This window comes from Aphelocoma coerulescens, chromosome 2, assembly GCF_041296385.1.
Source record: "Aphelocoma coerulescens isolate FSJ_1873_10779 chromosome 2, UR_Acoe_1.0, whole genome shotgun sequence".
NCBI classification, from domain to species: domain Eukaryota; kingdom Metazoa; phylum Chordata; class Aves; order Passeriformes; family Corvidae; genus Aphelocoma; species Aphelocoma coerulescens.
Window position 1 is genome coordinate 27,611,805 of NC_091015.1, and position 288,358 is coordinate 27,900,162.

At 38.3% G+C, this 288,358-nt stretch overlaps 1 protein-coding gene across 1 annotated transcript; it reads left to right on the forward strand.

The window, feature by feature from the left end:
• Positions 1-61,073: 61,073 nt before the first annotated feature.
• LOC138105655 (neurexophilin-1) lies at positions 61,074-199,382 on the forward strand. The gene is made up of 2 exons (XM_069005776.1): positions 61,074-61,159; positions 197,511-199,382. Exons 1-2 carry the CDS (start codon positions 61,106-61,108, stop codon positions 198,270-198,272), a joined length of 816 nt encoding a protein of 271 aa, XP_068861877.1. The 5' UTR covers positions 61,074-61,105; the 3' UTR covers positions 198,273-199,382.
• Positions 199,383-288,358: the final 88,976 nt, after the last annotated feature.

A 288,358-nucleotide genomic window follows, 5' to 3' on the forward strand; every position in this document is an offset into this window, starting at 1 on the left:
TTGAAAATATGAATTTGAGCAAACACAACCTGCAGTCATTGGTTGTATTCTGAAATGCATATATACTTGAACTGAGGTTATCTTCATCTGCCGTGGACTTGGGTGAGCAATCTGATCCCTTCAGTAAACTATGAATTTGTTTTATTATAGTCTGCAACATTATTATTGAATAATCCCCAAACTTCTTTCCCAAAGAGGCTTACAGTCTGAAAGAAAATGCAAAATGGGAGAGAGACTGCAAGAACCATTGTTTTTGCTTTGTAAATGAGAAATCGAGACACAAACAGATAAAATGATTTGTCAAGAAAAGCCTATGACAGAACTGGCTGAGGGTTCTTATATTGATTTACCACTGCCTTTAGCCATCCAATCTTCCAATGTTTTCGAACGCTAGAGATAAATGAGATGGGCTTGTTTTTTCCACAGGTTTGGGAATGAGGAGGGAGCAGGGTACTGGACAAAAACCGTGTTTAATAAATACAACTTCTTTGAAGGATGGTATATCAATAAAATAGCACTTCATTGAATAGATTTTCATAGTGGCAATATGAACACATTTTCTATTAAGTTCATTTCTATAGAAGACAATAATATAGTAAATATGGGCTGAGGCTCCCAGATGTTACCATGTTCTCTTTGATGTATTCATGAGAGTTGTTGATATAAAACCAAACATTTTGAAACTGTTATTAAAATATTCTGGCCCATTAAGAATACGAGTCACGTAATTTTTAAAGCTCTCCTGGAGATGTTTCGTATGTTAGGAGTGTAAGTCTACTAAAAAAGAATCTGGCAGCTGTTGTGCTGTGATACTGTAAATACTGCTAATTCTCAAATGTGTGAGAATAATTCTACTACAGCAGAAAATAAATTTACAGCACAATAACTATTGCAAGCAACTACAGAGTTTGATTTTTCAACCCCTCATCATATAAACACTTTTATGATAAAATGTATACTTACTGAATTTTCTGAAGGTATGACTTTTAATACTTAGCAAGCAATACTATGGCTTGGTATCTCTGGTTCCTGTTGAATACTCTGAACAGTCCATCTGCAGATAGTTTAAAATACTTGATTTTTTTCCCCCAAAACATGTTAGTATTTGGGTTTGTAAAATTTTTTGACTTTTGCTTGAAAAGAAACTCTAATGAAGCCACTGTGCTCAATAAACCTTTCTAACATGTGCCAGAGTTCTCAGTGATAAACTGGACCTAAAATTTGGCATAAAAATTTAAATAATCTCTGAGATTTCAACAGTTTGAATCAGATCCTCCAGTGCTAAATAATCTCTTTGCCCTCTAAAGCAGTATGAACCGGCTGTCCCAAGATAATAGTTTTGAGATAGAAGATACTTTTCAGTTCCTTATGACACATGGACTTTATGTTATTTTTGCAGTTGAATAGAAAAAAAGTGTGGCATTGCTTGAGAAACAGAATATTGGTGAAGTTTCATCTTTTAATATCCAGAGCTCTCTTATCTGACAAAAATACCTTTACCAATCATTTTCTGTTTTCTTTTTTTTTTTCAGTTGCACAAACAGGAGTCATGAAGGCAGCTATTCTGAAAATACGGCTTAGTCCAACCTCAGTACATCTTTGCATTTGAAAAACAAGCCACTTAATTTTTTAAAGTGCACTTTTTTAAGTGACAGAAAATATAAATTGTTACTGAAAATTTGATTTTCCAACCCTTTTCATACTATGCATTTGAAAAAGCACTTCACCATAAATTAAATTATTGACCTGAACAGGGAAAGAAATTATAGAAGTATTGTTTTAAATAGAGAAAGTATTCATCAAAATATTGCTGCATCTCTCATTCAGCAATGACTTGTTTCCTTCCTCTTTTGTGAATGGATCATTTGTCCCAGGAGAAAAGCTATACTCTCATGGAGATTCAATGTTTTCTGTTTCTGCTGTTCTTTTTTTCCCATCCCATATGTGTATATTCCACAGGACTAAAAAGGTGCGTATACTTCCTACGTGTTGCTGTGAGATTGTTTTCAGTCTGGTTCTGCAAGAGGTGTTCTGATACCTACAGAACATTTAACAAAGGTGAAACTGTTGTGGACAATTGAACCAGTTTGCTCACTAGGTTGATGTGCTCAGCTCATTACTACTGAAGAGAGATAAACATTTACTTGGAATACACATTAAAGTCTTGAGGTTCAGCTTCTCTCTAAGGCAGGGTTTGAAAAAGGCTTTCAAACTCCACAGATACCGTTAGTATGACTACTTAAAATATTCTGTAATTTTTGAGAAATCATATTTTGTTTATTGTGAAGCACTGTAGATTGATAACATGTCATTTTGAGTTATTGACAACATGGGTCATCTTAATACTTTTAGAGATAAAGCCTGCTAAAATTTGCTGTTTTATCATGATCAGCTCAGTGATTTGTATGACAGTAGATTTCTGTCCTGAGCTGCTTTAGTGAAAGATCTGTCAGCTTTTCCATTATCATATACTTTTTTTGGAGAGAATCCTAATTCATTCATTTCAATTCTCACCAGGATAAAATTTGGCTTATAATATTATTGGTAGTTTTTGATGCGTTAGCATTTGTAAATGCAAAATATGTTGTTTTCTCGCAGCTCTATTTCTAATCTGTTGCCTCTACAGCCAAAGAATTCATTAGACTGAATTCTGGAAAATAAAATATTCAGGGCTAGACTGTTCCTTTCAGCACAGCCTTGTTCCATGAATGGTGTGCAATCTGTGCAGCTTGAAGACATTGTGCCTTTGAGACGCTCTCCTCTGGTGTAGCAGAGTCTTGCTTCCTGCTGGTCTACATCAGCTCATTTTAACTTTCTTTATAAGAGGTGGTTCCTATGCAGTGTAAAGAAAAGAAAACTCAATCTATTCCCCTTCCCAATGAACCTGTATGGTGAAAAGTACGGTATTGACTATTTCTGCATGCTGGAATACGGAATTTAAGTAACTTGTTCATTAGTACAAAGGCAAGCCTTTTACACACCTAGCTGCTCTAATAGAGGGACACAATGTTATCTTTCCTTTTTGAAAATGCAATTAAAAAGTTTTTGGCTCGCTAGCTATCTTTTTATGTTTGATGATACGTTTTATAGGGATGAACAAGTAATAACAGTGCAAAGTTTCACTGAATGTATTCATTATGGCTAAGAAAAAAATTAGCATTTGGGTCCCTTAAACCACGAGTTCAATCTAAAGTCTCAATGACTTCAATGACTGCTGGTTCAAGCTCTTGAATTCCTTCTGTTTATGTAGTATTAGAATTTCAGGTCCATTGAGTTCAGTTCTGTTCTTGACCTGTTTTTTTTTCCTGAGCTCCTTAAAACTGAAATAAATGCAATATAAACAGTCTAAAACAAACAGTAATATTCTAACTTTGACCAAATCAGGATGCATTTATGACGTCCGTAGCGTCATCTCCCAGGTTTACATGTCTCTTTTGAACCAGGAAAAACAGTGTATAACCAAATATTTAATTTGAGTAAAGCTGAATACATTGAGCTATTCAGCCATAGCAAACACTCACTACAAAATATGGCCAATTGAAAAAAAAAAACAAAGATGCAATTAAAAATCTCCTCCTTTCCTTTTGGTTTTGTATCTACCTTTATAAAGCTTTTTTTGTGACCTACAGAAGAATGTGTAAAATCATAAGTATCTCTTGGTATTTGTTGGCAAGTTCTGTTTGCAGGCCTCCCAAGTACCTGTTCTTTGTGGCAGAATCATAGGGAAGGAAGTGCTACCCATGCTAGAGAAAAGCTGGCTTAAGGACCATTTAGGCATGCTGAATATACACCAGTTCGTTGGACAGGCTGGGATACTGGCTGGTATCATGGAGGGGGTGCTATCTGCTGTCCTGGAGAGGCTGTGATGACTAGGGGATATTTCTGATGGCTGAAAAAAAAGGCAAACATTACGCCTGTGTTTAGGAAGGGCCATCCATAAAGTTGACCAGGGAGGTGTAGCCTGCTCTGCCTGGCCTTGTCTCTAGGATGATTTTGGAGCAAATCCTGGCCTGGAGGCCATTTCCATGCTCTTGAACACAAATAACATAATTAGGAACAACCACTATGGATTTGCCAGGGATAAGTCATCCCTGAGCAATTTGCTAGTTCTCTGTGATTAAGTAGCTGGCACTGTTAGTAAGTGAGATAGAACAGTGGATGTTGTATGCTTTTACTTTAATAGGCTTATCTTAAAGTCTGCCGTAGCATCTTTATAAGCCAAATTTGATACGGATGGATTACAAGGTGGCTGGAAAACTGGCTTAATCACTAGGCTCAAAGAGTCACTGGTTTGAAGTTCAGGTAGCCACTAGTGTACCTCTTCTGCAGTTGATCCTGGGCTAACTTGTTTAATGTCTTCATTGATAACCTGGATGATGTGATGAAACACTCTCAGCAAGTTCATGGCTGCCACTAAATTGGAGAAAGCAGCTGATACATTTGAGGGCAAAGCTGCTGCATAGGGGTATCTTGAAAAACTGGAGAAGGAGGTTAATGTGCATCTTATTAATATGTGTGTCTTAAGTAGTAGATGCATATACCTGGACTTACCTCAGGACATATATTATACAGCAAAGGTCTATTATCTCTTCTGCAGTATGACTTAATTATGATTAAGTACGTTAAGTATAGGAACATTATTCCTGTTTAATAGAACTATTAATCAGTGACATGGTTCAAATCTCTGAACAACAGTATGTCCTGTCTGGCACTCAAGATATGAAGCAGAACACCTACCACATAATGCATCCTAAAATGAAAAAGCACAGAACAGGCTTTAGCATATAATTACATATATTTACAAGTGTGTAAACACTGCTACTTGCTCCCTCTTTCATCACATCAATGCCAAATTCTTCTATTACGTTACTACAAATGTGAAGTGAATGGACTTAATTGTTTCAGGTGTATGTTTCTAACTGAAGTCAGAATTTGACCTATGAAGCTATAATAATCAAACACCAAAATAATTGAAAAACATTCACTGATCTTTAGTCTATCAAACAAGTGTTACTGTTTTGTGGAGAATCACAATAAGAGCAGTAGGTCTTTCTTTTATAAAGCTTATTCTCAAGTTCAGTAGGAATTGATTAAAAGAAGTCCTGATACTTGGCATGGATGGGAGTCAAGATTAGGCATTCTGTTGTGGCAATACAACATGCATACCCTTGTAACATGAATTTTATTTTTTTTAAAAATTAGCTTCTGTGACTGAGGAAGGGCCTTGTCACCAAGAAGAAATAGTACTGTTTTGTGATGAGGAAATAATTTTGTATGTCTAGTTCTCTCCATCTCTTCTGAAAAAAAGAAATGGCTTATTTAATTGCAGCCTATACAAGTGCTCTTTTCTATTTCAGCATAGAAATATGAGCTTAGTGTTATCACCATTTTTAACTTATCTTGTATATTTTTCCAGAAAGATACCATTCTTTAGACCTATCCCTAGAAAGCAGTAATATATCAGTGTGGAAGAATTACTCAATTTTCTGCATATTGTCTCTGAACAAAACTAGGCTCTGAGTATTTTGCAGTAACATAGACTTACATTGTAGTAAACCTTTATCTATAATGACAAACATCTCATCTTAGGTGTTTTCAACTAAGATTTAATCAATTAGAGCCATTTTTTCCCTGAGGTTGGTATTCATTAGTGGAGCTCATAATTTCTAAACTTTGTCTGCTGAAAATAATGAAATTAGATCAATAGAGTTGTGTTTAATGGCTTGTGTTACACAGCTTATCTGCAAGGGCTCTAAACGTACATTTTCATAAGGTCTGCATTACTCAACTCATTGACCAGAGTGTGATGAGCTAATGCTGTTATTTTTAGTTCCTGCACGTTTTATCCAAGGCATTTTGGAGATAAAGAACTGGAAGGAATGACTGCACTGAACAGGGAAGCAAGGATGCATTATGAATGATTTTTAAGTTCTGTTTTTCAGGAATGAAAGTTAGTCAGACTTGAGTAGTGTTCTAACTGCAATTTCCTTATTTTAATGCCTCCAGTTTATAGCACTGGGAATATGCCCATTTTCATGTTTTCCTGGACTGTGTCCACTGGATAAAGGAGCAAAAAAATTGCTCTATTGTATGAGACCTGTGTCCTGTGCTGTGTCTAACCACAGCCAGCACTAGGGGAAGATGCAGAAAGCTATACAGGAGCTAGTTGCAGGTCACATATAGATCTCAGCCCAGTCCCTAATCCCTGAATTTAAGATCATAACCATGAAGTTTTCTTACTTCTGCCTGTTTGTTACTCATATTGACCATTACAACCCTGATATCAGTAGTAGATAGACCTGGCAAGGATCACTAAGAGGTAGGATTGAAGTGCATTTGCTATATCTAATTTCTTTTCTAAGAAAAGCAGTATCAATATTTTAAGTCTCCCTTTGTAAAACTCCTTCTCCCTTTTATTTCTTTCATTCTTCTCTGAAGCCCCTGTAATTTTGCAGGAAACTCCTTGAGAGGCTGTGTGTGAGCAGATGCACACCCAGTGCAGAGAGAGGGCTATTTCTGTGGCTTGTATAACAGCCTCCTGATGTTTGGTGATTTTCCCTAGCCCTTTCCTCACACCACCTGCCAATTTGTCTGGTTTTTGGGAGAAGAGGTGCGCATTAGGGTTGTAAAATTAATTATCTTTGTTCCATTTCTGGTTGGATTTTTTTAATTCAGAGGAGATTGTGACTAATCCAAAGGAAACCTTGTTTCTTAACACTGTCTTGCTGGCCACGTGTTTATAAAGATGTTAGAAATTTACATGAGGAACCTGGTTGAGTGCCTCTTAATGAACCTTATTGGCTCAGATCCAAACTGTTTTAAATAATTAGAAAAGTAAATATGGGGCCCCACAGGATATTTTCAAAGGCACAAAAGGACAGTTAGGTAACCAGCTCATAGGACAGATCTAAGGCTTTCTCCATCTAAGCCACTGAAAAAGCCCTCTGCCTCTAACTTTACACAAGCTGGAAAACATAGTCTGTAGATACTGGCATATTTCTGCAAAATAAATCTCAAAAAAATTCTAATTAAAAAGGAAAAACAGAATGATAAGAGATCTGGAACAGTATATTGTGTTGAGATACATGATTCATAATTGCAGACAGGAAATGGCAGCAGATTATAAAAGATCTTTGGCCTGAAATGATGTAGCAAGAAATCTGTGAGGAGCTGCTTAAAGAGGCCTATCAGCAAGTGCCTGAATTTCACCACTTATGTTGAACATTTTCAGCTGATAAGAACTAACAAGATGATTTTGCTTTTGATAAACAGTAGGAAGTGCTACTAATTGTCAGTTTGTATTGGTTAAGCTGATACTCGGTTGCATCAACTCAGAAAAGCCATTTTCTTTGAATAAGTCTAGCAAACAGAATGGAGCTTACTAAAAACGCCCAGGTTTGTGCTGGCCTGTGTTTCTGTGCAATGTTTATATATTTGGTGATGTCTGACTGTGCTGTCATGCTGTAGGCAATGGCCTTGCTTCCAACCTAATAAAAGAAGACAAGACAGAGGAAGCATCTTGATACTGTTCAGATTCTCTTGAACTTAGCTGTGCTTCTGCCTTTGTGTTCACAGTCTTCAGACTGTAGGTGTAAATATACCCAATGAGCAATTAGAATTTGTACATTCATCCTCTAATTCATTGGTATGGATGCCAACATGAACGAAAAGTACTTTATCTTCACCAAAATTGCTTATTTGATTTGATTCAACTTTCTTTTATTCTGATCTTATATCATGTAAAAATCCAAATCAGGTTACATATGTTTGTAATAACCCACATAATAAAAAATGCACATATGTTTTATTATCATTGAACTCAATATCTTTCACAATTTAGATGTGATGAAACTGCATTGATGTTAAAATATGCCAATTAATTAACTCATTTATTTAATTTTAATGTGCAGATAGGAATTACCTGCATGAAATTCCATTATGATTAGATTTTGAAATTATTGCTTTACAAATTAAACACATTTTATACCAGATTCTTTCAGTACACAAAAGGAACTGAAAAGGAAACTAGGACAAAAGTCTGATTTCGGGAATGTTTAATGTAACATTGTAAAAATAAAATAAATAAAATCAACAAAGCATATGATGGATGGCCTTGCTTATGTGACCAGAATTGTAAAGCTATTTTCAAGTGAATTGACATTTGCCATGGTATCTATGATTTATTAATAGTGTTGCAGGATAACTGCATTCCTTGAGCACTCAGACATCCTGACAATATGTGGTCTCTGCTATGTAATCACTGTAATCTCTGCTATGTAAATAAAATGGAAAGCAATCTTTGTCTCTAAATAATCCTAACAGGGAAAACAGAAAAAGGATAGCAGAAAGAAAAGTTATAGTGAGAGGAAGTGGCTTATCTGTGGTCCCATCATACATAAGTGAAAAGGCTGAAAGCAAGTCTTCTGAGCTTCAGACAGCTAAGTCTCCATCCAGGGGCTTGCTTATTAGTCTAATCTGTCTCTCACCTACCTTTGGATCTCACCTAACTGAAATTTCACAGATCAGTTTTAAAGGTTATTTTTAATACTCATGGTTGCACAGAAAACCTTCCAAATTCAGAGAACTGGGGTAATAAGGAGGCACTGATACAAAGCCTCGAAGAAAACCACATTTTTCAGAGGTCATATGCTGACACATTTACTCATGAGAGTATCAAACTTCATGTTAAGTATATGCTTATTATGAACTTCCACTTCGATGGTATCCCGTGTGACACAGGGTTTTGCTCTGCTTGATGGTGCTGGTTGGCTGACCTTAGAAGTATTGTGTGGTATATATTACTACATTATCTCTGCTTTATTCTAAATGAGGAAGCTGTGGAATTTCCCTCATTCTAATAATAAACATAGCAGTAGAAGCTTGTGTTATGCTGGACAAGGCCCAAGGGGATCTTTATCTGGACAGCTGAAAGGACTTGCCTCAAAATTGACCACAAATTCAGGGGCTGATGCATCAGTTTGGTGTCTGCCTAAAGATAAATAGGAATTGGAAAGTAAAAATAACTAGAGAACAAGGGGAACTGTGAATGTAGTCCTGGGTGGAAGTCCTATGAGGTGGAGGGAAGATTATTTTGAGCATATGATCAGGTGGAAATCCAGACTTGAAATTTATGAGTGGGAAAACCTTCATGTCAGCTTCTGAGAAATTTGTGCATGTTCTTTGTATGTGTGTTTTATAAAAAAGTATGAGACTTTGGAAATAATCGATGTAATGTGTTACATTTCTTTTGCAAATGGAAACAAGATGTCTTGAGTATCAACTAACATTTGAGGGTTTTTGTGGTTGAAGCAGATTAAAGTGTTTTAAAGTATGAGACCCAAAGGGCACTTTCACATGAGTGTACACCAAAAAAAAGATTTGGGAATTTCAGAAGAAATGACTACAAGTCCCTACATCAAATTATGGCATAACTTAAAGCAGATAAGAAAAATGAAGTGTTAGGAGTCTTCCACAGACATATTTTTGCACTGTTCATTAGAGGTGCTTCCTGCAGGTTACACTGTACTGCGGTGGGGGGAGTGGGTTTAAAAGATCATCAGAAACAAACAGCGTTGGGTGCTGCACCCATCAGAGTGACTGACAGCATCCCTGGGAATTCAGACTGCTGTGGAAATTGCAGTGTAGTGGGAGATAAGGAGCCTTTCAAAATCTGAATTGCACAAGGCCTGAGCTTTTTTTGCCCTTAGCCTACAGAGTGTGTTACAGCACTTTGTCTTTATAAAATTTTCGGTTAAAAGTGCTACTATTTGCATTTATTGATAAAGGAAACACTATTTTGTTTGCTTGTCGTTACAAAGCAGAGTGATCACTGACATTACGAAACACTGCCTGTGCGATGTGTGTGCAGAGTGAAAGCCCGTACATCATTTCAGCAGTTAGAATTTTGTATAAAGGAAATAAATGTGTTTTATGCCTTGAAAACAGGCATACATATGTGTGAAGGAAGCATAAAGGTATTATGGTCATCATTTCCCTTGTGGAGAAAAGCATCACAAGTGAAATGTGACTGCCAAGTCAGACAAATTGCTGTTTAGCTTCTGCATACAAACACTGATATATTAATTGAATTTCTCATCAGGAAGTTGTTCCAGTCTCCTTGTTCACCTGGTTATAATCCATCTGATGCAGCAGTTGCTATGGTAGCAGCTGTTTCAACATTTGAACCTATATAAATATTGCTCGATATAGACTTCTTTGATAACACAGTTAACTTGTGTAACTATTACTCCTCAGAACAAAATTACAGTCAAAAATCAGAACCAACAAATTTGCAAGAATTTACTACCGAGCCAGGGAGAGGCTGGTTGGATAAAGCAAGGCTGACACCTGCCGGCTCTTTTGCTCAGACACAAATGCATTTGCCACGTAAAGCTGACACGTCCAGCTTTTTTTAAAATAGCCTTTTTAATTCCTTCTGCATGAGGGGAGTTTTGGTTTTCTAGTATTGTCCCCTATCTTTTATTTTATCCTTTTCTTTCTGAATGTTGTGAACAATTTTTATAAAGAGCTTGCAGCTCATATTACAGACACTAAGCATGTCCTTAATAAAAACAAGCTTCCAGTTCTTATTACCCAGGTTTCTTATTCATAAAGTTTGACATTTAAGACAAATCCAGTCGTACTAATTGGCTAGTTAGGCATGCTGATGGACTTGGTGTTTTGAGAGTGAACAAGGTTTTTTATATACCTTTTAAAATACTCTGTGATTTTTTTGAGGCAGAGAATGAAGAAATATGTAACAAATAATCTCTTCCAGGCAGAGCTAATGTCTTACTAAGCATCATGCATATGTCCAGTGCTTAAAAATCCATGAATAAATTCAGGAGTAGGACATGCATAAATACTGTATGATGTCTATTCTCCTGACACTACCAAGGGCACAGCAAAATCATGAGGGAACTGCAGGTGCACTGCAGTGCTGGTAATTCCTGAAAGCGTCGCGCCTGTCAGCTCTCAAGGGCAGGCAGAAAGTCTCAGTGTCATGGAAAGGATTTCTTCAATGACAAGTAGTTTGTACGTCTCCTTTGTGGGGGTATAGCATAAACTCCCTCTGTTTAGTTTGGTAGCTAATGTGAGAGAAAGAGAGCAGAGCTTTAACTGCCCTCCCTTCTGCTCCACTTTCCTTTGAAAAGTGTTCTGCTGCTGGCATTATTAACTCTGAAACTCCCTATACAGCTGTGGACTGCAAGGACTGGCTCTCCTATGCAACTGTGGAAGAGGCACAAAGGTTTCCTTGTGACCACTCATTCTTTTTGTGTCCCCACAAAAGGCCAGTCACAATGTAGTATGCTGTTAATAGCTGAAGCACAAGATGTGGTAATGTTAATGAAGCCTGAGCAGCTGACGCTAAGATTTGGGGGAAACTGGGGCCTAAATGACTGTGCTTTATCTTTCTTATTGAGTCACTGCCACATGACTCTTTTGGCTTAATCCCTTCACAGCATTTTATGCAGAGGCACTCCATTCAGATGTTTAAACACAAATTCATTATATCCCATATATGCTCTGATGTCCTTGCATGTGAATATGACTTTGTTATTCCTCTGTCCTCGAGTGTATTTTTCACCTGCCCATGTGAATACTGAGGTATTTTGGCAAAGTGCTTCATTGTGGAGCTGTACTTCCCACTCCTTGGACTAACATTATGCTCTTCTCATTAGCATGTATGAAAACGCACTTTTTGGTTTTATAAGGGGTCATTAAGAATCTGTGAAATATCAATGTGGAAGCAAAGAAACTGAGCATCATTGAAACTAGAGATGCAGTAGAGATGCAAAGAGCTCTGGCTTTTCAAAGAGAGGAAAGGCAGGAGGGGGGAGGCTAAGGGTGTGCATGCCATGAATGTCCCTTCTGTTTGTTAGCTCTACAGCAGAGTCAAAGAAGCCCCTATCTGTGAGAGACAGACCTGACAGACATTGTTTTTCTGTTTTTATTCCTGCCTCATCTTCTATTTGACTTTCTTAGATCCCAGTGTTAGGATAACGTGGTACTTAGTAAGGGGTCTCATTTGTCCGGCTCTTCTAGGGCTCAGAAATCCATGATGTGCCTACTACAGGTAATCCATATTTTCCTGTCAGGGACTCCGAGATGAAAGTGAAAGGTGAGATTATTTGTTAGGATTCAGACAAGCCGATGTGAATATTTGAACGTATTTCTAGATGTGAAATATGTGGCCCTTCATAGAGTTCCTAATTTGTGTATTTTTCTGTGACAGCTTGCAAAGTTGAGGGACTGGTAGTGGTACTGATTGATGCTATAGATACTGTGAAAAAAGGTAAGGAGAAAGTCAGCTCTTTTGGTGCTGTGCAAAATCCCAATAGGTTAATCATCTGACATTGCAGAACTGTATGATTTTAGGAAACCCGAAAACCTGACCATGTTGGTTATTTTTTTCTGGCAAAGAATTCCTGTCTGCTACCTGATACACGCTGTGAGCCTCTATGTCTGTGTCTCTTGAAGTGGAGAGCTACTTGAAAGCATCTGGAGTGACAAAAACCACAGCAGATTATTGTTGTTACAGGATTGTGTAGCCTATGAGGCTAATGTGGTGTCACATCACTGAAGTTGTAGTTCTCATTGCAAGGAGTCATACGCAGCAAAGAATAAATATGATGGGAAACAGGTTCATCACCAGCCAAAGAAAAGGATGTCCCAATTCTCGCTTTCTAGTGTAAGTAGGTTTCCTAAATCCCTCAGATGCCATTGAAAACCTCATCCCCAAGTCATGCCCACCCCACTCACACCTCAGTGAAAAGCGTGTCTTGAGGCCAATTTCCTGAGAAAGTCTGTGTATAAGTAAGCGTAAAACTGGGGCATCACTGAAGACAGACGAGCATATGGAAGTTCTCTAGTTCCAAGTTTCGGCAGCATTTCTTCCACTCAGGGACCCTTGAGAATCAGCTAGAGCAGACAGAAATACTAACTTGGAAGAAATTCATCCAGCACTGTATTCTGCATTTGCTATCCATGTTAGCACATTCTGCCTTCTTTCACAGAAGGAAAATGTTTTGAAGCAAGCATTACGGATGCTGATAACTTTCAGTTACTTGCAGTGAAGTAGGCATCAAGTTATTGTCTAGAAGGGTTCCTGACCTCAGAATAGCTGAATTTGTGGGGAATCCCTGTCTTGTCCAAGTCACTGATCAGAGCAGGGTCAGCTAGAGCAGGTTGTTAAGGCTGTGTCCAGTTGGGTTTTGAGTATCTCCAAGGATGGAGACTTCACAACCTCTCTATTCCAATGTTTGACAATTCTTACCATTAAAAAAAAAAGGTTTTGCTTGTGTTAAAAGTGCAATTGTATTTCAGTTTGTGCCCCATTTCCTCTTGCCCTGTCACTGGGTACTACAGAGAGGAGTCTTCTTTACTCATTCCTATCAGGTATTTATGCACAGTGATAACATCCCAGTGAGCTGTCTCTTCTCCAGGCTAAAGAAGGCAGACTGAGAGCTCACAACATCTGAAATAGTTCTGGAACTGACAACTTTGAGCAAGTCTGAGTGAAATTCTGTGTCCTGTCCCTAGAGTAGAAGCACAGAAATCATGACCCAGTAGGAAGAGAGGTGAAAGTAGCTTCAAGATACTTCTGAGCTCCTTTAACCTTGAATTGCCCTGGGGTCTGGTGAAAGCTCTAGTGTAATCTGTTCTTTTCGAACTGTGGTTCCTCTTCAGTGTCCTATGGGAATGTGAAATAGGATTGCATGAAATAGAAATGTCATGGCTGGAATATCCGTAATACTGTTTCTTTTGTCCCTGCTCCAAGCTGTAGCATGCTCCTTTCACCAGACATTGAGAAAGGATGTTAGGAACAAAGCTTAATGGGTTCTTTCATAGTGCCTCTTCTAAAGAAACCTTACTCAGTGTGAAGGGTTTTTAGGGCCCCTTGAGGCCTCCACGTTGCTTTTGCAGGAATAAGGGTGATGATGAGAATTTTCTGTTTAATCTCTCTGGGTCTTAGGCATAAGATGCTTGGGACTTGTCCCTAAATTGTAAACTCTTTGTGTCGGGCTTGGATTTTGAGTTGGGTTTGGACTTTATTCCATGCTTTTGGCCTAGCAGAAAGGGTGCAATTTTTTCCCCTGTGGTTTCCCACAGTGCTGGAGAATAAATAATTAGGACAAGTAATTCAAAACCACAATATATGGCTCTGTAATAGGTCATCTAACTTCTTGGGAGTGGAAAGGGCAGGGGGCCAGCAGATGACTCCTATTTACTATGGTGACTTTTAGTTCTGAGAACACCTTCCAGGAATGTTACCAGAATGACAATGGAAGTCCAGACTTCTGGAAAATTCTCTTTAGGAGCTCTTGACAGGGTGGTAATGCTTCCCTCCTCACACTCCTCATATCAAGCTGGATTTGCATCTCATCGACCTGTTAATTTTGATGCAGGTCATCTTGGCAGCTGCTGAGTTAAAAGAGTGGTAAGAGGTAGCGTCCTATCAGTGTGAGACTTTTTGGTTTTTTTACCAACTGACTATTCCTTAAGTTGGCTTATTTTAAACAGAACAGCCCAATATCAAAGCTCTTTAAAACTCTTATAAAGTGATATGCTTTAGCGCCTGAAGTTTGCTTGTAAGAGAACTAATTACAGGTCAGTATACAGGTAGTGTGAAAATTGAGCTTTTTCTTTGACCTGGTGACATGTCTGTTCCCCTTTACTTTTTGACAGTGATACATCTACCTCACTAAGTGTTATGCTTTCACACAGCTACTCAATATTTGTCAATATTCCCATTGTTATTCAAATCATATGTCCTACTCGTATTCATGCAGCAGTTAAAATTGTGATTGCTGGATTATAGCAGCCTTTATAGCAGCCTTTATTGTCATAAATGAATTTTTTACCTTTGCTTAATTCAAAAACTTGAATGCTCCATTAATGTATGGTACATTGGATATAAGATAGATGATGAGATTTGAGTGAGATTGTGTCTCTTGATCTTTTCATCTCTGTGCATATGGATGGGATAAAAATATGGTCTTGCACCAACAAAAATTGGAAAGATAATGGAGAGTAAAAGAATTTTTGGAACTATTGATTTGAATATTTTATAAGGAAAATTTTATAAACAAAAAGTATCAGGGAAATCCAGTGTTGTCAAAACAACAATAAACATTGCTAAGCAAAGGAAAAATGATGGGTAATTCATATTTTCGGAGTTGAGATAGTGATTTTACAACAAAAAATTTCCTTAATTTTCAGTTAAATCAGAAGAAATAACTTTCTCAAATGACATTGCAGACAGGTGTTGGTTCTCCATCTATGAATGAATTCTCTGTTTTTCCATAGGAAAGGAGAAAAATCAAGAGTTAATTTAGTATCTATGTGAACTATGACAATTTTGGATTTCATTTTCTATTTAAGCTTAAAAAATCCTGTTCAGAACGGGAGAATCTGTAAATACAGGGAGAAGTATTTCAGCTCTGCAAATCAGAGATGACAAGTGCTGTCTCATTTCTCCATGATGATTATAAGCTACACTTAAAATTATTAAACTGCAATTATGTTACCTGTCTGAAAAATTACCAGAATTATCATACAGGAAAATAGAATTATTTTGCATGTTTCCTCACTAAAAATTTTCACCAGACTGTAATGATTTGGAAGACAAGCTTTATTCATGTTATCTCTCCTTTATCAGATTTCATGTTTTAGCTTTTTTACCTTTGACTCTTGGTGTGAAATCAAGATACCCTTCTGTGGACCCTTCTTTGACAAAGTCCTTGTCTCCACTGGACAGTGACTAGCCCGAGTTTAGTGACTAGATCACTTCTAATCCAAGGTAATATAGGAGTTAGATAAAAAGGTTTTAAAACAAGTCACTTAGTATCCCTGAAATAATGCTTTGTTTTCCTAAAAGCAGGCAGGCCAACCTTCTTCAACCCCACCCACCAGTGTATTTGCTTAAACATACCTACACATTTCTATCTGCCTTTTCCTCTCCTTGCTTTATCTCCTACATTCATGGAAGAAAATGTGTGGGCTCACTGGCAGTCTGAGAGAGTCTGCCTATGGCTAGAGAACCTCCTGTCACCCAAGTGTTTCCCAAGAGGTGCCTTGTCCTCTCACTGACTGTCTGCCTTGCTCATTGTTGCGTATTGTTGCAGTGGAAGTGCACAGTAGAAGTGTCTTGTGTCTAACGCCAAATTAAATGTGTACAGATCAGGGCAGTTTTAATGGTTTATTGCAGTGCATTGTCAATTTGATAAACACAAGTCATTCAGCTTAACCAGATTTTTCTAAGAGATCAGGCTTACCCACCTCCACAGTCCACTGATTTTTTTTCAGGTCATACCCTAAGAATCTATTTTAAAATTCACAGAGTGAAGATGACTCCTCATTTAATTTGTCCTCTCCCAGTGAGCTGGTGTATAGCAGACAGCTGGCAGACCTGTAAGGAATTGCTTCAGTGCTCTCGTCCTGATTTTTTCAGGCTCTTCTCAGAGATACTAGGACAGTCTTGGTTTCCAGTTTATTCTTTTGGGATTTTGTATTGAGCTCATGACCAAAGCACCAGAGTGACATGCAGGAGAGCACAGAGCAGCATGAGGAACAGCTGGCATATGTTTGTGCTCTCACCCTCTCCTCAGGGGGACAAGTGTGCCCAGCTGAATATTTTCCTTTGGAATTACTTTAAATACTGTGCTAATAAGAGAGAATTGAGGGGGAAATAAATGTGCATGTTGTTTAGTGTATAAATAGTGAGACTTGTTATGTCCCTATTTCCTTTCTTAGCCCAAGCACTGAGCAAGCTTCCAGAACCTGTCTGCTTCACAGACAGGCTTTACTCTTTGTAGAGATTGTATTATGGATATTCTCTTTCTGCTGCTTTAGGGAGAAAAAGCTGTTGTTTTTTGGGGGGTTTGTTTTACTGGAGTAATATGAAGGAAAGCTCAAAAAAAAATTGAATTTCTCTGTCTCCAGATCTATAGAGGTCTATTTTTCCGAGGAAAGTGGATGCTCCTAAATACAGAGAAATAGCACTGCTATTGCAGTGAAGCCAATGACAATTAGGCTTATCTATAGTACAACCTCTGTGTCTGGAACAAGATGAAAATTTGACAGGTGGCACCAGTGAGAATTATCCTTTTGGAAATGAATGTTGGAGCCATTATGTATTGTCTATGGCATCCTGTTTGGAGCAATAGAAATGAACCAGAATGACATTACTTTCATTTTATTCTCAGATACTTCTTTCTGTCAAAGGATACTTTCTTTCTAAGCTAAACCTTTTCTTTAATCAGGGAAAATTTTATTCTGTTTTCCTTATATTGTATTGCTATGGCAACACAACATGACATGGCATTCTGAGCTGGCTATCATAAACCTGCTTCCCCCATTGTGTCCAGTGACCAGCCTCCGTTAAGGGCTGTGCACTCCCCTGAGTGCAGGGTCTGGTGCCTCCTGTTCCCTCTAGCAGTGCTAGCTTAGCTCTGTGGAGGAGAGTCAGAATAACATGGTGGACATTTTGACATGTTTATACTTCCACAGGTACTGGGGCACATCACGGCCCTGTTAGTCTACAGCAGCAGTGTGCAACGCAGACCAAGTCATCTCCAGGAGTGGTGTCACTCCTCACACATGAAGGCTCCTGGCTCATGAGTACTCCTGGCCGGGTATTACACTGGCCAGTTTGAGTACAAGCAACAATCCCCCTGGAACAGCTGAGGCTTCACAGCTCAGCACTTACCTACAGTTTTAGGCAAGACACTGCGGTCTGGTGGAAGCTGTGCTGCTGCAGACATGCTCCTGTCATTGCCAGTGATGGGCAGGTTATGCCTGCCTGAGCTGCAGTCGTGCCTCTGTGGTGACTTACGCCTCAAGACTTTGGTTTTTCCAGTGTCCCCTCTTTCCAGAGGAGGCCTGTCGTGCAGCACTGAGCCAACACAGCCTGGCCTAATTTTACTTACTCCTCAACGAATATGCTAGTAACCTGATATTTCTATTCTAGAAGGGTAATAATGATTCTTTCTGGAGTGAAACTTAAGCCGTAGCAGAATAATTATAGTGAATTATCTGGGGGTACGATTCCAAGGCAGCAGTTCCCAGGCACTTCCTTTGAAGAATGTACCTCTGCAAATGTGAGAAGGACGTTTTCTGACAATCTGCTATTGATTACAGAAAATTGTTTAGTTCTAGTTTCACCCTCAAACAGTTGTCTCTCTGCTGCCTTGTTTTGGAAGATGAAGCTTCACAGAAACTGAACAGTAGGTCTTATTCATATCAACTCTATTTTACCTAACAGCTCATTTACCCCTTTCCTCTCTGTCTGCCTCCCTCCCTTTCCTTTCCTTGCTGCTGCTGGCAAGCTAATTAGGCTTCTCCCTCAAGAAAAATTCATCCAAGGCCATAATAGCCATATCAGATGGAAGCTAGGATAAAACTCTCCGTAGTATAGCTTGTAAGTGCCTCTCAGTTTCTCACAATGTTTCCCTGCCTGCTTTTGCTTTGTAGGGAGAATTCTCTCATCATGTGTTCTATGGAAGTATTAAATAAATTAATTAAAAGAAATTATGATGTGTGTTTCCTGAAATATCCTCCTTGATTTCCTTTTATCCCACTTATTTATACATTTTAGGTGCTGGATCTCAAGCTTTGTCCAAAAAGCCTACATTGTATATTTCACTATCTTTCCTTTTGTAAATCCTTAACATTCTGTTAGACTAATATATTAAAATTCTTCAGACATGGAGTAGCAATGTTCATAATCTCCAGTTCATTATCTTAATTAGATCTGTCTTATATTATCCCACAGTTTATTCTCATTACTTTAAAGGTGATCAGCCTTAGAAGGGAATGTGAGCAGAATTTAGTGAATTCTATTGTGGCAACATTTCTCTGATCTGGCTTTGGGTCTTTCAGGTGTAATAATGATAATGCTGCTGGTGCTGTTAATTAAAAATTGCATTTGAATGGTATGAATATTCATTTTGGGGAATGAACACAGAATTAACTCAGGGGGTAAAATGTCTATAATGGCCCAAGGATGTGAAGTGAACCTGGCTCCCCATTAAAACACAAATGAATCATTAAAAATGATGGAAATTCAAAATCCTCCCACCCTGCAAACTATTAATAAAGTATTGTCCAGGTCGAGCCTGTCTTCTAAGGTGGCAACAGACATTAATGTTCATCCTTCGGTAACAAATTATATGACATATACTTGACATACAGCTCTGTCCAGGAGCTAATACCCGATCCTAAATCTTTATTAAATAATTTAGAAGGGCTATTGCTTATTTAAAATTCTCAGGTTAAAGTGCTGTATCTGTAAGATCCAGGTTACTTTTAATAGCTTTCTGTGATTAAAATTGCTTTCCCAGAAAGTGATCGTGGCATCCAAGATGCTGTTGGGGAAGATACAGACAAGAAGAAGTGCTGAGACCTTTGATAATGAAGCTCTCTGTACCCAAATTCTCTCTCTGGCAAAATACAGGACTTTAATATTCTGGGCAGGAATGTTAAAAATGTGTCTTTTCTTCGTCATGTGAATAGCACCCCTGAAAATATGAAAGTGATGTCTGTTGGTTTCTTTTTTTCTGAATTTATTTGTTGTCATTTTTTTCTGAACAAAAGAAACATCAAATAATGAATACCTTTTTTAAAAGCTTATCTGGTACTGCAGGATGCTTAAAAAAATGAGACCACAAACTAGAGATAAAGCCTCTTTGGTGTAGGAACGTTATGTGAAGTTTAATGGGCATTTGGCAGGGAATATTTTGCTGGCTGTTAGCTAGTTGCCAAGGGGATTCACAGGATGCATGTTCTAGAATAAAATGCTCTGTGGATAAACTGGGGTCAGTTAAGGTAATTTGCATGGTGCTTTTGACTGGAGCACTGGGGCCTGGGCTTGCTGTGCACTCAGAGATAAGTGCACTGATGTGTGTCCTCTCCCTGTTTGCCCTGCCTGTAAGTCCTTCGTATGTGAGACACTTCTCAGTTCATGTCTGCACTGGATATCTGCTTGGAAAAGCCCAAATCAGCTCTTCATGTATCCTGTGCAACACAGAATTTGGCCTTCCCTTGTGCAAGAGAGAAACAGAAATGTTGTGTCTTAGGGATCCAAACTGTATCACGAAATAAAAGGAAGGAGGTTTCACAGTGAGAACCCCTTCCTCCTACGCTTCTAACGAGGACAGATAAAAGCAAAAGGATTCTGCTGATTCCTGTGTTTTCTTGCTTGTGGTGAAGAGAAGATACAGCAAGCTTTTCTCTGGGGAGGATGTAACAGGGACGTGGACAGTATGTATGAAGATTCTTTGTACAGTGGGGATTTCCCTATTAATTTCCCTTCGACCCAGTGGTAGTAGAAGGGAAGTCTGTCCTTGGCCTTGCAGCTGTTCATGGTCAAGAGGGCATATTTTTGCTAGTCCTGTGTGGGCCCTTTGGAACTGAACTGTAATTTGCAAATAAAATCATGGGAGTAAATAAAGGAAATATTAAAAAGTAACAAAAATTTAGTATTTAATCTGATTTTTATTAGCAGTATTATTTTCTGTATATTAGGCTGAAGAAATATGATGAATAATTTAGGGTCATTATGTCTGGACAAAGCACACATAAAAGCCAAAAATCTCCTTGTTTGGCTGGTGGGGCACATTTAGGGTTCTTAATTATTAATGTCTTGTATCACTGAAGATGCTGTAGGGTATGTGTGCTTGGTAGGCCTGATATGGGGACCACAGCAGATCTACCACCTCCAGACCTGCAGCTAGTTGGATTCACTCTGGATTGTCTTTGACATTTTAGTCCTTATACAGAGAATCTATTGGTGTGTCAGGACACTCAGCCCTTTCTGAAATCAGATTCCTCAACATCTAAATAGTAGCAGAGAGTCACTTAAGAAAATCTCTACCATAGCACATTAGTGCAAATGTATGCCACATGCAAACTCTATTGAACAGAGCAACATGAAGGCTTAATTTGGGCTGCTAATTAGGCTTGAGAAACAGACTGCGGCTGGACAGCAGCTGTGAGAGGAAAGAATGAACAAACGCAGAGTTTTGTTTCATCTGATCATGTTTTTTACCCTTATTTAACTATCTGGCAATTACTGTGCATATGCTTGTGTTGTTCTTTAAAATTTATCCTGCAAGTGAGAAACCGCAGACAGTGAGCAACTGATGTTTGTTTCTTCCCCTATGGTTTCATCCCACTGTGTAGGCCAGGCTTAAGGTGATGGGGTACCTGGCCTTGCATTAGTGCCAGCTGTTTTCCTTGGTATTTCTTTGGAAGCGTAATTACATTAGTTTATTCATGGAATGTCATAGTACTCCGTTTTGAGGCAGAACTTGAGCTTGCCTTTTGTACCCTGCTTCTGCTTTGTATATTTTTATGGAGTCCATGTGTCTAGTGCCTGATAGCTAATCCCATGGATAGTGTGATTTAATAAGAGGAAAGAATGGTATGGCTGCATCCTGCCCATTATGCCCTTAGGAAAGAGATTTTTATTTGCTGTCAGATGTCACTGATGGAGCAATTGGCTTCCTTTCATCAAGTGACAATTGCAGTTTTAAGAGTACAGTACAGAGAGCCACTTTAAAGCCAAACATCTCAATTCACAAGTAAGGGAAGGAAAAAAAGTTGTGCAGCTGGAGGATGCTATTTCTTGTCGGCAGCTGTCGTTGAAAAGGCATGTGGATGCTCTAGATGTCAGGTGTCAAAAATGCTCCATCCAGAGTTTATCACGTGCCTGGAAGTATCATATGAAGTGTTGGAAAGAAGTTTCTGAACACATTAGAAATCTCTAGACAAGCTTGCCTTGAAATTTGCTATACTGAAATTTTAGGGAATGAGGAATTAATATAATTGAGATCTGCAGCAAAATCTCCATGTTTTACCTTAGTCACAGAGCCTTTTCTATGTTACTCTGATCAAAATGTGTGACTTTGGCAGGAAAATTGTTCATGACAAATTCTCTACCCTTCCCTTGGCTCTCCAAATCCTTAGATGTACCTACAAGGGGACATCTGCACATTTTAAGGACAGATGCATGCATGCAGTGGTGGTCATGGAGAAAAAGCACTATTCCAATTTAAGAAGAGACTTGACATTAGGAAAATATTGTTATACAGTGTGCCCGCTGTATACTCTACTAGCAGCTCTCAAACTTTTTCCTTTTATGCCGTTCTCTTTTCTTCCCCTTCTTCAGTGGGAGCAGGTATCATCACTGGGATAGAAGAAAAGAAGAACAGCTGAAGCCATAAGAGTATCTGGGTCTTTCACTTGGTTCACACTCCTGTCATCTGCTAACAGGTCCTTGTTTGGAGAAGTGCAGTGCTTGAGAAAGTTGATGTGTGTAGGTTGGCTGGGAGCTCTGGCTCTATGCAGAATCCCAAGTTCCCATTGTGTGGTACATCAGGTACCCCAGATTGCCTCTGGAGTTGTTCCCAAGTTTGCATATAGTTGGGTCTCCAGAAAGTGCATGGGTGCTGAGCTGTAGCCATGTTGCCCCTCTAGACAATGTTCAATGTGATCTGTGCTTGACAGCTGCTGCACTACCTGTGTATAGGGGCACTTAGTATGAATCTCTATAAAAACTGTGAACTTGGGAATTGTTTAGGTCTGATGCCTGGTGACAGCTGGGGCAAGGAAGGGGTGAGATTTGAATCTTCTCTCTTTGGCCTTGGACTCTGGTGTTAACATGCAGGTTTTCTGTAACGTCCTGTTCCTTTTCAGTTGTCACTGGCTGGTTTTGTCTGTGTATCATTTCTGTCAACTATTGAAATCAGAGCGTCTCTTCCTATTCCAGCTGGCAGTTGCCAAAGCTATGTGAAACAGAACTGGATATACAGAAGAACACTTTCATTATGTTGTTATGTCAGGTGAAGATGTAACACTAGAAACCTAGGGGTGTTTATTGATGCAGGGGACACAAGGCACTGAGTGCTGGAATTCTGCTCAAAGGAAGCAAGACAGATGGGAAGAGAAAAAAAATCTGCACCTGTCAAGTGTCACATCATAGCAGGTGAGTCTAAAGAATAAAAGTAGCAATCTTCTTCCAGTATATTAGTGCCTCTGCACAAGAAATCCTTTGATAACACACACCCGTTGTTCATTTAATAGATTTTTCAATGAAGATTAGGGAAAAGTTACATATAATGTGCCTCACTGCATTAAGTTAATACCAGATTTTATGAGGTAAGGAGTACTGGACCCCACGACCCCGGTCTCTCTTCTGTACTTATGGCCATAGGAGATTGAAAGAGTTGAGATCAAGGCCACCAAGGAGAGTGGAAATACTCACAACATCTTATTCATTTTGTGTTGCAGTTATCAAGTAAGTCCATGAATATTGTGGATTACTGGAGTAATCATCTGCACAACAGCCTCCTAAGGAAAACCCATGGTTTCACATCATGTCTCACCAGGTGATTACTGGTTCATGATTGCACATAGAGATTTCCTTTCGATGTTTCCAAGGGCTGTTCTACACCCCATAAATCTCAATATATTTGTAATGATTGATAAATACTGATTGTAATGATTGATAAATACTGCATATAGATCCGAGCATAAGATTTGTTTCCCCATTTGTATGAACTGCAAAAAAATACTCTGACCACTTGACTGCATGTCTGGTCTTAAAATTTTCTGTTACACATTAGCATAGTATGTTAAGCAAAATGTGACTTTTAAGATGAAAGCATGGTTTGATTATTAAAAGAGTAACAATGATAGGAAGAAAGGGATACAGTGTTGTCTATCTTTAGAACATAATGAGAACAGGCTACATTTGTATTATTCCCTGTGCTTAAGTTTTGTTACAGTAATTTTCCCAATGAATACATTGCATAAAATGCTATTTCCTCTTTTCATTACCATCTTCTTTTGCATCAGAGGCAGCTATAGAATCTTAATGATTATGTTATTCAAACCTTTTTGATAATCTCAGTATTTTGAATGACCTCTCTTTCACCTCTTCCCTAAGGTTACTGAAGTTGAGAATAGGAGTTTTTTCAAATCAGATTACTCACCAAAGAAAAGGGCAAGGTAGTTCAGATAGTTATTGTCACAATTACAGATATTATAACAAGGATGAGGAAAAAAAAGAAAAAGAAGTCTGAAACTTTACTAGTTTTCCACCACAAAGCAGGGAAAATAAAAATAATTATTGTAGGTGAGTCTGATTCAAAATTCACTGAAAATCACAGATCCCGACATATGAGATTATTTGGGTTTCAGACACTATCAAATCAGGGGTAGTTCTGTATTTGGGGTAAAAAATCACTGTCTAAACCATTGGTAATCATTGACAATGTGCTCTTCAAAAGTTTTGCCATCTTGAAAAATGCATAAATGTGGTTGGCCATGTGCATTTGAAATATTTCAGGAATGTTTATTTATAAGACTTCTTTGTATTTAAATGAGAGGAGAAGAAGAGATCCCCCACATTAGGACTCAAGGTGCTGGCTGGTGATACAGATTGAAATGGGCTAAATACTGCTTGAGATCCATAGTCCCTGTTGGAAAATTGGTATGTGAAAAGTACTTATTAAAACCCAAATATTTGTGTCCAGAAGCAAAGTATGTCAGCACACAGTGTAACTGAATGGACTCTGCCAGCCAAGCAACTCTTATCGTTTATAGACATGACTGAGTAGTCTGTAATGCTTCACAGACATCTGAGATAGTCAACCAAGAACCCTAAATGTTAAAAGCCAAGATTAAGGATTCAGTACTTTCAGTATCATTAAGACTTGTATGTGTGCACTGACCATTCTAAATGGTAAATACACTTCCTTCACATGCCCTGTACTTTCTAGAAAGGTTGTTTTCCTACAGTGGGCAGGGAGATCACATGAGAGACTTATGGGAAGTGCACAAAGAACAAATACAGGCACAGGATTTACCTGCAAAGAGATTGTAGAGAGCAGGGTTGCTGTATTTACTCACACTCTCCAATCTTCGTGTGAATAAAGCAGTGTCACGGGGCATGCTGCAATACTGATAATGAGTTTTATATTCATTCAGCCTAGGAAGCTTCAACAGATACAGTTTGCCTGTCAAATGGATTTAAAATTGTATTGTCTCTGCCTTGCTTTCTGCACTGATTGCTTTCGTATTGCAGCTCCATGCCTCGATAGACACTTTGATTGTCTGTATCTGTCACTTTGTTCACATGAGCCTCCCTGTAATGTGTAATACCAAACTGTTTTAATACGAAAACTCAACATGTGCTTCTACAAAGATTATTAACTTAGGGAGATGGCAGCCAAAATTATATTTTGCTTTCTATCCTTGGTTTTGTTTTTTTTTTCCTGTGTACACTGCATGATAGGCAACAATCCACTTAGTTCAAGATCTCAGCTTAGTGAAGGAACCATTTCAGAAGGGATGTTGTGGATACAGCTGCAGACATTTCCACAGGTTTCATTACCATGCTGCACACAGCTATAATAATAAACCTTGGCTACCCTTGGCTTAGCTTTTATTTTAAATTCATAAGATCTGAATCCTAACTTTCAGCACAGAGTATGACTGCAATTTAACAAGTCTTTTAAGCATGTATTCCATCTCAAATACATTGCATTAAGAATGAATGATTTAATCCTGACACAACGATTGGGTATATAGTCTATACCCAAGCACTGTGTATTGTTAAAAAACCCTCATGTCTTCAGAGAACATTGCTCTGAAGAAGCCTGCTTGGGTACCAAAGGTGTCACAAAATGGTCTTTTAAAGTTTAAATTACCTTCAGCAAGTGAGTTGAAGCTGTTTTAAATATTATAGATATATTCTCCGTCAGGATGAGGATTATCAGTCTGACTCCAGTATTTATACCTTAGGCGTCACTCTGGACTTTTGCCATTTCTTTAAAAGAAGAACAAATTTCACTTTTATTGTATCAGAATATGCTGGTTTGTGTAGTGCTAGGCCCTGGATATGGGCTTTTAAATATATACAATGTAAGAAACATAACACAACCCTAATCACTTCTTTAAAGAAAGGTGATATGTAAATAAAGAATCCCATATACTGAAATGGAAACATAAATGAGAACCATATATTTCACATTTTAATCATTTTTTCAGATATGCTAACACTGCAATAACCTAACACAAACCTTTAAAACTTATTAGAGTATATTGTTTATTTGTAGGCAGAGAATAACAACTCATGTTTCTCGCTGATGTCACTAGGTCTTCTGATTTCCATATGCTTCTGAGCATCTAGTGAAAGACCAGAAAATGAAATTAGTATCAGGCAAACATATTAATGGCCAGTAAAGCAAAATTGTACACACTAGATGTCTTTATCTAAAATGGGAGCTTTAAAATGGGAGCTTTAAAAATTACTAACAAGAAAATGATAAAACAAGAATGATATAAAAAAATAATTTAGAAGAAAGATTTTCTTTTCCAAATCATGTAAAGGAGTAACATTTATAACTGTTAATCCTTTATTTTCCTTCCCCCTAATTAAATTTAGTCATCAATTTAACTCAAATTTTAGGATTTGCATTTGAGCTTGATGCCAATAATAATAAGTGAGATAAATCAAATTAATATCCTTGCAGATACAGTTACTTTAATAACTTTGCCATTTCCATTCCCTTTTTATCTGCATTATCACAATTCGATAACATACTACAGTAAACCAATGCCTCAATGAACTTCTTTCTGTGCCCAGCATGGAGAGATTAGAATTTCTAATTTTATTGCACAGATTGTCATATCTTGTCTTATACAGAACCTTTTATTGCAAAAGGAAGCCAGATGCTATGATGTAAAGAGGAACAAAGTTTTTCAGAGTTTGTATGTATGTACTTCTGGGGTGAAACAGAAACCTTTTTCAAAGCAACCAGCAATATCGCACAACCATTAAAACAGAATGCCCAGAGAAACTGGATGAGAGGGCAATAGTTTTCCTGGGCTCTTGGAGCTTCCAGGACAGATAGGACATGTACTCAAATACAGAGACATCAGTACTTGTCTATATTCAGGGGGTTTTGATACTTAAACACCCTCACGGAGAGTGCTGCTGTGCTTTTATAATCTCAGTAATTGGGCTTTAGGAGGATGGAATATGAATGGTCTGCAGAGGACAAACCTGCTTTTTAACCTAGGGCCACTGAGCAGGGCTGTGAAGCTCCTATTGCAGGCATTGCCAAAAAACTGCAGCCTCTCTGCATTCTCTGTGCTGGAATTATTGGTTTCACATAAGGAAATGTCGCACACTTGTCAAGATGGTCTTCTCTGTTCAGTGTCGTGAAGAGCCTTTCCGTGATATTTTTTATATCTCTCAGTGTGGACCAAATGCCATTTTATACATATGTATATACAGAAACACTCCCAACGAGGATGTCCTTCTCAGCATAAAGGACAGATATCTGGGGGAGTTGTGGAGTAGTAATTGTGCGGGGTCAGCAATCTCTTAACACCAGCTGTTTAAGCCACCGTGTCCATAATTGTCCTCTGCGTGTTTACACAAAAGATTAATATACACACGTACAAACCTTTCAAGCCCATGTGTGGGCTGGCTAATAGTTTACCAAGTGTTATCATCTGCCTTGGTCCTCCCACTTATGCTTGTTCCTGCTGCCAAGTGTGCCTGGAGCAATTTTTAGTGGAAGGGTTACTCATTATATGAATAGCTAGTGCTTTTGTCTTCAGTGCTGTTCCAGGTGCACTAGAAGGGAACAAACCATTTGAAGGAAAGAATTTAAATCCCTCACTTCATCCAGGCTTCACATGACCTTGGTAAATCTTTGATACTTAGCTTTGCATGTATGGTTGGGTTCAGTTCTGAAACTGAATTGGCTCTGGGAGTGGAGTTGACAAATCTGAGTTAGATGCCTAATGGATGGGGAAATTTAAGACCTTGAGAAAGGGATTCCTTTTGTTTATGCCTCCCTGTCAACTCATTAGAACAGATAATTACATCCTTTTCTTCTTCGAAGGTACAGAGGAAGGATAGGGAGAATAATAGTGCCCATTTTTTACATAGTGGTTGAGAGACGAAAGTGTTCCATCAGGGAGCAGAAGACCTGGGTAAACAGATTATTATAAGTGTTTATAAATTTTTGTCTGGATAAAGCAGAGCAAAGACACAAAATAAGTCAGAAAGTAAAATTCATATAGAAGACTCAAACGCTGTAGCTTTTTTGTCATTAATTTCAGTAGTTTTTTCTATGAATCCAATGTCACAATTTATTACTTTTGGTGTAAATAGGCTTTTTTATTCAGCAGTTAAGAGGGAGGTGGCATACAAAACTTAGGCAGAAAAACAATACTTTTTATACTAATATGAGTCCAGAAACATTAGAATGTTACTGTGCTCACGTACACTCAGCTGAAATAGTTTTGGTTTCATCAAGGCCCTCCTGAGGTAGCTCTGACAGGCTATTTAACTCTGCAGAGCTCTGTGACAGCTGAAGCTAAACACATTCAGCCTTTGTAAAAGAGTTTAAGCAACCAATAATGGAAGAAATGGAAAACAAAGAATTGCAGATGTAGAAACAACAAAAAACCACCCTTTAGGATTTTCTAAAGGATTGTTAATATCATGGTTAAGATTTCTTAGGACTTTTGGGTCTTTTTCTGCCATACCTTCTTTCCTGTTTTAGGATTTGGGGGGTTTTTGCCACTTGTATTAGAATGTTGCTTGTAAAATCCATTCTTCAATAACTTCTCCTTCTGCCTTTCTTCTGTGTTGCTTCTATTCTCCATCCCTTCTCTAATCTAAGACTTAAAATATTTAAGAGTTAATGTCTCAGGCAGTGACTTCCATTGTTTTCCAGGGAGAAGCCATACAAGGCTCATTTCTGTCTCACATGCAAGGTCTCTTTTCCATAAATTTATTCCATGTTGAAAGTAAGTCAGAAATGGAGTTCATAAATTAATGAGAATTCATAAGGCTACTTATAAACATTCTCCAGGCCATCACACAAGATCAAAAAATAAAATATGAAGATGTTTCAAAACTCTATGTATTTTGGTGGTTGACCCTAGAACAAACACCAGGAAACTATTCCCTTCATGACCAAATACCACACTTGCTAAAGTAAGTTCTGTGAATATATCTTGACTTTGCATGTGTTTCAAAACTTTAAGAACTAAAAATATTTGAGCTTGAGAGAAAAAGTAACAGAACACAATTACATTTAACACTGAATTTCTCTTATCCTAGCAATGTGCGGCTTAGGTGAGCTACTGTGTCCCCAAAAGGTAATAACTTAGGAGATATCCACTGCTTCACAATTTGTGATCAGTCAAGGTAATACAAGTTCACAGAATGAGGAATGGCTTGATTGGTAGCTCAAATTTTTCCTGAAGAGATTGAAAACCACTTGCTCCTCTTGTCTGACCCCATATGAACCCATTGATTTATATAAATCCTTCTCAGAGCCTCATTGGTCTGAGAGCACCAAGAGAGTTAATATGAAATGTATTTTGATTTGGATGATGCTCTTTAGGGACTTCGCTAAATGAACTTCCTATGTATTTGATATGGCCTGAAAGGATGGATATTTAGACACTTATTGTGGATTATCTAGAGTTAGGTAACTGCTTATATGTTGTAACTTGATTGTAGACCTGAGCTTTTGGATTTGGAAACAATCAGAGATCTCGCTGAAATTCCTGGGCATGACAATCACTCTGTTTTAAGGTAAATGAGAACAGTGGAGAGATAGTAGGTGCTAAGCAGCAACTGACACAGTGGAATTACTACTATGAACACTGACAGCAGATCCCAACAGCCCCAAATTTCTGCAAAGCAGTCTCAGAGCCTAGGGATCTAATAAATAGAGCAGAGAATCAGCAGCCATGAAAAAAAACAGGTAACAGAGAAATATGTGTGGCATGACTGAAGGAAAGCCAAAGGGGATAAAAACAGCTTTTGGGGCAGAGTGATTGTTAAAAAGACAGATTTAGAATGCTTAAAAAGAAAAAAAAGAAAACATTCTATTGCTTTGCCTGCCATATCAGGGATTTATGCTTGCTCCTGGTAAAGAAAATAGGTTGTACCAGAGCAATCACAGGCTATCTCATCAATTTATCCCCCTAACGAAACAATTGAGAAAACCCCAAATATCTGCTTAGCTACTTGGATAAGAAGAATAAGGATATAAGAGAGAGAACAATATTTCCAGCTGTGGAATTTGCTAGATATGCAGTGAAGTGTGTTGTTCAGCTGAGTTTTGCATAAGAAATACATTTATGTTGCATTTCTAATGCAAATTGCACGTATTTTACATGGACAAAATGAATTCTTGCTGGCTGGATCTTCAGCTTTTCAAATCAATAGAAAGACTCTAATGTATTTTCAATAGACTTTGGAGCAGGCCCTTCCTCCCATGCACTCAAAATGATTTACAATCAATTTATGGCAAGAATCCACTTCAGAAAGCCTGAAAACTACGAATATGCAGTTTCATGGGGAAGCTAGCATCAGTGGCCTAAAAATAGACTCAATTTCAATATACTGATCCAGATGCCCGCGTGTGAAGAATTTAGTCCCTGTGCATATGTTATCTAGCTTTTAGTGGTTTGAACAAAAGAGGCATAAGACTATGTTTAAGGAAGTGATGACAAGTGCCTCTTTTTATCAAATGTTCTGTGCACCAAAATGGAAATACTCAAGGAGCTTATTTTGATGGCATATTATTTCTGACCCCCCAGTAACTTGTCACGTGACTGACACCAGAATTGGTGTGGATAAATGGAGAAACCACTCACATTTTTACAGATAGGTCGGTAAAGAACCTTTTTTATATGGCCTCTTCTAAATGCAGTGGCACTTTTCTTTTCCCCTGGCTACATCTGTACCTTATGATTTGGGATTTTGCAGCTTCTGGCTATGGAGGCACACACCAGCAGTGTCCCATCTTGCTGAGGTAAAACTGAGGAGCAAGACTTCCCTTCCTTTATGCCAAAAAATACACTGGCTGGAAGGGAGGGACACAGTTTACACCAAAAGGTCCACCAGTCTGAACAGCTGGGGAATGAGTAATACAAATATAGACTCACAGCACTATACTGGGGAATATGTATATAGCATATATGCTACAACCCTCAGTGTTTCTGATATTTACAAAGAAGGGAGGACCGAAAGAGTCAGTGAGCAGGAAAAAGATGGACTAGCAAATCCCCAAAGGCACAGAATATTTTGACATTAAAAAGTAGGGTAAGGAAAGATAATTAGGAAAGGAGATGATGTACTGCTCTGAGCAGGCAGATGGAGGAGTAGAGAAAGAACAATGGGCAGTTCAGAGTAGAAAACTACCTGGAGCAGTTTGTGAGTGGAAGAGGAGGAAATGGGTGAGGATGACAGATTGGTATTCTGGTTTAGGGGCTGATAACTTACTGTTGTGCGTCTGACTCCTTGCAATGTGAAATAAGGGACTTTGGAGAGTCTTAACTGGGATTGACAGAGGTTGTGGGAGTCTTATGTTCCAAAAATGTTTTTCTTTGCTGTATCAGCTAAAGCATGTCGTAGCAAATCCATACTATGAACAGCCAGATGGGACAGCAGGAAAGCTGGTAGAGATACTGTTTAAAAGGTCCTTGGCAGATTTAGCTATTCCATAATTATCATTGTAAGAAAATAGCAATCAATCTCATAACACTTTGCAAAGATCACAGCTCAGGGATGAACAGAAAAAAAGAACAAAGTCTTGGTACACAGCTAACAAGATGTGTTAATCAGACAGTTGATTCTAAATCAGTCATGAGACGGAGCAATGCTGGGAATCCTAACCCTGCCAAAACAAACAGCAAAAGGCAGGTCAGAGTCACCATTCCCCATGACTGTTAAGAGAGAATGGTGAATCCATTGTGAAATGCCTGCCACCAGAACTTGGCATCCCAAGTACTTTACCAGATTTCTTAGGATCAGATCTCTAGGAAGCAACTTTGTTCAGCAAGAAGCATGTCCAGAATGATAATGAGAGAACTGTGAATGTACCATACACTCACTTGGATATCTGACACTGCAGCCAAAGAGAAAACTGCACTCTGATGCAGAAACTGCTTTATCCCTTACAAGTTACAGGAAGACACTTTTTTGCTCCTTTTGTTTCGTTGTTAGAAACCAAGATTTCTTAAAAGTGTCAACCCAACAAAAATAAAGGTGAAATATACCCAGATATGTCTATACCACTGCAAAAACTGCCAGTGTCCTGCTGCTATAATCAGTGGAGAACAGAGCCAGCACCTGGTGTGAACGCACCTGCCAGCAAGGGCTGCCTAGGATGACTTCCGTCCTTTCTCACCCTCTGCCTCTGTTTTTAAAACACTCCCCTTTATCTCCACCAAGTGTTGCTGAATAATTTTCCCTGTTTACATCATCATCCCTCCGGACTGTAGGAGAGGTCCACAAGGCAATTGCTCCCAACTCACAGATGGGCTTCTTGGCATTTGTAACTCCTGCTGTAGAATTTCAAAGAAAGGATAGAAAATGCTGCACTGAGCTGGGGTTTTAGTGGGATTGCATCAAACTGTCAGCTTAGTCTGTGAAAGACATAGAGACAGATAGAATAAAAAAAAAAAAAGTTGAGGAAATAACTGTGCATTTACACAAATGAGGGGTATTCTGAGTATCCTTTCTTATATCACAGTAGAAGAGTTTAATAGTGCTGGTCATCAAGAATATAGTTCCTATAAAAGAAATACATTGAACAAGTGTAGGGGGTTCGGTTTGTAACTGGGCAGAAACACCAATTTAGTGTAGTGGTTTGGTCCAAAATACTCATTACTGTTTATCTTCTGTGAGATAAGAATTAGGAGAAATGCAAAGCAGGCACCAAACTTGAAAGAATGTAAAGAAGTTTATTAACAGACCTAAAAGAGGAAAAAAAATTATACCATACCTTCAGAACTCTCCTCCTCCCCACACCTTCCTCCTGTCTCCCACTGACAATGGAAAAAGAAAACCCTTAAGATGTTCAGTCTGTTTACCACTTCCATAATAACCTTGTTCAGTCCATTTAGAAAGAGAAGTCTCTTCTTGCTCATGCTATAAACACATTATCACAACGAGACAGCTGCCCAGGTTGGTTCTCTGCTCGCATGTGAGTCCCTTCCCCCGACTCGCAGCTTTTCCCGCAACTGCTTTTGAGAGTCCACTCTTGAAGTTTTTTGGGGTACAATTTTAAGGTTGAGCCATTCAGAAACAAAAACAGAGGCCCTTCTCCTTCCCTGGGAGCAAAGGGTCTTCCTCATCTTCATCGTTAGGACTATCTCTGGGAGCATCTCTAGGAACTGAGGTTTCTCCTTTCCCGTTTGGAGCAAAAGTCCTCATTGCTTCCATCTCTCCCTGTTCAAACTTCTCATGAAATTACAGCTGCGTCAGCATCTGCCTATCTCAGCACAGGTGCTTTTGCTGACGAGTTGAACACTCCACCCCCCATATCTTCATGAAATTACAACAGGATACTCTGATATATCATAGCTTCACAACAGACTTTCAGCTTTAAGCATCTCCTCTCTCTTCCCTCAGGTTTTCAGCTCTTCACAGCAATAAAAGGGTTAATCTCACCTTGGCCTTGCAGCTGGAATTTTTCTTATCACAGTGGAGGGGGGGAGGAGCCGAGCCGATCTGGCTGCCCACGGCAAAGCAGTGGGGGGGGTTCCACGGCTGGAACAGGCCCATGGCTCCAGGATGGCCGTGGCCCGGCCCGGCCTGGCCCAAGCAGGGCCTGGCCGGGCCCGCTGGCCCCCGCACGGGGCCCGCAGCCGCCTGTCCCAGCACTGGAAATGGGAGAGAGCTTGGGGGGGGAGTTTGTCTATTCTTAAGTGTGGATCACAGAGGCAGTCACAACTTTAAGTGGCTTAAAGAATTGTCCATATTCAAACTGGCCAGCTGATAGGTTCTGTCAGGTCCCAGAGGAAGCTGTAAGCACCCCTTAGCAAGGACATCCCTTCCGGGACTATGCTTGCTAATCTGTGACAACAAGGAGTTTTTTTCCTGTTGTTTTTACTATTAGTTTTGCATCCCTTTTCATCCCCAAATCTGTTGCTTCTAGGTGATGAGTCCTGGCATACACTTCCCCACCAATGCATGCTTTGATACTGATAGTTCAGCTCTGGACTCCTCTTCTCCTCCAGACCAGATGTTTGACTTCTCCCTGCTAATAGTTAACATGGAGCTACCTCATTATACACCTCTCTCTGGAAATTATGCCAGTGCTGCTTCAACGTCAGCCAAGAGCCAGGCAGAATCAATGGGACAGCTGGCGTCCTCCATGGGGATGGACTACTTTACCTTTTGGATCCAGGCAGTCACTGTGAGCTGAGATCCAGGATGCTGTGAATGATTTTTCATAGGCAGGTGAGAACAAAAGAGCTTTGAAAACCTACTTCAATAGATTTTGGAGACATGGAGCTCTCTTAAAAAAAGAAAGAAAAATTACACATGCACAGTCCAGTTGCATTTTCATCTTAATTGATTTTTGTATGAGATGGAAAAGTGAATTTTGTCAAACAAAAGAACTCATAGAAATCATTTCTTTACATACCATCAAGTAGATTTTTTCATGCACAACAGCTGTGTTGTGTTTGCAAAAATCAAATCATTCCCTTATAAAGCTCACAAACTATAAATTGATTCCTTTGATCTTGTCCACAACATATGCACATATGCTAATCCTCAAATATCCAGAGAAGAAGGGGACACGATAATGCAAACAAAATAAGCATCTGATTAAGATAAAACATTTGTTGAGTTTGAAGCCAACACGTAGTTAGTGTATTTGCTGTTGGAAAAAAAGTAAAAAAAAATTAAAAATTAAGACTTTAAAAGGAGGGCTTAAACAGGAAGAATTCAGGGTTGTTTTGTGAAGTCTCATTAAATTGCAAGTTGGAGAATTCTCCTGAAAATAAATGATAATAGACTCCTCTTAATTTTCTTCCTACAGTGTGTATGCCTACTTTCACAGAAGGTACTTGACAAAACTCATCAAGAATGAAGCAGTCAGTTTCTACAATCACTGTATGACTAAAATAGACCGGAGGATTCTCAAGGTCATCCCTACTTATGAGACTGCCTGGCTGATTTAGAGTGTCTAGTTCAGACCATCCAAAGGAGCACTCTGTACATGGTACTATTTCCTCTTTACCTCTGACACTGAATTTAGTTTCAGACTATAAGGTTAAGGACTGATCTTTGTCAGCACTTGAAAGTCTCTCAGTCATGCTGGATGCTGCCGAAAACAAGGATTAATAATAGCTGTTATCCTTCCAAGGCGAATGATCCTCCAGTGTAATAACTAAAGGTGTTTCTGATGTCTCCCTCTGCCAGGACTGCATGGAATAACATCTAACCATGCCCTGTATTTGCCAATTTGTTGAAAACAGTTTTAACACCCAATTTTAATCACATCTACTTGTTTCACCTCAAAGGGTTAATTTTTCTTGGATGTCAAATCTCCAAATCTGCAAAACTCAGTGAAAGAGGAATGAAAGTGCAAAGTACCAATGTAACCTAGGCATCTGCCATCATTTTCATCAGGAATTGCACTGACTGTGTGAGTGCTGACAGAGATTTCTCTGTGTTCCTTTTTTCCTGATCCTTTGGTATTCAAAGCAAGCACTAGTTTTGCCGAATAGAGAGAAACACAGCTGAGTCACATGTCTTCAAAGTGGCTGCAGGAAAAGACCTGAAAATGCATTAATATGACAGCCGTCCTTCACAATAGTTTTAATACATCCTGTAGAGATCATGCCTGGCAGAGAGATCTATTTCCTTATAGAAAAGCACTGTGGTTGGTTTTTCTTTCCTGTCTGGATTACCTTTCAATTGGTTTTATTTTGATTTCTCCTCTCAAAAAATGATGAAGGAAACTGAAATCTCAGAAAATTATTATCTTAATTGCATTCAAAATTTGTCAATTCCTTGTAAATATGTGGGTCATTTGTATATTTGTGGCATTTTTTATCTCAATCCTCTTCCAAAAAAAAAAAAAATAGAACAGGCTTAAACTTCAAAACATTCCTGTGAGGCAGGTAAATCTTTTCATAAAAGATTATTTCACCTTTTACTGAGATACAGGCACCTCCAGGGTGAAACACTGTGGTTTTTTAACTGCCTGTAGCCACACAACACAAGAAGTGAGGGGACAGGAAATGAAAACCATCCTATCCAATTTAATTTTAAGAAAAGAGATAGGAGGTTCACAGCTGGGGTTTCACTAGAGTAGAGGAAATAATACACCTTAAACAAAAGTGTCACAGTGTCTTTAGTGACTGCAAGTAGCACTCTCGCTTTATGTCTTATCTGGAAGACAAAACCCTCTTTACATGGTCCTGCAATAATAATCTGAGAATTCATGTTAAAGGGTAAAATACAAGTTGCCAAATTAACATTTACTCTTCCTGAGGAAGCTAGATATTCCTTAGAGTTTTTGCAATGCAAATACAACCTGGCCATCACTGATAAGTTATGACAGTATCGCAGTAAAAGGTGGAAGGATACAGCAGGTATTTGAAAGTGTCAGTGCAGAAAAACACCAGAGGAAAGGTTATCTTCCAAAAATGTTTATTCCTGTTCCCTAGAGTATCTCAACCCATATCTGCTTGTTTATCCATAGTTCTGTAGTGACTGGAAATGTTTAGATGTCTTAGGATAATTTGGACAATTTTCTCTCTCTGGGAATGAGCTCTTGTACTCGAGGTACCAGCTGAGGATGAAGAAATGGGAATTGCACTTTACAGCTCTGAAGTGGCCTGAGGGTGTAAGCAAAAGTAAAAACACCAGCAATGGGGACCAAAATGCACAGTGGTGACTAACATGGAAGAAACGGGAAGGAAGGAAGGAAGGAAGGAAGGAAGGAAGGAAGGAAGGAAGGAAGGAAGGAAGGAAGGAAGGAAGGAAGGAAGGAAGGAAGGAAGGAAGGAAGGAAGGAAGGAAGGAAGGAAGGAAGGAAGGAAGGAAGGAAGGAAGGAAGGAAGGAAGGAAGGAAGGAAGGAAGGAAGGGAGGGAGGAAGGAAGATGAGGACAAAGAGTAAACACTTGCTGTATTTGTGCTGTGCGTGTCTTTTTGAGAGCCCCTGTGAAGCTGTGGCCACTGAGCAAATACTTGGTGTGGTTAAAGAGAGAAATAGCTGCAGCCATGAGCAGAGCCTTTCTGAGGAGGAGGGCCAGAGTGGTTGCAATGGGATGTGACCCAAAGAAACCGTGCCCCTCTAACTTCCACATGTGTTTGATTGCAAGAAGGTTAGGATTGCACTCTAGATGTATTTTTGTGAAGGGAAAAAGAGGAGCTAGGATATTTTATTCTAACTTCTATAGTTGTATCCTTTTCTTCCACTGGATTTGTAAGTGGCTTCTTTAGCTTTGGATAGTGTAGTCCTTCAGTAAGTGGTTAAAGCTATGTTTTGAATGCATAAAAAGAAGGACAAAAACCATTTGTGGAAACTCTCTTTTGTACCTTTTCTTTACATTTGAAAGAAAACCAAGTGTGTTTTCTGTAAGTGATTCATCAGGAACCACAACAGCCATGTTCAGAGCTTGAACAACCTCTTCTTCTGCACACTTCTTCCATAAATCCTGCATTTATTTCTGACTTCCCTGGGTAAACCTGAGCAATGTGCTGTGCTTTTTACAGGTGACCTTCATGCCTCCCATGTCAAGTTATAGCTCCCAAGCTATTTCCAAGCCTCCCTAGGATGTTTGTCATAGGTTAGGAAGTCTGTGGGGCTGCTGAGAACTGTGGTGATAAAGCGTGTGTTATATCACAAGTGGTTTCTACATTCCCAGCAAGAGGAAATTATTTAGAACAGCATACTCTGCCTTGCTTTGTGTTGCTAGGGCATAAAGCTGTCAAATGTTCTGCAGTTTAAAGAGGACAACAACACCGACAACCACAGGGATTTCAAATACCTACTGATTTCTGAGTTATGTAGAGAAGAGCCAATATTACTTATTTCCTGGTCAAAAAGAGTGAGAACTGAAATATCCATTGGCTGGTTAAAACTGTTGGGATCCAGGCATAAAAGTGTTGACCAAGTCAGTCTCTGTGCTGTGGAGAAACACTCATTCAGCTGGAAGCTATAGCAGCAGCAGCCATAGGTGTACTGTCCACTGCCCTAACCCACGGTCAGTCCTGCAGCAACAGAAAGTGAGGAGGGCTAGATCCGACCCCATTTCAGCAAAGCAAGTAGAGCTAGGAGAAGCAATGGCCAACTTGCCTTTCAGTGATCAGCAATGAAGGCCTTCTCCTTACCTACAAAGGGAGAAGCAGATGGGGATGTTCCAGGAGGGAAAGAAAAAGAATGGTTCTGGCAATCTCTGCAAAGATTCTGCACCTGGGACAGGGCAACCCTGTTTGTGTGTATAAACTAGGAAACGAGAGGCTGGAGCTGGAGGAAGTGACCTGGGGGTCCTGGTTGATGGTGTGTTGAGCATGACAGCAGTGCCCTGGCACCCAGGAAATCCAACCATGTCCTGGGGGGCATCAGGCACAGCATCGCCAGCTGGGCAAGGGAGGGGATTGTCCTGCTCTGCTCTGCACTGGGGCAGCCTCACCTCGAGTGCTGGGGGTATTTTTGGGTGCCACAATAGAAAAAAGACATTAAACTATTAGTGTCCAAAAGAGAGCTACAAAAGTGGTGAAGGGTCTAGAGGGGAAGCCATATGAGGAGTGGCTGAGGTCGCTTGGTCTGTTCAGCCTGGAGAAGAGGAGCCTGAGGGGAGACCTCATTGCAGTTACAACTTCCTCATGAGGGGAAGAGGAGGGGCAGGCACTGATCTCTTCCCTGTGGTGACCAGTGACAAGATTCCAGGAAACGGCCTGAAGCTGAGTTGGGGCAGGGTGGAGGATGGGGGTGTGTGTTTAGGTTAAATATCAAGAAAAGGTTCTTCATCCAGAGGATGGTTGGGCTCTGGAACAGGCTCCCCAGGAAAGTGATCACAGCACCAAGCCTGACAGAGTTCAAGAGGCATTTAGACAACACTCTCAGGCACATGGTGTGACTCTTGGGATGTCCTGTGCTGGATCAGGAGTTGTACTTGATGATCCTGATGGGTCCCTTCCTCCTCAGCATATTCTATGATCCTCTGAAGGGAAGGAACAGAGATGTGTCCTTGAAGCAGAGACATTACCACATTTAAAATGGTGGACAGTCCAAGATGTGCAGTTTTCTCGGGACGACCAATAGCTGGAAGCTTAAGATGTGGAAGATGATGGGTTATCCTTAATTCAATTTCAGTATTATATACTGGAAATTAGTGATGATACCATAGCCATGGGAAGGTCACCAGCAACAGGAAGTGTAAGAAAAAGCCAACAAAACTTGACTGTCTTTCCTTTTATTTCATAAATGTCTATCATACAATTCTCTAATATTTGTTTTGAGTCAATGTTCAAATACTCAGGGGGAACACTTGAAATCCAGCAGCTGAGACACAGGGAAAGGGATCAGATAGCATGAGAAAGCTAAAATTATTTCAATGGAGTTTTGCAGAAGAGACCAAGCTCGTGTCTCTTACAGATCAGTCAAGTGATGCCTGGACCCAGTGTGAATCAAATCTACTGACGATTTCTTTGATGTATAGTCCCATCTCCTTCTCTGCTTTCCTACTATGTGAGCTTTTTTATCTCCTCCTCCGTCTGGCACTTTGCTTTCCCTTTAGAGAGAGAGAGGAAAATGGTCTGAGGACTTATTACTATATCCCCAAGGTAACATTGGAATGAAGACAAGGGACATCATTGTTGAAAGACAGTAAAGTGATGAGATGTAATGAGAAATACACTCAGGAAATGCCAGCTAATGCTCAGAACCCTCTCAAGGTAGTTTTAGCACAGAAAATCTTGAATTTGTCACAATCAATCATCCTGAAATAATTATGATACTTAACAAATGAAGAGTTTATAGCCATCTGTATTTTGTTATATTCTCAACAAAAAATGAAGAAAGGAATACTGCAAAGGCAAAATAAATTTCTGCTTAAGATCAATAAAAAGTTAATAAAGTTAAAATAAGACTATAGATTACCTGAGATGACATTTCAAATGAGTGCCATCTACTTGCTAGGACTCGCTTCTAAAACAGGTCTTTGGAAGCATATTGACCAAATATTAGCTTATTTAGGAGTTTTGTAGGTCACTTGTTGCTACTTTGTTGTTCTCAGACAATCACACACCTACTCAGGGAAGCCAAATGGATGCCATTATCAGAAGGTGTAATACGGAGAGATGCTGTGATGTGGTAGCCTGGGCCCAAAGGGAAAAGACTCAGCAGAGGCACAGCCAGTGTGTTCAGGACAGAACATCTTACCTCCGTGCCAAGATAACGAAGGGTATTTCAGATAATTTCCGGATTGGAGGTGCTGTGGTAAGCTAAATGTTCTCACCACCCTTTCAGTACAGCACAGAAGTAGCTGGATGACACAATTAATACACTTTCTATAAGGTGCAAATACTCGTGACACTTCTGTGTTTTCTTCCTATTATTATTCACAGCCACACTACCCAGCAGCTGCAGCTTCCAGAGAGTCCAGCTGAGACTCAGCATTGTGAACTAATCTCTCTGTACCTTCAGGCACTCTTTTGGCTCGTATGTCTCATTCTTGTAGCTTAGCTAAGACAGAAGACGGTCATTGAAGTCTGACTCCTCTGTTTTATGTGAGCAGGCAAACTTAGACTCAGGAGGAACTACAAGACCAAGTGACAGGACCAACAGGACCTGCGTGTATTGAAACACTTGCTGTTCTAGTAGCCCCTCCTGTGGAATGAAAAAGGAGAGGGGGTTGTTTCAGTCAGACTTTGCAGGTCTGTTGTATGAGTAGAGGGAGGCAAGAGGGCAATCTGCAGACCTCCCTAGACAGTCTGGGTATTCTCCCCCAGTCAGCATTTTGCTGGCTGCCAGTTCCTCTCCTGTGTTCCTTCCTCACTCATCTGCTCACGCTGCTGTTTGATTGAGCTTACCCACCAATGCTTCATGCTTTTGCCACAGAGCTATTTAGGAGGCAATACTGCCATTTGCACAGCTCTGCTTATTCTGAAGGTATTTACAGTCTTTTTCTCTTACCATGCACTACTCTTTTCTATTATTTCTTACTTTCTTACTCTTACTCTCCTACTGCTCACTACTCTTTCTCTTCTCTTTTTTTTTAGAATTGAAGTGGCATTCAGGCAGACACTTGAGTAGAAACCCCTGTAAAAAGATTTTGGATTACATCTGCTACCTGCAAGTTCCATGAGTCTTTCTTCAGTAGCCTGGAGTACTGTCTTTCTGTGGATTTGCAGGATGACCAACCCCAAACCAATCTCTCTTCTCACTACCTGCATCTCTGGGGACATTCTGCACACTCAGCCACATCTTTTGTTAAGCCACAAACATCCTCACAGGCTGGCCTGTTAGTAGTGGTAGGAACATTGTACAAACATTTACCTTTTGTTTTCTGTCAGTTCTTGATTTCCTGCAGCACTTTCTTGATGGCTGCTTTTGCAGTGTGATCTGATGAACAGATGTAAACTTTGAGAAGGACATACAGTCACAAATACTTTCCTACCACTCCCTAGTTCTTTCAGCAGTTTAGCAGCAATTCCATACATTCTCTAATATTTTCATTCACTCTTTTTTTCTGTTTCTCCTTGAGTAGCATCACTTTCATGCAATCACCAGCAGCCCATCTAGCATCAGGAGATACCCTCTATTTCCATTTTCAATAACCTATTTCTATAAATAACAGGAATCCTTTAATCACACAACATTATCTTTCATCTTTGTCAGTCACTGATTCCAGTCCAGTGACCTTTTCACTTCCCTTTATAGTGAGCCTATTTACAAGCATAAACCATTTCTTGCTTTCATCTCACTTGCCTTATCCATCTCCGTTCTCTTCCCTTGCAAGGACAGTGTCACATCTCACTGCTGTGTTATCTCTTTATTTGGACCTGGGCTTATGTCTTTTTTTTTTCTCTTCCTTTCACCCCTTCACAGAGGTGCCTAGAGTAGGATCACAGAAATACAGAATCATAGAATGGTTTGGGTTACAAGGAACCTTAAAGTTCATCTAGTTCCAACTCTCCTGCCATGAGCAAGAATACTTTCCTCTAGATCAGGTTGCTCAGAGCACTATCCAGCCTGGCCTTGAACAATTCCATGGATGGGGCATCCACAGCTTCTCTGGGCAACCTGTTCCGGTGCCTCACCACCCTCGCAGTAAAGAATTTCTTTCTCATATCTAATCTAAACCTTTCCTCTTTCAGTTTACAGCCATGAGCCCTTATCCTGTCACTACTTTTCCTTGTTAAAAGTCCTTCTCCATCTCTCTTGTAGCCCCCTCTATGTTCTGGAGGGTGCTCTAGTGTCTTCCCAGATCTTTCTCTTCTCCAGGCTGAACAACCCCAGCTTTCTCACCCTAGAGAGGTGCTCCAGTCCTGTGATCACCTTTGTGGGTCTTCCCTGGACTCTCTCCAACAAATCCATATCCTTCTTGTGTTGGGTACTCCAGAGCTGGATGCAGCACTGCAGGTGGGATCTCAGCAGAGCAGAGCAGAGGAGCAGAATCCCCTCCCTCCCCCCGCTGGCCACGCTGCTCTGGATGCAGCCCAGGACACGTTTGGCTCTCTGGGCTGTGAGTGCACATGGCTGGGTCATGTCCAGCCTCTCATCCACCAGCACAACCAAGTCCTTCTCAGCAGGGCTGCTCTCACTCCATTCTCTGCTCAATTTGTATTCATGCTTGGGATTGTCCCAACCCAGTTGCAGGACCTTGAACTTGACCTTTTATACTTCATAAGGTTTTCATGGACCCACCTCTCAAGCCTGTCATTCCTTCCCTCCAGCATGTTAACCGCCCCACACAGCTTTGTGTTGTTGGCAGACTTGCTAACTGGGAAATTCAGAATTTTGACATTTCTCCCTGTGGAAGAAAGCACAAAGTTAGGACAAGTGAACCTCAGCCAACATCATGCGACTGCTACAGATTATAGTTATGTTATTTGATCCTGTGAGATTCTTTAAAATTCTTTTGCAATGGTTTCTGAAACATCAAGTTCAATTTCATTTAAGTGTTAAATACAGCTGTGACTTCTTTTCCTTTGTTGTAAGCAGTATGCTACACATTCTTGTGTAGAAAAAGGGAGATTTCTGATTGAAGAGTAGCTCAGCATGTTCCTGTAATTAATACAAGAGAAAACTCAAATCTTAGTTCAGAAATGCTCGAATACCTTCAAACACAGAGATGTTCTGACAGCTGAACATCCAGTGGGAATTCTGGATAAGAAATAGATACAAATGAAGTAATTTTTCTTCAGGCCTTTGCTAATGAGTACAATGGACGAGTGAAGCAGGCAGCATATAACTCAGCCAAATGGTACACAGGTCACAGGGTCACACAGCTTGCTCACTGGCAGCAGTAAAATAATAGAATCACAGAATATCCTGAGTTAAAAGCGACCCACAAGGATCACTGAGTCCAATTCTTAGCCCTGCACAGGACCATCCCCAAGAGTCACACCATGTGCCTGAGAGCATGGTCCAAATACTTCTTGAACTTTGTCAGTGCTGTGACCACTTTGAGGAGCCTGTTCCAGTGCCCAGCCTCCCTCCAGATGAAAAACTTTTCCTGATATCAGACCTAAACCTCCCCTGACTCAGCTTCATGCCATTTTCTCGAGTCCTGTCATGACTTATGAGAGTGAAGAGATCAGTGCCTGATCCTCCTCTTCCTCAAGTGAGGATGCTGACTTGGAAGAAAGATTGCCAGAACTACATAGGGCTTAATCTATTAATCTATTAATCTATTCCTCTTCTGGAAGAGGCCAAATGCTACATAAATTTGAGTTGCTGCTCCACCACACTGATTTTTGCCATATTCAGACTGCTTGTCATGACATCTATCTATTTTCATGTCTTTTAGGGCATCTCAGTCTAAGAGAGAGATATATGACCCAAGACAGAAATCCCAAAGTTGGGACTTGCAGGTGCTGGTTTGGGGCACAGTCCAAGGTGGCATCTAGAGCAGGTAAATAACTAGACTATTCATCCACTTAAATCTGTTGTGTTCAACACTGAATGGGAAATCGTTTTGCCTGTAATTAGGATGGCAAAGGTGCCCCTGAAGTCTTTGTGCATTATATTATTCATTTATTTTTAACTGGGTGGCTGAGGTGGACTTCTCAGCAGAATAGATAACTAGGGAATTTATAAAAAACTGTTTGCATAAAGCAGCATGTGAGTAATTTCCTTGGTGAAAGCACCTTGGCTGTGTTTGAAAATAGCTGCTTGTCCCTGACAGTCAATGTTCTTGGCTAGTTCTGTATCTGTATGTGGTGAGATGACATAGAGGCCTGTGTCTAAGCAAGAGCTTTACATTATCCCTTAATTGACCACTGCTTAACATTTGTATTGGACAAAAATAAAAGGCTTTGTAGTGTGACCTTAGAAGTAATTTCAAATTGGTATCAGGCTTTTATTTTTTTTTTTTTTTTAATAAGACAGCTTCTGATTTTGACCATCAAGTAATTTGGACTTTAAAGTTAGGATTTTAGTGTCTGGATGATGTGTCTGGAAGTGGTCAGGCAAGGGGTTGCCTACATACTGTAGTTTAAAATGCACAATTAATGATTCCAGCAAGTTAGAAGACACAGGAAATGGATTTCATTCTCTCTAGATTTAGTTGTCTGAAAGTCAGGATCTAATATATTTTGTCCCCACTTTTTCAGCCAATGAAGAAATATGGCCTCTTGAAAACACAATATACTCTGACTAAAGCAGGTGTCTAATTGGTGTCAAAATGATGAATCAAATGTCAAAGTGCTCCGAAGCTTCGTGTTTGAGTTATGCAAGATGAATTGCCTTCTGGAATTTCCTGCCTTGGTCCTCTGACAGTGAAACTTAGACAGCTATCTAAGTGTGCTGATGGTTGCACTTAATGTGTTGAATTGCTATCAGAAATGATAACTATGAAAATACTGCCCAAACTACATCCGTTTGGTATGTTTGGCCCTCTGTACTGCTAACACTGTTTAAGAATGAGGGATCAACTCAACAGTCCTTCTGGGAGTAAATGTTCCTGGTTTCTGCTCACAGGGATGTAAGGAATGTAAAGCCTTTTTCTTTGCATCACAAGCTCAACAAATTGGAATTTTCACCCACAGCAGCATCTGTTGGCATAATGGTGCACCAGGTTAGTTTTTTTCAACAAGTATAAACAACAGTTTAACTTTAAAGCTAGAGCCAGGTATATCTTTATGTTGAGTAAACCACAGTTTGTCTTTCTATTGAGATTAGAATTAGATTTAAGCACTTAAATTTTCCAATTTGCAATTCCCTTGCATAGGCAAACTTCTCTACTTCAGCTATTGTTGTGACAATGAATTTTTAAATATTTTTTAATCTCTTTGAGTGGTAATTGAAATGTATGAATGCATCACACAGTAGGACGAAGCACTGTGCATTGTATGGGTGTGTATTTAAGGTCTGTTAAAGTACTGTCAGCAGATATAAATACACTGAAAACTGTTGTGCATATAGCTACATTCTGAAGGAGGATGTTTTTTAGCAAATTGTTTCTGCAGAGGATTTAATGTTTTCCATAAATAGGTAAATAAATTTAAAAAACATGAAAACCCCCAGATGATACTATATATAATCCAAAATGTAGATAGGCTTTTGTTCATAGCACATTTCTTGAGTCAGCAGGGTTCTAGAAGGATGCCCAGCCTCCTTTGGTGAGAAGACACCAGAAGCAATCTGAGATGTGAAAGATTCCCACTTGGGCTTACAGAATGGTCTGTACAGTGTCATGAAGAGGTGAAAACATTCACCACAGAAACTACCTCACCAGGCTGGAGAAAACAGTGTGGAATCAATTTCAATTTGGAATCTTATGTTTTACAGTGCCTCAGGAAAAGAAGCTGTAATGGAAGCACATGGGCTTTTTGTAATGAAGACCTCTGCAAGTACACATTTTCATTTGCCACTCATCTTACATACTTGTACATGACTATACCTGCCAGACACAGCTGGTCACATATCTGCAGGTATACAAGCTATAACTCTGAAAACATTTAAATGTGTGCCTAATATATATAGTGCTAATAGTGCCATTGATGCATGCTACTGCTTAAGTAGGCAGAATTAGAGTAGGTGCCTAAAGGCCATAGATTACACAGGATCTTAAAAACTTACCTCTTCACACAGAGTTGCACTGGAGAATTACATGTCCTGAGTGAGTCTGCAGAAACACCCCAGAACTGCGCACCATGCCCCAGAAGTGCAAAAAGGTCACAAAAACACCACAGGGACAGCAAGCTACTTTTAGCTAGAAATCATTAAAACCAAAGTACTACTATCAGACTGTCTCCTCAGGTAAATTATCACTAAATTTAAAATAAATCATATAACTTTTCCAGCTCTCCATAAAATGGACTGATACAGTTTTAATTCTGTGGAGCTGAGGTGTTTTTCAGCTGCATGCATAACTGAAGACTAAATACTGCACACAAATTATTAACCCAATTAAACTTTGAATGTAGTAGTAAAATGATTAGTTTGAGTTCTTTTTTTTTTCTGTTTCGGAATGCTATTTAATTTTCATAGTGCTCTCCTCTCCTCACATATTTCTTCTTTTTTTCTTTGCAAGAGTGGCTTTTGGGGTGAAGCTTGAATCCTGCTGTAGTGGATCTTCTCTTATACACTTTGCATTAGCAATTTCCTGCTTCACTGCTCCTCCACTATGAGACAAGCTTTAAGATTTAGTGATCTTATAGCTGAGTTGAATAACAGCACTTCCATTTCCTTTTACAAAAATTGGCATCTCTCTTGCCCTAGTCACTCAGATGCACCTAAACAAGAATTGCAACAGAGAAAGGAAAAAGTAGCATCAGACTTTTTAACACTGGCTCTTAAGCATCTGTGTTTTTTGGAATATAAGTACAAACAAGTTGATGCATTTGAAGGGGATTTTTTTCCTTCTTCACGTCATTTTATTCCTTTGCCATTGGTTTTACTAGCAGAGAATGTGGTTTGTAGAGGCTTTCCTTATGTAGAAGCTGTAACACAGTGGTGATCTTATCTTTCTCTGCAGCTTTTCTACTTCTGTTAAAGCCATTTGCTGATAGAGGAGTAGACCTGTGCACAGTCAATGATGGGGATGCAGTAACCATTTGTGAGCAATGTAATTCTTGTACTCCTGTTTTCTGACTTCTTTGCTCCTTTTTTTTTTTTTTTTGTTTTAAATGCTTAAGATCTGTTTGTCTTCATGATTCCCACAGACTATTAAGTTGAACTTTCCACACATCTCTTTCCTGAGTGGAAAAAATTTGTTTAGAACACATGTTAAAAGGTTCTACCTTTTAATTTACTGATATTGAACTTCACTTTACATTTTGTTGCCAGTCTACCTACCAGCCACTCGTAAATGGGGTCCCTTTGCAACTTTTCACTGCCATCTTAATTTTTTACAGCCCTGAATAATTTGATATCATCATGATGTGCCAATCTTGGCACATCAGGATAATGTTCCTTCCAGACCATTTGAAAATCTGCTGAGCACCAAAAATGCCTACCTGGATCCCTGTGAGCCCCTGGCTCAATCTCCCCGTTGTGAAAAATTTTAATTCATAACAAGAACTCTACCTTCCTCCAGGCAAGCAGACAGTTTTTAAAGCCCTCATGAAGAGAATTTAACCTAACTTTTAAAGAAATTCTCACATTTCTACTGCACTGCAGTATCCTTGTTTACATCTTAATTGACTCTTCAAAGAAGTGTGAAAAGATTCAAAGATTTATGAAGCATGACTTTTCACCATGAAAGTCATACTGACCCTTCCCAACATATCATGTTTATTTCTGAGTCTATATATTCCCTTCTTTAATGTAGTTTCTACAAATTTACCCAAGATGGAAAACAGATTTACTAGGTTCATATCAACTACTTAAAAAATTGGCATCAAATTTAACATCTCTGGTACCAATACCGGTGTATGTTTTCAGATGTGAAATGGAGTTGGCTCTTCAGCAATTTCATACATGAATTCCTTTAGGTGTCCTGAGTGAATATTTTTTCAGTTTTGGAACCTGATTTTTTACAACTTATTTTGTAATTTTTTTCTGTACTATTTTCTTCTAACATTTCAGTTTGAGACAGATCATCATATTCTTATCCCATATGAAGTGCTCTGTTGCCTGAGCCTCCCTCAGATCCTCCACCATGAACAGTAGTGGAAAAATTCATTAAACATTTTCAACCTTATCTTCCATGAGCATTCCTTTTGCATCTTGATCATATATCTGCCTGACTAACTAGCTGGCAGCCTTCCTAGTTCTGAGGTGTTTAAAAGGAGGATTTTTTTTATGAAATATTTTTATACCTTCAGCAAATTGCTTCTAAATAATATTTTGTTCTTCCTTGTGGTTTTCTGTAAACTTTCCAGTTTTTATGATCTCTTTTCCTCACTCGGATGAAACTTCTTTTCTTTCCTTTTTTTTTGTTTACTTTTAAAATCTTTCTTCACCCTGTTGTTCAATCTGACTTGTGATTTTGTTCCTTTTAAAGCTTTGTGATAGTAATTACTGTCTTTTTTAGAACCAGCCTCTAACAGGACATCTTAAAACAATTTCCACACCATGCAAAAATTTTTGCCCTTTTGCCTCTTTCCTAGCTTTCTCTTTTTTAGGGAGTTCTCTCTTTTGAAATCAAATACCTTTCACATTAATTCTTTCAACGGATTTGCTCCTGTGGGCATAGTCACTGTGTCTGTAATATAAGGCTGTATTACATCCCTTTTGCAGCCAGTTTGAAGTAGGCCACTGCTTGGACCTGAGTCAATAATGGCTTTTTCTGGTGGGGGCTCTCCAAGCTGTTAGGTCATGTAATCATAAGTGGGCAATGTCTACAGTGTTTTCTAAGGCAGTCCTGAGAAGAGGACACAGGAGGTACCTCTGACACCGTTCTGCACAACAGCAGTTCCTGGGAATCTTGAACCTCTAGGAAGGTTTCTCCAGACTGTTAATAGCTCACTGACCTGCTTTGTCGCACGTGTTATATGATCCCATCCTGCCACTGTGATGAAATGGTCCTGCTTAGTTTATCCACTAGTATCTTGCAGCAGAAGAAGGGAAAGTCTGAAGTAAATGAAAATTCAGAAACAGAAGTCTTTCCCTGGGGTATTTAGTCCAAGGAGGAGGAAGTTGTTATCTAGTACCAAACATTTATTCCTTGTGACTCCTTGCTAAGAAGGAATCCTTGTTTTTCATTTCCCTAGCTATGACTGTGAACAAAGAACAGATTCTCTCAGTTAGTCCTCAAAATCATGGTGCTTTCAGACTGTATTTGTCAAGAGTGTCCAAAATCTCTGAATGCTCCAGCATCCAGCCTATCCCAGGGTACTTTCTCAGGAAACCAGGTACTGTTTGTTCTCAGCTGTCAGTTCTGGAGCTGGGTCTCACGTCATGAACGGGGGTATCTGCTGCCTGTAAAAGGACTGGGAAATTACAGGTACTCTTGGTGTTTGAATCACCTTGGATCATCACCATGGAGGTGAGGCAGCTCTGCTTCCAGGGGCTGTCATGCATATAGTCCTTTCTTAATAAGAATTTATGAGTCCTCTGAGGGACCGAGTAGAGAGAGCCTCCCTTCAAACAGCATGGAAGTCAGATACCACACACAGTCATTAGCTCTGGAGCCTTGACAGAGCTGTGGACTTGGTGAAGAGGAGTGCCATTTGTTTGGATAGAAAGAGAAAGAGGTGTAACACTACAGAGTTTGAAAGAGTATGTGCTTTTTTTATAGGTATTGACTTTTATTTATTTAAAAAAAAAATAGAACTTTTCTGTAACTGTTTCAATTAATCAATTAATTGGTTCTAGTTTGGTTTTTTCTTCCTTCTTACACAGATTTCATCTATTCCAAAGAGTTCCAAAAATTACCCTTTCTGTCTTTTCTGCTTTCTTAACCTTGCTTTTCAAATGTATCTTTTCTCTGTCTCTATGGAAGTTTCAGAGTACACTTCCTAGCCAAAAAGTTTACGTTTTCTCCCTTTGATATTGATACTATCATGGTCCAGAGCTACCACATCTTCTTTGATGTTGTATAAGAAACTATCTAGAAGCCTTCAGAGGTCCTGTGCTATTACATGTGGCATACAAAACACTGTCCGGGTTTCCATGGCTTTGGAAACTAGATTATCTGTGTACTTGACAACTGAATCTTTCTGTAGTGTAACTCTTTTACAATGAAAACTAGATTCCTTGACCACTGAGTGATATCCTTGGTGAAAAAGAATACATGGACACCCTAGGGTTAAGGATGTCCATCTCCCTGTGCTGGAGAAATGTGCTCCTTTTCAGATGAGTGGAGCCCTGATGTAGGACTGCTCAGTAGCACAGGTGCTGTAGCCCGCAGCTGGGACTGTGCTGTCTCCACGTGTGTTGGTGGTGCTCTCCTGTCTCCCTGAGATCTTGCCATTTGTCACGTTTGCCAGGGCCAGGAGCTCGGATGCTGTGAGCACACCCCATCTGCTCAGAGGGCAGATAATTGTACAGATGATACCTGTGCATTAAGTGAATCAAGTAGCTTCAGCTCTCCTTCTGGTCTCATTAGATAGTTTGCTCCAAGCTTCTACAAAGGAGATAGTTAATTAAGGGTAATTAATCTACCGTTGCAGTGCCCAGCACTCAAATGGAAACCAAACAGCAACCTATTTATCACTCTTTCAGACCAGCTTTATACTGAATCCAGTTAAATATTGTTAAAGCTGTGGATTTGATTCAAACTAGGAATTTGAACTACCATGCTCAAGGATTTGCTCAATTTTAATCAGTGATGCTTAAACTGAACAAATTCTAAAACTGTATGTCTGTTTTGTCTAAGTACACTGTACCATGGTGGCAAAGTTTTAAATTAGCTGAACTTAAAACCTAGTTGAATTACGCAATTCCCAGCCTGTCTCAAATTTAAATGTAATTCCCCCATAAGACTAGCTGATCTGTAGAATTCAAATTTACTGAATTTATTTTACTGCAGTGTTTGAAACTTGTCAGCTCAGGAAAGCAGATTTTATCCTGGACAGTCTGTTCTTATTGTGGAATATATATTTTATACTATATATCTAAAAGTGCAAACAACCTGAACTTGAAAAACATAGTACATTCATGTTCTGATGCGTACATAGAAGCCAATGTAGTTAGTATGTGCTTGTCTTAGAAGAGTATTGTCCTTCATCTTAAAACTGTCCTCCTCTGAAAAGACAAAAATGAGATCTGCAAGTTTCAATTTACCTGGGGAGCTGGAGTGATCGTGGCCACCTTGCTAGATTTAAACACCATTGCTGTTTAAATCAGGCTTCTGTCAGCTTCTGATAGTCTCCTTAAATCTATGTGTAGAAATAAAACCATGGACACATCTTATGTCCTCAAGAGGAAGATGAATCTTCTGAAAATGTGCTTCTTACAATTATATTTTATGATCCTATTACCTTATGAGTGGTACACTACATAAGCTCAGCACCTTTGAAAATAACATAATATATACTATCGACAGATGACAAGAAACAAAAGATTTGTCAGCACAGATCTGTGAGAAGTATAGGATGAAAAGTAAAAGATGGATCTGTCTGTAGAGTAATTGGTTGACTCTCCAAAACAGGAATCCCATTTTAAAGCCTGCTGTATGATGCTTGCCTGGCACTGCATGACCATCTGAGACATAATTATCCAGGACTGATTTTGATCTTATTAGTACATGCTGCCTTAGCATCCTGCAGATTATTTTAATTCATGCGTCATTTGTAGGTTTCATGGATTTTCACACTCATGGAAATTGAGCCACTTGGTTCCCCTTGGTTTAATTTTTTTATATCCTCCAAATGTCCTTGCTGTCACTGCAAGCCTTGTACAGCTGAGATGGGCAGTTTCACAGTAGGATGTGAGGTTAACCAGCCTGGGGAACTGGACTGTCCATCCCCAAATCACAGCTCACAGGACCAGTCTGAGTATGCTGCAGCTCTTGCCAGTGTCACTGCCACTATTGCTGGCATCCTTGTGCCTTGGACCCTTTTCCTTTCCAAAGATACGCCTTCCCTGTTTAAAGCTATTATGCTCTGGGATATGTGTCAATGAAATCAGCCAGTTTTATTTTGGGTGATGTATATCTCTTAACTTCCAGCTTTAAGAACTCCACTTATCTGTTGGTGGAAAGCACTTACCACCAAGGTACTCTGTGTGTGTGCAAGGAGTCCTCATGGCAGCATGGAAGGGCTCTGCTCAGGAGCCGTGGTCCTACTGCTGTGAGTGTGATGTGATAACACAGAGTCAGGCTGCAGCAAGGCAAATCCCCGTGGGCTTAGGGAAATCTTCACAGGGAGAGTAGTCAAGACTGGAACAGATGCCCACGTTTGGTGATGTTTGCCTATGTTGATGGATCCAATTACATTGTAAAATAAGAATGGTGGTTTAAAAAAAAAAAATCTCCTTGGTGCTAAATTATGTGGTGTAACATAGAGCAATGCTTATGTGCTTCGACATGGCCTTTTGCAAAGCCTCCCTGGGAGTCTTTCTGCACACTGCTTTGGGGGACACCCTTAGAGTAACACCCAAATAGCATTAGGTGTGATGGGTGCTACTGTCTACCAGCAAAAGCTGACATTTTCTTGTGGCAGGGGCAGAAGTTAGTGTAATATCTAAGACGAAAACACGCTTCCACCTCTCAGCTTATTATGTTTATGGACTGCTGCATGGATAACTCGGATGCTTTTGCTTGGCGAGGGTAGTGTTGGACGCCTTTTGCGGTATTATACTGCGCCACAAGGTGGCACTGGAAGATTGCTATAATCCAGCGTAATTAACACCATCACCCCGCAGTCTCCGACAGAGAAAGCACAACTTTTTGTATTAAATCATGTAAACCATGGGAATTGATTATTTTTCTTTCTTCTGATTTTTGAATTCACTAAAAATTTTTTGGGAAGTTTTCTGAAGAGTGAAAGGGAAATGTGTCTGTATGCAGTGTAGCTACTGCGAAGGTACAACAACTAACTCGACAAATAGACATCCCTTTGTTTTTCAACGTTTTCTTTACTACTGGCGATCCTAACATCTGTCTCTGTTTTTGTAACGAAGTGTTCATACCTCAGCAGCCACTGCAATTCAAAAGAGGGAATTTAATTTCCTCTGTAATTTCTTTCATATGTTGTCTGAAGTTTTCTCTTCCCTTATAAAGTTGAAAATCTATTTCAGGTTTTTCTCAAAGGTGAAAGTTCTTCCAAGGTTTGTCCACTTCTAATAGATTTCACAATATCTAGTTCAAATATCTCACTTGGTTTTAATACCAGATGTAGGCTTGGGTAAAGAAAAACAGTTAATTACTGTATTACTATTAGAGGTGAAATGTGACAAATTTTTGCATGGCTTTACAAAGTATATAGCTCCTTCCCATATAGCCACATTTCCTTCTGATCTTCTAAATATTGAAAATATCGAAGCTGGTTCGTAGCTGAGTAAAGGAACCAGATGTCGCTCATTTGAGCGGGCTATTGTCCAATTACGGACTGTCTTTTTACACCTATGCCTAAGAGACTGCCCTCTAGCTAACAAAGAAAATAAAACACGTGCTTTTTTAGTCCTAATTACTGTAGCTGCGATGTAAAATCTTGATAATGAAGTGTAAACAGCCTTGAATGGTTTAAAAAATATTCCTTGCTGGTCTTAAGACCTGACCACATGAAATAATGTACTTGATCAGGGACTTAGAAAAAATTTGTCTTTAAAAATTCCTGTTGCTGCAAGACATATCCAGAGGAGACTTCTCACAAAATCTCAACTCCACCTTGTTCAAAGGAAATCTCAATAATTTGGTTTATCTGCTGATGAACAGACTGGTCACCCAAATTTACAGGTCTAAAACATGAAAGGCAGAGTTTTTCTGCATAGTTTCCTGATAGTTCATTTTGCCTGGTAGGTAAAACAATATTAAGTTATTCTTTATGAAAGGTAAAAAATCTCCCTCAGGTTCTGCTACTCACTGAACTCGAGGCAAAATCAGTGTGGTTGGTAATTTACAAACTCACCATGAAGCAAAAGCAATGTGAAAGGGTGCAGAGCTCCACAAAACACACTGAACACTCACTCAGAAACTGGTTTCTTGCTAGCTACACCCAGTGGCAGCTGTATTTGGCATGAAGGGTCCAGTGTCTGAACTCTTCTATCCGAGATCATTTATCCTTTTATCAGCTGCTTTCTCGAAAGAGAATAAGGCTCCTTTTGGGCACAGCAATTCCAGTCATTTACCACCTGTACTTCCCTTCCTGAGGTCAACAGAGCTCTTTATTGCAGCGTGTAAAAGCTGTAGCCCCAACCTGGCTCCCCATGAGTAGATGAGCGTGGAGCAGCAGACCCAGCACCTGCTGCCTCTCAGCCTGGCACCAATGTGCTTGCCACAAACCCCAAGGGGTGGAAGGGTGGGTGGCAGGAGCTGCCCCCAGAGCCTTCAGTGTGATGGCTCCAACATCAAGAGCCCGACTGAGTATACAGCCTAATGTCCTGCCCTGCCTGGCTGCTGCTGCAGCCATCCCGTAAGAGTGACAAGTAAATTCTGGCTTCAGGACAGCCTTGCTGTTGGGTGTATGCAGTCAATACAGGATGAAGGAGAAAAAAAAGAGGCAGAGGGAAAGATACTAAGCAGATCTGCCTTCAGTGGCCTTAACACTGCATCAGAGAGTTTGTTCCTGCTTATAATACAGTGAATGGAGAATAGTTGATTGCTGCTTCACAGGGCGTGACTCCACAGGGTCTTTTTGGCACATACTATTTAGAGTCGGGATGTCCTACCCTGGCAGGCTTTTTAGGGTGAAGTTTTGCCATTCTTCCTCATTCTCTGTGGAGTGTCCTTCTGCCCTGAATGCTCAAGGTTTATGCAGCTCTCTGACTCAAGCCCTGAAAAGCAAACTGCTCCCAGGAGCCAAGGGGAGGTGCTTCGACAGTGCCCTGGGCTGCAAACATCCCTCCTTCCTTTGGCTCAGGAGGCAGCCCAAGAAGCCTTCAGGGACTTCCCTGCTCTCTTCCTCGCCATCACACTGAAAGAAAGAAAACTGGCTTTGCAGACTCTCCCCCACATCAGTTTCTACTTCAAGACAATTTAACTCTCCTATTTTAGCTCTTTTGTATAAAGCCTTCCCAGCTGACATGATATACATTGTGTTATTTTGCAGTTAAAACCCAGACTCATAGACATAAAAAATTTAATAAAACTTTTGTTACCAAGTTTTATTTTTCCAACAAGTATTGCTGTCAGCTAACAATCCCTAGAGTAGTCATCATGAAATATTCTAATAATTGGATTTTAATTAACCAATTCACTTAGTCCTTCACTATTTTTGAAATCTAATTATGTCTTCAGGAAACTCACCCAAGTTGTGATATTTTCTGGACAATATACAGACTTAGTACAGACTCCTTTCTTACTTTAAATTCTTTTTCTCCACTTCTTATAGCTATTATTAAAACTCTTCTATTTCCTGTTCTTGTGGTTTGATGACACCTGTATTGTCACTGTAGAACTTTTTCTAGATCTAATGGATGAAATAAAAGTGAAATGCAAATAAAAATCTCTACTATAAATATTATGTTAGGAAAGAAGTTCCCTATGCAATGAAAGTTAGAAAGATTTCTTACTTATTATATTCATGATTCCCCCCCTCCTTGAATTTAAAAGCATTATTAATGAGAAAATCCTGTAGATAAACTTGGCTGTAAATTTTATTCATATAGGTTACAATTTATGTCTTACCTCATCTCAAATATTTTTTTGTAAAATCCTGAGTATATATATGCACACTGAGTGTCACCTGGAATGTCTCGTGAAGCCTGTAGGCTTGCTCATGTTTATATCACAGAAGTGCTGAGTGGTCCAGACACAGCTGTTTGTACATTACCTTTTAGTCTTCTTTGATACTGAACGTCACATCTCACTCCAGCGAGGTGTGAATCCTCATGACATAGCATCAGGAGAAATAGTTAAGAACACCATGAATACAAGGTACTTCTCTTGAAGTGGTTGGAGTATTCCTGTATTTTTCCACATGGGATACAGAGAAACACCACTTTGTGGTATGCCTTTGATGGTAAGTAGGCAGAAATCAATGTAATAAAAATAAAAGTCTCACAGAGATATTTTTATATTTAGAAAAGGGATGGTACATACAGTCATATTCTGACCTTGAAAAATGGAAATAAAATGTGACAAGGGACTCTGTAGTATTTATACCAACCATAAAAATACTCTGTTCAAACATGAAGATTTCCTTGAAACAAAAGAAGTCTATTTAAAATGTGAAGAGGGGAAGGGATAAGAAGAGAAGGTCTGATGAGTTAATGGCTGGCAATATGAAGAACATTTCAATAAGATTATTTACATGAGTGATATGAGGCATCTGGCCCATGCACTGTATAGTACAAATATAGAAAAGCTGTGGAGGCCATAATCTGTCATTGTAGTGCATATGCAACTCCAGCTGAATTCAATAGTACTTCAGCTTGCATATAGATAAGATACTGGAGTTGCACATGCACTACATATGTACTATACAGTTACAGGCTGGACACTTCATATCACTCATGTAAATAATCTTACTGAAATATTCTTCATATTGACAAACACTGATTCATCAGACTTTCTCTTCTTATTCCTTCACCTCTTCACATTTTAAATAGATTTCTTTGTTCTCTGGCCCACCTTTCCCTTCTTTGCTTTGCTTTCTTTTTTTTTCTCAAGCAGTTTATTTCCAAAATAAGAAACGTGGCCTCTGTGAATAGGATTCCATGGGATTCAGTTCTATTTACTATTTCATAAATAACTGTCCATGTTTAGACTGGTTAGCTACATTGTGCAGTAAGTTTAGAACAATCATTTGATATTTATCGTTACAGCATTCTTCTAGTGCCTCAAGCAATTAAACCGTGTGCCCATCTTCCATTGGAACCTGTAGCAGTTATTAATCACTTGCCATTGTCTTTGAATTTTCTGCTTCTGACCCTTTCAGTTCTGCAACCCAGGACGCTATCTTTGCAGAACCAGGGAAGATATCTAAAGGTTAGAATGCATTTCCAAGCTTTAAAAATAGTCCCGTTGCGTTCTAAAGTCTAATTGGTCTTTTTCAAAGTCCATTACTAAGCCCAGAATTTGTGATTCTTTAAAACCTCACTAGCTGATACTGCTTTGAAGAGGACTTTATTGTTAAGATTGCAAACAGTACCCAAATGGTTGAAATTAAAATTCACTTATTCACTTTAAAAAATCTAATATTCCACTTAAGCTGCCGCAGCAATATTACAGAATCAAATGAAATTCAAATGACTATCCAAAAATCTTAAATGTCAGATTTTCATATGCATTTTATCATTTTATTCCCTTTGAAAAAGTATCACATGTTCACAGCTGGAATACTTTGGAGTCTGCTTATTTTTTTCTTTAATAGTAAAAAGCTTAATCCAGACTCCTATATATTCCTTACTCCTTCTGGAGTGGCAATGGAGAGAAGGAGCAATTAAAGCAGCATTTCTGAAGGAAATCTCAGTTCCATTGTAGTTAGAAAGTTAGTCCCAGTGGCCTCTGGCTAAGGAGGTCAGCTGAAGGGCAAAGAAAGAAGCCCTCAGTTAAGCCAATGAGACCTTGGATCAGTCTGAACCTTCAGAAAACAGATCCATCCATCCCTAAGAACTTTGCCTTGAGAGCCTGTCTAACAATTCAAATAGATGCCACACAGACCAGGCCGTTTATAGGAGACCTTGCTGAATTTACAGGATGAAGACATTTCAATGGGATGAAGTAAAGAGGAGCCCATGCTTGTGATTCCAGTGGAACCAGGAGCTCCTCCACAATGGTCCCCTAGAGAAGTTAAGGATCTGGATGAGAAAGACTGGGAGGACCTTCTTCTATTTGACCAGCTGAAGGAAAAATTATTCTCCAAGGACTACTTCCTTGTCACTCTAATATGAAAGCAGTGATCAGAACTTGGGTAAACTGAATCGAGTTGTACACAGAGCTGAATTGCTCCTTCCTGAAGATATTATGTCTTCTCCAGAAACATGACCTATCAAAATCCAGCAGACTTCGCATTTGCTTTTTCTGCTCCATACTATCCTGGCAATTTCATATCTAAGATAAGAGTAATTGTGCTGGATCTAAACAGCACCTTATTGCAATGATCAGCACAGTTTATGGTAAGTTTGTTCTATGCAAAGACAGCAATATCTGAGTAGTACTCTCTCTCTCACATCCCTCTCTAGATTGTTTACTATGTGTGGTTCTAGCCCCAGACTTACAGAGAAGTGAGAGTAGGAGAGGTAGGAAGGAAGGAGTTGCAAGGGAAAAGTCAGCTGTAATTTTTTGTTATTCTTTTGAAACAAGAAGTCCCTAGGCAGCTTTAGCCTGCACTGTAATGCAGAGGCTGTCTGGAGGGGCAGGATGACAGTACGAATCCTCGCAGGCTGCACACTTCTGTTCAAAGCTGTGACATGAGCATTCCACATGTCTAGCAGAGTGATGGTGCTGGAAGCATATGGAGGTGTCCATCTTCCAGGTGTTTCGAGCAGAAATGGCTGTGGGGGAGGGCTCTGGTGCAGCTCTTTCAAAGAGTACTCATTACCTTCCCCATTCTTTCCCTGCTCCCCTCTTATTACAATGTTCCAAACTCAGACCCCCAAATTAAAACAGTATTTTACAGCTTGATACTGAAGCCTCAGATCGCAGGTATTAGTTACCCCTACATGCTCTGAGAGAAGCAAGGATTTGACAGAACTGAAGTCTTCCTTTTCTTTCTCATTTCCTTCTCTGTACAGCTTACTGGCTTGCTTCTTGCTTTGGCTTTTGGAAGTGATGAATATGAGGTTTGCTATTGAGTTTGGGCATCTGGTAAGGCTGCTCTATGCTGCTGGTATCCTCCCCTTCACCCTGTCCCAATGTCACACTAGTAATGATACCGTCTGGGGGGTGGAAGAGTGTATGAAAAAATCCACAGAACTCTTTGTAAAGAAGAAGTAAAAAAAGGTCGGTGAGACCTTTCCATTTGTGTGACAGCTGGCAGAATAAGCCACAGCACCCGACAGGGGTGAGCTTTCCAGCTTCACTCCGAGAGGCTGTCCAGCTACAGGTTCCTGCTAGCGAGGGAGAAGCAACCCTTCCATCCCGGAGCCTGGCTCCCGCAGCCGTCGCCCAACTGGGCTCCGCGATCCTGCCACCTCCGTGCCTGACTGGCGGGCGCCCGCTGCCTTCCCAGGCGGAGCAGCACTGCCGGTGCACGGGACACCGCTGAGGGAGGTGGAAAAACTGAAATGAAAGGGAAGAAAGCGAAAGAAGGTGCTCTCCCATGCTCCTTTCAGGCAGACAGCCGGCTCCCGCGGGCAGGCAGAGAGGGAACGGGCTGTGCCCAGGCAGCAGCGTGGGCAGCAGGGAGGGCAGGGAGGGCATCGCCCGCTCCCGGGTAAAGGCAGGCAGCAGGACCGATAAGTCAGGCAGCACGGACAGGGCGGGCAGCAGGGACAGTGCAGGACACACGGCAGGCAGCAGGGCGGATAGGAGAGGCAGCACGGACAGGGCGGGCAGCAGGGACAGTGCAGGACACACGGCAGGCAGCAGGGCGGATAGGAGAGGCAGCACGGACAGGGCGGGCAGCAGGGACAGTGCAGGACACACGGCAGGCAGCAGGGCGGGCAGGGCGGGCAGGGCAGGCAGCGCAAGGCAGCTCGCGCCGCCCGGGGAGGGCTCTAATTCATCACCCCGTTCAGCAGAGAGGATGGGACGCCGCTAAACTCCCCTTCCTCCCTCCTCCCTTCTCCCCTCGCCAAGCAAGCCCCCCCCTCCTCCCCCCTCCACTGCTCTTTCTCTCTCCCCAAGCAGTGAGGCTCGGACAGTGCTCGGCTCCACCGCTTTATTTTAAGATGATCGGCCAAGGTCTTTGCAGATAGATTTTATCTGAAGTTAAATAGCAGGCGCTCGCCGCTCCCTCGCCAATAAGTCATTTTTAATAGAGACAAATCGCCCTGGACGCCCCGGAGCGCCGGTGCCGCCGCTCCTGCCCGTGCCACCCGCCGGAGGCGAGCGGGCAGCCCGGGCAGCTCCCTCCTCCCGTAAGTGTCCTGCTCGGCGGACCCAGAGCGCGGCCGTGTGCGGAGAAGGGGAGGCGAGGGGGGGAGAGCCTGCCAGCCGCCCCGCCGCCCTGACAGTGCCTGCGCTGGATGCACAGCGGCCGCGGGACAGCTCGGCGCGGAGCGCGGCGAGGAGATGCGCAGGGGCGGTGGGCTGCGCCGCGGCACTCAGCCCCTCTAGGCTCGCCCATGGAGCATCCCGCGGAGCCCCGTCCGCCGTCGGATCCCCCACGCCGTACGTATCCCCACCGCGGCCCCCCCGCGGCGGCGGGGCTGTCCGCGGGCCGCGGGGGCGGAGAAGGGCTGGGGCCGGGGATGGGGGTCCTCGCCCGTCGGGGCGCCCCGGGGCGCGGTCGCGGCCCGGGGCAAGGCACGGCGCGCCTTTAGGAGCGGCAGCGGGAGGTGGGCGCTTGCAGGGGTAAGCAGAGCCTGCTCGGGCGTCCCGAAGGCAAAGCTCTCTGCCTCGGCTTTAAGCGCCCAGAAGCACCCGGAGCCCCGATCCCAGCATCTGCTGTCGCCTTCTCCCCGCTCCGGCGCCACTCGGCTGCCCAGCTCGCTGCCGGGGCTCCGCGGCCAACTGGCGGGCGGCTGCAGCCCGGTTCCCACCGAGGGCACACAGACAGGCAGGGCTGGCAGTGGCATCCTCGGGCCGTCCCAGCTCACACCACGGGGCTCTCCTGCCCAGTAAAAGGACTGAGCGCCGGGGAGCGCTGCCTATAGGCGGTGTGTCGCCAGCTCGGACCGTGCGATCACTTTGCACTGCTGCTGGATTAACTCGATTTTAATCGTTTTTTGTTTCCCCCACACCCATTCACACACCCCATCTCCTCCTTCTCTCCCGCCTCCCCCCCCACCCCCCTTCTCTACACACCTCTCTTCCCCCCTTGTGCTAAGGCTAACCTTGTCTTGTGGTCATGGGATCTATAATTTCATTTTTGTCTAGGCTGGTGAGAGCTCTGCTTGTTCTGTAAAGTGGATGTCAGGTGGATCTATGTTCTGGAAGGAACAAAGAGGCAGCGAAAGCAGCGCGGGGGAAGTTTGAGCGGCGAGGATGCAGGCTGTGTACTGGTACGCGGTCCTTCTGCTGCAGCCCACTCTCTACCTGGTGAGTGTCCCCGGCCTCTCTCACGGGCCGGACATGGGGGAGCTCGTCGGGGAGGAGGGCACCAGCCTGGTGGAGAACGAACAAACTCACGGCAACTACTTGCACCCCGCAGCCAGCCCTGCCCCGTCCTGCCGGGGCTGGGCCGGGGCCGGGCCGGGGAGCTGCTGGTCCCGGCCGGGAAATGTCGGCGGGGCGCGAGCAGTGGGGGCGCAGGCCAGTAACATCTCCGCGGGGGAGGGATACTCCGCTGAGCCAGGGCAGGGTCGGGGTCTCCCGGGCTGCGTCCCCCGGTGCCACCTCCCGGGCCGGGTCCCCGGGTGTCTGCGTGGGCACCAGAGCGCCGCCACGGGGGCGCCCGGCCAGGCTGTGGGATGGAGGCAACTTCTTGCCCTCTGCTCCCTCCTGAGGGTAGGAGCCCCTCCGGAAGGGAACCCCCGCGGTGTGCCACTACGGGCGGCGCGGCACAGGCAGGCGGGCACTCGGCGGCGAGCACAGCTAGTATTTTCCGCGTGAAGTGTCATTGACTTTCGTAGCAAATCTCCTTTAAGATTACCGCGGGAACACGAGTAAACATCGGCGTTATCTCCTTTCACACACACACACACGCTTTATTCCCTCTACGATTGCAAGGAACAAAAACCAGGCAGACTGCTCCTTTGCAGTCCGCATCCTCTCTCGCCTGTGATGCGTTAAGCAGGCAAACGCTTGGCGGCAGCTCATCCCCATGTCTACGGGGGAGGGAAAAGACCTTTTTCCAGGAGCGTTGCCGAGAGAAGAACACCGGCGCCCTTGCTGGGGGTGGTGACGGCGACGGCCCGGCTCCGGCTCCGGCTCCGGCTCCGGCCCCGGCTCAGGCTCGGGCTCCGGCTCGGGCTCCGGCTCCGGCTCCGGCTCGGGCTCCGGCTCGGGCTCCGGCTCGGGCTCCTCGGGCTCCGGGCGCTGCCCGCGCCGCCGCTCCCTGCGCTGTGGCGGCCGCGCCACCCGGGGGCGCTGCGGGGCAGCGCGCGCGGCCCCGCGCGGGGCAGCCAATGGGGCGCGGGCCCGGCGCGGGCGGGGGGGGCAGGCGGGGCCGCGCGCGCTCCTCCCGCGCCCGCGCAGCCCCCGCCGCGCCCGGCCCGGCCCGACCCATCCCGACCCATCCCGGCCCGGCCCGGCCCGACCCTTCCCGTGCCCGCCCGACGTGCTTCCCTCATCAGGGGTCCTGCCCTCGCCGGGCGGTACCACGTCTGCCGCGGGCGTCTCTCCTCCCCGCGAATTTTATAGCCGGGGTGGGGGTGGAGGGGTGGAGGAAAATGGGGAGAAAAGTGCGTGGCAAATAATCCATCAAAAAGCCGGAGCGAGATCGATACGTCGTGTTAAATTTTAAATGTGTTTGCTGGCACTTAAACTGCTCTCGACTCATTACAACAACAGTGCTGGATTTATTCTAATGCGCTGCAGTCTGAACAACAAGCGCATTAATTCTCCTTTAATTGTAAACTGGGAGCATTTGAAAACCATTCAGTGTGCAAATTATGCTGATTCAATTACCGTTTAGTTACAGACTTCATTACCTGAACACTTTTTTTTTTTTCCGAGGGCTTGGCATTGCAGAGTGAAGGAGACGATTTTCAAGTTTCCCTCGAAACAATGCGAAATATGATACCAAAAAAAAAAAAAAAAAAAAAAAAAAAAAAAAAAAGGCAAAAAAAAAAGGTCGGGAAATGAAAGACAAGCTAGGGGGAGGGAATGTGCCCTTCGGCTGGTCTGTGTCTTCTGCCAAAGCTCTCGGGGAGGATCCAAAGGATTTCCCTAGCTCGATTCTTTTTTCTGACTCGATAATTCCACGTTTATGCCAATCTCTCCCTATCCTCTGTATTTCAGGAGTGAGTCTGAAAGTTTGCATTAGGCCGTCGCATGATAATAAACAGTTTATTAGCACTGAAGCATGAAGTTTGATTAAAGCTTTAATGCGGTGCCACAAAGCAGCAAGGTGCAGCACTTTGTTGTGCCTATCCGTATGTGCACGTCGCTCCGCGTGGACAAAAGCAGTTTCAATTAGGAATTAAATTTTCAGTGCTCAAACTGTTAGGAAGGGTAAATAAAATGGCAGCACAAACAGCTTCCTATCGAGTTTGTTAAAAAAAACCCAATCCTTTTTGAGAGGGGCTAATAATATAGGTGAGAGGGAAAATAGCCTGTTACCCCTTTGCCTGAACTAGGAGGTGTTCATGGAGAGTGAACAGCTGCGGCGAGGCTGGGCTGCCTCGAAGTCACTCATTTACAGACACTGTCTGCCTTGTAATTCCTCTTCACTCAGCAAACCGCTGCTCTTTTTCCTTTTTTTGTTCCCCCCCCCCCACGCCCCCCCGTTAAACCTCTTCGTAATGGAATCTTGAGGGGAAAAAAAAAATAGTGCTTCTGCTTTTCTTCCCTTTTTAATAGAGCCATATGCTATCCAGCCTTATTGCCTGAAATTTATAGAGGTCATGGCCGATCTGAATGAGTAGGAATTTTACTGGGGTAGAGATGGTTCACCGTATTATGTTTATTGAAAACAACATTAGTTGTGCATTGTGAGGTGTGCATTTTCTCCTTGTTTTGAGCTGTGCAGTGTATTGAAAATGTTATATTTGATTTGCAGTGGAAGTGCATTTCCTTTGGCCTAAACGGGTAACTGAGTACTTATTTGGCAAAATTGGGAGTTAACCTTTAAAGTCTTGCAGTTGTTTTCTTTCTTTACTTTTAGAAAGCTGCAGAAAGTGTTCAAACACCTACACTCGGTCTTATTTACCACGACACTCCATATCACCTCTGTTGTTTCAAAAGCATCTTAGTCTGATTCTAATGGATAATGTTTTCTTAACTAACAGTGCTGTGCTGAGCTCAAAATTGTCAGTAAGGAAGCACGTAAAGAATAAAGAAATAACCAAAATAACACCCGGAAATTGCAGACTCTTATAGAACTGGGTTCTGTTTATAAGGACGCCGGGATTTTACACCATTCCCTTAACGGAAACCTTCTCGTTGTACCTCCTGCCTAGTTGCCAGTGGACTTTCAGTCTGACACCACACGACAATAAAAGGCCAGGCTGTTTCTTTTCCTCTCTTCTTCCCCCTCCCTCTCCTCCCCCCCCCCCCCCCCCCCCCCGCCAAATGTGGAAGCAGCATGCTGTAGAAGCGACTACAGAACGCGTGGGCTTTTAGGAAGGACAGCAAGGATCCTAAGTATTGTTTCTCAGAGGGACAGGTCAAGCAGGGCCTCGGAGGAAGAGGCAGATCGTTTCCGTGCCGGCAGCTGCGGAGGCGCTCCGTGCGGCGGGGCCCGGCGGGCTGTGGCAGCCAGCTCCCGGCGGCGACGGGCTCCCTCCCCGGCCCGTCCTGCCCCGGCCCGTCCTGCCCCGGCCCGTCCTGCCCCGGCCCGGCCCGGCCCGGCCCGGCCCGGCCGCCCCCGGGCCCTGCGCACCCCCGGCAATAGCGGGCGCCGGGCGGCAAAGGGCTCGCACACGGCAGGATTTCACCCCCCGTCACGGTCACAGGCTTTACTCCCCCGCCCGCTCCGGGAAGACCTTCCCGCACCGCACAACCACGGAGTGGTAACATGAGCCTCTTCTGCTGGCATCATCCGGGCTCGAAGAGACTTCGGCTCATGACTTAGGTGCTCCTCACCCGGAGTAGCGGGTACGGAACTAAAAGCAGTTGGAATTTTGCGTGGCATGCTGCTAGGCTAAGGATCCCTCCCCCCCTCATCCTCCCGCTCGGCTTGTCGTCTTCTCCCAGCGAAGTGTTTATTCAGCGGTGGGTTTGTTAATTAGGATACGCACAGGAGCCGGGTAGCAGAGCGTTTCAACTCTGCAAAACTTAAGCAGCGCAGGAGCAAAAGGAGGGGTGATTTTTCAGCCCGCCACGAAGGCTGTTTCGCGGGGGGGAGCTTCCCTGCGCGGCGCTTTGCCACAGGAGTAGAACTACGGGGCTCAAGGGGCACCTTGTTAAACAGGGCGATGGGTTTGGCCGAGGGGCTTTGGAAACAGCCTGCTAACCTTCTCCCTGTGCCGGGCTGGGATTTTAAGGTCTGTTTCACTCCGCCACTGTAGCTCGGAGGCCTTCTGACAACCGAGAGGAGCTTTCCTGCAAAATTGTTGTGAATAATAGAAGTTTAAAATTGTCCTCAGCGGTGGCACACTTGGTACAGTATTTGCTGAGGGGGTAAACAGGGGGTCAGCGGCTCCAGAGTTTGTGTACATTTAATTTCGCTGTGTGTCGCACTGTTTGCGGTCATTTCACCCCGGTTAATGAAAGCCGTGGTGAACGTGAGGAAATATCACGTGCCGGCGAAGATAAATTGATTTTTTTTCTTCTTTCTTTTTTAAGATTGTTGCTGATTGTGTCCTACTTTATCATGGAAGAAAAAAACCCAACAAACAAACCCGCACCTCTATAGGCAGAAAACAAAAGAGAGAGAAGGCATTGTCCTATCGTAATCACCACCCACAGTATTTTCTCAGAGGCATTTGGTGCTGAATGCATTTGGGTATTGCTTTTTTCTCCCCAAATAAGCGATTTCTTTCAATTTTCAAATTGACGTCGAAGGCAGGGAGGGCGGGGGAGAGCGCTTGGCGAGCAGGGACAGAAGTGGCTTTTTGTGCGGGGGAGTTTGCGTAGCCTTGAGATGCTCCTGCTCCCTCTTGCTAAAGGAGTTTGAGAGACGCTGTAGCGGTGGTGTAAGGGAAAAGGTAAGGCACGGGAATAACAACGGGACCCCGATCTTGTGTAGGTGAAACAAACTTATCTGCGCTCTTGAATTTTTTTTTTTTTTTTCGAGCGGAGGATAGTGTATTCTTTCCCAGGCTTCCTTACTTCCTAACCACCAGGGACCTGTGCTAGTTTAAAAAGGGGTTTCCCCGCACTGAAATTTGTTTTACCTGATGCTTAGTACACACTATTTTATTTTAGTACATCGCTGGAGAAAGCAATCTGGAACAGATTTCACCTTTTAGGGAGGCACCTGAATATAATCCAATATCCCTGCCTCTTTTCGACTAGCCAAATCTTCCACGTTGGTACGGTACCTAGAGGTACCCATTTTAACCTCTTTAATATTTCCCTGCATCTCTAAACCGCCATTTTAATTAACAAAAAGCCAATTTCCTAATCGTCTTGGAAGGTGCGGTGAAGCAGGTTACGAAACCAATTACTTGGAATAGCCAGCACTTGGAGAAAATGAATGTGTGAGCCATCCTTCCCTCCCTAGGTCTGGCTTCTGTTCTGACTGGGTTTGGATGAAGTTTTGCTGTGATTTAGCAGATAGTTTAACACCCAGCTCGCTCTTCTTGTAAGTCAGCATTAAACCACCTCCTGGGTGCTTTGTAAATACAGCTTTAGCATTTTTTTCATGCAGCAGATTGACATGTTGACGATTCTGCTTTAAGGAATGTGACAATAAAGTGGAAAACCAAAGGCTGGCAAGCACTTCATCAGGGATAAAAAGGTTCTGCTGTAAGGATGTCACTCAATTTATTGTGAAAGTCGAATGAATTACGTTTAATGAAAGTGCTCCCCAGATGAATATTACCAGCAATTTCCTGAGTTGGCTCTGTCAGATTGATATGAGGAAATGCCAACCCATATCAAAAAAGATCTCCAATCTCAATTACTATGCAAGCTTTCGAAGAGCTCCTTTTTATTGATATGATATATATTGGCGGGTTCTCAATGCTGTGCAAACTACTCTCTCTTCCCAGGACAGCACATTTCCCAGTTTATTGCTGAACCCTACGTTTTTCTGGCTGTTGTTTAAACTTCTGCGAGTGCCCCTCTTTCGGAGGGGAAAATTCCTCCCATCCTCTTTCCCTTTCCGTGACCCAGAGAGATCAAAGTTGTGTGACTGGGAGACAGCGGGGGCGACGCTCATTGCAGGAAGTTTGTTCAGCCTGGATGGACAAAGCCGAAGGTCAAGACAAATAGCTCGGCTGAGACAATGGCATTGGATCCCCTCATTTTCAGTGTATTTCTAGGCAACAATCCAGATCACGGTGATATTTGTTATGACTAGCAATACCAATATTCCCGCCCTTTCTTTCTCATTCCTCTAGGGCTTCTATGGGCAAATTAGGAATTCACTAAGCCCTCGAAGGGAGAGAAAAGCTCTTATGTCACCTCATCTACATAAGAATTGACTTTGCGAGAGGCTTTTCTGTTCTATATTAACTACTGTGACGCCAGTCGTTACTCAGGAATACAGCTTCTTTTCCCATAATCCGTCTTGCTGGGCTTGCTTGTGATTGATGCAGTCAGATTTCTTCTATCGCTTCCCAATACTCTCAGTTTTTGTATCAAAGCAGAGAGACGGTATTGAAGGACAACAGGGAGGTTCTCGAAACTCTGCAGCAGGACGGGGACATGGTTACTTTCACATGTGGGGCTGCACTCCTTGCATGAAGCATTAATGAGGAAGCAGAAAGAGCTTGTCCTTAGCACATATGGGGTCAGTCTGGCTTCTTCGTATTTTCCTGTTCGTTGCTGGATCCGCGTCTAAAACTTTCTTCCGTGCACGATTGGTCTACATGTTATTTATTGATTGATTGATTTGTTTATTTATTTTTTTAAAGCGTGTTCCCCCCTCCCCCCCCCATCCCCCCCGTCGGAGATGCTGAGTGTTTCGAGCCGCGGACGGCGAGTGCAAGCACTGAGAGCGGGGAGAGCGGGCAAGCTCTGGCAATCGGGCCGAGAGAGGGCTGGCTTTGGGTGTCCCGCCCGGCGCCGGGCCGGGGCTGTCGCTGACCATTGTCCGGGGCGGCGGCGCCGTGCAGCAGCACCCTGGAGAGCGCCCGGGGCAGCACCGCGGACAGCGCCCGGCCCCGGCCCGCGCCGCCGACTGCGCGTTCGCAGGCGCCCCGTCCCGGGCTGGTCAATGTTCCGGGCTGCTGCTGCTTAGACCTCACCCGCAACCCGCTCTGGACTTGGGGCTTGGCGCTCTGCGTCAGTTTTCCTGAAGGAAGAAGCAGACAGGTGGACCAGCAGATAGATGTATTTATTTACTCTTGGTGCTGACTGGCTTTCTCTCAATGGCGAAATAGCAGCTTTATTTTGTGAGGAAAAACTGGTCAGAGGGACAATACACGAGCATGGAGTGGAACTGGGATGGTAGAATGAATCTAGGGATAGGAAAGCTGCTCTGAGATGCTCAGGTTTGTCTCATTTCATCCCAGGACCACGGCATCGACTTCTTTTGGAGAGAAACCAGAGATATCCAAGAGCATTGGAGTAAAAAATGAGCTCTGAGACAGGGCTGACACTGAGACATGAGAACAGGGAGTTATTAATTAACAATGACACTTTCTATCCCATGGGTCGGGTCAGGAGCATCTCTCAGACACAGTTGATGTCATTTTTGGGGTCGTGGCTCTCTGAGGCATCTGTGAGGGGCAGCCAGATCTTGCTGCCTTCACTTGCCTGTGTCCTGGCAGAGAGTGCTCAGGGTATCTCCCAGATCTCTCCTTGTTTTCAGGAGAAGATAATCGCAGGCAAGCACCTCCACCCCTGTAAATCCCCACTCACTATCGACAGAGCTGTCCTCTACAGCTCTGCTGCCTGAAAAGCACTTGTCAATGAAACAGTGACTTTTGGCAAGGCAGGTGTAAGTGAATGACTGATGAAGAGTCCTTCAATAAAGGAATGTGATAGGAATTGACTTGACTGAGAGGTAAAATAACCTACAATCTCCACCAGCCTTCCAGACAAAACCATAAGCCATTTAGTCCTGATCCATATTCTCCCACGAATATCAGTAGTGATCGTGATGCTTTTGCTAGATGTGAACATTGTCCAGTCCCTTTTGATTACAACTTATCCCTGTGTGTGGTGGCTCAAAACTGCATTGTCTGCTGCAGATACTGCTTTTATCTTCCAAATACCACCCTCATTAATGTCAAAGTCTCACCATCCAGCTAGTGACAAATGTCTCCAGGATGTTCGTCTGCCTTGCACACTGCGCCATCTCTCCCTCCTTGTCTTTTTTTCTCCAAGGAGAGGTTTAGTAATATTTTCTTCCTTGCCCCCTGCATCTGCTCAAAAAAGATTTGTCCACTAGTTGGTCTCTGTCCTGTCCATTCACTAGTTAGGTTTGCAAGTGCCTCTGGGTTATCACCTTTCCTGTCAATCTGTTTGATCACTTTGATGACAGGTTGACCAGCGTATGGAAAGATAGTCTGCTCTTTCCAAATCTGCAGGTTGTTGAAGGGGGAGAAATTAGGCCTACCAAATGATTATATTAGTGCCCTATTTTCCTCAAACTTCATCTTCTAACTCAGACTTGACACAAAAACCAAAGGAACAAAGAGCCTGGTTGTTTCTTTGTGTGTGTAACCTGATTATTGTGTGCACAAGAGCACTTGTGAATGCTCTTTTTTTTGCTGGACATTTGAAAAACTGATAAGTAAAATATGTCTATGTTGTTCCTTCGTATATTTAGTTGAAATTTGGTGATAGCAGCAGACTCATTTTAGAAGCAGAGCTGACAGCCAAAATAATACTAGGAAAAAAGTGATCTAATAACCTTAGTTTCTGGAAAGGCATGGAATTAAATTATAATATGTATTATATAAAATATATATTAATTATTAATCTTATATTAATATATGGTACATTAATAAAATTTTAATATTTATTTAGAAAGAGAAGTGTAGAGTCACTTAAATCTAACCAGTACATTATCCTCAGCTGAAAAACCAAAGATGCTACTTACCTTCCTAGTTGGAACATGCTTTGAAGTAACAGAAGTAAAATTACTGATGATTAGCGACCAGTGTGTTTTATGATCCTCTTTCCCCTTCCCCTGCCCTATGTCAGCCTTGCATTATGTGTGAGTTAACTTTCAGCTGGTACAATATTTCCTGCACTTATTTTAGAGGTGCATGTGAGCTACTGGGTAAAATTGAAAATAGAAAAGGAGAAACATTCTGGCCATAAATTAAGAACACTATGGAAAAGCAAAGACTCCTCTGCAGCAGATCCTATGCCTTGATCCTGCAGTGTAATACAAGACAGGATTCCCTGTAAATCGATGGTTTGTATTCTTGTGTGAGAAGGACAGATTCTGTTTATATTGAAGATTAAGTAGACCATTCCTATTTCTGAGAATTGCTTGTCACTATTCAGAAACCACTTCAAACTGGAAGTGTAATTGGCAGCTCTTAAAAAATTTTAGCTAATGGAACTTCTGTTATGGGTAGTTCAGACCACCTGTACCATAATATTTATCTGCACAGTCATTTTTATAAGCTATTTTTGATTGAACTTTATAAAAACAGTTCTTCTGCTAGGCTATTTTGTCAAGAAATGTTGTCATAGGCCTTCAGGTGTATAAAACTGCTTATATAAAATTAATGGACTGCTTTTTATATTTACAATCTCATCCATAGCATTTGAGGTCTTGCAAAAGAAGAGATAGAGATAAAATAGAATAAGGTTAAAATTGTGTCCTCATACTTGTTGCACTGTCCATAGCAGTATTGTAAAATATTAGTGTGCTTAAAATCAGAATGTGAGTTTGTAATTTGACTCTAATTTAGAGTAACTTCTGTTGTCACTTACTGCAACTACTCTGTGTTACATACAGAGATTTTTCTTAATGTTTATTTGGGGAATGCTTTGCACCTTGAGAAGATTTTGTGAGCAATATTGATAGGTAAAACAGCAATAATACTGTAGCTCTGTGGAGGACAATTACTGAGCAAACAGGTCTTTAAGGATCAGGAAAATAAGGAAGACTACAGAGATATGACAGAAAAGATGTGCATAATAAATAGTACATGAAAGCTTTCACCATTAAAAAAGATGCGCTCCATCCTGCTGCCTTTGTCTGCAATGGATATTACCTTAACAATGTCCACATACTATATTCCACGTGTTTCTTCTCCCTGCTTCCACCAACCATCATATTTGCTTAGCTGACTTGCTTGTAGCAGGTGGCAGTGTAGTACTTGTTGCAAACAGAGGGTAGTGCATCGATACCTTCAGTGGAATCACGTCTGTGAGTGGTCACTTGGAGTGGATAAGAAACGGCATTGTCTGGTCCTTCATAAGGCTGTGGTCTGTGTGAGTCATCTTCTATATCTTTAGCTTCTGTCTGCTGACTCAGTGGGACCTCTTGCTGTGTGTCTCTTTCCTCTGTGAGCAGCTCTGCTCTCTCTGCTAGCACAAGTCATTGCTATAAGGTACTATCCCCCAGAATTATAAATATATTGGAATACAGCTTGTGTTTGCATCGTAAATGCACCGAATATTTGCTAGCTAGAGCAGAGTGTGAGTCTTGGAAAAGTTATTGTGTGGATTAGCAGATTGTAATGATATGGTTCAGTCTTCCAGTGTAATGCAACCCAAATGAATATGGAAATGTGTGACTAAGTACATTAGAGGAGGTGCTGTTTTTGTTCTCCACAATTTATAGAATATCCTGAAATTGTGGTGTTGTAGCAGACACTTCAGAGTAAAAGTCGGTAGCTTGCGACTACTTTTTAGAAGCAAAACACAAGCTCAGCTGAAGACAGGACACTTGCTCACGTATGCTTCAGTGCTTTACTGAGCTAGCAGAAAGTGAATCCAGTATGGTTTTTGCATTTCTTTTTTTGGGATATAAAATTTTCTTCTTCCATGATGGAAAAGATAACACATCCATGTCTTCAAAAATATTATTGAGTAATATTTTTGGCAATAATCTGCTGAACTTACCTCTAGACTACTTAGAATCTATTACAGTATTTGTATAGAACCAAGCACATACTTTTTACTATCCTTTATCCTAAAAATATTGTTTATTGTTATTGGATAATAATGAATTAAATTATTAAAAATCCTATAATTATGGGTTAATAATTATATTTTTTGATTAATTTTGAATTTTTTGAGTCATGATTTGTGACTCATTCTGACTACTGCTCCAGCTTCTGAAGAAACAGTCTACAAAAATATCTTTATCTATGAAATTAAACTGAAGTTGTGGTTCTCAAATAGGTAATTCATGTGTCCTTTTTTTTTTTCTGTAAATGTGTTTTTGAAGCATTCAGACACCACCCTTACTATTGTCTAGAATTACAAAGAGCTGCAAATGGTGGCATATCTCGGAAAGCCATGTGTGGCCTTTTTCCAATACTATATTTGTGGTCTAAAGCTGAAGTCTAACTGCATTATTGATGTACATTTTTTGCAGACCACTGCAGATTCTTTTTTTCCTTTCAGAAGAAAAATTCTCTGGAACAATGACCATGTAAAGCAAAAAATGTAGCCTTATTTATTCTTCCACAAGAAACTTGCATGTTGATTCAAGACCACTCAGGCTCGTGAGAACTTTTTCATTGATTTCTTTGGCTGTAAAATGGGGTCTTTAGCTTGATAAATATTTCCATTTTTATAAGGTTGTTGGAAATGATATTTCACTACATTTTAGCTTGATTTGCTTTGTATGAACTGGCTATTTATAGGTAACACAGGAAAGAAGTAGTAAGAATTTCTAATGAACCTGAAAGAATATGTATGTATGGCTATGTGGTATTCATAGCCTCTGGTCTGAGCAACTTAGTCTTCTGTGAAGTCAAAAAGAGCTGAGCACGCTCTATAGACTTTTATTTCTAGCATTGTTTCTGTCACTGTTTTATTCTTTAGTAAATTTACTGAGAAGAATATCACCCTGTCTTTGGTCTGCCATGAGATCCTTCCTGTAGATCTGAGTCCTTTTGTTCTCTGGCAGAATGGTTCCATGGCTACAGTACTCCTTCACCCAGAGTAATGACTGCATGGTTTGTCCCTAAACTTTGATGTTTTACTTTATCCAAGCAGCACAGTGTTAGTCATCTATGTCTGGCACAAAACCAAACCTGTGCTGCCAACTGCTACAGGTGGATGATTTGCTTTAGCTCAACAGGTGGAGCTGTGACTTCGTTAGCCTCTTGATTCAGGCTAAAATCCGTCTCCCTGGGCAGGTCCCTGACTCAATTTTGCTCAGGTATTTTACACTCCCTAAATTTGTACCTACATTTCCATTGCTGACTGAAAGTTTTTAACCTCTTGACCTATAAAATGTTTCACGTAATGAGAGGCATATATGCTTATGTATTCATCAAGAACAGTTGTTAATTTGTGGGAATGTGGTGATTCTAGGGAGCTCCTATGGGAGGTTTTTTTACCTCAGCTTTGTGCATTAATGGGTAAATTAGATGGAGTCTAAGATGGTATTTCTACTTAGCCCTCTTTGAGCAAAATCCACCTTGCATGACTGATTTTTTGTGACCTGTCTTTTTGTTAGGTTCTCAAAGACTGTAGAGATGTTTGGAATAATTCTCTCTTCAGCATGTTTAGGTGAAACTAATTCTAGTGGATTTATACTAATAACATTTATAAAGCCAGCAAACTCATTGATCATACATCCTATAATTCTCATTTCATAGGCTACTTACAACTCCTATGGGCCCTTTGTTGCCTTGATTTAGCTGGAGCTGATCAATTGGTGGTTGGAATGAACGATGGATCATTCTGTGTTGGGAAAATATATTACAGGACAACAGGCTTGAAATGAGTTGGAATAATAGTGTGAGGATCCATCTATAAAAGTTCTTGCTTCTCCAAAGATTTCAATTTTTCTGTATTCTCACATTTTTTTATTAATTTTTCAACATACCCCTGTGTAAACTTGTTTTGTCTGATGACTGTTTAGAGAAAGATTGTTTTCCTATGGATTTGTGCATCCCTTGGTAAGTCAGTGCTTCAAATGTGGCACTAGATGTTCACTGTTCATGTCAGAAGTGTTCCAGATACTGCACTTACAGTGGCAAAGTCAATTAGGGGAACAGAGACAATACTAACTGAAGATTTCAAGTTACAGCATCTCCAGTAAAGAAATAATAATTTTGATTAGATGAAGCAAAGAGCTTCCAAACAAACTCCAGACTAAAATATGCTGACAACATTCACTGAATGTTGTCAGCATATTCACTGAATGAACTCCAGACTAAAATAAGCAGAAATCAAAATGGGAGAGGATTTTTAATGAACAGAACTATAGGGTAAAATAATCAAATAAATTGTTTGCTATTAATAATGTGACCAGCTACAGTAAGATTCCAATAAATATGCCCAGTGGCGATGGAAAAATCTACACAACTGAAATCACATTGATGAATTTATCCTAGTTTCCAATGCCTTCTGAGTATGTATTTAGGAAACAGAAGCTGCCATAAAGATAGCCTGACAGAAAATGGACTCAACTATTTTTTTTTTTTTTTTAATTGAGACACTTCTCTTTGACAATGGAAGTAATTTCAAGTTACTTATGGATGTTAAATGTATCACTGCTTAGGCAGAGAATTCTTAGCAGAAATATCAGCATAAAAGTGACCTCCAATGGTTAGAAAATATACTCGACTCTATGACCTTTTTTCTGTTTTCATGATAAGTAAACATGATATGGGAGCTATAATTTTTAAAAAGCATATGATTTGACCTATTTAATACCTAAGCAATTTTGTTATGGTCACCTCTACTTTTGCTAGAAGACTCACTGGGAATGGTAGGGAATGCATGTTATTACCTGTCATGCCTGAAGAAACAGGAGGTTAGTCTTTAATGGAATACTGTTGGTTCTAAAACATGAATGAGTCACTGTAGTTGCATAGACACAAGTACAGTAATCAAAAGGCAATCACAACACAAATTCCTTCTTAGAAATCAAAACAAAATCTCAGAAAACCCAGAATCTGAGTAAAGATTCATCCTGTCCCAATTGCTTAGCTTTGATGTCTGTTTTTACAAGAGTCTGTCTCCATCTCTGAGCGTGGACCTCTGTTTCATTCTTGACTACTTAAGGATCGTTTACATCTTGCATTGTTGGTGTCTGAGTCAGTGTTACCCACAAACCTGAAACTCTGAGTTCAGTCACAGGCTTGGTTCAAGGCTGAAATCCTCATCTAGGGATTTTTTTTTCTCCTACAATTTTACTGCCATTGATCACAGCAAAAACACATTGCAAATGTTCAACAAAATGACTGTGCAGAAAGTTACTCTTACATGCAATATTCTTTTTCATCTCTTGTATCACAACTTCTAGCTTTAATTGTTTAACTACTTTATATTACTCCATAATTAATTCACATCAACCATGTACTCAAGCTCTGTCTCATGACAGTCTGAACATATTCTTTGGATGTTTTTCAGTGTGCATGTCCTCACTGAACAGTACCTTTTCCATGGCTGATATGTCAGACCTGACCTCCTGGGCTCAGCTGTCAACTGCATTCACACTTTCAAGCATCCTATTAGTCAGTTGTAAGAAACTAACAATAGCAAAGCTTTGCTCACAAATAAATGACTGCACCTCACATTCAGCTATCATAACAGAATTAGTGTCAGATATGATAGTTAGACTTCTGAGTTATTTTTCAACTTAAATGCCACCACTTCAGCCTAAAATACCATAACTTCTCTGGTATTCATTCTGTTGACTCACCTCGGAACATGAAAACAAAACAAAAAAACAACCAAGCAACAAACCAAGCAACCAAAAAAAAAACAACAAAAAAGAAAAAACACCAAACCAACGAAAAAAAACCCCAAACCCCAAACAACAACAACAAAGAAACAACCGAAAAAACCAAAAAAGGGAGTGCTGACCATCAGGAAGCAGTTCTAGCTGGGTGTGTAACACCCTAGACTTACAAAAGATTTGATAGGGTCACAGCACTTTTCCACTCCCCATTTTCTCTCTCTCTCGTTCATATTTTTCTCATCAGTCCAGTGACTGAAGCTTCTGTTAGGGATTTAAGAGATTCAATTTCTTTACTTCTTGAGGAAATGTGAACCCAATCATCACAATTTGAGGTAATTGCTTTAACCACTGCCTGTTGGAATAATCTGTGGAATTTTCTTGATTTTGCTTGTTCATTTTATTCTGCTTGGTTTAATATAGTCAGGGACTCCTTTAATCTGGAAACAGGATCTCACTGTAGGTAAATTCTAAGACATTTGTGTTATTAAATCTCTCTCTCTTGCTCTTTGACCTCACGCATTTGAGTTCCCTCATAATCGAAACACTTCAGATTTTGAGAGCTCTATATCAGAAAAAGGCTTTACTATCATGTGTAAGAAATTCTTGAACCAGAAAGTTGAAAATATGTTGCCTTGTCAATTCTATTAATTGGACATATGAGCAACAGCAGAATAAGGTTCCTAATTCTAGGGGCATTTATGCTTCAGAAATGTCAGAAAGTGTTTAAGTTAATTTATTTTCTTTCTCTGGTTGCTTAGTTTGGACAGTTTAGTAGCTTTTGTGAATTATTACTTCAGGAAACACTTCCCAACAAAAGTATATAGGTAGCTAATTCCAGTTTATGAACTTTAACAGGTCCCTTGGACACAGAGAGTAAGCCTTTCACCATAGTAATTATAGGCACCTTCTGGATCTAGCCTGAATAATCTTCCAAGGTAGCTAACAGTAAACATAAGCAGTCCTGATTTTAATCTGCTTGCTGAAACTCCGTTATCCTCACAGCTACATACATGTCCAATGCTTGTCTTAAATTTTGAGAAACCCTGTCAGTCTGCCATGGCACAGTAACTAATTAGTAACTAATTGCTTCTAGAAAGCTGTTTATGTGCCCAAGATCCTGAAAGCTTTATTTTTTCTCCTGAAGAGGAATACTCATGGTTAACTGTGGGTGCGCATTGTGAGATGTAAAAAGTTACCAGTTTGCAGGCCACTACCCTCATTCCCCATCCATTATTTTTAAGCTTATAATTTCCTTTGTTTAATGATTTTTATCTCTCATCCATAAAAACCTGAAACAAAGTACTGCATTACATGCTCTCTCTATGTCTACCTACCTCTTCATTCTCAGTGCACCTGCAGGAACTGTCAGGAAAGGTTAGGAGAAGTTGGTTCCACCACCTTATTTTGTTGGTCTATGATATCCAGAGCAAGGATTGAAGGGGTGTTCTTGATTGGTGCATCTAGTTCTGTGGGCTGAAGAAAGCAAACTCTGCTTTGAAACATGAAACATGAATAGGTCATTCCATGAAAGCAGCCCTGAGTGTTAAAACATGGAAAGAACACTAATGATTTTTAGCTGTGGAAACTAAAGTGATTCTGGGAAGTAGTTAAGGTTTGATATTGAAAACCCCCAACAAACTAGCCTCCTTTTCAATGGGCATTCCAGGAATCATAAAAATTATATGCTTGACAAAAAGGCCCTGCCCTAACACATTTTAAAGGTTTTTCCATTTCCAAAAATGCAACACTAGGACTTCTCAAAGAAAAACTGGTTTTGTTTTTTTTTCCAAAGCCAGGGATATTTTCCTGTAGTCTTGTTCTCTAAACCACTTTGTGTTAATCTTTCCACAAAGACTAAAGAAATACTCAGGTAGATACCTTGCAGGGAAAAATTTTTCTCCTAGTAGTTAAGAGTTCAGCAAACTTATAAGCAACTGAAAAAAAGGTCTTCTTACATGAAGTTTCAGGACACCTTAATCATAGCCACTGCTACCAGAACCACCTAGGGTTTATAAACCTATGTATCCTTCTAGGTGCTCTGTTTGACAGTACTTTGCAAAATGGTGTTATTCTGTAAAAAACTGTTGCACTTTTTTTAATGTTGTACTTTGGAGTAGCTCCATGGCTAAGCATATTGGTTAGAAGAATGCAGTTATTTTTGCATCTTTATAACTTCTTTATAACACTACCCACTGTATGGTGCTTAAAAACAAATCTTTTAGTAATAACTTTTTCATCATGAGGTTCTTAGAAAGCGCAGAAGGAATACTGTGATGTAATGGATAGATTTGTAAAGATTTTTTTTTTAAATTGAAAATGGCAGGCACATTTGGTATACATAGGAGGAATATGCCATTCTTTAAATGCACAGACTGTATCCAATTAGACACAGCTTTAATTATTTCCTAAATACACTGTTCTAAAAGCATAGACATGATAGTGCTGTTGGTCCAGGAGGATGTGGTATATTTTGTTTCGAATAAGGCTTTTTCAACCTTCCATCTCTTTATGGGTAGACCTTTTTAATCTGTACAGATGAAACTAGCTTGTTATAGCAGCTCAAACATAACTAATGATCTGTTTGTGCAGAACAGTTAAGGGACAAAGAAACAGTCTCTCATTATTTCTTATTTCTCCATCTTAAAATGAGGAGACTTTTCGACTGGCAAAAAAAAATAGATCACTGGCACTACAAGGTCTGGGTGAAACATACTGGTAGCAGGATTAAGAAAGTCTTGCTTCATTTCAGACTATTTGTAACCTTGGGAGATCTCAGTTATGCCTTGGGACAAAATATTTAGTGTTTCATTTTGTAGTGGTACCATCTTTCACCTTATGCGGATTTAAAAATGTAAATAAAATTGCTTTTTGTCAATGGACTATGTGAAGGTCGCAGTCATATTCACCACAAGAATTCAAGGTGCCATTTGACCCATCATTGGTTCAGTAGATAACAATGCATTCCATTCCCTTCCAGTAATCTAATTTGTAAGCACTTTATAGCCCAACATTTTATGCCTAGTTGCTAAAAAGTAAGAAATAGACCTTTAAGCACTTCATTTCAGATTTATTTACAGAATGTCTGTGTATAAAATGAGAAGATTTTAGAGTGCCAGTATTGTATTTGTATTGCAGTCTTGTAACAAGACTGAGTATTATAAAAGATAGGAGGAACGACTAGCAAAAGAGTTCAAGGGCTCTCTGATAGTTTTACTTTAAGCTTCTATGTGCTTATCTCACACAATGCTCTCAGATCATCTTTGTGGCAAATTTGGCATAAACTGCATTCTTCTAAAACTTGAAATTGAAAACAAACAAAAGCTACTATGCATGCTGTTTTGAGGTGGAGATGAATAAGCACACAGCTTTAATTAAATGGGATTTTTAAAATTCTGACAATGCAAGATCTGGGATAAGCGTGAAGTTTGCTTGCCACAATGAGGACTACCCAAGTGCCCACAGATTTCTCTCTGGATAGCTGCAACATTTTTTGGCCAGAGCTTCGGCCGGTATTAAGTCCGGATGGTTCCCCTGATCTGGCCATATGTGACTATGCATACCTTCTGTTGTTGCTTCCTCTCTTGGCTAGCAGACAATTGTTCTGAAAGTGTGTAAACTGTTAAGCTTTGAAACAGAAACAAACCCTTAAATGTTTAATGCTGGCATGAGACTCATACATGCAACTAATTCTGCATTTTCTCAGTGGAAATAATAGATTTTGTTCTGCAGAATGTGAACAATGTCTTATTCTTAAATATTTATGTGCTGCATTATTTAGAGCTTCACTAGAAACACCTATATTGGCCACAGGTAGGATCAGGACACTAGATTAGGTGAACTGATTTGGCCCTTACTTCATTTCTATATCCTGTGGAACACACTGAACACACACCATGAGATTATCTCAACTGATTTGAGAGGAACTGGTAAAAACTAACCACTATTAGACTCTACAAACACTTTACAGCAACAGAATTTGATGGAACACACTTCCCAGACTCCCCCTAGATATCCATGAGCCTCCAAAAAGATCAGACTTTCAGTATTAAGCAAAGGTACTGTGGATTAAATTTTTACAAATATATTCTTAGCTTTCTGTGGTGGGATTTCATATAGCTTCATATGTTAGAAACAGAAGAAGTTGTTCCAATGGCTAGTACTGGGGAACTCTACCTCTCATGAGGTAGATGTCTGTAGATTTACTGTAGAGAACATATATGGGGCTCTGTCTTAAAACTCAACTGCATAGCCAGATGCAGACAACTTAGGTGCTTGGCTAGGCTGTCTTTTGAGCTATGGGAGCAGGAAGTATCTCTAATCCTGAACATATGCAGCCCAGTTAGGAAATCAAAGTATTTGAGCAAAGAAAGAACACCTTCTTCTTAGGTGAACTGTTAGCATGGATGTGGATCTGCACAAATGTAATTGTTTTCATCTGGGAAGTTACTCACACAGAGGCAAAGAAATGCTCTGTGCTTGACCACACAGATACATTGTTGTTGCATTCTGTCCTGAGCCTCAGCATAAATGAACAAGATGAATATTGTAACTGAGACAAGGAATAAAAATCTATCTTCCAGAAATTGCTTTGTTCTTCCCCTGTTGGCTACTTTACTTAACCTTTGCTTACAAAGGTATTTCTAGGCTCAGTAAGGGATATGAGGTCAGTGTTTATTTGTAATATTCATAGTAAAATTCAGCTTGAAGGAAGATATGTGAAAACAAGCCTGTGAGTCTAAAGGAAATGGTTCCTGGGTTTATTAGCCAAGAGGGAATTTTTCAGAATGGAGTTGTTTAAAAGAAGTCTCCTGTTAAGCTCAATGAGATATAAGAATATGTGCTGACCATAACCAAGATTACTACATGTTTTGGAGAAGTAAAACTTGGGGTTTTTATGTTGATTTATTTTTTCCTTTGCCATTTTATGCCATCCTTTTGAGGAAAAGTACAAGCATGACAGAGCCCTAAGGGTTATAAAATGTACTCTCAATATATTATAAAAAGCAGCAAATGTATGAAGAAAAGTATAATATTTGCTTATAGTATTTGCTAGATTTAGTCTGATCTAAAGCCCGTCAATGTAACTGGACATTTTTCTGCACTAGCTCTAGACAGGTTTAACAAAGCTTTCCAGAAAAAAGATTTCTGAGCTTTGTAAAAGGTACAAAACCCCCCAAAACCAAACACTTCAACTCCCCCCAAACCCCCCAAAAAACCCCCAAGAAACATCATAACGAAGATAAATCAGAAGTGAAGAGCAGTGAAAGGTGCTACCCATCTTGGGCTAGTTTTAGATGTTCATCTCCAGACAGCTGCATCACTTGTTTGACTGACTGAACCATGAGGCCAGTGGTGGGGAAGTTGGAGGTGCAAAGCAATTCCCTGCCAGTCACACTAACCATGCACACTTGCCATCAGCAGTGATGCTGGATACTCTGTGGGACATCACACTACAGCTACAGTGTCTCTGTGGGAGGCAATTGTCCTATCTGTCATAAACAAGGACATTCATATATAACCAGGAACATGTCACCAGTTTAGAACAATTAATGGTATGATAACTCATTTAGTCTTTAATCGAAGTAGCAGACCTCATGAAATAATAAAACAGTGAGGCAGAAATAGTATAAAATATATTGATTTGTCAGTAATTGATTAAAAAAAAAATCAAAAAAACACCCCATGAATCCTGCTCTCATTATGCCATCTCAGATTGATGTTTTGGGATATTATGTGCTTTTGCAACTAACTCATCTGTAATAAAAGGACAAGAGCAGAGAAATATGACTCAGAAAAGGATTTAAAAGCACCAAACAAATCCAATACCTCAGAAATCTATTCATAGCTCATTATCAATGAAAGAGGCCTTGCAGAAGAATGGTGAACAGGCTCTTTCCTTGGTATTAGCAGAACTGTGCAACAATCTTTAGAAGTCAAAATGTTTTGCTGTGTTTGACCTAAGGTAAATAGCTGGGCTGAGCTCCCTGCAAGTCTTTACACATTACTTATGTCCTTTCTATAAACCAAAGTGTATTTGCACGTGTCCATTTTTATTGTTTCAAATAAATGCAGGCAGAATTTTAGTGTTAGTAAATTTTTCACTACTACAATCAAAGAGGAATTGATGTCACTCTTTTTCTGATATGGAAACTCTGTTAGTGCCAGTCAAGTGAAACAACAAAGCATGTTCTGAACTCTGAATATGTAACACAGGCTGCAGTGAGACTTCATGTGTATAAACATTTGCTTCCATTCTCTGCTGAACAGAGGCATATCACACAATCACAAATAATTTGAATTGAAAGAGACCCACAAAGATCATCAAGTCCAGCTCCTGATCCTGCACAAGAGTCACACCAAGTGTCCGAGCTCATTGTCTGAACGCTTCTTGAACTCTGCCAGGCTTGGTGCTGTGACCACTTCCCTGGGGAGCCCCGGCCACCCTCTGGGTGAAAATCCTTTTTGTCATATCCAACTTAAACCTTCCCTGACACAACTTCAGGCCTTTCCCTCACTGGTCCTGTCAGTGGTCACCACAGATCAGTGCCTGCCCCTCCTCTCCCCCTCATGAGGAAGTTGTAACTGCAATGAGGTCTCCCTTCAGTCTTCTCTTCTCCAGGCTGAACAGACCAAGTGACCTCAGCCACTCCTCATATGGCTTCCCCTCTAGACCCTTCACCATCTTTGTTGCCCTCCTTTGGACATTCTCTAATAGTTTAATGTCTTTTTTCTATTGTGGCACCCAAAAATGCCCCCAGCACTCGAGGTGAGGCTGCCCCAGTGCAGAGGAGAGTGGGACAATCCCCTCCCTTGCCCAGCTGGCGATGCTGTGCCTGATGCACCCCAGGATGTGGTTGGCCCTCCTGGCTGCCAGGGCACTGCTGACTCATACTCAACTTGCCATTGACCAGGACTGCCAGGTCCCTTTCCATGGCACTGCTCTCCAGCCTCTCATTCCCCAGTCTGTCTGTACGTCCAGGGTTGCCCCATCCCAGGTGCAGAATCCATCACTTTCCCTTGTTGAATTTCATACTGTTTGTGATTGCCCTGCTTTGTAATCTGTTGAGATCTCTCTGCAGGGCCTCCCTGTCTTTGAGGGGTCAACAGCTCCTCCCACTTTTTTACTGTCTGTGAACTTGCTTAGAATCCCTTCCAATCCTGTGCCCAACTCATTTATGAAGATGTTGAAGAGCACAGGTCTGAGGATGAAGCCCTGTGGAATCCCACTACAGTTACACATTGGTGAAAGTAAGAAGCCTATTTAACTTGCTTTTTGGTCAGAGTTTTGTTTAGCTGTTAGTATTCTAATGTAATCTCTGGTGCATATTGCAAAACAACCCAGTCCAGTTCTGGAGAAAGATGATTTTCCAGCACTTGGAAGCAGATAATGAGAAGTGACCTTGGTTACACCACCCAGAGTCTCATCTGAGACTCTTATCTGGTGCATCTAGAGCCTACCTTATCCCCAAGGTTGTACAAGTTGTAGCTGGGGTTCTTCGTTAAGACAGAAAACAGGTCTTTCTGCCTTATATGCTTTTACTGGTGATAGTGGCCCAAATGTTGAGAAAAAAAGTAGCCTAGATTTGCTTATCAATTCTTGGAAACTCTTGACACCTGAAATTTACAGTGATGACCAGAGCAACATGCATAAGCATAGATGGTGTTACTTTGACTTCCCACCATTACAACACAGGTCTGTGGCTGTTTCAGTTTGGTCCTGCCTCTTCTTACCTCACACGTCAACCGGTGGAACAAGTTCTATCTTTACTTATGTACGTACCACTGCTGTCCATTGCCAGTCTGTGCCCATGCTTAAGCAAAATTCAATCAGGAGCTCAGCTGTACCTTCCTGCTGTGAAGTCTACCCATCTCCCTCCACATGGTTCCTCTGCTCCCTTCCCAGGGCTTTCAGGAATACATATATGAAGTGCTTTATTTGGTACAGCAGAAGATGTGTAGGGATTGAATATTTTCCAAGTATGCATATTTGTACAAAGTACCATGTTATTCTGTTTGCTTTAGCATAAATACTCATGCAGCAGACAAAATGAGAGTGACATTTGGAAAGATACATGACATTCTCAATCTAGCAGTTAAGTTTTCCTGTGTTATAAAGAAAATTCATTGTGATGATGGCTGCCACATCTCTGCTTCTGTGATTATCCTAGTCTCAGCTACTGTTGCACATTCTCTGAATCAGTATCCTGGGTTATGGCCATTCATCTGGCATCTGAAGGGACTAAAAAACCCAAGATTGTAACCAGATTACTGGGTATGCATGTTTGGTTTGGCCTTGCTTCTCTCTTGTTTGATGTTCTGCTCTCTCACCCTTTCTCCTGCTTGTTCTTCCTGGATAACCATCTGTTACTACTCTATGCAGCCATATATAGGTGCTTCGGGACACCTTAGATTTATCTTCTCTTTCACTGCTGTGTGAGGGAGGAGAAACCCTGTCCACAACTAAAGCCATCTAAGAGAATCCTACCAAACCAGGTGATTGCTATCCTGGGAACAGGCATGTGAGAAAAGGACTGTCTGTTAAGGTGTCTCAAGCACAGGGCAAGTCTTGAAGTGGCTCAGGTGTTGAGTGTTGGAAGAATGTGGTGGGTGAGAACAGAGGCTGGTAAGGAAGGGTGTATACCTTAAAGAATGTGTTTTCATGTGATGTTTTTATCAAGGATTTTCTTCTTAGAAAGTGAACTCCCTTGTATTCTTTTAACCCTGGTTACTATGCAGGATTTCTTGGATAGGTGATAATGAGTTTTGATTCAGAGATCTGCCAGGGAGGACAGGGTATAGGCTCCTGTGAGTAAAGATCAACATTTCTTTGGATGAAAGTTAAGTATAAAGAGAACATATATGAACAAATATTGATAGATATGAATATATGTATGTGTATGTCACAACTAAGTTGGCCTGCTTTTGTGGAAGTCCATTCTAGCAGAGGATTCTTAGCATTGTCTGTCTTTGATGCATCTTTCAGTTTAGGGCTTGGACAGCTGAGGTGTGGCTCCTCATCAAACTCAATGTTTCAAAACATTACAGGGTGTGCTAAAGATAGGGTCCTTTGTGAAAAGGGTCATACTTGCCTTGCAGATGAACCAAGAACACAGAGAAGCACGCTGGGTGCTGTTCCTTGAAGCAGGGCTGTCAGAATTCATTCTTTGTGAAGTGAGTAAAGTGTGGAGTGCGGTCAATGAAAGTCTTTTGTCTTGAACAACAACAAAGGTTTTTGGAGGATTAAAAATTGTGTGACTTTTTGACATGTAACTAATCTGCTGTCTGTATGACTTGGGAAGAGAACCTCGGCCTTGGTTCTGTTCTTCCACTACCTCCCTACCTCTTCATGTTAACACAAGAGTGTTGCATCCAATGTTGTGTGTTCTGTCCTGTGTGCTGTATTTCTAAATCTTGGTGACCTTTGATGACTTGGAATCTCAGTGGGGGAAGAATTCTCCAGTAAATCGCAGCATGAGTTATATTCAGAAAAATTAAGTAAGCAAGACATAAAACCTCTGGAGTGCTCTGGCCTGGCTCCTTGAGAAAACAGGTACTTGTTTGATACACAGCCCGTTTGGGCTGCCAGATACCATGTGCACATATACCCAGTGAAAGGCTGATAGACAAGTCCAGTTTTTGATGTCCTTTGTCTTTAGCTACAAGATAATCAAAGACTGAGACTCAGTCAGGGCCAGTTAAGTTGTGTGGTTGGTCTCAGGATGCAATGGTCAAAGATGTGGAGAATCCTGGGAGGACAGCTGAAGGCCTGAGGGCACATCAGGACGTGTAGTTTGAGCTCATACAGTGTCTTGGGAATGTGGATAGTTGCCACAGGGCTAGAGTATGGGTTGTCCTTGGTGGGAGAAGCCTAAGTGAGTGATGAAAATGGCATCATGATGTTCTGAGGCCTAATTGCTGTACAGCCAGGGTGTCACTACAGAACATGAAAGTAATTACATAAAAGTAATTCATTTGCACTTGGTCCCATTGACTGGAGAAGTTTAATGCCCATTGGAAAGCTTGTCTTATTATAATCCTTCTGACAAAACCCATGTGAATACATTAACCCTTATCTGGGAAATATTTCAGTGGGTTTTGCCCAGGATTCGACCTTTGGCTCATGGAAGTCCAATTCAGTATATAGGGATTTTTTGGTTGTTGTTATTTACTGTTTTTCAATAATCATCATTTCACAATGCCACCACTTTAAGCAGAACTTGTATTTTACTTTTCTACATTTGATAATGTTGAAAGAGCCCCATCTCACTCTTTTGCAAGTCAAAGGGAAATTGACACTAGGCAGTAAGAATGATAGATGCATAATTTGCAGTTACATCCATTTTCTATCTGATCCACTTTTCTCTCTGCTATTTAAAAAGTAAATGAACGGGGAGATCAAAACTCTAAAGGAGTTAACACACCAGTCTCGGGTAAAGCCTTATCTGCCTACCAAGCTGCCATGGCTCACAATAAAGTGAATCTTCTCCTTCTATGCAAACAATTTTAAAAATTTGAAAGCCTTTGTAGGCCAAGCACTACAGGAGTGCAGGTATTTCCAGGCAGAAATCTTAATTTCAATGATATGCAAGACCTACAGTGTTAACATTCATAAGGAGTTTATGAATAGGAATCAAGGGGAAGTTACCTACTTTTTATCAATAGTCACTATTTCCTCTGTCTGCATAGAGGCTTGGAGGAGAATAGTTGGTATCTTTATTATTAAAATGTCATGTTATTTCTTTTGTAGATTTCTGGAATGCATATGTTGTGTTACAGCACAAAGAGTGCACGTTCTCTGTGCACAGGGAACACAATGTCTTTTATAGTTTTAAATACTACTCTTATGTGGAGTGTGGAACAAAAATAACTGGCATTCTTGGCTATCTTCACATGGAGGGATTGCTCAGCTGTCCCTATTCCTGTGAAGGAGAATCAGAGGTTGGAGTATAAGGTTTGCAAAGGAGAGGTTTGTAGGAACCCTATGGCTGCCTAGCCATACACACTGGCAATTCTATAATGGAAAGAAGAGAGGGTGGGCTCACTGTGCCCTGCAATGATCACTGAGACAGGTTTGTAGCTAGGCCTGATTTGTCTTTAGTAGTAATTTTAGAAGGGCACAACACGTGTAGAGTAACTGATGACTTACACCAATGGAAAGGAAAGGAGGTTTTTAGGACAAAAATGAGCCCATTTTTTTTTATTTTTTTTTTTTTTTTTTGTGAAATAGACATAGGTTTTGGTTTTCTTAAATTGCCTGAGGTGAGGCAGTGGGGGGTGATTTCCAGAAAAAATATGCTGTGGCTTGAGGATCTCTCTGAGACACAAATGGTTAGATGCTGGAAGGATATTATGGGGAAACATCATTACAGACTTACCTTGTTCTTGTACTCTGCACTAAGAACGCTTTGTTTACTGGTCTTGAAAACCTCCTGTGTGCTTTTCCTTGTGTGCTTCTGTGGGTGGTGGGGAACTTGCCTCACAAGGCAATAGCTTCCTCTGAGTGGTGGAAGAAGGAAAATGGTTTTCTGTGCCACACCCTGAGATGGAGTGCAGCAACTGAGTCTGAGTCTTCTGACGTCTGAATCCAGCCCTTGAAGCAGAAACAAGTATCTGAACTGCTGCAAGCTAACTATAATCAACTCCTTGTAGACAATTCTCTTTTCTGCATCTAAAACATATTCATGCAGGTGGATAATCTAATGCAATTTGGCTATATTTTCCTACTTAATGGGAACAGGTGTGTTATTTAAGAAACATCTGCCTCTACTCCTGAGGTTAAATATTCTGGTTCAGCTGACAAAAAATAAAATTGGCAAACTCTAAAAAAATTAACATTTTTCTATGACAGAATTGAACTTGAGATTGGCCACCTGAAAAACGAGCAGCTTATTGGGGCTTAATTTTAATTTACCTTGTTCTTTTGCTGTTCAGGCAGCTTCCTTTCATTAAAAATATTTATAAAATACATACTGCTGAATATTCCCTGACATAAAATTATATATTCTGTTTTCATAGTGTTTCTAGTTCTGATGTGATACGTTGTTAATGTACCAGATCTGTATGGTACTTACAGTCTCTGTGGGTTTCTAAAATCACCATGTGTATTCTCAAATATACAAAGTTCTTTTCAATTTCTTTTTTCTTTTTTTTTTTTTTTTTTTTAATAAAATAGTATCTGTATTTCAAAGCTTTAATCAAAGTTTCAGTCAGTTTTATCTATGTAGAAGTTTCGGTGTGTAATTGTATATGTGACTCTTTCCATTTTCATGTTCAGAGGATGACATATCATAGAGGGAATGATACAAAATAGAAAATATACCTATGTAACAAAACAATTCAAATTATTTTTTTCCATACAGTATGTTACAGGTTTATTTGAAATGTGGTTTTAATTACATTAAAATAGATGGACCTCATTTTCTACTGTTTCACACCACTTCTGACATACCCATTTGTTGACCAGAACACTGATTAGAAAAACACCAGTGTATTACACTTACTTTCTGTGAGCATAACCGACTATCTGAAGCCCAGAATGACAAATCAAGATCAGTGCTTATCTTGCAAATAGAAGACTAAGGAGCAGCTGGTCACCATGACTGAACCTAAAATGAAATTCTTCAGTCTGTGTTTAAAGAGTTCAAGTTGTAAGAGGCAGTGAAAATCCAGCATTTCCTGTTTTGTACAACAGATACTTATAAGTGTTTAGTGCTTTTGAAATGGAAATAATTTATCTAAGCATCTATTAGTATCTAGGCCTCTCTAGGGATGTGTAACTTTATAGTCTATTTTGGTATTTTAGTACTTTTTATAAATAAAAAAAAACCCCTAGATTCTAATTTTTTATTTTAAAAAGAAAAAAAAAAGCTTGCTTTTCACAGTATGGAATTCTAAATGCAGCGTATATTTGCATTTCTCTGCATTTATAGATCTGTACTGGAACTGATGTTGAAAATAATACAGAAAAGGATCACAACCACTCTAAAAGTGAACAGAATAACATCTTTGGATGTGATGATATTTTCAGCATGCACAATTTGTGGACATAAGTATCAGTTGCAGCTATTTGATCCATTTTCCCTTCCTTCACTTCTAATTACTAAAGGGAACTTTAAAAACATGAAAAACATATGTGTGGAAATGCTCAAGACTTGATATCAGGAAGTGTTGATATCAGGGCATGTTGGGTGATCACTATATTCATGTGCATGGGAGTATAGAGGTGAAAACAGCACTATATAAATGTGTGTGGGAAACTGATGCAGTAAATTCACTTCAGGTTGAAAAATTTATAAATTTTCAGTGTTCGTTCCCTCAATAAATGTTGCTCCCCTTTCATTGTCCCAGGTGAAGAAGCTGAAGTGGAAAAGGCTTCTCACTCTCTCTCTTTCCCCTCTGTCTTTCTTCATGTAAATGAAAAGATATGGGAAGTGAAATATTGATTTTTTTATAATGTGTACAAATTATATTTTCACAAATTAAAGTAAAAACACTTAATGAAAATTATTGAAGATGTGACAGACTTATTTATACTCCATTAATTTAAATCTCTTAGGGAGAATCACAGATCCTGAGTAATAAAATGCAGAATTACCTAGGTTGTTCGATAGTGTAAGTACATCTTTATCCTCAGTGACAAAAAAATCACAATTCTAGCATTTTTACAGGGTGCTGGAAACAGATGTGTATTTTGGGGCCAAATCTAGTTATTTCTTGTTGTTCATGGTGAGAAGGACACCAGTTCTTGCTGCAGCAATGGGAAGGGACGGGGAGAGGGAGGTGTAATTTCAGATGATCAAGTGGTTTTTGAATGGGCTTGTTTAGAGTGAGGAAGAGCTCTGTAAGAGAAGAGCAAGAGATTTTTGCTTGAATGTGTGCTTTCAACTGTACCTTCCAGACATGTACAGTGAACATGACAGACTGCTTTGAAGAGTGTGTTATGGTGGGCATTGAATCAGAGACCTTCCTTTCACATCTCTTTGTGCTGACCTGATTGCTAGGGGAATTGATAGAAGGATGTGCCAAAGAGGAGCAGAAAATACACGCAGCAAAGGACAAAATTATTCAGTGAATAAGGGCAAGTGGTCTAAAGCATTCATGGAAATGTATATCATGACTTCCTACTTGTATACTCTCTATCAAATCTGCAAAACCTAAGAATTACTCCCCAGTTTCTGGATTTGTGTGTGTCACCTGTGCATTTCCTGATTTTTACTTTTTTTTCACCAGTTTTATTCTTCCTGTTCCTCTCCATTCCTATGCTTTCACTTTCCTAGAAGAAAGGGTCACATGAGCTTTGGGAGAACTTCAATCAGCTTTGGGTAGATCCCAAACTGACTAGTTGTGAACAGAGACTGTGCGTGGCATCGCAGAGAGCATTCATTGCAGTCTGTGTATAGTCTGTGGGAGGAAGCCCTTGCTTTTCAGCTGTGTCACTGGGATGAACAGCACAACTTCAAAAGAAAAGGGAGCTGTTTCAAAGAACTAATCTCCTGTAGTTTTGGAGATTGAAAGTTCCTTTGTCTCCCCTGCCCACGGACAAAAGCCATTGTTTAGTTGTTTAGTTTAGGGATGACCTTTTATCCTGGTCTTTTCCCCATGCATTTCCTTTATCTAGGCTATGAGGATAAGCAAGGTGCTTTCCTTTGTGTTTCTGGAAGTTCCCTGTTTTGCATAGTTGCTGCAGGAGAAGGCTATGTTATCTTTAGTCTTTCTTTGCACTGATGGTGTGGCAAATGCTGTTCGACTACAACTAAGGATCGGGGCCATATGCTGACTGTCAGACATGATTATTTTTCAGAACTATACTCACAGAAGTGAGTCCTTTGATCATATCCCAAAGGCAAGAGCAAGAGGTTCTCTCTGGTCATATTAATGTCATGCTGGTTTTCATTTATTTTTCAACGATGTTTTTTCCTTACTACGGTGAAAATTCTCATAAATAAATCATGGAGCATTAAACGACTCAGTATGCACTTGCTATTGAAAGTGTTTGCCTTTTAATTTAAGAATGCTTTAAAACTTTTTTTAGATGACTCTGTGCTGGTATTATATCAAGTGTTCAGTGTCCAACAGCTGTGGCATTTCTACTGGTTGCTTGCCTCTGGTGAGGAGATGCCTGAAAAAACTTTCCTGGAAAATAAATTTCCATGAAGAAGGTTGCTTACTCATGAATACCTTCTTTTAGGTCATAGTGTAACTCATCAGTAGATCAGAGGGGGAGAACTCGTACTTTAGCCACCTGAAGTGCTGTTGACACAAAGATAGATGGTGTCTAATACTATAAGAGCCCCATGACTGAGAAGTTTCCACTTCAGAAGTTTCTCTTCTGACACATACAGAAGGCAAATTCTTTAATCAGGGAAACCATGGTGCCATATTTAACATTAAATCATGTCCTGTGATAACCCCAAAGTCAGCATCACTAACAGTTTTGATTAAAATGATGATTTTATGAGTAATATATACTCAGTCAACATGCTTTCTTCATGCCAAATCTGGAAATATGGGAGAACTCTATCTCTACTAACACTAATTCTTTTCTCTCCTTCATAAAGAAAATATAAAAAATATATAGTCTGAAGGTAGTTGCGAGTAAATAATGTGCAGCTGCTGAGCAAAATAAACTCTTGGTGCCTGTATTTTGAAATGGCTGCCAGCAAGTTAGTTGAAACCAGCTCAAAATCTATATGCAGATGAAGTTATGTGTTGCGACTGTCTACCTAACATTGGATAAATACAGCTGGATGAAGTGTTTTCCATGTAATTTAGATGTGTGTGTCACCAAGAAGGCTTCCAGAAGATGATGAGATTCTGGGGTGGAATGTGCGTGTCACAGCAATGTAAGATGGATCACAGGTGTTGATTTTTTTTTGCTGGATAAGAAACTATTAGAACAATTCATACCAACAGAAATGGTTCTTCTACATGAATATGGCCCATCAAACATGGGGGAGATGAAATATTAGTCCTGCAAATATTTATAACTACATGCACATGCAGAAGTACTATCAATATAAATGAAGTAGTGTATAGAATGTGTATGCTCATGAATTTCTGTGAAATCAAACATGATGGATAGCATGAGCCTCTTACAGATTAAAAATTAGTAAAACAACAATATTTTTCTGTTATTAGTACTTTTTTTCCTTCCTTTGTTTTACTCATTTTCACTTGGAATTTGACTACTTTTTTTCCAGGGAATTTTACCAGTGTTTTATATTATGTTAGGCTAATTTATCTTCTCCAATCTAATTTTATTCCTCTAGAACTCTTTTCCAAGACTTTTTCTCCTCATTTAATTTTTTTTTTGGTACTGTTTCTCTAGTCAAGGTTTACTATTGCTCTCTTTTTTCATAGTGATACTGCTACACATCTACGTATTTTCTTGATTTTTGTGACTGTTTAACCCCTTCCCATCTATTTCTTTTACTCCCACTTTCTCACTTACGCCACTGTATTGACTCTGGCTTTTGTCCCAGGTTTCATTAAAGGTGTATAGGAAGTTGCAGAAAAGCAATGTATAGCAATCACTGAACACAAACACATTTTTTATGAGAGTCTATATTTCAAGAGTGTAAGTAATAGATTCCTCACATTGCAGTGATGAGAAAAGGAATACACGTAGATATGGTCTGGAATGGTTTTTCTGTTTAACGAAGTAAATTTTTTTTGTAATATAAAGCTGGTAATCCATAGAAAGTGCAGTAATTTCGTATTAAAACATCTAATAAATAGGACTAGCTTGAGCCAATTGTTTAGGTTTACAAATTGCATCAACATAAAAGAGAGTGAAAGTTTGTCAAGTCTGAGGAAGAATTGGCGATGAAAGATCTTTAATGAGGTTTGAAATATACATTCTTCTGAATTGCTTTGCTCTCTTGCATTTTTTGTAAGGCTGGTTAGGTGTGAACTGCATCATTAGTCTTTAAGAAATGGTCAATTACTGGGAGCTGCAAATTAGCTCTACCTGTCAGTGCCTCCAAAGGGAAAGCTTTGCTCATCTGCAATATGGGAAACCAGAGGGGATCTGAATGTCATGGGAATCTCTAAATCAGCTGTGACAACAAGCAAATCTATCTTCAAAGAAGATCAAGACAATAGCCCTTCCTTCCAGAGTGTGGAATTTTAAAGGAAAAATGGACCAGTTCAGAAGCAGCACTGCAGAATAAGACTTTAATATCATTAACAGATCAAAGGAAATGGACTGGTAGAAAATAGATGAACTAGACAAACTAGGAGGACAGCCTGCCTCTTAAACCTAAACTGAACCACACGTTGTGTTCCTAATCTTATATTTCTGCCTTTTCACTAGCCACTTGCCCAAACATTCTTCAAGGTTTATTGCCCTTGTCTTTCCTACACTGTTGCAGAGTGGGCCTCTACCTCATGTCTGGCATCTGCAGGTAGGGGTAGGAAGCAGTAGGAAAATCCTAAATTCTTCTCTCATTTTGACAACCTAAAATATTCTTACAACAGAACATTTCTGCATGGAGTAGGAAATAGGGGTTGTCTGCTAGAGTTTTGGCTAAAGCAACTAGGCTTGCCCAAATAATTTTATGTGTATTTCAGTTTGGGAAAAATTGCTTGAGGCTCCAATGATCCTGTAGGCTAGCTCTGTCAGCCACAATGAAATCTTAGATGCCCAACTCATGTGCACAGACCTATGTGTAGCCACTTAAATCTAGCCCAATATTGTCCTCATTAGGAAAGTTTCTTGTGAGCATTTGTTATGCCACTTTGTGGAATAACATTACTTGTATAGAAGGAATGCTTTTCTTGTTTTGTTGCCTTTTGGTGATTTTCTCTAGACTATAAGGCAAGGTGAACAGCTGGGGAACTTTGTTTTGGGTGTGATGTCACACCAGAACAAATGATGTGATATTTCATGTCCACCTTGGTATTGTAGCAGGCAAAATCAGATAAGTTCAGTTTTTCAGCTGAAGTATACTTAATGTAGTATGACTTAATTACGTCGACTGAGCAATAGTACTTCACTCTTGAAGTACTGAGGAACTGACAAAAAAGAAGAGCAAGATTTTCAGAAATTCTAATTGTTATTGTGGTTCCAAAATTTTTAAGAATTGGGACCTGGAATACGTTCAGCCTTTAAGCTGGAATAAATTTTCTCTTAGGAATCTTGAATTTCTTTTCTGGAAGGGTGCTGGAGTAACAGAGGCTTTTTTGTTTCACCATTGAAACCAAGACAGTTTTTTGTGACTGTGCCTAAGGAGAAGCTGTTTCTTTGAAAAGTTTCTGGCATTAGTCAAATATTCAACAGTCATGTTCCGTACTTGGAAATTATACTGAGGCATATAATGGAGAGGTTGTCTGGTATGACTGAAAACAGGATGTGACTTTTATAGGGCTTCCCAAAAACCATGGGAATGTTTCATTTCTCTGCTGGATATGGTTGGGATGTAGTTAATTTTCTTCAAAGCAGCCTTTATGGAGCATTTTGGATTTGTGATGAAAACATTGCTGATAACTCACCAATGTTTTAGCTATTGCTGAACAGAGCTTGCACAGTGTCTTGTAAAATCATGTTCAGCAATGAAACTGAAGGGCAGTTTTTCCAAAGTAGACATTGTTCAGACTAGCTAGAGATTGGTCTGTTTGTGGGAGGTTGTGAGCTATTGCCTTTGCATCACTTGATTTATTTCTTCTTCTTCTTTTTTTTCTTTTAAACTCTATTAAGAAACTGTCTTTATTGTGACCCATAAGGTTTTTCTTGCTTTAGCCCTTCTGATTACATCCTTCTTCCTTCTGGGGGGAGAGTGAGTGACTGGGTGGGAACTTAGCTACTGTATAGGGCCATCCCATCACAATTTCTAATTAGGTCAGGATTGCTGATAAATACTGAGTAAGTACTGTGAGCACTATTATCTGAATATGCTTATTTTTAAGTGCTGCTTTTTAGTTTGGGTGTTCTGCAATAGATCACTTCCTCAGCCACATGTAATGCTTAAGAAAGGGACTCTTCTGCTGGAAAAAGAAGATTCTCAGCTATAAGATTTTCATTTGCCTAAGAGAGGTGTCCCGAAGGACCCCACTGTAGAATGGTCTGGGAAGTGGACCACAGCATAAGCCTGGCTGCGTGCTGGAGAAATGCTGAAGTTGTATGCAGCAAACTGTGAGTGAATATAGGGTGTAGCTAATGGTATCTTTTATGAAAAACCCCATACTTCTGCCTTTCCCTTTATGATTTTGATCACTAGAATTTGCAGAGATCACTGTTATTATGGTAATGGTAGTAGCAACTAATATGCAGTTGTTTCTGGAAGCTGGTTTGGTATCGCAGTAGAACTGAAAAGAGAAGGTATGTGAGGACATAGCCTCTTTTTGCTCACAACTTACGGAGTGAGGCTAGGCTTGGATTCAACAGGGAAACAAACATAAGTCTCTGAAAAACACAAGATGAGACAAAAAAATGTTAATATACTCAATAGTATTCAGTTTCCTTAAGACAGTGTCTGGGATGTTCCCTGAACAGTTCCTCCATACGCTGATGAAAGTTTTTAGGTAGGAATATTGTGAAGTTGCTTCTTTACAGTAGTTTCTTATTAAGCATTTCTGAAGTGTTGGATATCTTTTAGCTCATCATTGTATAGCACCATTTTTACAGGGATTCCATGGCTTCTAACTTGCTGTAGGGAAGGAAGAGCTAACCATCACTTGTAACATCATAGATATGGAAAATAAGGCTAGAAAGCTAAATGTCATGGCCAAGGTTAAACAGAAAAGAATGGTAGAATTGGGATTTAAACCCACTTCTCTCCCAGGTGTCTTAACATGAACTAATCTTCCATTCTTTGTCTTAAAGGTAATTTATTTTGTAAGTCAAATTCTTGGTATATTACTCCTAAGAAGAAGCAGGGTAATAAAGATAATTAAGCAGATGTTCGAATCACTAAATGAGTGTCGTTTTTCGTTTGAAGGCTATCCCAACATGAACTCAGATTTCAGTCTCTTGTGAAAATATCTGATATAATGCTGAGTTTTAATGGAGTACCAGAGAGAAGAATATTTATCTACCTTCAATGTATTCAGCTATTTGATTAATTGAAGGGCTCAGCAGTCAGCGGACATCTCATTAGCCAATTCACATAGGCATGCTGTGACTATTTTGGATCACATATCCACAATTCAAATTGATGGTAAAAGTCCAATTAAAAAGTAAATGTATTTTCATACATTGTAGCAGTGGTGTTGTCATGTAGCTTGGGTTTTTCCTTTTATTTCATTTCCAATTACTCATGTTAATGATGTGCTCCAGCATGTGAGAAACTAATGGTCTTATTTCAAGCTCTGCTTACAGAAATTGTCAGGCAACCTTTCCCATACTGTTCTGCTCAGCTGCTGCAAAGTTGTGTAGTTTGACTACATGTGCAGAGGTTATTGTGCCAGATGGTGTGGTTGTTTCTAGGATGTGAAAAACCACAGAGAGACCCCTGAAATATATCCCTTATGTCATAAAACATCACTTTAACTGACTTTTCAGAGATGAGACTTATAGGTAAATTAAGGTGCAGAGAGCCAAATTGTATCTAACATTGAATATCAAAAGGTCAGCAATACATTTCTAAAGGCATTCAATTTATCTTCAGTATTAGACTACTTTTTAACAGTGTTCTTTACTGACATTAGTTTCCTGCTTGAGTCTATTGTTTAAAAGCCAGAATGTTAACCTATCCATCAAAATAATGGTCTAAGTCCCTAAACTTATTTTGTTATTCATTATGCATAAAGTAGAGATTGTAGAATATATTTGCTAGTACTTCAAACTAGATAAGATTATACAGTTCTACTGAAGTAATACAAAGCTTCCACAAATACAGGTTTACTCTGAATTACATCAGGGCCAAAGTAAAGAATTAAGAAGTTGTGTCTGGTTTCCTATCTAGCCTCTCCCCCATCCTTCAAGAAAACAAACTAAAGAGAAATTTTTCTAATGGTTTAGCTCCATAAACAGTCCTTGATTTATGAGGAAAATTTCAGTGCTGGAACAAGGGAGTGGGCAGAAGAGGGGATTCTTTCAAATGTAACCATCAGTTCTGTTGGGTGAAATGTTTTATGAGTCTGACAGTCCCCCACACCCCCAGTAAGAACATGCAGAGGAGGTACAGGATACTTCCATTGCCAATGAACTCTGCTAGCTGGTGTAGTTCGGGGAAATTTAGGATTCTACAAGTCTGTTTCTGCATAATTCAAGGGCAGCATGTGACCTCACTGACCTGCAGGTGAGGTCTTCGTTGTCATGATAGGGCTTTGTAAGCCACACATGAGATCCCTTTTCTCCATGGGTACTCGTGTTCCACCATGTAGCAGCTGAGCTTCAGTATACCAGTGAATTCAATTTTGTATAGGAGCTTTTCTTGCTCCAACTGACCACAAACAATGTCTGTAAATATGTATATTCTGCATTAATACATACATACATACATAGATACATATATGTATCTTCCATATATATATATACATATATGTATATTTCCTTTTCCCCAGAGGCTCTTTGAACAGCACTTAGACGTCCCTGTGTATTTGGCTCCAAAAAGATCCACAACAGTTGAATGTCAGGCAGGTAGCAATGAATCTGAGTGGGCTAAGCCACAGCCCTTTGTGGCATAAACATTCCTTATATTTCAGTGAAAAGCAGCTAATGTCTGATGTAAACTTCAGATCCCAGAAACTATTGCAGATCTTTAGTTAATCTACCCACTCAATGTGTGAACTTTAGCATCCACTTCAGCCTGTGCACTGTACGGGGAGAGAAGAAGGAACAGAAAAGATTTGCCACTGACTGGTAGACCTACAGTTGCAAGCTTTCCCCAATCTGTTCTGGAATTACAGCTTTTTTTCCTCTGACAGTTTGTAAGTGTCTATAATTCAAGATCCTCACATTTAGATGTTGGCAACATGGTTGCTACTTCAATATTTTTGATGTTTCATGGTCAACTTCTTTCATCTTTAGCATACTTCATTTACTGACAAAACCAGCACATAAATGCTTTGAGTAGAAGTGTTCTATTTGTAAATCCCCACACAACAAGGAGATGAACACAGGTACTGTGAACAGAGTTTAATGAGAAGCAGCAGACTGATCCATTCACATTGGCACAGACTTCTGAAGCTCATCATTCAGAGTCTAAAACAAGCATTTTGCTAACTTGTTATATAGATTAAACTAAAATGTTATTTTGATTAACATTTGTCATTTGTTATTTTGTCAGGTGAACTGAGAAAACATCATTTTAATTCTATAGATGTTTATCTTTATTAACATCTCAAAACTTACCAGAGGGTTACTTTATTTTTCTATTCCACATAAAAATATCTTGCTGTTTTGAGAACACTGACTAGTCAGTCATTTGTGTCTACCCAGTATTCATTTAAGAATGATTTATTCATTGTGATTAGTAATCACATCTGGGTAAGAGACATAGAAAAAATGTAAAAATATTCCTCTGTCTCTGAATTATTTCTTGCTTTTAAGGCAGAGGAAAAGTAAAACAGGTCATCAAGAAATTAGATACATAAAGATGAGAGGTGAGATAATGAGCTTATTTGCATTGCATTCAAGATTTGTTTTGAACTTCAAAACATGAGATCATAAACCAGTCAAAATTTAAATACTGCCAGCTATTTGAAAGGCTAAATCAAAAATTGGCTTTGTTTTTTTATCCTCTAACAATTATTCTCTCACTGGATGTTTTCAGTCTTTCATTTGGTGATCTCTGAATGTGAAGTTCAGTCATCTATTCTTTATTTCTTTTTTATAAAACAAACCAACAAACCAAACTCCATATATAAATTACAAAGTCTACTGTAAATAGCAGTTAGTGGAGAGCAGAAGAATAGAAGGTATATTAGAAGTGCAGGTGTTGGGTTATTCAAAGAAGCTCTCATTTAAAAAATGCTTCACTGCTGGTGCAGTTCAGAGCTTGGCTTAGGGCAAATGAAACTTGTTCTACATAACAGATAAACAGACTTAAGGTAACTGACCTCAAATACAGTTTTCCCGTGCATTAGAAGAATATTTTATATGCCTTTCACAGTAGCACTTATATCTAGTCATTTTATAGCTATAATATACTATTCAGACTTCCTTGAGGGCAGAAGGAAAAGCAAGGGTTTTTTTCTAGATTAAGGTTTTACAATCTGCCACAGGGTGGTGGAGAATAGACAGGAGAGCTGTACTTGCCCTTTTCCAGGAACAAGCCAAAGCACAATCTAAGCTTGCAGTTAAGATGGTGGAGTGTATATTGGCAAGTATGTTAGGGTGTTGCCAGTAAGATTTCCATCCTTCTATTCCTCTCCCATTTAATTTCTTTGTAGAGGATAAGTTGCTTCCCCATGTCCTTGGTAAGTCTGGACATGGGTTCCACATCTTGTAATTCCCCTTTTCCAGTTACTTGGATGAGGGCTTCTTGCTCTTTTCATAGCAGAGAAATTCATATTCTGAGCAGAACCAGGCAAAAACCTATGGCTTCGCCAGGAGTTTCCTTTCCTCTCTCCCTGAACAGTCAGACAAGGCTGTGTCAATTTTAGCCTGCTGTGATAAGTAATAGCTCAACTGGCTCGTTGTTATAGTGGAGGAGGGAGCTTAAAGACATAAGAGGATAATCTTTCAGGGATGCACAAATTTGCTCACATAAATAAAATGACAAAAGGGCACCATATTTTTCCTCAGTTTTTTTTTTTCCAATGTCTGAAACTAACCCATGCCCTAGGTACCACAGGACTGTAAAGTCATTTGATTTTCCATTATCTATGTTATCAGTTCAAATTCAGTCCAAGACGTCACTTGGCCCAATCTTCTGTAAATTAGACGTGCTTGACTAGGAGTATTGTCATATACTCATCAACTGTAAGTGGAAACACAAGCTTTGCCAGTATAAAAATGGAGACAGAGACAAAAACCAAAGTGATGTGAGTAAAAAGCATTTCAGGTGACATTTTGCAAAAAGCCTAACAGAGTCTCCAGTCAGCCTCACTGATAAAGCTGCTATTCCTGCTTGCAATCTATTTTCCACTGAATATAATCAACAAAACAAACACAAAATAATCTTGTTAGTTGCAGACTGCTGTGTTGGCACCTGAACAGCACCTAATGTGCCAGCTGCTGCTTTGTTTTGTTTTGTTTGTTTGTTTGTTTCTTGCTGTATTAATGGATTTTACATCACTTTTATTATCCAGTGAAAACATAAAAAAGACCATTCAGGTTGTAAGGATGCCAAGGTGGTTTTGTAGAGAAATTTGGCTGCATAGCATCCATTTTTGGAATTGTGATCATTGTATATTTTCACTTGATTGCACCTGTACAAAATATGTGGCCTGTTAAGTGCTTTGAGTGGTCATGAGGGATCCACTCTGGGTGTGGTAGGGGTACCTGTACACTATACACTGCATCGCTTTACAGCAGGTACTCTGCCGAATTGCTGCCATCACCCTAAACAATCATTCTATGCCTCTCTTAATTTTATCTTCCTTTCCCCAAGAAAGACTGATTTCAAACATGCAAAAGTACTTTGTGGTAAGATGAAAGAAAGAGGAAAGTTTGAGATTTTTATTTGCATCAGCATTTCAGATAATTTTTTTTGGTTTGCTTTCACCGTCTTAATGGGCTGTCTCAGATATATTAGCATCTTTCATTCCTGGACAGTGAAAGTAGTGTGATAAAATCAAATATTAGTTTATTTTGACCCTTAAGAGACTAATCAGAAAAAATACTCATAAATGTGAAAGCCAAGATATTTAGGGCTTTGTTAAATTTAGTTGGACAGGCTTGGTTTACAGACCATCTACTTTCCCAGGTGAAATTAGTGGTAATTTCTGAAGCAGGTAAGGGATAAATGTTAGGATTTGGAAGAATTTTTTAATAGTTGTGGAGGAGAAAATCTTAGATAGCTAAGCACTAGTTATGGCCTTTGTGCACAAAGTGACTATTGCTTATCAAATAATTCTCATAACTCTCACGTATATATAATAAGCATAGATCTTCACATACCTTTTAGCATTTACAGTGTCTGTGGGGGTTTTAAAAATCATAGCACAGTAATTTAGATGGGAAAATTTGATTTATTTTGATTTTGTATATTGTCCAGAGACCTTCCCTCAAGTAATAATCAGTTTCATATTTCTGATAAAAGCTTCATACAGTATTTATGGTCTTTAGAGGGTTTTAGACTGAGAGTGTTTATAAAATACTTTGGAAATATCCTTGTTTAGAAATGTTGGAATAACAGATGTCCATTAAAACAATAACAATATTAAAACAACAGCATAACATTAATATTGTTTTTATGTCTTCTAGCCTAAGTAATACAATTAACCACAACAATTCCAACCTCTCATTCTCCACATTGTTATTTTTTTTGTGAAATACATTTCAGGAATAAAATAGACAAGTGGCTTATGGCATGTGATTAAACATGATCAGTAACAAATAAATATGTATGGAGCACAATAATGTAGAAAAAGCTATGTCAACAGAGGAACAAATAGGCTTTTGGGTGCATACACATACATGGCTTTTTGATATAACAGGACACGGAGCTTTTATAATCATTAGTACCCGTGTTTACCACTTGCTTGCTTTCCAGTCTGCATGGTTTATTGCATATTATAATTTGAAAAGATGATCTTACCAGGGTAATGAACAATAAAAAAATTGCAATTCATCCTAATAAGCTTGAATGGTAACCCACATGCCTTGGACATTTCTAGCCAGGCATATTTTATCCACATCTTTGGCTGTGAAACAGTGTGGATCTTCTTAACTGAGTCCCTGACAGATGGTTTAAGCTTTTTCAGGACTACATTTCCAATCACTTTGCCCATATTGCAAAATTGGCCTTGAAAAAGGGTAAAGAGTTGTTATGCTGCATTAACATCTCTTCTGAATTGCTTGCTGTGAAGGACATGAAAAAGAAGGAAATCAGAAGAGCAATGTTTTAAAAATATGCTTTTGAAAGTTACAAATGTTAGATGGGATGATGATCTTAATTCATATCCCTCACCTCAATTATAATGTGAATGTGGTCACATTATGTGTGATAATGAAAACACAACCTGTTACCTTGTTTCATAAATGATTCAGATGGCATTCATGGTATAAGAAGTATTAAAAATGCTGTAATTAGAAAGACTTCTTACAGTCTCAAACCCTGCTGATGGACAGCACAATGGACTGCTATTAGGTGAACTGGGATTTCTGTGGCATTTTCAGGATTTTTCCTACTCTGAGTGGAAAGGCTCAAATATCTGCATTCATTTCTGCATGAAACATGGATTGATCGCACATACTTTGCCAAATTTTCATTTTCTTTTCCAGCTTCAGCTGACTGGCTTCTTCATATAAACTGCTGTTCTTTTCTTCTTGACGCCTTTTAGTTTATGATAAAAATCAATGAAAGCTGAAACCTTCCACAGTCATCTATAAAATGCAATTACTGTATACAACACACAGTAAAACTCCTGTGGTGTATATGTTGAGACATAATTTATGCCACTTACCTCCAGAGAGATATTGATCCTACTCTGTGAATATCTTACAAAAGGGCTGTTGAATGCAAGCTCAAGGAAATATGTGGTTATTGGGACTGATCTGTAATTTGATTAATAATGACCTAATTCCTGAACTCTGTTCCTTACTGCAGTGTTTTCTGTGACTGAACCTTTTATTCTTGAATATTGCCCCTGCTGATCCCCTTCAGAGGCCCACCCTACCTTGCTGTCCCTCAGAATCACTGCAGTCTCTGTGATCCACACCAAGGGAGCCATAGGAGAAAGCTGAAGTGACTTGGCAGATTTGGGTTTTATTTTTTGAATGGCTTCTTAAAAGATTTTTAAAATCTTTTCTAACCTTGAAAGTGGTGGTTGTCCAGCAAAGCCTTCCCTCAGTCTGTGATAGGATCCAGTTCTTAGTTTCCTGCTGTGTATAGGAAGGAAAAGCAATTCTGAACAAATAGTCCATCAAGGATTCTCCAAGATGGTAACACTTTTTGTTAATCATTTTGTCAGTCATTTAATTTAACTCATGATTTTGAGACCTGCACTCTAGCATATAAAATTATAGAATGCTAGAATTATTTAGGTTAGAAAAGACCTTTAAGATCATCAGATCCAGCCATTACCTTAACACTGCCAAGTCCACCACTGAAACATGTCTTAAGTGCCACATCTACATGTCTTTTAAATACCCCCAGAGATGGTGACTTAGCCACTTCCTTGGGCAGCCTGTTCCAATGCTTGATTACTCTTTCAGTGGAGAAGTTTTTCCTAAAATCCAACATAAACCTCCTCTGACAACCTAAGGTCATTTCCTCTTGTTCTGTCCCTTGTTACTTGGGAGAACAACCCCCACCTGGCTACACACTTCCTTCAGGTAGTTGTAGACAGTGAGTGATAAGGTCTCCGCTGTGCCTTCTCTTCTTCAGACTAACCACCAGCTTCCTCAGCTTCTGCCCATCAGACTTGTGTTCCAGACCCTTCACCAGCTCTGTTGTGCTTCTCTTCTTCTCGCTTGAGCACTTTAGTGTCTTTCTTGTAGTGATGGGCCCAAAACTGGACACAGGATTTGAGGTGTGGCCTCACAAGTGCCAAGTACAGGGGGATGATCACTGCCTTAGTGCTGGTGGCCACACTAATCCTGCTACAAGCCTGGATGCCACTGGCCTTCTTGGCCACCTGGACACATGCTGGCTCATGTTCAACTGGCTGTAGACCAGGTCCTCAGGTGTCTTTTCATCCACTCTGCCCCCAGCCTGTAGTGCTCCATGGGGTTGTTGTGACACAAGTGAAGGATGTGGAAATTTTCCTTGTTGAGTCTCACACCATTAGTCCTTGACCCACCTGTCCAGCCTGTCCAGATTGCTTTGCAGAGCCTTCTTGCCTTCCAGCAGATCAACACTGATGCCCAACTTGGTGTCACCTGCAAGCTGTCTGGAGGCAAACTTGATCCCCTTGTCCAGATCTTTGATAAAGATATTAAACAGGACTGGCCCCAACACTGAGCCCTGGGTAACACCGCTAGTGAATTGTTGCCATCTGGATTTAACTCCATTCACCACCACTCACTGGGCTGAGCCTGTTTATTACACAGTGAACAGTGCACCCATCCAAGTAATGAAACACCAGGAAAAAACCTTCAAGAATGATATAAAAGAGAAAGTGGGGGGAATTTATGCAAAACCTTTCAGTGTTCTGGTGTTGGGTAATATCTACATAGCAAAATAATGAGAAAAAACCACTTCTGCAAGAATAGACCTCTGTTACTCCGTGTCTCGGCCCCTTGCCTCTGGTAAATTTCTCAAATAAAGAGTTGTTGAGTGGTGCCTCTGACATGACAGTTTCCATTTCAAAGTTCACATTCCTTGAGATGCTACAAGAATGTTAGCAATTTGCTGTATGATATGCAAAAACCAAGTGTACTCATAGAATAAGAGTTCAGGAGAGTTTAATTCACTCTGGGAAGAGACCTGGGTAGGAGGTAAGCTTCTCTATTACGTGATTACAGTAAATAGTTCAACCTCATTCAGACATAAATGTCCTGGTTTGGCATTTGACAGAAGTCAATTGTCTATTGTGATTGCATTGCAGTTGTTGAGTATTATAGTGGGGCATGACAAAACAATATTTATTGAAAAGGAGAGAAATTGCCTGTTAAGGAATGTTAAAAATACACTTCTGGCCCAGATTGACCTAAACTAAATCAAAGTAGAAATACACATGATGAAGGGCATTTTTCTCTTCATTTATTTCTTGGTGGGGTTTTCAATAAAGCATAAGTTTATATCATTGGTTCTGGAAAACCTGAAGTGATACTTGAATAGTAACTGAATGAAAAATAAACTAAAGCACAGATAGCCTCATGACACATACAGAAAAAAACCCAAAACCACCAAAAACCCTCAAACCTCAGACTAAGAAATCAAAACCAGAAACTGAATTTCATTTTACAATGCTTTTTATTTTACCAGTTATATTATTACGAAAACCTAGTCTCAGTGAAGCAAATACTGGTGTCTCTGTGCATTCCTCCAAGCAAGGATTACAGCTCTGAGTTGTGCAGCCAGCAGTGTTACCTGCTTGGGCAAAATCTCATCATGGCTTTCTGCATTGGTTTGCCCATCTACGAGATGCTTTGTATCTTTTCTTAAAGATAAAAGAGAGAAGTGCTTGAAAAAGTATCTGTTGAGAATATGAAGCTTCACTGTGTATTTAATAAGAGATGAAAGCCACTAGTACAGCAGGAAGCAATTAAACTCTTCTAATTTCTTTGCTGACCTAATTTTTTTTCTTGCAGTGTGTTTTGTACAGTTTTATCCACTCTGGTAAGAAATATGTCCTTTTAATATTGAGGTGATGTGAATAGTGAGTAAAATGCTTGACACAGAGTGATAGTCCAGCCCAGATATGGAAAAGTCCAATCCATGTAGCCCAACCCAACTGGAAAGTTTTAACACCATGACTGAGCTTGACTTTTCATTTGAAGAACAGAGAGGAAGAATAGTGAACATTTTTAGAACCCAGCCACTACATTTAGGAATTAGTAAAAAGAATTTATTTGGTAAACTGGAGAAATCATGTTTTGGAAACTACTAAGGAAGTAAGGAATCTTGGTTGAATCAAATGGTCACAGATTGACCAACATATCCCAATATGATTTAGCCATGAAAAAGATCAAATTTTCCTGAGGCGAGTCAAGCTAGGTACTTCTAGTGAGATGGAAAATTATATTACTGGTATTTTATCTGGAAAATTATGTGCAATTCTAGTAACTCATATTCAAGGAAGAAATAAATTACTCTGTGAAATGCCAGGTTTTTTTTTTTTTTTTTTTGAGAGGAGACCGTCTAAAAGATGGCTTATTAGGCCTACAAGAAAGGGGATATGTCTACTCTGTTTAAATACATACTGGGGTAAGTAGGAAGGAAGAAAAACCACTTCCTTTGGCTGAACAACATTGCCATAAGAATCAAGGTCTTGTGATTGCCCATAAGTAAATTCAGACTAGAAAACATCTAGCAATCAGAGAAACGTGTTCTGGAGCATCTGACCAGTTGGAAGAGCTCAGTGAAGACTTTAATTAGTATTAACATGGATTTTGTTCACTGATTTTGATTTCTGAAAGACATGACGGGATGTGGTGCCTGTAGTAGCTTATCAGGGTCCTTCTTTTGCAACTATGTCTTTTAACTCATATAAACTAAATCCACCCATTGAAATGGATGTGGTGCTGCTGACTTCAGCTTGATTGCAGAGCTGTGTAAGTGTAGCAACACTTTACATTTAAAATGTAAATGATGCTTTGTAGAGAATACAGTAGATTTAAAAAAAATCTTAATTACAACCATAGCTAATAGATTCATATGAACTCACTCTCCTGGGTGAAGACCTAAGAGAAGGTCAGGGATCTGTGATTTTTCTGAAGCCAGAAATTCAGCTAGAACAGCCTGAAGCAGAGATCTCTTGAGAACATTAGATGAACCAGAGCTTGAAAAATGCAGCCATTTTGCAACATTTTCCTTCACACACTACCCAAGGAATGTAAGAGAGGGCAGAATGGAGGGTATGTAGTGATATCCTGTTTGGAGATTTCCGATTTAATGGAAAAATTATCAGGTGCCTGGTTACCTGTGTCACCTTTGCAGCTTCTGTAATGAAACCAAACTTCCTGTACTTGCCCATGTAAATTGTAGTTTGCTGAGCAAAGCAAATGCTGAACACACTTTATATACCTGAAAAATTTGCTCTGTAAATTTTCATTCATTTGTATCTGAGTTCAGTAGATATCAGCTGTGAACAATGTTGCCGCTATTGCAAAGCAAAGTTTGGTCTAGCTTGAAAGTCCCAGAATGGATCAGACAATACAGATAGTGTGTATCCTCACTTTGATCACAGCTTATCAGACTCTGCCTAGTCACTGGCGCACTGTCTTGTCTACAACTGAGATTCAATGTGTTGCTGCCGGAATTCAATGTGATTTACAGGGTCATGACACTGGGAAAATGAACCTTCACATCTGACCAGTTAGTGAGGGGTCTTGAGCAGATAATTAGAATTCCTGAGTGGGAAATTAAATCTGATAAGGAGTAATACTTTACCAATGGCATATCAAAATTTCACAGAAGCAGGGGATGGACAGTTATTTTGGTCTGTCATTGTCCCTCTACTCTCCCTTTCCCTGCTTCTTGACTATTATGTTGCATTCTGGCAAAGGATTTGAATGACAGTGCTGGGAAGTGTCCCAGGAGACAGGGTAGAAGCCTCTGCAAGTCTGGTGTCTGACATGATTCCTTCCAGTGCAGAGTAACTCTGTAGGCAATGGGGAGTTCTTGGGAGGCTTTGAATGAACTTTGCATCTTGAACTTACCTCAAAGAAAATTAACCCTATATTAGCATGCTAAATACTACATTAAGATGAAAGAGACACAGAGTACACACTGTCTGCTTCACTGGTTGCAAGTCCTACCATGTTTCCTCATGCATGTTTGGGGAGTTAGATTTCTGCTCTAAAAACATACTAAGGCTAATTCATTTGAAATCTTGGTCTCAGACAGGACTTAGCTTAGTGATCTAAGAAGCACCTGGAACCTGCAACCTGCTTTGAGCATTTATTTTTAAAATTCCATAGGCTCCACATTTGATGTAGAATTTAGTCCTTTGTAAGATTTCTTGGGCTTTCATGATCATTATCTACCAAATCCTTATTCATATTAATTTGTGTCCTATCCGTTTCCATCTCCCATTTCAAGTGTAAACTCTGGACTTAGAGAGTTCTAGTACTTTATAACAATGTGGGCTGCCTTCTTATGTTACACTGATTCATCCAGGCTCAGGGTACTGACATAGTCTGTTAGGTGTTATGCGTCTGCTGATGGGTGATAATTAAATTTTATTACTTTCAATTGTGTGACTGTATACAAGAAATCTTCTGTAAAACAGGATCAGAAAATAAGGCACATATAAAATCTCTGCCCTGTTTATGAAGAAAAGGCTCAAATACAAGTGATTTGCACTTCTTCCAAGCATGTTGTGGCAACAAAAAATTTCCAGGTGTGTTTAGGATAGTGTTAGGTCTGTGCTTGTCTTGAATACAAGATGCAGCCCATTGGGTTTGTTTGCAAGTGTGGCAGCTACTATGAAGCATATTTTCTATTTTCAAGGTGGGCTCAAAGGAAAGCAGCCACCAGGATGTGAAGGGATTCCAGCAGCAGACTGGGCCTGCACCAGCCTGAGGCTCTTGAGGCTGCTGGGAACAAAGCCAGGGCAGAGGCCAGAGGAAGGGCCGGTCACTGATGCAGATGCCAGTGCTCAAGAAATATAATCTGGAAGTTAACAGCTGCCAAACTAGCCCTCAGAGTAGCCAAGCTAGATGGCTTTTTTTGGAAGAGATAACGAAAAGTGGCCAAAGGGACCAGTAGTGGCAATTCTCCAGCTACAGGACTAAAACAAAGCCAAATGAGTACTGTGATTGTACTGGTATTTTCAGAATAAGAGGCACTGTCAGCAGAATCCCAATTCAGACATTTCCTTTCGTTGCATCCACATCCTGGAGGATCTGTGATTAAATAGATTAAATGTATGAACAAAATGGAAGCTTGCTCCACTTTTCTGACTCCATCCCGGTCCAGGGCAATGGCACAATTGAAAATACATACAGGGCTGAGTTGCTAATTTGAAAAGCATTTTAATTCATGGATCATGATGTTTGGAGAAGGGGCCACAGTGTCTAAGTCAGCGGGGCACCACCTGGATGGGTCGCCCCCTCTAACAGGGGACCCACTTGGTATTGCACAGCCTAAGGTAAGAGGTGTTCAGAAGCAAATGGTGTTGGCTCAGCAGCTGCATGGAGTTCATCTAAAGCACTGCTAATCCTTGCTAAGGTCCCTTTGGTCTGCTGCTGTGCCCAGTGCCCACAGCTGACCTGGCAGCCTTCCACTCTGTGGCTGCAGAGCAACCTCCCTCACCTGTAGCACAGGAGGTCAAGGGCAAAGGTCTTTAGTCTGATCACCTCTGCTAGAATGCCTAGCTAATAACACTCCTGAATTGTACTGTGGTCCCAAGGAGAATATTGATTCTGCCACCTAAACAAGCCATCCTTTCTCAGGATTAGTCAGGTCTCTCTAAAAGCTCATGATACATTTAAGGGTGAGACCTCATGCTAGGAATGAGGGCAAAAAGAGATGGAAAGAGAAAGAGACAGATTGAAGCTGAAGAGATGATGTTTTTGAAGTAAGGAAAAAATCTCTGGGAAGCAGACCAGGAGAAAGATTTCATATTTGTGAAACAAATCTAGTGTGAAAGGAGATTGATTTCTGGGGGAAAGGCAATATGAAAGCTGTTACTAGAATTGACTTTTATTCTAGCACATCTGAAGAGATCCTTTTCACTTTATAGATGCAGGATGGACCATGTGGTAAATTATAAAATCACATGAGAGCTGAACAGATCATATTCCTATGGCCATCTTCATCTATCATACAAGGTTTGTCAGGCAGTTCATCTTCTTAAAATTGAGCCATCATCTTAACATGTTAAAATGTAGAAGGGGAATTTTTCCTTTTTCTGCTCCTAAATATAGAATTTACTCCATAATAACTTCCACCATGTACTGAGAATGGCCAAGTTACACCCCTACTTTTCTATATGCAAATATGTAGCTTCAAAGTACTTTATTTCAAATCCTGGGTTATTAAAGGGAGGAGTTGAAAAGCTCAGATTCCTAATTGGTGCATCCACTCCCAGCCTGCAAAACAATGAAGTATAGCTTATATTGTGTACCTTAGGCGGCCAGGTGATTCACTGCCTAAACATAACTGCTCTCTTTCATTGACTACAAAGGGAGAGCACTATGATGAGTTGTTATAGCTGTTTACTTTATAGACGTCTGTAGGATGATCAGGTGGCTCAGACTCAATGGAGTCATTATAGCTTGATGGGACCTTGGAGTTGAGACCCCAAATTATCAGCACAATCCTTTTTTAGGGCATGCTTACAGCTAAGACTTAACTACTTCGAGACATTTTTCTCATTGTCTGAAGAAGTGGAGTGCAAATTTTTCCTGTCTGTATGTTTTACTTAGAGGGTAGCTGCACCCTGAGGTTCTTTGTTATAAAACACACAAGAGAGACATAAGGTGTTATTATTACAAATGTTATCACAGAATCTGATAAAACATGTCTGGAACCTATTGTTAAAAAATCCAATGATATGGATTTTGCAGTCTTTCCAGGCAATGTGCTCTGATGCTTTGCTCTCATCAAGTTAGAAAGTTTTTCTAATGTTTAGTCTAAAGTTTCCACATTCCATTATTTCTTGTTCTAATCCCTGTGGACATGGAGAACAATTGATTCAGATTCCTCAGCAGGGTACTGTTAAAGTCTGTTATGACATTTCCTCTTAAGTGTTTCACTCTCCAAACTGAACAACTCTGGTTTTGTTCAATTTTTACCTGCAGATCATTTTTTTCCAGTCCTCTAATCCACCTTGTTTTTCTCCCTGGGCTTCTGCAAGAAGTTCACATCTCTTTTAAAGCAGAGTGCCTAAAGGCGCATACAGTACATTAGCTGCTTACTGATTCTGGAGTAACTACAGGCAAATCTTACACATGATACTGCCCCAGAAAACCTCTGCAATAGTTTTTGCAGGGAGATGAGACTGTATTTCTGTTCAGCTTGTGATCCCCCATAGGTCACAAACTACAGACTCATTTTCCACCTTCTATCTGTACAGTTGATTAGTCTACATAACTGTAGCACTTTCACTTGTCCTTACAGAATTGCATCCTATTGATTTCAAACCACTTCTTCAAGTCACCAGGTTCATTTTTAATAATGAAAAATTAGGTCTCCTACCTGAGAGCCTCTCTGTGTTTATTTAGTTCAGTATGGTAACACAGGAAAGGATAACAGTTTTTTCATTCTTATGGGGTGGCAAGGCACAAAGGCCACAACTCTGCTGACACGAGTCTATGCTTTGGGATAAGGAGAAGTAACCATATTTTGTTACAGGGGAGCCTGAAGGTAAGAAAAGTTTATCCAACTGTTAGCAAGTGTTTTCCAATGCTTTACATAAAGTTCCTTATTCCATCACATGTATTAAAAAGAAGAGGGAGAAAAATATACTCTTATTCCTCAGCAGGAGGACTTTTGTTTTAGGTACTGTATTAATGTGAATCACTAAATGATTCCTGCCCTTCTAAATTTGTAACCTAAACACAAGAAACTAGAAATAGAGGTAAGTGCTTTAGCAGATAATGGAAGGTGGCAAACTGTATGTTCATTTTTGGCACTTTATAGGAAAGGCTTTAGTCGTGTTGATGAGAGAAATGGAATGCAAAAATGTAAGGGAAGCCTACACTGAAGTGAGGCTAAATGAAGAGGACTGAGAATTCTAAGGGCAACAGAGGGGGAATGAAGCTAAAAGGAGAAGATTCTGTGAGGAGATTGTAGAAAAGAGTCAAAGACAAGCCAAGAAATTCTAAACTAAACTGTATAATATAGTCTATCTGCCAAGAGGTCCCCATTTTGTCTCTGTCAAGTGACATGTCTCTAGCTGTAAAAACACTAGAATTTGTCTTTAAAGCCATATAGCAGGAAAGGAGCATGCAGAGGAATGGAAAGGAGAGATACTTGTTAGATGTGTTTTATCAAGACACTCTGTGTGGATACGAGGGTGTGGGTCTTGAACACAGTTCAGGGAAGTGCTAAGAGAAGAGGTGGCACCTTTGAAGCTACATTCCATGCTGACTGACATGTCTGTCATTGTACAACAGGCCCTTCACAAAAGAAATGCATCCTGTAGACTGGAAGAGGATGATCACACAATACCTGCTCCAAGGACACTGCCTTCAGGAGCACTTGCTGTGGTGCTCTTGCATGCTGAGTTCAAAGCATACTCCTTCCGTGCAGCTTTAAAACTACCTCAGAAAATTGCAGTCTATTTTCAGTTGCTGACTAGTTCATTGTGAATTAAAATGGGGTGTTCAGAAGGGTGAAATCAGAACCATTTATAATCCAAGTTCTTTCTTTGTTTTTTCATTTCTTCTTCCTCCCCCTTCTCCTCCCTGACATAATTGGGGCACATTAGCTTCACTGTCTCAGCTCATTAGGTCATTTCTGAAAATTGAAAATCACAGTTTTGTGTTTATTGGTGTCTTTTTATTTGTGGGAAATCATTTGCAGTGAAACTACTTCTAAATTTCCTACTGTGTAGAAGACTCCAGAGCTGTTTGCTTATACTTCATCAGAAGAACTGCTGGAAGTAATAGCTCTGAGTTAGGGAATGATGTTGCCCAAGGACTCTAGCTTTGATAATGAAAAATGTCAGCCCCTCATGATGTTGAAAACCCTCAGTTCTCGTGGACTGCAGAGGGTCCTCTGCTCTTTGCAACCTCAGGACCTAATTCTGAAGTGATGGAGTAAGCTTTTCATAGCATGCATAAGGGCAAATTTGTCTCTGCTGCTGTATCAAAAACCAGTGCAAGAACAGATGAATGGCATCTATGGGATATCCAAGGGTAGTTTCTTTTAACTATATTTTACTGATGATCTCTCTTTAGCCTATGATATTTATAACAGCTAAGTTCTGGTCTTTTTCTATTTACGCCTGACAGAAATTGAAAAGATTCAGAAACTGAAAATTTAAAAAGATGACCTGTAAAGAAAACAACTTTCAGTTTATGTAAGAGATGTTTTTATTGAATCTTTACATGGCCTTTACAACAGAAGGAAAAATTCAGGATTATCTCTACAGGAGAGAAACAGTACAGTGATTTATATTTTAGAAGATTACTGGTAAATGGGAAATCTCTTCATTTTGCATTTGCAAAAAGCAGTCTGTCTCAGCTTCACTTTACTCTTTCCTTTCTTTTTCATTTCCCCTCATCCTTTTTGCTTTCAATAATATCTCTTCCCTCATTTTTCCAAATTACAATTTAAAATGTCAGCCTAACCTATGGGAACAGTAAGCCAATTCAGTCTATCTTTAATGGTGCCTTTGAGTCCAGAAGAACTCTCCTTGCCCATTTTTCCTGCTTGTTTAAAGATATTCCCAAACAGTCACCGTGAATACGCATGAGAGGCTGTAAGATGCTATCTGGCAAGCCTTTAACTAGGGTTTGCAACTGGAGAAACTACTCTGAAGTTTCAATGTGCAGAACACTTTTGCAGAATATTTGCTTTGTATTCTAAAGTCAGGCCTTGGCTTACTTCTAAGACTGACTACAGCCTGAGTGGGAACTGTGTTTGATTGTTAAATATGACTTTGAAAGTAAACACTTTCATTAGGACTTTTGTAATGGACTTGGAAATCTTTTAATCCAAAGTTTTGTTCCTGGAACGATTAGCTGCCTGTGCTCTAGCCTGAGGGAAATTGCCACAAGGGAAAATAATATGAAAAATGAATGTAAATGGAGAACTGTGCCACTACCACTTAAAATTCAGTTCCTTGTCTGTGATGTTTTCAAAGAATACAAAATCATTTATACATGCAAAAAAAAAAAAAAAAAAAAAAAAAAAAAGTGCAATACATACCAGTGATAATAAATTGCAACTTCCCAAAAGAAAGACTTTGGAAAGATAATTTGCACATTTTGTTTGCTCATTCCTTGTAATTTGTTTTCTGTGGAAAAATTCAATGATCTCAGCAGTTCAGACTAGAACTGGTGGTGATATTGTTACTCCTGTAACACCAGGAGATGGAGTTGTCGGTGGGAAATTCAGTTATTAGTCTGAATAAGTCTTTTACTGGGTAAGTGACGGTTGGGAAGTTATGGGCAACAGGTGTGAAGATGGGTTATTTCCTGGGATATCAGTAAAATTCTGGCAAGACCTGAGAAATCCTTCTGGCCTGATACGAAACTTTTACCTATGAATTTGACAGTGCAAAGGGAAATGAGTCTTTTAGAAAACAAAATTAAATGAACAGGAAAAGAAGCCCCTCTAAGCAACAGTTCCATGAAATGAACCCCAACTTACCAACATGTGCAGCACAGCATGAGTACTCAAACTCTCAGAATTGTAGTAGGAAAACAGAAGTAAAGACAGGGAGTTCAAATATACTTAGAAATGCAGAAAGTTTTGAAGAAAAAAGTCCTCTACAGAAAGTGATGCTTCCTCTTTGTCTAACAGGGCAAAACTGCTACCACAGAGAACTGACAATATTTAGGGAAATTATATAAAGCAAGAGCAGGAAAAGGCTGACAGGTGCTAAAGAGTATTCAGGTCAGACAAAGACATCTGCCAAAGACATCAGTCGTAAAAGATAAGGAAAATTACAATTGAACTAGGGGAGGAACAGGTGCTGCTCACAAAGGAGTATCCTGAAAAGTTAATGGCATATCAGAACACAAAGCTAAATAAAAGGGCTAAATATTAAATAAAATGTACATGTCAGTGCAAAGCTAAAAAGGCTAGGAAGTTGAACTTGATTACTTGGTCATGTGGCAAGAAGAATTCTATAGCCTGGAGGAAAGAAAGATGGAAATAAAATGCTTAAAAATCTGGATTTGACTATTTATAATGAGTAGATTTAAGTCATCAAATGGTTGAGTAGTGCTACACTTAAATTATATTATATTCTTCAAAGAGGTACACTTTCTTAATACGTGGAAATGTCTACAGAAATACTGTATGTGTTTCACAGATTATGACATTTATTACATTACCAGTGTCCTGACCAAAATCTTTTCCATGAAAAATCCCAAAGGAGATCAATAAGATATAAGATATCAACTGGTTAAAGACCCCAAAAGAGGTGACTTTGAGTATCTGGCTCTAAGCTACAATGAGTAAATAATACTCTTTTTGTAACCTACGACACAGTCCAATTGGAAACAGCTGAAATGCCAGATGTGACATTGATATAATTAAGCCCGCTCTATTAAGTGACTGTGGAGTTGGAAGTACAGTATTGGAGGCTACTTTGGACAGCTCACTATAAATCTCCACAGTAATTGGCAAAGAGCAATAGTGTAACACGGGAAAAATAGAAAGATATAGTACCATCACTTTATTAACTCTACACTCCAGCCGAAGCCATATACATATAAATGAGAAGAGGCCAACAGGTACATGGCAAAAACAGATAGAAGCACGGAGCAATTTTGATCTGAAGAAAGAGATGAAGTCATGAATTTTAGAAAAGAAAAAAGACACAATGAAGGTATACAAGATAGTGAATATTAATCAGAAGCTAAATCTGAAGCTTCTATTTACTTTCTAAAGATTTTATCAAAAAATGACTTTGATTTGAAATTGAAAGCCTCTGCAATTAAAACTGATAAAAGGAAATATATTTAAAGATATTACTTAATTAACCTGTGCCATTTACGTAGACAATGCAAACATCCTCAGGACATTAAATAGGAAACAACAAACAAAAAAATAATCAGTAACATAAGTCCTCAGATCTCAGCATGTTTGCCAATCCGGAAAAAAAGTCTGTGAGCAAGTTATTTTGAAAAATGCCACTTATGAATTTGGTTTTTCATTTTCTCTCATGCACTGATACTAAGTTACCAGAACATCTGTGTGTCATTAGTTTTAGAAAAGAGGTGAAAAGTTAGATGCAAAAATACCCCTGGCAAAAGTGGCAGTAGGTACTTTGACTTCCAGATACTCTCTGAAATCTCAGATTTCTAATCTTATAGATGGAATATTTTTAAAACCCTTATACAATATTATGGGAGAATTAACATGTATTTTTGTAGCATTTTCTTTATTTAGAGAAAGGGAATAATTTTCTGTCCCAAGGCAAGGGACTGTAACAATAGGTATTAGTATGCTTGTATCTGTTTTCATCATTTGTATATGTGGGTGAGGGATGGAAAGAAAACAGAAAACCCTATATGTATTTTGTTATTTATCTGGGAAACGGGCCAACATGACAAAGAAAGGAAGTGATGGCCCTGAACCATCTACCCTGAATCTGAGCATTGTAGGTTTGAGGTTTTGAGTTTGCAGCTCCTGTTTGGGATGGCTTGCTGGGCTGGTGTGGTTGAAGCATACCAATAAGAGGCAGGAAGGTGATGTGATTAGTATCTTATCTGTCTGTCATTGAATTCTCCATGCCTGTGACCTTGTCTGCATTCATATAGACTAGCTGAGAAAGTGTGTGATTACAGCAGAAGTCCATAAGGAAGTTGGCTCATTTCAAGCACAACACCAGGATGCTCTAAACTGCTCTGCTTTTGTGCCCCATGATGAATTCCCTGGTAATCTCTTTTCATATTACCTTTAGCAATGGCTTATTTGCATATCTCTTAACCACATTTAGGGTTAAGACTGCATTTTTAATAAGTTTTTTTTAAAAGACCATGTTAGTTTTCCACATCCAAACCAGATTGCCTTTTTCATGGAGTTATATGTATATTTTCATAGTTCTTTCAGATTTGGTTCACACTCTGAAAACTTATTTCAGAGATCACCCATAATGCACTTTAAAATCAAATCAAGGTAGGTTATCATTTAGCTCTATGAGGGTACTCAGAGGATGAGGAAAGTAGAGGAGCTCATGCCCACCTCAGGTATTGTGGAGTGGCAGGCACTGGGATCTATTACCTGGGTATGAACTATCTGGAGGTGGGGGAGCCTCAGTTGTTCCTCAAGTAGAACCAGTTTAAAAATATAACTGACAGGAAATATGTGTGGGGAGGTAGGAGAGGGGAGACAGTAACTTGCATATGCTGAAAACTGTCATCCCTGAGATGGAAGAGGGATTATAAAGGGTGCTGTGATTCTTAGGCAACAATGTAGTGGGAATAAAGTAGCCTAGATTTTCCCATCCATTGACAATGAGAGGAATTTCTCAGTTATTCCTTAGCAGAGTATTTTTCTTATGAATACATTTTTTTCAGTGCATTCTCTGCATGTAATTACCCATAATTACACATCCCTGCTCTAAGCAGCTAATGATTTACTTTCACACAGGGTACTCTAAGAGGGACAACAAAAGAGTGGGATGGGGAGCAACAGCGTGCTAAGGCTAGGGAGACTATGCAGAGATGATATGGATGCAGCATGGAGGACGACTTTTTTTGCATTTGTATCCATTTTATGACTGCTCCACATTGCTAAGCTAGCATAAAGAGGCTGCATGTAAATGAGTCAAACCTCCCTGGGTAAGTGATTGAATAGGTTCTAGTGGACACACAGTCTTGTAGCAATCATGGTAGAGTGGTTTTAAACAGTGGCTGGAATCTGAAATTATATTGGTGTTGACTGCCTGGTTTGATATTGGCATGGGAAGCCTGGCTGTCAAAGGGATTTCCTCTGAACCCGAGCCTACCACAAAGTCCACAACCAGTTTCCTCCAAGATGGCTGATGGCTGCTCCAAAACCATTAGCCTCACGAGCTTTCTGTTACCTTGTATGTCTTTTGGGAAAAAGTAGCAGAAGTCTGCTGTGTGGAAATGGGACATATTTCCATATTTCCAAAACATCTGCTGACATTATATATGCTGAGTAATTTCATTTCAAAATTGTCATATTTTTCAACATAAGACATCTGTGCTGGTAGGCAGTATCTGTGAAGTGCAAACAAAGATGAAATTAGATGTACAATAAATATGCTCAGACAAATACTATTTTTCAGTTGAGAAGCAAACATTCAGTGTAACACTTTTATCATCTGTTCTCTTTTGTCAGGGAATGCTCTTTCCCCATTCAACAGTCTAGCAAGAGACCAATATATAGATTACATGCCCCAAGCAATTCTGGGACTATGAAAGCTTTCTAGCCATGTAAACAAGTTTGTTATCCAAGCTTGGCTTCTAAATTCCCTTGGTACTTGACCTTTGCTGAGCAAGTTGAATTCATAACGCCAAAGTTCCCCACACACAGGGTGTGGCAGGTTTGGTACCCAGTCTGGGAGTCGCAAAAGCTCATGTGTTACTCAGTAGGCTAGCACCAAAAAAGAGGGGAGTTACAAGCTATACTCTCGTATCAAGTAATACTCCTGTACTAGGAATCAGAGCTTGGAATTGCTCTGTGTCTTTGTGAGGTAAGATGTTGACCTTATAAACTGTACAGTATTCCTATGCTGGTATGGAGTCATGAGAGCTCTCACTTGCATTAACCTAACGGGTTTTGCATTCTAGGCAGTGCCTTCAACACTAGCTTTTTGGATTAAAGTATTCTGTGCCTGTTCTGTTGAAGCTGGGCTCCTGCTTTTGAGGCAGGTGCTTCAAACACTTTGCTGTGATGTAGGAAGTGGGTACCATTCATACCTGCCACAGCTTTTCACACAAAGCAGTCTGAATGAGTTAATTTTCATCAGAGAATGGCTAGAAATCTAGGCTCCTCTGAGGTCTCAGACATCAGTGCATCCTTCTCAATTGTTAATGAGAGGTGATTTATCTAGGCAGCCAGCTCAGTAAAGATGCCAGAGAGTTTCCTCAGTAATACATCAATAATTACCAGGGAGGTATGTCCCTGACACCTAAGTGGGTTAGATAGGATTTTCTTCAATTGTTTTCCTGATTTGAGTTACTTAAATTTTAACTGTATTGTATTTTGAGTTTGAAGAAAATCTGCCCATGCTCCATGTTCCAGGTATCACATAGGGAAGACACATGACAAGTGATTGTGAATAAAGAGTTATAAGAGGCCTAGGCAGAACTGAGATTATTTTTGCGTCAGTCCTGGCGCTCTGGCTCTGCCCCACTGTTGTGCAAGGATGAAGGGATCAGTGAATCGGTGAGAAGTGTGTTGCACTACACAGAGGATATAGAGCTACAGAGAGCTTGGTTTATCAAAATTAACAAAAAATTACTGAGGTGGTGGAGACTCTTTCACCAACCAAGAGTATTGCCTGATGCATTCTCACTTGTCCTTCAGTGGCAGCTTGGGTTTCCAGGGCTTTGCTGTCAATAAAGTAAATAGATAGGTAAGGACCAGTTTTATATCATAGGGATTGTCCATTTCTAATTGAAATTTCAGTGAATTCTGTTACAGTTGTTTTTTTTTTTTTTTGGTATTTATTTGAATTACTACAATAATTTTGAAAATTTGTATCTGTATGTATTGAGGGGGTTCACAAGGTCACTTGTCTTGTGCCTCTTAAATCCTCTTTTCTCTTTCTTTCCCTTCCCTCAAATTTTCACTAAATCTGAGAGATGACACCTCAGTCTCTAAGGCAATTAAAACTGCATTCAGATCTAAATATTTGAGCCCTAAGTGAACACTAAATACAAAACTCATACCTCCAATAGGCACTAATTTGTCTATTTTACCAGAAAGACTCTTTCAGATCCTTCAAAATGGGGTCTTCATAGATTCATTCTCCATCTGTGGAACTTCCCAAGACCATGGGAATCTGGAGTTCAGAAATTTGCTTACTGTCGTTTCTAAAACATGCTTCCTTCACCTCTTTATGAAGTTCTTTTCGTCTGTGGAAGGGCAGCCAAAAAGTAGGCAGATGTTCAGACTCATGGTGGTTATTTCCTCTTGTAGACCTGAAATATTAGCTCTTGAAATATTTCCTCCATGAAACAGCTTTTGTTTTCCTTGTTTTCCATTTTTTTTAAAATTGTTGTCACTAGCTTTTTCCTCTGTTGTAAATACAATTGCCCTCTGGATGCAGAGGGAAACAACTGAAAAAATTTAACAGGATCCTATAACATGAAGTGTTTTACAGCTCCTCAAGAGAGGAAGGCATGGTGACTTAGATGTGGTATGAATAGCTGAGAGAAGTGGTGTTTCTCATCTGAAGTACCTGCACAGCTACAAGTGTTTTGTTAACTTGGGCTATAAAGAAACCTTGTCACTTGTAGTCAGAGGAAGTTTGGCAAAAGTTATATCTACCTTAGCTAGAGAGTATAAATGTCATAGAGTGGGCTTTAAGTTTGCTGTTGCCACTGCATAAAAACATTTACATTCAGGATGTGTTCTATTACCTGCAGTTAGGCTCATCCTTGAAAATATATGTTAGCACAGTTCTGTGGTATGCTGTATGTCAGCTTTATTAATGATGAAAAAAATGCCCTTGATATAGCATTTGTTCCAATTTGCTTAGGTATCAAATCAGTTTGGAACCTTATGTTCCAGATTTGACATTAATATATCTGCAGATATTATAGAAGCGATCCCGAACTTATAGTTCCCAGGAGTTTGTAATGCAGCCCATTCTCAAACAAAATCTGGCTAAGAAGCATAATTTATTTGATATAGCAAAGACTTCCATGCATCTTTCACTGTTATGCTGTTCCTTGATAGTGTGAAATGTATTATTGATTGCTACAAAATATTCTGGTAGAGTACTGTGCAAGTATTGAAGCTTACAGATTCATTCTATTACTGTGCAGTAGATTTATTCTTGGCATAATATCTACTAATCATATATTATTTGGAAAAGAAACATTAGTTTAAGAGTGTGAAACAAGATATTGCTTTAAAAGAATGCATATAAATCTTTATATGGAAGATATTAGGTATTTGGTAAAAGAAGGATTTCTTTTCATGCATTCTGGAGAAATCATTTTTATCAAGGATTATTAAAGTCGAAAAAACAACCCTTCAGACTGGTAGTAAATACCAGATTGTGCATATGCTTCCAAAGACCTTCAATCTTTGTAATATGTTTCAATAAATTGTGGTAGAATTTGCTGACACATTGGAGATGGTCTTCAGTTCGGAATTTCTTTATTGAGATGGCAAAATGAGACACGCTCAAAGAGAAATGATTATTCAAATTTTAAAACTCACCATACATAAAACTATCCTGAAGTGACCTTCAGAGTAATCTCAGTGGTTATGAATCTGTCTGCGGGTTTGGAGACCATGTCAAAATTAATGATACTCAATTTTAAAAGTTTCATTGCTTACCATTTTTTTTACATTTTCCTTTTATTCTTCAATAGCAAAAATTGAACTGTTCAGTGTAAAAAGAGGAAACTTGCTTTCTTAGTTCCACTGGAAATCTACTGGAAGGAACAAGCCAATTTTGAAGACTGCCATCAAGGAACTAAGTTTGCCAGCACTGTAGTCCAAAACTATTACACAAAAACTCTCGGCAAATTGACTATCTTTACGTGTGTGTTTTTTCACTTCTTATGACACACTGAGACTTTGTAATATCTTTTTCAGTAATGGATGAGTCAAATTTGATCAGAAGAAAAGATTTTTGAAACATAAAAATTTTTAATGAGAAAAATATTTCAGATATATAAATAACTGAGAATGTAAAAGGAGACCAGAATACCTTCTACACATGAGCATCTTTACTGCCCACCAGACTAATGAAGCAAACAAACTAATGAACTTCAGGTGTTGGGGATCTTATGACATGCTCTCTAGAAATAGTGATTTATAGGTAAAGTAGTATACAAATTTCATATCTACAACAAGGTGATTTCCTGTTGTGAAATTTCATGGTAAGTTGGAAACTGACTTTTGCAATGATATGCTCATGAAGACCACAGCACCTTCACGCAAATACAAACCCTTCATGTAACTAAAATAGTAAAACTCACTGTCTAGTACTTTTAGGATTTAGCATTAAGCATTTTGAAGTTTCAGCATATTATTACTGGAAACTATTTTTGGCTTTGCAAGTTCTTTAAAGCTTGTTAAAATGAAATCCTCTTACCCTTCATGTCTAAAAATAAGCATAGGTAAACTCTAATTTTCTGAAGGTTGTGACGGATGAGTGAAATCCTCATAAAATCAGGGTTAGTTATAAGAAATCTCAGACTTGATATAATTTTTGGGTACAAGGATTGCTATGAATTTTGAATGCCAAAGGCATTCAGGGCTTAGCTGCATTTTCTTATGCTACATGAATAGTAGTGTTTATTCTTTATAAGGTGAAAATATTGTGCTTTGTCCAGTGGGCTTTGCTCTGACAATAACTATTATAAAGAAGACCCAGGCATTTCCATCCCCTAAGGAGGCATACAGTGCCTGGATAATAGCAAAACGTATGTGGCTTTGCTGCATGTAGTGGTTAGGGAATAGTCAACAGAAATCTCACGCAGAGATGGAAGTGAGGGTTGTGTGTACTTAGAGCGGTGCTTGTAGGGTCTCTGTTTATCGTGGCAGAGGGAATGAGGGCTTTAGAGCCTGGGAGAAAATGTGGGAAATAAAGATCTACCAGTTAACCTCCCGACAGTGAGTGAGTACACAGGGAGCAGTTGCTATGCAGAGCTTATTCATAAGCTTCCAAAAGAGTGCAGCAGACATGCTCAAAACAGGTTGAAATGTTTGGAAGGATTCACAGTCTAAAAAAGGTTAGAAATTATTACGAAAAGGAAAATACCTGCCATGTCTGTCTTCTTCAGTGAGTTACTGAATCTATAGATAATAATGTGGCCATACATGCTGTTTATTGCATTCCTGATAAGGTTTGGCTCGCATATCAGAAGTAAGATAACCTGTAATATTGCAACATATTGCTTGCATACTTGAGTCAAAATGAAACGCCTTTCTTGGCAAAGTCAGGACGAGAAAGTGTAAGAGGCAGGACATTTTGGCAAATCTGGTCCAGGTTATGGAAGAATCTACATTACTATAAACATCATAAAATCTGCATATAGAAACAAGCTGAGAAAAATCCAATTTTAAAAAACATTCAAATATCTGAATAATCGTTTTGACAGAACAAGTATGTGCAGGGTGCCAGTTATTATTGGATTGTGTATAAATATATATATGCATATATATGTATTTGTAATACATAAAAATGTGAAGTGCATACATTTGGGTGCATACATCCTGGTTTATTTAATGTCTTTGATTAGGCATCAAACACTGCATTGTAGGAAAAAAACTGTGATCTTAATGATATCAATGCCTCCAAGGTTTAGTCTCAAACACAAGATCACCTGTCTGTATGGGCAAACTGACTTGGAAAGAATGTTTAAAACTTTTCTAAGTTTCTAAAAAACTACCCTATGGGCAAAACTCTCCTTGATCACTCTGGTGCCCGGAGTGCGGATGATATTTCTAGGAAGTGAAATTTTATGTTGTAGATTCCTCTGTATTTGAACAAAAGTAGCAGAAATTATAGGTGACTGCAAGGTAACAAAACACAGGTCAAAAAAAATTTGGACATGATATGTAACCGTTGTAAAAAGAAGACAACAAGGACCATAAGCAATGGTAGGGAGAAAGGAGTCAGCAATTGGTGAAGAATATTTTGAAGTCACATACGAAAATAATCTGCTAGGGAATAAAAACTAGCTTGGAATACCACATATGAACTATGTACCACTCTGGAATGTTGTTCCCAATGTTAATACTGTTTTTCAGTGCACATCAAAAAATTAAGTGAAAATGATAATACAGAGAAGACTTAAAGATTTCTTGAACTTTCAGCATTTTCCAGTTAAGCAAAGAAACTGGGGAAAAAAAGAGGATTGGGTATGACACCATTTGGAAATCTTTCTCATGTTGTTACATTTCACAGGATTCAGCTATTGCTGCTTGAGAAATTCTGAAAGTTCCAAGAATCCTGTAAAGTACATTTTGGCATCAGTTTTCAAATTATTCTTTAGGGAGTTGAAAAATTAAGAGAAATTTTAAGCTTCTGCTCAGTAGTAGTGCCTTTTATGTTGCTGCAGAATATAGTGCCAGAAAAAATGGGTGGATTTCCTAGACTTGTTTTTGATGTGTCCACCTGTTGTTGGTACCAGCTATTTGTGTTGTCTAGGACTCCTTGAAGTACTGGAGAAAGAGCAGCAAGGGATTACATACATGTCCCACAAGAGAATATAAAGCTGTTGATGTATTAAGCAGTCAGAACCAAACACAGTTCCCCAGAGAAAACTGACAATTAACATTTATTTATACCTGAGTGTATGTTTTTAAAATTAGCATCTATCCAGAGAAGATGAATGAAAATTTTCACAGTGGAATGTTTTTGATCATTAGATTCTCTCTGTGCAGCACAAAGAATACCTGTTCTTTATGTTCAAGATGTATGAAGAACCCTGGAGGTATAAATATGTCTAGTGTTCATGATGAGAGAAAGGGATACTAAAAAGACATGTGAAATGCTGAGATACTTGGAAATAAATAAATTAAACTAAATTTCCAGAACCAATAACTTGTGTGGCAATGCAAAAAGTAAAAGAAATCCATTTCACTAAATACTGGTACTGTCAAGATTGCTTGTAAAGTGCTTCTTAGAATCATCATGCAGAATAGGAAGGCACATCAACAGCTCTTTTGGAAAGCTTCATTACTATTAAGCAGAATAAGGAATAAGCTGAAGCAGAATAAAAAAATTCCTTTGCAGATACTTGATTTTGTGTACATGGACTGTGCAGTTAATTCCCTAAATGGCTGAGCAAGAAACTGTGCAGGAAGGAGGAGGAGGAGGAGTAGTAGAAGTATCTCTTTGATGTTCATGTCTTAATCCGGAATTGGGTTTGATTTGGTGCTTGGAGTGGCAAGACTAAGCCTATGATTTGCAGAATTATAAAATCTATACTCTTACTGGACTGTAGGAGAAAAAGAAGCCAAACAGGTGGTTCTCAGTTGTACATCAAAGTAATTCAATTTACATTTTGTGCTGTTTCTGATTCAAACTTGTGAGAGTTACAGGAATACTGGGATCTAGAAGTGAATTTTTCATTGGACACCATTTTTGGATTTAGTTCCCTGTCAGATACATCAAAATAAGAGTCTGCCTATCACCTGGGAGTCTAAATTCACAGTATAACAGCACAGCTTGATTCATTTGCTTAAACATAGTTTTCTGGTGCCACTCGAAACACAGACTTTCCTGCTGCAAACTGTTGGTCCAGAAAGGCTTGGATTTGTCATGTCCTATGTCACATTTACAACATTTGTGCATCTTAATAGACAAAAGTGCAAACTTTAGGCAACTGAATTGAATCTGCAGTTAGTACAGTTACTGCACCCTAAGATATGCTGAGCAGATAAGAAGTAAGAAGTCTCCTGGTCCCCACCACTTTTTTTTTTTTTTTACTAGCCCTCCATTGCCTATAGTGGGAGCTTGGACACCTGCCTTGTATGTAGACACCTAAAACATACCTTTTAATTCCATGCTGAATGCTACCCTATGTGTGTGGAGCAGTGCTTAGGGACTCAGTTCAGTTGCCCACACCAAGATGCCCACTGCCACTGGAGATACTGTAAGCATCTGATAGCAGTGTGGCTTTGACAGAGATGGCACAGGACATACAGTGTGCCCACACCCTTCTGGAGTGGTAGCTGGATGCAAAGCAGGCAATCCTAGGCTGTCCCAATGCCAGTAAATACCTGTTTCTAGGCAAATAAATATTGTTTTATCTGTGAAGATTGGAATAAAAGGTTAGCAAGAACCTTAAAAAATTCCAGAACAGAGCCAGATTATTAGGATGCTCCAATTCTCTTTTTAAAAAGAATCAGTTTTGTTAAGAGATTTAACTGACTTTCAGATCTATTTTTAAAGGAAGAAAATTAATATACTAATAAGAGTACTTTATAAAGAAGCAGTTTTTAAGTTCATACAAAAATCACTCTGAAGACAATTCCTCTAACAGGATTTAGCTCCAGATGAGGTCTGTAACCTGAACGGCACAGGTTCAGTCAGTTTCAGGGTTATGGATGGATTTGGATCAGCAGTACTCACCTGCTGCAAGGGATTCAGAATCAGAGTTTTTTAAATGGTGGAATCATTGAGAAAGCAGTGTCTTTTTTAGGAGATTTTCTATCCTCCTGTGCTTAAATTGTGGCCAAAACATGATTTTTTTTCAGAGAGATCCTAAACAGAAGGGCAGCATTTGGACCCTAGAGTGGGTTCAGATTTAGATATTTAAAACTAGTTACCCTGCAATGCACCGGAATGTGGGAAAATTTAAATTTTGGAGCTGGCCAGCTCCTAATATCATTTTATAACCTATGCTTGTTAAGTGTATTTTTAACAATAAAGGATAATGCTGATTTTTTAATGGATGTTGCTGATACTGAAGTTGTAGCTTGTGATTATGAAATCATTATATTCAAAAGTCAAACTTTGTTTTGTGTGTGGTATAAATAGACAAGTTTGAAACTGTCTTTTGGTCACTGCCTTAAAATATGGTCTCATGATAGTTTTGTACATGTGGCAAAATTTGCTGCCTTGCCCCAGATCATCAAAGCACCAAGGCATATGCTGAAGTAAGCATTAGTATCGTGTTACCTAAAATAATAGAAAAAGATCAAAATTGGATAATGTAAACCTTGCATGTATTAAAACCCACAGTGTTACATTTGCAATGAAGTTTCTACTGATGCCAAGATACAGTATTTTAATGTTATCAAGCTTAAGGAATGTGCAAAGTACATCCTCTTATCTCTCATTGCTAGGAGAAATGACACTGCTCTAAGATCTCAGAAGGTGATTGCAGGATATCAAGTATGCAAAGACAGGCCAAGTTGAAAAGTCTTCAGAGGTCCCTGCTCTCAGTATGCAACTTCCAGATAAAGTTGAGAAAATTAAATCCAGTGCTTTCTGTGGATATAAATCCAATTTCATCTGATGGCAAGTTTCCCTTATTGAGTGGTTTTAGCAGCTTTCAGACCTTGGTTCAAGGAGAACAGAAATAATCTGTAAATTATGCTGTCGCTATCATGGCTATTTATTCATACGGTAAAAAGGCAACATTATTCTGTCAGTAGATCTCAGCATCCCAAAAAGGCACAGAGAAGACCTTGAAAAAGGGAATATATTTTTAGGAAGATTATTTATCTCACTCTCCAAACTAATCAATAGGTTAATTAATAGCCTATTTCAAAAAGTACTAAGATTCTGTACTATTGATCGTTTTCATAATTAAAACAAAGGAAATTCTAAATATCAACAATTTTAGTGCAAATGGCTTCATTAACATGCGGCAGAGAACGTACGCCTACATTGTTGATACCATTTTTCTTGTTTAATCCATGGCAGCTACGCAAACTGGCAGCACTTACCATGATTATGTCAAGATCTCACACAAGTTAGCTCACAGCCAAGGGCTGACATGTAGAGTCAATATGCCAGGGCTAATTATGTTGATGTCAAAAGTTACCTTTCTTTATGCATGTTAAATGTTTCACATAGAATAAAATATTTTTGTGTACTGTGAATTTTACCCGAAAGATTGCACCAAAAGTTCAGCAATCTCTGATGGAATTTAATTACAATATTGTTGATTATGTGTTCCTTGTAATCTGATATTATGATCAAAGTCAAGTGTGGGATTTGGGAAAAAAGTATGTATTATGGCTTTTAATTATAATTTTTGCTGGATGATTATGCCTGGGAGGATTTGTATAGTCTGCACATTAATGTTTGAAAGGAATGCTTCGACTACATTCACCTTGTTTTCAGTAGTTCAGAGATTGAAGGTATTAACATACAGTTTTCTGTGAGATTTTTTGTGATCCATGGCAGGCACATGCAAAGAGGAACATGCACATGCAGAGAGGAACAGAGCTCCCAGAAATCCTCTTCCAATCTCCAGATTCAGACTTTTAGCATTTTATTATAGTAAAGAAGCGTTCAGGGCTTCCAGCTCTCCACATTGATTGTTCCCTTACTACTAATGAAAGGGATATTGATTATTTTCCAGTACTTAAATCCTTTCTTATCTTCTTCTGTTCAGATTTTAAAATGGACACAATTACTTGATGCTACAGGTCTATGGCTTAGCTTCTGGGACAAGCATGGATACAAGTGCACCAAAGGATAAACTCCTGCCTCCTTTATCTGGTTTACTTCAACCTTCTTAAAAATTGCACATCTTTTTTTGCTTACCTTTCCAGAGGGACCATCTCTGGGCAAGATAATCCATAACTTTTCCCTCCTTCTCTATTACCAGTATGTTTGCTAGTTTATGAAAATTATAATCATAAGGAGAATTGGTATGAAAACACATCACATGTCCCAAAAGTAACCTTCAACTTTTGCTTGATCATATTTTCATAGTGAAGTGGAAATGCAGTTTCTGTAGGTTTAAATAGTGCAAAATTGCTAATTTGTCCCCTTTTTCTTGCTGTCTGCTCCTAGTGAAGTCACCATACTAATTTCTTCTAGGAAAATACCTGCCAAAGGTTGGAGACATGCACGTTGCCCATATCTTCTGCTTGTACTTTTTTGTATACATGGTGGAAAGAGATGTGTGTAACTGTCAGTTGTCATGCATACATTGAATGTATGCAAGGTAACTGATATTCTGGAAATAGAAATGACTCTTTTCCCAGTGTAAGACTGATTATCAAACCAGATTAATGAACTAATTTTTTTCTTTTCATGACTGAGAAATCAACTTTTTATCCTCTTCTGATAGATAAATGTGTTGTGGCACAGCTGAATTCTTTAATCCCTCTTTCCATTACTCTCCCTCCAAGTACATTTCTTCAGTAATGACAGTTCACAGAAAAACTCTCCAGAGGGATATAACATCTTGGCATCAGTATTTCTTTTTGGAAGCAAGTATTCTGAAGAGCTCTCCTTGTTGCCTAATGAACCAAACCCCAAACCTTGTATTTCATTATGGTTATGATTCCTTAACCCACTAGAGTCTCTCATCAAAATGTAGCCTCATTAAGTGAAAGAGACACTGTGCACCACTCCATTAAAATGTGCTAAGCTAATTTGTTGTCTGACGTGAGATGAAATGAAATATAATTATTTCAGATCTGTTCGTAGTGGACTGTAGCATACATCATAAGCTGGAAAAATATGTAAGACAGTTTGGTATTCCTAATTCTGCAGGCCCAAATCTGAATGAGTCTAGAGAAGCATTGTCTTCTATTGTGTGAGGAGAATGGGAACTCTGTGTTGTGGTCCAGATTCTAACTGGACCTCTGTAGCTTTGAAAGAAATTTGCTGCATCTTGCATTATGCCTGATGTTTGCACATATATCTGGGAGGTGAGGGAGCAAGGAACCTTTCTCCAAATACATGTCCTGCTTTATAGACTGTGGGCATGAGTGCAGGCTCTGACTTCTTTCCTGTGAGGGTCTGGTTTTTGCACTGTCAGTTGGGACATCTACAGAATGATTCTTCAACTTCTGGAAAGAGAAAGATCAGGTGAACTGCAAATGCTTTGATATAGTAAACAATGTATTTGCCCCAAGGAATCTGTGATAAAAGTTAAAGATTGGGAAGGGGAAGAAAATACTTTCAACAGAGTGGCAGAGGTGCTTTGGGAATCTTTTATCGAGGGAAAATCCAATAAAGATCAGATTCACAAACAGAAATCAAGGTTTGAGTATGCAATTAAGTACCTAATTTAAACACAGAATGTCTGTAACTGGGGCATGTAAACTTAACTCATAAGTGGGTGTTTAGCTAGCTCTCTACATATAAGCTATTTGAACATATACTTGTAGTACCTGCATATGCATATAAAACCAATTGTTGTACACCTCTATTTCAAGCAAAGCAAGTACGGCTTCATATTTCTGTAAAGGGCTAAAATTTAAAATATTATTTAATGATTTCTTTGAATGGTATTCTGAAAAGACAGATTGTAAATTACTTTGTGGGTTTCTAGAGGCACTAACGATAGTCAGTGAAAGGGCACAAAAGGATGAGATCTTTATACTGAACTGCTTTCCTTCCTCGTCTGGGAAGGTGATATCCAAGCATCCCACACAACAGTTAGCATTTTCAGTTGAAGGCTTCTGCACTCGTGAATCAGTAAGTTGGTTCTGTTGTCCTGTGTTGTGCAGCACATACTATCAGCATGATAGGGAAGATCACAAGATGGAATATGAAGGGAAAATATATGGAGTATTAGCATGGTATGTGTCATTAAGCCATTTCCTTTGGACTGCACCATGTCAGGAGTCAGGAAAAAAAACTGGGCCTCTCTGTAAAGAGTCTGTAAAGATGTTTACCTAAGCATCATATGGTTCACTGGAAACTTGAATAATTCTTGAATATTTCCTCCCATTTAATTCCTCAATTGCCACTTTAAACATTATGCATATAGTTGATACAACTGCATAGTGAGTTCCCTTGGGTTTTTTGCTCACTGAGAACTAATTTGACTCTTCCTGTGATTGGGAACAATGTTCCTGTTCGGCTTAAAGTCAACAATTTGCTGGAAAAGAGAAAACTAGAGAAAGATTTGTAGAAAGCTACAGGAGGTCTGACACCCAAATCCAAATGTGACATTTCTTACAATTAGGTAAATAGTGTTCTCATGCATTTATCCCAACTATAACCAATAGTTAATAACAAATGATAGAGGCCCAATGTGATTTATGCACAGAGGTTTCTATATAGGAATTTGTGTGAATAAAAACTACTATTATTTTTTTCTATCCAAAGAAAGGGAACAATTGAATTCTTGTGGAGAATATAATTTTCTTCCATTTAGTTTTAAATGGCATTAGCACAGCAATCAGATTTTGAGGTGAAAGATAAATACTTCTGGACCTGGTCTGTAAATGTACAAAACACAGACAATAAATAGAACAACACCCCCACCTTTGTATTTCAAAGGGCATTAGCATTTTGCTGTATAGGCGGATAGCTTCTCAAACTGTTTTGCCTCCAAGTGACCTATGCCATTATTTTTAAACTGTGTTAAGTAACCTCTGAACGTTAAAAAACCCCTAAAAATTAAACAGTAAGTTTATTTAGAAGACACTTTGATATCACAGTATATTAACACTGTTAATTGATGATCACTTCTAACTGTGATGTACCTTCCACAGAAGAAATTTAAGAGATAATTGTGAATGTGTAACAGTATGGAGAAAACTTTAGCTCTGTCAGAAGAAAATGATATTATTACATAACATTAATCCTTAAACTGCATTTGAAAATACACAGGAATGCCAGTGTCTTGTAATTATAAAAGGCGGCAGTCATGATGTGACAATGACAACCCCATGTGGTCATCCCCAGAGATTAGAAAAAAGGGAATCAAATAAATAAGGGCAACAATCCAGTTCTCAGCAGTGGAGGAAACATCTGCCTGTGTGTAGGGAGTCAGGGAAGGAGAGAGCAAGGGCAGGTGAGGGAGCACCAATGGGTGCTGCAGGTGCATGGGTGGGCAGGACACGTAACAAAGGGTGAGCGTGGGGTACAAAGGGAGAGGATAGGAAAGTCTTGGCTCAGAGGTTGCCTTCAGCTGCCTCACACTGCACCACTGTTAACTTTTGGAGTCTAAATACTGCATTGTAGACTTCATCTGTCTTGATTTGTAGACAGGAGAAAGATTTCCTTTTTAATCAGGGCATGCTGCAGAAAACCCAGAGGAGATTATTGCTTCTGGTTCGCGCTTTTTATTTTCTAACAAAGAAGGCTATCTTGTTACTTTCTCATACTAGGTTACAGCACATATACAGCATCTCACATGTCAAGTGGCTTTAATTACCCTTCTAAAAGAGAGTGATTAGAAATAAAGCAAGTAGTTTTAAATCTTTGGACTACTACTGAGGTTTTCCTGGACTTTCATTGGATAGATTCTTTTGACTGCAGTAAGAATTTGCCTGAGTAAAAAATGAAATGATCCTTTGGTTATAGCTTTAATTACTGAATTGAGCTACAGGAGAAATCAATGTCACATTCATTTAAATTTGCTGTATTGGAGCCTGCTGTAGGCCTCATAAAACTACTGCTCTGCCTTTGTTACCCGTGCACATCTCAGATGCTGATTTTTTTCACTGTTTCCTTACAGGTGGATTGCTACAGTTCCAAATAACTGCAAGATGTGTCAGCAGCTGCTGCTGTTATTGATAAATTGTGCAGCCACTTTGACTAGGACACACTGAGGTGCCTTTGAGGTAGTGAAGTAAGAGGATTTAAAGGCAAAGCCCTAGATAGAGTGATGTATGAAGTGCTCAACCTGCCTGGATGTGAATGGTTGTGTTAGGTTGATAGCTGTGCTATAATGTGTTCACAGTAATGTCTTACTGAAGGCAACACTACATAGTTTGAAAGGTCTGGGTAAACATTGTATGGCTGCACCCCTCCTCAAACAGACCTTAGGGCAGTGTCTCACCTGCTCCCCTCCCTTTTGGGGGAAAGGATGAATTTTTTTAAAATTTTTTTTCTCAGGGGACAGTTTGCTCCCAGTGATGTGTCTGATTTTGTCTGTTCCTCCTTCCCTCTGGCTCTTTGTTTACTGGGAAGACCTGAGTTTGCTGCCCTTTCTCTTTCTCCTACAAGGAGGGTTAAATACAAGGAAGGCTCACTCTCTCTCTATTGCCCTGCACACACATAGCTGCATCATCTCACTGGGATCCTTCCTTCACCTTTTGGATTTTGGCATCGGCTTTTGCTGCCCTTTTCTTTTTCTGTCACTCGAAAGAGGATGTTTTTTCCTGTGTTTTTACGGGTTTGGATCTGAGGGTAAAAAGATCAATAAACATCAAAATAAAAACACAGTAAAAGTAAAGAAGGACCCACACATAGAGCCCAAGGATGTGCGCTCTTTTGGTTACGTACTTAAAAGACCCATACATTACTGTGCAAGAGGGAATGATTGCTTTTGAAGGTATATTCAAGGATATTCACAGAAACGCTTTGTGAATATCAGTGGCTGAAGACTTACTTTTAAAGTAGTCAATGATAGAAAAAAATTGACACAGAAGCAACTTTTCATGTTACGTGAGTTACAAAAATGCAGTACAGTATGAAAATGTACTGTCACTGTCTGATTTAGAGGATAAGCAAGGAGGAAGCAACTAGTGACATTGAAAAGGCAAGCAATAGGATTAAAAATTAGAAAAGAAGATGGTGCCATTTTGCTCAAATACCCAACATAAAGTAAACCTTTGCTGATATTGTCACATTGTTTTTAGATGACATCTGGAAGTATGTATCTATGATAAACATGTAGGAGAAATAACCTGTATTGAGATGACAGGAGACATGATTAGATCATGAGCAATCCAGATCCTTCAGCAGAGAAACGATATTCACACCAGACTAAGATGAAACTAGACAGGTTGTGAAGAGATTAAGGTTTGCATAACAGAAAGCTGGGGGCTGGTCTCACAGCATGATACAGGCTTATAAAGCAGGCTTTCCTCTCTCTGTCCAGGAACCTTCAAATCATTCACCCTGAAAGGAGATGATTGCTGAGAATTTAGGCAGGGTGCCTGGCATGCCTATGAGCTTGTGGCTGACACGTGGCAAAGCAGAGCACCGATGTTATAGCACATGTGGTAGAGTGAGACCTGGTGGGCTGGAGGTTACAAAGGGCTGCCTAAAATGCATAAATACTCAGGATATAGGTGGTAGAAGTCAATCTGGCTAGTAGACTAATTTAGAAAGAGTTTGCCTTGGAGGCATGACAAAATGTTCTCAATCCTCCTGCTTGGCAGACATAATATTGACGTTGTGCTGAGTTGCTGAACATGTCTTCACCATGACCTGTGATGCAAGGTATCAAAATGTTTGTTGCCAGTATTTTTTTGTCATCCTGAATTTAAACATAATTTAATATCTCCCAGCTTTTTTCTTTCAATTATGTGGTATTGACTGTTTATAGAAGAGATTTAAAATAATCAGATAGTCTTTCTTTGCAGAAAACAAAAGGATTCTACAGTTTGTAGTTTTGTACACCATTTTTACTTGGCTGAAATTTCAAACTGATGTCAAATTTTTGCAGAAGCAGTTTGGTAGAGACCTGGGATTTTTATTTACTTGTTTCTCAACTGGTAGAGTTGCTTTCAACAAAAAAAGTCCTGATTTTTCCTCTTTTTCATCTTTTTAATCTTTCATTATGCTTTAATTCTTTTTACTCAAATCCAAAATGTCTGCAAGAGAAAAGATATTGCGTTCAGTTGAATTAAACATACTTCAAATAGTGAGCAATTATCAGATGTTTATAATGTCTGTTTATAATCATAGCAATCTTTTCTCTCTGCAACTATTAGGTGAATTTGCTTTTTAAATTTAGGGTCCTTTGTTATATTTTGGTTGTCATGCCTCCTTACTACCGTCTCCAGATGTCTCAATAATTGCAAATAGAGTAGGGATTGTACATCATTCCTACAGGGGACACAGATGAAAGGATCAAGGCTGAAGGGATAACACATGAAAAGAAGCAGAAGGAATTATTATTGCCAAGTCCAACAAGCGTTCAGAGCAGGGTGTCAGAATGGATTGACTTCAATAAAAAAAATTGCCCTAGTAACAACTGAGTTAAACATATGAGTAAGAACCTCAGGAATTGGACTATTGTTTGATATTTCCACAATCACTTTGCATGTCAGTCAGCATTAGTGAGTGTCTGGAAAGCTGACACTCTCTGACATAGTTTGGTTGTTAAGTACTGGCCATGATCAGCCTTGTTTTAAAAGACCATTTGGGGTGTAGATTACTGTCTTTATCCTTGGCTTGTTGACTGCTATGTTCTACTACTCATCTCATACTTGTTACAATCCATTTTAAAGTCTGCTTTGAATAGGAATACTTTGTGGTAGTGTCACCTTCCCTATCAGCTCTTCAGCATACTTTGTCCTCATGCATAACTTAAATAATGATGAATGGAAAACATCAGTAGTACTGGATGTAGCCTGTGAATATATTTTGTAGGTCTTACGGCATGTTTGGACTTCTACTGGAACTGATAGATCCTGAAATTATTGAAAACTCACTCTATTTTATGTTTCTTAACCCAAGTCAATTCTTATTGAGTTGCACTCCAAGAGCAGGAAAATCTGTGGGTGGCATGGAAAATTTTGCTTTTTATTAGTGTGAATACGTAACCATAGGGTCTCTAGCCTAGAGGAATTGTATCCTGATAAGTGACAATGCAAAAATACTTCTTTTATAAACTTGTTTCCACTCTGCAGGACCTATAGATTTATTTATAATAATGACATTAAAAGGAGATACTTTCCAAAGGGCAAAGACAAAGCTTGAAATAGGACAAGTGATATATATTTCCCTGGCACTGGGGTTTCCCCAGACTTGAATCAGGTTTGCCAAAGTGTCAGCAACTTACTAAGTTGAACCTTTACTGTGTATAGTTTCAATCCTGTGCTCTCCCCAGCACTGCAGCAACCTTTCCTTACATCAGAGACCACATGGGACCTTGGCCTCCCAACCTATTCTGGCTCAAGAGGTGGACCCAGGGTACATGGTTACCACTCTGTTACCTTCTCTAGCAAAGAGAAGGGATGTAACTGAAACCCAGGCATCAGATGGGTGCTACAACCCGTGCTTTAGCCTGGGAGTGGTGAGGAGTGTTAGTTAGAGAAGACCTTTCACTTCAGGCTTCCAGATCAAAGAACTGCAAAACAACAACTGCAACTTTTGTTGTTGCATCACAATTTTTCATGGAGCTCACCATGATGGAGCACTTAAGATGCTGTCATGAAACAGAGTAGTTGAGTAAACCCCAAATCAGTGCATTAGCTGTGAAAACAAGAGAGCTTTGCTGCCAAAGATCATTGCTGTTGAACTTTAAAGAAGCAATCCAGAGCCCAGCCACCTAGCAATTTAACTCTGAATTGTAGTACATCTGTCAGCAGTTGATTCCTATAACTGACAGGAGTCAAGAAAAAATAAAAAACACTGCCCATCATCAAAATACACAATTCAGTAGCCCTTTTTGTGAATCCAGGCATAAGCACCATTCCCTCCCTCACAGCAGCCTTAATTACATGGGACAAAAGGTATAGTTGGATAATTAGGCAGACCATAAAATAAAGTCTTGTGTGTGCCTTCCTGTTCTTGTTTTCATGCCAGGTGGGTCAGTCCACAGATGTGAATTGTCTTTTCAGAAGTCACTTGTAATCTGTTTTCTTTCTTTTTGTGGACATCATCACATTCATGCTTTAATTGATACTATTTGAACTATAGATGGATGTTAATTAGGCAATTATTCAAAACCCAAAGACATTACATGCCCAAATACCAACCTGTGTCATAAAGGATGTGTCTCTTCTAGGTGGACTTATCGCATCATGCACGTTTCACTACTGCATTGAAGAATATATTCTGGCTAACTGATAGATGGGGAAAGAAGAGAATGACAAACTGGAGTTTTGGAAAATATGTCCAAGGAAATGTTTTTCTGGAGAAAGGTTTAGGGGGAAAAGCATAAATTATAATTGCTATGATTCAGATTATATAGGGACTCAGACATGCAAGTAGCCAGCTTTGACAGATAAGAACAGAAATTGTAAATAGTTTTATATAGGAACTTTATTTCAAACATAAATCTGATTTATTATTTAAGAATCAAACACCTTGACATGCTGCCTCACATTCTTTCTTTTACAGTAGTGCCATATTTTTTCTGCTGATATTGCAACAGTTGCACTGAATTTCTTAGCTCTTCAACACAGTTTGAAAAAGAGCTTGCAAAAATACTGAGAGAGACACATCTGGTTTTCTTCTTTATCTGTCTGTCTCTTCCATTAACATCTTTTAATATTTTTTTCTGGAGCAGGCGATGGGACTTGAATGTTCTAACCAGCCCTGGTTCAACTTAAAGGACTGTAGTGAAATAGGGACCCCTATTGGAAGCCTCATGTCCTAGCCATTTTTTATATGTTGCATCCATACAGGTCAGAAAAGCTTTTGCCTTTTCAAGTTGTGCTTTAAAGATTCCTGTATTATTTCAGATATTGTCAGATACCACTTTGGTTTAGCTCACATAGAAGGTAGAATCTCAGTAAGGCTGCAGCTTTGGATGTAATTGCAGGAGACAAAATTTCAACAGATTTCAATAGCTTCTTGGTAGTTTGTGTCTTTACCAGTTTTATCTGCTTGTCGAGTACACTCAAAAAAACCAGTATAGATTTTGGCATGAGGAAAACATCCTTTATTTTCTTTGAAAGCCCAGACAAAATCTGAGATGGGTGTCCTTGAATAAAACAGGTATGAGAACTAAGAGAAAGCTTACTGAGCAAATTGTGTGGAATATGCTTTTCTAATTTTCTTGGCATTTCACAATACTTCAGAATGAGTGGGAATGGACCTAGGTTTCTCAGAATCACATTATAGAGAAGCTTTAGCAAACAAAGGAATCTAAACCACTCAGCTTTCAGTATATTATCTCCTTCCCTTCCCTAATAAATATTTCACTGTTATGAAAGTCACATACCTACATTTACGATGTTATTCTAGTATTACTTGTTTTCTCACAGCAGATTAACTCTACTTTCATCTTGCAATGATGGCAAATGTACTTTAGAGATTTTAAAATGGAATTAAGAGGGGCTGTGTTTTCATTGATATTTATGGTGCAGGTTTGAGAGGCAGCAAAAAGGTAGAAAAAACGTAGTGGAAAATAAGTATGCCTTTAACAGTTATTTTTTATAGTACAGGATTTGTTTAGTGAGTAGTATATGTGAAGATGTAGCTTTCATTTTTTAAAATCTAAAACTTGGGTAATTTGCTACAGCTGTAGGTAGTGCCTGAGACAAATGCTGTCTGGAGCTGCACCAAGTGAACTGGTATGTTTACAGAGTGGAGCTGTTCTGAGAACACTGCTGCAAGGCGAGCTTCACATACACATATCACAGAACATCACAATTCAGAACCTGTGATTGCTATTTAAATCTGATGGGAGAGTAAAATGAACAACAACAAAAAAGTAAAAAAGAAAGAGAATGTGATTACCTGAAAGCATTATTTCTGGCTAATGGCTTGCAGGCTCTGAGGAAAGAGCTTCCTACTCCAAGGGAAGCCAGGCTGGAAGGAAAGGCTGGACAGAACCCAGGTACCATGTGAGCCTTGTTTTCTATGTGAGCAAGCAGCTCTGGAGAAAGGATAGGGGTGATGAGGTATCCTGCAGTGAGCACTGCAGGACAGTGGGCAGCTGGCCTCTTCAGTGCCTTCCCTGGGGTGGCCCACTCTCTGTGAGAAACTTGGCTGAAATGGCTGAAATTAGGTCAGTCTCTCATTTTTCCACATTCCCTGATTCTACCTGGGAATTTATTTAGTTATTTTAGCTGCAGCTCCAACAGAGAGGGAGGATACTCTCTCATTGCTTGGACATGGGAGGTAAGAAAGGGGCTGGACACCTCTTCCCTCCATAACACTGGGCACTTTTCTTAACCCCTCGAGGCCTGCTTTATTTCACCAACCCATGTGCCACAGACCTATCTGTTAGTGGGGAGTGACAGCTCTCTCTCTATCTGCAATAGCATTCACTGTTGCTCTGATAAGCAGATTGGATTTCAAATGAACTTGAAACACAAGATGACAGTTTGGGAAATGTAAAATTGAAATATGAATGGGTTATATGCTACTGCATGTGTGGGGGAGGAAAACGTGGTAACTGAGCAGTTTAAATAGCAGGGTTCCCCTCTGTTTCTTTTCTTCCTAGTGCTTGTGGTAAATTATGGGCTTAGTACTCAGATTCCAGTGCATATTTTACCACCTTGTTTCATAAGTCTGAATACAGCATTTAGTGGGAGGACAGCCTGTAATTATGTTGTAAGTTATCAAACAAACTGCAGATGTATAAATGTAAGGGTAGGCTTAATTACTTTGTTTTGAAAGGGAACTTTAATATTAAACAAATGTGTACTTATTGGAAATGGCAGTGTTGAAAGCCTGCATTGTGAATCTGACTTAATAAACCTAATCTTTCCCTAAAGCTCTGTATATTATGGAGAAGTAATAAGATATCTTGACTAACTAAAATATTTTCCTTCATCTTTGAAAAAGAACCGTGCTTCTAAAAGTAATTAATTGTTTGATTTAAAGCGTCCCATGTACATGACCAGATTTTTAATATTACCTGTACAGATATGATAGATTGCAATAATGAAGCAAGTACATGAATAGCATGTAGTTAGAACACATAATTTAAATGTTTGCGGGCATTTAGAGAAAGGAAAAGTAATATACACTTGCATCTATTTTTAGAAATCCTTCCTGTAAGAATCAAGCTTTGACAAACAGAGCTAGATATGAACCTTCACCAAAAATTGCACCTGAACCTAGGGCAAATATTTAATATCCCTCAAGAGCTGTGCTTAGTATTTCTTCACTTTCTTCACTGCCTTCTTTTTCCTTTCTTGTTTTTCCTTCACCCAGGACAGAACAGGAATATCACAAGAAATACAAAATTTTTAGAATAAGTCTAATTCATCTTAAAGATTAGGTGCCCTGAACATTATTATCCAGCCCACTTTTATAGGTACAGTAGGTTTGGATTATTCATTCACACACACCAGTTGAGCGTGGGTATAATGGGCATTTCTGTAAGCCAATATGAACTACTCTCAAACATTTTCAAAGTTTTTCTGATTTTTACTCCTAAATAAGAACAAACTTCTGGTATGGGTACTATACAGGAAATGTGCAGTGAGGATAAAGGTTTTGTCCTTTAACACCACAAAGGTGTTTAAGTGAGCAGATAGACAAAATTGATCTCTTCTGATTATCTGAATAATGACAATAGAAAGTCCTGACATTTAAAACTTATTCAGCGTGGAGAAATATGCAGTTATTGTCAGCTGGGACAAACAGGAATCAGCATGAACTATTCTGAGTTGGTGATCTGACTTTGAAACCCATGTCATTACTGTTCCAGTGGATTTGTTAATAACTGGCTATACATATTTAAGGAGTAAGGAAGCAGAAGGTACTTGTAAAGATAAGTAATGAAGGAGCAGTTTGTTGTTCACAGTACTGAGGAACAGAAGAAAGGAATGAGAGAGAAAAGGAGTGGAGTAGGGAAATGGGAGCCTTGTAATTCACATGGCTGTCGGTGGGAAGACTGTCTAGAGACCAGGGGTGGTGCCAGATGGACACAGGGAGTCCATTCACTACTTGTACTTGAGGTATTTGGTTTCTGTTGCAGTTTGACCTTTCATCTGAATATGTCAACTCACCTGCTGCGGAAGCAGCATCCAGTGTTTGCATGGTCCATAAGGATATGGATATTTTTTGCTGGATCAGGCACTTTGTACATCATCTAATACCTAAGGCATAAAAATTGTCATTACAGCCATCTGCAATTTTTAGCAAAGGTTAATGCCTTTAAAGGAATTTTCTTTTTTTTGATTAATCTATCCTGCAGCAAATAATGTGACTAAAATTTCTTGATGGAATATTTCCAATGCTGCTAAAGGGCCATAATAAACCCCGATAAAGTTCTCTCATATTTTCTTCTTTTTCTATTAGAGAACGGAGCTCAACAAAGAACCTGGCTAAGAAGAGCATTAATGAATGACTGTGTTAATTGTTTACAAAAGCAAAGAGCTAAGAACTTGCTGCAACGGGAAAAACAAGTTATAGGGAGAAGGGTTGCATTGCTTAACACCTTGAAAAGAATCTCTATAAGCTGGCCCTTTCTCAAGAGACCAAAGAACTGCTCTCAGGAGATCAAGTAACTACTTTATTCATGCTGAATTCAGCAAAAAATGTGTTCTAATAGACATACCTGATTGCTTTCATGGTTACATCTAGTTTCACCTTCAGTGCCTGCAGCTATGGGAGAACACATTAGGTTTTCCAACAACACCAAAAAAAATTTCTATGAAGGTCTCAAACCTTCTCCAAAACCTTTGAAAATTTGCTTTTCCAGTGGGTGAGTGTGACAGCTCAGAGAACCTACCTGAAGGCATGGTATAATGGAGAAGAAAGAGCACCTGAACCTGTGCTGTGTGAGTGTTAAAGTGTTAATGCAAGAGGATGCAGAAATCTCAGCGTATAAGATCCAATCCTGATGTAATTTGTCAGTTATATGCACACTATGAGTCTTTTAGGTCTTAGTCTGAATTTAAGGGGCTGAAAGTTTCAGAGACAATTGCAACTACATTTCTGTAAATAAATTCAGCTGATGATGTTTTCAGTACAACAAAAGAACAAAACAGAAAAAATATTTTCATTTTAAAAACTATGTCATGGTAATTTTGAGCTTAATTATGCTTATTCAGTTAACTCCTCTGTAATTTAATGGCAAAGCTTCTACAGTTATATTCAGGCACTCTATTGAGTCCTGGGGACCTGTCCTGATCCTATGTGCTCTACTGATCAAAAGTCATAAAAGTCATCTGATAACAGGCACAGCAAGTGTATATGTCCTTAATATATTCCAGTTGCAAGATAATGGGATTTGCATTAAAACTCAAAGGAAAGCCTAAGCTGAGTGACCTTATATCAGATTTGAGGTAGTCTTAGGGTGTGCACATTCAGTGTTAGGATGATTCTGGTGATAGTTGTTAACTTTATAAAGCTTTTGTGCATTTTAGATCAGAGCCCTCTGCTCCAGTAAGTTTTTGTAATTGACTCAAAGGTAGATATCATGCTTGTCTAGAGTCCCATGTAAGAATAGGTAGGTAAGTCTGCTGCTTGTGAAAATGTGTCACTACTAAAAATATCTGCTGTGCATTATTATTTGTATTTTGACTGAAAGCAGAGAACTCAGCCCTGGAAACAGAATCACAGAGTAAGTGGAGTTGGAAGGGACCCACAAGGAGCATTGAGTCCATCTCCTGGCCCTGCACAGGACCATCCCCAAGCATCACACCATGTGCCTGAGAGCATTGTCTGAATGTTTCTTGAACTCTGTCAGGCTTGGTGCTGTGACCACTTCACAGAGGATCCTGTTCCAGTGCTCAGCCACCCTCTGGATGAAAAACCTTTTTCTAATATCCAACCTAAACCTCCCCTGACACAACTTCAGGCCATTCCCTCACTGGTCCTGTCACTGTTCACCACAGAGAAGAGATCAGTGCTTGCCCCTCCTCTTCCCCTCACGAGGAAGTTGTAGATTGCCATGAGGTCTCCCCTCAGTCTCCTCCAGGCTGAACAGACCAACTGACCTCAGCTATTCCCCATATGGCTTCCCCTCTAGACCCTTCACCATCCTTGTTGTCCTCATTTGGACGCTCTCTAACAGCTTAATGTCTTATATTGTGGCACCCAAAACCACACAGAATATTCAAGGTGAGGCTGTACCAGCACAGAGCAGAGCAGGACAATCCCCTCCCTTGCCTGGCTGGTGATGCTGTGCCTGATGCTCCCCGGACACAGATGGCCCTCCTGGCTGCCATGTTCAGCTTGCCATTAACCAGGACCCCCAGGTCCCTTTCCACAGCGCTGCTTTCCAGCATCTCATTCCCCAGTCTGTCTGTACATCCAGGGTTGCCCCATCTCAGGTTCAGAATCTGACACTTTCCCTTGTTGAACTTCATGATGGTTGGTGATTGTGTCATCCTATAATTTCTCAAGGTCTGCACAGTCTCCCTGCCTTTGTGCTAAGTGCTATTCATGATCGTGACATGACACAAATATTATTTCAAGTTACCTTCTGATCAAAATGCCTGGTTTAGTATGAAAACTCTTCAATACTTTTAAGACATGGCATAAAATCATATATACTACAAATTTTCAGGACAGATAACATTTTAATACCTTTTCTTTTGGCATAGGAAAAATGAAAATGTCCCTTGAAATGGCCTCTTATTTTAGTGGTATCTGCTCAATAATTTGGAAGAAGTTAAAAGTACTACTGTATCCTTTGTTTCATTAATAGCATTCATTTATTGTGCTTTTATGCTTTTATTTATGAAGATTTGGTGAAATGAGGAGCAGGACTAGAGAAAGTAGGACTACAGAAAGTAGGAATTATTTTTTTTCCCAGAGTACAAATTAAGGGCCAAAATGTATTACAAGTATGAATTCATCAGTGACAATCTAATTGAATCAGGATGTCTCTAAATGCTTGAGACTGGCGACAGCTGCTCTGTTAACATACATTTCTAGCTTGTAGATGCTGAGACACAAAAGAGGAAATTTACAATCCATGAATCCCTCAATGGAGACAACAAAATTGCATTGATCCTTTTAACCTCTTTTCCAGTAATCATGGAGATATTTCCCATATGGCCAACTTTCAGTATGAAACTTCTAGTGGTGGAAGTCATCCACACACGCCCTCAACCTCTATAGGTAATAGACCAATAACATGCAGATGCAATCACAGCCACCAACAGAGAAAAGCTCCACTGCTACCAACATAATGAAGAAGCAAACTTGGTGAACATATCAAACGTTTCATATCCTCAGAAAAACACATATTCCTTCCTATGAGAAAAGGAAAAAACAAAGAAGGCTAAATGAATGAGCAGTTTTGGTGAAGTATTTGTACTACAGTATTAAGAGGCAGTATTTATTATTAATCTATGCCACAATAACTGTAAGTAGCATGGAAGTGAGCTGTAAGTGTGAAAGTCCAATGCAGTCTGTGCTTTATAGCATCCACCACCATTGTTGTTCTTGAAGTGGCAGGGAGAGAGGATATTGCAGAAATTATAATTGGAGAATCTGCCTCTGTGGGCCAGGACAGTCTAATTCCAGAGGTCTGCAGGGCACAGAACCAGTGTATTGAAAACTGCTACTGATGCACCAAATAAGCATTTTTTAAAGTCAAAAGTGTGTCAGTCACTCTGATGACTCGGCAGCCATCAAACAACCAGTAACTAGAAATGTATGGATCAGCATTTGAGAGAAGTTTGTGAAATGAAGTTTTATTAGCTCTTCAGAGAAATTCATTATGCCACAATATTTTTCTTACTTATTTTTCTTGAGAAACTAATATTTTTTATAAGATACAAGAAGTAATTGAACCCACAATCTTCCATATCTGAATGACAGTGGCTTTGAAAATCATAATGTTCCTCAGATATGGTACCTCTCCTGTCATAAGTAGCTGCTAGAAACAGGTTTCTAGTGTTTCTCCCGATTCTCAAACACGCTATATCATTCCACAGAGACAGACTGTGTAGCATACAGACCTCATTTTGTATTAATGTAGAATTAATTGAATTGATTGGAAATTTGGTCTTGGTTCTACCTCTCTGAAACCATGGAAAGTTTTGCTATCCTTTTAGTTCCTTCAGGTGCCACGGATTTTAGTATGAATTAATTACACCATTTGTATGCACAAAATCTGAAAGGAGCTTCTAGCAGGTTTTATGCAAATCCACTAGAGGAAACCTAAAATTCCCCTGAGTTTTTGCAGTTATGCAAAACAAATTTGTATATTACAAAGTTCTGTTTCAAAGGAATTCTGGTAAAGGTTTGGTCAAGCAGAGGAAGTAAGTGTTGGAAGATTGTCCAAGCTGTTGCTTTCTGTGTACAATCTATGATAGAATGATAGAAAGGTTTCAACTGGAATGAGCCATAAAGCTCATCTTACAGCCCCATGACCACGGACTGGGATGCCACCTCCTAGATCAGGTTGCTCAGAGCCATGTCCAATCTGGTCTTATGCTCTTTTTTCTCCAAGACTGCAAGAAGTTCTAAAGTTTGTAAATAGTTCACAACTAGTAATAACTTGAACTTAGTGAATGTATTTTCTATTTATAAAATACTCAATATAATGCTGTCCCATGCTTACCTTTCCTTCATATCCTAGAATAATCAATTAAAAATGTAATCTTTACATTCTGGAAAATCCTCTGTAGAAGCTGGATATTGGCTGTGAGACTGTTACATCTGACCTATTAGTCAATTATAATTGATTTGGAAATTGGCATGCTGCACACATTTTTGCCTGTACAACTTCTCTTCGTGATGATTTATAGAGGAAAAGTGCAAAAAATAGATGCAGAATTATGTAAAAAATCAAAAATAAATAAATAATTTTGTGTATGTGTGTCTGCATCCATCCAAATGGTTCTGTAAGAAATGAGGCAAAACCAGTTTCAAGTTTTCAAAAATCTAAAAAGGGTGTTGCAAATCCAGGGAGAATCATGTACCAGGTACTATTACTCAGATTGTGTGAGTCTTGAGGTTTGAATTTTCTGTGGGCATAGAAAGGTCACAGAACTTAATGCTTGATCAAAACCTTGATCAAATACTAATCCCCTATTTGTTTTTAGTTTTGTCCATCAATTTCTACATGATTTGCATGATTTTTACTGACATTTGCTTTTCTGACTCCTTTGGCTTTTTAAAATTCCACCTTGTACATATTATTTTGCAGATTAACATGTGCCATAGATCTGGTTCTGTAGAGAGCTCTCAAACCAAGCAAAGCCCATATGATCCCAAGCACCATACCTGAAACCATCAGCACCTTGCTGTTTTAGGTGCTTGTGGTCTGTCAGGGAAGTGGTGTTTTAAAAGAAAAGAAAAGCGTCTCATAAAAACACACACATTTGATCTTTTCAACTATTTTTAGTTTGTGTCAATCTTCCATGGCCCTGGGCAACAGAGGCAAAATGCCAGCCTTGGCAATCTTTTCAGACACTCTAATATGCCAAGTTCTGGCAGCAGCACATTTTTATCAGAATTGTTTTCCAGCCTCAGTAAACTGCTTCAGATGCTGTGTGCCTGTTTAGGATATGACATCCGTGGAGACCACAATGATTGCAATCAAAAAGTAGAGGAGAAAATAGAAGGAGTTAGCGTCAGTTCTGATTCTCACTATCCCTTTCATCATGACAATAAATTAATACAGCTCAGTTTCTGCTCTGGTAAGCCTTTTCCATAAGAACAAGGTATTAGGATCCTAGTGCTTAACATTCACAGTGAAATTTTCTGGTGTTACAAATGTAGTAGAAGTGTAGTATGAAATGCAAAAAAGTATGTCTGTGCAATGTCATGATAAGAATGTACATGCACAGAGGAGTCAAGAAATTCAAAGTGTTGTTTCTCACAGGAATTTTAACTTGGTCTTCTTCTACTTTGCAGAGAATTTTCTAACACTTTCTTTGGCAGCTATTTCTAGGTCTATGTGCAGTGTGGATGCTGTGTTTGTCCTGGAAATCATAACTTTGAATTGTTTGACATTTTGATGACTGTGAATTTCTTAACCAAATGTCACAAAAATATTATTTTAAATGATATTTTTTTCCTTTTGAAGAGGGAGTGCTTTCCACATCTTTAAAAATATAGACATGTAAAAAGCAAAAATAGTAAATTGGGATGTGTAGTATTACAAAGAAAATGTCGTGGTATTGAAGTTCTTCAACAACTGGTTGACCATGTAATCAGTAGCCTAACAATATCTGTATTTGCATAATGGTAACGTATGCTCAGAAGTGCTTAACAGACAAAGAAATTGTTTTGATTATGTTATAAACATTTCAACACTTCCCAGGATGCCAGGAAGCATTTTCTACATGTTTAATATCCAATGCAATACCCAGAGACTCCTTTTTGACTTTACAGAACTGGATCAGTACCTGAAGCCTTGACTTTATAGTACCTTAAACATACTTGTAATCCATTTGCATTGGAGCATTGAGTCAGGATTGTTATAAATATCCTGTTCTACAAAGGCCAATAGATGTTCTAGAATATGTTGTTTTTTATGTGTTAATGCATTTGTTTCTTATCTGCTACTTCCACACTCAGTCAAGTATGAAATCTTCCCCTTTGACTATATACATACAGCATTTGGAACTTGTCAAAAAACTCTTTTCTGGCCTAAGCAGTATGCAAAAAATGACAAGGACATTTTCTTTAAAGTACAAAAGGCAGTTTTTAATGAAAAATAGCCACATTTTACTTTATTCATCATGAAAGGTGGTAAACTGCAGACTGAGCACAAAAATGAAAAATATCAGTTCAGACGATATTTTTGCTTCTGAAAAACAAAAAAGAAGCTCTCAAAATAGGATTTGGCACAAAATTGCCTCTATGCTTATATTTGCTCTTCAGTTTGCTATAAAAATATGACCTTTTCAATATTTTCTCCTTGGGAAGAGGCTCTTGTCTCGAGTTTCCTTTCCAGAGGAGATTAGTGCATTAATACTAACGCATCCTCTCCCTGAAAGACGCCAACAGGAGGACTAAACATGATTTCTTTCTTCACTAAACAGTATGGTACCATGCCATCACCTGGACTCAGAGAAAAACAAGTCTGTTCTTTGCTCTCCAGGACAATAGTCTCAATGAAGAACACAACACTTAGAAGTTTACCACAGAGCCTATACCAATACACTGCAAGGTACAATTGTCTAGTTTCTCAAGTGAGGGTTGGCCACCAAATTTTTGTGAAGTCTTTCTCTGGGGTTCAGTAGAGAAGACATAGAGCTCTTTACTCTTACTTCCAAGTATCAGTTTTTGTTGGACACTCTTGCTTTTGAGGGCACTTCAACAAATAGGCTGTTCAGTGATATTCTGCTTTAATGTGCTGGCTCTCCTACCCTGAAGAAGGACAACTTGATGCTGTGCAATCATGCAAAGTACATCTGTAGCAATAAAATACAGGGGAAATCCATGCATATTTCTGCCCCTCTACCCTCCACCCCTACCCCCTATCACCTTGTATGAAACCAAAAGGAGACAGTGAAATACTAATGCACTGCAACATAACTCTTAAGCTGCTGAAGGGCACATGCAGGTGAGAAAGGTTGCTGTTTTCACACATTGTGTTGAGGGAGGACAGAAAATCATCTTTTTAGGCTTTCCTGGTAATCTTCTGTACAGTCTCAGATGTTGCTGACTAGTAGGTGACCTAATTTATGGTAACATAACAGTTGTGACAACATTGTTGAAACTGTTATATCCATTGTATACTCACTATCTACTCTGGAAAATTAATACTTGAGTAAATTAGTGAAAACAGCTGAAGTGTTATGTGGAAAGGTGTTTTCTCTGGGCGTTGCAGTTAGAACTGGAGTAATTTGGCATTTCTCAAATCTGCTTTTAAGATGCAGATATGACTCTTGTAGTCATAATCCTTTGTCAGGTATATCAACTTCAAAAATTATGTTTGACCTTAAAGACAGAATTAGGATACGATTAATATTACATGTATGCTTTTCTTTTCACATTTACAAAACTGGGAATATAAGAAAATATTGAAACAGAGTTTTCACAAGAAAATCTTGCAGCAAATAAAAAGAGATCTTAAAAGGAATAGATGTTTTGACTGTCAGAATCTTCTTATTTATAAAATACCTTTGAAGTCAACTAATGGTGAACAGAAATGAAAGTAAGTGTCAGTTATTTCAATGTAAAATATAAGAAAGCAAGCTTTATGGAGAAAATCTCTGTAGCACTTCAGACTGGGGAGAATGGACAGCCTTCCTCTTTGTCCTGATTTAACCAAGCCCCACACAACCACTTGATTACACCCCTTCCTCTGGTGGGATGGGCAGAGAATCGGAATGGTAAAGTGAGACAACTCATGGGTTCAGATAAAGACACTTTAATAGGTGAAGCAAAAGCTGCACACACAAGCAAAGCAAACCAAGGAATTAATTCACCACTTCATCACTTTCTGGACTGGCAGATTTTCAGCTATGTCCAGGAAAGCAGAACTCCATCATGCATCTTTACCCTCCAACAATTTACAGTTCAAGGACTGCCTGTGGCTGAGGATGCAGAATGATACTGATGCCATGAAGATTTTTGCCCTTTCCTTTATACCCCTGTTATACCTTTTTACAACTTCTGTATTCCTAGTGCTTTTTGCCTACATTCTTGGACTTGTTTGTTAAGCTAAGAGACAAAACATTTTAGAAGCTTCGTAGCCAGAGATCAGTGTGCCCCAGACCCCAAGGTCCTCTCCAGAACACATTCTGTAAACCAAGATAGAACCATCCAGGGGAAGGTTCCTTGGGGAGGGGGGCTCACTTGAGCCTCTCATTGGGGAATCTTTGATAGATATGCTAATTAGTAAAACCTATAATGTTATACCCAATGTTGGGGAGGGGGTCAGAGGTGGAGACAGAAGACAAAGGGAGAGATAGACTTGGTAGGGTACATCTCGATGCATATGACCTGGACATGGTGCACCTAAGGATCCTTAAAATAAATACAAAGGTAAAATCCCTTTTCCCCTTCTAACCATGTATGACTCTTGATTTTAAGACCAGGAAAAGGCATCAATACCAGTATGATAAATGGACAGAGGTAGGACAAGCCAGGCCGCTTAATCTTCCTGATGAATAATAGGAATTATGACCAATTGAACAAAAATATGACTTCAAAGCTATCCATTTCCTATGCAATGAAATTAATATAATGAAAATTCTGAAATTCACATTGTCACTGCTGTTATCTATGCTAAAGAGAAATGGACTAACAACAGTTACAGAGACCTTCCTTAAGCAATCAGTTTTTAATAAGAAAAAAAGCACAATAATTTTATATTTAACCAACAGAACACTCCAAAATTAATTGCTTATATTTCTTTTCATTGGTTGTTTCTTTAGCATATAAAGCTGACTCTCCTTTTGTATTCTGTGTTGATGATAGTACTACAGTTAGGCTGCCCTCCTGCCAACACAGTGCACAGTTAGGAGAAATCTGGAACATGGAAATGTCAGCTGCTGGCTTGGCTATTAAATGTAATTACTCTCTGGTAAGTCCCAACTGTTGCAGAATGGTTTGTAGACTAAAATCAACATCTTCACTGTGTAATACTCCATTTAAATATTAATTAAGGTCCATCTTTATAAAAATTCTCATCTGAGATGATACTGGCAAGTGTTATAATGCAAACCTATCAAGTTTCTGGGATATAAAATTTCTAAAACCTTGGCACTTAAAAGGGTCTTTGCTGATGAGTACCTTTGAAGAATTAGCCTACATATCCATGAAAAAAGAGATGAAAAAATGAGAAACAAGTAAATATTTGGAAAAAAGAGAAAGCACAAAATATTCTCTAGTTTATTTTATTATTCTACCTTTTAATTACTAGGATAATTAAAGGACAAGAAAGGTTTTCATGTTCTTTTGCAAGGAGAAGGCAAGTTTGGTTTGGGAGATGCTAATTTCTTGCATAAATGAGAAAATCCCAACACTGATGTGCTAAAATCTTTCTTTACACTGGCTTGGTGATGTTCAAGTCGGGGTGTACAGACATTCATTGATTTTATACATGGTGTTTAATTTCTTCCCTGACTTAGTGCCAGCTATCTTTTCCATAGTCAGGACTTGGGAATTTGCCATCTTCAGTGAAACATGCAAAGTTCTAATTGCTTGCCACACCGTGATACTCATTTTCCTTGAAGCCCCGCAGTATTACGTGGAAAATCAGTCCATAGCTGTGTGAAAAGGTTGAAAGGCTTATGGTGGGCCAAGGTATATATCTTCCTTTTGCAGAGCTGATACGTTTTCCCCAGCCAGAAAGTGCAGTAGTCTCTATCTTACAGAAGGCTTTTGATTGCTCTGAGTGTTGTTACTGCAGGCTAAGTTTTCTCTGAGGTAGCACTGACTGCTGAAATATCATCAAACATTTACATGAAATCCATTAGCATCTTTTGCCAGAACCATCCACAAAAAAAATATTGCTAATATTCAAGAGCCTGCAAAAGAGCTGAACTGCATTTTTCTGGGCCCTAATGCCTGGGAAGAAGAGCCATTCTTCTGATGGAAAAACCTATATTTGAACCTCTTTCTGAAGTTGTGAGACCCTTTTTGGGCCCCCCAGCACCTGTGTGATCTGGGCATTTGGCAGCAGCTCAGCTCCTGGAGACTGGGGAATGGCAATCAATTCTAATTATTGGCTGATGCTGTAAATACGCACTTGGTCCTGGAGGATCTGAGCTTATGCCAGAAATTACAAGTGTTTAGTAGTCTCCTGGCTAGTGTAGACACTTGCAGCTACTAATTAGCAGTAGCTTTTCGCTTCCCTGCTTTGTGGAGAACAGAACTGCTGCTAAATATCAGTACTCCTAAATATCAGTTGTCCTATGTTCAGATTATGCTAGCCCATGGCCAGCATGAGGAAAAGGGCGGTCCTTCCCTTCCCCCCAGCCTTGCTTGCTTGTTGTGCTGGAGCTTTGTGATTGTGTGATGGCTTACACTAAAACTAACCCTCCAGAAATCAGATATCAATAAACTGATGTGACTCATTTCATGGCTCTATTTAGTCTTAGAGCTGATGAAAAGGAGGAAATTGCAGTCTGAGGCTGTGAGAAAGAGGATCCTTCTTTTTGACAGCAGGGGAACCTTGGATTAGCTTAAACCATCATGAAATGAGCCCTTCAGACATTTTGATCCCCTACAAATCATTTCTAAGCTCTCAAGGGACAAAAGACTCACAGTTCTAGAGTACAGCTGGGGAAGAGAAAGGAACAAATGTGATTTGATGAAAACAAACAATGCAGGAGTAGTTCAACAGGCATGGGTGGTTTAACATCTCTTTAAGAGAGACCTTAAAACCTGTAGACTTAGTGTGAACCTGAGACTACTTTCAATTTTGCAAACTAACTCTCAGCAACCTTTTAAATTAAGCTGGTGGATCAGCTACGCATGTTCCTCACTCTTGCCAGCCACTTTCCAGTGGTGCCATATCTCTTGTGCTTGAATACATTCCTCTTCAACCAAATAGTGATTTGTATTAAGTAATTATGACAGGATTTGTTGCTGGTACAAAGTAACCTACAGTCTATTTGTGTCAAGGCTGCATGCTTACAGCAGTTTGGCAAAGCAAAATGGACTATTCCAACAGCAGGAGATTTTTTTCTAGTGGAATATTTCTATAAACATGGGATTTTGGCTTGATGTTTTTTCAGTCATTACTGGAAGGAGTTAAAGTGTCTTATCTCTTGCATTTGTCTGCAATGTCTGACTTTGTATAGAACATCTGTCATTTGGTTAGTCTTTATTACCATTCATGTTGAAGCAATGATGAATTGCTGTTTCAATGTCTTCATCAGATTGCACAGATATGTTCTTTGAGCATCTACCCATTTATCCTCAAAGGACTATCTGGATGGTTTAATTGATTGAATACAGCACAATGGCATGTGTCAATCTACTAGCCAGCCGTTTCTTAATATCTCCTTTTAATTTGGCTTTAGAGAATGCTACGTAATGAATGAGTAATAACTACCATATCTCCTGACTATATAGATGTATTGATTGAATCACTGTGTCTATTAGGGACTCTGGATCTCTCACAGAGTTAAGAAAGCAACATACTTTAAAAAAAAAATTTAAAATATTTCTCATAATTTACTAAAAAATTCAGGATAATTTTTGCAACTCTTGCTGGAGGCATGCCTGATTTTTAATGAATTTCACTGGATTTGTGCTAATATACTTTTCAGATTTTTTTGTGTCACATAGTCCTAGAGTATGGCATACTTGTTGGATTGGATGCAACTTCTTTCACAGGCTTTTGCCTAACCTTTAACACATGGGGATCACAGTAATTCCTTTTGATAGAAGCTTAGTTTCAGTTTCAAGAAGTAATAGTTAAGTCATAATTTAATCTTTTTTCTGTTCCAAAAATTGGTTTTGGTATGAAATAAGAAACTTACATTTCAGTATCACATGAGAATGAGGGGTTGGGTGTCAATCAGGCTCAGTTAACAGGAGCTATTTTGTGGTCTTCAGAAAGTCTGTATCTGTAAGAGAGGATTAGTCTTATGGCTAGTAGCCAGCAGAGAGTTGAAACTAACACTAAGCTGAATTTTGTATATATGTTTATGCAGTACTCCTGAAAACATGAAATATGTGTCTCTTCAGCACAGCAGTATAAGCAGCCTTTTTTTTCATGTATTCCCCAGACTTCCCTCTAGTTGGCTTCTGTTATCTTCTTTGTTGCTTCTAACACATTTCCCCTTCACCTTACTTGCTCTCTGTACTTAGGGCTGTGGATGATATAGCTTAGTGTCCTTCCACATGATACAGAGGCTTTTGTCTCCAGGTTAGTCCCAGATGGTTGGGAATATAGTGAACCGTAAATCAGCTTTGTAGTCTAAACAAACTATTAGACTTTTTGTCTACTCTAACACTTTGCATTTTGACTCCAGAGGTGGCTAAATAGTCTGGATTTATAATTTTCTCTAATTTGGTTCAATTTTGTGTCCTTAAAAATTACAGCAGATTTCCCATTGCACATTACAGGACCATTTCTCCAGTCTTTGTACTCCCATGCTCTAGTGGAGATCTCAGTGAAGGTTCTCAATACAGCTGTGCTTCTATCACTGAAGATGGCCTGCAGCATTATTTTGCTTGGCAGCATTTTGAATAGTTCATGGTTTTGCATTTGAATATTTAGAATTTGTGTGCAGATTTATAGAATTTATTTTTACATCATGGTACAAAAGCAACTACAAAAACCTTAAGCAATACAACCTTGACAAACATTACACTAAAATGTTCTTATTTTAACAGAGTGACCTCTAATTCTTCATCCTCAATTTTGAATCAAGGAGTAACTGTGGCTGGAATTTTTAATCTGCAAATAATTGCAGCTACATTTTACAGCACTTAGCCTGATTACAGTTCCCACAGAGCTATGGTGAAATGTGACTTGCATGTAGCTCTGTTTCTATTACAAGGTCTGAGTTTATCCTACATTTTTTTCTGATCCAGCTGATTCTGAAGTCTTACACTGCTCAGGCATATTTTGATGAAATGGTATGTCTTAAAAATATACCAATTTACGAAGCCAAAATTTTCACAGTAATGTAAGCATTTCAGTCAGCCTAATTGAAAAGATTTCTATCCTCTAAGGGTCAAACTTCTGATTACAAACAGTGAGATAGGCGGAGACAGAGCTGAAACCCAAGAGAGCTGTTATCTCTTAGTGCATTAATGTGGGGAGAGTATGAAAAGGGACCGAAAATGAGTCTTCACCATCTTGGTGGCTGATCACTTTGCTGGTCAATATATCAACTCTTCTGGATGTTCTGTGCTCACTCATTTTCCTTCATAACTTCTCCAAAAGAGGAATCACCTTCCATATTTTAGAAAATCATGTCTTCCAAAAATGGTGGAGCTGAAATAAGCAAGTTACTCTTTACCATCTTATTCACTTTTAATCTCTTTTAGAAATGAAGAAGTTAGATAGTGATAATAGGAAAAATACTAGTGAAATGTACAGACATATTGACAAGCTGAGAAGGAACCGAGAGGAAAATCAAAAGAATATTCTGGCCATGGTTCCACCTGTTTTAATGCATCTTTCCTCTGTTGCTCAGTTTATGTAATTTAAAAACTTAAGGTTATAAAGATGACATGAGAGTCATCTAGAATCTTGAATTAAGCAAACTTAATTAGATTTACTGAAGCTGATTATTTTTTCTCTAAATCTCTTTGCTCTATGCTGCTAAATCAGTAATCTCCAAAAACAGGGACAGCAGTTACAGTTCATCATAGCACTAATAGTAAGCCTAGGTTTGTGTCTGAAAGAGCAATATTACGTGTTTAATGCTCAGACCGATTGCCAAAGTACCATGCTACTAGTTTATTGATAAAGCTATGAATTCTAAACTACTACAGTTTTATTTTAATACCAACAAATCTGATCAGTTGAGTATGGAACTGGAAGTGGTTTGTCAGGAAATAGCAGATGCACTTTGTCCTGCAGTTTGCCCAGGGATTGTCCAATTCTGTTTGTTTTTCTTAGTATTTTTTGTTGTTGTAGGCAGTACTTTTTTGCTATACATGTACATGGCTCACATGAATTTTCAGAAGTGAAAATGGCTTTGGCTATTAAAAAATTGGTAAGAACCTCCTTCACACTTGATTGTGTTCATTCTTCAGCCATATTCATTATTGAGACACCTGTACTTCCTTGTCTTCTTTGGCTGAAGACAATAGATTGAGCTGTTATCCTCTATTCAGGTTGTTTCCATGGGTTGAAGAATGAAACCATAGAATCATAATTTTTCCAAAAATAGTAACCTCTGAAGAAAAATGTAAAGGAGACAGTACATTCCAGACATAAAAACATGAAGGATATGACCAGTATGGATGTTCCCTTAGAACTTTCAATCTTCATATAACAATCTTTATTTCTTAATTTAGTTTCCTGGTCACCACAATGAATCCTCACAGAGTTTTTGGTGTTGCTATATCTACTATAGTTCTTTTGCACTGACTGGATTTCCTGTTGAAATCATTCAGTGCATTGCTTTATTTTGACCTTTTTTTTTATCAGCTAATGGTGACATATTGTCTTTGAAGTAGTCACAAAACCTAGCATTTCCCAGCAAGTAGCATGTGAATTTTACAAGTCATCTTAGTCATCTGTGATATAGCAGGTGAGAATGCAACCACGAAGATTTTGCTTAGAATGATCTCTTGCAGGTGCAGTGGGAATGCATATATTGCTAATGATGATGCAGTCTTGTGACTGATGAACTCTTGAAACTCACAGAATTTCTGATATCAAAATACTTATATCCATTTTTGTCTTCGAAGGACTTGAGTCTTCAGAAAACAAGAGAAAGTTTTATAGTCTAAAGCCTGGGTAGTCATTTCTGGCATTCAGCTGCTAGGACACTGCCAATGCTTTGTTGTATATGAGAACAAACTGATATTTTATAAGGATAGCTATGAAACCATTAATTGTTCTCTAGGGTATTATGCTAGTATCTTATATTCCCTTGCACCTAAGACTCTACACAGGTGCTAATTGTGAAGCAAAAAATCTGTTGAGATCAGGGTTTGACACTACCAGATCTTAACATATGCTTAACACAGTTGTATTAGCTTTTTAAACATGCATATCTTGCAATGGGGAATCTCAGCTGCAGTCCCTGTCTCTCTGCACCATGGTGTTTGGGTGTCAGTGCTTGAACTACCTTTGTTCTATCTGACCTCTTTTATTGGTGATTACTGGCTCTATTAACACTGTTTTGTGGAATTCTGTGGGATATGTGTAAACAAAAGAGCCATAAAAATGTCTACAAATGTAGTATGGTGACACTGCTGATGTGTTGATTTTGGCATAACAACATGCCAGTTGGGGGAAGCCAGAGGCTAATATTCAACAGATGGCAAAGTCCTAAACCCTATAATAATGGCTGCAGTTATTTTCATTACTGTCATTTGATGACACATACAATAGTGGGGAAAGACTTGAGCTGGGTAATCACAGGAAATATACTCCAAAGGACCAGATGCTCTTCAAACTCTTAAAATGGTGATGGATGTTCAGGCTGAACGCCACTGCTGTCCATATTCCAGGTATATTTATTGCTAAGGACTGGAAGCCACATTGCTGTCATACACAAGGCTAGCATTTTCCCTTCTGTAATAACCAGGAAAAAACCATAAAAATTTGCATGTGTTGTATGAAGGGAAATTATTCTATATTGCTGATATGTCTGTACATTATTATCACATATACAGTGATAGATTATTTTTCAAATTTTTCAACATGAAGATCAAAGCATGAAAAACCAGAAAAGGTTTGCTGTGGAAGCCTGAAGAATCAAAAAACAAAAATCACAAGCTTGTCTGATTGGTCCTGATAAAAATCATACCAATTTAGGTGAATAAAAGCATGAGATGATTATACCTTGAAGTTTTACAAGGTTAAAGGTATTTTTCTTCCTCGAGGTTAAGAAACCTGTGAACTGTTTGTTATTATTCTGTGCATAGGGGACTTCCATATAATAATGTGAAGGTTTTAAAAATTATTTAGAATTTTATGATTATCTTTTCTCAAAGTTGAAGGATGAAATTATGATAATCTGTGTTCTGGCAGGAAAAGACATTGGCTTTTAGAAAATTAATTAGATCATATTTGAATATTCATATAAGTACTTTGCATTTGGGAAAAAAGTTTTGGTTGCCTGGAGATTTAGAAGTGACCTACTCTGACCCAATTTTAAAAGAGTCCAGAAAAGCAGGTCTTTTTCTGAGCTATTAATTACAGCATTTATAGTCGTGATACATTCACAGGCTTTGACTCAGTTTGTATTAACAGGGGCATGCAGTGATTCCTTCATGATTTTTTTTTTTTTTCTAAAAATAGAAAAAGAAAGTAAAATCATGTTTCTTTATTTAGCAATTCTGTACAAGCCTTCAAACACTACAACAAAGCCAGAATATTTCACACCTACCATCAGTGATCTAATATTTAATATTAAGACAGCTCCTACTGTGACGTGCTTTTTTCCCTCTGCTGGGCTAACAACATAATAGGGATCAGGAAAACAGTTCTGAACATGGCATTGCTAAAATCTCTGAAAAAAATTCTAGGTTAAGCCTTCGTTCTGACCCTACCTTCTGTAATTGGTGCAAAGCAGATTGAGAGAACCTGGAGCAAAAAAATCTTATTAAATCAGTCTGCTGCCTTGTCAGCTGACGTTGAGCTACTTATTTGAGGTCCTTGGTGCAAATCCTGATGTATTCATGGCTTCTATAAAATGGAGCATTGAAAAAGCCATAAACAAGGGGGGAAATCCATAAATCAACCTGACTGGGAAATTGAAATTATAACAAGACTTTTACAAATGTCCTAATAAAATGAGAGGTTGGTGTTTTGGCTTTTTTTTTCCCTGTGGTTTTTTTTTTTTTTTTTTAAACTCTACATCCTTGAAAGGCATATGGGGAACATGGATCTGGAAAGAATTTCCTTATTTTTGCAAGAAGGCTGTGTATGCGTACTTGATCTGCAATATCTAGGCTACTGATATCTTTAGGAAATCACTCCCAGTGTTTCCAGTGCATCTTAGATCAGGTTGCCTTAATTTTAAGCCTCCTGCAGAATTAAGCTGGACATCATCTGAGACCAGTCTTTCAAACTGACTTACAGCCAATCAGGAGAGATGATATCATAGCCAAAGGTATAGGATTGGGACTAAGGGGTTTAGGCTTTGATTCTGTGAAAAGTAATTACAGATTACAGATTACAGAAAAGTAATTTTGCTCTAGATTATAATTTTAAGTACCTGCATCGATCCATGATGAGATGCTGTGCATTGGAACCACAGACTGACTTCTCACACTCCTTACCCAACATCCTGTCTGCTTCAGGGGTGGAGAGAAAAATATTTTGCTAATGGGAAAATTTGTATACCTGTTGCAGCACAGAGGTACAAAGACCCAACTAGACCAGATCTGAAGGGGTTTTAGTGAGTGGGCTTTATCTGCTTACTTGAAGCATTTCACTCAAGGTTATGAGGAAGGTTCTTTCTTCCCTTAAAATACTGTGGAAATCTACATTCCAAGTTTTAATCTTAATAATCTGGATGCAGTTCTTCCACCTTTACTCAATCTGGGTGGTCCCAATGATGATACTCTGTGATCCTGCACTCAGTGGCAGTAAAAAATTGTAAGTCTGTACCAAAACCAAGTTTGAGTTGAGTCATGTCTCCCTCTGTCCTCTAGCTGTGCAATAGCATAAATGAGACTCCTGTAATTTTAAAATATTCTGAGGACAAACAAATGATTGCAAACTGCTTGACTACTAAGGGGCTGTGGTCTGTGTTAAATAAAGAGCCAGCCTGCCAACCAACCTGACACAGCGCAATCACAAAAACACCAGCCAACCATTCAAACAAGCACTACTCCTAGCTTATTGGAATAGGTCTGAACCTCAAAAGTGTTGTGGGCAAAGGTTATGTACAAATTTCATCTGAAATATATATTTTCCTGGACTTAATGAGTACCTTTGAGCATTGCAGTCAAGAATGCATTCCATCTGGTGACAGCTTTTTTACAAATGAGAGAAAAGGACATTTTAAGAAAACTTGCTCAAATGGTAGGGATTATTTTTGTGGGAGTTTTTTTATTTTGTTTTGTTTGTTTATTTCATACTCTGTTAGTCTTGCATGACTTTAGAAACACAGTTTTATACTGTTACAGGTCCTAAATAAATTAAAAATGGTCATTAGGTCATTTAGAATCTATATACTGGTATCAGTTATTGCTGTTGTAAAACGGAAATGTTTTGTGCTACTTGGAAAGATTCATAGGAATTCTAGATCTATACAAATGTTAACATCACTATTGTTATGGAAAACTTGCTGACCTTTGGTTCTAATTTTTGACATGCTTGCAGATTTACTTACTGTGATAGCACAAAATTAAAAGCTCAAGTAATTGTCATGCTGATACTGGAAGCCTATGGCTGAAAGTGAAAATATGTCTCTGTGTTTTTAATTTGTATTTTTGAATAGGATAAAATTAGATTTATCTTCATAATGAGTGTGTGGGAACTATGCTAGACTCATCCAGAGGAATCAGCTTAGAATCTCAGAGGTGATTAAAAGGTCGGAGTCCTGGTTTGATGCTTGCAGGCTCACCACAATGAACAGGAGTTCAGGAGATTGGAGCACTGTTGTGGAACTGGTTAATTTGATGCAATTTGATTCTGAGCTTATTTCAGAAACTTATCAGCAGAAAGCAAAGTAATACTGAGGCAATTCATAAGAACATCATCTCCCTAAGGCAAGATTAAAGTGCAGAAGTCTGGGCTGTCAGATATCTTACGAAGCCAAAAAAGTCTTGCATGAGCAGCATTGTGGCCCTGCTATTTTGTGGTGATGTTGCTTGAACTTGTTTATCAAGAAAAAATCATGTATCATCCTTCCAGTGCCCATAGTTCTAGACAACGAAAGATCTCCACCGCCTTGTCTCTCCAGTCTCCATGTCCATTGTCTTTCTTTTCCCAGTTTCTTTTTTTCTTCCTTTAATCTTCTTCATGTCTGTATCAGTGATGAGAAAAAGTTGTGACTGAAGCAGATTCTCCTTCCAGTGGTTGGATGGGGTTTAAACACATTTTTGGGAGTTTATCTCCACATGGACTTGGGAAGTGAATGAGGTCCCCAGGTCTGTGTGTATGCCTCTGGAGGTGTCGTGAGTTGATTCAATGGAGCTACTGATTCTGTTTTTAGTTTGAGAAGTACCTAGGGATTTTGAGTGAGGTTGAGGCCATCTTGTACAAGGAGCTGTGTACATAAATAGTAAGAGACAGTACCTGCCACACAAAGCTTGAAGCTTAAACAGTACAGGGCCAAAAGGGAAAAGTCAGTCACACAATGAAATGAGGAAGGTTATACAGCTCAGAGTAGCCAAATTTGAATTAGCCTCCTAATCCTTGAGATTCAGTCCACTGCTAGATTGTGCCTTGAACACCAGAAATACTCTTATATGGGATAAATGGATGTAGCTTTAGGGACCGTCAGTTGCTTGATAGTCCGGGGACTGAAACAATCAGTGAAACCACATATCTTATCACCTGACCTGTGGTTATTGCCCATGACCCATGCTCACCACAGTATATCTCATGTAATGTGGATTTTTTAGTGCTCTGTCACTAGATTAGTATCCAGTTTTGTTTCCTGAGACTAATGATACCTGTGGAATAGGGCAAATGAAGAACTGCTTCATTTGTCTTATCAATATCTTTCTCTTTTTAGCATCCTCTCTAAATTGATCTGGTTTACCATCTGGGACCATAATAGAGCTCTCTTTTAAAGGTAGATAAAATTCTAAAATTCCAACTAGAAATGCCATTAGCCTTTGTTATATTAAGGCTTTTTCCTTAAACCCCTATCCTGAAAAAGTTTATGAAAATGAGCCAAAATTTTCATTACAGTTACAGCAGGTAAACCAGCAGCTTAATGTCAGAGTAATATCTAGCTCAAATTGTTATATAGATAGAATGGGATTTCAAACCTCCACAAAATAAATTAGTCATGAAAGAATTTATTTACAGCATTTCTTTTTCAGTTACATGACATGACGTTACATTTGTTGAGCTGAAACCTAAGATGGGTTTCTGTGTTTTTGTATTGATGCATTCTATATTTGACATATGTAGATGAAATATAAAACCTTTTTTCCTTTTTCTACTAGAAAGGAGAATTTCTACTTTTTAGACATGTCCCTGTGGTGAGTACTGCTGAAATTCTTGGGAATATTTCCAGTAATAACTAGAACAAGCCCTTTCTAAATAGCTGAAGTAAACAATCTCTAGGTAAGCAAACCTCCCATGCAATATGTCTAACTTTTCAAATTTCTGTCTCTTTCTTGAGAGTGGACTCTGAGGTCTCATTTAATTATGAAAAGAAGTCTTTGAATACCTGAATTTAAGCTCTCAAATTGATCCAATTGAAAGAAATGTCTGCTCCTGAAAATGTGCCTATCACAGGTGTAGTCAAGCTATATGGTCTACTACTATTAAATAGTCTGGGTAGAAATGAGTTACTTAGAATTATTATAGTGTAATCACAAATCTAATAGAAAAATGCTACTGTTAATATATAATTATTAAATTAGATGGTTATGCAGTCATCCCACATAGTTCAGCTCTTCTATTAATTACTTTTGAGTGGAATGTAAATTTTGTATGTACACAATGTCTTTAGAAACTATCTCTTTGCATCTTTACATTGTACAGAATCTGAACCTGCTCAATACTGGTTTAGTTCACACTATTTAGAGAGTTTGGAGTTGTCCCACAGGGAAGCAAACAATTTGCATAAAGCGATAAGAAAGAAATAAGAACAAATTATTTATCTGAATAGATAGGTTTTAAATCCATTGTTCAAAAAGCTCTTTTATCATCAGCAGAGTGATGGATTATTTCTTTAAGGGAAAGTGGCAGTAATTAGTTCTAATACCTGAGAGAACTCAATAAATATTTGCTAAATTAAGATTATTTATTATTTGTATTCTAGGAGCATCTAGATGATTGCTGTGAGATCAGACCCCCATTGTTCTAGGAACTGTATAAGAACAGCTGCTATCCTAAACAACATACGGTTCAGAATAGATGGCAGGGAAGACAGGAAGAGAAACAGAATCACAAAGAAACAAAATTAATTGCCTGAAGGCACAAAGTTAGGCTGCTGAAGGCAGCAGAGTTAGGTCTGTGATAGGGTGGGTCTTTTCAAAGCCACCCTGGAGCTTTACCTGGAGCAAGTACCTTCTCTTATCCTGTGCCTTTTGACTTCCCACCCACCTCTCAGTACAACAACCAACCTCTGACACCCACCAAGTCCTTACACAGCTCCTCTGAGTAAGATGTGACAGCAATCTTCATTTCCTTTAAGATGGTCCCTCTCTTCACACTCACAGATCACCTGTTATATAGGACAGTCAGTTTGCTTTATTTTTCTTGATATTTCTTACTTATTTTGATCACTCTTTATACCTTCCCTCTTCTACTGAATTTGCCATTTGATCTTGCTGTCACCCTTTTCATCTGCAGACTGTTATTATTGCCCATCTACCCAGCTGTTCTTGATCCTGTATAAGTGCATGGGAAATAGTGAGTCAGGTAATTTTGGTATTTGTTGACGTTTTCCAGGAAATATGCTGTAGATAATCCATTAGAAGAATAAGCTATATTGTTTGTTTGTTTTTGTTGTTGTTGCTGATCTTCTTTAGTTTCTGATCAGAAAAGGACATGCAATAGCCAGCGAGTTAATATACCTAAGAAGGAGATAAATCCATGTGGACACCCATTTATTGGATAATGCACTCAGTGATTTCTTTATGTATGTTCCAAAATCAAAAGGAATTTTATAAATTACTGCTACTGGCATCTGAGCTAATGAAGCGGTTTAGGGCAAAAGCAAGTGGGTGCAGAAAGCCTGCATGGGGAACTCAAGTGAGTCTACCCAGGTGAGAGAAGTGCTCTGCATGGAGTCCCTTCTTGAGCCAGTGTCACTTAGCAGTAAAACATGGTGAGGGGAGAAGAATTCTGGGGACAATGGCACTGCCATAACATGAATCTTCTGCATTTCCTCTATAATTTCCTCTTAATTTATACATTGATGTGAAATTTCAATCTATCTTTACTTCAGTTATTGCAATGACAATAGGCCTTTCCTTTCATATAGGCTGCAATTTTAAAACCTGAGACCCTTCAGTCCAGATCACCCTTGTTTAGGTCATCCAAGATCCAAGGTAGCCTGTGCTACCTTCCTTCTGGGAGCTGCCATTTGTTGGGGTCTCCCCCCCTGCCATGGAGCCCTGGGAGATGGGCCCTGGGGGGAGACACGGGGTTTCCCTGCCCCTGGTCAGCCTCATTCCCAATTGGTTGGTTTGTGTTCCCCTGTGTGGGAAGGAGTCTCAGGTCCCGTGACTCGGGGAGTTCCTGGGCAGATTCCAGCCATGCGGCTGGAGAGATAAACATCTCTGAAACATCTATCAAGAATCTGTCCATATATATTTCTTTTCCACGGGACTCCTCGTTTGATATATGCATGTTACAGTAATCCCCGCTGTAACAGCCATTGACCAAGATCTTCTCTAATCTAGACAGCAATTCAAGCACCCTCTCCTTGTTTCAGAAAAGAAAATTCTTTCCTTTCATCTTACCTTTAATAATAGGTCTATGGGCGTTACTTAAAACTATTCACCAATTGAGTTATGCAGAAGAGACCTTCAAGCTATCCTTTTCTGTGCTGCTTCTTCAGGGTGAGTTAAAAAGCCAAGCAATGACAGCATTAACTGCAAGGTTAGAGTCTTTTGTTTACATTACAGCTGTGCACTGTCTCTGTGCAGACCCAAACAGTCCTAGAAACCCTACAGCTGGCCTCTTGGGGAGTCTGGCCAGCATAAACTTCTAGGGTTTACTTGAGGTTCAACACATTACTGTGGTTTACCTTTAGCTGTAATATATTCCCCATTGGAGCTTGATCTTGATATCATCTAGAGAAAAGATTTGTGAGTTCATAACATAAATATGTTATTGGTAGATATATATTCAGATTGGTTTGTTTGTTTGTTTGTTTTTTTGTTTACATTAAGTGGTTCCTACCAGATAAACTATGTAGTTGCGAGCTGGAAGCTGAAGTGTATGTTGTTGTCTGGTGCCACAAACTGATAGAAATCTGTTTAGCATTGATTTACAACTGAGGCAGAATCCAGGAGATTATAAAATGACTGGATCAACCAGATCGTGGGGGATAAATGGAGATTGTTGTATTAGTAGTTACCCTGAGATAGATTCCTCTTTCTAAAATTTGGTTTCATACAGTTATTTTTATTGCCTTGGTTATCTGATGTCTTGGATAACTTAGTGTACCGAAAATGGCACTAGATGGCTATGTTTAAACACATAATGTACATTTGATGCTTTTGCAGTGTTTCAGATACATCCAACAACCTTCAGTAAGTTCTGTGTTCCTGGTTACATAGCTCCTGAGTGAACATGCCTTTGTATGGCAAACTTTGTATGGCAAACTCAGAAAAAGAAAAACAACCAGACATACAAGATGTCCCATATTTTATCTTTTGCTTAGTGATCATTTCCTTCCATGAAGTCTTGAACAAATGACTTAGAACCAAAAGCACATAGGCTTTCATGTGCTGAGCGATATGGTTAAGTACAGCGGGATTATCAGATGTGTAGGTGCCTATTTTCTTTCTTTCTGAATACATGTCTTTGTCATACCTTAGTGAACAGATACTTTTGAAAAGTTCTGGGGAGCTAGAATCTACATCTTTAGATATCTCAATAGCCTCACAAACATGTCCTTTCATTCCCAGCTATAAATGCCCAAAAGGTTTTAGGTTCTTTACAACACGTGGAGGACAGCCACATTAGAATAGCAGACTTTAGCTGCAATCAGTACTAGATAATTCTCTGTATAACTTCATCACAGATGTGTGATATGCAACAAATTTAACCTCATATCAGGACCTCTATATCAGGTTTAGAAGTAGAAAAGAATCGTGCCACTGCATAGAAGATTGCCTTTGGAGCCTTTCCAAAGCAGGTGAGCCTTTCCCAATTTCTCAATCTCTGTGAAATGTAGAACCTGTTACATATAATAACCAAACCAGTGATATTATTTCTTCTTGGGTGTATTTGTTTGATATGAGGTGCAATGTTGCTTACTGAATTATACTGTTTGTTCATTTTACTTATTTCATCTGGTTTGCATAGGCATAGGTGTGTGTACACTGTTATGCAAGTATATTGAGATATCTTCTTCTTCTCTCTCTCTGGGGAAGTCATAGCTTCAGGTGATCTGATCTTATGATATGGAGAGATGAGTAAACAATAGATATAAATAAAGCACACAGAAGACAACTAAGAGACAGGCAGAAGCATATTGGAGTATCTTAAAAATCAAACTGTGGCAGATAAGTGGTTACTCTTCACAATTCAGGTAGAATTGTCACTAGGTACAATTAGAGGTACTACTAAAGCACAAATCTTTGTCAATATAGTAAAATTACAATGTTACATCATCAAAACAAAGTGCTGTCATAAATGTACATGTAAAATTTCTACATATATTTTACTATCACTATGAGGATTTTTTTTTAAAATTCAAATAGTCAGTGCCAGATGCTGTGAAAACTAGGTAATCTTTCCTCAAATGCAGATTAGACTAATAGTGCAGTGATGGTGTTATTTATTTAGGTGATCTAACAGTACATCTGCATAATTTATATTGTGTTTAAGAATTTGGATTACACCTTTGAATTTTTAAGATTTGGGTGGAGGGAAAATTTTAGTCTCTAAATTAAAACAAAACAAATGTTTGGATGAACATAGGAATTTTGTTTAAAGCTTTGAACTCCTTCTGTCTTAGCATCATTACTATATGCTGGTTGTTTGAACAAACACCCCATAAATGACACTTTTATTCAGAAATAGCTAATTTAAATAGAAAATCCTGTTGCCACTAGGTTGATTCTTGAAAGAAATACATTTAGTCTTTGTACATAAATGCCACTCTGCATTTGCAGATACAGTCTATTTTTGTCTATATAATATAGTTTATGTTTTTAGATGTGAATTTAAAACAAAATTTATGAAAGTATATAATTTTAAAGGAAGAGATTTAATTGAATAATTTCTGATTTGAATATTGAAGGATTGGAAATATCTTACTGGCTCACAATTGGGTTGTGATCTTATTTCTTCATTTTGGCCCAATAAAGACTATTTGTTGAATTTTATGGCATTCTATAAGTTGATCTATACATTCAATATTTTTTTTAAGAAAGAAATAGAAAAAGGTGAGTTTTATTCTGTTATTTCAAAAGATATTTTAATTCTTTCCTTCAGCTGCAATATTCAGTTGTAATTTTCATTACATTAAATTTCATTCTGTAGCCAGACATTAAAGTAGACAGAAATAGGAAATAAATAAAAGAACTGCTGTGGAGATCTTTCAGTTTTGACACTGTATTTAGGATAGATTTGAAAGATCATTATATAGTTCTAGATAAATGACACTATCTTCAGCTAATTTTTCTTGATTAAAAAGCTGTTAATGATCCATGAAAAGAGAGCAGGAGCAAACTTTGCCTCTTGAAGAAAATCTCATAATGATGAAATGCTACATGATAGCCCTGAATTCTGCATGTGATTATTTTCCAAGGTCAATGACCTATTTATCCTTCTTTTGGCTCAGAGATGCCAATATGCAGCTTTCTTCCTATGAGAAATTGTATATGAAAAAGGGACAAGAATAAGAGGTATTCTGTAGCAAAATATGCTAATCTCCAGTAAGATATAAGGTGCTTCTTCTGCTGATGATTTTGAAAAACAATGTGGACCTTCAAATCAAAATTAGTAATGAACTCACTGTAACTGGATCTAGCAACTTGCCTAGAGCGATAATTACTAGATAAAGAGGAAGAGCATGAAATGGTCATTGAAAGCAGAAGGGAGAGCAGAAATGACTGAGGTAGGTAACTTTTGTTAAATTAAAACAAAATAGAGACAAAACACTGTTGCATCTTGCATCTGAATATTAAATCAGGCATCAGGAAAATTTTAATGTAATGAAGTACAGTATCATGTCAAGTCTAACAATAATTCAGAAACTTGCCTTCAACAAGGTATGGTCAAGAGCATAAATACCCACTATAACAAAGGAAGCTCTTGCTCAACGAATAAACACAGCTCACTACTGAGTGTATACTCATCCTGAGTGTCTGTTGAAATTATACTTATGAAACTATCAACTTCAGTGAAGAAGGCCAACTGTTATATCACTTTGATTGAATTAAGTTCAGATTCTCATTTCTTCTTTTTCATTATCTTGACATTACAGATTCTTAGCAATGCTTGCCATATTTTTCTGCCTCCTCCTTGGTCAGCATTTTGTGTGGTTATCCAATAGCAGCATAAGAACAGTAGCAAGAAATTTGTAACTGGAATATTTTCCCAGAATTCTGGCTGTATGATCCGCTACTGAATTTTCTCGAGACCTATTTCTTTTTTCTACCCTATGTAATAATCTTCCTACAGGTTCATGACAGATCTTTTCCAGACATAGTTTTGGCCTTCATAATCCTATATTGTTGGCAAATTGCATAGGAATTTCCTATGCCATAGTCTAAATTTCAATCATGTAAAGACAAGTGGGCTGCCCTAATAATTTTATTAGGCATCTCTTTCACTGCAATACAAAGACTGTGTTGGAAAATGCTATCACACAGTCCTTAAAATCTATTTAAATATGTATGCTGATCATACTACAATTTTTCTTTGTCACTGAAGCGTTGAAAATGTCTGATACATAGAGATGAAATTTATGAAATGTTATATATGCCTGGAAAAACTTGCATTCTCCTATTGTTTGTTGCCTCTAAGGGCAAAATCTATATAAAAGTGTTAAAGCTAGGATTCTATCAATCATAATAAGTATAGAAAGCAGACTGTCTCTTTACATTTTGTCTTCTTTTTTGAAATTAGAAATATGCCTACTTTCTTCAGTTCCCTTAGCTTTTTCACAGACCTCCATATAAAAAAAAAAAAGGATAAGGTCTCTAAGATTACAGCTTCTTGTTTTTAACATTTCAGCAGCAACACTGTTGACACCTGGTGCTTGTTATTCCTAAGGGTTCTGATTGCCTCTTGAATCTCTTTAAAATTTGGCTCAGCTGCCTGGAAAATGGCCATTTGTTGTCAGCTTTTCCACTTTCTTTATGGAGGTTGTCTAAGCACTCCTGCCATATTTCTCTACTTTCATTCTTTGTAATAAGATTATTTTCACTTCTATATTTTATCAGACTTTCTTATTATTGATATTCTTTTCTTCATGCATTGATACCCCTGTAAAATTTTTGAACAGTCTCAGACTCCTTAAACTCAGTCATCAGAAGCAAATTCTCTATATTCAAACTATAATCCTCTGAAAAGGTCCACTCTTGCCTGACGAACAAATGTACAATTTCCCAACATTCACCATCACACCATATTAAGTATCTCCTCCAAAGGAACCACTGAAAGCCCTGAATTTTGTATTTGAATTTTGCAGAATATAATGTATTTCACCTAACACACGAAAAGTCCTTAGGGAAAATGAGGATGGAAACTGGTATAATTGAACAACAAATTCACACTTGAATGAACCCCTACAGAAAAACAATATTGGCTATAAAAATCCATTTTCCAGTGGGGGAATGTTTTTCACAAAATATACCTTCCCTCTCTGACCTTCAGGCCTAATGCAGGAAAGGTATGAAATAGGTTCAAAAGAGAAGTTTGAAAAGCAAAATTTCTTATGCCACTGGATACTAAAAGGCTAAGCCTTATAGCTCCAGATTTCAAGGAACAGTAATGGTCAGTCTTTTTGCACCAACTTCCTTGTATTTCTTTGCTAATAATCAGCTAACAATTACCTCTGCCTCTCAACTTTTCACCTACAGTCTTATTAAAATTCTTCTACTTCTCAGTATCAATTAACTCTTCTTTCTCAGATTTTGGAACTTTTTTTTCAATATAGCTAATTGTTTTCAGTCTGTCTTTAACTTTGCAATTTGTTACTCCTATTTATGATCTGAAGGAGGGTCTACATAACCATAGCTTTGTATTTTGTTTTTTTTTTGCCTTCTGAAGGTTATTTACCTCAATGTTTTCCTTGTAGCACAACTAAGTTTGAAGGTAATCAGATTGATCAGGGCTGTGTTTAGTCCAGTGTTGTAAATAAATGTGTTACAGTCTCTCAAGCAGCTGTTACCATGTTTGATCACAGTCATGGTTCTCACCATGTTCAAAGGGATTTTCTCTTTATTTCTTGTTTTTACACAAAATTTCCTATGAAAGCTTGTCTCCATCTTCTCTATAGCTCCCTTTTAGGTAGTAGAAATCTGACAATAAGGTCCTTCCTTACACTTTTCTCTAGACTGAACCCAGTTTCTTTAGCTTCATAAGTCTGCTTTTGCACCTTAGACATTTTCATGGCACTCCAGTGGATTGCCCCCAGATGGTTGGACCCTGTACCAAGGATCCAAGAGTGAACATAGTATTCTTTGTGCAGCTAAATGTGTCCTGAAATAATGAAGGATACTCATATTTTTAATAAATTAATTCTGATTAATTATTTCCTTGAAGTTTTGTATTGCCTCTGTAGAATTGCAGTTTCTTCTTCAGCCTTTTCATATTCTGTAGTTTCTCATTATATTGATTACACTGGCACACTGACCATGTTGCATATTAGGTCAAAGTTGTTCATTTACATTTGGATGTATTTGGGGGAGCTCTGCTTTTGTACTGTCCTTTGTTTTCCTAATATCTTTCTTTTTGCTATCAACACATCTGCAATTTATTATAGCAGACTCCAGAATTTTTTTCTGAATCAATACTTCCCATTCATGTGCATAATTTGAATTATCTAAAGACAATGTCTTCTATATGTACTCACATATTCTGTGTTTTCTCTACTATGTAAATTTTTTTAATGTGTCTCTTATGACACAGTCATATGAGTTACTGTTGCCTCCCTCTAGGTTTTTGATGCCAAGAGACAAAGATTTCTGTCATGACTTAGTAAGTGCATGATCAGTCTAGCTAATAGTAACTCCATCTGTGTTCTTTGCCAATGTTTGTGAATAGTTGTAGCAGAAAATGCAGTACTCTGTAAAGGAACTTCATAAAATCTGTTCAAAGTAATCAAGTTTGAATATCATGAAACACTTGTATTATTTTCAATTTTTTTTTTAGCTTCTTCATTGCCTGTACTAAAACTGTAGAAATTTTAAGCTGTCCTACAGCTGTTGAAGATATTCAGCACATTCATCATCTAATAATCTTTATTTTTCTTCAGTGAAAGTAGATATATTGGTGAAGTCAATACTGAGCTATCTCCTTTTAATCTTAATTGAATGTTTGTCCACTAATGGCTTCAAAGGTATTCCTGTTGATAATGTATTTTAACTGTTCCCATTTCATGTCTTGTAGTCTTTCTTTCATTGTGAATGTAGATCCTTCTGTATTTCTATATATCTTATCTCTCAGAAGTCTGTGATGTGTGCACAATTCTGCTCTGCCTTTGCTATAACAGTTTGGGGAACTTTTGGGGTATGTAAGATCAGATGTTTCATGTTTCTAATTCCTATCTTTTTCCAAAGCTGATGGCTTTTATTCATATTGTTTTCCATTTTTTTTTTTTTTAATTTTGGGGATGACTCCTTAAAATTATTCTTTGCTGTAGATCAGAGAAGCCATTATTAAGTTTGTATTTCCCATATACATTCTTTTAAGCTGTAGATGAAATCATTCCTAATCTTCTGTAAAAGTATTGAGCTCTTGGAGTATTTAGCTATGAGCAGATCTTCTGATCTGCTAAGCATGCTCAAGGTTCTTCTGTGAACTGAGTACAGTTTATCAACATTTCTGTTGAAATGTGGATAGCAGAGTGTGAAAGTATGTTCTGGCAGTGCTTAGGCCATTGCCAAATATACAAAATCACATTATTACATTTTTCCTTGAAATTTTGTTTTTATTGAAAATTTCTAAAGATGCCAAAGTGATGGGAACTTTCAGCTGGCTCAGTGTCCACTTTATCCAGTTGTTTCAGGTACTGTAGATCATGGTGTGATATAAGATTCTGACAATTCTTTGTTTATAAAATTTATGTTTTTTGGGGGGCTTTAAAAAATCCCTTACGATGTTTCTCCCCAACTTAATAAACTGTCCCATGGGATTTGTATTGTCTAATTATCTATAGGTTTGCTACCTATTACTTCCTTTGAAGTATGAGTGTTCAAAAGCCTTTACTGGTGATCATGTATGTTACCAAGCAGATCAGTAAAAGATGTTAGTAAGATATGTGGGGCCACAAAACCTGCAAATTGCATGTCTCAGCATCAGCATATTTTCTTGTGAAATTTCTTTAAGTGGTTGAATTTTTTCTTCTCCTCTTCACCCTTTATTTCTATTGCAGCAAAACTCAGAATAAAACCATCAAAGGTAATGAGCGTTTATTTTAAGTTAGGGTACATCAGGCAGTTTGATATTTTATACCTATTTTACTTTTCCTCAATGAAATGAGCACTGGTAATGCATATATTTTGTGTGCTGGAACAGGTCATGTCCCTTTCTGTCACAGTCCACCTTGTTTTCTGATTGTGCACCCTTGGATGCATAATGGAGATATGGGTACTTGTGCATAAAGAAACATAGCTTAAATGAACTGTAAAGCTCTGTGCTTTATTGGACAGCAATTTTTGAACTTTTTTCCCCTGGGTGAATTATTCAAAAGATCTTTGTAAATGGTGCATAACTTCAAATTGGGTCCATAGACTGTAGATCAGGTAATTGATTCTCCTCCTTAATTTCATTTGTTACATGATCACATTATTGCTTTCCCTTTTTTGATTAATTGCTTTTTTATTCATAGTATTACACAAATAATCCAAACTAAGTTCCAATATCTTAATCTGTTGTTAATTAACATTTCCTCAGCTCACTTAAATTGTCCATCATGCTGTCTTGCAAGGTCATTTATTGCTAAATCAGAGCATGATTTCAGGTGAATATGTCTTGAATTTGGAGAAAGATTGAAGTTGATATTGGTATGAGATGTGTTGGAAGTGATGTTAGGAAAGTGACCAAAACCCACCAAAGAAAAGCAGATCGTTACAGAAATTCTGGAAAATTATATACTTTGGTTCTTGAGGGTTTTTTGTTTGTTTGGGTTTTTTTTTTTTGTATTTTTAAAATTTATTTTCCCCAAGAGTGTTTGAGTTTCTTCTTAAAGTGGCTCAGCATTTTACAATGAAACTGTTTGCTTTGGGTAGATTTCTCATGAGCTAAGACAAGAAGTCTGCTAGCCATGTTCACGTGGAAGAAAAAGTCCTTACCCTGTGAGTTCTCAAAGCTGAGCTTCTGCTGTGTTTATAACAAGCAAACCTTTTTTGTATTTGTTGCATGGAGAGAAAGTCCATTGTTATGTAACGTGTCCATCAGTGTTGCATAGCTGCTAGTAAGGCACTAACAGGTGCTAACTATAGAAAACAGAGCTTCCTGTTCAGCTGCATTTTTTAGTATTGTTTTCCAACAGGTTTCTGATGTGAAAGTTGTAAAGAGTTGAACTTCTCTTGAGATAAGAAATTACAATTAAATGGAGACTGGTTGATCAGCCATGACACAGTGCTGTCAACATGAAGTCAAAGGGGGGACAGTACATTTGCATTTGCTGCCTTTGTAGAGTGAGATTATTCTACCAGCATGGAGCTGCCTCACTCCCCTAGGAGCACAAAGAAGCTCCACAGCTGCAATTCTGAAATGCTTCCTGAAGAGGTGAAGATTACACCTGCTCCATGTTGTCTCCAAACTGTTTCTGTGCTAGAATAGCCTCTGGCTCTGCCCAGTGCTTGCACTGCAGTTCCATGCTTACCTCTCATGGATGTGTTATGGGATTAATGAACTCTATGACAGCTTAAATTCTTATCATTAAATAATTTTCCCATAACTCAGATTGATTAAAAAGGATATGATGCAGGGTCTTGTCATTCATGAACATAATTGATATAATTTGGTAGCTTGCATTGTTGGTGTTTTTTGTTAACAAAATGGAAACACAGGAAAAATTTAGTATCAAGCTTTCCCAAAGTCCTATCTCATTTGAGCAACACAAACCCTATGTCTTTGTGTGTTTTTGCCTATTTAGAAGATACAGAACCAAACTGACTGCTTACATCTCAAAATCAGCAATTGCTGTACGATTTACTGTGGGAAATTTGGTAGGTATATAAACGCATATATTTTTCTTGCATGTGTATCTCTTGTTAGAAAGGTGTGAAGTTGTCCAGCTGATAGACAGATATCTGCTGAGCACATTAATGAATTGTATCTATCTAAACTAATTTCTACACCTCTGAGTAGTGTTTGCAATGATAATGTGTCAGACAGGGGAAATAATTATCCTCCTTGTAAACAGGGGTAATTCCTATGAGTGTTATATTAATCTGGTAAAAAGGGCAAAAAGAGACAAGATGCAAAGGGAAAAAAAATAAGTGGCTAAGGACATATTATATACATAGAGGATTTAAAAGCCAAAGTGGAAACATCAGCCATCACTGTAGCTCTGAGATCCGTGCAGAGGAAGTTCTGTTCTTAGGTAGGGCTCCTTTTAGTGCAGGTGCAGAGCTGCTTTGGCTGCATGTATTAGGGAAGACTACAAATAACTTTAAGATCTGAGAAGGGAAATAATGCTAAACTGAGAGACTGTGGAATATGTGATGAGAAAAACATTCACTTTCCATTCTGTTCTCCATTATCTGTGGAAAAAGAATTCTTTCCCATCCTGACGGAAAATCCTTTCCATGGGAAGCGCCAGAGCAGGAGTCTGTGCTTTCAAAAGCAGCAGGATTTGGATTATACCCAGGAAACAATGGCAGTCAGGGAAGGAAGAAAGGGAATTGCTAATCCCCAGGAAAGACCTCATCCTTTCCTTGAAGTGAATCCGATGTATCTTTTTCTAAGGGGCAAGAACCAGATGGAGAGAAAATGGGGTTTGAACTTCTCTATCCTCTATGGAAAAAAGTGTGCTGAAACACTTGCTTTTCCCTCTTACCCATAGTTCTCCTTTCCAAATATATTTTTTTTTTAAATAGAGAATGAATTAGTTCTTCACTTGGGTGTTCCCCTCTGAAAAGGGAGAGAGGACTTTGAGATTATATTAGAGGTGCTTTTTATAATTACTTGCTAGAAACTAACACAAAAGGGAAGTGTGAACATGTTTGCCGGAGCTAGCAAATTATAATGAGGGGAAAAGCCTTTTCTTCTGATTCTTATTTGTATTATCAACACCAAAGAGCTCTAAGTCATAAACCAGGACCACATGGGGAGGTTATGATTCAAATGTAAGAGACAACACATGGATCGAGACAGCTAAAGGAGCACAAGGAAACAATGAGGCAATGTTGGTCAGTATGAGAGAAAGAGTCTTGGTGCATTATTAGCTTAAACATTTTCTCATGTTTTTTTGTAGGCATCACAGCAAGAGGGTTTTAATGAGGGATTTGAAGGAAGATAATGAGGTTGTGTGGCAGATGCTTGGAAAAAATCACAGAGGAGCTTGTTTAAAAATATCTGACAAATGGATAATGGAAGCCAACATTATGGTCTAACTGGAGACAGAGCTCATTGGAGATCATGGGTAGGATGAAAATGAGGAAGAATTTGAAGATGAAGGCAAATAGCTTATATCTGATTATTTAGAAAATCATAAACAGGCACTGGTCAAAAAGGCTGGGGCTTTTGTTCCATTAGATTCTGTGTGAGGGGATCAGAGTTAACCAGAGGAACAGACATTATGATGGTAGAGATTTGAAGTGGATTATGACAGTCTGAACAAGACCTTTGTAGGTGAACATCAATGGGCATTCATTAAAAATGCTGTGCAGAAATAACAAAAAAATTTAGGCTGAAGTGTATTACATTGGACATTGACTTGTTTACAAAGGAGATGATGTGATCTAAATTTCTAGAGGAACATGTGACAAGTTTTGTATGTAAAAGGGAAGCACTGTCTGGTGTTAAGATAAAGTTGTGTCAGTGTGTAGACTGCTCCTCTTTTCTAATACGGAAAGCTAAAAATCTTCTGTCTGAATGAGGGCTATAAAGAAAGTTAAAAAATAAATACATACAAAAATACAGCATGAGCAGCCATAGCAACAGAAACTTCTGTTTGGTTTTCTTGGGGATATGCCATCCCCTTACATTTTTTCAAAACCTTCAGGTCTGGTTACTTTGAATTTTAGAATAATCCTCACAATTAAAAGTTCAGTTTCAAGAGTGATTATATTAAAATGCTTGCAGAAAAAAGGTTAGGTTCCCTGAAAATCAGGGGTTTAATACAGATGACCAAAGCAATTCGTACATGCCACAGTTGAGACCAGGTAGTTAATGAGAGATTTGAAAAAAACTAATGCACACAATAGATTTCTATTTTAGCTTTTATAGAAGAGGAACACAAATACATATCCTTTGCCGGAAGCCTAATCCTATAGAAAAGTCAACCTAAGAAAAGACATGCTGAGCTGTTTTGTGAAGTAATTTTAAAGTACTTTGCATGGGAAGTCCATAAAGGTAGCTGGAGTAAGAAGCTAACACAATTAATGGACAGAACTTCTACACATTAAGTTAATGATTTGCCTTAACATTCACAAGTGAGTGGGTGACAGATGCTGGAAATGGCTGTAAATTTCCTATGAGAGGAAGAAGAAATACTGAGGGAAATCAAGACCATACCTGAACAGATGATCAGGCTATTACAACGTCTAAAGATTAGCGAAACTCCAGGGGCAGATAGAGTCTGTCCCAGAGATGAGAAACCCAAGAACTTATGTGAGTATAGGCAACATCATATTATAATAGAAAATACTGGTAGACTTAGAAATGGTGAGTAGAAACTGAGAGACAGGAAATTAATGATATTTAGGGATCACTTCTTCTCTTGAGGACAGTGACAGCTAAACATTCATTTTCAGAAAGGTGTTATTTATTTACAGACAGAACTCAGGAAGGGAAGACATTTAATCGTTTTAAGTAGTAGTCTCAGATTAAAAGTTAACTAGGGAGGGGGAGAAAGGCAGGTAAGTGTTGATTTTGAGAAGCTTTGTCTATAGCACAGTCTAAAAGGCCAGATTTTTAAAAGCTTTTCTAGCCAGCCAGCATCTCTTTGCATGTTATACATGTTATACGCTCCTGGGTCTTCCTTTTCAGAGCTGGTGATTCCTTGCAGTGTTCTGAGGGTTCAGTGGTACCAAGAAGTCTCTGCACCCATCAGATCCACACTAGCATTGGTGCCAGATTGGGTTAAATATTGGTCAGTGGCAGCTGCAGCAAACACTGAGACCTTCATCTTATTTGTCTAAGGGAGGGTGATTATCTGCAGGAAGGGAAAGAGTGCTGGAGTTATCAGGTAATGAAAAACACAAATGAAAGCAAATTACTTCAGCCATTTTGTGAGGATCAGCATAATGCTAATTTTCACTTACTAGAGCAACACAAATGGGGAGCATAAGTGAGTAAAACAGTGAAAAGTAGAATTTGTGTAGAATTTGGCATTTTAATACAAGTAAGCAAAGTAATTCACACTTACTTGGGATAGCTTGGGAAGAGAGTTCAGCAAACTAATTTGTACATACTGGGTGAAAAAATGTAAGAGAATTGTAGAAGGAACAAGAAAAAGAAAATACCCCAAAGTCACATGCAAATTAACATTAATCAGAAGGATGATCTAGATGAAAGAATTATAAGCATATAACTATTTTTTTACATAATTACTTATGTAATAACAGCAAAAACCCCAAGCAACATTAAATGTCAATAAATGCAGCATTGAATATAAATTATATTAGCTTGCTGTAAAAAAATCACAAAATCTATGATACCAAAATTTCTATTGTCTATGTAATTTTAAATTTTCTAGTAATATCTTGATATACAGAGAATGTCCATACATAAAATTATATGGTCTAATAATTCTGGAAAGGAAAATATAGAGATCTGTGTTTATTTTAGTCACAGCACTTATTTCTAAAATGAAAATAAAAATGTGTATGCCACCAGTTATGGCAACAGTCAGTCACAAAACTTAGTGATGAAAAAAATACCATTAGTTCCATACTTAATTTGTCATTGACCTGCTCTATGTAAATATAAAGCTGGTCATTATAATCCAGCAACTGTGGTATGGCTGTGAGTACATCCCCTGAGTTTTTCTTGTCAAGTGGAAATGTCAAGATTATATTTTTTCTCTCTGTTTTTCCAGTACAAAACCTCTTACAAAATCCACAGTTCTTAACAGTGCTGATTGATGACCTAAGACCAAAGTCTATCCAAGTTAATGGAAAGTCTCCATTGTCCTTTTGATCAATCCCTCTGTCCTCTGGCATTTTGGACTCATGCCTTTTTCTTCAGTAAGAAATGATTTCTGTTGTTTCCTCTTTACAGAATAAGGGAGATCTACTTTTAATCAGACCTCGCCAGCAAAGAATTTGTTTCTCAGGAGACAGAAACTCAGTTTTCAGAGTCAAAGAAGATTTTGAGAAGTCTAGGGGTGGATGAGGAAAGATCTTGCTAGAGGCCTCAGAGGATTTGTGAGAGAGCTCAGAGGTCTTAATATTATGTTTCATGGTTCTGGAGTCTGAAGGTCTAAACTGGGAGGCTAGAGACTTTACCAGGGAGGATGGATCATATATCACAAAATACGGAATCTACAGACTCACTGGGAACCATTGGGGTGATTACTTTGTATTGTTGGTTAATGACGAATAACAGGCTGCAAATGTTGAGGTGGGTTGGAGGTGAGAGTGCAGAAAGTCTCCCCTTTCACGAAGAAACACATTCTTCCTAGAGAAAAAGATGGCAAAAGTCCGGTACACTGTTATCCCTTAGTGTTTCAGTTGTAAATAGTTGTGGTAGCTTCCTAGACTAAGCATATTCTTTTTGCCATCCCATTGTCATTGCAAGCATCAACTGATCACTGATGCCAGAGCAGCACCCTTTAAATCTTCCAAGTCAGACCTGCTTAGTTTGCTGACAAAAAGAAATTTCCCAATTCAGTACTGTGGAGTCAATAAAAATGTAGCTGTGGCAGAACAAGGTGCATTCTCTTCTCCCTGATGTACCATAATCATCAAATTGTAAGCTAAGATACAATTCCAGAAATAACGTTGCACATAATAGTTGATGTATGAAGCGGAAAGAACATAGTTAATTTGCAGAGGTGAATTTGAGCTTTCATGTCCATCAGACAGGAAAATCTGGTTTTGACTGCAGACTGAGAACATTTTAAATGGGAACCTCGGATGGAGATATATATGGAATGCAAAGAAGTGTTTATACGGTCAATTTTCTATCCAGATGAACTTTCTTATTTCTTCCTGTCAGTTTTACTGGGACTTTGTACTCATTTCCTTGCAGTTTTTCCTTGTACATTTTTCTGACTGTAAATTTTTCCACGGTTTCTAGTTTTTACAGAGATATTCTATGTCTTGCTGTGTGAGAAACAGCACTTCTTTAATGACTTAATATAGAGTTTACAATCCAAAAGACAAAAGTATGTAACTTTCATTGCAATATTACATTTCTAACTCTTACTCTAGTCAGTGTTACTGCATGGGTCTTTCCACATAGAAACAGTGATTTGGGACAGCATCTAAGCATTAAATTTAGTCTTTAAGATATTTTCAGGGACAGCACCTTAAGCTGCATCCCTGCAGGCCAGATAATGTCATTTTTGGATGTAGGTAGCTTACTGCAGTGGAATTTAAAGTGTATATTTGAGTACTCTGTGATAAAAAAAATCTATGCTCTTGCTTTTTTTCTGTGATAACTTTTTGTTATTGTTTATGCACAAGTGGTCTTGAACTGCCTTGAACTTACTTCATGGTAAGGATAGGTGTGTGGTCTCTAACTGTGGAGCTCCTGAAATACAGTGTCTGAATCCTTTGTGATGACTTGTTCAGGCATCAGTGTCATCACAGTAGATACACAGCTAGCTGGAGGTGATTTACGTACTGCTACATTTTTCCCTCTTAGATATCGGTACCAAGATATGCCATAGTATCTTTGGCTGGTACTTCATTCTGAGCAGATGGCAGGACTGAGTCCTGCATAATTGGCTCGGATACCTTGACAACAGTGTATATTTTTTCAGAAAAGGCTATTCTTGGAGGTTAAAGAGGAATTTTTAAAATGTTGTCCAGCAGATTTCAGAATGGCATAGGCTGAGAATTTCTTGACAAAGCTCTTTCTTATGAAGACTGAAGGTATTGACAGGAAATGGCTTGGTGAATTTGAGTTTCAGGTCTTCTTAAACACATCTGTTTGGTTCAGAAGGAGCTTCTTTACTCCCAAGAAATGAAAGACAAAAACTTCTGGGCGCAGATGAGGTGAGGTGGTTGTATGCCCATCTCCATTTACACAGTTGGTTATTTTTTGTTCTTCCAGTACAAATCTACTTAAATGTTGGCCATAAACCTTGGCTGCATTTTAATATTGGCTGTGTACTTGTGATCTTTCTCTACTGATGCTTAAAAAGGGCATTGACTCTTCCTTTTATTTGATTTCTGTCTGCAGCTATAAAATTAATCTCCCAGTCTCATGCTGCAATGAGCTGTGTCAGTGGAAGAGAGATAAGTTTCATTTTTTTTGCCTTAAAACTTCTTCCAAAGTTACAAAGAGTTGAGCACATTTACTTTCTCTTTTCAATTTCAACAAAGCCCTTGTCTTTTTTTCTGCATTTCTATTTTATCCATGTCATTTTGGTTCTTTTGTTTTATACTTCACATTTTTTCCAGACTCTTTTTTTCCCCCTTCAAGCCTAGTTTATAGTCTCTGACAGGATTCTTTCTATGCTATCTGCCAAAACATCTGTTCCTTTTCTGAATAAAAAGCTTGCTTCTCCAGCAAGTGTCACACGGGTCCACACCAAGTATAAACCTTCATTCCTCTTTGCAACTTTGCCAGTGATGGACTAGCACTGGGAAGCTTTGTATTTTTGTCTGTCTTGTCTCATTTTTCATTATGCCAAATTCAGTAGTGTAGACAGGCAAAAAAATAATTTGGATTTAAATCTACACATTTCCTTTCAAAATATGTTAGTACTTATATGTACTTTCTATTTTTAATCTTGCAATTACTTCCTGAATTTCTAATCAAAGCAGATACTTATTAGCTTCAAACTGATTCGACTTAAAAAGTTCTATTGCCTGTTCTTTTGCCGCCAGGACCACATTTGAATTATGACTCTCACCGAAAATGTAACAAAACTGTCCTTGATTCTTCTTGGATTCATTTTGGCAATTCTACAATTTTGCAGTCAAAACAACGTTCAGAAAAATTTTGGGTTGTTGTGAGAAAATGGTGTAACTTTCAGTATTTTGATAATTCTGATTCAGTTCACAGACTTGCTTCTACTGTAAAGTTCTTAGACACCTTTAGGAAAAGTGCAGTATTTCAAAAGAATATTATTTTTATATTGTGTTCCTACAGGTAATAAGATTCAAGTAATTAGTTTTTGTTACATTTTATCAATGGTCAATATCTAAATATTTTTATCCAGTATGGAAAAAATATTTATTGTTCTCTGTGTTGTGAAGTAAAGGAAAAAAGTGGTTTTCACATATAGTTGTCTGTGTTATAATTTGCTGTTGATTTGCTGCTGAAGTCATTGTCTTTGGGCTATAATAATAACTAAGAAGAAAGGGTTTGCGGTGAATAGTTTTAAGTTCCTGCAAACTTTTGAGCTTTATTGTGGTAAATAACATGATACAACCATGGATAAAACTTCCCTCTGGACTGCATCTGGTTCACTAATTCAGTCCCCTGAAGTTTTAATTCATTTTCACAGAAATTAATGAGTAATTTTTGCCTTTTTTTTTTTCCTTTGGTCTTTGCCAGAAATTTCTTCATTCTTTAGATGAAAAATGTGTATTTGCATTGTAATATTTGAAGAAGTTACTTAGGGGTTTCCAGTGTCAATCTGGTATGGGGATGGGGAAACACATTCTGTTTCATTGTTCCCTCTCTCTGCCAGACATAAAGAGAGTTTCTCCAGGTGGCAGAGATTTGATAAATGCTGGGAAGCTGTGTAAAGAGAATTGCTAAGGAAATTGAATTCAACCCTTCTCCATGGCTTGATCCCCCATAGAACAGGTGGCCTGGCACACTGGCCACGAGTTCCTGTTGACTGAGTCCATCCAATACCTCAGTCCCCTCGTGCTGGGGATTTGTTTGTGAAAGCTGGCAAGCTGCCTTCCTGGAGGAGCTGCAGTAACAGAAAGAGGGCTGGGAATGGTTCAGAAGTCCTGAGTCTTTTCATGGCTCTTGCTGTGTTTTGCTGGTTCTTTGAAATGCTTAAGAAAGTCGGTGTGTGATTTGTTAGATGAAAGTTTGTAAATTCTCAGTCAAAGAAATATTTCCAACACAACACACTTTCTCAGTCAGCTTTCTGTGAGGACTTGTGTGTGTCTATTGCTAAGATCTTCAGGCAGAGAGAGTTTCAAATTTTTGGCTTACACTGGCCAAAATATTTATTTTAAAATAATTTTTGTTACCTGTGTAGGCCTGTCTTAGTGTGATCAAGACAGCAGAAAATGGGAAGTGTTCTCAGTCTTGACAAATATCAATTACTCGTTTAATAAGTTGCTATTGACTGGGCTATTCAGTAACCATGTGGAAAAGATTAGAACTTTTGTTTATGACAGCATAGTTCAGGAGTAACTCCAGTAAAGTGAAGTCAATAATTCTATTTGCATACAAAAAAACAGCATTCTCTTTTTGTCTCTTGAGGTGCAACTTGAGTGGCTGGTAGCCCATCAAACTGAGAGGTACCTTCAATATGTTCCTCTGTGAAGCCTGAACTCAGTTTGCAGGGGAAATTACTCTCTCCAGTGAACAACTACAGTGATTTGTACTTACTTTGGAAGATCTACATTTTTCAATGGATAAAAATGAAGAGAATAGGGTTCTGACAGCACAAAAAATTCAGTGCAGACCTCTAAGCTAGAACTGTGCAAGCTGTTTCCTGAACCAGTAAGCACAGAGGTGCATAGTGCCCGAGTTAATAAGGTCTACTATTAGGTGGATTTAATTAGCTGCTGCACAACTTGATGTCCATGCAGTTTGTCTGCTTTGAGGGACCTTGCTAGTATTTCTGTCTGGGATATTAATCAGTACAATCTCAGGGCAGTAGACCCTGCATTCCAGTTTTCAATGACAATGTGCTCTAAGTATTACAGAAAAGTAAACGTAATGCATACAGAAATCTTCAACAGGCAGGTTTAAAACAGAAATGTGGTTCTAATCTTAGTTACAAATATGATCTTAAGTCCGGTGAAAAACCAATATATATTGACAAACACATGTAAGAAGCATGAAACTGTGTGACAAACTGTAACAGTATTAGGCACTGGCATTTACAGGAAAATTATTATCAGTTTAATGTGATTTTAACCTGGCAGAAAATGTGCAGGTAGAAGCTTGTGTTCTTCTGGTTTTAAGCTTTGCAGTAAGACCTGAGTGCATGGTAGACAATACTGCCTTATGTTTCTTCTCTCTCAGTTAGAAAATGTTAGTCTGAAATATAATTGATTGTAGATTTGAAAATAATCAAGGAAGAAGTTAGATTTGGAGATACAGAATTTAGAATAATCTAATCATTCTCAAAAGAATGATTTGAAGAAAATGTTCTCCATGTTTTAACTTGAAATTTGGGGAGGGGGAAAAGATTTTGTTCCTCTTTTTGCTGCATGATCCTTTTTTAGAACGAAATTCAAGACAAAGTGAATCTCAGCTGGTTTGGAATTATATTATCATCTGGGGGAAGATTTTGAAACAAGCCAAAACTAACAGATTTTCACCAGCCCCTTAAGAATTCTAATTGCCAAGGGTTGGGCATTTCTTGGGAGAAAATTGACAGTGCAGTAGTGTGAGTCTGCAGGATTGTCTTGCCTGCAAGGTCTTCTTGGCTGGAAAGACTTTTATTTGATTCATGTAGAATCACCTAGAGCTCAGCAGATATTTTTAATGTTTCTCATTAGACAGTTTCTTCTACTTCATCTGGAAACTGTGGCCAAAGCTGCAATTAACATTGTCAAATCTGAGTGTTGATGATGTTGTTGGTTAAACCAGCGTTGAACAGAGAGGGTCAAGCTGCAAGCCTCGGGGGCTCTATAGTGTACTTCAGAGTCCCTTGGTAAGGATTAACAATTAAATTACTAGTTCAAGTCCAGGAAAGGTCAAGAGTGATTAACAGTCTTTGTTCCATTGGTTAGTGGGAAACAGATGTAAAATGAAGTAATGATCAAAATCCAATTCCTAGTAGATATTTTACATCATAGACACCAAACTCCTAATGGTCCCTTGTTAGCAATATGATTAGAATGGACAGTAATTGAACAGGCACAGAGAACTGCCATGCAGCTTCTACTCCCATTCCCCATAAACAAAATTACTGCCATTTTCCGTCTCAAGGACAAGCTGAAAAGTTGCAGTCTGAGATTTTTGTATTTTATTTGGAGAACTTTCACCTTGAGTAATATCAAATAATATTTTGGACCAAAATAAAGCTGAAAATTATTTGAAGGGCTCTGAATGCAGAATAACCTGCAACTTAACTCTGGCAGGTTTTATTTGATAATTTTAAATATATGTGGTTGATTCTCAGCTGGATTAATCTGACATGGATCTGCTGAAAAATTAGTTAAATTGTAGTCAGTGAACCTGGAAAAAGATCTGATTCTGGATTACTCAAAGTACAAAATCATATTTAAGATGCACAAGTATTTTTAGAGAAAGTATAGCAAAGTTATGTGTATTATACATACAAGGCCTGCCGTTCTTTTTCTTGCTCTCAACCAGTTTAGGATTAGGTGAGAGGTTGTATAATAGGGGTTTAAAATGGGTAAGAGTTTGGGGCTGGGGCTTAGGCTTCAGACATTTGCTTAGGGTTACTACCATGATATAGCAAAACTTTAAATTCCAAAGCTTTGTATTCTCATACTCCTGTAACTCGTGACAGAATGTTTTCCTGTAAATAGAAGAAGAATTTCTTTCTTTTAGATCAAATCTAAAACATGCTGTTCTCCATGGAAAAGCTGTTCTGAAATTATCAGGAAATCTATTTTAATAATTAATCTAGGAATATTGCCGGATTACAGTAGATGAAAATTCTTCCATATTTTAGCAATAAAATCCATAAGATAAATGGACAAAAAGAAATCAGTGGATGAATAAAATTTTTAAAGTATCTTGTAACATGTACCAGCTGGACTTTTCTTGCTGTTCTACAGTCTCTTGTCTTAGTTATCTATAGAGCAAACGAAGAAAGAAAACACTCTAAAAAGCTAATAACTTGAATAAGGTAAGATTCTTCTAGTTTCCACTAGGTTTATAACAATTACATCATTAGATTTTTATAAAGTAAGTTTGAAACAATGGAAAAATATTCTTATTATTCAGTAGGTAGCTTATGTACTACCCAGAGCTGGTGTTGACTGACTGCTGAAAGATAAACGGGAATCAGAGGGATTGACATTTTGAAAGACATTTATAATGTCTTCCAAATTGTGAAACCAACTTCATTTATTTTTTTGTTGTTGTTTTACAATGACATTGCAACACAATAATCATACTAGACATTAGTATGATTATTTTCACTATCATGTTTTGGCAGAGGAACAAATCAAACATTTCTCATTAACAAGGACAGTTTTTCCTGCTCCTGTAGAAAAGTGGGACCACCTAATGGTCTTCAAATGGTTTTCAGGCTTCTTGTTGACACAACTCCCTTCTAAGCTGACTTTGTTTTTTTGAGCTCACATCCTTTTAAAAACTGCTAGTGGCATTATGTATAAGCAGTTATTGGAACTGACCTTTTTATTGGTACATACTGAATATGACATGGGAAAGAGAAGTCCAGAGATTTGTACTAACTCTTAGCTCTGCAACTGAGTTAGGTCATCACCAATATTTCTTCCTTTAGCTTTGCCTTTGCCAAATATGTTTCAGTGAGAAATCTTTCTAGGTCAGTGACTATGTATGTTTAGCTTCTAGTACACCTGAACTCTGACCACAGGGAGGTCTGTGAGCATTGCAATAATATATAACACTAACTGTAGGTTATGAAAGGATGTCCATTCTGAAAACACATTTAAAAGAAACACAAGCAGGAGTGTCATTTACTGAAAAATGGAACTGCTAAGCATTTATATTCAAATTAAATGCTTTTATGAGTTCATTGAATGTTATTTAGCAAGTATATTATAGCAAAGACATGTTACCTTCTGCCTTAGAATGAGGTTATTATTGCTTTTTCGTAGTTATCTTTTGTATCAGCATTTGGCAGGTAACAAATGAAATTTGCTTGCTAATGTTAAATTGTTTTGCACTGCTGCTCAGCCACAAAGATATAGAAGGATGAGACAATGGAGAAAAGTGATTTGCTTTTTTGGGCAGACATATGAATGTAACAGTGATCTTGACCTGTCTTTGAAGAAGTGTTTATTCTGTGAAAGGCAAAGCACTTAATTCATGTCTGAATCACTCCACTGAAATCTTGTTCATGCAGGAGGCTGCACGAGTGGAACTGAAGATAGAATTGGCTCAAATATTTCAGTGTGGTCAGAGTGGTGATGCTTAGAACTGTCTGAGGTCAACGCAGAGTATCAGTCAAAAAAGATGAAGGCTTTCTGAAATTTGGTGTGAAAAGTTTGTGTTCCTCTATACATTTTTTTGTGCCCCCTCATTTCCTAACTTGAGCAGATTTTGGACAAATAATGCCTGATTCTCCCTCAACCCTAATTTTTTATACTTTAAGAATGTGAAAACAGGATCTTGAATAAGTAATGAAGCCCAAACTTGTAAGGATTCCAGTTTAATTTTCCAGAATCTGGTGTTCTCTTTAAATTTAGAAAAAACCTTTTGGTAACCAAGATTTGCAGGTTTCACTTTAGTCTAAGCCTATTTTGATAGAACAATTGAATTTTTTTTATATACCTGAGAAGTTCTTGCGATACAAGGTCAGAGTAATAAATGTTATGTTTTTATTCTTTATGTAGGAGAAGTTATATAATCACATCACTACTTTATTACTCTGCAGTCATTTTGTTACTATGCAATTTAAAATATTTTAGCCATCAGCATTTGGAGAAAGTTCATAGGTGTGTAGCACTGTATTATAATCTGCCTGTAAGACTACATTTCTTCTAGTCACCCTGTCTGGAAAGGCAGTGATAGATCAAGACACTGGAACAGGTTTTAGGGTGAGCTGGTAAGCTGAGAATGCACAGTATTTGCATTAGAATAATCAGTGCTCTAGAGCTGCAGTATTTCTCTTCATAAACTGAGTTAATATTTCTTGCTAATTGGAAATGACTGGACTTTTATGAAGGCTGAAGGTTAGAAAAGTTCTGAAGGGTTTATGAAACAGGTACTCAAGTCTTGTTTAAAAAATAGAAGTATTTTTGTTTATTTGAAGGTGTTCAGCAAAAGCCAGCAGGCATGAAATAATTCCAAAGATGTAATCTTATTAGACCTTGAACTGTCTTGTATGTAACTCAAGTCAGTACATCTTAATAAGAATTTAAAGTGATGTATCAGAACTGCTCAGGAGAAGACTCATGGCCCCCACAGACAAGTTCACAGTGCTGCTCATCCTAGAAGTTGGCATGCTGGAGTTCATATATTCCCTTCCTAAGTTTTTTGTTACAGTGTGAAAAACTTAGCAGTGAATAACCTCCTTCAACTTATGTGTCAATGCCCAAAGGACTCTTAGCTCATCTCAATTTAAATTAATGACCTTAGTGATAGTATTAGCAATTGGACCATAGCTCTCATGAGCCAGCTATTTGCATATGGAATTTGATTAATCCTGCTGGCTATCAATTTTCACTTTTAATTAGGTGTGATACTATTGCAGGAGAAAATACAAGACTACTATCAGGCAGAGACAATGTTGATTTTCTGTTGAGTATTCTATTCTGTTTTGCTTGGCTGTGGTAAATTCCCTGACAATGTCTGTTTGGATCAGCTCAGAAAGGTACCATAGACCTTAAAACAGGTCTGTGCAAGCTCAGTGATAGTCAGCACAAAGAAGCATCATATTAATTGAATATTAATGGTTTATGTGATGTAGGGAAATTGGTTTATGATATCCCCTTCCAGTACTCTGTAGCTCTATTCCTCTTAAGGGTATATAGGTCTCTTGTTATACTCTGTCCAGAGTCACAAAAAGACCAGCTCTGTAGGCAAGTGTGGCTATGGGTTTTACTGAGGCTATTTGGTTTCCCTGCATCCTGACTGAGCAAACGTATACTGATGAGAAAGTCCTGCTTAGATTTGGATCAAGACTAAGTTTTGCCAGGACCTTGTAAATATGTAACATGTGGTGTCTCCTGATTTCCAACAGGCCAATTCATATTTCTTTGACATCTTTGCACTTCGCGAACATTGCAACGTGTTTGCCTATGTCATAGCCAGGAAAACAACGTTCAGCACTTGGCTTGCCCAGCAGAGCTGGTGCCCACGTGCTGCTTATTGCTGAGCATACCCCTGAAAGAATTAGCAGACCTTGACAAAACCATCAAAAAAATCTCAATAAAAATTGAGTACACTTGCAATAGAATAGGTGCTTAATGCTTCCCTTTCTTACTAGAACAACTTTAAAGAAATAAACCTCTTTCCTCAGAAATGGATTTTAATAGATGTTGAAATCCACTGACTCAACAAATGAATGATCAATGCCTATTAAACAAACAGTTAGAAAGGCAGTATATTGCTGCATCTGCTAAAATTCAAAGAGAGGAAAATCTTCTTCTTTGAGATCACAAAATACTTCTGAGAAGTCAGTATGTATACCTGGCAAGGGCATAAGGTGAAGATGAAGGCCTAAATGTTAGCAGTGATATGCCAAACTTTGAATATTGGAACACATTCCTCTATGTTTTTAAAATGCCTTTCCTGAAGTATTCAGCTGTTTGCAATAAATGAATAACTCATGGTGGGGAACAGGGAATTTTAATGAAAGGAATCTATATTTTTGCAATAGAATTTCTTGCAGTAGTGGGAGGCCTTCTTTTTTTTTTTTTTCACAAGTATCTCATATAGATATGAAATTCCTTTGTGTGGCAATGTGCATTCTGCCAGCGTCACTGGGAGTTAAATTTCTTCAAAAGGCATCTTTGTTCAAATTAAGATTTCTAGGATGCACCAATGAATGTGGAAAGTGACTCAGCTGTATCAACATTCTAATGTTTTTCTCTGGAAAAAATATGGTGTCTGACACATGAGCAATGAACTATTTGTGTGAATTTAATTTTATTAAAAGTTTGCATCTTACAGTGGATGATTGGAAACTTCATGTAGAAAATGAGCAATATTAATAGAGTATGTTAATAGTACACAGTGGCCTTGTCCATTATTTAGTACCAGGGTATGTCAAGTTATAGTCTTTTTCCCTTTCTTCATAGGATATGGCTACTCATATGGAAATGGAGATGCTCTTCAGTTTGTTACACATAAACCAAACTATAGTTCAAATTTTGATTAAAATGTTGCTCTGTGGCCTTTCATATAAAACCTAATTTTATTTAATATTACTTTCTACATGTATGCAGAAAATGGCAAGCTAATATTAATAAAAGAAGGCTTACAGGAATGCGGAACAAGAACAACAGATCCTTGTCAAAATTTATTTACCTAGATAGACTTTCATTTCAAAGTTAGCAGCACTCTGTGATACTCGCATAATACTGGGGTCTTAAAACTCTGTTAGACATTTTTAACCCACTTTAATTTATTCCATCATAGTTTAATCCTCTGCTGAACGGGAATGGGTGAATTTTTAAAAGTCATAATCCAGTGAAGTAAAAAATCTGTAATGACAACATAGACAGCAGGCTTCAAGAGTTTAGTTTAAATTCTTTCTAAAAATGTAAAACTTAGGCAAGAGTTAATAGGATATTTCATACAGTTATATTTCAATCCTTTTCCAAATCTTTATACACTCACTTGTATCTCTGCCATCAGAAACATTTGGGCTCAATTTCTGTTCTTTTAAGGCAAAACACAGGAAGCTGTAAAATTCTAATGCAAAGATTTTCACAGAGTATTGTAACTCATTTGGTCCTTCAGTTCACAGACTGTTATATGTGATAGCATAGTATTTTCTAAACGGAATGAAAAATGATGTTTTACAAACCTAACACCTTCCCTTCTGTCTTAACTGGGTAAGAAAATTAAATTAAGATAAAGAGTACCACACCATCTTTCTGCTCCTCTAGAATTTTTAAAATTAATTTTATTGGTGGGTCAAATTTTGGCCCACAAATTGATTGGGAAAATTTCATGCATTTCCTATGCACTTGAAATCTACAGTTTTACACTCTTCCTTGACTATCACCTTTGGAGCTGCCTAGTTCTGGAAGTACCTGTAACTCAGACAACACCTTATGTTCTTTAATGAGGAAGCTCCTCTAGTGCCAGCCATAGACTTTTACAGCTTTGCCTGGCCTCAGCATCCAGGCACCAAACTTCTGCCTGAACTCCACAGGAAAAATGCTGCTTCCTTGCTAGCTTTTGTTGTGTCATGCTGGACCAGAATTTAGGTGGCAGTAGATGAAGCTGGCAGGTGACTTGTTCAAAACAGGATGAGAAAGTTCTAAGAGTCTGAAATAGAGACGAGGTGGTAGGGTGTTTCACATGGTGGAAGTTTCAAACAGAAACAGACAAATTCTTGTAAGCAATACTTATTGAAAATGAATAAATTCATAGCCACACCCCCAACTTAAGAAGTCCTTGATCTGCAAAGACTTGAAAATGAAAAAGATTTTCTGGTACAAATAGCATATTCTTCCGCTCATTTTGCATTCGTTGATAAAATAAAATTTTAGCTGTTGTACAGGACCAGATGGACTTCCATTTTGACTTGCTAATCCTTTCAAGCTCTTAAATTAAATAGACAATGGCAATAATTTCCTTTTTTTTTTTTTCTCTCTAAAAGCTACATGTTTAGAGAGAAAACAATGAGTTTTCTTCTTTGAAAAACAACAGTGACAGCAGTGCCTGTCTTAGCTCCTGCTTTCCAGGAAAAGGGTGGAACAAACAGTATGGCTGGCTTTTCATGATTTCCTGTTGTGGAACTGTGATTTTGGTTCTTGCTTCAAAGGTCCTAGTGTTATCCAGGCAGATAGGGGAGCCTGGATGTTTAATTCTGAGTATATATCTGACTGCCACAGGGGAGAAGGCAGCACTGGCAGAATGAAGCAGAGAAAAAAAGGAGAAAGAGAAAAGTATCCATTAGGGCACTGCTACTAGAAGAAATGTCTCTGTAATTACAATCTAAGTCTGATTGATTTAAAGTACCTATCTGTCTTAGATGACTAAACACTTTTTAAAAGGCTGCTTACTAAACAGTTCTTTTAGTCACTAGTGAACAAAACAGGCTCAAGAAGACTTTTTCAGATCCTAAATACTTGTGAAAATTTTTCAGGTGATTAAATCAAACTAAAAAGATAACAGAATAGTACAAATCTACACTGTTTCTTAAAGGAAACATCGAGATGGGGAATTTCCTATATCTAAAAGGAGGAGCAATACTAGCAAGTGTGCATGCCTTGCTGTATGAGTACCACATCATTCTATCAGCTTCAGCATGCTTACAGATGCATAGGGAGAGGTGCACCTCAGCATGACTAGAGAATTTCAGAAGGCATTTACACAGAGCATTCATTGCCCTGCTTCCAGCCTACAGCCTTTGGGTTCTCCCCATAGAATTGTCTCCAGGGCAAGCTATGCACCATAGGTCAGATTGTTCTTGGTTACCATTGGGCAACTAGGTGAAGAGCATTTATTCAGTTTGGAAGGTTGATCAATAATTCATGGCCATAGAGGACACAATCCATTCTGTTTCTCTCTTGATTAGGGAATAGGCCTAGAATTCCAGGTGAATTAGTAGATCAGTGAATCCCACCCAAGATCATGGACTGGGCTGGCAAAAAATATGATCTAATTCAGGACTTAATAGCTGGTAGGTTGACAGCTTTATTCATCAGTCTGTTAACCATTCACAGGGCTTGTGGCAGCTTAGCCCACAGTCCAGGAATGCAAGGGAGAGGAAATGAAACTCTAAAGCAAAATTTGACAGAGCAATTCTTAAGGATTTTTACTGAGACCAAACACTTAAGGTGCTTTACCATCTTTGCATTTCCTGCAAACTATTTGAAACTTGCTAGTTTTCAGATTTATTTATAACAGTCAACTTACATGGGGTAGAAAGCACTGTAAAACTATAATTTTGGCTGGCCTTTTTTCTTTTGCAGAACAGCCATTCCAATACCCTAATATTTTATGATAACAACTGTTACGAATTATAATGCACCTAAACAAAGCAGTGTTGCTACTGTTCTATTAGTACCCTCGTCTTTCTGTGGGTACAAATTTTCTAATTAGTCTTTGATTCTCAGTTAGATCTCAGATATCAACTGATAGAGCCACTGTAATTTCAATGATGTTAAATTTCACTGAATTTATATCAGCTGTCGTCAGCTGAATTTATATCAGCTCTTGTCTTGCATAACTGCTGTTGTGTGAATGATGAAAAAGCTCAGGTAGCTACATTTTTGTTTTAACAAGGGTCGTTTGAATCAAGAATGATAGCTCATAGATTAAAACCAGAAAAATACAGAATTTAAGCTGAACTGAACACAATTAATAGTAGTATTCTGAATTTTGTGACTCCTAAGGATGTTCTATATAAAAATCGCAGTAACAATGCATGTTAAATTCAATTTCTTAACCTAAAGACAATAAAAAAAATGTCACTACCTCTGTTTTCTGTGTGACAAAAAATTATTTTTTATGCTTAAATGAATGATCCCAAGTGATTATTTTAGAAAATATTATTGAAAACTTCAGATGCTTCTTTTTACATGGTTAATAATGAAAGGAAGTCACCATACAAATTCTGCAGGGCTCTATGCAAGGACCTCTGCTGTTCAATGTATTTGTAAATGACTGGGGAAAGGTGAGTGAGAAAGTTTGTTGATGACAAAATATTTCAGAATAGAAATGATAAGAGCTGAGAATGAGGAATAGGCAGAGAGATCTTATCAGAATAGATAAATAGGCAGTAAATTAAGGAATGAAATTCTGTGGTAGCTAATGCAATATGGAACACATTATAAATATAAATCCCTGCTCCATATATAATTAGGATTGAGATTTTAGAGTTAAGAATGCTTCACGAAAACATCAATTTAGTGCTCTTTAATGACAAAACCCAAATAAAATGAATTAGTAGAGAAAAAAGACTGAACAAATAATGGAAGGCCATATTTGCCATCATACAGGACCGTGGTTCTGCCACATCTTGTATACTGTGTGCCATTCCGGTCTCTTCATTTTAAAGACAGAACTGGGAGTGGAGAAGGACAAAAAAGGAGATTCAAAGGTACAGGTATAGAATAGCTTATGTACAAGGATTATTTGCATGATTCAAGAGGTTGTTACTCAGGGCCAGAAAAGTGATCAATATCTGTTTACTATTATGAATGGATATAGTTTGACCCATGTACTAGTGAGCTAGAAGGAAGCTTCCTTATGCAGCTAGGAATCATCAAATTTTCCACTCACTGGTATTTGTAGAAAAAATACTTAAATCATAGCAGCAAAGAAAATTAAGGAGGAGCATGGGAAATTTGGATAGAGACAGAATTGTCCATCTGAAGGGTTCTCAAAGAAGGTGTCAGGAACCAGGTTCAAAACAAACAGTAAGAGGAAGTAGAGCTGTGGAACTCATTGCTGAAGTAAGTACCTTATGAATGTTAAAAGTTTACAAAGGGTCAAAGTGAACACATGCACAGAAGATCAGTCTGTTTAGTTACTGAAACAGAAAACTCATTTGGTCCTTCAGTTTACAGATTTTACATGAGATAGCATAATATTTTATCAATTGAAAGAGAAATGATGAAACAGAAAATGTGTACAGAAACAATATCTAGCTGATGCCTTAAAGAACCTGGCATCAGCAGAGGAAACTGAATTATTGGACAGCTGAGAAGAAATCAGGGGTCTCTAATATGCTTGCCATGTTCTTGCTCTTCACCAAGCATCTCTTATAGTTGCTGTTGGAGACATCATGATTTTTCTAACTGAATCTTTGGTTTGATCCTGCATAGCCACTTTTGAGTTCTCATTTGACACAGTAGATCATGAGATACTGTTCTGTTTGTCAGACTCATATGAGTTTGCAGATTTTTTTGGATGACTGACACACATCCTTATTCTTTTCATGTTGTGCAGCCAAAAGGTTTGTAAGTTAAAACCAGAGAGGCCTGTTTCTGTGAAATATCCATGTATGTGGTTTTCCATGTTTGTCCTCCCTTTCCAAAGTGTCCATTTTAACAGGCACAAGTCCTTCAGTGTGTTTTACTCTCTCCCATTAAAATAATATCTCCATTAACTTGCATTCTCAGTTTCTTTTTTTATTATCAAATATCTGCAGAATATTGACTTTGACTTTTTTGGAAATTTTTCACTGAATAAAATGTTTCCATGCCACTGGTAACTTTGTACAATGTGTAGACAGCTGCAGGAAGAAAAACTGATCTAAATGGAAGAGTAAACTCAGTCTTGTTTTCCCTCCACCCATTGCATAAACAGGATGAACATAAGGACTCCGGATTCAGTGAAAACTTTCTGAGTGCTGTCACGCCTTGATAATGGTCCAACTTATTGTAATGTCCAACAGTATTCTCCTACCTATGTTGTATCTGAGATATCTTAACGAAGAAAGAAAATTCTGTTCTTTTATACAGAGCATTTGCAAACACAGTGCTGCCAAATTCTTACAGTGCTATGCCAATAAAAACAATCTTGGCTTTTGATTAGTTATTTACCTGAAGAGAGAGATTTTCCACCTTGAGTATTAGATTGTTTGTTTGCATTTTCCTTTGCTCTCAAGTAGTCATATATTCAGAGGAATAAATGCATAATTTCTGAACCAATACTGTAATTATAGGTGATGAACTGTATTAGAGCTAGAATAAAAGGAGAAGAGTGAGAAATCAAGATGCGTTCTGTACCTTTTTGAATTACTATTTTTTAAAATCTCAAATTGATCAGTCTTAAATTAATGTTAATATACCTATGGTTGATTTTACTCAACCTCTCATTACTGAGAAGAGGACCTGAATCACCACTTGAGGCCTTCATAGTTTCCTGAAATTCCTTTTTAACTTCATTTCTTCTGCTCCAATTGTTCAGGTTTGACTTGGCAAAGCATTTAGGGCACAGTGTCTTGAAAGAGAACTCCAAAATTTCTGAGACAAATGAACTGCCTATCCTTTAGGAAGTCCTAAAAGAACTACATATATTAATTAAAATATGCTTAATGAAGTTAAACATGAAGTTAACATGAAGTTAAAGAAAATGAATAGAGTATTCTATTTTAATGGATTAAAAAAATTAATTACAGATCAATTCCTGTGTCTTTTTAATGATGTTTTTGGATATTGTGCCCAATGAAACCACTGTATTTCCTTCTTCAAAGAAGAAGTAGAAGAAATGGAACAACAATTTGTCAGTATTTGTTGTAAAAGAGTTACTAGGCAGTTGTAAAAGCTCCTGGTGCCTTTTTGATATCAGTAGGTAGTGGAAATCCATACTTTCCGGTAAAAGTACAAGACCAGAACCAAATATCAGTCTGCCATGCTTAATAAGTGCTTTCCCAATGATGCTTGTAGCACTAGATAAGAACTTCTAAATTTTTTTGCTCCTTACTATTTTTCTAAATCAACATTTCTGCCATCATCATCATTCAGAACCACTCCTGGCTGTGCAGTCGTGGAGGAAATCCCCCTACTCAGCCCTTTTGCAACCTTGATTTATTGCACTGCAGTGGTGTTTTGGGTTAACACTGGTGAGCAGCTAAGCACCTCACAGTTCTTTGTTTACTCTCCCCCTTTCCCCAGTGGGACAGGGAAGAGGAACAGAAGAACAAAAGCACGAAAACTTGGGGATCAAGATAAAGAAAAGTTTAATAGGTGAAGGATAAATAGTAGAAGGATAAATACTAGAAGAGAGAAAAAAAGAAAACAAACCAGAACACAGGATGCAAAGGCAACACTCAACACACAACCAACTCCAGTGGGTAGAATGATGACCAACCAGTTCCTGAACAAAAGATGTCTACCCCCCTCTAAACCCCTGACACTTCCTTTTAATTGCTAAGCATGATGCTACATATTATGGAGTATCTCTGGTTAATTCAGGTTCTCTGCTCAGTTGTGTCCATTCCCAATCCATTGTGCACCCCCCCCAGTCTATTCACTTGAGGGGCTGAGAGAGAAACAGAGAAGGTCTTGGTGCTGTACAAACTGTTCAGCCAGAGCTTGAACGTTAGTGTGTTACCAGCATTTGGGTCAAAAGTCTAAACCACAGCACCATATGAGCTGCTATGAAGAAAATGAACTCCATCCTAGACAGAGCCATTAAAATTGGGGCAAGCTTTTCAATGTTTTGTCTAGGAGTGACACTTGGCTATAGTTAACTAATTGATAAGGTAGAATATGCAAGTTTCTGAATTTTATCTTCAAGGAAGAGGACAATAAAACCACCACATAAATTATGCTGCTCAGTGTTTTATTACTGACTTTAAATTGGCTCTTTTTCCACGCACCCCTAAAAATAGGTCTATGTTTCAGGTTCACAATGCTAAGTACAAAACCTCATGCTTTTGCATGCTCTTTCTTGTATTATTGTAGCCTTATTTTTGGGAAGAGAGATCGAAGAAAACTGAATCAGTTCACGTGAAAGAACTGCTGCATTTGCAGAAATTCTATTACACAGCAATGCTCTCTGTTATTGGGTGTGTGAGTCTCTGAGGATACTTTCTATAGCATATAGTATACTAGCAGTATATAAAAGAGCAGTTAGATGGAAAATGTTAGTGAAGAACAATGAGATCTAGAGCTTTTTTATTAACCCTTGAGGGCTGCTTTTTTAGTGCTTGCACAGACTCTTGACTAGGAAGGGCAGGTTCAGACCTTTACTCATGGAAGCAACAGTTACCCACACTAAATCACAAACAGAGGTCTCAGGGCTACCTGCCCAACCAGAAGTCTTTCAGGTATTACATAGTCAATGACAGTAACAATAAATTGTATTTGTTAGATTGGGTATGAAGCAGTATAGAATGCATGGAGTCTAAATCATCCATTTCCATTAAATATGCTGGCTTTCAAAAAACCACATGTATTGGATCAGTCATCAATCATTTCAGAAAATAACTCCTCCCTTTCCTGAGCCTTCAGTTTTGTATATCTGAAAAAAAGAGATACCTTCTGTTTTATAGGTTTTTATACTCTACATGTTGTTACATGGAACTGGTAGTCTAATCCTATGAAATGTAAATCATTATATGAAGAAAAAAAAACAAAGGAAAAATAAACTGTAAGCAAAGAAAACGAGAGTGGTAAGCAGTCTGTATCCCACCTACAGATTGCTGGTTTGCTAGCTGTGCTAGCTAACTGCTTAGATTCATTGTAGGTTGACAGATTCGTGCTAGACAGTCAAATTTTTCCTTTTAACCACAGTTCTTTTCTTATTTTTGCCCTCCTTCCCCATATGCCATAGAAAAAAAAATATATTCTGAGTCTCTTTCTCTCTCCCTGTGACATCTTCGTTGCTGCTTCATTAACCAGAGCACCATCAGTGCATTTTATTACAGCTTCTCTCCTGGCCTACTGTGTTATTGCTAAGATGCAGCTATGAACTGGCTATCAAAATGCTAGTCTGTGTTTTAATCCTTCTGTCCATTCAAAAGAGGGGGAAGTCGTTTCTTTGGCAAAATCCTGAATTAAATCCATATTTTATCTATTATCCTTACTGGCCCCACATGAAATAGACTGCGGAGGTATAGTGTAGGATGTGACAGATTTATTTACCTATTTATCTGCTGTAAAAGGCTGGGGGCAGATCTCTTATCTGATCAGTGTATTAGGACAATTTAGACTGATTTTATGTATGTGCCTTCAAATGACCTTGAAAAACTACTGAAGTTAATGAAAGTGTGTTTCAATTTCATGACTGTTAAGAAATGAAAAGGCCATGCTGTGATAGATATCCTCTGTGACATATACCTCCAGTTGTACAGTAGGGAGGGGACATGATTTAAATACTCTCTGGTTTCCAATGGGTTTCCTGGGTATGGAATGCACTTAATTCATTTTTAAGTGAAGAGAAAGATATAACTGCAAGTATGATAGAAGCACATAAATCAGTGCCAAAACACAGAGGAATATTTGAAATCTCATTTGTAGCCATGAAAAAGGAAATAAGAGACTTGATGGCCTCTTCAGAACAGTGCAAATGTTAAAAAATCGGGCAGTGTGTGGTGCAAATTTTAGGGGGAATGGGACTACACACATTGTCAGCCCCTTTCCATCCACTCACTGCCTGCATGAATTCTAGTCCTCCCAGCTCCGCTCTGTCAGAGCTCTCTGCCAGTGCTGCATGTTAGACAGCTGTGAGACTGCATCTGTTCTCTGTTTTCCACTCAATTAAAGCAAAGAGAAAATATATAAATAAGACAAATTGCTCTAACAGTAAATTTTGTGAAAAACTATGTCTGAAATATATGATTTTGTTGGAACTTGGTGCAAGATTTTGTGTTCTTTAAAATTTGATTTTGCAGGATTTTTTTTATTACTGCTTTTAAATTGGTGCCTATATATATTTTTTATTTTTTGTAAATACACAGAAGGCTTTCTGTCTTACACAGATCACTATTTAATTTGGGGAGGAAATGGTGAAAAAAGAAGTGAAGCGAGGAAGGAGAAATGCTTGTCATACCAGATACAGACAAGACAAATCAGTAGCTGCCTGTAAGGGATTATTAGAAAAGGCTGTGACTTCTCCTGCATTAACTGATGTGGAGTACACAGTATGTACAGCTGTCGACTCAAAACTCATTAAAATTTTAATTATTCTGTTATTTATATTGTAGTTGTGACTGAAGGTCCCAGTCAAGAACACAGACCAATGAGTATTCATAAAAGGAGTAGGGAAATTGTATTATTATTATTAGATTCATAATGACATGGACTCCAAGCACGGTCAGGCTGGCACCACCCAGACAGCACCCTGACAGTGGACTCCAGGGGCAGCAAAAATAAATGAATGTGACTCTGACGGTGGAAGACACAGCAACTTTGCAGAGTGAACATTCAAGCAAGAACTGTGAGATGCCACATACAGCCACATACAGCCTGAAGGATGACAAGACTGTGTACGTCAGTTTTTGTAGTAATTCATTACACACTCATCACTTACAGACATCACAACAGAAGAATAATGTGAATGTCTCAGATTAAATCTAAAGTCCAACGTAAAAAACTGGCAAAGGAGAACTTAGTAATAACTACTCGGAAAGTGGAGGAAAACAGACATTTCTCTTAGTTTACTAAGTAGCATGATATGATTTAATTTCTCAAAAAAGTATTTCTCTATGATTTGGAAATCTGGTCTTTTTGGTCTCAGGTGGAAATGATAGGTTTTGTATCACATATCTAAATATATTGTTTCTTTCTTCTTCCCTTCTTTTTCAGGTTACCTGTGCAAATTTAACAAATGGAGGAAAAACAGAACTTCTAAAATCAGGAAGCTCCAAATCCACACTAAAGCACATATGGACGGAAAGTAGCAAAGACTTGTCCATCAGCCGACTGCTGTCACAGACTTTTCGTGGAAAGGAAAATGATACAGATTTGGACCTGCGATATGATGCCCCAGAAACTTATTCTGAGCAGGATCTCTGGGACTGGCTGAGGAACTCCACAGATCTGCAAGAGCCTCGGCCCAGAGCAAAGAGACGACCCATCGTCAAGACTGGGAAATTTAAGAAAATGTTTGGCTGGGGAGATTTTCATTCCAACATCAAGACTGTGAAGCTAAATCTATTAATAACAGGGAAAATCGTTGACCATGGCAATGGGACGTTTAGTGTTTACTTCAGGCATAACTCCACTGGTCAAGGGAATGTATCTGTGAGCCTAGTGCCCCCTACGAAAATAGTGGAATTTGACTTGGCACAACAGACAGTGATTGATGCCAAAGATTCCAAGTCCTTTAACTGTCGAATCGAGTATGAAAAGGTTGACAAGGCTACCAAGAATACACTCTGCAACTATGACCCTTCAAAAACCTGTTATCAGGAGCAGACCCAGAGTCACGTGTCATGGCTCTGCTCCAAGCCCTTTAAAGTAATCTGTATTTACATTTCCTTTTATAGTACAGATTATAAACTAGTACAGAAAGTGTGTCCTGATTACAACTACCACAGTGACACACCCTACTTCCCTTCAGGGTGAGGACCAACTCGTGTCTGAGACTGAAGCCTGGGGAATAAAAGAGGTCGAATGACAGGGCTGTAACCTCAAGGAGGAAGGCCATATCTATTTCCTGGAATGTGTCTACCTGCTGCTGCTGCTGTCAAATGGCTACAAATATGTTAGTGGAAAACAATCTAATGTAATTTTTACCCAGTAAGCTCCATGTATCAATCTAGGTGTAAATCACTATGGATTTGAAATAAAACCATACACATACACAGAGACACACACACTTCTCGGCGCACATTATTGAGATTCCTGTTAAGAAATCTTTCATTGTCTGATATCTAAGGATTCAGCATAACCTATCATCAAGCAAAATGGATTAACTAGACAGTACAAGGTTTCTAATGCAGACTGTTATGGAAATCTCCTTGAAAGTCCTTTGAGTACATGCCAATCAATAATCCCCACTCATGCATTCTACTGCTTGGAGTAGCTGTACTGGTAAATAATACTGTAGGAGTAAATACTTGTAAAAAATGGGGAAAACGTGTGTTTAGAGTTCAGTATTCCCTATTATATGAACACAGCAAAGTGTCATGACTTTTTCCCAGCACACAGTAGGCACATTCAAGGTGGTGGTGGTGGCTCTTTTTCCATGGAACAAGCCTGTTTCTAGTAAAGATGGGCAAACATTTGGAATTTACATGTGAGCAGACATTCTGTTTTAATGTTTCTCTGACTCTTTAAGCTCTGATTCTTTAAACTTGTTTGAGTTTAGGCCAGCTAAACTACTTAAAAACTGCAACTGATCTCTAAGAACGAAAATGCCTGATGGAGAACATGTAAGTTATAAGTGGCTGTCTTATCTTTATTACAAAATATTGTAACAAATTCAATATCCTAGTCTTCATTTGTATGAATGGTTTGTATTGTACATAATTTAACCAGTGTTATTTGAGCTGCTTATTAATATTAACTTGTAATTGTCTCTCTGCTTGTTATTGGTTAAAACAATCAAGGAAATGAGGAATCCATTTTATCAATGTAGCTGTAAACTCCATTAAAAGACAGAACTATGTACAAAGCATTTATTCAGCTAAAGTATTGTTGAAAGCTATACATATACAACATTACAGTCTGTCTGTATTTAGATATTTTATTTCCAGAGGAAAAAAATGAACTGTACATAAAAATAAAAAATCTTAAAGTTGAGTTTCAATATGTACTGTGTAGATAGTAGTTTAAAGAGTTCTGACAAGCGGGTAACACTCCAAGTCTAATATGATTTTCAATATTGTCTCTTTGCATATGTACATATATAGACATCTATTTATAAATTTGTGTGTGTGCATATTTGTGCGTGTATAAGTACATGTGTGTGTGAGTGTATGCAAATACATATATATGTTGAATACATAAAAATTTCTCTAGCCCTCTTCCTAGCAAGCAGATCTGATTACTGAAGGTCTTGCTAGCTCAAGCAGAAGCCCCCACTCTGATAAGAAATTACAGGTGCAGGGTTTTGTTTAAAATGAGTCATTATAATTTAGAAGTGGGAAAACATAGAGCCACTCTCTGTGTACAAAGGCCTGTCTTTGCCTTAATTCTAGCCTCCTCTGAGGTACTGATCTCTATGGAATGAAGAGATCCCTTTTTATGGTACTAGGGAATTTTCTTCCTATAAAGAAAAAGCTCATAGCTTTTATATATATATTTTTTTTTGTGGATAGTGGCATACTTTACCCCCAACATCCAGAAAACCAGCAACTGTAAGAAGTCCATGCCTAAAAGAAGGCTGCCCAAAGAAGAACTCAGTATATCCTATCATATCATATCTTTCAGAATTGTCATTCCTGGAAATGTTTTCTTCCCCCTATCACCCTCGTCCCCGGGTTCTGTGCCCTTGGGTCAAAGCTGTGAATGCAGATATGGGTCAGCTTCCAACTCTGTGCAGCATTATGAACAGCTTCTCCAAAATCCCAGTAAAAACTCCACTAATGTTTCAAGAACTGAAAAGTTTGAAACAACTACCAGTTGAGGACCTCTCTTGCTGAAATGTGCAGAACCTAAATGAGAATGGAACAAAGCAAATGGATAACATTATTGAAAGTAAATGTTTCTCCCACTGATGTACCAGTAGGAGAGGAGACTTTCATATTATTATTGCTTTGGCTTCTTTGAATTGATACACTTGTGGGAATTTCTTCATTATGTATGACATTTCCCAGGACAAACTTGTGACCCTGGACCGTGTGCAGATTTGGAGAAAGAAATTTTCCAAGCCATGTAGTCCCTATTCTGATCTCATTCAGGAATATGCTGAGATACACAATTTTTTCCTTGGACAGGGATTATGATTAAACTGGTAGTGTTTATCCCTTGTGCTCTATGAAAAGTAATTGTTATGAATATATACCATAAAGCAATTTGTGTTGCTGCCAATAGTTATATCTTGGGTCTATTAAATCAATGGGAATTTTGCTATTGATTTCAATATAAATTTCTATTTAATAGTCTGTAGAACTCCAGTGTTAAATATGATTAACAATTTTAGCAATCTGTATTACAATTGAGCATTAACATGGTTCGTTTATATACCTGGAAAATGGATGTGAAATACTATTGCTGGTACAGTTTCATTATTTTCTATATTTTTTAAAACTTCCCATAAATATATGCAATATACGCATTCTGTTCATATATAAATATTTGTCCGCTTTTCAGGTAAAATCCATAGAAAAAGGAACTATTCATCATGCAATGGTTTTGATCCTATTAACTGTGGTTGTTGGTATTTTGTCTGCCTCTGTCACAGTCAGTCATACTATTAATTAGTCCTATGCCTTTGAAGAATTTGCTATTCTTCATAGGCATTTTTGAGTTTGAACTTGAAAGAGTTCTTTTGGTGATTGAGTTGTGAAACAGTGATTTAATATCAGAATAGATAATGTATTACTTAGGTGCTAGTTCACTGCATTTCATTCAATCTTTTTGGGAAACATTCTGTGTTTACTAATTTTGTTAAAGAATGTTTTTGGTTTTGTCATTTGAAAAAGGATTTTAATGAACATGAATGTGTTAAGTCAGTTAAATAATGTATGTATGGGTATCTGGGTCTTGCACATGAACAATGCCTTAATGGAGTGCTAGGCCAGGCAAATGTTGCCACTCTATAACTCACTAATTCTAGAAGTAATAAAGATGTATATCTCTAAAGATATATTTTTAGGATTAAAGAAGATTAAGTCACTTATTTTTAAGAAGTGAAGAGACTGTTTCTGTTCACCTTTTTTTTAAAAAAAACTTTTAAGTCATTCTTTGGCTCTTATTTTCACTTTGTAGAGAAATCACAAATAGAGATATTTTAATGGAATCAATAATTTCTGGTGGAAAAATACATGGATCATGCACATGAGCAAGTATTAGTATATTAAAGTTGCCTTGTGTGGATCAGTGATATTTATGTGTCAGTTCCTGTGCTTTTGAAAAAAGGAATCGAAGATATAGGAAATGGGTAGTTTGCAAAAAAACCTGCAAAAATCACTGATCAAAGTTCTAAACAATGGTGAAACCTGTAAGGCTTTCACTTGTTAATTTTATCAAAATATTTCAGCATGGTGCAGAAAATATACTATCTTCTCTCCTTATGAAATCACTTGTAAAATTTTATCCCTTTCTCTCTTTTTCTTCTTACACTGACAGTAAGCAAACTAACAAATTCATCTTTACACAGACATGGTTTTTCAAAGTTTCCCCTTACTTAAAAAGTAATGATGTCAGAAACTGTTGAAAATTATGGTAGTAATTTACAGTAAAATTAGAAATATTCCAACTCCCTTTTGTATGAGAGCACAATGGAAGTATTGTAGTGTCCTTGTACATGTTAGCCTAGAAATTTATGTAATACTATTCATCCATTTGGTCAGAGGTCAGTTTTACCTTGATTAAGTCATGATATCCTCATGAGTTCTGAATCCTGTGGTGCAAATTGCAAATCTGTTAGAATACTAGGCTTAGGCAACTGATCTGAAGAATTATTCTTCAACAGAAGACAATGAGCCTCAGTCTCGGCATCTTGTGGGTCCTTCTGTCCTTCTGTGGCAGAGGTAGTAAAATTGTATCTGACTGCATCTAGAAAAGGAAGAAAAGCTTTTCTCTAGTGATTTGTGCTCAACTGTGTGTCTTAGGACTGCCAGAGACCCCAAATGGCTGCATCAAGGATCTGTTGTGCTAGGACCTGCATAATATACAATGTATACAATACCTGTTTGGGAATGGTTTTGATGCCAAGAATGCCTAATTTTCAAGACAGTGTACTGCAGAGTTCTTGTGAACCCTTTACTTATAAATTTGAAGCATACTGTTTCTGATTTTTTTTTTTTTGTTAAATATACACAGTTCCCAAAAAAGAACTATTTTTAAAATCTCATACATACATCAATGAAATACAAGCACTCTTGGCCCTTCTGATTAGTTATGGTTACCACTTTAGTTTATGAATATGAATACTATTTCCAAAAAATATTTTGACAGTGGAAGAACAGACTATTTTATAATAAAAAAATATTTTCCTTTTTTCGTTTTTTTTTTTTTAATTGGGCAGTATCTTACTAAAATGTTGGTAAATTGGCAGATTAAAAATTTTCTGGATCAATTTGACAAACTAAATATCCATGGATATGGTTAACACTTTTTACTGCTTGTGAGAGGAGCACTCATTAAAAATAAAACTGTCATTTGTAAAGATACAATAAATTGTGGGACTATGGGACTATGGGAATATTGTATTTCCTTGGCTACTATGCACCTGATAATATGATCTAATACTTGTAGCATTATCCCTTCAAAATCATTGATGCATTTTAAAGTTAAAATTAATTTTTTTCATTGTTTCCTGTATTCTGTGCTACTTTGTTAAATTACCCAAACCAGCAAGCAGATTACTTTGTTTTGTACAGGAATTTATTTTCTCATTGGAAAATACCTATGCAATTTTTAATTCTTCTTTGAAGGACACAGCTGGTGAGTCTCTGCTTGAGCTTGGACTGATGTTCTGTGAATGGTATACATAATTTTGAATCCTTTATCTTAATTTGCCTCTGGGATAAAGAAAGTAATTTTTTGTAGGTGCTTTACATCAGGAGCAAGCCAAAGACTCACCTGAACTTTTATTCTAAGAGAGCCATAGTCCCATTGTCAAAGAAGGAATTTGGGAAGATGGAGCATATTTGGGATTTATTCCTAGTTCAAACTATACCTCAGCCATGTATCAAGTAGAGATATTGCTGTGAGGGAAGGCTTACGTGGTGTGTGAAATGAACTTCTGCCTGTTGTTAACAAGAAATTAGAGGCACCAAAAGAAAATTTATAAAGTTGAAGCAGTTCATACACATCAGTGAAGATGTGGAAATTAAACATTTCAAAAAGTAAATCAGTATTTTATGAAAGGGCTACTGAGTTTCTGGGAAAAGCCAAAAGTACTTACAGACCTGTTCATCACAAATAAGTAAAACCAGACTTGGCAGAGGCATAAATAACATGAGATCTTTAGTTCCTCATCTAGGTCACAGAAAATATATAATGAGATGCAAAAACCTACTTAGAAACAGGTAGGGTAAGGAAAAATGAGGTCACTTATGGAGTGTAAACAAAAAGTCATATTAATTCTTCCACTATCCAATAGCTATCTATAATTGTTAAATTTATTACGACATATTTATGAAGCATTTTTAAATTTCTATTGTGAAAGTAAAGTATTTTGATTAGTCAAAGAGTGGGGAGGTCTTGGAAATAAACATGGAATTTTTTGCACAGAAGTTTCTACAGTTGCAACATACTCTTTCCAGAGGCAAGTACTCTGGAATTCTTTTCAACTGGCTATATGTGGAATCCAGAACTGTGATTGCTGGTAGTAAACAAACCAGAAATAATAGAACTTGACTGGCAGGACTGTGGTCATCTCGAGTTCATTGTATGTTAATTTTGTTGTGTTTGTCTGTTTCTGGTTTTGTGTTTGTATTTGTTTAAATGTAGAGGCATAAGAAATGCATTTATCTAGCCATGATTCACTTTAACACTCCAGTGGAGTTCACTCATAAACTCTATGAAACAAACTGATATATAGCTGTATGATATTAAGTGCTCTAGTCTTTATTATGCTAATGACCTGTAGGTCATGTCTAGTTAATAAGGTGGACAGACAGTAGCAACACAAATTGTGTATCAGATTAATTCCCACATGAATCTTCCATGACTTGAGAAAAAATTTCTGAAACCTTTAGCTGATGCACTTCAGTAAGTTAGCTGTAAGTAAGCCCTTCAGAAAACAGGATCAATACTCACAAATTTTGGCCTGTATTTTTCTCAAGATCTCACCAAAATTTTTCAGTACTATCCCATTTTATGGAATTATAACATCTCCTGTGCACATCAGGGACATACAATTTCTTTAATTAAAGCCATTACTCCGAGAAATGTTTTAGTAAGTAATCTCTCATTTTTCAGCGAAGTATTATTTTCTAAAAATTCTTCTACTATTCTTCTAAAAATGTTGAACAAGTTTCTACTTTTTACCCTGCAGACTATGCTGTTACTGAATTTACACTCCCAAAAGAAGGCTTTTCCTCCTACTGAGGTAAAAAGATCCCTTTCATTTATTCATGGGAATCACACAAATTTGCCCAATTTAGTTCCTTTTGCTAATTGCACAAGTATTACCTGTATAGTTGCTTTTCATTAACCACTCCAAAAGAACTGTGTGAGTCTTTTCAGAACAACTCCCATTTCCTCAATCTCTGTTACAGTTAAAGACTACAAAATGAATGCAGTATTTTAGATGGAATTCCAATGATAAAGAGTCTCATCACCTTTCTCTAATGAAATTCCTTCCTATTCATAGTTACAATGGTATCTCTCAGGTCCCAAACTGCAAAAAATTTACTGCTAATGAGCTCTCCACTATTATTTCTAATAGAAGCCAGTCTTAATTATACTGCTTTCCAATGCTCCTTCTCATTTGAGTTTTGAAGTAGCAGTCTTCAGATGTATTTGTGACTACTTTCCTTTGCCGCTACTTCATGCAAGTCTACCTCTTTAGACCCATTTTTAATACACTTCTAACCTCACAGATGTAAGAATTGCCTGTGAACTTCATTAGCACATTACTTAGACTTCCAGCTAACTGCTGTGATGTCATATAGATAGGAAATATTTTATTCTTTTCTGATTGATTTCTGGTCTGCCTTCTTCCCTGCTTGGTGTGTTTATTCTTGCTCTATGTTTGAAGTCCTTCTGTCTGCTCCAGATCAGATGTGAGTAGTGCTCACTGATGTGTTTACACATAGGAGCAGATGAAATATATAATTATGTATTCTATTAAAAATTGAGCTAATGAGGTGATTGCATAAACTCATTTAGAAGTACTAAGTAACAAGTGGTAGTCATACCTGTAACTAATACTCAGGTAAAGATTTAAGTATGCCATGAAAAAAATGTAGTTACTTTATTCATAGGGATGGGAACTAATGTAAAAAAATTGTTGCCTGTGTCTAAATATCACTAAAGGCAAAGTGATTAGCTCTGTGGTAGAACAAATCAGTAATAAAATTTTGCATAATTGCTAGGAAATACACACTATTTCCATTTAGTTTCCTGCTATTCCTTGTATCTTTCTAGGTAGAAGACTAATACACAGTTGTAATTGCCAGCCTGTAGGCTTATTCTATTCCTTTCACTTTGTCTTGTTCTCCCCCAGATACTATTAACATTATTTTTAAAAAGACTTTACACTGGATTCCTTTTGCCAGTCTTATATGACTTAGGCTGATGGCTAGTTCTCAAGAGAAGGCTTTCTAACTTTCTGTAACTGTAATCTCCCCTTTGACCTTTTGAATTCTTAAATTTCCAGAACTTTTAGTTTATCCAGTTGGCATACTTTACATTTACTCTCCACTCTTTTTCTAGAAGGTACTGATTTTTCATCTCTCAGTTTAAGATCATTTCTATGTGCAGTCTTTGTGGAAGAGAAATGAAGCCAACTCAAAGGCTTATTTTTTAGGCTGCCTGGGTCCTAATATAACATGGGTTGAACGTGCTGTAACATGCAAGCTGTAAATTCAGTATAGAACACATTCAGTAATGAAAATTATATATGGAGAACTAGGACGCACATAGAATGACAGTTAAGTAGACAAATGCAAATGAATAATAACAGAACAAATATAAAGATAAGCATAATTTGCATATATTGTAATTATCATATTTATTTCTCTTTTCAATGATTAGAAGTATAACACTAAAATTTCTTTTTACATATAGCAAAGATGAGGAAGATAAGTTAGATGGGAAACTGAAAAATGGGTGATAAATATTCATATATAAAATTAGAGTCCCAGTCACTTGCTGTCAGGCTTCACTCAATAGGTGTTGCTGCTCTCTAGCTAATTGCAAAGAATGTATTTGAGCCAAGTACACATCACTAGAAGGTCTATATTTTAGCATGGCTGCTACAGGTTTAAAAAGAAATTAAAGGGAATTGCAAAGCTGTTTAATTCTGAACTTCTGCCCAGAGAAAGGTTCAAGAATGCTTAGACCACATGGAAAGGTGTTTGCCTGTGAATACTTTTTAGGACCCTCCAGTGTAGTTGATTTCTTGTTCTTTCAAGGTAAATTGTCTCCAAACTCATTAGTTCTCAAACTGTATGTTCTTGTGCCCTTTTCTCAAAGGAAGCTAATCTTGAAGTATCTCACTTTCACTTTTTTACTGCTATTCTTACACTCACTCCTAGAACGTCTTGATGTTACAAACCCATTTCCCCTTGTTTCCATTGTTGCCCTTGGTCTTGTACCCCTCAGAATGGTATACATCAACATATCCAAACTGCTGGTATGGAATATCACAATTGTAAATGAAACAATTATTTTCTTCCAAGTCTCCTTGGACTTGAAAAATTAAGGAGGAAGTTGTCTTATAGCATTTTTTTACATCTTTGAAGACTGTTACCATACTTAGCCATCAGTCATAGTTGTTTTGGATTTATCAGTCTTGGTTCTTACAGCATGTTTGACTGCATTCTTCTGACTACTCTAAAATTTGCCTACCCTTTCAAGTGTGGAACTCCAAAGAAAACAGACTATTCTGGCTTATATTTCACCAACAGTGAGAAAAGCAGAATCTGAATAATTCTCTTCTGTTTCTTTCTGTGTACTAGTAACAGTGTTCTATGTAATACCAATATCATAATTATTTTTCATCATTTATCACTGACTATGCTGACTACAACTTGCTTATGCAGTTGGGTTGTCTAACCTGTAATTCCACATTTTCTATTTGTGCATTCAATGATTTTTTCTGCCTATGGTAGAATTTAAACTACCAAATTTCAGTAAGATAGGGTATAAATTTACAGCACACTAGCTGCTCCACGCCAGCTTCCCCTGTGGATGCTTGTAGCCTACACTAATGCTGGCTCTGTGCAAAATGTGAAGTAGAAGACCTGACAGAGAGCTATACTTACTGCTTAGCAAAGTGTCAGCAAGAAAAGTTAGTATGCAGCAGCAAGTGTACTGTAAATTCATGCTTTAGTTTTCTGTACTAATCTGTTTGTATAGACAAGCCCCAAGTGTAGTACTCTGCACCTGTCTCTATTGAATTTCTTGTTATTGATTTCAGACCAACCCCCCCATTTATCAAAATAATTTTGGTATTCAATAAAGCACTTGTCTACTCCCCCTTTTTTTCCTTTCAAAGTTACATCAGCTCTTCATAGACTTTGTAGTCTTTAATTATATTGTAAATCATTACAAGATGGCACAGGTGGAGTCTTAACATTGTCAGAGTAACCAAGATAGCATTTTTACAGTTACAGTTTTTAGACTGCAATCACGTGAGTTTAAAGAAATGATTAACTGGGGACTAAACAGAAGACTCAACAAATTATTCACCAGAAGAGATACCTTTAATGTGTTGAGGGAATGAGCTACTTTTATAATTTATCTGCTTTTGGAATGAAGAAAGGTCATAAACTTTAAGTAGATTCTTGCATGTAAAGTCAAGGCAGAAAAGTATTTCTCTTGAAACCAGTGACAATTAATAAGGCCTAATTCCTTCTCATATTAATGAGTGAAATAATTCCTTGGAGAATGCCGTTCATAGTTTCTTTGGGATTGATGCTGACATTTTTTAATATACTAGAAGTACCTGTTACCTCTGGCCTGTTATTATGTATGCGTTACAAATAAAACCTGCCTAGATCAGAGGCTCCAGTTTGGGAAAATGACTTTTATATAACTCTAAGACAAGCTCCCACATTTTAATGGACACCACATGTCTAAGATATGTTAATGGTATCTTCTTGTCAAAACAAGGACTTTATCTCTCTAAATACTATTTCAGTTTTCTCATCATTAAATTTTCATCATTTAGTTTTAATCTGAATTTGATCCTTCTTTATAAAAATTTAACTACAAATATTTGTAAAACAAAACTCACCTATGTCTACTGTTTACACTGTTTTACTATTAGCTATCACCTCTCTGTTTACCCCTGGTTATAATGTGGCTATCAGAACATGTAGAGAGTGAAAACAAAGGTCCAGGTGTCTTTGATTACTTGCAGGCAGAGATTTTGCCAGTGCTCTGATCAAAATGTGAGGAGGAAGCTGTATTAACACACTCTCCTATGCTAACAGACATCTTTGATGGGTTTAAATGTGAGAACATCACTGAGGTGATAAATATGCACAGCTTTCAGGCTGAAGGGAGGTAAGTCCATAGGATAAGTGAAGTCAGCTCACACCTGGCTGTAAAAATGTACATGAACAACTTTGTAGATCCTGGACTGGAACGGAGAAAGTGATTTCATTTAATGCCACTCTTTTTTCTGCAGTTTGCTGGTAAAAAAAGTTTTCTGCTTCTTCATCTCCTGGGCTGTTGTCTCCAAACACTCAGACATGTCTTTTTTTTTTAATTGGATCTCATGACAGCTGCAGTATAAATCGAATCAGTCCTCACTCCTGTATTTCCTTCAAAACAATGAAAACAGTTTTCCCTTTTAAAATATACAGGCTTCATCCTCACCATTTCTATGAGAATCATCTGGTTACATCACTTGCCTAGAAACTGGAGGATGTATCCTAGCTCCAAATTCAGTGTTCCCTACTCTGCTGAATTATACACTCTACCTGCATGCTCTAGGACCATGATTTCTCTTTGTTTCTGTTCTATGCACTCTGAAAAAGCCTACCATTCTGAACACCTCCAAGGTTTTCAAGAAGAGGAAAGTGTAAGGGCTTAGGCATATGTTAGGTATTCATTTTTCAGCACTTAAGCAGAATAGAAGCTTTCAAGTATCCTGGAGTTTTACTGTTTGAAATTGTAAGAAGTGTAGGCTTTACCTCCTCTCCTGATAGACAGCAACTTAACAAGGGCAATTTTGGCCTATGTTTTTTGGAGAAGGAGATCTAGCTATTCAAGGGGACTGTTTAGTCAGTCAGCTAGGAAAGAATAGCATGAAATTTTGGGTTCAGTATCATAAGGACAAGCTTGATGGGCTTCAAGGTGCATTTGTCCTTCTGTGAATTAACCTCTACAGCTTAATCAAAAAACAAATGGAAGACCATTTACACTGCAGTGGAGGAAAGTGTCTCTCTCTCTCTATTTACTTGTTCACTGATTAATCAATATACTCAGAATTTATTTGCAGTGTTGTTCAGTATTGGAACTAAAATACCAGTTATTCTCAATTGCCTAACAGCCTGATAGGCACAAATTAACTCATTTCCTGCAAAAGTTCTGTCAGAAGAGGGTCTTTCCACTCTTCACTTAATTATATTTCTGATGTTATTAGTCCTGTATGGTATCAGCCTAAAGAGGAAACAGTGTGGAACCTCTGATTTCCAAGGACTGGGCTTCTGTGAGGAGGCAACAACTGTAGAACAGCTTTTCCATGTGGAATTGCATCAGCTCATGCATCCATATGGTCTCTTCTCACTAATACTGCTTCCTGCTGTTCAAAGCAAGAAGATAGATCTGCCTCTTTTTCCTACCTAAAGGTATTTCTGCATGACCTGTGTGAAGGACCTCACACTTCCCTCTGTTCCCTTCACCACTACTATAGACAATTATGTAAGGGCTTTTTATTGCACATATTCCACTTGAACAAAAGCTGTTCTGCTGAGACATGACAATATTTTTTTCATCTACAATTACACGTCATTGTTTTGAAGTTTCTGAAAAGAGCAGTTGAAGAGCATCATTATAGCCAATTTCTTCTTTGTTAGTTTGAACTATCAAATGCTCTTAGTGTATTGAAAAATTCATGTACGGACGATCTGAGTCATGAAGAGTAGTTTCAAAGGTCTGTGGACTGAAACTAAATTGCTGGTTTCTAAGAGATTTGGCTGTAAATTCTGTCTGCCAATCATTTGAAGTTACCTATCTGGACATCATCTGCTAAGGGGTACAGTGTGTTTGATTTGTAAGAGCAGATATTTTCTTTTGTGTGTATTTTCAGCTATAGAAGGAGATATCATGCTCCATCATTTCACTGTTAAGGCAAGTCGCCTAACACCATTTTCACAGAGGGCATAGTTACAAGGTCAAATTTAGACTATGAGGGAATCAAGTCTTCTGAGTATTCATACTGGGTCAAGTTTCGGTCTGTAATTTCTGACATTCCTTGCTTATATGAAAGCACTGACATTATCTGAAGTACTCAGTTTTGGAACAGTCTCAAATGCATATCAGAGTGTTTATGTGATATCCAGTCTCAAGACCACCAAAATCCTTGATAAGATTCACTTTGGAGCCTCTGGATTTTCTGCCATGATTTTAATGAATACTACTACAACCAAAGGCATCACAGCCTACAGATAAAGTTGTAACTGTCTCATAGACTAACCTAACTAAATCTTCTGAAAGAGACAAGATAGCTGAATAAATCTTTCCCTGTTTTTGAGAGACAAGATCTAGTCAATGGATGTTTTAGTGGTGGCTTTTCTTCCTCATCTTTGAAACAACACTTCTTCATCCCATTCCCAGGGAACACAGAGTGTGATCTTGACAATGCAAAAGAAACAGTCCTACAAAAAGTTGTGTTCTTTCGAAAGATTGCAAACGGAGGAATGGAACCATTGTTTTTTGACGTTTGTCATATGGTTATTTATTTATTTATTGCTATTTATTACTTACTAATTGCATAATGGGATATATGATCTCACCCACTGTGAAGCCAGAAGCAGACAGTCCCTTTCCCAAAAACTAGTTAAATGGAGATGGGAGTTTCAAGGTGTGCATTATGGAGGATAAAAAGGAAAGTTAGGGAGAAAGACAAGGAAAAGGAGATACTGCCTAGTGCCTCAAAAACTATCTCAGTGCTACTGTATCCTATTAATGGGATAAAATGTGTATCTCCTAATTATTCTCTGAACTGGTCTCATCAAACACCTGATACCTTGCAGGCTTGTAAAATGAAAGCCTCAAGGACAAGCAGAGTGGTATACGGTGAAGCAACACTCAAGAGAAGAGCAACAGAGTAATTATGAAAAAGAAATCTAGCATGAGAGCAACACAGAAAAATAGAAAATAAAACCTGCCATGCTATTCCAGTAGTTACAGGGGAGATTACTGTACTGTGTTCCATTATAGAGTATAGATAGACTCTTGGTTTTAAGTATTTTTGTTTCCGACATCTGGCTTCTGTATCTCTTCACCTGAGAAGCCCTCCTGCCCCAAAAGGAAGACACATGTAGGTGTATCACTTTTTTTTCTTTTCATATAACTTAATTACTAATGGCCTGATCTCATCCTGACTGGAATCTGAACTTTGGTTTTTTTGCAGTAAGGGATCTGCATTATATTGCCTGTGTTTGAGATTCAGCCAGATTTTCTCTAATGTAGTATGTCTCAGTGTTATGAAATCCTCTTCTGAAATGCTTAGCCATATCTTTGCACCTGGCTAACCATATGCTAGGCTGCATCCAAAGCAGCGTGGCCAGCAGGGCAAGGGAGAGGATTCTGCTCCTCTGCTCTGCTCTGCTGAGACCCCACCTGGAACACTGCATCCAGCTCTGGGGTCCCAGCACAGGAAGGACATGGACCTGTTGGAGCGAGTCCAGAGGAGGATGGCCAAGATGACCAGAGGGATGGAGCACCTCTTCTGTGAGGAAAGGCTGAGAGAATTGCGATTGTTCAGCCTGGAAAGAGAAGGCTTCAGGACGACCTAATTGTGGTCTTTCAACATCTGAAAGGAGCCTACAAGAAAGATGGAAAGAGGCTATTCACAAGAGCATGGAGTGACAGGACAAGGAGGAATGGCTTCAAACCAAAAGAATACATTTAGATTAGCTATTAGGAAGAAATTCTTTACTGTGAAGGTGGTGAGGGGACTGGAACAGGCTGGCCAGAGTTGCCCCACCCTTGGAAGTGTTCTAAGCCAGGTTAGATGTGGCTCTAAGCAAACTGGTCTAGTAAGATGTCCCTGCTCATTTCAGGGGGCTTGAAACTAGATGTTCTTTAATGTCACTGCCAACCCAAACCATTCTATGCTTCTATGATGATTCTATGATACTATGATTCTATGATTCTATAATAGGAAACTCACTTCACCACAACAGCACTATTGGGTGTGTCTTGAGATTTTTCACTCTTGTAATCAAGCTGAGTCAGGGAAGGTTTAGGTTGAATATCAGGAAAAGTTTTTTCACCCAGAGGGTGATTGAACAGGCTCCCTAGAGAAGCTGTCACAGTACCAAGTCTAAGTTCAAGAAGCATTTGGACAATGCTCTCAGGCACATGGTGGGATTCTTGTGGTGTCCTGCACAGGGCCAGGAGTTGATCCTGAGAAATCTCTTCCATCTCAGCATATTCTATGATTCTATGATTCTATGATTGATTCTATGATTCTATGATTCTATTCTAGCCTGAGCCATTTTGTGATTTTATGATCCTAACGTGGGGCTTCTTTACACCAAAAGATTCCTAAGGGCCACCTGAGAGTTAGAGATTTGTTCTGTTCAACACGACAGTACTTCAGGAATTGTCTAAATGGTCAGACGCTGCCACTTGTACATTAACCTTCCCAGTGTGCTAACCTGGTCAGCCTGCCTTATACCCATAAATCCATTTGAGAAGCAAGAATTGTTAGCAGGGATACAGTTGCATACAGACCTGTCTAAATGGCTCTAGAGTCTCAGCTAGTTTTGGTAATGATTTATGCCCTTGAAGAACAAATTTCACAACATTATCTTCTGGAGCACCTTCTATCAAATTCCAGCAGTGTGTCATTACCCAGGTGAGATATTAAATGGTTTCATTGCTCTAAACTCCACAGTATTGCATTTAGCCTACAGGTAGTAAAAATGCTCTACTACATGAAAAGAGGTATGGATTTTTATTTTTTTAAATTCAGATCAGGTATCTGCTACCAAACCTGCTCTCTTTATTGAGAGGCAGAAACTGCATGAAATGATAAGCACCTCTGTAGCTCACAACTGCTGGATATTGTGGTTCACTGACTACTTGAGTTATTCTAGGATAGTTTGGAACATACCATGTAGAAAACACAGTAAACTTTTCACTTATGAGTTTGCTAGTTTCTTTTTTCTTTCTTTTTTTTTTTTTTTTTATCCCCAGACCCATATAATTTTCTTTTCTTAATTCTTTCTACTTACACTAAACTTGCTATTATCTATTGCAGTCCTTCTGATTATCTGAATTTTTAGTACATTTTGTGGCAGAAACCATTACAAAGCCTGAAAATATTTCCATCATTTATGTATTTCCAGACAACTTCAAGTGATTTTCTTGTAATGCAAATTTTCTCTTTCATAGCCCTAAAGAATGTTTGCTATGCTTTTGACAGCATACTAATTTTATTTGTAGTATAAGAGCTGCTGTGACTGAGCACACTGTCAGTTTTGTAAAAATATTCAGTACAATCCACATTTGGGTGTGTATTTTTGATATATACAGTCTAAATACTCCATTTCCATTGAAAATCGTCTTTAGAGAACATATTTCAGTTCATTTCACACTGTGTTAATTGTGTAACACACTGTAACCATTACCTTTTACCAGCCACAGTTGCTCATCTAATGGGAAATGATGACTTTAACAAGGAATTATTAGATCTGTTTGATCCAAGAATGCACATGTGGACAATGGGAGCTGCTGGCTGGAACATGCACCATTTTCTCCCCCTATGAGTACATAATTGAATTACAAGTCTCATTTTATGAAGGAAAAAAGTGTCAGTAAGCCTTATGCTTTGTAGCTAGCCCTGCCGGCTCATAATTTATATTTAACATTGCTAAATATATTTGGAACATTCAATGTTATCTCAGAACTAGTTTAAAATACATCAGATGGAATGGGAGAGTAGGTAGGCAGAACTCTTTTTGTTGTGGGTTAGACAATTTTTGTACTGTTTTTTTCATTAAATACTTCTACAACTTTAAAAATAGTTTTACTACAATTAGGAGAAACACAAGTACTAGAAGGTAATGTTCAACACTCTATGTAATGAGAAAACACTTTTTTCAATAGTGTTGCTTTAAATAAGATTTTTTCTGTCTTTGCTTGGCAAAGTAAGAGACTTATATTCCTGAGACAGATGTTTCATGGGAACATAAACCCTAAATGTACCATATTTAACTTCACCATTGCTTTCTACTCCTTACTGGTGGAATAGTAATTATTTTTGTTCTAGAAATTCAGAAAGAGATGTGAAATGCCAGTATAAAATGACTTGGGAACCTGAAGTCCAGTTTTCGTAAGTCACTGAGGGGTGTTGGAGTTTTGGGATATCCAGCCTGCACTGCTGTGAGCAGAATTTTCTCCCAGTCACCACCTATACCAGTCTCCAGGGTTCTTAGTCCAAGCAACCATCCCATTTTGAGAAAGTAAATACACATACTGGAGTGGACCTGAACTGATGTGACTACCTCAGGACCTAAGAAAGTACCTGTGAAACATCCCATCACAAGTTATAGCTGTAGCTCTAAGTCTCCTTGACAGTCATTTGCTAGGTCTTTCAAAATAATTCAGGCTCCCAAAACAACAGATTGGTGCTTAGATTCATAGTATTGGCACGGCTGCTGTTTTCACAGCTATAACTACAGCCCAGCCTCCCAGGTGTCCAATTCAGTTACGTGTATAGTCTCTTGCAACTGGCAGCTTCACAGCAGTGCTGCAACTTTCCCTACTGATTAGCTGCTTAGAGCACTAGCTCCAGCCTTGAGGCCTTGAAGATGGACTATTACAGAAGCTGGGAACATCTAGTTTGTGAATGATATATAATTCACATAAAGTGCCTAACACTTTCTATCCTGTAAACCTTGTAGCAGAAGGGCCAGATTAAAGTCCTTAACAGCTGGAACATCTGCATAAACAGTCAAGTGACACCAGCTGTGTCTGAAAGAGGTACCATAAATGGGAAGAGAGACTGAGAAACCTAATTTAATGTGAGATGCACAGTGGGACAAGTTATCAATCTTGGTGCTATCAAATCCAGCTCCTTAGTCCTTCTACTTTCTTCTCTCACTCTCCACTGTGGCAGATCCTGGATGCCTACACAGCAGCCCATTCAAATCCGGTTAGGACCACCAGGAGTTTGATCAGCTAAAAGACTCCTAAAAATGGGGCCCAAACACTTTTATAAAAAACGGTGCTGACACAGATGTGCATGCCCCCAGCTGGCACTGTGGATGTCTTTTCAGATAAATGTGAGGCTCCCTGTGGCTTACAGTCCATACTACACTTTCAAATTGGCCCAGCTCATAGAAGTGGTGCTCAGTGAATGCAGACCTTGCAGCATCATTAAGTCCTAATAGGTCAAGTTGCACCTGTGCGGTGGGATCCAGCTGAACTTGGGCTTTGCAGGCCCGCATAAGGACGGTAGCGCTGAACTGTGAGCTCAGTTCCTTGTGTCTCCTGTTTTTTCATTCCTCCCACTCGCCTGGTTTCACAAACCCATGTTTGGCAAAACTGGTCATGAAAGCCCTTATATACTTGTGGTGGTTAAAAAAAACCAGCTGGGAATTAAACTCCAAATATGCTGGTCCCCTTCTCCCAGTCCCCTTCTGGTGAGAGAGACAGAGGGTAGACACTATGGGTTGAGATAACAATTTACTGAAAACAAATAGCAATGGAATAAGAAACACACAGTAGTGCAACAATATTAATAACAAAAGTAGACAAAAGAGAAGGTGCTTGTGCTGGTTTGGCCAAATTTAGAAATACATATCCTCTGAGAGAAGGCAGGTCACTACCCCTCCCCCACCAGGTTTGGGGAAAATAAGTTTTCCTCAAAGGAAAGTGAAAGAGATAAAAAACTATTTATTTAACAAACACACAGGGAAAATAATGCTAAACAATAAAATCTCTCGCTGTGGAGAAAAAACCTGGGAAAGTGTTAGAGTCCTCCCTTTGGTCTCCTCTGAGCTGGGGCTTGGCCCAGGGCCAGGCCCTCTGTGCTCGGTGGAAAGTTCTCCCGATGTGTTCTGATATTGAAGCAATCCAGTGGGGAAAAGGGGAAAATCCAAAATTCTAGGGAAAGGGAAATTTCAACTCTCAGTCTCTCTCCGGAGAAAAAGCAGCTGAACCACTGGCCAAGAAAACTGTCCCGGGAGCAGCAAGCTGGGTGCTTCCTCCCTCCCCCGCTGCAGCTGGAAAAAAAAATTGCTATCTGTGTGTGACCTTGAACAAGCTGCAAACTGCTTTGAAAAAGTTTTGCTCAGTTTTTCCTTCCCCCTCTCAGGCTCAGTTTAGAGGCATAGAAAGGCACAAAAAATTAATTTCTGGGCATAGGGCAGCGATATGGGATACACATCATAAGGTCACCCCAAGACAGTGCTTTACATACAAGAGGAGTTCACCATCTCAGCTCAGTTCTGTGTAGCTGCCAAGACAAAGACAACTTGGTGGAGGTTCTCCATAGCTGGCATTCCCCATCCCCATGCCCAACACAGTGAAAAATGATGACAGACAACCTCCCCAAAAGCTGGATCATCTGCACAGCACTGCAGTGCCCACCTCTGGACTGCCCTACTCCTCTGATTTAATTCTGTGTGGTGCTGCTGCTTCCGACCTGTCTGCTTGGCTCCACTGGACTCGGCTGGGGCTCATCTCCCTGCCACTTCAGAGCCGAGGCTGGGCTGAGTTTGTTGCTTTTTGGAGATGCGCCATGGCTCAGACCTGTTCACTGCCTGGAGCTGCATTCTCTGAGGGACAGGAAGGGCAGCAGCAGGAGAGGTAGACAGTCCTCAGTGCTGGTCCTGGCAGCTGCCCCAAGGAAGAAGTAGAACAGAACAGTGCACTCCTGTCCTGAGGTTGTTTTTTAATTTCCCCCAGAGCCACGCCCCCAGCTGTGCAGTGGGTGGTACAGAACAGCAATTCAGCCATGCCCACACAGCTCTAGGCTCTGCACCTGTGGGAGCAAACCAAAGACAGTATTTCTGATACTTTCCAAAAGGAATGTGAGCTACAAGAGCCACAGAATCATAATCACCAAATCATTGAGGTTGAGAGGGATCTCAGCAAGTCATCTTGTCCAACCCTTTTCAGCAGGGTCGCCAGAGCAGGTTCTCCAGGACCAGGCCTGGATGGCTTTAAAATATCTCCAAGGAATGTGCAACCTGTGCCAGTGCTCCATCACCCTCACAGTTCAGATGAAACCTTCAGTGTCCATTGACTCCTGTTCTGTCACAGATCACCACTGAAAATAGCCTGGCTTCGTCTTCTCCACTGCCTCGATTCAGATATTCACGCATTTTGATGGGGTTACCCCTGAGTCTTCTTCAGGCTCAGTACAGCTCTATTCATATCAAGGATGCTTCAGCCCCTAAATCTTCTCTGTGGCCCTTCAGTGAATGGTCTCCAGCACATCATCTTGTACTGGGGAAACCAGAACTGGACCCAGTACTCCAGGTGTGGCCTCACCAGTGCTGATCAGAAGGGAAGGATCATATTTCTTGACCTGCTTGAGGCAATACTCCTCCTAATGAAGCTCAGGACACTTAGCCTTCTTTGCTTTAAGGTCAGTCACATTCTTACAAAAATGTAATGAAAGCAACACAAAATGCTATGTTTTTTACTTCTTGCTTATCTTCCAAACCCAAATAATTAAATATAGTTGTTCATAAATTTATTTCAAATTAGCTATAGTAGGTCTTGCACAGTGAAGAACAAGGAGAAATCAAAAGCTGTGTTGAACCAGAGACAGTACTACACTCTGATGCACCTTTATATGTCACGGTAGTTCCATTAACTGAAGTGGGATCAGTCTTGTATGGATAAAGCCTCCAGAGTACATGAAATGACTCCGTCCTCTCTCAGGCCTCTTTACCTACACCTATGAGCAAATAATGACTAGCAAATTGTTTTGAAAGTTGCTAAATTATTATTTGAATCCTATTCACACCAATATGTTAGTTTGCAAAAGTATTTGACTAATTTCAACAAACCTAAAATGTCTACACCTGTTCAATAGCAAACACTTTGGACTTTCAGTGCCTCAGGTATGTATGCAAAATGAAAGCTTGATAGAAATATAATCTATGTATGTCAACAGTTTGTTTACAAAAGTCTCAAGTTAGATATCTAAAATGATACATTCTGATGTCAGTTCTGATTTTCAGTAAGACAAGATCTCACACCCACCTCGTAATCAGTCTTCTGATATTAACAATTCATGAAATCCTGTATGAAAAGGAAGTATCTGATGTTTCCATATTCACTGAAGGCAGCAGTTAGTGGAGTCAAGCTACCTCATTGTTCTCTTTCAAGGATACTATGCTGTTTTTGAATATAAAGATGCTCTAAAGTCATTCTGAGTACAGTAAGAGGTTGTATTTTTCTCTGAAATTGGTATTAATTTGATACTTCCTTCATATTCTGCACTGACTTTGAGATTCACTGCCTCTTAGAATATGCCATCAGAAATGTCACTGCAGTTTTCTTTTTTAGCTTTGACTTCATTACACTGTTATTTATTTAAATTATGTGATGGAATGCTGTTAAATTGGACTTTGCTTATATTCCATATCATATTGGTTTGAATTACTATGTTCAAACCTCCCAAGCAAAAGCAAAACTGGAGGGATTACATCCTTGATAAGATTACAATCCCCTCTTTTAAGTAATATTAAAATTGACTCCCTGAATATAATCAAGAATTTGTCTTGTTATCTTTAATTGATCTCCCTACAAAGACAGTATAGACTGCAAATGGAGTTGCAGTACATTACAAATCACAGAAATAATATAAAATCAGAGAGTAAAGCAAAGTAACAATTTGTGCCTATCTTGGCACTTAAAAGTTATAACTTGTCTCTTGACAGGAGAGGTCAGCTCCTGTTTATGGGAACAGTAAGTAAAATAAGACATCCAGGGCAAGACAAAATTATGCATTCAATATCAAGATGTTGAAGAATGTTTTCCTTTTTTGTGGGTGCCGTTAGACTTAATAAATGTATGAAGAAAATCTGGAAAAAAAGTAATATTTCTTAAAATATGCTCTTAGCATTACCAATCACAGTGGATTCAAGATACTTAAATTTCATTGCTGCCTTTATTTGAGCTAAACTGAGTCATTTTAGCTTCTTGCTGCATTTTCTGCAGGGCAGTAGGCTGGAATCCCAGATTCCAGCTATTTTAAATGTTTGCAATCTGCTGGATCAATGGTTTATTTGTAGGTGTTTGGAAAATCCCTCAAGTCCATTCTTTTATAAGGTATGTGCACAGTCCTCTAGTCTTTGCAGTCATCACTGGAAGTGGTTCAAGAGACACAGACTGTTGTTGATCCCACTGTATGCCACTGCCCTTGCACAGATTTGTTCAACTCTTGGCTTTCTCAGATCATCAATTCTTGTAGATTCAATAGGATATCTGGTCCCTGGAGGATACTAGTTCTTTGGAGGCTGTCACAGGCTATGTCTTAACCTGTCCTTTTAATCTGTTCAGCCTGCTCCTTTCCAGTTATTATTTCTGTAGCTGTACCCATATATACCTAGAGAAATTATTCGCACACACTCACAGAGAAGGGGTGATTCCTTTTTGTTCACTAAAACATGGCAACCTGGATAAGTCCATATGAGGAAGATGGTGAAGAGGTTTTCCTCTGCAGCCTGAAAAGAAATGATAACCCGGTTTATGACATAGCTTTCAACAGTGCTGACACTTTCTGCAAATGCTGTTTATGCTAATTCTCTCCAGTGAAATCAAGGCTGAAATTTCAGCTTCATGTGTATGTTGATATTCCTGTGACTATACTGTGAGTTATATGTAGTTACTTCAATTACTTTATGTCTTTGTAATATGCTGTGTGTTGCTGTATGTGTAGGTATATAAGAGCATACAGAAGTATGTGTAAATACATGGTGAAATATTTTTGATTAGTAGTATATTTAAAATGAATGCATGCCCTGTCTTATTGCAAGTAAGTCATAATGCTTAAATACTTAGTACTGTATGCTTAATATCATTATTTGTGATCTATGCTACTTAAGCACTTAAACTCCCCCAGCCTGGTCCCCTACTGTATTAAGCATTGTACAAACCACTAAATCAGCTGAATTCTTCTGCCGATATAATAATAGTTCTCCATGGATGAAAAAAAGACTGTATTCCGTGTATTGCCATACAATTCTAAGTGCAATGCAACCACACAACCCATTATCATATTCTGCATTTCTATTAGATATAGGATTAAAGGATCATTGGAAAATTCAGAATGGAAGAAGTCTCCTCTTCACAGTTAACTATGACTTAAGCACAAGATACTCATGGCTTTATCCAGTCTTCAAAATCTCCAAGGAAAGAGACTACCTAAACTCTCTGCCCAAACAGGTTCACTGCTTAGCTCCTTTCATGGTAAAATTTTCTTTTCCTTACATTTAGTCTGAACCTCTGTTATTTCAATTTATGTCCATGTCATCCTCCCAGCCATGCACCTCTGTGGAGAACCATTCTTGATGCCGTCCTTTTAGGTCCTGGCATTCATGTTCCCCATGAAATTATCCCTTCTTCAGGCTGAGCAGTTCCTTCTGTGACAGTAAGCTAAATTTTTGTGAATAGCCATGACAATCTTGTACAAATCCCCACAGACAATATATTTTTTTATATTATTTGACCAAAAAAATTTTGTTGAGCCTGTATTGTCTGATTGCTGTGTGGTTCATACTCCCATTGAATACAATATGCTGGAAGGTCAAATACTGCTAACATAAATATTTGTCTTAATTTTATTTTGAGTTAAACGAGACTTGAGGGAGAAATTTAGAATGGTGGGAATGGAGAGCTGCTGTTTTATTGTTTCTCATAATCATGAAAACCATGAAATTACAGAGAGTATCATGACTGACAGCAATGATTACCATCCAGAAACAACAAAAGGATCTTTATAGGAAAGAAGTGTAATCCATACCTGAATGGCTGACAGCCATTACAGGTCTGTAAAATCCTACTGTCTCCATGATGGAAAAAATCTTAGATACAACAGACAGCATTTATCACAGTTTGCCTATGAGACTCCTCCAGGAGAATTTGAGACAAATTTCAGAATACTTAAACTGGTTAAATTACTTTCCAAATATTTTAAAATTCTAATTTAAAATGATTATTCAGCAAGTGTGATTATTTTTTTCTGATTCAATAACAGAAGAGCTAACACTGATTATTCAAATCAATTATTAGTTCTTTCAAACATTATTTGAAACAAATTACTTGATTTAAAAAAAAAAAAATCACTGTGCAAAATACCAAGAGAAAACAGTCTCTCCCTTGAAGAGGTCAGGATCAAATCTAAAATGGGTCACAATGAATGCAATAAACAACAAGGCAGGAAGAAGAAAAAATTGAAAGGATAGGGGTAAAAATGTGTAATAGTTTCATGACTTGCCACACTGACATGCACAGAGCTTGGTAGTTACAAATCATGTGGAAGTTTTGCCTTGTTTTATGTGCCTGACTAGAAACTTTATTTCATGTCAGTATGTAAACAAAGTGGTGCAGGTAAAAGCGATACATGTTGATCCAGAGGCTCTGGACTGCAGCTGTGAGAAGGGTATTTCCTGACATGCACTGTGCACCCACAGTTTTTTCCATAACAGTTTTGACTAAGAGAAGCCTTGCAAAGGTACTGAATGTTAACATCCAATATAAGTTAGAGAATTTATGTACTGCTGTGAAAATATTTGCATTTTTCTCTCTTTTCATCTGCATTATTTTAGTCATCTGTTAAATTGGACAACTTTATTTTTAACATTGTCAGTATCACCCTATCAAACCACAGCTCAATGCAGTTCTTGTGATTGTCTCTATTCTTGTATTTAAAATTTGCTAGGGTTTATTCTTTAAGTGTCTATACAATTTATGAGACTTTTCCACTCAAGATACATTAAATTAGTTTTGTATCTTTGGTCTGTCAATACACTTTAAAAATAATATTCCACTTTTATATCTCAATGAACTTTTTGTACAATGACCACTCATGGTCAAAGAAACTTCCAAAGTGAGTGATAATACTTTTGGTTTGCATGTCAATGTCACCCTTTGTCAGAAAGCTGAAAATGTACATTCAATCAGAAAAGATGAATAGTCCTACATGGACAAAGTAAATGTTGGAAAAAAACTCCAAATAAGCCCTTCCTGGAAGGGGTCATTATAACAGGTAGAGGAAACACAAACCAAGCTGTACAGGTTCTGTACCAGTGCTAGCCTGTTGAGTGTGCAGTACGGATGGATCACAGAAGAAAAAAAGGACAGGGAGGATGCTTCAATGCTCCTGTAAGGCATTTGAATGGTTTCTATGCAAGAGAAACCGAGGATAAATGCAAAATTTATGACTGATTTCTAGTTTCACTTGAACACATGGCTGTATCTAAGGATGCAATGGTGCTCCAAATGGAGATTTAACTGTGTCTTCCCTGAAAAGATCTGGCAGGCATTGGATCATCTTTCTTAGTCTTTGGGGTATATTTGGATGGATAAAGAGGCTCTTCTGTTTAATTGTGTTAGTTCACTTGATTTTAGTTAATGGCATTGCAGCGCTGGGCTAACATATCTGAAGTCATGTTAATTGACCATGTTGTCATGTCCCTATCCCTGATGTTTTCTCCTGAGGCTAACTGAGCCTGAAATGCAGTAGCCTATTTTGTCAAGGGCTTTTTAATTGGGTTAAAGTCTCCTGAGCAAGCAGCACTGAGAGTTTCACTTACAGCCTGAATGGAGTGCATAAATGAGTGCAAAACTTTTGCAAACCTTTTCAAAACTGGATGAATTTCCCTTTAAAAATCCCCCTCTCAGCTAAAGAATTAAACATACAAATGGGTCTTCTGATGATTGGTTGCATTTTAGAATAGCTGGTAAGATGTAAATTGGTTTCAAAAATTAGGCTTCTGAGGGGAAACTTTGATTAAATCCCTAGAAACAATAAATCAGCTATAAAAATAAGCAAAGTAAAACTTACTTTTTTTTCCCCTTATGGATGCCTTCTTGTGTGGAAGTAGCATAGATATAATATTGGCATAAACCAGAGAAATAGTGTTTAGAAACTTGCAGCATTACTTTTGAATACATATTGAAATAAATCAGTTGTTCATTGCACTCTGAAAATGATAACTCAAAGAAAAACTATTCCTTTAATTTTAAGCAGCATTATCTTTAGCTAGAGTTGTTCAATGATTTTGTTCTTATTTTTAAACAGCTAAAGCACGTGATGAATGATTGATAATAAAGATAATGAAAAGATATTATAAAGTGATCTCTTTATTTCTGTGATAGAGCAGCTTAGAAAGAATGCACTTCTGGAAAGCATCTAATAGGTAGCAGCCATTTTCACTTATATCTAAATTAAGTCATACATCTTCATTAATTTCCCTGTTAGCTATTCCAAATTAAACCTGCATTTTTCTTCAAGAACACTGAAATCTGAAATCACCTGTGAATTATTGTACTGCCATTCATATAATTTTTTTTAAAATTAGAATATCCTTCTACTCTGATGACAGTGATGCCAACTATGGATAAGGCAACTTATAAGAGGTGTAAGAAATGCAAATTTCATTTTTCGTTCCTTAAATGACCTTTTATTTCCAGTGTTTATTAGAATGTTAAATGTTCTTTTCCTGCATTGGAAATACAAAGAATTTTGTGTGAAATGAAGAAAATAGTTTATTTCATGTGTCAATCTTGGAGGGTTTTTTCTGTGCTGTAACAAGATGAGCACAATGTGGTGTAGGTCATACAAAACTCTCAGGTAGTCCTTTAGCACAGATCTTACACTTTTATTTGTGCAATAATTGTTATGGTCTGGGAAAAGTACTGGTGAACTCCTAGTAATCTGTTCTAGATGGGGAATAATTTAAGACACATAAAGCAAACTAAACTTTCTATCAAATGATGCTGTTGTGGTTTGAGACTGGCCAAATGCCAGGCACCCACAAAAACCTCTTGCTCACTCCCCTCTGCAACTAGACAGAGAAAAAAAATATAATGAAGACTTCCTTGTTAATCAATCTGTTATCACAGAGGCATTACCACCATCTCTAATTGGGCCAGGTTTGGCGAGCAGCATGTCCATCTTCAGACCCATCAGGGGTTGTGAGGGGGTTTGCACCCAGCGTGCCAACAAAGAGGAGCCCGGAGGTCTAGGCTGCAACCCCTTTGGAAGGCAGCACACACAAAAAGGAGGCAAAGAGCTCCTCACCCGAGGGAGCAATCTTCTCTGTCACAGGTGTGAGGGCATGCAGGCGGAGATGAAGAGAGAGGACTCTCCGTATGGATTCCACACTAAGATTTATTCAGGTGAAGGGACACGGACAAAGAGCCAAATTTTTGACATGGTCCAGGGAGTTTATAGTGGGGATGGGAAGGCGAGGAAAGGGATTACAGCCAATGAAATAAGGGCAAGTAGGCGGGGTTAACAGTGAGTGAACCAATGGGAATAACACATAGGAGGGACTTGGGGAAGGAACCAATGGAGTGTCAAGCACGACAGAACTTTCTAGAATCAATACATATTAACTAAGGAAAATGAATTTACATAGATTTAGACATAAAACTGGGAGGAAAAAACATGAACCAGTTGTAGGGAAACATGTAAATCATAGAACTGGGGGATTGTGAGTTGTCACCCTCACCACGGAGTGAGCTGCTTTAGACCTCAGTGCCTGACCAGGACAGCTTGGTGTTGGGGGTTATACTCAGTGGTTAGAGTGGGTGGGGCCACTTGCATCACCCCAGGGCTGCTTCTGTTGGGCATGGTGGAAGCTTCTAGTGCCTTCTCCCAGGTGCCGTGTCTGTGGGCCCCCTAGATACCAAAAACCAGGCCGTGAAAAAACAATACAGATGCAGTTGAGATAAATCTAAATAGCCATATTTAAGTAGGTATATTTTTCCATGCTTCTTGGTATTTCTGTAATTTTTTTTTTTTTAAATTTTATCTATATTTACCTAAAGTGCTACTGTTCTAGTTAAATAGATTTGTATCTAAGTAACATGAAATTTTCTGGAAAAAAAAATCTGTGATCTCTGTGCCAAAGTTATTTTTATTACTTATTGTTAGGTCTGTCAGATCAACTGATAATAGTAAGGGTACCATAAAGAGTGATCTCACCAAAACTAACGGATTCAGTGACATTCATTTACATAAGTGGAATGGATGGAAAATTTTCTTCTACTAAAAAGTGGGGAACAAAAATCTAGAGTGGACTGGAAACAAGGACAGAGTAGAGATGGAAGAATGAGATCATTAGGTCAAGTCCTTCAATCAACTAGTCTATTTTTCAGATCCAGGCTAACTCACTGACAAACGCACATTATTACTCTTCAATCACACCTCAAGCCTGCAAGCCTCTTGATGCCGAGAAACTTTGAATTGTTTTGCATGATTTATGCAGTCACATTTCAACTTAAGAACTTTAGTCTGCTTAGCAGCCATTATCTTAGAGAAGAACTAGATGCTAGGGTTAAAGGCAGACCAATGTCATCCTATTTTTCATATAGATTTTTATTTTAATTTGTGAAGTCTAATCTCTTTGTAAAGGAGGTAATACTAAAAATGCTGTATGAAAAAATTATCTAGACAGAACCAAATCTGCATAACCAAATTGAATTAATTAGAAAAAGTCTTTATGCCCAACACTAGGATTTAATATGACTTTGAGGATATGTAATCTCTAATAGATAATGGTTTTGAAAATAGGAGGATTATTTTCTAGTTTGAATGTGTAAAAATGTTATAAATAACTCCTGCAAAACCCACAAAATGCCAGTCATCTAAATGGTGATATATTTGCACATTCATGGGGTAGAAAGAGACAAACACGTCCATCTGCAGATCCATTGTCTACTCCCATTAGTCATCTCATTTGGAAAACTGAACCTGAATCATTTTTGTCTGGCAGCTCTTATGCAAAAGATCACAGCAGTAATATGAGATGTTGAAATGCTAAAAAGTCATCCCCTTCGGAGGGTTTTGCCAATTAGGAAAGGAGTGAGAAACCTTTGTTACAAGAGGCGACTCAGTATGATTCAGGATCAGAAATGGGGAAGAAAGGTGGGAGGAGGAACAAGAAAGAAAAGAAACAAAAGCATAAGAGAAATTTGAGACAAAAAATATAAAAAGGTTTCAGCACTGGTCTAGCTGGTTGTATGAACTGAAGTGTGGAAGCTGGTCTTGATCTTGATCATTGGGTGGCTGCACTCGGTGCAGCTGTGCGGAGCGGCGCTTGGGCTGATGGAAATGAAAAGCCACGAGTGAAGGCATCGAAGAGGAGCCCATAATAGTCTGGTGTGGAGTCTCTATTGAATGCCCTTTTGTAGACTAGTATTGGTACCCTTGTATCCAAATGCTTTAAAGTCTTGTGTGGATTGTCTGTCAAATATTGTGAGACAGGGAAATATTATTAATCCTTGAAGGTAGTCCAACACAGAAAAAAAAAAAAGCTCTGATTGGTATGTCTAAGGACATAAACAGAGTTAGTGACAGAGGAAGAAATTGACTCCTATGTCTCCTGCTTCACATGGATCATTCCCTTTTTCTGAACTTTCTGTCTTGTATCTTGTGACAGTGATGTACATCTTTCAGAAATCTGCCTTTATCTCTGCTTTAAAGTGGGAGATGCTAACCTGGTTCAGGCAACAAAATTATTGCTTGAATTTCAGGTAGATTTTTAATTAACAGTTTTTATTGTGTGGAGACATTATAGTACCATAGCAAAAAATTCTCATGGATAAAACTGAATAAAGATTCAGATTAGAAGTCTGTAGTGAGATGGCTGAATACACAGTCAGTATGCTCTAAGACTTAGCCTCTCACCCAAGGCTTAGCAATTTGGAATTAATTTCTGCATTTATAGTTAAAAGAATTTCCCTGACAATGCTAGAATCTGGACAGACTATGGCAATGCAGACATGAGTGGCATTCTGTTACATATCAGAATAAAGGCAAGACCAGAGTGAAAGTCAGGCCCCTCTGAAGACCCTAAGAACATAGACCATGCTGCTTTCCTATTCAGTTTTAAGAATAAAACATCAGCCCTACACTAGCAGTTGTGGAAAATGATAGCTATCCAAAGCTTTACTGCTTTCAAAATATGATTAGAATCAATGTCAGAACAGGGACTGAGACTCCAGCCTAGAATAAGCCAACTCCTGTCAGCTAAGTCAGACAATATGAGGTTTATTGTACCACTGACATCTATGTGGTATGGACATTACACTCATTCAACTGCAAAATTCTTAACTAATTGCAAATTTAGTTAACGTCATAAACACTTGCTTTCAAAAACTGGAGCATTAAGGTCATGCCTCCTTGATGCCTTGGTGGGGCAACCTAAAAACAGAGGCTAGACAAAATTAAGAGGATAAAAGCAGGTATTTATTGAAGGGCCTTCAATAAGGTACACTGTGGGCTAGGGCTACACCCAAAATGGACCATGGGTCATGGATTTTTCACACTTTTATAAGTTTGGTCCATTTGCATATCAGGGTTAATTCTCCAATTACAATTTCAGGTAACGATGCCATTACCCCAAGTTTGTTCCCCTTTTTTAGAGGCTTTGTTTACATATTTCGGGGCCTGGGACAGCAAGCTGTCCTTGAGTCTCAGGCCTGGAGAGGATTTGTTATGTCTAACCAGAATGGGAGAACAGTAGCCAACAGGCTATGTGGAGTTTTTGAGTTACACACTAAAGCAGTACAGGATCTGAAAAATATAAAAGCCAAAATCCTAAGACATCATCCTTCTAATACCCAGTGTTTCTTTCTTATTGTTCCAAATAGAGAAAACTATTTCTTCTAGGACTCGGTTGCTCTTAAGTACAAAGTATACAGGTTGCTTACAACTGCTGGAAACACCCTGGATTCCCTTTGCTGGAAATACCCCAGATTCCCTTGTTTAATAAGAGATATGATTCTCTGAGTGACAAAATAAAGCTGTGAAATAGAGAATTGCCTTCGTATGAAAAAACAGCTTGAAATGTTTTTGAGAATGATTGTTATAAATCTGTTTCCCCTTATTGTGCTTGTTAGTATTAGTATTTAAAAATTCATTATATTCCCCATAAAAATATTGCCAAATATAAAAGCCAGGGAGAAATTTAAACAGGAATATTCCTTTATTATATTTGAAGAGGATTAGTCTTTTTTACTTTTCACTTGTAAATTCCCCGCTTAAACTTCTGTGTTGTCCATTCAAGGAGCATGAGCTATACCAGGAATCCTGGATTGAAAAATAATCATGTTGCAGAAAAGATGATACAGTTCAGCCATTACAGTGGGTGACAGACCTACATGTAAAAACACTTTTTGAAATGGTTTTGAATAGCAAGAACACCCTGTGAGACCAGGATAGGTTTATATGCAGTTCACAAAACTCTGTCTAGGCTGCAGCCATGGCTGTGGATTATGGTACCTAAGCCTATTGCCATTCTTGCTGTAAGCTGCTCTCCTTATCTAGTTGTAAAAGCCGCAGTCCTTCTGTGGCGCTTAGTGTGTTAAGCAGGCAGGGAATTATTTCGGGAAGTCGGATGCAAGCATTTGCTTCAGTGCTGTAGCGCTGGGAGCTTACATGTGGCCAGTACACAACTGGAGTTCCCTTCTTCCTGCACACGTAAGCAGCACCTGCACTGGTGCGTGCACAGCACAAGCTCTCCTGGGTACGTGATGTGACACCAAGATGTGTGTCTGCCAAGTAATGTGACAAAACAATGTGTTCCCTTTGTATGACAAAAGAGGGAATATATTTACATCCAATGGATGTGGAAGTGAAGATTTTACGTTGACTCTGTGTCTCTGTGCTTCTTTTGGACACTTGTACCCTGTGATCCAGCACTACCTTCCTTAAGTAAATCTGGTGGAGCTTTATACATTATCCAGGTAGTCCAGAGGCTTCTTTGCATAACTGTTCTACAGTCAGGATGCTTGATGGAGACAAAGCAGGTGAATCTCTGAGCTTGGCATGCCCAATTCTTGTTTTCTTAGTTTGAAATAAATCTACCCCATCATTTTTTAATATTTAAAAACAAAAGGAAATTAGTTAGGCATTTAAGATAACGATTCCGTCATGCTAGTGATCTGTGAACTAATACCTCTTCTAGCAGTGTTCTGGTGAATTCCAGAGTGGCTGAATTCCAGATTCAGGGGCTAGGGGGCTTCCAGATCACCTCGTAATGCTGTGAACTTAGAGTTGTCCAAATATGCCTTGCAACAAGTCACTGCTGTGGTCTACAAAAAAAAATAAAAATAGAAAGTTGTTATTTCTTATATCACAGGTACAGACATGCATTGTCAGGCATGATCACTATTACCTTTATTTTTTGCATTAAATAATTTAGAACTTTGCATGACTTAATTTATATAACATGATACAAGTTGTATATATTTACTCCAAAGGTTCTGCCCTTTGAAAATAGGGACTGTTGGAATCATGGAGGATTGAATTTTAGGCAAAAGTGCCTTGTCTTTTTTATTTCAAAAGTAGTAAAATGGCATATTTATAGAAAAATAACAAAATGAGCTACATTGATGGCAAAAAAAGATTTGCACAAAGTTTAGGTGTCTAAAAACTGGATATTTAATTCAGAATTAAACACTTGAGACTCCATTTATAGCAAATATAAGCAAAAATAGATACAATTAATCGAATCCATCCTTTTAGGGAGATAAATAATTGTCTAGAGGTGCCTTCCTTTTTCTCTGCTGTCTATAGCAGAATCATGGGGTGACTAGCTCAGCCCCATAAACTAAGGTTTGGGTTCCTTAGCAGGAGAAGAGAAAACCCTCTCCTTTGATGAGTCTTCTAGTATATACCAGAATAGGAACAGCTTCACAGCCCACTCCAGGCTGACTTGCTCCAGCTAAATAGTAGAACTGAAAAGCCATTTGTTGTGAGTTTATGATTTTTTTCTTTTTTTTTTTTTTTTAATCTTTCTTATCAATACTAAAATATTATTTTGAAAATAAAGTTCTAGCAGGATAAATTTTTCATATAGATCTGATCTAAATAACTCGGCAGAGGAATATTGTTTTGGAGTGGAAAATTTGATGTCCAATCCCTCTTTTACCAGAAAATAATGAATACTCTAACTGTGTAGCATGGTGACAGCTATGAAGATCTTCTTTGTTTTTTAAAACTCCAGACTTTAATCTTTCTGAGGAGGAATGCAGAAGGAAAATAATCTCTGGTCTTTCACAGGATCATCACTAGAACTGGAGAAATCTATTTGGCATGCATCCTTTTCTTATCTATTACTCAAGATTATCAAGAAATACCTCCCTACTTTAAATTGGGCAGAAAAAAGAGAAAAATTATGTAGCCATCTTTAATATTCATTATTATGTCATAAATTATCTTGTTATTCCAATAGAATGTGGTTATTTCTAATTAAATGTTTTCCAGCTACTGAATCTATAGCTGCATTTTTCTTTTCAAGCAAAACTTAAAATGTAAAAATCTTTGTCATATTCAGGGAGCTTACAAGCTAGCTGGTCAGATCCTGCCATTTGGTCTTTGCTTTATTGTTCTTTAGGTGCCAGTTGTGGTCAATCCATTATGTTTAAATTGTTGGCCATCACTGTCTCCCTCTTTTTCAACTGACAGGACGCAGCAGGAGAGGAATTTCAAAATGTCTGGCAAACTCATTACTCCTCATAACTACTGCTGTGCTCAGCTAACTGGAGTTGTGGCAGCATAAGCCTTAAATGGCAGAGAGCATACTAAACATCATATTCATTAGCTCTCTCTTTTTATTTTTTTTTCCTCATACTTTGTTTTTTCTTTTCTATTAAATCTGCTCTCAGAAGAAACTTTCAGTCACCTGAATGAACAGCATATCAAAACATAGGATATTTCAAAAGAAAAATTAAGGCAACAGAATTTTCTTACATAAAAATTTTTCTACATAACATGTCACCTACTGTAGAAATATATTCTTATACTGCCATTTTTTTTTCTTCCCAAATACTTCTCAACACATAGATTAACAAAGCCACCTATGCATCCCATTTGAGGATAATAGTAAAGAAGAGATGCAGCCTCTCCCTACTGTGACTGCTTTTTGGAGTGATGTACAGCTGATACAGATTCTGTAGATAAATCCCAAGATCCAGGATGTATCAGGATTCTTGTCTTGCCCATACACCAAAACTTGTTGCATTTGTAAGATGCTCATTCTGTTGTTTCATTATTCTTTTTTCCCCAGAAAGGGCTGACTATACTGAGAAGACTTGAAGAGTGCATTGTATATGTTTTCTAGGGAATGTTTTCTACAGAGTCCAAATCCAGAGACTTTTTGATCACCAGAGACTGAACCCTAACTCCCTTCATGGGATGCAGACAATCTCCATCATCATCAGAAACTGCAATGTGATCACAGAAATTGAAGGGACTGAGGAACTTTGTGTCACCACCAGCCCTTGAAGACTCATCAGGGAGTCCTATAAAAATGAGCTGTTCAGTAGCCCCAGAGAGATCTGAATGGACTAATGCTGATGATCACGCCTTTACCACACCATCCCTCCCAGATTTCCTATTGCCTGTCTCATGCCTTAGACTTTACACATTTGATGGTTTTATGTGCAGTTCTGTGTCTCCAAATTTTGTTCTCTCCAAGCTACATTGCTTCTCCCAGTAGAGAAGGAACACTGAGGAGACTTGGTATCCCAAGCTCCTCTGACACTGGGGAACTAGGATTTGGTAGTGCAGGTGATAGCACCATGTTAGGGTAAAGAGAGGGAGAAACATCCCTGGTTTAAGTTCCTTTTGTTGGCTTTGCTGATTTGGTAGATTAGCTTAGCCTGAAATATGCTCTCAGCAAGTGTGTTTGAGGAGATACTTTAGACGTAATTTGGGTTTTCCTTTCTCAGCAGACTTGTTAGGAGTTTGTGCAGTGATACCTATGTAATTCTTTGTCATTTTGGAAATGGTTGGATGCGAAAATTTTAAAATTTTCATGGTTAAATACTGATAGAGAGATGCCATGAAGTTTATTACATGTGCAGATATATGTAGATATAGATAAAATTTAGGGACTTGGAGACTGGTATGATGGGGGTGCTTAAGATACTAACAAAACAGAACAGTTCTGAGGTTTAGAAAAAGACATTACCAAATTCTTTCATTAAAACCTCCACAAGTTAATAGTTATCATCCCTGCATCTACATGGTTGCTAGTCTTTAGTGATTGTTTCGTATGTGAATATCCTTCTTATGTATTTGGCATTATATCCTGCCTATTTGCAGTCACTTGTGCAAATTTTGTTATTTAATTACAATTTGTTTTTACGTAGATGCCTTCTACATTAAACCATGCACATCTTTGCCCCTTTGGTGTCACAATGCTCACATACTGATGTAAAATGCATATGCAGAGTTTGTCTGCCTATGGCATTGCAGTGTTGGAGCCACTGTCTTGGCTGCAGATTGAATGAAGGGGCCTTATTCATTTACCAACAAGTTGAAAATTAATCAGATTTCTTCTGACAGTTCTGTTTATGGTTAATTTGACCCTTTGTCTCCTCATCCATCTGGTATCATTGCCTCTATTTTCATTTACAACAAGAAACTGCTGCTTGCTTTGCATGCTTGTGCAAAACCATTATAGGAAGTAAATCTTAATAGAGATGCAAAAATGCTTTTCAATAAAATAATTCAAATTTAGTTGTGATGATTTTGTGTTACTAAACTCTTGCTTGTGTTCTTTCTGATTTAAAGAGACAGGGTTTTACAGACAGTGCTTAAAGAACGTGACTATTATGATATATGGTATGATTGGGTGGTCTTTGCCAGTTTATTGACATATGCAGCCTAAATGAGAGATTGCTAAAAGACTCATAATTTCTGTCATAAAAGAAAAAAATATATAGGCAAGATAGTAGTTTGTTATTTGAGAAAGATTTTAGTAAACATGCATATATTTTTGCAGATTTTAAACCTGTGTTAGGAATCATTTCCTAATTTACTTTCCTAAACAATTTAGCTCTATTTTAGGAAAATCTATATGAACTTTATTAAGATTTTTTACTTTGCATAGAATATTTATCAGAAATATCTATTGGTGAGTGGTGTGGTTGCAAGGTTGGCCTCTGAGGGAGGAGGTCAGGGATTGCCCAGTGCTGGACACAGCCAGCTCCTGCCAGCTTCTCTATGGTCTACCACAGGACACAGCTGAGACCATAAGCAAAGCTGGTGAAGCCTTTCTGGGGAAAAGAAAAAAAAAAATAAAGAAAAGGAAAAATGACAAATAGGAGTGAGGAAAACCAGTGAGAAGCAGCAGTAGGAACACAAGGGTTAGGGAAGGAAGAGGAGGAGGAACAGAGCAGAGAATCCTCTGCAGCCTGTGGAAGAGGCCGTGATTGAACAGGTAATGTCCTGCAACCTATGGGAGTACCATGCTGAAGAAGACATCCACACTTCATGGAGGACTCTACACTGGAGCGTGTGGATATTTCCTAAATTATTTGTGGTCCATGGAGAGCCCATTTTGGAGCAGGTTTTCACTGAATGACTGCAGCCCATGGAGAGGCCCACACTGAAGAAGAGTAAAAGGATGGAGCAGCAGAAAGGAACTGCTATGGGCTGACTGTGACCCCATCATTCCTCATCCTCCTGCACTACTTGGAACAGGGAGAAATTAGAGAAGTTGAGAATGAGGAAGTGAAGTTGAGCCTGGGATGTCTCTCTGAGCAGACTTGTGAGAGGAGTGAAAAGAGGGAGTGGCTGGATGAGAATCAGTCACCTGGCCAAATTCAAGCCACCATAGTAGGAAATCACAGCTTATAAATCTATTTGCCACTTTGGTCAAAAGACAAGAGAATCATAAGTTCATAACAAGGAAAAGAATTCACCTTTAAAGATACCAGTTAACCTTAAAGATAAGTTTAATCTTACCCACCCAACAAAATGACAGTTACTCAACAGACACAACAGGGAAAATTCCATTACTTATAGTAATTCAAGGAGGCCGTTGAGAATAAGCATTATTGCTGGGCAGTAAATCCAAGTCACTTATCAGACTTTTTCTTTCTTACTTTTGTTGTTCTTTGATAATAAACCCTCATTTTACAACATAATATAATTCTTAGTTTAAGCAATTTTTATAACAATGCCAAAGGATTTAATTTTTAGACAACACTGATTGTTGGGATATGTTTTACAGAAACTCATTACTTTTAACTTATTCATGTTCTTTCTCTGATGGAAAATTTAATTGTTTCTCAACTATTTAAGATAAGGCTCTTTTGAAATTTGCAGTCAAAAATACCATATGTCTAAAAGTAAACCATTGCATAATCCCTTCCTGATCCCATTGCTATGTGAATATCAAAAAAATTACCTACAATATAACAAGGCTGTCTGATGCTATAACTGGATAACAAAGTAAAAGGCAATTTAAATGTAAAAAACAAAACCCCCAAAATGAGTCACAAACAACACTATCATTTGGGGAATCAATTAGAAATCTGACAATGCTCAAGCAACTTCCTTACCAAACTAAAAGACAAAATATGTCTTTGTATTTGGCCTGGCTGAGATGGAGTTCACTTTCCCTTAGCAACCCTCGCTTTGCATTGGTAGCTTGAAAGATGTTGATAACACACCAGTGTTTTGGCTACTGCTGGGCAGTTCTGGCACAGCATCAGCTCTGTCTCTCAACATCCTCCCCCCCATCAAAGGGGCTGGAAGTGGACTAGGTCTTGGGAGGGGACTCAGCTAGGCCAGCTGACCCAAATTAACCAAATGGATATTCCATACCATATGACATCATCTCAGATATAAAACCTAAGGGAAGGAGGAGGAATGGGGAGGCATTTGTTATTTGCAGTGTTTGTCTTTTGGAGCAACCCTACATGTGCTGAAGCCCTGCTTCCCAAGAAGTGGCTGAACATTGCCTGCTCATGGGAAGTGGAGAATAAACCCTTTTTTTTAATTTTGCTTATGCACGTGTAAACTTTTGCTTTCACTTTAGTAAAGTGCCTTATCCCAACATACAAGTTTTTTTCCATCTTGTCTTCTCTCCCCTGTCCAGCTGGGAAGGGGAGTGGTAGAGAGGCTGGGTGGGCACCTGCCATATTGGCCAGGTCAACCCACCACAGACTTTCTAAGATAAAACGTAAACAAATAAAAGGAATGCCTTCTCAATTGTCTATTAAAATGTAAAAAGGCCACTTAGGAATAACTAAATTAAAAAAAAAACAACAAAAAACAACCCCAAACAAAACAACTATTTAGGGATCAGAGAAATAAGGATGTTTGAATTTGTTCAAAACTAAAATTTAACTCCTAATGGACCCTGGGGAAAATAAAGGGAAATATCAGAAAACAGACCAAATAAAAGGGTAAGACTGCTAACTTTCAAAAGATTGTCAGAACATCCTGATATATAAACAAAGGCCGAACAACTGATGTTGAAAGAAAGCTATAATCTTGTTACATAGGCTCACCTGTTTGTGAGCTTAAATTGCTAACAACACAACCTAAAAGAGTATTAAAGGAGTGAACGTCTGACAGCATTTAATTCTGAATCTCAGAAATACTGAAACAGCCTTTCATTTCTTCTTCTCTGGGGTGATGAAGAAAAAGGGGTCTAGGTCTCCCTGAACTGAATACAAAACACTGTCTGGTTCCATCTTTGGTTCAACAGTGCTCATTGCAACAACTTATTGCTGCAAAGTCTGGCTTAAAAACAACCAAAAATGGGTTTAGAATAAAGCATTGTTAAATGCCATGTAAAGCTAGAATAACAATATGACTGTACTTATATGGTTTTGATGACATGTACTTTGGCTGGAAGTGCAGCTAAGGCCTAAGCATGAATCAACAAAATTAATTTTAAAGACAAGTTCAGGGAGTTAGATTGAAATGCACTTGAATTATTTTTCATTTAAAGTTGTTCATGCCGAATACTGTAAGTGATCTTTGTTTATTGTACTCCTAACTATATTTCATTTTTGTTTTCTACCCTCTCTTAAGCATATAATTGTCAGACTGAAAATGTACTACTAATCATCCTCCACCCAGTGTAAATGAAACAGTTTGTATAGCTATTTTGATGCTGTGAGAAATGCTACTGTGCAACACTTTGCCAAAAAGTATATTTTGATCATTGATCACAGCCAGGTTTTGAGTGTGATCACTGGTCACTGCCTTTAATATGGTGTCCTCAACACTCAGTAAGTGACCTCCTTATGATTGGAAAAATCCCCCAAAATTAAAGTTTCTTTAGACTTCAATTTCTTTTTACAAAAAAGAATTGAGTACTTGGTGAACTGGAAATGTGCTGATCACATGAAGTGTCTATGTCTGATTCTACTTTATCAGCTCACCCAGGAACTAAACCCATGGGGTTTCAAAAGGGTGGGTACTTTCCTTTGAAGAGTCTTTAAAGGTTACTAGATTAGATTATTAACTATTGAGAGATTATTAATTATTGAGAGAAAATGCATTGTATTCTTTAAACTGAAGGTTACAATTCAGAATCCTGTATCAAGAGCTTAGGTTATATGGGAAGATGGTAAGACATCTGCAGGTGAGACCTAGGGCAGTTAGTTTTCTTAGATGTAAGGAACTGATTGGGAGGAATATAGATTTCAGGGTGCCTCCGTGACTCTTCAGGGAGGCGATGGATCTGCACTGCTAAAAACTAGAGCTATTTAAAAGCAGGGGCCTGGTATTGCTTCTGCCTCATACTTTTTCCTCAGGGTAATTTAATTCTTTTTACTTGGTTCACAGTTACTAGATTAATGCATTGGTGACTGAAGCCTCAAAAGTTAAAGTGAAGCTATACAGATTATTATGTTTCAAAGTACTATAAAATACCTTTAGTGCTGAAAACATGTTCTTTGGAATTATGTTACAGATTAAGAACATCATGCCACATCTTCTGAAGATCAAATGCAATGTCATGTCTTTAACTGATAAAGATCTTTGTATGTTCGAGATGCTTTAGTCAGACTGTTCTGCTTCAGCCCAGCTGAGAATCCAGCTGCTGTTTCCTTGTGATCACATAAGATTTTCTTATCTGACCAAAACACTTGTCCAGTTCCCATTCAAAAACAATTGTGCAGCACATTGGAGGTGAGTGTGTTGCATTTTCTTGCTACTAAATAGTCTCTTCACTCAGTGACATTACAAACCACGTGCATCTCTGTTGCAGTGGGGATTTTTGCAACATGTATAAGACAGCGGGCCTGTGGGAAAAAATAGGGGCTGACTCTTGGTAGATGTTTTAGAGATGTTTATTTTCCAGCCGCATGGCCAGGGACTGCCAAGGAACTGCCACAATCACCGGACCCGCAAGGTCCTTCCCCACGCAGAATACAAAACAACCAAAGGGGAATGAGGTTGACCAGGGAGTGGGGAAACCCCGTAGGTCATGCCTCTAGCCCAGGGCCCCCTCCCCCAGGACCACATGGCAGGGGGAGGAACCCCAACACATCTCATGGTTTTTACCTTGCTGCCACAAAGTTTTCATTGTAAAAGGTGATACTGCAACAGCACGCTTGTCACAGAGTATGCTAATCAGTAAACAGACATCTTGTGATTTCCACAAATCTGTTTTATTGGACAACACTTTGGAATGATGGAATTCAATATGCTAGCAGCTATTGGTTCTATGATTGATTTAATGTTTAAACAACAATTTCATTTCCTCAAAATTTTGATGTACTCAGTCAAAGTGTACTGTAACTTAAACAAACCAATATCCTAGTCCTCGTCACATTAATATTTTGTCACTGCTTTTTGTGAGAACAGGGTTAGACTTTTTACTGAGTCATTCTTTTTCAAAAGAAAATTCTCTCCTGTGTTTGACAGAGATGCATAGACCCTTGGGATTTGGTAGCCAGGGAGAATAAGATCTGTTGCATTCTCACTCGATAATTTTGAGCCTTAGGTTTGAGGTTTTGTACAACATAGTAGAATCAGAAATGTTTGGCAGTGGAGACTTTGACTTCAGTGCTGTACACACCAACTATATCAGAACTTTTTGTTTATATCAGTATTACTCTGAAAAAAATATTAGTTTCTGTTCCTCCAAGGCCCATTTGTAGGTGTGTACTATAAGGTATACCTTATATTAGCAATTATTTTCTTGACTAATCCTCAGAAAGGGTAGAAAATTACTTAAAAATTAGCGACCTTAAATTTGCCCCTCCAATTGCATTCTTTATGACATTTTAGTCTAGTACTATATTTATATCCTCTTTTTGATTTTAAGTTTTTTTGCTATATAGTATTTTAAGTTTAATCAAAAGTCAACTTAGAAAGGCCATTCTGCCTAAGGGATATTTTTCCATTAAGTATTTGACATATTGGTGGCCTTGAGGGATTATTGGTTTTTGAAGAAATATTAGCAGCTGAAAATTTGCATTTTAATACAGTTCTCCTCAACTACTCAAGCAATTTTATTTTTAAGACCTGTGACAGGCTTCAAAGCCTTAGTTCTAAAGCAATCTTGCCAAGTAGTAGCTAACATAATTTTACTACAAATGATTAAGTTTCCTAATAGGTTTTCCTTTTCAAAATCTTGTTTGAGGTGTCTGTGAAATCAATACCAAACTTTGAGATTTGTACTAGAACTAGCATTGCTAATTTGTGTGAACTAGAAAGAACTGGAAAAGAACTCCACTCTAAATTGTCAAACCCAAAGAAAAAGAAAAGTGAAAACTAAACCCAAACGTCAAGTAAGTTCTCTAAATATAAGGAGGATGACCACCTTTGTAAAATTGGTATTCCTGATCAGTATTTTTTAAATTATGGCTATACAAATAGGCTATCATAAACACTTTTTTTGTTTAATGATATCTGAGGCTTTTAGGTGAATCAGATGCAGGAAAAAGCATTTACAGTAAAATCAGAAGAGACTGTACACTATGGAAGTGCTGATACTAACACTACACATGTGATATCTGTCCCAGCTGCCATTCAACAGAAAATGCCCATTGACTTGATGTGTTTTGTGTCAACATAACAAAGAATTTATGAGCCAGTGACAGTTTTGAAAATGGGCTGGACTGAGATAATCCTTCCTGACATGTTAGCATTGCTGATTGAAACTAAGCACAGTTTAATCAGACAATCATGCTAATCACACATTAGAGTATGATTTGGGGTTCTGGGTTTTTTTTTTGAGAATTAAATCGTAGGGCAGAGTTTGAAAGATATGGGAGTTTAGCTAAATCTAAATCCTAATTCTACATTGTAGAACATAGGTAACACAACTGCAGCTGTAGAAGGGAGGAAAAAAAAGGCACTAGCTGGGAAAAAACCACTGCCCAACTTTTCCATACATCATCAAGTCAAGTGTAACAATTGTCATCAATGAACTCCTTTCAAAGGAAAATATGATGTAATTTCTCTTTCAGAAACAAAACCCCCAAAACCATAAACCTTATAAAAAGCCCTGATAACTGTTGGGAGTTTTTCTATTGACCTTAAGATATCTCAAATTAGATCTGAAATTTATTTTTGGAACCCAAAGTATTTTAAACAGACAGTAAGCTTTCTGCTTACTTTACTTGTTTCTATAGAGAGAAAGGCTTTTATTTATGATATCAGTTTGGCTGACGCATCATCTCATTACAACTGAAAGTCTCATTGCAACTGGTACTCTACTGACTGATCTGTTGCATTCAGTAGTTTCACATATGAATGTGGAAAACTTCACTGAATATCACCATATAATTCCTACTAGATATTATGGAAAAAACCAAAAACCCAACCAGAATAAGTTTTGAAATCAGAGACTCATGAGTTAATTATCTTTTGACATTAGTTCAAAAATAATAAGGTAAAACCCATTGTTTTTTAATGGATACATTTTGGGTGTGTTTGTTTTTTGGTTTCTGAATTTTAATTTGCCAGTCATGGTGTGAAATACTTTACATTGTTGAATTTCCAGAACTTATTTAAACAATGTCCCTTTCACCAACAGTCTCTTTTCCACATTCTTTCCCCAAACTGCCAAGTCAGTTGTGGACCCAGAGGACCCACAGAAAAGCTGAATTCGACCCCCATATCTGACCATGCCCTAAAGCAGCATCTAGTCATGTATTCTGACCCAAACCTTCACTTAGATATTTTCATTGTTTCTTCATGAAATCATAGAATAGTTTGAGTTGGATAGGACCTTTTGAAGGTCATCTATTCCAACCTCACTGCAATGAGCAAGGACATCTTCATCTAGATCAGGTTTATCGGAACTCTGTCCAACCTGATGTTGAATGTTTTCAGGGAGGGGGCATCTACCACCTCTCTGGACAACCTGTGTCAGTGTCTCCCAGTCCTCATTGTAAAAAACTTCTTTCTGATATCTAATCTAAATTGACTGTCCTTTAGTTTGAAGCCATTTCCTCTCATCCTGTCACTACAGACCCTGCTAAAAAGTTTGTCCCCATCTTTCTTATAGGCTTCCTTCAAATACTGAAAGGCTGCAGTAAAATCTCCTCTAAGCCTTCTCTTCTGCTGGCTGAACAATCCCTATTTTCTCAGCCTTTCCTCTTAGGAGAGGTGCTCCATGCCTCTGATTATCTTGTCGGCCTCCTCTGGACTTGCTCACAAAGGTCCATGTCCTTCCTGTGCTGGGACCCCAGAGCTGGATTCAGTGTTCCAGGCAGGAGAGGGGCAGAATCCCCTCCCTCACCCTGCTGCCTTGGATGCAGCCCAGGACACGTTTGGCTTTCTGGGCTATGAGTGCACATTGCTGGGTCATGTCCAGCCTCTCATCCACCAGCATCCCCAGGTTCTTCTGGGCAGGGCTGCTCTCCACTGTTCATACCCCAACGTGTATTGATAATGGGGATTGCCCTGACCTGGGTGCAGGACCTTGCACTTGGCTTTGTTTGTACTCTTGAGTTCCCATGGGCCACATCTCAAGCTTGTCCAGGTCCATTTGGATGGCATCCCATCCTTCAGGGCTGCCAACCCCATCAATCAGCTTGCCTTCCACACTAAAAAGCCTGGAGGATCTTGCAGAATGGAGTGCAAGCCTACAGATTAATGTTGTGTGGTGAGTGCATCTTATCACAACTCCTGGTTGTGACATCATCTGCTGGTAGCCATCTTCTATTTTGCATTTATACTGAAAATCCATAGTGAGATGAAGAAACAAATAAGGAAGTAATCCTTCGATGTGTAAAATGCTTTTAACCCTGCTGGTCCGATATAATGATATTCCTCAGTAGAATCAAAGGAACATTAACATTACAGCTTTTCTCAGATAGTGGCTGAAATTGGATTCTTTAGTGGGGTGGATGTGGGATATTATAGAAATAATATGGCTTAACCTGCCCTTCAAGTCTTTTCTTTCAGATGTCCTCATTTTTTTTTTGTGTATAAACAGAATAGTTTCTGTTTCTTTTATACAGATGTTTCCATTTCAATATCAATTTTTTCAAACTATAACAAGTCAAACTTCGATGAAGCTGGTTTATCCTTAGGTTTTCATAATGTCTTTTGGATTCCATAGGCTAATTTAGAACTGCTAAATGATAGGAGTGATTATGTTTATTTGACTCGGTTTAAGTGAATTTTCTCCTCTCACTTGTATTTTAATTTCAAATCCAATTACACTATCATTATTTAGAGCAAGATCAGAAAACAGCTCTCTTAATTATAAAGTCAAAAACTGCTCTGAAAACTCTCCAGAAAAGAGAAATTTTAGGATATTTGGAAAAATCTCATCAAATTAGATAAAAAGAATTTAAATAGGTAGAGGTTAATCCATTTGATGTAATGACCTATAAAATAGTGTTTAAAAAGAAATATGATTGTCTGCACTACCCTGGGCTCATTAAAAATCCTCATTTATGCAACCTGAGTTTGTATGTGTGGACTGCAGTTGTACTTTGAAAGTATGTATATATCCCTTTGGTATATTTCCTAAAAATGGAAAAATTTCAATGCACCAGTAACTGAATACATCCCAAACCCCCCAAATTTCTTTTTAGACTGGTAATCATGTAACAAAGTATGGATTTTTATCAGGCTTGATAAGACCTGTGTGTTGATTTAAACACCTCAGGCAAATAAGATGCACACATAAGAATATGACTACTGCTAGAGGCTGTAACTTTATTAACTTAATTAACATAATGATAACTGGGGAGATGCAAAACAGCTATTTCACCCAATATCACTACCTAACAGGAGTGCTCCAGAGTGCTTTTACCTAGAATATATCAATCAAGTTAATAATAAAGCAGCAATCTTAATTTACATTCCTTGGCAGCTGACAGTCAAATCCTTTCCCCCTTTCTTCTTGAGTCAGGGATCAAGGTGAAGTGTCTCAGTCTGTGCTTAAAATTTTCCTCTGTGCTGGGGCAGGTCAACAACTAACTTGGAAAACTTAAAAATATCTGAAATTTTTCCCTTGAATCACCTTGGACCTTGTAGTATGAGGTCATAGGTTTCAAATCAGCAGCAACTCCAAACCCCCATATATTCTAAAACAGCTGTCACTATAAACTCCTCTGAACCTCCTGAGTTCCTTGGGTGTGTGAAACATGAGAAAATTAGCACTGCAGAAAACTATCTTGGAGATACAATAGAAGATAAACTATACACAATACATCACTCTCTCAAATTCAGGAATCAAAGACTGGCTGTAACTTAGAAATGCACAAAGAACTAGAGACCAGGCAGATTTGCTCAGTAAAAGCTTACAGTTAATGATAATATTGAGCCCATATAATGGTTTAGTTTGCACAGCTACCATTGAAGTATCTTTTGATCACTAACTCTAGGCTATTTTTTTTCCTTCTGTTAAGGAAGACCTCTGTAATGTACTATGACAAATTTTAGTAGTCTGAAAAAGCCAGGAACTAAGTAACAGAGCTTATAAAAATGATACTAGAAATTGAGAAACTGTCAGTAGAACATACTGAGGTACTGGAAGGGAACTACCCACATGAATGTACAGATTTTTTTTTTATTCAGGAAAGATTTCTCTTATTCAGCATTTAATTTCTGTCAAAACTAGAAAAAACCCATCCTGTCATTGCAAACAGATAGCCATGCACTGACAATATGAAAAAGCAGACTTTACATCTTTGGCCTGACTCATTTGGAAAGAATGTCTTGAACTTGCAATTCTCATATCCCGTGGGAGCTACTGCCTCTTCTGAACAGATGTTCTCTATTTTTTTCCCATAAAACCCTTCAGAAGTTGTAGTTTTGGCTTGATGCAGTGTTACCGTAGGCTAAGATAGTTTCCTACCCAGTTCCTCAGTGCTCATACCTTTGAATAATATTTACCAGTATGTTTCCTTAAAAGCTAGCTAATATTTGCAAACTTCTTGCATAGCAAGTCTAAACTCCCAGAGTAATTTGGAATATTATTGAATTTAAAACCAAATGTCACAGACCTAAGAGATTAAACATGTCCTGAGAACATAAATGAGGATTTGGTTTTCCATACACAGCAGATGAAGTGGTTTTCTCTAGGAGAGTTTAAGGCATTCGGTTGCAATTGTCCGTATTTTTATAATCTTTGCCCATGTCCACTGTAGCCATGTTCACATCTGTTTGTGTTGTGCCTAATGCTCATTTGATCCTGCTGAAAAACCTAAACAAGGTCAGTTAAGAAAATCAAACCAGCAGTGAAAAAAAAAGAAAAAGAACTATTTAGGTGTAACTGTTTGTCTCCTTCCTTTAAATAAAAAAGGTTTAAGAGGAAATCCTTGTACTTGGTTTGTGTGGCAAGGTTTTGGTAGCAGGGGGAGCTACAGGGCTGGCTCCTGTGAGAAGCTGCCAGAAGCTTCTCTAATTAATGTCCAATGGAGACAAAGCCATCCCGATCTAAGATGGACCCGCTGCTGGCCAAGGCTGAGCCCATCAGCGATGGTGGTAGCACCTCTGGGATGATGTAATTGAGAAGCAGAAAAAAGGTGCTGCACAACAGCAACTGCAGACAGATAAGAGAGGAGTGAGAATACATGAGAGAAACAGCTCTGAAAACAGCCAGATCTGTGAAGAAGGGGTAGGCAGAGGTGCTTCAGGTGCCAGATCAGAGATTCCCCTGAAGCCCTTGGAGGTAGGCTGTCCCCCTGCAGCCCAGGGATGGCCACAGTAGAGCAGAGATCAACTTGCAGCCTGTGCAGGGCTCCATGCAAGAGCAGGGACAGGTATCCCAAGAAGCCTGTGGCCCCAAGGGAAGCCTGCACTTGTGCAAGCTCCTGGCAGGAGTTGTGGAGCCATGGAATCAGAGGAGATGATGCTGGAGCAGATTTGCTGGCAGGAATTGTGACCCTGTGGGGAACCCCCACTGCAGCAGTGAATGAAGAACTGCAACCTGTGGGAAGAACTCATGTTGGAGAAGCTTGTGTAGAACTGCCTCCCATGAGAGGAACCTCACACTGGAGCAGAAGAGTGTGAATAGTCCTCCCCTGAGGAGGAGGGAGCAGAAGAAACAATGCGTGATGAACTGACTGCAGGCCTCATTCCCCAACCTCTGTGCCACTGGGAAGAAGGAGTTAGAGAAAACTGGGAGTAAAGCTGAGCCCAGGAAGAAGGGAGGAGTAGAGGGAAAGTGTTTTAAGATTTGGATTTTGTTTTCTCATTAATTATTCTGATTTTGATGCATAAAAATAAATACCTAATTTCCACAAGTCGAGTCTGTTTTGCCCATGATGGTAACTGCTGAGTTACTCACCCTGTCCTTATTTTGATCCATAAAGCTTTCCTTATATTTTCTCTCCCTTGCCCAGCTGAGAAGGGGAGTGGTAGAACAGCTTTGTGGGCACCCAATATCCAGCCAGGGTCAAGCCACTACAATCCTACACTGGAATAATATAGATAACCTACACGATATGGTTATGAATTTTCTTCAAGATTTGTTGTGCAAGTTTAAGATCATTTTGCCTTCTTAAATAAGAGTCAGTTTCCTGAGCTATTTGCTTTCTCCTCTGCTGTCTTGTTCTGCGTTTAGTATAATTTACTGCACTTGCTCTATGACTGAAATGAATCATTTAATTCACATAAGCTCTTGGATTTGTTCAGCCTTTTATGCCTTGCCATGAGTTGAGAACAATATAGGCTTAGGAGTATAAGGTCAAAAGTGCATTTTTCCATAAATAATAAATTCTTTGATCATTTAAATAAGTAAGAAATTTTCTTACTATAAGTTCTTATCATGGTTTTTAGTGTGTCAGTTTTGACACTCATAGCCTTAGACATTATATTTTACATTCATATACCACTGCCTTCAGACTCCACATTGTCTCAGTGTATGAAATGCAGTTATATTTGCATTGGGTACAAATACCTGTATCTTTAAAGTTAATACCATGAAAACAAGCTATAATTAAAAATATTGAAATAAATCCAGCTAAAGAATGTGACTGTTCTTAACTTTTGGACACTGCATAAATTATATTCTAGAGAGCTCAAACTTTCATTTCTTCATTTGTGAGTTTGCTTTCTCAATGCTCTCTTGTTTTGAGAACACTGGAACTTGTTGGAAGCCATAACTGTGATTCATGTAAGACTTTTATTTTAAATTCTAGTAATTTGCAGTTCCTTTGGAACAAATTGATTTTATAGGTGCATTATAACACTATTCTGTAAATAATTTTGCTATCTGTAAACTGAAGGATGTGAAGCTTCCTGGAAATTTCAGTAGAGGTCTCTGATACCAGTAAGTCAGTTCTGACAACCAAAAGTAATTGAGCAAGTGACAGTTGCTGATGCTGCACTCTGTGACCAAGATGAATAACATAAAATTAGAGCTCTCTTTCTAGGGAGTTTACTAGAACTCTTCCCTGTGAGAGGAAACCAATAACAAAAATAAAAAATTACTCTGGTTTGATTTTCAGCATCTCAAAGGGCATGTTTTAAAATTACCCTAAGAAGTTAGAAGTATTTCTGAAAACTTAGTACTCATTCTCTAGGATGGCCCTGCTTGAGCAGGGAGGTTGGACCAGATGACCCCCTTTCAACGTGACCCATTCTGTGATTCTCCTAAATACTTCAGTTGCTAACAAAATGTCCTAATACCCTTGGTGAAAAGGAAGAAGGAATGGACATTCTACCAATTCTACTATGTTCCATAATGATTAGAAATTAACAACTCCTATATTTCATTTAGAAGCTGGCTACTTTAGAGAGCATACTTATAAGGAAACCATACTTATTGTGGATGTTAGCTTTAAAGAAAAGAGAAATGTTATTCATTCTTATGAACGTATTGCTGTCTATATTAAAAATATGAAGCATTATGGGAAAAAAACACAGGTAGAAAAAGAGGTATCTTCAGTAGACATTTGTAAGACATTCTGTGTGTAAAAGAAGATGCATAATTTACTGCAGCCTTAGGGAAGCTATAAATTATATTCAGACAAATCACTATTTGTTCTGTTATTGTAGTGAAAAATTCTCCTAGCAACTACTGTGCCTTACTGTATCAGTTAGTTGATATACAGAATATGCTTTCTTAAAGGAATGTATACAAATAGATGACAAAGATCTTTATCTTTTCTGGCAAAGCCCATAGGGTAAAATGCTTAATTTTCAGTTGAAAGAAAAAAGAAATCTTTTAGTTGCTCTAGGCTATTTGTATTAAACAGTAGAAAAGAAAGATGCAACATGTGTCAGGAGAAAGAGAGGGCAAGAAAAGTGCTAAGACATCAAAAGAGGAGAAAACACAAACCAACATATTCCTAGGGGAGAATTAAAATACAAAAAAACCCCCCCAAAACAGCCCCTCCCCCCCCCAAAAAAAAGAAAAAGAAAAAAAAAGGCGATAATATAGCTATAGAATATAAATTATTTGAATCATTAAATAGAAAAATAAGAAAACAAAACATTACTGGCTAGATGTACTGTATACTGTGGAAAAATAAATGGATATGATTAGGATATGACTGTGTGTGTTTGTTATAGGTCACCTGACTTGGAATGGAAAATTCCTACATCAACTCTTGAAGTGTTAAAAGGCTGAAGCTACTATATTCATGAGGGACTTAACAATAACCATTTTGAAACCCATTAGGTAATGAAGACAGTAAAACATTGAAGTAGTTCCTAGAATACAGAGAAGACAGCTTTATGATCCAGAAAGTAGAAAATGCAACCAGAGGAGAAACTGTCCTGGATCTACTTCTTCAATAGGGAGGAACTAATTGAGAACGTGAGTATAATACAGAGCTACTTGCATTACTCACCATATCTATCTGATTGTAAGAAAGTAAATCCTTTTGAGTGAAGAAACTGAAGAAATATGGCACAGCAGAGAAAGAATATGAGACAGACTAGAAAATATCTGTGCGAAACTATTAACCCTGCCTTGCAGTCCTGTGGAAAACAAACTGTACAGTCCTCTAGGAACATGCAAAGAGTTGTGCTGCACAGCAGTGATGCTTGACACATCACTGATGAACCGGTACTAGAGGTCACCAATTACCTACTGAGTAGTTTCTCTCCTGAGCTGTTTTTCTCTTGCAGTTTGCAGCATTGTGTCACTGTGGTAAAGTAAGTTGTCAGTGAGTTAAGTGGAAGAAAACTAGTCTCAGCAGAATGGAGCGCAATGAAAGCTAATTTATTTAATTTTGTAATTTAAGATAATTTGTTTTAAAATTATGTAAGATACAAATCTATACCACAGAGACTGCAACATAGAAGTGTTTTGTGCTGTTGCTTGACCTTCAGGAAGATGAAGATGGGAACAGAATAACAGAAGTGTAGAATCTGGAGCACTCGAGCTCCTTTGGGTAGTGTCTTATCCAGAAGGTCTCTAGCAGTGTTTCCAGTCTTCACTGGCTATTTCACTGAGTAGTCTCTATTCTGTCTGGTCTTTTTTCATCTCCACAAAACTTAGCAGAGTCAGACTGAACAAAAAACACTAGGGCCAGTTTATAACCTTTCAGTACCAATAAGTACCATTGGGCTCATGCTCACCTAACTCACTTTCTACAAACTGCTCCAGGACCTTTAAGCAGAGCTGCTTTTCATCCAATATCATTACAAGGTGATCTCCCTTCTCATGTGTGGGCCTCAGCATTTGTCCATGGTGAATTTCATCAGGCCCCTGTGGCCCATTCCTCCAGACTCTACAGGTCTCATTGGGGAGCAGCTCTGCTCTGGAGCCTGTTGACTGTCTTCACCAATTTGGTGTCATCTGAAAACTTGACACAACTTTTTATCTTCCTCCAATATTCTTTTTTTTGAGTAAATTCTGTCTCTTTGCATGGCTTTGTGTGAGGTGCCTGTCTGAGGTATCTTTAGCAGGCCACCTTCTTAGAAACCTCAGAGCTTTCCTGGTATGTCAAGAATGACTCCATGTTTTGGAGTACCTGAGCCCCAAGAACTCTGTGGACAGATTATAGGAGAGTTGTGCTGTGTTTCAGTTTTTACCCCAAGTCATGCCAGACACTTCCAGACTGGATCGAACTGAAGAAAGAATGTATATTCATAGGAAGTAAACACAGTGAAATATTAAGAACTGCTATTGTTTACTACAGCTTTGCAAAGGAAACCTCATGTCATCTATTCTATCATAGTTGCTTGCTTTACATAATCTTGAATAATTTACTGAACATTAAAGCTGTACAGCCAACTTACTTAAAAGATGTAAACCCATGATGTTTTAACCCTGTCAAAAATCTGACCTCATTATTCAGCTGGTTTGGCCAGCTAATTTGGAAAAGCAAATCTCTCCAGAATAAAAGTGAAAAATATCAGTCATTTTTCACTTTTTGCCTCAAGCATGTAACTATGAATGATTCATGGCACTTCTTGCTCTGTGACAGATTCATTATTAAAAGTTTATTTAATTATCAATACTGTGCTCTGCTCTATTAAGAAAATCATATTTTATATTGACTACTACTTGTGAATGAAGTTATCAGTGTCATTCAATCCACTTGAAATCCTGAACATCTGTTTCATTAAGCTGATAGTGTTTGATATTGACGTGTTTAATGCAATATATTTTCCAAGGGCATATTGGCAGTTTCTCTGTGTGTTAAGAGAACTCTGTGGTGTAAGCTAGTACGTATGATACTGTGTGTCCTGTTTGTTTTCTGGGTGTTTGGGGTATATTTGAGGCTCAAAACCTGAGAGATACTGTACTGCAATGCCCACTTCAGTAGTGCCAGATTAATTTATTTAATTGCTATTTTCATTACAAATGTGTGTCAAGAAACATAATGATCTCAGCATGTAAATTATATGAGGACGCACAAAATAAAGGGATTTGTAATCCACTGTTAATGTCAGTTGTTTTCAGTTTGCCTAAATACATTAAAAACATGATATTATGGATATTTTGCAAACATTAACATTAACATATATTAATGCACGCTTCTTTTTTTTTTCTTCATTCCATTTCAGATTAATATCCATTACCATTATCAGTGTTTTATCTCTTTTGTGCTGGAAATTGAATCCTGCATTAGAGAAGGTGGATAATGTTTAATAGGAAGATGAGAAATATTCTGAAATAGAAAAGGTTAATTTTTTTTTTCAATTTAAAATTGTTTTCATGCTCAAATGATATTTGCTGCTCATTTTCACTATTTGCAATAGTGTTTATCTTGGAAAATACCCGGGTGAATAATTGGCTTTTTCTAAACAAAGGTTCCATATTTAATTCAGAAGCTTTCTTTAAAAGAATATGGTACAATTACAAAAGAATGTGTTTGTTGTATTTATTTATTTTAAATGTAAAAAACAACAAGGAAATCAATGATCTTTTTGCTCACTTCAGTGGCCTAGATCTTACACTGCTTTCAGTTGTCAAAGTACTCCATATTATGAGGAATCAATATTCTCTTTCCATATCAAGCCAAATTCTGTATTTTGCCATTAAGCATTTTTCCATCTCAAAGTTTACACATATAACTGTGACTTAGCAGGTGCTGAGTCATAAAGCTGATGCTTTATCAGTCATAAAGCTGATGCCCTTTAAAAGATAAGAAGTTGCAGAAGAGAAAGTACTTGCGATATTTTGAAATGTTTCTGTGTTTCAAGTATTCTGAGGTTTTGAGGGTTTTGTTTTGGAGTATTGCATGGGTGTGTGCGTGCATGTGTGTTTTCTTTTCAAGTTTTTTAGGTATTATACTGATGTGGGGAAAAACCCACTCTAACTAACCCACTCTTGGAATACAGACCAAATTAAAAATAGGAAAATGCAAGAATTAGTATTTAGTTATTTAATTAATTTTTTGAGTAGTTTAGTAAAACACTAGTCAAGGAACTGGCAGAAACATAAGGCTTTATTTTCCATGCATGAGTAAGCTTTACAACGAACCAATTGACTGTCTTTAAAGTATAAAGCAATGTTTACAAATAACGATCAATTAATGCGTGGTTAGAAACACATACAGCTTTCTGTCTTGATCAGTAAAAATCAAACAACAGTTTTATAAGACTCTTTCTTCCCTGAACTTTCATCTTCCTCTCTCTGGGTCTATTGAAGAAGGCGAATGTCACTAGAAGATATATTTGTTTTCATTGGAATCTTCAAAAATCTCCATTTTAAGATACCTGCCTAGACTCAGTAGATGAGACAACTTTTCCCCTTGATGAGTATATACTATACCCCAACCAGAGATGGTGAGAAAATATTCCCTTAGAAATGAACTACTTTGTGGAACTGCTTTAGTGTGGGAGATATGTTCAGAAATGTGCAGAAAGATTCTTTGGATCTAAATATGATATTCAACCAAAATTAGAGATTTAAGCCTCAATAGCAAATAGCATAAAAAAAATGGAAGAATAGATTTGGGAACTTTATTCCAGGTCATCTATAAAATAAATTAATGCTGTGGTTCATGTCATGGCATTGAGACAGTGACTCTTTATAGACCAGTCTAGCATCTTCCAACTAAAACTTTCAATAAATTCTCATGATAGCTAGTATTAAAAAAATTTCAGTTTGGTATCTCCCTCCAGACAGACTTTTGTGAATACATGTGTTTATGCACATGTCGTGAAAAAAGATTCCAAATTACCACATATTTTCACAGAAATTTGAGATCAAGCAATTAAGAACTTTGTCATAAAGCACAAAGCATCACACTAGGTAGCAACTCTAATGTATGTATTTTCCAATTTCTCAATGCTTTAATATCATGTACAAGTTTAAAGCAGAAAGCAGAGGCCAAACAAGTTACAAATACCACAAACTCTGTAGTTCTAGTTTTCACATGGTATAACATAAACTAATCTATATGAAAATCATTGAATGATAGCAATTGGCACTGGAACATTGTATTTTAAAATATCTTCCTTCATTTCTTCCTCTAATAAAGAAAATTCTGTTAATTTGAACATTCTGAGCTTGCCAACTCACCACAAGAACCAAACATCCACCTGGCTAATATATACAACCAGACCTTATCAGAGGAACAACTAACAAACCTGTCCACTGGAGCCAGCACAGTCACCACCATCTCTTCCCCCACTGTATCAAAGGGAACATCAAAAGTCATAGGTATCCTTCCAGGGGAACTTCTGTGCCCAATGCTGCACTGAAACTATGCAGGTGAAGCAAAGCAATCACTTTGTGTCAAAATGAATTCACTTGGTCAACTGAGACTGGGAGAAAATTTTCAACAAAATGGCTATTTTCTGATCTATTAGACCTGATCTCATCAGAGAAGTACAAAAAAGCTGCAAAGGTAAATCTTTCAATTAAAATTACAACTCTGATTTATAATCAGAGTTATGTACTTAATTATGATAGTGGTTTTCAGACACATTACAGTCTCTTTTCTTTCCTGGTTCATGATTCATTATTTTTAACTAGTTAACTAGCTTGTCCTTGCAGATCATTAAATATAATTGTTTTACTTAAATTTGTTGTTTCAAACTGTGATTTTCTTTTGAGTTTGCTGCTATTTTGTTAAGGATCAGGAAATAACTTATTTTAACTTATATTTAAGTCTTTTATTTCCAGCTACTTCATCTGATGCACTTTCTTCTAAAATTCTTTCCTGTCATATATGTATTATATATAGTTTTTACAGTACTGAAAGTTATTTTTTATCACTAAGAGTTCAAAACTGAGAGAAATAACAAGAAACATCTATTGGACCCTAGCCAGCAGACAATTTGTAAGAGTACTCTTGTAATATGAAAAAAGGTACCCAAGTCCCTATTCTGAATTCAGAAATAGTTTCAATTTAGGTCTCCCAGGATTTAAATAGTTGATCCAATTAGTAAATTTCTAACTGTATTTACATCATTTGTCTTTGCAATACTTTGAAGAGTTTAATAGAAGCGTAGTGTGGAAGAGAAAGAGAGAACAAAAAGTAACAAATTCTTTATCATATTACTGTCTGAGTCAACAGGTCTTTTTCCCGACACACTTGCTGGCACTGGGAGCCATTAAAAATGTGTGGGTAGAAATGAGATGTGAAGATTCCCTGTGCCAGAAGTTTTAACTCATAGCAGCAGTAGACTCCACAAGACCCTGGAACTGGTGGGATGGATGGATAGTTGCAAGTGGGAGGAGACTCATCTGAGGATTGCCTATACTCACCTTACAGCAGCACATTGTTTTGGGATGGTGCATGCTTAAAAGTTCTGGTTGCTAGTTCAGAAGCTTAGAAGATGCAAAAACGAGGTCACTTTTCTGCACTTTTTGCACAGCTTCTTTGTTTCTCAACTTTCCCTGGACTGAATAGTAACCCTCCAGACCCAGTGTCCATCCTCAGTAGATTGTTTTATTTATTATCCATGTTTTCATGTCCTTCCAGATACTCTCATAATCTTAACCCTTATATTTATTCAGCCATAGTTCTTTTAAGGAAAATATCACAGACTTCAGGACCTGAATTAGCTGTATGTCCACTGCCTGGTTCACAGTACATTACAGGCTGAACTGTTCACAGACTTTATCAAGTTCATCTTAATGTATTGAAGGAATTGTTCTTGAGGTTGAATTTATGTTATCTATTTTGATCACATGGGGAAATTTTTTTTCCATTGTACCATATTTTTCCTTGAGGAGTTATATGGAGTTTAAATGCAACCAAAAGGAGGGGAAAAACCCCCACACAGTTAATGGAATATGTCTTGAAGTAAAGTACATTCCAAACTGACTCATTTTAAAGATGTTGGTTTTTTTTTTCCTTGTGTGAACTTTTTTCTCCTGGATAGAGATTGCACAGTGTAACTCATTATAGTCCACTGAGAGCACTGTGTTTCAGAATAACTAGACTGTTAAGAAATATTCTATAGGATTAGCCTGGGGAAAAAACTAACCAAACAAAAAACACTGATAAGTCTGCATAGTAGAAAACAAAGACATGAAAATATGTCCCCCCCAAAATAGTTAAATGCTTTTCAACCTTTAGGACATGCATTTTTTGTTCAGATTTTAAGAAAAATATAATATTTTCCTGGAGCGATTTTAATTTATCCTCAGGTAATATTTTTTCCACTGGACCTAGCATAAACAAAAGATTTATTTTTATCTGCTGCAAATGAACAGTCTCCCTCTTTCTCTTCTTCCATACTAAAGTTTTTTTCACAAAAAAATAGGCTGCTGGCACCACAGGAGCTGATTCCTTCAATTACTTTATGATACAAACATGCTTTACTAGAACAACCTATGGTGTAGCCTGCTGAATCAGCAGAGCATGTAGGGTTAACTAAATGTTTTGCTTCAGTACATTTATACTTATTAAACCTTCACTTATTGCAGTGAGCCATTTTTGATTAATGTTGCTATTTCTGTTTGATGGCTTTGCCGCAAGGTTCTCACAATTTTATGAAATATATTGCTGCTTAAGTTTGTTTGATCGATCAACTCCCAAATCAGATAGTTATGACAATTTACAATTAACTTTGATTTTGGACTTTTAAATATAGTTGAGCTGTTCTTTGTAATGGGTGCTTAATCTGTGAATTTACTGTCACTTATTTTCTAAATATTGACTTGTTCATGATATTTTGGTAAAAATTAGGAACAAAGTATACTACCAGGAAAATGATACCATGGCCAGTCAGTTTCATTTTTGGGAAACTTAATTAAAATTTGTGCTGTACTTTGTACAGAGAAGCATCACATATTGCACTTGCAAATTCTTTTGATGAATTACATCCTTGTGATGAACCGGTGATATGTGAATTCTAATACATATTTCTGGAGAAAGCAAATAATAGATGTAATCCAGCAAACAACAGATAAATGATTCATATGAATAATATGAATAATTAATACGAATAATTAATGATAATATGAATCTTATATACATGAAACTTTCAAAATTTCAAAGTGGTTGCAAGGTAGGAGGTCAGAAGCTAATGGCCATGCTGAGCTCTACCAACCAGCTCCCAGAGTAAAGTTAGCCAAATAACACACCTGTGAATCTGATAATTTTAAGACAGCTCATCAATATATTAACAGAAGTATCTGAATTGATTTCACTCTTTCAGATTCTCTAACTGTATCATCAACAACAGAAACTTTATGAAGCCTTCTTGCAAAGGTGCTCAAAGCCTAGTTCAGCATCATTCAAACTGCAAATTGACAACCAGCAGAGTTAAAATTCATTAACTTCCAGAAAGAGAAGATCATCTAATCTTTAACTTTAAAAATTGAAGAAACTATTACTGCTCCTTATGGATGTAAATGAAGATTTTTTTAAGGGTGATTGAAAATGGGTTAAAATTGTTTGAAAAAAAACCCCAAAGCAAAACAAAAACCTAATATCTTAAAACCCAAATCAATCTGTGCCAATTTACTTCAACAAGTCCTAGAGAACATACCAGATAAGTGATACACACATATGGCTGCTGAGTGTAAACTATCAGAGATATCTTAGAAATAATGTGGAAATAAACTCATAGTGACTATCAATGTCATTTAGTCAAAATCTAAGATAGCATATATAATTCCTTCCCTCTTCTCCTTCCCTCTAAACCTAAAATCTTAGCTTAGTTTCTTTCAAAGATAAAATATTACAAAAATAAGCTGATAACAAATTGAAATTTTATTAATGGAGAACATACAGGATTTGGGCAGGATTTCAGGAATCTGAAATAGTAAAAAAATAAATCAACTTCTACATATATTTTCCCAGATGGTTTTCATTTTTGCATGCAATCCATGATCTTCTGGGCCTTTCATACTGTTTCTCTCAGCCTACATGACTGATGACATTGTCCTAACTTGGTTCTTACTGTCTTCTTTAATGGTTTCCTGCTTCAGTTGGTCAAGAAACTTCTAATTAAGGTATCACCAGAGCAATATTGATGTCTTGCATAACCAGTTGGATTTTTTTTTAATCGATTTTGGGGTGGTTTATTTTTTGTTGTTTTGTTTTGTTTTGTTTTGTTTTTTTTCAGTTTTATGAGTGTTTGCTAGTGTTGGTCAAAGGAAATATATCCAACATTGGCATGGTTCTCTTCTTTTAAGAGAGTCAGAGACTTACATTCTGTGGTGTTTGTAGCCCTAAAGGGAGAAATGCTTTTGGCTGGTAAATCTATTAGCAGACTAATGAACATATTTATGTTAATAGCATATATTGCCCAGGGTTGAATAATCTATTGATTTCCCTAGTTGAACTACTTATTTTTTCACTTATCTCTCTTACCTACTCTCTTTCCCAGCTTGTTACATTGTTTTCCATGCTGGATCTCACCTAAAATTCAGAGGTTCCTTGGGATGACGATGAGGTTACTGGTAAGGAGGAAGAATACTCAGCGTGGGTATCTGGCTTGCACCAAAACTTCAGGTGAATTTTTAGTCTTCAGTTCTGGCTTATCAAGTCTCTTTAAGCACTGTGTGTCTCATTTCTAGGTGATTCCTGTAGTTTGGGTAATATTTCAGGGGGGTTGTGTAGTTACCTTGTACATATGTACATACATATGTATATGTAAAATAGTGTGAGAAAGTACTTGAGAGTTGCTCCTGGCCTCTTAGTTGTGGGAAATGTTGTCTGGGTTTTTTTGGGTTTATGCTGAAAGACACAAATCCTCTGAAGTAGGTCCCAAATTTCTGACACCATGAAAAGACAATGAATTCATTAGTGTCTCTGATTTTCCTTGTCAGGAACTACAGATACATGTGCAGATAGGAAAGAAGGATGCTCTATGGAAAGACTCATGAAGGGATTAGGCAGAGTGTCCTGGGGAAGCAACTGACTTGTATGAAAAGCCAAACTGAAAGTGAGAACTGGTGCTTGCCAGAGGAGATTATTCTTTCAAGAGATTTTTGTGAGACCAGTATTTTGTCAAGGAACCTCATACATATTGAGTAATGTGCAACTACTGCAGTTTTATTTACAGTTATGGCACCCAAAGCCACCAATGTAGTGCATTTTAAACTATTATCCTGAATTAGATGTGTCTATGAGTATTTGCATGTCTTATAAGCACTTGTAGGCATTATATTGGATAATTAAGTAGCATTCTAATTAGACAACCTTAATGAAGTGTTTCAGAGGCAGCATGCATTCATCCTCATTTTCTCTGGTGTTTAGGAAGCACAAGAAAAGCCAGTTGCACAATATTGTGTAGTATAAGCTGGCTATCTTAAGTATATTTTGTCGTGAATCTGTATTTGCGTATAAATACATAAACCTTACCAAGACTAAGCAAGTAATCAATACTCCACTGTTACATTACTTGTCTAAGGTTATGCTTTATGAGATAGATTTAATATTTTGAAACAGATCTAAGAGAAGAAGCTTGATTTTTCTCTTTTCAGAAAAAGCTGTGGGTTACTTTTCAGTTGAGGCTTTGCTATTTCTTTTTTACCAGTTAGGAGCACATGTACTCTGCTGATCACTCAACAGCTGAGATATTACAACATGCTTACTATTCTTTAATTATTAGGGGTTAATAGTAAAATGTTAATTTCCAATACAATGCAAATAGAGGCTTCTGCCAAGTTGGGGTAAGATGGTAACACACCCAAGATGCAGTTTAGAAAACACAGGTTGTGTTCTTGATGCTCTTATTTCTTGGGATGGTTGATAGGGAAACGTGACATCTGGTTTGAGTGATTTTTTGAGTGAGCAGGCTATTATTTTTCTTATGGCATTATGAAGGGTAAGTGATTTCTTTTGTAACTGCAGGGCAGGTACATGACCCAAACCATAATAAGACTGAATGAAGGGCATTAGTGAAGGGAATAGCGGCCTTTATTTTCTAAGTTGCCCTGGATTACAGATGGCTGGATTAGAAACTTTTTTTCTGATGCTGTACTTACAGATGATGTGCCTAGTTGCTGTGCAGTGCATGAAATGGAAAGACATTTGTTTTTAGTATGGGACACTGAAAGTGATTGCATCAGCCTCAACAGCTGTGAATTGCTTCAAACTCCTAAAGAAGAAGGCAATGCAAACCATACTGTTTCTATATTTTCTATGAGGAAGAAAGTCAAAAAGTCAAGATTGAAGAACTATGGCAGATGATAGCAGTGTCATTGCTATTAACATGTTTCATTAATTTCTTTCTCTACAGATTTATAATAATGTTAAATATGTTTTCATAAAAGAGTATTTTAAGGTCTAGCAATTTATCATTATTTTTAGAGTAGCTTTAAATCCTCGAGTTAAATTCTAATTATACAAGATACTATTACTATTTATGACTCCTGTTTTTCAGAACCTCTTTCTTTACTTAGCTAATTTTATTTTCAGTCTGGTCAAGCAATGTAACACTTATTAGGATATTAAAAACATAGCATTGAAGCTGTAAATAAGTCATTGCCTCCAAAAAAAAAAAAGAACACGGATGAAAACAATATGATAAAACTCATAGCTGAAATAAGTTATGCCTTGGGAAAAAAAGTAATTTGCACAATTAGGTGATACAATAGAATGTTCCATAATTAGGTGCAATACAAGTGTAACCATGCTTAATATCAGTAGTATGCAAGCCCTTCAGACTTCATTAAAGAGTTCCATTGGAACATGTGAATAATAGGATTAGTATAGCCACGGGCACTGCTGGGTCAGCTGGCAATAGATCAATCCACAACGTAGAGCATATTAAAAGGATTATAGATTAGCAATTAGATGGCTTTTTCATGAGCAAGAAATAGTTCCTCAAGCTTTGCCAAAGGTTAACAGAGATAGGATGTCGATTTTTCCAGTTTATAATCCAGTAAGAGCTATAAGATAAGGGAAGTTATGGCATTTTCAGGATGGTAAGAATGATATGAACAAAACAAACCAAACCTTTTAGGATCAGTGGCTTGGCTTCACAGAGGAACTGTTCTTACATGAAATGTAGAATATGAATATATACTGTTAATAACAACATCTCTAAGAAAAAAAGATTTCAAGTGAACTGTCTGAGAGGTAAGAAACACTTTTTAAGCCCTTTCTATAGCATTCTGTTTGAAAACTTTTGTTGCATTTCAGAGAATACATAAATAAGTTCTCTAATTCAAACTCTACAAATCAATGCTGAGCATTATTAAGATTATACACCACTGAAATTATAGTTTGATGCTTACTTTTAGTTTGTCAATAATACAGATATCTAAGAAATTTTTATAGCTTCCTGATGAAATACTGGATGGCAACGTTGGTATGTTTCAGCTGCATAAAGAGAATGTAGTATGTAGAATCAATATATATTGATCACACTGGAAGCTGAGTCTCAACATTTGTAAAAATCAGGTCACTTACTTGGATAACTCAGTGTGCTTTTATTTCATATGTCTAACTCTGAAAATATGGGGTTTTGTATAAAGGGAAACATAGATGTATTTTAAAAGTTGAAAGTGACATTGAAATGGGAAATAAATCAAAGATACCTGGAAATAAAAATAATTATTAACAGCCAGTAATCTATTCAACAAACTTAAATGTTGATGTCTGTTCATGAAGAAATTTTACTCCCTCATTATTCAGCTGTCTTGTTCTCTTTCTGCAGAAATTTTGGGACAGAGGCCTGACTGTTAATATTTTGCTGAGTCTATGTGTTACTCTGTAAGAAATGTTGGTGAATTTGTTGATTTTAAAGGCAAGAAAATAGCAATAAAGAATTGGCTGAATAATGTCTCTGCTGACCAATAAAAGGTAAGTTCTAAAAAGATTTTTTTTTAAGAAGCAGAAATATTTGCAAATTATTGCAAAAAGAGTATAGGAATTTACTGAAAACTGTTTTATTTTTAAGAATTAATGCTTGTACAGGTTAAATGAAATTTAAACTAATTAAAATACCTCTTAATAAATTAATAAAGCCAGTCACAGCTGCAAAATTTTTCATAAATTGTATGATACCACACTTCCTTCACTATAACAACAGCCCCTGTAGGGATCTGAGTTGGATGAAAGGTTTAAAACTAATTCTTCCTTCCTATTCTGCCCAAACCAGCAACTATGTTGGGGCTGTAGCTACATCAGATACTATTCTGCATCATTTATTGGTTTTAAATAACAAGAACTTTCTGGTGGAATCTCTCTCTCTGAGTACCTGAAAAATTATGATGCAAACTGAGTCTCTAATTCTAAATACCTCTTTATTGTGCCCTTTACATGTTATTGGTTCTAGGGTAAATGCATCAACTTTCTATACAGAAAACACTTAAGGGATAGAGGATTATATACAATATATATACTTTAATATTTTTTTCACAGTATTACTTTCTAATACTGAGGATATACAGTAATATTCTAATCTCAGTTAACCTCCATTTTTTCTAATTTCTTTTGGCATTCAGAAAAGCAAAAAGGCAATATTTTCTATTTTAAAAGTTTGAAGATTGCATTTCTGACTGAAATCTGAGTAATTACTACTGTGACTTTAGCTAAACTATGGGGAAATTTTATAAAGTGGGGATTTCTAATTACAATTCTTTTCAACTTAGTTAAATTGTGACAGCTGCTCTGATTTTGACAGACAAGAAACAAAGTGTTCGCATTGCGATGACAGCAATGTCCATGACACTAATTGCAACTTTTGTTGGAAAATGTCATGAATAATGTTTCAAATAGGAGTCAAACATAAATCTGGCTCTTCAGTCATTTTACTTTGCAACAGAATTCTGGGACATTAACATTATTTTTGTCTTAGTTAGACTAATAATTTTTCCAGCAACTACAGACAGTGAAATAGGTAGCAGCCATCAATGATCACTGAAACAGTCCAGTCAATTCACTGACTTTATAAAATGCTTGGCAGCCACTGCTCCTGAGTGACCAGAAGAATAGTGTTATATACCTAATTGTTTTCTTGTTTAATACATGAGATGATGAAAACATGAGATGATGTTGCAGTTATTTCTAGAACTGGGACATTTGCATTTTTTGTCAAAATTAAAAAGTGACAGATGCTAAAGGTGGAATTTTTATAAGCTCATAAATAACGTAGGAACAGAAGACCCATTGGTTATTTTCATGGGGTGCATGATTTTAAATTTGATTTAGTTGAGACTTTTTAGAGTGTTTAAATACTGTGAGAGTCTTATTTTCACTTTTTTTTTTTGCTTTTCAGCCTAGTTTTGATAATTTCAATCCGCCATTTATTCGCATGCTTTTATAAACTTCACTGTGATTCTTACTCTTCCTTAGGTGCCTACATAGCCCATAGAAATATGGCCTTCATAGAAAATCCTACCTGAAATGTGCTAAGGTCTTCCCCAGGGGAATTAAAGTGGCAAGGAAACATACCTCCCCATTCCCAATATTACTGCTCTGGGGATAATTGACAAATCCCCTTAGAGTCTGAGGAAATTATATTTTCCTATCTTTATAGCATTTCTCAACATGTTTATACTATATGCTTGCAAGAGAACAATGTTGGAAAAAACCATTTGGGAAATATAAAACTGGAGTAATTGGAATAGAATTTACAGAGCATTTTCTCTTTGGGAAAGTAAAAGGTGGGGAAGGGGAAACAAGGTTAAGTTTCTTAAACTGATACAGAGGTAACTTTCGCATAGGATCAATAACAAGTGCAGTGTCCTGAGGAGTGCTTTGGTGGGACTTCCTTTTGTATACTCCAGTACTTGAATTTGGCAAACCTCCCTGCACGTGTCATGAAGTACTCTTCAAAGTCAGCCCCATGTTTTCTACCGTAAAATAATTCTGACATTATGACAGGTCACAGTATTAGCCTTTTTCCTGTACTACATGGCATCTCCATATGTCCTGACTGAAACAGGTTTTTTTGATTTATGTCTTCTGTAATGAACTCAGATTGCCATAGCTGCTTACTGCTTATCTATCAATACATTATATCTCCAGACCTCTGTCTGGTTTTATCATTTTCTTTTTAGTCAGCCAACACAAATGTCTTTTTGATGTCACCTTCTCACTTCGTATAAAGAGTTCAGATCCATAGGGATGAGCGTGGGAAACTCCCTCTCAGCCCTTTCTGTATCAGAGCAGCTGACGTGAAACTACCTTTCCCCACTCCGTTTTCAACATGCAGCTTCTCCCCTGTTGAAACACAGAGGACTAATATCAAATAAAGTCTAAACCCTTACACTCCAGTACCTTGATCCATATCACAGCAGCTGGGTAAGCTAAAGTTTACAATTATGCAGATATGTATAATTGTATGAAGGAAATGCTCCTCTCTAGTTACTAGCACATTTCCTTTTGCAGATAAAGATTTCTTACTGAGGCTGTTATATTCCCCATTCACTTGAGAACTTTAACTAATGGGAGTTACAATGACTAGACAACCTGTCCTTCTCAGAGTCCTTTTCTATTAACATTTCCTTTAGGAAAGGCTCCCCTTTGTGGCAGTTTCCTACAAATCTCTGGCCTCTGTCTAGATCTCTTCACCTCCACATGGCATTGTAAAGTCACTACAGCTAGTACCATATTACTCAAGAAGTTACTCCTGCTCAGGCTGCAAAAATCCACAGTTGTGTTAATAAATAAAGGCCAGTGATCTCTGAAAACTTGCTTTGTAAGTGTGAATAATCCAATCCAATTTCCTTTGGGTTTGGATTTAGCAGCTGTATTATGTTATGTTTAGTAAGGTGAAAATGGCAACTGTGGCCTTGCTACAACTGTGAAGCTTGTAATGGCTCTCAGCTGAACCAAATCCCAGCGACCAGCAAGAGCTGAACATCAAAACATTCCTAAGTCCTCCACCACTATTCACTGATGCTATCTTTGTCTTCTGTCAGATATCTTAGAGATTCTTGCCTTCTCTTCAATGTGGCTAAGATTAACAAATAGATTTGAAAGTCATTACTGAGGGCTCCCAAACCTCTGTTGATGTAAGCACACCTGTATGGAATTCTGCTAAATAGCTCCTTAAGATGTGCAAATTTCCTTGTGATTTGTTAAGGCTTTTTTCCCCTTAACCTAACACAATGTACACCTATTGTTATGGAGTGCTGTTTTCCCCTTCATTTATGAACATGCTTATACTCTCACTGTTTATTTCACAGAAAATATAAAATTCAGTGGTAAGCTTGTGGTATTCTGACCATTATTGCTAGTATTTATTCTTCTAAGTTATACACACTTTTGTTTTTTTGACTTAGAGGTGAAAGAGGCTATAGTAATATTAATCTGTCTGAATATTGATATCTATTTCTTTTTAGTAGTTATGGAGCTGTATGCAGACTCTATATGTCTATAGATTAATCTGCTATGTGGAATAACTGTTTTAGTTGATAATGATATCTGAGAGTAACTGTATGAAGTGGCACAGAGAAACAGCTTTTTCTTTCTTTATATTAAAAACTTTTTGAGAGTAAGACGTAGTTTACGTGCTTTCATGAACATTCCTCCAGGAAAATGCCAATTCCATAAAAGGTGCTAGAGAACATGCTTATATGTAGATTTAATGAAAATATTTTTTCAAGTTATAAGAGTCTAAAAAAATGTATTTTGAGGGTCTGTACAAATGTGGTTTCAGTTTAATTTTTTAATCAAAAATTATTAAAAGTAATTAGTTTTATAATCAAAAAAGAAACTTGGAAAGCATTTTCCCAGTGTTGGTACCTAAAGCATATTTCCAAACATGGCGCATCTCTGAAAAATATGTGATTCTGTATTGTGCCCTTTACTGTTTAACTATTACAGGAATGTAATGGGAGTGATATGTAATCTATAACATATAACTCTATAATATCATGGTGTAAAATTATCTCAGGCCAGAGACAGCAAGTTTTGCATGACTCCTTCTTAGAATTACGTATGGTATTTTTTCCTAAGCTAAATGTCTTCCACTTCAAATTACTATGGGAAAACTAAGTCAGATTTGCTGATAGCTCAGGGCCTTACATTGGTTTTGAATATTTTGTACCTAAAATGTGTAATGTGCAGTAGAATTTCAGCATTCAGGCAGAAAATGGTACTGTAAGCTCATAAGGGCTATGTCCATCATAGTCTAACTGTATTCTTCTTCTTAGAGTGGATAATATCACAACCTGTTCAGCTGTTCAAACGGTAATATTCAGATTCCTGATTATGCTGAGAAATTGCCTCTGAACAGCTGCCTGGGCAGTCTCGTTAAGCAAACAAGGTATATGACTTATGGGTCACAAATTTCTTGATAGATCCTATTGTAGTATACTGATATAATTGATTGAACCTGTTCACCTTCATTTACAATATATCTTCTTTGGGAATTGTTTCAGTTTATTCATAAGCTGAAAAAAAAACCCAACTCTATCCCATATCCAAAAAACCTAAACAAACAGAAATCATAAGAGAAAAATGTCATGGTAGCACCAGAGGAAGTCTAGTTGTGGCTATCCTTCTTGTCTCTAAGGGCTCTAACTAAATGTTTCTACTCTTCTTTATTTTTAAGCTGACTGCAATGTGCTGTCCTTCTCTATGTGTCCTTCTCTGTTCCATTGACAAGTTGTATTTATTTTATCATATGTTACAATAAAAATAAGCTCCATGAGTAACAAATGAAACAAATAATAACAAATGAAAGTAAAGATCTGGACAGGTAAAAGGCCAAAGAAATAGCAAAGCATTGAATAGAGAAAGGAATTGAAAGAGCAGAGTGCACATTATTGCTAGCAGTGTAGAATGTATATGGTGATAGCAGGTAATCATAGTTCCTACTCACTAATATAGGACTGAAAAGGGGGATATTATATGAATGTTGAGGATATGCCTGGAGCAAGACAGAATTTGCACTAGGGAATTCTCTTTAGCACTTAGAGACAAAAAAGATGGGGTATTGTGGGAAATTTCCAGCCTGCCTGAGCCACTCTGCGGCTCCTCTGGTGTGTGTGAGGCTGGAAGGGTTCTGAGCAGAGCAGGGCTGCAAGTGTGAGCACGTGTGTGTGTGTGGTTAGGCATTTTCTGTTGTCATTACAAAGAATTGTGCTTTTCATCCTTCAGTCTTAACTGCCTTTGCTTCCCACCTGCTTGCTGGCCTTGTTAATAATCAATCACATTTTATTTACTTAACCTTAGTTTGCCTGCTCCCTGCCTCTTTTGCTCTTTTGCATGTCACAGTGGATGGTACGACTTCAGCTGTTTGTTGATTAACAAATGCGCACTGTATGTGCTGCAGCCATTTTCACTTCTTCCTGGAGCCTTTTGCTGTTGCCACTTTAGCTGCTTCTTTGCATATTGATTGAACAGTGCTCACATTGAGTATTGACTGTCACAGACAATGTTCCTCACTTACCATTACTGCCCTTGTTTCTTTCTCCCTCATCACCATTCCTGTAAATACTGATGTTCATCCAGTTTCTCCTGCCCTTATATTTCTCCACCATCTGGATCTTTGTTTCATTCTCATACTTGTAAATCAACCACATACAATCATTTCTTTTCTTTTTTGCTATTGCCTTTGAGGAACATTTCTCCTAATCATCAGTATGGCCAATCTCAGGAGTTCAGCATTCAGTAATCATGACTCAGCCTACCTCTTCTCTGAGATCAGGTTACTGATCTAATGCTGAAAAAACCCTTTTTTATTTTCCAATTTTTTTCTCAGAAAAGAAGTAAAAGCATCTCGCTTTTTAAGGTGTGTAGGAAACATAGGTAGTAATATGAAGGTATTGTTTACAACTCTCAGGAAAATAATATTGTCTTAATAAAAATAAAAAAATAAAGCAGCTGTGATCACCAAATAGCAAGAGCCTGGTATCTGAAGACAAAGAGCAGCTAAGATCAAGACAGGATGAAGGAGAGAAGAATCCACATACAACCTGAAGTGGCAGGAGATGATAATGAACATACCAACTCTACAAACCACTGGTCATTTAATGAAATGCAACCTTGTGAGCAAGGAAAAAAAGCGGATTTAGGGATTAAAAAAAGCAAAGAAAAAATATCTATCGTATCTCTGGCACTCTGGTTATCATATGTTTGCATGTAACATGGAGCTGAAGATCAATGGAGAGAGTGCAATATGAAAGCATGTTGGAAAATGTTAAAACACAGTCCCTTACGGGGGGAAGAGGGTCAACATCATTCTCCTCCTGGCAAAGAGAAAGAAATTCCGTCACCAACATCACTTGCTTTGCTTTGAGTGACTGGACTAAATGACCTCCACTGGTCTCTCTCAGTCATCACGTCTCTGACGCAAATATATTTCTAGTAAAATTGTGAAACTATGCATTTAAACCTGTTTTCTATTGATGTCATTCTTCTGTTTGTTTTGTTGTAGTTGTTTTTTATTTCTATCCTCAAAGGAAGGTTTCACTGGCAATCTTATGTCAAAATATTATCTGGCATATGGTTGCTACAAGGAAATATATTGTCATGGTGAAGATAGGAGACTGCTTGAACATTTTTGTTTCCGGTTTAGGAATATCAGAAGAAAAGCTGTCCTTAACTGGAATATCTTCATTTTTAAATGCAATGAAGAAATTTTATTTTGGGATGACAATAACTACAGTCCAATTACAGTCTTGGAGCTCCTATTTCTTTTCTCTCTGGTAGTTTAAGTTCTCTGTATGGGCTGCATTTCTCTTAATGTATCCCAGCTTCATCGTTGTCTCATTTCTAGGAATGTGCTGGAAAGCCTATAAACTTGGTCTACTATGAGAGATATAATTTGGCAAAAAAAGCCAAACTCTTAGAATAAACTATAATTGGGCACCCAAATCAAAAATCCTAGTAAGTTTTTGCAAGCAGGTCTCAGGATGTAACATAAAAAATATGGGGAAAGTGCTAAAGATAGGGCAGGAGAGAAGAAATGTTGCTGCCTGTTCCGAGCTTCCCTTCCCCCTCCCCAAGACACTTGCCTCTGCCATGGGCTTTGAACTCCTTTGTTCCAAGCGCGGGCAAAACCAAATGTAACTCAAACTCTTTAGCAGTGTCTGATTGGCCGCTCACCCCGGGTCCACCCCCCGTCCTCCCCTTTCCCCTTCTCCGAATAAAAGAAAGGACCAAGGGGGGACCCACCCTCTTTGGCTTGCACCCTTTCTGCGAACATCTTCTTGTCTGTTTCCATTTGAAAGCTCTAATTGCAGGAATTAGGCAAGATGAAAGCTATATTTCTCCCTCTTTGCTTCTGCTGGTGATATCAGTTTTGCAGCTGTGATTTACCGCTTTTAGAGCTACTGAAATGCTGGATTGCCCGTGCCACCTCTCTAGGCTGCCCGAGGCTTTCTAAGGCATTGAACTATGAGCCTAGCCGGTAAAAAGCTGTAAGTATATCTCCGCAAAGAAATCCAGCAGAAATTCTCCACTCACATATGGCATGGACAGTGGACAAATTTGTTTTCTAAATCAAGTACAGACAGTGAAGTGGTGGGGCAGCAGGAACTGAAAGCAGGGTTTGCTGAAGACAAGTGAGGTAGAGCAAATGCACCAAATTGAACCCTGTCCCACCCAGGTGAGTGTCAATGACAGGAGGCAGACAGGTACTGCTCAGCGCTGTATTTAGCAAACTTTCCCCACCAAACCTGGACTTTCTTTTTGTTGTATGGAATTTTTACTCATCACTCATTTTCACATGGATTTCTTCCACATGCTTTTTAGGTCATTACACAATGTAAAGCCATTTTTAAAAAATTGAATAAGCTGCCATGTTCCTTTGAGTTCTTGTAAAAATATGTGCATTTCAACTTTCATTTCTGAAAAGTTCCTCCTGTGCATCATGGTTGTGAAGATGAAATAGTTGACTCAAACATATATTATATATAATAATATAAAGTAAGGGGAAATGTATATTTGTTCCTGTTAGCCAAAACTTGAACTTTGAATGCCTAAATAAGCATGTTTGAGCACTTCAAATATTACTTTTATATTAAATGTTGCATTTTCTATTTCTAGCTCATGTTGTTTGCTTAATTTCAGCTTGAACTCTTTGACAGTCCTTGAGAGACTTCTTGTACTTAGACACTTTAAGTCTCTTCCCGTTTCAGGCCCTTTCTTGACTGAGTGTCTTTGAGGTGACCTTGATGATTCTTGGACTTCACTCTTCTTTCAACTGATGCTATTAAATTACCCTATTTTTTCCCAATTTGTCCACTATCTTTTGCTGTTACATTCATTCAAGTGACTTCATCTTGCCCTGTTCTTCCCTCAGTGACTCAGTTTGGATATTGCTATTTTGATAATACCTGTATTTTCTCCTGCTTGAGTAGTGTCCTACTCTTGACAGTACTCTTATCCTCTTATTTGAAACTGAAATTCTTTACAATAAGTTTAGCTCATGCACAATACCTTCTTAAATGGTCATATTTTACAAAGTTGAGTGATATAGAAGACATAGCAGCAAACCAAGAGAGTATCTGGTGCTTTGATTTACTCTGTTGTGGATGCCTGTATTCCCAAGGGTGATAAGCCTTAGTGAAGGAGACTCACATACATGAGCGAACGTTTCTTGATTCTTGCCTTTGGTAATAATAATGTAGGAATACAATTAAGCAACTTTAATTATAATTATGTAATGACTTGTTCTGTGTGGTGTGTGCTAAACTACTGTAATATATACCAGCATTTTATATTTCCATGCAGTGCTTCGTTCCACAGTGGCACTGAATTTTCATATTTAATTTCATTTTCCTCAGACCTAACTGCTTTTCAGAGACTAACTGCAGCTTTGATAAATGTTCTTTCTAGACTAGTTAATATCTTAGGCTTATAAAAGGTATTTTAATAAAAAAATGTAGCTTCCAGCTAGAGCCCAGATTTCAAAAGATAAGAACGTCTAGTTCTCCATTTATTTTTTTCTGAATTAGTCACTTTAGTTTAAAGACTTTTTTTCCAGACTGATTAAGAAGAAAGACTGACAAATTGAACTTCAGATTTACTCTTTCACCAGACTGATACAAGAAGCAGGTAATGAGATCAACTCATTGTTAGTCACAAAGAGGTTTCTTTGAAATGAAACATGTCAGACATACTTATCGCTTTAACAGTCACAGGGATTGATACAAACAAAAGCAAGACACTTAGGCCTACAGTTTCTTCCACAGATGCTAAAATAACTAATGTATATCCTCACAGCTTCTCAGGGCTCCCACCAATCTGATACCAATTTGAATTCTTAAAACTACATTTCTTAATAGTAATTTGCCAACAGTGTACTGTATTTTTTTGTAAAGCTACTGTTTGTTGGTGTAGAAATTTAATCCTCTCAAATAAATTAAACCTCAGCTATCATTTTTCCAGAAGATTAATTGTTTTCTTTGTATTAAAATGTAGGAATAGCAAAGAAAAAAAAAAGAGCAGGGTTCAGTACCCCCTAGTACAAACTGATGAGCCAGTTGACTTTTCCTGTTAGCAGACAAGTTTTACCCATGTTAATAGAATGTGCTCATTTACAAAAGAATCACAGAATTAATCAGGATGGAAAAGGCCTTTGAGCCTAAGTCCAACCCATGCCCAAACACCACCTCATCTACTAAACCATGGCACTGAGTAGCAAGTCCAGTCTATTTTTAAACACCTCCAGGGATGGTGGCTCCACCACCTTCCTGGGCAGCACATTCCACTGTCCAATCACTCTTTCTGTTAAGAATTTTTTTCCTAATGTCTGGCCTAAACTTCTCCTGGTGCAGTTTAAGACTGTGTCCCTTTATCCTGCCACTGGTTGCCTGGGAGAAGAGATCAACCCTCACCTGGCTGCACCCTCCTTTGGGGGAGTTGTAGACAGTGATAAGGTCTCTCCTGAGCCTCCTCCTCTCCAGGCTAAACAACACCAGCTTCCTCAGCCACTCCTCGTAGGGCTTGTGTTCTAGACCCTTGTTGTCTAGACACCAGCCTTGTTGCCCTTCTCTGGACACCTTTGAGTATCTCAACATCTTTTCTGGGGAGTCCCAGCACTGACACAAATTTGCCCCTTCGACACCGGCCTGACAGATAAAGACTATGCTTCAAGATGAGAAGTCTCATTGTATGATTTTCCCAGCCTTGCTATGGGAGAAAAACTAGTGAGTTATACATAAAATAACTGGATGGAGTGGGAAGACCTATATCAACTGGTGATATAGATGGTTAAAAAATTTTAAGAGATCCTCCACTGAGCTTTCTTCTGCTACATACCATTTAATGCTATAGGAAGAGACACAAGAATACCAGTAACTAATGTAGAGAAAGAGACGGTGGTTGTATTTATTTCTTTGCTATGAATCATCATGGGTAGAATCAGCATTCCTCTGTCACTTCCCCTTCCCCCTCCTCATCCACACATGAAAGATAATGTTCATAATTTGAAGGAAAATTCCAACAAAACCACAAAAACCTTCTGTATGCATGAAGGATAAAAATACTAAATTTTGCATGCAAAATATCTAATTTTACTAGTTTTTCCTGGGTTTGCTCCACCAAAGAATTTATCATCTCCATCCATGAAGAATTCCTTTCTCACCTAAAAGTTCCCTTTTTTTTCTCCTTTCTTCTCTCCCCTGGCCCCAATTTCTGCCTCTCTCCTACTGAGAAACCTCACTTACTTGCATGCCCTTCATTACTCACAGTACTCATAGTTCTGCTTTTCAGCAGAGGAAACCATGTCTCTCTTTTTGGTTATATCAAACTCCCACCAAAAGACAGTCAAGTTGCTCCTTTTTTTAAAGAATGTATAAAAATAAGAGACTCAACTACAGCATGTCTGAGGAGACCTGAGACAAGCAGGACATATTTAATATGTGCAGATTATAAATACCTTTCTGAAAAATAAATTTAATTTTGATAGGTTGACCATGAAGAATTCAGGGAGGAAAGTTCTGGTAATGTAATCAGTTGTGGAAGTTTTTGTGGTGTCCTTTTGGGGATGAAAGGTTGCTATTTAGCAATTCATCTTTACAATCATGAATAAATAAGAATATCTCATTTCAGTCCTCCTGCTCCTCTATTGATACGCAATCTATCAGTCCTGCTATGGGAATGAGTGATGATGCCCATTATGGCAAAATCCACGTCTGCTTTTCTCCTACTGGGACACCCATGTAAAGATAATTCCCAGTTGCAGATATACGGTTTCTTATTGTCCTCCCTTCTGTTGTGAAACTGTAAAATATGCCCTCTGACGAGGGCAAGAGAAAATCTGAGTCGGCATCATTATAAAAATACTAATTTTTAAACCTTTTTTCTTTTTTTTAATCAAGTCTAGTGTGATTTTATTTCCATTTTGATATGAAATGGTCTCTGTTTAGCCGTTCGGATCAGTTGATTTTTCCTTCTTGCAGTCTCTGTAACTTACCACAAAACAAAACAAGCCACACCAATTTGGAGTGAAAATCCACCAGCTGCTCCTGTGTAGATTGGCAGCCTAAGCATTTCTAGTCCTTCCCTGCAAAGTTTGTGTTCTACATTTGCTGGCAGTTGGCTCAGCGTGCTGTTCATCCAGGAAAGTGCACCTAAAATAATGTAGCACCCAAGGCACTCATGTGACGTTTAAAATTGTTATGAGCAGCATAATCTGATAAAATGACACTGATAAGAGTGCCATTTAAACATGTTGTATTATATGTTTATCAAGGCATTAACTTTCAGGAAGGTGAGACCCTTCCTTTTCCCCTCCTCTCCCCTCTTCATATTTTGAGAAAGCATACAGGTAGTGCTATGTTTTAGTGCTCTGTTGGAGTTGGTATGTGAGAAGCTTTTCCTTCATTTCAAAAGAGACAGAGATATCATCAGTCTTTTGACTGGCAGCAAACTCAAGATTCCCTGTGGTATGCCACAGTGTGTGTGGCATTTTCAGGCAGTGGTGCAACTTCCCTCACAGTAAATAACTGCTTCCTTCCCTGGTGAGGGAAGGAAGGAACAATGCTAGCTTACATGTGGAAACTGATAAACGGTGGGTGTTGTGGGCCTTTCCTATTTCCTTTATCAGTGTTTAGGCCCTGGAAAACCATATCAGTTTCTGCAACACCACCAGTAAGGGGTTTGGGTATGTGGGGAAAGGTGGCTCCTGCCTCTAACAGATGTCTAGTTTAAGTTCTCACCTGGCCTGTTCCTTACCACTACTGCAAGGAACACCGAGCCTGACCCTTCAGGTGTTTTCCCTTCATTGTACACAGATTCACATCTTCTCTATCCCCTCAGATGTCTGCTAAGGCCTCCGCTGCTGGAACAGGGAGCACTATACTCCCAGTAGGCCCCTTGGTCTTGCAGGAACAAAATTGAGTTTGTCTACGTTGTTAAGAGAAGACTTCATGGAATGCTGCCCTAATATACTGTAATTCTTTACAGAATGAAAACATTTTGCTGCCCTTTCAGAAATATTTGCATGGTACCAGTATAAAAACAAAGTTTCAGTGAATTGGAACAGTTTTCTACATTTACTTAGATATATTTTCCCTTCATGCTTTTAATTATGAAAAGCCACTACAATCTGAAATAAAGAGCCCTTTCAGATAAAAACATACACAAAAAAAGAACATTCTGTTACATCATTTTTGGAACAAAAGGCAGCAGAAATTGAACCTTTCTAAATTTATTTTCTGATGAGTCAGTATTTTCACACAAAATAACATTTCCCGGACAATTTCTTAAGGGGCTGTAAAGTCTTGGCTGGATTGTGGATACAACCTGTTCCTCAGTATTGCAGTAGCGCTCAGTGTTATCCAAGTTTATCTGTAGAATTAGTTGCTTAGAAAATATTTCAAGTTCTCTTCTAAAATATATACTGTATTTTGAAGTTTGGTTTCTGTATGGTAATGCTTCTGCAGATGTTAATCTGTACACCTTTCTATTCAACTTGGCAGCCATAACTGTGACTATATGTTTAAAACAGAATAATTTAAATAATAAAAAACCCCCATTTTTAACACTGGAATGTTAGTAATGACACAAAGCTGGCTTGCTGCGTTGCCCCTTTGTGCTGGAGGCCTGATAGGATGCCATGATGAACTTACTCTTTTAAGCCTAAGGGCTTAACATTAGCAGCATATGACAATTTTCTTATCAGAGTCTGCTTTGTAAAGCACCCAGGGAGGAGGGAGTGGACTGTCATATATGGAATGGTGTGGTAATTAAGCAACACTGTTCAAGCATGGAATGTGGAAAAACCCAAGGGTTTCACTGTTAGGCTTCTTACATGATTGCCAGTGCAAAGCTTTTTGCCTTGCAATAAGGGACTTTTTATTTTTGAGAAAAAAAAGAAGCAGTTATTAAACTCAGCATGGAGACAATCTGAAACAGGATCTTCATCAATCAGATTAACTACTTTCCAAGATGAAAGTAGACGAGGCACAGTGTGAGCCTGAGAAGATATTTATCAAAACCCATATTAATAACCACTTTCAGCCTTCTCCTGACAGTTTCATCTTAGCTTCCATGTTTAACATTTGAGTATCATATGTTTTTGTCAGGATGAGGCTGCTAAGAGCATCAATTAATTAATTCCTCTGAAGTATGGTTTGGAAAGGTAATAAAGTAACATTCCCTAAGGCCAGAACCAGTAATGGTAAGCAGCATTCTGGTGCTGTGCAATTCGTTACTTCAGAAAGAAATTAAAAGCACGGAATCATTTCCACTTTTAAAACCAGAAGATATTCAACTTTATTTTAATAAAATTGCTGAGAGGGATCCATTTTTTAAAGTAATATTTTCAAAGCTGATAAAGAATGTTACTGCTTTTTGTTTGTTTTATTTTAATAGAAAAAAGTAGAATGCCTCTGGCAAAATAAAAGGCAAAAGAGATGACTGGAATATGTCTTAACACTGTTATTTATTTGCTATCATTATTATGATTTGCCTTGTTATTTAGGTCTTACCGTTCTGTTCTGGAATTTTCACTGTGGGGTGAAGGAAGCCTGCTGACAATACAGAGAAATTAACCCTCTCCTTGTTTCTCGTAAAACTCTCCCTGGGAATTTTAAGTATACGATAACTTGTCCATCCTTTCCCCTGGTTAAAACCAGTGAGATTCTTGTTTCTTTAGCTCTATAAGAAAAGAGATTTTTTGTCTTGTAAATAGTGGAAGAAAAGCAAGGATAAAGAGCTGTTTGGTGACATAGGAAAACATCAAGATAGTATTTTTTAAAAAAATCAGAAGCAAACAGTTGTTGAACTTGGATATCTTGCTTTAATCTTGGAAATATATGCACTCTTTTACTTCCACATCCTTTTAGTGCCACCACAAACAAAGTAATACATCTATGCAAAAAGACATATATATGTAAGCTGTTGACAACAGTAGCTCTTTTTCTTGCTGCCTGTGGGAATGTCAGCCTGTATAGTTATTGTGTCCTAATGACTGCATGAGCCAGATCAAATTATTCTGCTTACTAGTTACTAAATAAATGTGTCCACACATTTTTTATTAATGTATTTCAGTCTGGTCTTGCCAGAGAATAATATTCAGGTGTTCATACTTTACATCTTGTATGTGAAGGATGTAAATGTGTGTCTATGATCCCTTTACCTATCAATTCTCTCTTATAGCTTTTGAGTCCTTTGAACACTCAGTTTGGGGTAGTTCTGAAGACATTTCATAGGAAGTAATTACTTTGCCCCCCAGGATAGCTGGAGAGTCAGTCTCTGCAGATTAGGCTGAGAGTAAGAAACTTGGTGAACTTTCATAAAGATCAACAGGACAGGGATGTTCTCTTTTTCCCCAAACATCAAATGCTCTTCACATCCTATAAGAACTATGTTGATTTATGTTCTTGTTCTATGTGGCAGGGCTTCCTCTGAACACTGTCATTCAGAGACAACAGACCAAAGGAGCCCTGAGTAGCATCATCTCCCTTCCCCAAGAGTGAAGGTCAGTAGCTTGCAAGCTAGACCTCCCAACAGTGTCATCATTTCCAAAATCAACATGTTTATAAAGAATATGGATGTTTTTGTTATAAATTTTTAGGTAATCAAATATCCATAAAACACCCCTTGTATTTTACATGGTGAAGTAATGAATTTGACCTCCTCTAACCTTCAAGAAAATGACACTTTTCCTCCTTCCAGGGAGGAATATCTATCTGCTTCATGGTTCACACTGGGAGTAAAAATGGCTCAACTATTCCTTTTCTCAGTGAGACAAGCAGTGTCTTAGATCTTATAGAATATGGAAGAAAAAAACAACAAACCAACCATGATATCTATATTCAATTGTAGTTTTTTCACTTTCATTCTGACAGTGCACATGACCAGTCATCAATAATATCTGGAGATCCATTCTGTAGAGATCCTATGGCACCATCCAGATAAGCTCCAAATATTTTGCAGGATCTGCAAAGAACTTGCTAATTCCTGACTCTAATAAACAGCTGAGCAAGGCATTTAGAATTTGCAGCAGAAAACTGGAAAAAAATCACCTCTGGCAAGTAGGGATCTGTGTCAATTCCCTTGGCCATAGCCAATCTTAGGATTTGCTCTTTCCTAGTCTTCTGAGAGTTATTCAAAAATGGCCTGCATGGAATCAGGTTGCTGATGTTCATCAGCTTTTTTGTTACCCTGGGGATGGGACTCAAGTAAATGCAAGAAAGGGGAGAGAAAAAATGGAAACAAAGTTAACAGGATGCAAAATTTTCTTATAGAAAAAGTTTGACTTGCACAATAGATAAATCTCATTAGCTGTCTTCTGAGCAGTTGAATGTTTCTACTTGGCTGTCCTTTATTGACTGATATTGTGTAGGATTTATGCTTAATTGGTGAAAATGAAACAAATCTAATTTTTTTCAGATAAAATGAAAAATAACTTTCAAATTTGCAGCTGGACTATGCTCATATACTAGGTCAGGAGTGAGGGGCAGACATGAAAGTGTCCTCTGGCCTATGGGATGAACTGGTATGAATAAGATCCAAAGTCCTGTAGAGTTCCTCTTTGCTCTTCTCCATATATAAAATTGCTATGTATGTATTCAAACCTAAACATCTTTGCAGAAATATACAAGTCTGAAGTGGTTTGGTGCAAATTTTTTGCACCATGATATTTTCTAAAGTTTAAGGTAGCTATAAGTGAATTAGGGAGCATTTTCTGTGTAACACAAGGGGACTTTAACAGGAGCGTGAGAAGACTGTTTAGCAGCCAGCCAGAAACACCAGCTGAGGTCCCTTGATTTGCATTCAGAGGTTACAGAGCATACAGCTAGAGGGAGGATTATGGAATTGAAAGGTCTTAGGCACAGGAAGACTGAGTCTATAAGTGGTGTAAAGAAAACAGAAAAACTCAGGAAGTGAGAGTTGAAACAAAGCTAGTTTGTCTTATGTTCTAATTTGGCTTCAGAGATTTAAGGGTTGATCTCTGCTAAACCTCATAGATTGTGGCTGAACTCTCTGAGCATCAGAAGATCTGCTATTACTGTCTTCCCTGCTAGGGTGATTGTTGTTGCTGGATAAAGAAGGTGTACATCAAAGCAGAAGGATTAATGTGATTTAATACCACTATTCAATCTGCAATTCTGCACATGGAATTGATTATTTTGATGTTTACAACTATAGAAACTTAACATCTGGAAATGCACAGCACTTCTTGCTAAAGTAGTTAGTGTTAAAGAAACACCATCAAAGTAAGAGTATGTCCACGTGCTAAGCTGACTGAATGCTGTGTGACGATGCTGAAAATTAAATTTTGGTAGGTAAGATCTGTGAGGCACTAAAACGAGTATAGTGCTTAAGATGAGTATAAAACACTGATGCTGACTAAGAATAGTCTCTACACCCTGACTACAGTTAACACCCTGAAGAGACTTGTAAAAAAAATACCAGCCTACAATTTCTGCTACAACATCCTGAGGTTCAGATGCCTTTTTGAACAAATATTTCTGTTCATGAAGTTTTGTGCTGTGCTCCACAGGGTCACTGGGACAGGTCAAACACATGATCAAAAATATCTTCTCTGTTTCTCCTGCTTTGAAAGCAATTCCCTGCTGTTTGCTGACTATCAGTTCTGGTTAGTCTGTGTTACTCCTAAAGCCGGAAGAATGAAACTGAAGACCAACACAATGCTGTTAAACACACACAGACAGGCATCTACAAAAAAAAAGAGAAAATAAAGCACTTCTGCAAATCTCTTGTGATTATTGAGATGTTGAGGTTGCATGTGTATTGCATGAATATGCATGTGGGTAGCAGCATAGTATTACCTAGTGGAACCAGAATATATAAGATACTGGTGTGTCTTTATAGTCAATGACTACGGTCTGGCAGCTCCTAACTCCTGACCATGATAAGGTAGGCTATAGCCCTTTAGAAGATCTGAATGGATTTATTGTGTTTAGTTTTTCATCCTGTGGAGGTCCACTGATATTCAGGATCATTTGTGTAGCAGCATTTGTATACTCTGCTAGCAGATAAATTTAGTCTGTGGTGATTTCAGTCCACATCAAGTTACAGGGTTTCTCTGGTATTTAACGCAAATCTGTGAAGCTCTTTTCTGAGCATTATCATTCTGTCTGAGAACCTGCCAATTGACCAAGAATTTAATTTTGCTGAGTCAAAATGGATGCCTCCTGCTAAACAGCTCTTCCCCAATACTGTTTAAAAGCCCAGGTTTTGAGTCAGTCACTCAGGGTGGCCATACTCTTAATAAATACTGTTCTGCCCTATCACCATATTGAAACACGTACTTTCTATAAGCAGGGGCTTGGTAGGTTCAAGTTATAGTCTAGCACACCTGGCTCATTGGTCTGTCTCTGAGATGACATCCAGAAAAAGGTCTTCGGTCTTTCCTGACATTTGCATTGAACTATTTGCAGCATTCATGTCATTGGGCTGACTCTCAAGTGGAAGAGAGTTTGTCTGGGATAACAGGACTGTTATTGTTACTCATACAGGACTTTTTGGCAGCTTTTCTTTCCACCCTGACTTTTAAAATTACAATTCTGCCTTTCTTTTTATTTCATTTTTATTTTTAATTTACTTCTTCCTGTAATTTCACTACTCAGGATAGTCTATGTAATCCACCTGGCCTCACTGTGGTTCCTGTCCTGGGTTTGGCCAGGACAGGGTTAATTTTTTTGGTGGTAGCCATGAGTGCCCAGTGCCTTGGAGCCATGTGGGCTTGTCTAGGTTGTTATTCCACACCAAATACATCACCTCTGGGGGCAGAAGGAAGGGAGTCTGCTTCTGGGAAGTTGGGCATAGCCTTGGGTGGAACAGGGTGGCAGGGTGGGGAAACCTTTAACCATTGTTCTTTATCTGGGGTGAAACTGCCTTGGGTCAGGCTGGGTGAGCATTTTTCATGTAAATCACCCTCTCCTGTGTGATTTCTGTTATTAGTATTGTTGCTGTTACTGTTCATTTTCTTATCTCATTGCTTTTTCCAGTAAGTTGTTCTTATCTCAATTTATGATCTCTGCCTTTTGTCTCCCACCAGAGGGGGAGAGGGGAGAGGCTTGTGGTTTTCGTACCTGTTTTACTTCCCTGTAGTTTTGAAAGCTCAAATGGAGTTTCTTTATCCTTTTGCTTCTAGTTTGCATACTGACCTACGGCAGTTGTGCTGTTCATAACTACATGCTCAGAATGACATAAAATCCCTTTTCAAAATGACATAGCTTATGGTCTGCACATATATTCAGTTGTAAAACTACAAAGAATCTCCTTGCTGCCATCTCACATGTGAGCTGAAGGTTGTCCTATGTTTTTGGAGAAACAATGTCCTTTTTCTTACTTTTACCAGCAAATAACATATGCCCAGAGAGGAATAGAATTTTTGAAAATCAGAAATTTACAGAAATATTGTCAGTAATGAAACCAAAATAATTTAACTGTGATATAAAATTTAAAATATCCATGATACCTATAAATCTGTAGAAAACAACTATTTTGTATTAATGAACTTTTGAGAAAAACTCACAGATTATTCTTCCTGCCAGAATCAATAACAAGAAATAAAATGGACTGTCCCAGCTGGTCATTTTAAATTGTGTTCCTATCAGTCAAAGTACTGGAATTTGATTGAACGGTATGACTGTATTTTTAGACAAACGATTGGTCTCTGTTAAACAAATTTTAAAGGTAACAGGAGACCACTTCTGATACGTCCTGGCTGAAAACATTTTACCTGAAGGAATTAGCCCATGCTCCTTGGACCCAGAATTGTAATGCCATCTGGCAGATATTATTTCAGCACCAAGTTCTTAATGAGATAAGGTCAAGCCAAACATGGATTCAGGGTACAAAAGAGTTTAATAATCTTTTATTCATTATAGTGAACATTTGCATATACTTTATGAGAACAGTTATTACATGAAACTTTTCACCTTCTAGCTAGCATTCTTTAAAATATTTTGGCATGTAGCTCTTTCTAAAACATTCATAATATTTTTATTTCTGTTTTTTTCCCTATATTTAGATTCTTGTACTCATCTACTGGGATTTGAATTTATGTTGAAATAATTACATTATGTCACATATAACTAAACATATTTTACAATCTTAGGAAAGTAATAATGGAATACTGAGGATCCAACATTCTCATTTCCAAGCAATGTAAGTTAGAACAGTCAAGTGTTTGAAAATTTCAACTCCAAAGTCCAGTTATCCCTTGTGTTACTGATTTGGGCACAGTGCTACAAGCAGACAAGGGTACAGTTTGATTTCTAGGGATGCATATTTATGCATATTCACACACACATCAAAGCCAGTAATCTGCTCAAACCAAGATGGCCAGCCAGTGAAGCATTGCTGAGGTACAGCAGTTCTTTTACACCATGTCACACAAGGAACAGTACGGTTAGCAATATGTCTGCTTGCTCTCAGCTTCTTAGCTGCGATAAAGGCTGAGGGCAGTCCAGCTCAATTTCAGATGAAACAAAGAGATTTAAACAAAAAAAGTCTTGTCTAATGTCGCTGTGAGTATTTTCATTACCCACATAATGGAAAGGGTCTAGTTAAGATTCATCTTGCCTTGGTTACATGTAATGCATCTGGCCATATTTGAATTAATTGTGTAAGTCCCATTAGAGTCAATGAAGATATAGCCAATACAGTCAGTGGCATCTAGAGAGCAGTTCATCTTGTCCTAAATTTGATCAGATGAATTGTTCTTTAAACTCCATTAACTGTATTGATTATCTCCCCAAGAATATAATGGAGTTCAGACAGTAAGTCTGCTTTGGACAGGTTAGATGGTAGATATCTACAGCAAGAATTTCATACTCTCTGCTGTTTTTCTCTGCTATGAAGTCTGGTTGAAATACTGGTGACTCAAAAGCATTTCAATATAAGAATAATATTCAGGTTACAAAAAATTTTATAGAAGAGTAGTACTTTATATTGCAGCTCTGGCTGCCTAAATAGTAAACAGCCTCAGAAGAAAAGAATGTATTTCTGTTTACTCTTTTGGATTTGTGGAGAAGCCCACAAGATCCTTTTCTGTCCAAAAATCTCACATGATTGTTCAGAGTAGATATTTATCCTCAAATCTGAGGGGACCGTGGCCACTGTCTGAATGTTTGGCCTAACCATGCAACCAGCTCAGTAGGTCACTCACTTCCCTTTGCTGCTGACTTGCCTTCTTCTGTTGTGTCATCTTCATAAATTCTAAACTTACAGAGCCCAAAGAAATTAGTGTAACCTCCTAATAATCCCTCCTGACTGACTTGGCCATGAGACTTCCCTGAATAATAACTGCTTGAACTTGAACCACATCTTGATTTAAAAATTGGTGAAAAATATCTATCACTGTAATCAATAAATAGTTCTAGCTAAAACCTTCACCCTTATTTCCCATATGGGTTTTCTGGCTTTTATAGTGATCAAAGCAGTATGCAAGAACAGAAAGCTGTCTATTATGTTTTTCTTTCTTTAGTGTATAATTATAGATGGAACAAGATGAGCAAGGTCTTTCCTGGTGACTAGACATGTAGGGTAGCTGGCAGAGTGTTCTTTTCCAAGCTGTCTTAATGGAACTGTTTCACGTCAGATAAATCATTAAATATTTATCATAGAGGGGCCTTGGGTCTCTTCTTCTTGCTTCTCAAGGGAACATGGTGACCATTGGGTCAGTCTTTAAGTAGCTGGCCCACTGGATTCTTTACACAGAATGTCACCGTGCTAAAGAAAGTGTATGATTGATCCTATTTCCATATCCAGGATACTCAGTTGGGAGGTAAAAATGTCATTTTCTGAGTTGGGCAAAGAAGGACTTTAAACTAAGGACCCATGTATGCAGGTAACTGCACAACTATTGAGCTTTGACTACTCTGGGTGAGGTCTCTTTTTGTTTACTGTGGGTAAAAAATCCAATATACCTAAAGACTCTTTCCAATGCAAAATTCCTGCTGTGTTCATTTAAAAAAAATTAGTTTAGGAGAAATAAAGTTTTCTCCCAGAAGAATGGCTGTTGAAAGATTTTCAACCTGTTGCTTTCAAGCTATAGCTCTTGATTACAATCCCCTCTTTACACAGAGAAAGTTCCCACTGTTCTGTTGTTTTCTTGGTCTTGTTTCTCCCCACAGCAGGTGTAAGGAAGCAGATGAGGGCAGAGTGTTTTGTTTGTTATTTTACAGTCACTTCTCACAGAAATGTAAAATGCTTCCTCTAAATTCTTAATTCCTTGTTTCTGAAAATTTTCTGTTTCCAATGTCAAAAACAATTCTACTCTTCCTTTAAACTAAATTCAAGACAACTGCTTCTTAGCTGAATATCAGAAGAGAAATTAGTGATCAAAAGCATAATACCAACTTACATGAATTTCAAATAATGATTTCCTGTCCCAAATTTTCCAAGGCATATTGCTATTTTCCCTTTTAGGGAAAAGCTTAATATTCAAAACTCCTATTGGAAATATTTGTACAGTTAAATACTGATGCTGGTACAGGTACTATATAAAAATATGGAGCCACCTTTTGCCTCAAAACAGTTCCAGTTTGGGCAGACAGTGGATTCAAAAACCTACAGGAACAGCAGTATTCTCAAGCATGTGTAATTATGTGAAAATATATATCATGTTTCTATGCCATATTTTACTTGGTATAAATATACATAGCTTTTTCAATGTCCAGGCATCACTTTGCATTGCTTTAAAAAAATGTTCATATTCTCAGTGCCACTGAATTAGGTACTGTGGAGATTTAAGGGAATAAATGGTAGTAGCTTTTCAGATTTTTTTAATAGGGAACTCCTTGGGAGAGGGTAGCTACATTTTATTTCCCTGCCAGCTTTTTCCCCATGTTGCCTTGCTAAAGCCTGCCTGCCAGTGGGGTACCCCTGAGGGAATGGACACTGTAGACTTCCATTCAGTGGAAACAAAAGAAGCTAAAAAAAAAAAAAAAATCACAAAAGCACCTGCTTTTGTAGTCACATTCCTGGCTGTGGAGAGAAAGGGCAAAGGGAGGTGCAGTGTCAGCAAGACAGCACTGACCTCCGGTGAACAGGCCTAGGACCTTTCGTGGTCGTCATGCTCAGGGAAATGCTACTGAGTAGGTTAGGCCAAATGCAGAGTTCTGTCTGCTCCATTGAAACCTGGAAAGCCTCTCTTTCTTTGTTGTCCCATACCTTGGACCTGACAAAAAATTATTTTTCCATTCTAATACCATATCACACAACGTGCTATGATCTTTTGGAATTTTCTGTCCCAAAGAAATGAGTATTTTCTAAATTTTTTAACTGAGCAAAATGTGGGCCTTCTCTGTGTGTTTATATACCTCAAACTTGAATACCAGAGGTTCACATTAACATATTTTGGCAATAATTAACCAGTCCTGTGAAACTATAGGAACATTTTAGTTGTGTAAAATTGATTTTTTTTGCTTGTCACTGTGTTATCCAGGACCTGCTAGAACTTTAAACCAGTGTGTAGGCCTTTGCCTTTAGCTCATGAAGACAGTATTTTAAGGTGTAATAAGTAGTTGTTTCAAAATATTAAAAAACCCTAAGTACTGTGTTTAGTATATGTACAAATACAATCTTCTATGCACGCAATAAATTTTAAAACCATTATTTAACATTCTGATAGAGGAAGAATCTACAGCTCTACATCTCTGCAGATTCTGACCTGACTTTACTGTGGCTGTACAGGGCAGCAACAGCAGAGTGTGAATACTATTCAATGTGGTTATGGGCACTGTTAAAGTGTTATAATGATGTCTTCATATAGTTAGCTGTCTTTCAGGTCTCCAGCCAACGAAACAGACATTACACGTTCAAGCAGGATTACACATCTGGAGGTCTAGGCAATATTTACAGGGGATCAGGCTTATTTTCTTATAGCAGCTGTAACTGAGAGGATTACTAAAGCACTGAGTTGGTGTCAGAAGACTAGGATTTATTCCTTACTACCTCTATCACTTTGGGCAATTCACTTAATCTCCCAGTGCTTCAATTCTCTGTTCAGAAATGGGGACAAAAATGCTTCTTACCTTACAGGTATTTCATATGTATACACTGCAAAAAGAAAGAATGAGGGGGTGATTCTCTGTTAAGGGGCATTCAGGAGCTGATCTGCTACTCTGACAGGGAGTCATGAGATGTGTGCTGCCTTCTGGGAGCTAAGGTCCAAGATGTTGCCAAGAGGGTGCCACAGCTTGTCAAGAGCACAGATTTCTGTCCCATGTTACCCTTTCATGTGGGAATAAATGAAACTGCAAGCTGGAACCTGAACAAAATCAGAGAAGACTACAAAGCTCTGGATCTGTAAGCGAAGTATTGGTACCCAAATTATCTTTTCTTGCATTTTACCAGTTAGAGAACAGGTTGCAGCCAGAAATAGACATATTATGCAAACAAATTTCTGGCTTAGTGGCTAGTGCTGTCTTGAGGGTTTTGGCTTTTACAACAACTGGACATTCTTCGATTATTATAGCCTATGAGGGAGGAATGGGATACTTCTCTCTAGAAGAGGCAAGGGAATCTTTGGTGGTAGATGTCCAAACTTGATGATGTGGGCTTTAAATGGAAGGAGTTAGAGGGCAGGGTTCAAAGATTTGTTGTTTCTTTTAAGGTGATATCAAGGTAGAAGACCATAATGGGATACTGTGCCTCATTTTCTTGGTTAATCCATGGGCTAGGACAGAAGAGGGAAAGGGGCAATAGGGGAGGAGGAGAGAAGGTGAGAGCAGGTAAGAAAAGATTGTTCTCTGAGATCTGAGAAATCAGAAATTCTGATGGTGAATGACCCAGGAGCTGAGGGCTAGATGTGTCTGTGGGGTTGTTTGATGGAAAGACAGGACAGCATAGTCTCTCACAGTCCCTCTAGACCTGAATGTCCAGAGCAACCTTCAGCTACCATTCTAACAGTGGGAGAAGTAACAGAGACTACTCAGTCTCTTGGCTTCCTGCTGTTCAGTCACAGCTGGACAATCAACTTAGTCACCTGCAGAGAACTGTAACTTAGTGATCCCTGAAAAAAAGATTAACTTGTACTGTCAAGTTTCCAGAATCTCCAAAGACAGAGATTTCACACTTTCTCTGGGCATCCCGCCTACAGCTTTATTATTGCTGATATTAAAAAAAAAAGAAAATGCCATTACCTCAAAATGCTTTGGAAGCCACAGTGGTGGACATTAGTAGACTTGCCCCATACAGTTTGGATCTAGGAATGTCCACTTGCACATTCAGAGATTTCAGATTTACCAACTGGACATCTTGACTATCTTGGTGTCAAAGTAGAATGAAGCTCATAAACTGAGTTTAAAAGGAAATCTGCCTCACTGAAAATTGTGTGAAATCCTCTTGTCTCTGATGTTACAGTCATTTTTTATGATGAACAACCTGTCACTCTACAGAGAAAATGTAGATGCAAGACTTTCTGGTGGGAACAGTAACTTTATGGAATGAAACTCTGTGCCTTTGCTTCACTGTAGTGTGAGACTACACTTTCTCTCACACAAAAACTGTTCCTATAAATTGTGCAAGTAAACAAGAAAGTTAACAATAAAAAATAGCAAACAATTGGAGGTGGAAAACTGTGCTTACAGTTATCAGTACAGTTAAAAGCTGGTTGAATAAGTAGGCCCTATAGCAAAATCCTCTTTTTCCATTTTTTTAAACAAAATTTTTCATTTAGTTACACAAATCTCATGATGTGTCTTCTTTAATTTTGTGGTGATCTTACCTGAGATAGGTATTAAAATATTTTGCTTACATCATACCAAGCATTGATGCTTCTTAAAGCTTATTAGATACTGAAATTTATGACATACAGTGAAGGACAAGAATTGTGAATGTGTGGCTTTGAAATTACCACCTTCTGAGTTACCCTACTCAGTGAAAAATCAGACTAGAAAGAACACCACTGAAGTGGTACATTCCCTCCTTACCACCTCCTCATTTTGTTTTTCCAATCTCAAAAGTCAGCATCAGGGTAAGTTCCTAACATTAAAACAGTTTGCTATTTGGTTAAGTAGTTTGATTCCATTATTAATGGAGGTGTTTTCTTTTACATTTATAGGGCTTTATCTGATCTCATGTCACAAAGAAAGGAGGCGTTGGCAGATTGCCTAGTCTACTCAGCATTGTGTATTGGAGCAGATGATGGCTTTTTCCCCAGAATAATGGATTAGGGGAAGGGAGCTGTTTTCAGAAGTTTATGTTAGTTCTCATTTCTATTTGTACATTTCATATATCGACAAAAAAGCCAAAAGCTTTTTGGAGTTAGTTCAGCTGAAATTTGGGTGACTGACTAATAGTCCTGAAAAGGGCCACATTGAATGTTTGCTAGTTTTTTTGGCCTTTGTAATGGACAGTGTAAGAAAAGCACGCCCAAACTTTAATTCAAATGCTTCTTGTTTTGTTGCTCACAACTCACATTTAGTAGATATACAAAAAACAGGGTTGGAATATGCTCTGGTTTTGAAGGAAATAGGTGGTGTATAAAATTACTTTTATGCATGCTTTCTATTTTATTTATGAAATGAAACCTACAGTAAGTGAAATCTTATTGGCAGAACACGTACACATTATAGGCTTATCAACAAGAGCTCTAAAGAATATAGATGCTTTTATTTCTTGAATTTCTTTGTATTTCTTTGTATTTCTTAGTACATTTCCACTGCATTTATGAAGTGATATTTTATATCACAGGCTGTAGTTTTAAAGAGCTTAAAGAGCTCAAATCCAATTAAACTGTAATGGGCATCGTCATTCCATGTGATCTATAAAAATTAGAAATAAAATTTTGCATTCAAGCCACATTTTGGTCATCAAGGGCAGGTAGATGAGTATTTTGGGATAAGACAAAGCTCAGAATATCAATATATTATAAACTATATATTAGACATTATAGATAATATATCATGTATACACATACCACATACATGTATATTAATATAATTTCCATAGATTATGGAGTACAGAATGTTCAACATGAAATTCAGGTAACTGAATAAATATACTGAGACAATAGTAAACAACTGCAGAACAGTAAGAGCTAGACTGGTCTTGTAAGAACACTGCATTTTTATCTATCATCTCTCCTTTTTCTGTGGAAGCTGTAAGGCACCTGATGACCACTGTAAGGATCTGAGGGGAATGATGGAGCTGATATTCAAGCATGCTTGAAGAAAATGGGAAATTACTTAGTTCCCTTGCATCTTTACATACCTCATGTGGAGTTGGTTGGAAGAGTGGGGAGGGTGTGCTGTAGTACCAAAAGGAGTAGCAAGGACTAATAACAATAACATGATATTTTCTATAAGTACTTTAATTCCAGTGCTGTCTGCTGTCCCTGAGGTGATGTACCTTTTTAGGCCACTTTCCAATGCAGAATGACACTTTCTGTACCTTTAACTTTAGGTATCATGTCCAGGCCCAGCTGCAAACAAATTTTGGAAAGATGACTGAAAACCAAAGAAGCTGACAACGCAAATTCCACTCACCATCAAGAAGCACATCTTCAGGTTCTAGGACTACTAAAAATCCAAGTTTAAATTTAAATCAATTGAGCAATTTTCTCTGCTGAAGAAAAGGGCAAAGAGAATTTTCTGGAAGATAGGAACACATTGCAAGCTACACCTGCAGTTAATACACATTTAATTCCTCTACTTTAAATATGTTTTGTTTGGTACTATAATTTGTACTTGATGCTTGATACCATAACTGTACTGCATCTGTTTTTTTTGGTAAAGTAGTAGTCTCCTTCCTATTCATTGCAAGGCAAAATTCACAAAACTAAACAATTCTTGATGACAAATTTTGTTACACTTGTGGTTAGTCCTCAACTTCTCCAAGCTCTTTGTACATGTTAGATTTACATTTTGATGGCTTTATTTAAAGCAAAATTCTTAAGATGATAAAGAAAGAATATTCTTCGTCATATCCAATTAATCAGATTGGAACTGAAAAAATACATTAACAAAAGACAATTGGCTTCTTCCACTGAATTTTAAGTATTGTCATTTTTATCAAGAAACAGTTGGGAAGAATTCCTACTTTTCCTTGATAAAGAAGTTCGGGATATAAAGAAATATCAAAACAAACAAAACCCTCCCACCCACTAAAACACCCCAAATAATTTAACATTTTATTTCAAAAATGAAAGAAGAAAGATTATCTCCTGAATATATCAAAATACTCTGGTCCATCAAGAGTTGTATTTTCCTCATATAAACTTAAGAGGATGAGTATAAATATTCATTTACAGCCTTCTAAGCCACCGCTTCTAAGCATGTTCAAATACTCAATGTACACAATGCAAGTATGGTAAACATGTTCTTTTGAGCAAGACAGAGGGAGCTCAAGGCAACATAAACAAATGTGAGTGCCACTAGCCACTGAAGCTGCATAGCTAGTCTAACTACAGGATTTAAGAACTGTGGATGTTTTGTAATTAGCTTTTTTATCTGGGAGAGTGGACTGTAACTTGTACAAGGGAATGCAGCTGCAGACTAATATCCACATATCATTACTGTCCATATAAATTATTTAGCAGTAAAATATGTTCCCAGCAGTTTCTCAGGTCATTTAAAGCAAATTAATGAAGCAGATGTAACAAAGAAAATCATAAACCCAGTTCAGCTGACACATTGGCAACAAGAAGACTCATTCATTTGATACACAGTGATTGTTTTAGGACTAAAGCAACACTAAGAGAGATTAATAAATATGTGTGTTATTATAATAGTGGAAAAATTTTGTCACTTCTGCCCTCAGCCTTTTTCCCTTTATTTTGATTTTTTTTCTGCTGCTAATACACTTTATCTTTCAGAACAGTTGGGCTCCTGTTCCCTGTTACAATATGACTTGCTCCCAGACACTGAGTTGACAGGTGACCTAGGATTTCTTGAGTGATAGCAGATTTATCTCTGCTGCATTCACAGTGTATGTGTTGCTAAGCTGGGGCAAAGGAGAGCTTATAGAATAAATTTCATAGCAGACTAGGACATTATGAACAGATCTATGGATGTTTAAGTTGTTTGCAGCTCTCTCAAAATTTTGGCTGGCAGGCAGGTGTAAACTACAGAAGGTGATAAATGCTTTCCTTTCATCGACTCTAAGTTGACTGC

Coding starts and splice junctions, on each gene's coding strand:
- LOC138105655 (XM_069005776.1), top strand. CDS start 61,106: ATGCAGGCTGTGTACTGGTACGCGGTCCTTCTGCTGCAGCCCACTCTC. Junction 61,160..197,510: donor TGCAGCCCACTCTCTACCTG/GTGAGTGTCCCC, acceptor CTTCTTTTTCAG/GTTACCTGTGCAAATTTAAC.